At 40.0% G+C, this 288,358-nt stretch overlaps 1 pseudogene; it reads right to left on the bottom strand.

Moving 5' to 3' along the window:
- Positions 1 to 255,964: 255,964 nt before the first annotated feature.
- LOC123375784 lies at positions 255,965 to 257,720 on the bottom strand (annotated as a pseudogene).
- Positions 257,721 to 288,358: the final 30,638 nt, after the last annotated feature.

The raw sequence follows: 288,358 nt of genomic DNA, 5'->3' as shown, positions 1-288,358 counted from the left end.
TTGTTTATGAACTGGGCATATTCTGAACACTTGACTCATGCCTTATCTCTATGGCAAAAATTATGGCATGCCTCAGTGAGTTCTTTATAAGGAATCCAGTTCTAAATTGAAAAAAAGGATGGGCTCTGGGGAGGCACGAGGCTGGGATTCAGGAGATTTTGACTCCATTCCTGGCTCACCCACAGACTTTCTATTTTTCCTTGGGCAAAAAGGAGTCCGGTGGCACCTTAAAGACTAACAGGTTTATTTGGGCATAAGCTTTTACGGGTAAAAAAAATCTCAATTCTTCAGATTGTCTGACCAGTAGTCAGATGGTGAGCAGTTATTCCCAGGGATAGTCTGTAGAACCAGAGATAATTCCTGTGAGTAACTGCTCACAGTGTGAACCAGGAGTTAACAATCTGGCCCTTTACTCCTCTGTGTCTTAGTGTCCACATGAAAATAAATAGGGGTGGATAATACTTGTCTGTCTCCCAGTAGTATTGCGGGAATGAATCTATTAATATGATGAGCACTGTAGAAGATCCTAAATACAAGATTACTTGAAGGTTCCTCCGCCAGAAGAGTTAGGTAATGTGGACAACTTCTTATCATCCTGAAAAAGACAATATCAACATAATAAAAGGAGAATAGAACTCTGCACTGGGTTTTCTATGGGGCTTAGGCAGAGACAGACACCATGTCTACACTGCAGAGCCTTTGCTAGAATGGTGGTTTTTTTGCTGACATAGCTATGTCAGTTAAAGGGTGTGATTTTTTCCATACTCCTAGCCAACACAGCTATTCCAGCAAAAACTTTTTAATGCTAGAGAATAATGCACATTTCCCAAACCCAACTGCAGATTCCCAACCCCAGAGATGGGGCTCTGCAAGAATTGGGTGTAGAGAGGCCTGGGGCTGTGAGGCAGCTAAACTTTAGCCTTCTCTGCAAGGGGAGATCTGTAGGAGGTGATCATCTGTAGCCATAGTACTGGTCAGACAATCTTGCTATGCTTAATGTTCTAGACCATGTGCCTTTTGGAAGGACTTCGTTCTCCTCTGGCAGCTTTTTAAAAAATTACAAGGGCAAATTTTCTTGTGAAAGTGGCTTTCCAGGATTTCACGTGGTTCTCTTGCTACATGCTATTTGTCTACCATTGGACTTTCCAAAACACTCATCACTCTAGTATCACAACACAATTAATTTTCAGTCCCCTTGAAGTTTCCCAACAAACCTCCAAAGAGTTCATTGGGGCAAAATCCTACACAATGATCTGGTGGCAAACATCATGTGCATATCCATGAAAAATCAGCAACAAAAACCAGACACACATTTCATCCAGGTCAGTTATTAACAATGCATGTTACTGAAAGACTCTAAGAAGCTTTAGCAGCGCACGTTAGGCAGAAGCGAAGAATTCACAAATCAACAGTTTGGTCCACATTTTCAGAAGATTCAAATTCAAATACACCAAAGCCCTGGTTGTCAGTAGTTACAGATCTTAGGTCAGACCCTCAGAAAATCAGGTGTCTAAAGTATGGCAACAAAATATGAAGGCAACTCAAAACCTGTGGCCACTTTTTGAAAGCATGGCCTTCTAAACCACATGTTTCTGAACAAATTAAGTAGAAATCATATTTTCATTTTATGTGTATTAAAGTCACAAGGACATTCATCAGCACACACACATTTAACCCTCTGCCTGTGCAACTGGATGTACGCTTTTCATCTAACAGCTTGCAATAATGGGGGGGAAGAGGGGACGAAGAATGTCGACAATTCAGGGGTTTAAGGCTGGTACAAAAAACAAAAAAATTTAAAAGGTTGATTTTAATGTTTAAACATTGTTATCTGATTTTTCTATTATTACAGTTCTGTTTATTGTGGTCTTGTGTGTTCTCACCATGTAATTTCCAGTTCCACACTGAAGTTTGTGCTTTAGCTTCAATGAGGAAATCTTCAGGTAGGTTTAGTGCAGAAGATTAAGGCTGCATTAAGATTAAGTCTGAAATGTTCTGCTACCAATTAGCCCTCTAGTATTTCTGTAAGCTTTGAATTTTTGATGCGATCAATGACACCAAGTGGAGCCATCTTCTGTGGAGTGGTTATTAAAGATATAAAAATCAATACAAAGATGATACTTGGAAATCTATATCACAAGATAATGAATCACCATGAAAGCCGGCTAAGAAGGAATGTCAGCAAACCAAACAGAAGGTTTGTGCATAACAAAGTATTTGATGCCAGCAGAATTTAAGCTAAATTTTGCATGAGACAGAAGTCTTCAGGCAACACTTATGATACATTTGCATGGCAAGGTTTTAATGAGATGAAGACACAAGACCAACCACACACGGGGCTTTTTGTGCATTAAAGTAAGAGAGGCAGAGGGAGAGAGAGAGAGAGAGCGAGAGAGAGAGAGAAGAAGAAGATTATTGAGACATACACTATTAAGACAATAATGCCATAATTTGACTTTAATGACAACATGGCATTGAAAATGTTCTCTGTCAGTAATCCTCATTCAATTTCTTTTAAATGAAACATTATTTGCCTGCACCTTAAATGCTGATTGTTATTAGAGTTGCGTATTGGAGCTTCACAGGATACTCCAAATTTAATTTGAACTAGGGATTGATTCAGTTTCCTTCAAAGCAAGGTTTTTTCTTCTCCAAAATAGAGCTTGTGCATGAGTTTGCAAGTTCATATGGGTTTACTGCTTGACACGATTGTATGTGACATTACAGCATTTATGGTATTTTTGCCTTGCACGATGACATACACAAAGAGCCAGAACTAGCAAAACAAATGCTTTGTTGTGTTATTTCTTTGCTTCCCTGGGAAATATACTCCTCACTAAGAGATACTGATATCAAAGACAGCTGTTCACAGTTCAAATCTAGTATATAATAAAATCACTTTCACTTTGAACTTCTAGTATACCATCCATTGTCAGGATCTCAAAGCATTTTGCTGACATTAATTAAGGCACAAAACAGCCCTATAAGGTAAGTATGATTACACTCTTTTTGCAGATGCAGAAACTGAGGCACAGAGGCCATGTGACAGGCAGCATGGTCCAGGAAATACAGCACTAGACAGAGACTCAAGAGACTGGTCCTGTCACTAACTTACAGAGTGACCTTAAAAAAGTCACGCCACCTCTTGGAGCCTCTGTTTCCCCCTGATGGTCTTTGTCTATTTAGATGGCAAAATCTTTGGGTCATAGAATATCAGGGTTGAAAGGGACCTCAGGAGGTCATCTAGTCCAACCCTCTGTTCAAATCAGGACCAATCCCCAGACAGATTTTTGCCCTGGATCCCTAAATGGCCTCCTCAAGGATTAAACTCACAACCCTGAGTTTAGCAGGCTAATACTCAAACCACTGAGCCATCCCACATACTAGCACTGCCTACTATCAGAGGGGTAGCCGTGTTCATCTGGATCTGTATAAAGCAACAAAGAGTCCTGTGGCACCTTATAGACTAACAGAAGTATTGGAGCATGAGCTTTTGTGGGTGAAATACCCACGCAAGCTTATGCTCCAATATGTCTGTTAGTCTATAACACAGGACTCTCTATCTCTTCCTAGGTGCTTATTTAGTACCAGGTCAGTGAGAACTGAACCTCCATTATGGCCTCTAGATACTACTGAAATACAAATAATAATACTAATAAAATATTAAAATAAAATAAAAAAATAAACAGAGCCAGAATGAAAAACCAGATCATGTAAATCTCATTACTGCCCTTCACTCACAAGATCATCCTTCCCCAAAAGCCCCCAAAAGCTCTAATTCTTAAATCTTTTCCTGTGGTACAGATATGCACAAACTGTTTATATTTTCCTTCTCAGGGCTATATTGTTATATTTTCCTTTTCAGGGATATTCACTTTTATTCAGCAGGATTAGGACACTTGCTTTTTAGAGTTGTATTGTGGTACAACAGTCATCAATGCTTCTATTTCCTTGTTTCTCCTAGACACACATCACTTTCGTATTTGCAGCTGTTAAGTAGCAACACTCACAGATAATCATGCTCACAATCACAGCTTATTGTGCTTTTAACAGGATGCTAAATGCGAGGCGGGTATTCTTTGTTAATCAGTAACTCGCTGCTGATTTACAGATAGACATTTAGGTTTTCGGCCTCCCTCCGCCGGCACCATGTTCACCTCCGAACTACTATGCCAACACATCAAAGCAGGAGACTAATGGACCAGATCCTGCCGTATATGTGTCACTCCAATGAGATTTACTCTGATTTACACCAGCCCAGGCCTAATTACCTTTTGTCCTAAACCTAAAGGCAAGCACGGAGCATATTGATAACCCCAATGCTATGCTGTGCATCAGCGCTTGGCTGGAGCAGGAGCGGCTCATTACTTAGTCACCAATTCATGGTAGAATTCCTCGAGAACAAACTTACTGCATACCAATGATGTTATTTAAAAGCAAAAATAAAATAAAGTAAAAACGAACCCTGACACACCTTGTATAGTTTTTTAACTAGTCATTACAGTTTTGGCTTAATTTGCTTCCCTCCCTCTTTACCCCCTGAGGCTGCGAAGGCAAATGAACCATTCAGCAGCAAAAAACAAGGCGCATTAGAACAGGCTTCGATAAAACACAGACCTCTCGCCCGCAACGTTTTTCACAGGGCAGAAAATGTTCTGCGCTGCAGTTTTAAATCTTGCAGCTTCCTGATTGTTCTGACACCTCTTTAATGCCCCTTTCGAGTGCAAATGACAAGGTATCTGGCTATCAGTGCAGCACTAGTGTTCACAGGCTGCATTCAACGGGTGTTAGAGCTTCCTCTCCTTCATCTGCATCTGTACAATTTACATCTGTCCCAGGCTCCCGAGCAGCGCCTGTGCTGCTGCTCAGAGGTTGCAGAAGGACAAGGAGATGCCCCTACAGAACAGCAGCTCGTGGAGGCTGATCTGCGCAGCCTTCAGCGAGGCAACCCAGCGGATGCTGTTTACTCCGGGAAGGGCCAGGAGCGGTAATGTGGACATTTCCAAGAGACACCACTACAATGTGGGAAGCGAGTTCCCGGAGTGATCTCAGGCCTGTGAGATCCAAGCTGCCTCGGACCTGCTGATGAATATCCCGGGCCCTCGTCTGAATGTCTCCTTTGGGCATCCCTAGAGTGTGTGTGTGGCTCAGAAAGTGGCCTGGGCCTGCTTTGTGCAGCACTCTGCCTTTTGGGGGTCAGAAATAGGTGGCCGAATACATTCTTACCTGTGAAAGTGATATTATTCTTTTCATAGCACTGGCGGGAAAGAGTGCATTGACAACAGGACATAGCCTCCCCATTGTCCAGCAAGGGGCTCCCTCAAAAATTACCCACCTTGGCCTATGATAAACCCCAGGTACCAGGGTGTGTGTTCTCTCACACACAGGGGTAAGACACTGGGGAATCTCTATATCTGCTTCCCCAATCACTTTCACCTGGGAAAGAGGCAACACCACTCCATAAACAAGCACATGAAGTGGTTTATGCTGGAAGTGTCTACAATTTGTTCCTGAAAAAATAAATTCTGATGATTCCAACAGCACATTGTTATAAACTGTCTCACTTGTCAGAGGATGCGGTGTGGGAGAGGACCTAAGGAGAGTCTGGGACATTTTCCCTTTCTCCCATGAAAATGATTGGGATATAGCTGCCATTTTGGCACACCGTTGTTCACTGCAAGAACAAACAAACAAGGTGCTCTTCAGTTAAATTCTAGGGGACTAAATCTGGCCAGAATAGAGTTGCCATATTTCAGGTTATCTCCTAGCACATATCTCCTCAGTGCTAGGAGCCTGGTCTGGGTGGGTGGAATCTGGCAGCTGTGGCTGCAGGGAAATGGACCAATCAGCTGCCAATGCAGAGGAGGGCCCAATCGGGAAGCAAACCAATCAGGGCTCTTTCTTAGCTGCAGACATCTGGTCTGAAAAAATCCTGGACAGTCTATTATTTGAAAAATCCGCCTGGACAGAGGCTCGAAAAAGAGGCAATGTCAAGGAAAACCTGGATGTATGGTAACCCTTGGCCAGAATATGTAGCTAGGAAGAGTCCATACTCTGAAGAGCTTACTATGTGTATGTACAGCCCGTAGCACCATGGGCTCCTAATCCTGGATGGGGCTTCTGGGTGCTAGCATAATGAAAATAATATGTAACAATAATAATGTCTTAGCAATGTCCAAAGCAGAGATGATTTGCATTAACTGGAGGTATTCCAAGGCTCCTTTCAATCTGGTGGCAGATATGTATTTTATTAAACTGGGTAGATATACCTATTTCTAAAAAAAAATCACCATATGGAGCCTCCAGTATAGAACCAGGTAAGGCACTGGTATAACATGTGGTGTATCCAATTCCTATGCTTTTTCTCAGCAGAGTTTACTGTTGCAATATTCACTCTAAGAACATGGTTAATAGCAGTAGTTTCCATGCTTTGTTGTTTTTTCTTTGTTGTGTCTTTCAGGAACCAGGAGATGAGCTGAATGAAAGCCACCAGTGGGGAGCTTATTGTACTAGGCCACCCTGCTGATCAACTAAAATAATAAGTTATCATATGCTTTATCTCAGTGACAATGCTATCCGATTATATTATTGTTCCTTGTTTTACTACCAAAGCATAATTGCATATGATAGGGACTCTCCATGGACCACCAGAACAGACAAAGAACATTAAAAGTGACTCAGAAGTTGGGAGGAGAAGCAGTCCTTGGGAAGATCTTTTTTTCTATTTGGCAGAATGAAAAAGTTGGAGAACCATTGGCATTCCCATTCACCATAATGTCATATGTCTGCATATTCTTTATTTAGAAAGGAGTACGTGAACCACCTCATTACAAATTCAGCTGAAGCCTGTATTATCAGTCCTTCTTAGCCCAACCTCCACCTTATTGTCTTTTTTACATCATGTCTAAAATTAGCTTTCCATCTCTTTCTTTTATCTATTTTGGGAGGCACCCCTACATTTTTGGTTGCCAAAATAACTATTAATCATAATAGTACATACTGCATTAATGGTTCTAGTATTAATTCAAGTTGTTAAGATGACTCTCTCTTTCTAAACATAGAACCTAATTTTCTAGAGTATTTTTTCCTCCATCTTTTTGTGCCTGTAGATAAAAAAAGATCAGTCTCCACATACAGTCATTTCTTAAACCTCTAGTGGCTGAGGGAGTTCATTGTGGTGATGTTTTTTCTATTTGTATATTTTAGGTTGGCACCTAGCTGCTATGACCTGGAGATTGCCCACAAGCTTATTTCATTTCATAGCTACATTCCATCAGATGGGTTACTGCTGCACTCATATAAATTTGAACCAGCGACCTACCCGTGGACTAAACCACCCAAGCTGTTTGGTCCCTCCCTTAAATAGCATTTTCCAATGCACTGTATAAACTCCCAGCACTCTCCGTTCAGCTGTAACATTTACTTGCCCTCATGGAGATAAATATTTAGGGTAATATTTTTGTAAAAGGATGCAGATTTCCCAAATGAAGCAAACATACACAAGATAAATGTGTTGCACAAAATCTAGAAGTACCCAGAAGTCAAAGACGAAAGACCACAAGTTGACTGAAAATGTTGACAAGCAACAGTGTAATAAAAGCATTACAACAGTGGAAGAATTAGATTGAAAAATGCACAGTAAAATGCTTGCAAACAAAGATGGATTTAAGCTCATATGCTACTATTTTTCCTTACTAAAAATATAGCCACAGTATTAGAAATAAGGTAATTGAAGAGGACTACTAGTGGAAATTTAGGAGAGATGGTAAAGGGAGACTTTCAAACAAATAAAAAACCCCAAACCTTCATGACAATTGAGGTAGTCCCCTGACCCAGAAATAGGTGCCTGCAGAATAACAGACCTAAGCAGGAAGCTAACCTGTTGGACAAGCTCTAGCAAATAAAGAACGCTGGTCAACTCAGTACAATCATCATCCAAGTAGGATGGGAGCATGGAAAAGGTTTATTAGCAACCCCTGAAAGGCTTTTCAAACTCACCTGGCACTCTTGTCAGCCCCTTGACTCTATGTGCCAAATGACACTTGCCTCGCTCTCAAAAGGCAGCATAATTTTTAATTGCTGTCCTTAGTGCACTTAAAGCAATGTCAGCAATCACCCCACTCCATTGCCTTATGCTTCACACCACCTGGGGCTGGCACAAATCCCTTCAGTTGGCACGGCACCGTGACTTTCTTTTCGCTTGCAGCTGTTTTGTGAAGGGTACAATGATTTATATTGTCTCCTTGAAGTGCTCAAGTGGCAGCATGTCATGCTGCTGTCTAGGGGTAGGAACTTGGTGTCCTAAGCTTGCCTGCAGCCTCAGGGGGTGAGAGGAAGACCACACTGAAGAATAGGGGTGGGAGTTAGAGAAAGAAGACCTAATCGAGCTCTAGCTAATCCAGAAATAGCATTGAAGTTGAGAGGGAGCCATGACCATCTCTTCTTGGCCAGAAAGGCTTTGAGGAAGAGATAAAAGGGAACAGGGACGAGGAAGACATTTAAATGAAGGCCCCCATAATATTACTTAGAAGCTTTTATGGATCACTTACCCAGGCTTAGACTCCATAGCGCTCAGCACCAGATGAGGAGATGTCCCAAGAGCTGAGTTCTGCCACCTGGAGCTAAAAACAAAAACAAACAAACAAAAAGCCATTAGTTGATTTAAAAATGCAACAGCAAACAAACATTAACAGGATTTAAAATAAACGTAGTAAGTTCAATTACATCCCTAGCCACAGTGAATAGTTTGATCTATATGTATCTGACAGAGGGAAGGACATGGGGGATTCTTCTTCCTTGGTTAGTGAAGCTTGAGGAGAGACAGAAGGACCATGCAGACAAGAAAGGAAGGAAAGAAAAGGTGGCTGGATGGTTTCAGGAGCTGAGCAGCATGACAGAGCAGGTGGAGAGCTGCTGCTAGCCCACCTAACTCTGGGAGGGGGTTAATTAAAAAATCAATTTGCAATCTTCTGTAATTAGTTTGAAGAGAACCATCATTGCCACCTGCTTGTATTGATTGTGACAATACAGGTTAGCCATTGGAAAGCTGCCACCACCATTTTAAAAGTGCATTTCTTTCTTCAGCTGGAGGGTAGTCTGCTGCTTTTAGAGCTTGAAGGAGGAGGTCCAAACTCTTCCCCTAGCACAGGGGTAGGCATCCTATGGCACGTGTGCCAAAGGTGGCACACAAGCTGATTTTCAGTGGCACTCAGACTACCCGGGTCCTGGCCACCGGTCCGGGGGGCTCTGCATTTTAATTTAATTTTAAATGAAGCTTCTTAAACATTTTTTAAATCTTATTTACTTTACATACAACAATAGTTTAGTTATATATTATAGACTTATAGAAAGAGACCTTCTAAAAACGTTAAAATGTATTACTGGCACGAGAAACATTAAATTAGAGTAAATGAATGAAGACTCGGCACCCCACTTCTGAAAGGTTGCCGACCCCTGCCCTAGCATCTGCTCCTTCCATAAGCAGAGATCCAGTGTAAAAAGCAAAGGTTTGTTTTGATTTGCAAGCCATTGCTTTCTTTCATGTCTTCTTCTTGAGTTGGCATTTGCTCCTCTGACTGGAACAGGCACGCAACATATTAGGGCAAAGCTTCACCCTTTTGTTTCCCACCTCTGGCTGGTGTTATACCTCTGTCATTTCTGAAATACACATCACAGTTCTCTTAAATTTCAAATTGGTGGCCAAGGTAACTGCAGATGAGTCAAAAGTGACTTAGCTCACAAGTTGTTTTCAGAAACTGTCTCATCATCTTGTGTAATTCTGGCCAAATCCTGCTCTGTTACGTTAGCCAAAATCTGAAGACATTCCATTTAAGTCAATAGATAGAGTGCTAGATCTTCAACAAATGTAAACCAACATATTGCAGCCAATGGAGCTACTCCAGTTTACACCAGCTGGGGATCTGGTCCGGGAATCAACATAGCTGTTCCCTGGGTGTAAACAAGAGCAGAACATTGCCCTCCATCTCACTGTGTGTGTCTGTCTATCCCTGTTCCTCCCGTCTTTCTCCATCCTCATCCCTGGCTTCCTTGACTTTGATGGGAGCACCCAGACCATCTCTCTGCTAAATGAAGCAGGCAAGTATTTCTTACTCACTTTTATTCGCTTTTTGCAATGTGTATCTTATTTGTGATCCTGTGTGTCTATTATTTATTAGTCCTTAAGCAGTTTGTGTGTGTTTGAGAGCCAGGAACTGTTTTACACATTTACAATCTGATCAAAAACAGTTCATGAGTAGAAAAAGGCAAGTTGGAAATTAAAAAAAAAACAAAAAACATTCAGCCATGAGAAGATGGACTGTAGTTCGGAAAAGTTTGGTTGGCTGACCCAGTGGCTAACCTAACCCATAGCACATGCATATTTGATTCCCATGTCAGTCATTCCCTGGTTAAGAAAAAAGGCCTAATTTAACTTTATATGGATCCCTGCTGCTGAGCTAGCGGTAGCTGGGGTCTCAAGAATTCCCATCCAGCCTAACTTAGCCAAGAAAACACTCCACTAAGTGGCGATGTAACATCTGATTTTCTTCTCCTTGGATAATATATAAAGGTAATTTAACCTGCTTTGGTAACTTAAAAAAAAATCTGGTTTTACAGTTCACATCCCAAGTATTAACAAGGGGGCAATGTAGGCGGTGGACAGGACACATGACCAGGAGACAGAAAACCTGGTTTTCTTCTCAGTTCTGCCACTGGATCACTGGGTTGCCTTGAGCAAGAGACTTATCCTTCCCAGGCATTGGTTCCTAAAGGGATAAAATGGGGATAGACACCACCCTCTCTGAAGTGCTTTGAGATCCTCAGTGCTAAGTAATATTACTACGTGGCTGGGTCTATACTGTGTTTCCTGAAAGTGAAAACTGTGTGTTTTAAGCCCAGAAGAAGCATGTTTGCAGCTTAGAATTCAACTGTATTCACAAATGAACCCTGATGACAACATCATTTATTTACTTGCCAATAATCTGCATTAGGCACCACAAGGGTGATTCATTGTCTGATACATTTATCAGTATAGTATAGTGAAAGAGGAGTTGAACTGCTGCTCAGATGCATCAGCAATGCAAGTTGCAGTCTAATAATGTGGTAAATGCTGCCATCTGGCTCAGGTTGGCAATGGTCACTTATTTTAAAAAAGGACCATTTAGTATTAAACAGTACAGGGGCTGGGAGGGAAGGTGGAGGTTCAACAGCTATCAGAACTTGCCTTAGAATTTAATTAAAAAGGCTAACTGCTCAAAGCATGTAGGGTTAGAAAACAACATGAGCATGTGTTCAGGGAATAGTTATATTACATATAGTTATATATATATATATTCCAAATATCCAGAAAGAAGGGAAGTACTCATTTTAATATAGCTTTATCTTGAACAGGATGAGTAAAGGATTCACGTCAGCATTAAGTTAAAAATTTACAGTATTTTCTTTTGACAATTCAAGAAGGCATACAGCATATTTCTGTATATAATTTTACAGTTATAGACAACATATAATATGATAAAGTAAAGTTACAATGTGGCACATAATTCCAAACACTGGAGGATAAAACTAGTTCATAGCATCACTGTACTGAAAGCTTCCAGTGAGGACGTTTGCACATCTGTGGTTTACAAACAGCACCTTGCCAGACTGGTAAAGATTAAGCTGTAATTATTCTTCTTAGGAAATCACTGTAGCTTTTTAAAAATTATTTAGGTGACCAGCAAGAGCATCTCCATGCAAAGGAAGAGAATATAATGATTTCTTGTCCTCATGCTCCTGGAAATTTTGGCACTTTAATCCTATAAAATTTGGGCCTTATTTTACATTGTACTGCACCCATGTGTGCTCATTCCACTCATTTTTCACTGGTGTAAAAGTACTACCATTGTGTAACATTTTACACCCACTTTACACTGGGGTGAAGGATGGTAAAAGGTTGAAGACAATGGAAAATCCAGTGCTGTGACTTCAAGTCTTAAAGCCCATCTTCTTAAAATAGAAGCAGGAAGAGAGACTGGATGCTTTGCATCTGAGGAGAATGAACACAATGTATTGAACACAAGGGCAGAGGGAATATTTCAAATTTAGGTAAAAGGGCAGTAGCCTTTTTCTGTAATTCCAGAAAACTTCAATTGACTTTAAGAAGAAAGTTCAGCACAGATTTGAGGATGACTATCTCAGAATCAAATTGCAAATAGGAAAGAGTAATTGATAGGGCTTTTACTTCACTGATCCTGTGCTCTGACATAAGAGTAATTAAAAAAACAACTAACGGTTGAAAAGAACAAAGAAATGTAATTGAAAATTTCAAAGGAAGAATTTTTAGGGGCTGTGAATTCAATACTCAGGTTCAATGAACTTAATGGGATGTGGTCAGGAGAGCTCAGAAGCTAAATACCCTGTGCAACCTTATAATGTGCTTCCAATAGCACCTAAAACTGCAATTGGCACTTAGACAATGAACACTAAGAATCCTTCAAAATGTGAAAAGTTGAGGCAAACTGAAAATCTTTTAGCCTAAGCTTCTGTCTCTATGACAAAAGGCAAATGTTACACTAATTCCATAATACTGTAGATAAAAGGAGGTAGAAGAATGTTTAACATGTCTTACTGTAAAATACCTCCAATTAATTCTTACTATTCCTCTTTATTAAAAGAGGAAATCTATTCAAGTTAACACCAGGCATCCCTGCTGACTGCATTAGGCCTTGAATTGACCAGAATCACAGGAGGTAGATGTAGAAACAACCTTCGCTGCACCGAGCAGGCCAAAACCTGTCTCCAGCTGAGTCTTCTGCACAGAGTTCCCAGGAAGTGTGTGTCTGTGGGCCATTTAGGTGTTACACCGTTAGATGCTAACATGGATTCCGAGGGGGCAAGCATCTGCCTTGAGGTGGCCATGTAATTAGAGCTGACTACAGGATGACAATTCCGTTCTGTTTCACAGCAACTTTTTGGGGGTTCTAAATGTTTTTGGAATGAAAACAAAATCTTTCAAACATTTTTGCACAAAATGTTTACATCAAAATGTCCCTTATTGAATTGAAACAGAAGGGGTGTGTGTAGCCTGGCAGTTAGGGTTGTGGGAGATCCAGATCCAAGTCCTTGCTCTGCCTGATTCAGAGTGATCAGTGTTGAAAAACTTTGCTCTAAAAGAGGCAGTGTAGAGACTGAAACCTGGGTGTCCCCAATCCTAGGCCAGTGCCCTAACCACCAAGCTATAGAGTGTGAGTCTCTCTCAAAATGGATACAGCTACATGAAGTGTTTTGATTTTGACAAAAGAGTTTGTTTCAACTTGGTCTACGTGTAATGCTTATGTCACTGCTTTCCTTTCCCAAGGGCAGTTATAGGTGTGGCAATGAATGGAGTGGGAGGGAAAAGACACACCTGCAAGCTCTCTATGTATATAAGTACAGGAACTGGTTTTGTCTCCCACCCTCATAATTATACAGGTGTTACTGCAGCCCTATGGATGTCCCAGCTGGTGAGAGAGGTCAGAGATATGTACAGTGCTCCCTGACCTCTGCAAGCAGGCACATAAACTTCCATTAATAAAACTGATCACCTTGACTCCCTTTACACATGATGCTGAGCTTCTTCAGGCTTATAAGCCATTGGAAAAACTGGGTCTAGGACTGGACCTCTTGTTGTGTTAAGTTGATTAACTATTGCCTTGCCTTCCTTTATATATCGATTTTTTAGAAAGGTTAGTGGGAAGAGCAGTTGTAAAAGAGAGTCAGCACTTTTTCCACCACCCCTGGCCTTGGCTCTCCCACCGTTAAACTGAAAATCCATTGCACAGCAGTAAGTGTACAACAAAATTTGTGAACCCTGCAACTGATTCAAAAGGAACAATCAATTAAATAGAAAACTTTCTAGTACGTGTTTCTATTTCCTTTAATAAGAGACTAGCTAGGTCAGCAGCCATTCTAAACATTCCTCAATGTTAATTAATGGGATCCACCCATCTTAATCTGCCCGCAGGAAATGAAGTTAAAAAAAAGAATCTAAAGAAAGAAGCACTTCCTAATTGTCTACACTACCACTTACGTCACTCAGGGGTATGAATAACGCCCCCCCCCCGAGCAACTTAAGTTACATGGACCTAAGCGCTGGTGTGGACAGTGCTAGTTGGTGAGAGAGGTTCTCCCACTGACATAGCTACTGCCGCTCTTTGGGAGGTAAAATCATTAAGTCGATGGGAGAGCTCTCATCTGTTGACTTAAAGCGGTTACACTAGAGAATTTACAGTGATGCAGCTGCAAGCTCTGGTGATTTTGGAGGTTGCATACATCCATCTCACCTCCTGTGAATCTTTTCATGGAGGCCCTGACAGCCTCTTTTGCTCACAATGCCAACAAACTGATTAGACATTAGAATTCTCTGATGGCCACTTGTCCTGGTTGATGTAGCCTGGAAAAGAACTGTAATTCAATCTAACAGACATCACGTAGCATTACTGCTGATCTGGGGAAGATGGGATATTGGTGAACAACTTTCAGTAAGGATGTTCACCACCTGAGCACAAAGCTCAGGAATCCCTCTCTCCCCCACCAAATTGTGCTTTCAGCACTTAGTCTTGATTCTTTCTGGGAGGTGAAAAGACACACATACAATACATAACCCAACCAATCAATTACAAAGTCCTTTCTGCAACTGATAACTCATTTGTTACCCTGGAAAAATACTTTATAGTTGAATATCAGAAAGTCTACATTGGCTAGCTATTACTTCATGGGCCAAAAGAGGTAAGCAAAACCCATTTCACTTTGTTTTGTTTTTGTACTTGGACATTTTCCTCCCACGTGTATTAGTGACCATGCTGGTATTAAATGGCTTTTTTCCATTTGTTGGTTAGAAAGTTTTTCTAAACAATATTCTAATAGTTTAAAAAATAATACTCTCAAATGTAAATAACAAATAGCAAATTAATTGGGGAGGAGTTAAAAATTTGGCCTCTACTAATGGTTTTAACCAAAGAGTGCAATTACTAGTACATTTTGCATGTAAACCTGTTTCTAGCCTCATGAAATCCCCAAATCTGACACACAAAAAACAGAGCTCTTTCATTGCAATGGCTGGGTATCTTACTATCTTAACTATATCTTACTATCTGAACTGTAGCTGTTAGAGTGTGAACTGGAGATGTTACTTTATAGCTATAGAGGGAACTTTAATTTTCAAATCTGTGTTCCAGGAAAAAAGAACTCCCTAGGTGAAGTCTTCATTAATTCGTTGAGCGACACTGTTCCATAGGAGGGTATTTGCTCTGATTCTTAACAGGAGATAGGGGACACTTTGTAGAGCACCCAAGTGTTTAATGGTAGACCTTATAGTCTCTTCAGCTAATTTTTATGTTTTAGGTTTTTGTATCAAATTTAAAGAACTCAATCCTCAGGCAAGGTCCAAAGGTTTATTTTGAAATGGGAACAAGATCTTTGAAAAGCTCTCTCATGCACCCCGTGGAAATTAGAAAAAGGAAATTAAAATGATCAACTGAATTGAAGAAAAACTGAAGCTAATCGTGTAAATTTAAAATGCAGCTAAGTATGTGCCAATGTCTGGGCTTGAGAATGAGATAATAGACAGCATGCTAATGAAGACATAGCAATTGGACTCACAAAGCCATAGATGAGAAAGAGGGAGAAATGAAGAGTCACACGCCTTTCTTTGCTGGGATGTGATACCCACACTGGCCCTGTAACCACTGGCTGGAATCAAGGACAAACTCCTTTCAGGGAGATATTAAATACTCACTGATAGCTAGCTGGGCTGAGAGAGAGAGAGGAGAGTGGTAATAAATATAGTTTTCAGACTACATAACATTCACTATAACTGTGGCCATCCTTATGCCACACTGGCTTAAGACTGGTTTAATGGGGCTAGATCAGAATCAGATCTACATCTGGAGCCAACCTAGCTATGCTTTTTATAGTGTTTTAGTCTGGCTGTGTCTATATTGTCTTGAACAGCTATTTTGTTTGTAATTCTCTGTATTTTTGCCCTGAGCCAAATGAGCTTTGCTTTCACTTAAGACAGTTGGCATTGCTTGACTAGACTACCAGTGGGAACAGTTGCTGCTGGCTGCCTTGGAGAGATGTAAACTGCCCTCTGATCTTGAGAGATAAAAGAATGAGGCAACAGGCATGAGCACCTAGGTAGCAGAAAGGGATTGTAAATATGCTGTGTCTGTGAGGAAGGTGACTACAGTTAAGTGCAGCCACAGGGAGTTTGACCCGAAGCCTACTGGAGTCATACAGTTTACTTCAATAGACTCTGGATTAGACTAAGGGTACATCTACACTGGCAGAGTTACAATGCCAGCAGTTACAGCGCCGCTCAGAGAGTGCTGAAGAGAAACCGCTGTTGTGTGTTCACACTGTCAGCTGCCTGCACAATAGCATGTTCACACATGCGGCACTTGCAGTGGTATTCAGAGTGGTGTACTCTGGGCAGCTATCCCATAGAGCATCTCTTCCTCTTCTGCCGCTAAGAGTTGTGGGAAGGTGAAGGGGGTCGTGGGGCATACTGGGTCCTGTCCCAGTGCCCCATGATGCACTGCTTCACATCCCGGCTATCCCTGTGCTTCTATCCACATTTGGCACCATCTTTCTTTGTTTACTGCATGCTCTGCCTCTTCGGTCTGCAGGAATGGATCCCGAACTGTTGACCAGTATGCTGCTTGCTCTGACTAACATGTCACGAGTGGCAGTGGAGTTATTCCTTAAACTACAAAGGCAAGAGAAGTGTGACATTGATTGCTTGTGGCATTCAAGGAGGCACTGACCACAGTGCAATGCCACTTTGGGGCTCGGGAAAAAAAGCACTGAATGGTGGGATCACATCATCATGCACGTCTGGGATGATGAGCAGTGGCTGCACAACTTTCGGGTGAGGAAAGCCACATTCATGGGACTGTGTGATGAGCTTGCCCCAGCCATGTGGCACAAGGACACAAGAATGAGAGCTGCCTCAACATTGGAGAAGCACGTGGCGATTGCACTGTGGAAGCTGGCTACTCTGGACTGCTACTGATTGGTTGCTAACCTGTTCGGAGTGGGAAAGTCGACTGTTAGACTTGTGTTGATGGAAGTGTGTGTAGGGCCATTAATCGCATCCTGCTCTGAAAGACCGTAACTCTGGCCAACACGCATGACATTGTGAATGGCTTCACACAAACGGACTTCCCTAACTGTGGAAGGGCAAAAGATGGCATGCATATTCCAATTCTGGCACCAGACCACCCAGCCACAGAGTACATTAATCGGAAGGGATATTTCTCTTTGGTTCTCCAGGCACTTGTGGATCACCATGGGTGTTTCATGGGCGTTAACGCAGGCTGGTCTGGAAAGATGCATGACACATGCATCTTTTAGAACATTGGCCTGTTCAGGAAGCTGCAGGCAGGGACTTTCTTCCTGGACCAGAAGATTACTGTAGGGGAAGTCAAAATGCCCATTGTGATCCTGGGAGACCCTGCCTACCCCTTAATGCCATGGCTTATAAATCCATACACGGGGCACCATGACAGCAGCAAGAAGCAGTTCAACAACAGGCTGAGCAAGTGCAGAATGACTATATGGGAGACTGGACCTGGTCGATGACAATATTCCTGTGCTTATAGCCGAATGCTGCACATTCCATAATATTTGTTAAGGGAAAGGTGAAAGCTTCAATAAGGGCTGGACCGCAGAGGCTTAGCACCTGGAGGCTGAGTTTGAACACCCAGAAACTAGGGCTATTAGAGAGGCTCAGTGTGGGGCCATAAGGATCAGGGATGCCTTGAGGCAGCAATTTGAAGCTGAAAGCCACTATTATTTGTTGCTATGCTCGGGAGTGCAGTGCTTGTAATGGAGAAGATGATTGTGATTGGTGCAGATGATGCAATATGAAGGTTTAAGAAAATTCCCTGTTGCTTTGCAGGGCTCTGTTTGCTTTCAATTAATAGAATAAAGATTGTTTTCAAACCAACACAACTCTTTTATTAAAAAACAACAACCGGAGGAGAGAGACAAACAAAAAACCCCATCACCACTGAGGGGGATGAGAGAAGGGAAGGTCCAAGGAGGAGGTGGGGTCCCAGGATGGTTAAAGATTTGTGTATGTCCAGGGATAATATACAACCTTCTGCTTTGGAGTACAGTGCAGCGGGTACTGTACTTCAGCAGGGTGAAACTGCAGAGGGACGGGTGTTGAGTGCAGTGGGTACTGGAAGTCTGCAGTGCTGGACTATGTCGGGGAGGAGTGGAATGCCACAGGTACAGACTGGAGCCAGGAGGTTAATAAGAGTGTGTTGGCGATGTCTGGGGGGCGCATGGGAAAGAATTTTGCAACAGTGGCTGCAGGGGAGGGCAGGCATGGAGCTGCTCAGTTTTCAGTGTTAGTATCACCTGGAGTGTATCCGCTTGGTGCACCATAATGTTTAAGAGCTGCTCTGTGGCTTCATTCTGGTGTGCCGCATTCTCCTTTCAATCCCTCTTCTTGTTGTCCCACCACTCCTTCAGTTCCTGTTTCTCGGTGGCAGAGTGCATCATGACATCACGCAGAAAGTCCTCCTTAGTTCTTCATGGCTGCTTTTTAATTTTGCGCAGCCGTTCAGCCGGCGATAACAAAGAGGGAGGGTGGGCTCCCAAGGTCATTTCTGTGAAGCCAAAATGCAACATTTTACAGAAGCAACACACAGACCACTGTTTGCAACACACAGACCACTGATTCAATGATTTAAGACACCGCCACTGTTCACATACCTGTCAAACTGGCTGACCCCAGGCAAACACACATGAGCTACAAGATCCTCACAATGGTGAGTAGCTGCAGGGACAGGGGAAATCAGTGTTCCAGGACACATGGCTCTTGGGGAGAGCCAGCACTGCCGGGGGGGGGTCCTGATAATAATTCCTGTCCCCACATTTTCCACAGGCTGTGATCATTAGGAAGATATCTCACTGCTGAGGGTGAGCAGGGAATCAAGGGAGGGTCTTCTCCAAGTCTTCCACCCTGGCCCTTATGCGGCTCGCCTGTGTGCAGCAATGGTTTCCCTTCCACCCCCTGCAGTGACAGCACAGTAGCGCAGGAAAGTTACCCTTAATAGGGCAAGAAAAAAAGCAGCTCTGCCAAAGAACGTGCAGCAATGGATTGCCCAGTATCTCCATGAGAATTTCCTGAAGATCTCTGAGGCAGATTCCCATGAAGTGAGGGCGTCAATCAACACCCTGTTCCACCACTCAGACTAGGCATGTGGTGGTATGTGCATCATACAGACACAAGCCTGCTTTCTGCAACCCTCCTGCCCCCAACAACTCGCTTCAGCGATCCTCAAAATCAAATCCATTTACCAGGGGTCTCCTCTCCTGTTTTGCCAAGATCCAACAGCTGTGATGGGCTAACCTCCTCCGGGGTAGAAAAGAGCTACTGGCTGCATGCATCTTTAACCTCCGAGTCATCCTCCGCCTCTGGATCCCCCTCTCCCTCCACATCTTCATCCAAGATTTCCTCCTCCTGGCTCAGTCCATTCGACTGGCACGTGAGCCACTGAAGTATCCACAGTGGCCTTCGCAGTGGAGGTGGGGTCGCCACCGAGTATCGCATCCAGCTCTTTGTAGAACCGGCAGCTCGTGGGTGCAGCACCAGAGCGGCAGTTTGCCTCCCACATCTTCTGGTAGGTGTTCCGCAGCTGCTTCACTTGGCCCATGCACTGCAGTGTGTCCCGGTCATGGCCTCTTTCTGTCATGCATCGTGAAATCTCTCCGTAGGTATCATAATTCCTATGGCAGGAGTGCAGCTGGGACTGGACAGTCTCCTCTCCCCAAATGCTGATGAGGTCCAGCAGCTTGGCTTGCTCCAAGTGGGGGATTGCCTGGTGCGTAGAGCAGGCATGGCCACCTGGAAAGATGCACTGAGACCACTACATGCATCACCAAGCAGACAGGAAGGGGACTTTCAAAATTCCAAAGGAATTTACAGGGTGGGGATGATGGTTGGTCACCTGAGGGCAGGGCAGTAGAGTTCAAACCTATGACCAGAGAGGCAAGAACAGGCATTGTGGGACACCTCCTGGAGGCCCACTGCAGTACTGTAATCGACCAAGGTGTCTACACTGGCACCACGGCGCTGTACCCCCGATACAGAAAGCTGTACGCCTCTCAAGCTGCTTTATTGTGCAGAAACTTGCCAGTGTAGACAAGGTCTGAGAGAGCTAAGAGATCTGAGGGCTGAAAGGGTTGGCTACGTGCATCTATACTGTAAAACCCCTTTGAGGATTTTCCTTACCATGCCCCAAACTTTTTTATTGCAGGTCACTAACTAAGGGCTTGATCCTGAATGACCTCAAATCCCATTGACTTCAAGAAGCATAATTTCTGCAGCCATCTTAAAACTGATACAGCCATGCAGATACAAAAGTTCGGATTGCCTGGTTTGTCAGTGCAGGACCAGAGAGGAAAAAGAGAATAAAAGTGGTTTAAGACAGTTAAGCTTCACCATGCTTGGGACAGAATGTGGACTGGTTCTATCACTGTGTAAATCAGAGCAGCCTGAAGTCTGGTCTATATTATGTCTAGCTGCCAATGACCCCAGGGACCATTTCAGCTCCTAGGATCATCCAGATGCATTGGAGTTCCTAGCTATGTTTCTTTTCCCTACTTATGCCCCTGTGCCTGAGGCCTGGTGGATGAGTGGCACTCCATTGGCCTTATACCTGCCGAGAATGAATTCTCGGGTAGCTAGTTAAGCCAGTTTTTTGCTGCCTTGCATCACTGGCTGATAACTTTATAGTCCAAAACAGATTGTTTCAGTTTCATAACCATCTTGTGAGAAGCTGTTGAATTCCTTCAGTTACTAAGCTTAACAGGAACATTCTCAGATAGAAAATTGTTAGAAAAAGAAGCTAGCATTCTGCCTGCCTTAGGGACTGATCATAATGTAGCTGTATGCTTGGGAAAGTCTTATCAGTGGATTACCTGGAAGTTCCCCCCAATGACCAAGTTTTTCCCCTCCTGCTTTTTTTTTTTTTTAAGAAAAAATATATATCCCTGAGAAACTGTTCACAGCATGAACAGAGAATAAATCAACAACAACAGAAAACCAAGAACTCTACTGCTTCTCTCTACTTCTGCAAAAAACCATAAAGGCTCAATTGTCCTCTTAGGACTCCTTGGGAAGTCTTAACAAAAGTCTCTAACAAGAAACTAAATGAAAGACTAGGGATTTAGCAGCAAGGCAGATCTATCATACACAAATCAGATAAAACATTCTTTCCTTATGATTGTGTCTATAATAGGGCCAGACTCTGATCCCCTTACTCATGTTGAATAGTATTTCAATACCTGAATGGCTCCACCCAAGCCACTGGGATAACTTGTGGAGTAAGATCTGATTGACAGTTATCAGAAGATACCAGAATCTGACCCACTGGGATTAAAAATTTGGAAAATTAATTACAAATATAACTTTAATTTTAAAATTAAAGGTGACTTGCAAAGGAAAAAGGAGGATTGTGTGTAATTTCTTTCTTAATGATATCCAGGGAGCCTGAAAACGTTTATTTAAATTTTGTTCCTACTTGGATTTTTACACTAGAAATTCATGTCTCATCTATGCTGGAAGTCTCAACAGAGGATTGGAAACGTACTAGGTTTTATGATAGCACAATTTTCAAGGATGTGAAACCTGATTAGCTGGGGCCAGGTCTACACTACAAGCTTTTGCCCGGGATGTTAAGAGATATGATCCCTGCTTGAGATAGCTGGGCAGCAAAAGTCCCTAGTGTAGATGCAGTTAAACTAACAAAACTCTGCTTTCGTGGTATGGTTTATTTGACTGGGGATAGTGGTGGTGGTGTTTGAAATAAGTAATTCTATCAAAAGCACAGTTTTGCTGGTATAAACTGTGCGCATCCTACGCATAGCATAGCTATCCTGGAAAATGTTCCTGGCCTGAGAGGGGAAATTATTTTTTTTTCCCATACTCTTTACAAATGATTTCCACTGTAGAGTTAACTCAGGGTCTTATTTGGATGCTGTCCTTAAACTCCCTCCTATCCACACACACAAAACCCCCTCACCTGAGTTTGGTGGCACTTTAAATCCACAGCAGCTGGGGTGTAAGCTAGAGCCCAGACACCTCTTTCACTCAGACTGGTAACCTACCCACTTTGCAGAAAAGACACAGGCTAAATCACTCAGGCACTGATAGTCCTCCAGTGCTTTCCCCATGTGCTCAGAAGGACAGACAAGTTCTCCCACAATTTACTGGGAAGAAACATAGAACAGCTAAATTTACTGCAGCACAAAGCTGCTGATGACCTGAGTTAAGAGTAACTCTGCAGTGAAGACTGAGCACCTTGGTTAGCCTACCCCAAGTGTGAACAGCCACACTGCATAACCATACCTGAGTTACTGTGTCCTCACTGGTGCTGTATTCACCTACGCGTGTTGCTAGGACTTCTTGGGGTCTTTGGGCTTGCAGTGAGTTGAGACACTCTATGATTTTCCTACAGAATTGTGGGAGAACTTGTTTGTCCTTCTAGACACATAGGAGAATTGTGGGATGGCATTACAGGGCTATCAATACTCATGTGATTTAGCCTGCATCCTCACTGCAAAACTAGTGGATAACCAACCAGAGCGAAAGCACTATTCAGGTTCTAAGCCTACACCTAGCCAGGCCCCCTGGTTTAAAGCACCACCAAATTCAGGTGAGACAGTTTTGTGTAGATAGAAGGTGGGATGGGGCAAAGAGCCCAAATTAACTCTGCAGGGAAGATATACCCACAGATTCTATTACGAGGGATCAGCAACCTTTGGCATGCGGGAAGCAGCGCAGGCCGAGGGATGTGCTGGCCGCTGCTTCCGCAGACCCCATTGGCCTGGAACGGTGAACTGCGGCCAGTGATCAGCTGAACCTGCAGATGCTGCAGGTAAACAAACTGGCCCAGCCCATCAGTGAATTTCTCTGACAGGCTGCATGCCAAAGGTTGCCGATCCCTGTATTACACAGTCAAGATGAGAATCTTGGAGAAGGCTCCAGAGAACTCCAGCCCCAACACACGCAACCAGTTAAACAAAAAAAGGTAGAAACTTTGCATCATGAGAATTACTTGCTAATAGTCAATTGCTTAGGGACAGGATACTGTTACCTAGTTACTAATGAATGATGCTGAGTAACCCTTTGGAAAGTGTCTCATCCACCACACTTACAGGAATGACACTGGGAAGGTAGGGCTCAACTGAGGCTTTTAGTTGGCTACACTTGTGAGTTGCAGCACTGGTGAAGGCTTTCCAGCGCTGCAATTAGTAACTGTCCACACCTGCAAGGCATATCCAGTGCTGCAACTCCCTGGCTGCAGCGCTGGCTGAACACCTGGTCTGCTTGGGGTGTAGCGAGTGCAGCGCTGGTGATCCTGCGCTGCTCGTCAAGTGTGGACACACACCAGCGCTGTTACTGGCCTCCAGGGTATTAGGAGATATCCCAGAATGCTTTTAAGTAAATTACTCTCTTTTGTTTTGTTATGCAGCCTCTCTTTGTTTTGTTGTGAACTCGGAGCTCCGGAGCTGCTTATCTAAACAAACACAGCTCCTGTTTGCTGTGATCAATCTGTAAGTGACTGTGAACAATCAAATGAGAGAAACCCCTGCCTGCCTCATTCACAGGGGTTGAGTGTTTGTTTGATGAGAGAAAGGTGCGGGGGGGGGGGGGGGGGGGAGGGAGAAAGGGGGTCCGTGCTGCTTATCTGGTCTGCAGGCTGTTTGCAATTAAGAGTAAGGGGTTTGGAAAATTTTCTGATTTTCAAGGCAGGGAGCTAATACACAGTGTCGGCTCCAAAAATCCACTCTCTCTCTCTCCCCCGCTCCCTGTCACACTACACACTACACCCCACCCCCCTCTTTTGAAAAGCATGTTGCTGCCACTTGAATGCTGGGATAGCTGCCCATAATGCATCACTCCCAACAGCGCTGCAAATGTGGCCACACTGCAGCGCTGGTAGCTGTGAGTGTGGCCACACACCAGCGCTGTTCCTACACAGCTGCACGACCAGCGCTGTAACTCCCAGCGCTGCAACTCTCAAGTGTAGCCAAGCCCTCATCAGAGCTGCTTTAGGACCAGAGAATATGTGCCCCCCCCAAGAGGTGACGACTGTCAGTACTGGGCAGGAGCAGGGCTAATGCCTGAGGGCACTTGGGAGGGGCTCACACCATTTTTAAAAGCAGCAGTTATGGGATTTCATTATAAGCCCCCGCTTTTTAAGGTGTTCATGGCCCAACATTTCATGAGATTCTCACCACAATCCGTGTGACTGGGGAAGACTACAGTAGTTCTCAGGCTACCATGCTTGACCAATTGTCAATTAAACCTTCCTCAGCTGTTTTCTCATTATGCACCTGCAGTTTGTTTGGCAGGGACTGTCACCTTACTGCCAATGCTTCCCTTCATGCTTGAAAGCCAAAGTACCTCAGCATCTGTTGTGCATATGCAAAGCTTTGTGGGGTAGTTCACTGTTTAAACCCAGAGGAAGTCAATCCCAAGCATGAGTCAGGCCCTGCAAAATCATGAGATTGGTTTTAAAATCATAATATTAAAGAATACTTAACATTTTGAGCTCCTGATTTTTAAGCCTTCAGGGTCATGTTTTCAACATTTTGTCTGCAGACATGAGGGCTAGAAATTTACTTTTATTAAAAATGAAAATGGATTCACGTAATCACATGACTCCAGGAGCAGAAGCTTTAAGAAAAAACAAATATTGTAAGACTGACATTAACATTACAAGAGTTGATGAACTATAGGGACACAAACAGGTGCTTATACATGGGGAACTAGCTGAGTCTCAGGGTCTAAATCATGGATTGAGAGGAAGGGAAAAGAAAAGTACAGGAGGGGTGGGAAAGGGAAGTGAAAACGTTAGAGGGAACTAAAAAGGGAGAGACAAAATCAAAATTAGATTCAATATATGTTGCTCTCATCTCAATTCTCTACCCCTAACCCAAAAAACCTGTTTCCTGGATGGCCTTGGTAGACTGTCACAGAAATCTACTTTGGGCTGCAGAGTAACCAGTTTTTACTATGTTCTTTTCCCAGTGGGTGAATAGGTGGTTGTTTTTTAAATGGTAAGAATGAAGTAAAAATCAAACTTCATGGCTGCCTCTTCTTAAAAGTCCCTAAATGTTCAGAGAGGCTCACAATTTGTGTCCATTCTGTCACTCCTGTAAGGTCATTTCCCTCCTGTGTTTATTTAAATACTCTGTCATTAAAATAAGAATTAAATAAAATACAAAACAAAAGGATACTAAGGGGTAGATTGTGAACCCCTTGCTCTCCTTGGTAAGCAGCTGCCAGAAGTAGGGAGGTTCAAAGCTGAAGCTAACCTTCCTCTTTTCTTCAGCGTACTGTGTTTCCGTATTGCTGGGGTCGCAGATCAAGGTAGGCGGTTAGGTACCATATGGACTACAGAACCAATGAACAGCAGGGGAAATTACGAACAATTTGCCATATTCTGCATTCATTACATTCACGCAACCCCACTGACATTAGTGGGGTTGTCTGGTGTAATTCCTCCTGAGGGCAGAATGTGGTTCAGTGGGTTTAGATCAGTTTGAACTTCCTTGCTTTTGTCACATCTCAGTTTTTGGGGATTTGTTTTTCAGTTTTCCTATAAACAGCACTAAGCAATCTGTGTTTGTGCCATAATTCACAGAAACTGCTGCCTTCCTGTCTGCAAAGTAAACCCACGAATGCCTATTGTGTTAGTCAATGTTTCTTCCTCAGCCAAATTTTTCGTTTTCTGGACAAAAATGGTCTGGAGCAAATTAAACATTGATATGGATACTACAGTAGTCTGGCCCAACCCTGAAGTGCTTTGAGATCTACTGATTAAAAGTGCTGTATCAGAACTAGGTATTATGATGATTGTTACTACTTACGTGAGTAGTTCTACTGATTTCAGTGGAACGAGTGGGACACAGCTTTTTGAAAGCAGAGAGCATTCACATATTAACCTGTCTGCTTCTTGTTCAGAGCAATAGTGGAAACAGTGTTCTTTAATTGATACAGCCAATCTGGCTGAAAACAGAATGGTGTGCTTTTTTCTTCCTCCGTATACACAGATTTATTTTTAAAGGAATTAAGAGAAAAATACTGGAACTAGTGACCCTTTTTAAAGAAGAGCTAAGACTGAGTAGATCCTCTTAGGAAAACAGGAAATGAAATTGAGTGAAAATAACTTCAAGACCTCCTTTACTTTCAGAGGGCACAAAGGGTGTGTCAGACTAATTTATGGATACAAATATAAATAAGTTGATTTTTTTTTTTTACTTTATAACAACATTTCAGTTAGTAGCAGCATGCCATGATTGTTTGCTATTGTTTTTAGAGTGCTGTGATCCATTCTGGAGTATTCGGGAGTTCAAGTGTTGTATAATTACACAAAGCAGGGCCTAAGCAAGAATATCCTGTTTTGCTTCCTGTACACTCACTAGGGTGGCTCATCTGAATCCTTGACAACATCTAGCTCCACGAAGAAAACATTAAGACTCCTTGCTGATAGCTGCTTTTCACCTAGTGCTCCTCAGCAGTTGGGCTGTTTAGTCACCAAGTGTAAGTAGACAATCACCCTATTGTTTACTTTCTAGTCAGAAGGAGTGTTCCTGCTTTTCTTCACTCTGTATGGCCTCCATAATCCTAACAGTCATGTTCACTCAGCAGTAAATCTAAATATATGCTTCCCAAAGGAGTTTCAAATCCATGACAAAGATTACCATCACCGTGGCTTGATGCGATCTGTGACAGATTCCACAGTAATTAACATTTTAAATCACAGTCAGTACTGCCATTATTCAATGAGGAATCATTCTGCTCCCCAAATAGTGAGAAATTAACAATAAATTTAAAGTGCAAAGCATTATTATTATTATTATTATTAAAGTTGAATAGGCAGTGGTGAACAATGTATCATTCAGAAGCTCTGTCAGCACTGCTTCATCTCATTACCTATCACCATGTCTTTAAAAAAAAAAGAAAAGAAAAGAAAAGAGGGAGACTCAATTGTGTGATGGTGAATCAGGAAACTTCACAAACATTCAGGGAACACACATGCCACTACAAATTAACCATTAGCACTGCATGGTATTCATTCTTTCTGTCAGACACTGTGGGAAGCATGCCTTATTAGCATGGAAGCATGGAGCAATAGTATCTCAGTCTACTTAACATTCACTTACCTTGGAAAAAAAAAAAAGCACACAAGCAGAGTCTTAAAACAAAAACAGAAATCTAACCCCCAAAACACTGCAGTTCTGTTCCCTTCCACATTTAATCCCAGGATTTAAAATTACAAAATGAAATCTTATGGCCTTTTCTTTCTCTTCTTCCCTTTCACTGTAATGCTTATAATGAAATGTGGGTTTTGCATTTTTAATCAGCCCTAATAATAAACAAGACAGTGATAACAATTGCTTCTCCCCCTTTAGTTTTGAATTTCAATAGTACCCAGTACACTGGGGAACCTTCCTGGATCCCAGATGTCAAGTTACATGGTCCGCCCCATTATTTTCATAGCGGCAGTCCAGTTCCTTGTTAAATTTCACAGGGATTTGAATGGCCATCCTGGAATCACCACTTCTCACTCAGACAAGTTGTGACTAAGCCTCATCCTCTTGCCCTGATTCCCCAAAACCAATTCCCTTTGACCTAATTGTTTCTTTGTAAAATGCACTTGGGTTATTTTTTTAAAATCTCCTGTTAAAATGCCCTGCATAAATCCTTACGAAATCTATATTCAGTATCAGTGTTCCTGCTGGAGTCCTGTGCGGTCTATAAAATGTCTAGAGAGGGGCCCACTTCCCATACCTGCCCTACTTGCATGCTGTTTTATTTAAGAATCAAGAGTACATTTTACAACCACTTTGCCATGTTAAAAAACCCCCGACAACCCCCAAAAACATAAAAGTGACTTTCTGGGGGACAGAACCACTTATGTTTTGTTTCACTAACTTCTTTCAAAATACACTTGTAAAATAAAAAGTTATAAATCCCAAACAATTTAGTAAAAGCTAATGTGGCAGTAAACCAGAGCCTTCCACTGACCTAAGGCAGAGCTGGTATTTTAAACCCCTGCTGTTTTAACCTATGTATTTAAAAAAAAAAAGAAAAAAGAAAAGAAAATCTACATGACTCAGTGTAACCCAACCCCATGGATTCGCAATGCAACTAGATAACGTGGAAATGTATTTTGTTTTTGACTCCAACACAATTATTTCAAAGAGCGACAGCCAGAGTTTTGCTGGTAACTAGCAGACAAAGTTAAACATTGCATAAGAGATTCAGGCCAGCTCAATGGCCTAGATACGCAGCATGAAGTATCACTAAGAGGAGCCAGATTTAAGGCAAATCACAACCCTCAACAATCCCCTGCTCCTGCGTATTATTATTAAATGTATCTATTGTGGCAGCATTCAAAAGCTCTAAATCAGAATCAGAGCCATCTTGTGGTGGACAGTGTACAAACACAGATAACAGACAATCCCCTACCCTGAAGGGCTTAAAGATTTACCCCTTTGCCAGGGCTCTGTTCTGCATGGGTTGGTAATGGAGGGGCCATTCACATAAGAGCGCATCTGATGGATTTACGGAGTCTCACCGCCATTCCTCTTTGTTAAAATTGGAACCTTCACTTTCTCCAGAGCACCGTTGCCTGTGTTCAGGCAGGCTGGGCTCAATCTCAGAGGAGGCGTAGAAGACCCTGTGGAGCTATGATGGGGAGTGGCATCAAACTCCTCCTCATCCACACACATACACAGAGAGTCCTCAGTTCCCTGACTCCCCATAGCAGTAGGTTTCAGAATTAACCCATTAATATCAATGAGATAGTTCACTCATCTCAGAGCTCTAGTTTCAGGCTGTCAGCAGATTCAGGCAGATATCATGTGACTTTAGGAGCTGGGACCCTACCATAGGTGTAAAGTGCTCCACCTCCAAGCAAGAGTCCTGGATTCCAGGTCTAGTTCTGTCTCCTGTTTCCTGAGCTGTGTGGGCAGTTACCATCATGGAGGCGAGGGACTCAACTCCCCTTATTAGCTCTGGATCCCTGTACCGCAACACCTGCTGGCTAACCCAGAGGTGCAGTAACAGATACTCTAGTCTGTTGAAGTGACAGAGTGATATGAGACATGCATGGGGGGAGGCAGAGGTTAGATAAGGGTGCAGAAATAGGCTTTCACATCAAAGTGCAGATTTGACTTTGAACTTTCCCCTCTTCTGATGTCTAGGTCATTGATTTCATGACCTGACCAGGTTGCTTTCTCATCTGGGAACCCCCCCCCCCCCGCTCCACTTATGAGAGGTTGTGTCACAAGGGGTAGAGCCAGATGGCAATTTTGTAGACATGGAGAAGTTAGATCCAGTCACTGGAGGAGGCAATAGAAAGTTGGGCTATTTTAGTCCATACTGCAATCCTCTGACATAGCTAGCATTCAGATGAATCATATTGTATTCTGAAAGCATGTCAAACCTGGCAGCCAAAAATTGCCTTTTCTGTAAGAGGAAGAGTTTGTTTTAGAAAGTCCCCATTCACATAAGTTAGTCAATTGAAAGTGTTTACTGTAAAAGACTTGACATTGGTATGAGCACTTTTGTTTTTTTTTTAAATAAAAGCATATTTAGGGCAATGTAGCTGGAACAAGCACTATTAAGTACTTGTCCAGGACAAAAAATCTTCCTGCAGAAAAAATTCTCAATTGCTTTTCAGCTGCATGGTGGTTTATTGTTTGCTTTAAATCAACCCAGATTCTATACTACATACCACTGTGTCTGTTAAAAATCATTATGGTGCAATTAAAAGCAGTGTCAAAGGTGGGATTTTCTTCTGTGTGTGGGTCTAACTGTTATGTACTTCCTCTGTGCCTCTCATGATTATCTGCCCTAGCTCTGGTCAAGAGACACAGCTGTCATGAAACACTCAACAGATGGCAGTGGCTGAATGATGCTTCAACCATTTTTGGATACTCTAGTGACATTTGAGCTTATGCCTTCCATAAATGTTGTCATGCCACCAACTTCTTTCAACCAACACAAGTCTACAATGCACAGGGACAATATTAATCTTTCCAAAGGAATAGAGAGAAATTAAACTGCCCTTATGTAAAGTAATATAAAATACTTAAATTTATTGTCCTTTAAAACTTTTAACCATTATGGATAGATATGGCTAGAAAATAGACAGACTGATAAATTGGTAGATGGATCTCTCTTTCTTAAGGATGAAACAGCAGTAAACTATTTTATTTTTATAAGACTCTTCAGAGATCGATTTAATTTACAAAGAGTAGCAATTTCTCTCCAGTTGTAGGAAACTGCTAGGAACTGGAGTGCTTTGAAAGCAATTGTACTAATCGATTTATTTAAAAAAGAAAGGAAAATAGCCAAAACAGACACAGCTTCTTGGGGCCTTTTAGATAAAAAAAGGCTGCTTAGTGCTCTATTTTAAATTAGTTTTTAAAGCTAATTCATATTGAATTTTTGATAGTTAAATTTGATTTGGAGGAGGCGGTTTGTATGGGGGAATTGACTGGCATTGCTTCAAAATAACCCTGTACCTCTACCCAGTAATATAGCATCAAGATACTATGGTGATCACTATATAAAAACCTTACAAAGAAAGACTAATGGCTGCATTTAATGTTTCTGACATTTCCTCTCCAGCCACCCTAATTCTGATCTACAAATACAATGAAAAAAACAATAGGCAGAAAAGGGCTGGACAATTTAGGTATGTAATCATAGTGATTAGGAAAGGCTTTTGCCAGAAAAGCAGCTTCAGATATTTGGTTTCTGACCTGGTATGGTGGCTGCATTTTTCCCATACCATTTCCAGAAGAACTGGACCTAAAAGCAGTATTTCCAGAGATGATGTTGCAATGTTGGAAACATGATTAGTCAACATGAAACTGTCAGATGTTTATTTCTCAGTGCTTTATGGTGCCCATCACCATGGCGTCTAGGTGTCTCACCTAATTAAAATGAAATAATTGCTGAATAAATTCTTTCTCTGGCGATGATCAAATAATCTGCTTCCTTGAGGGCGGTGTGCATTTGCCAACAGTCTCTGTTTACTATCATGGGAATATTTAACCTAATGCCTGGCTAAACAAACACACCTTCCATTGTGCTCTGAAGACAATCAATCTTTCACTTCTTAGAAACCAATTCCAAAGACCTTCTAATGCCCAGATATCAGATTTAAAGAAATTTTTCCTAGGAATCAACGGTAGAAACATTCCATTTTATCTCAAACACCATGACAGGGAACAGATAGAGATGCACTTTCCCAGGTAGCTCAGTCCCAGACTATTAGGGCTTTAAGTTCCTACTGAGCCCCTTGAGCTGCACCCAGAATTGAATTGGTAGGTAACCACTGCAGACCACTGGTGTTCTCTGCTAATGGTGTCCAGCTCCAGATACTGCTGAATGTCTCCAAGGGCAATCTGAAACAGCACATTGCAGTAGTCTGGCATGTGCTGGATGATTTATGTGAAATCTGCATGTTGCTAACCATGGATATAGAAATGGAGTCCAATAACACTCACCACTGCCACATTAGAATCCAGGAGCAGGGGTGGGTTGACAGCCCAACACTCCAAACCAAAGGCTGACATCTTCAACAGAGACTTGTCCCACTCTCCATGTGACACCACCTTCTGGAGGAAGTCTGTCTTAAAATTACATCTAACCAGCTTTTTTAGTTTGCCACCACAGACCCCGGGGAGGAGAGCTACCCCACCCCCTGTAAACCTTGTGCCACTACCTTTAGACACAGGAGACTGAGGAAATCTCAAGATTTTCTAGTTACCTTTTGCTTTATTCTCTGCTGTTATAGCAGTTTCCACACACTCAACAGTTTACTTGCATGTTATTTCCCTTTCCACTATTCCCCAACTGTTTAGACTGTGAGCTCTTCCAGGCAGGGACCAGTCTTACTCTGTTTGTGACATGCCCACTACCTCTGAGCACTTGATAAATAATATAGTAATGATAATATCCATTTTCAGTCAAGCATACAAAAATTGCACAGTTGGGTAGTACAAGAGCTGGTCTCATTGAATATCCCAATCTTTCCATATATATAATTTATGCCCCAAATACCAGCACCTAAGCAGTAGCATATGTTCTTCTGGTTTTGTTCCTGGTCGGCATGATCACACAACATCCTGACGGCAGACACTGGACAGTTGGAGGCGTATGACTAATGTGCACTAATCGGTAAATAATCCTACGAACCCGAGTGAATGATGGGAAAGATATATGGCCCACAATGAATGTAATTGTGTCTGCAACCTTGTGGATCAGCATTTGAAATGAAAAATATGCAAATGCTGACTCCATGCACCAGAGGGTTAAGCTTCTGTCTCACCACTTAAAAGGTCTGTGCATCCCATTTTCAAAACGTATCTATGTCAAGAGTACACTGAGCAATTCCCCTGAATTTCTGCCTCTTCTAAATATGGTGCTCTTTGTCCAACATTCTGTGCATACTGCAGAATATAAGCATTTAGTGCATGATCCAAAGCTCCTTGAGTCTTCCCAGTCATTTCAGTGGTTTTAGCTGAAGTCCTTAAAGAGCCATATTCCACATTAAACAATCACTTTCCATTCATTATTTCTAACCATTTTGTTTCCTTGGCCTCTCAGTGCAATGGCTGCAAACGAGTAAAATGAAATAAAATGAGGAAAAATATATAGTTCATCAGAGGACAGATGTTTGTATTCAGAGAATCAGATGGTAAAATAGGGAGTTTCAAGCTAATGCACAAAGTAAGAGTCGTTATTTCTCTCTATAAAGAAACAAATAAATTAAAGAATTTCAAACTCTCTCATAGTTCAAATTTACAAGCTATGAAAAAAACAAAACTGAAGTGTGTTTGTGTTTCTGTTGTGAGGGAAACAAGCAGTGTTTAGAAAATTATATTTTTAGCCACACCTGATTCGATGGAAAGAATTTTAAAAATCCAACAAGAATTCTCAAGCAGCAAGTACAAGAATAACAAGCCACAGAATAAAACAGAAGGGGTTTTCATAGGTTCTGGCTGTAGGTCACCTCATTAGACCGTTGTTTCCTTGTAAATGGAGTAAGAAGTAATCCTTTTCTGTTATGTGCACACGACTTATTTAATTTTATTTTTTTAAATAAAGTTGAAATGCAACAGGCAATGACCACATCATATTTATCTGGCTTGTAGTATGGAGAGGATAGAGAAGCTTGATTTAAGAGAGCTCCATGGTTACCACTGCTATTATGTCATATGACAGTGCAAAATGACAAAGAGGCAACAGCGTAAACATTGAGGAGACAGTGGCCACCCCTCACAAAACAGCAAATCTTTGCAAAAACGGCATGCAGCATCAGATATGAGGAAAAAAGGATTTTCATGCCATAGCTGATCTCAGTTTGAGCATTGTGAGGCTAAGCACAATGGGGAGCTTTCCAGTACTAATCTGCATCTGATATTTTATACAGTCTAAATTCATGCAGATGAATAAGGTCCAATTTTTGTAACCATTCAACTCAGGCCATCAGCCTCCTCTCATGATTGGCTCTGAATTTTGGAACAGTATTTGCTTTTATCTCTGCTTATGATCTTCACATCCCTCTATGCAAAAGCGGGATCAATAACAAAAGGAAACTAGAAAAATGTAGGCTTTTTACAATAAACCTAAGGTTTCAGGTGGACATAATTTAAACAGATTTTAAAATACACATGATAGGGAAGGAATTGGACACAAAAGGGATTATCTATCTCTAAATACTTTATAGTGAGAGTTAAATGAAAAGTTGTTTCTCCAGCTGGATATTTGTTGATCATCGGTTATCATCACTGGTTGAAAACCCCAAAAATAGTACACAAGGTTTTTTTGTTTGGCTTTAGCATTGGCCCTTCTGTCAGTGTTTCACTGCATGATGTAAAGAGCAACTCTTTACATGTGAGAAGACAGATGCTGGTGATTTAAGCAGGGCAATGCACCACAGTGCTTTTACTCAGCTGATATTTAATGATTTACCATTTAATGCAGTTCATCTTTCATAACCCTGAGTTCAAACAGAAGCAGCTGCTATTAGGGATGCAATAATATTGAACTTCCAACCAAAGGCATAGAAGAGCTTCTTTTATAGCTTTAGCTACTGGACCCATCTGGCCCTTCACTTAAGCACTGTAAATGAAGGAGAGAAACGTTTTACTTCCCGTCAATGAGGTCCTGAACAGAATGCATAATTATGCAGGATAAAGACTTTCTAGTCAAAACTAGTTGCGTTAACATCACTCTCAAACTTTGGTGGATGAAAACAATTCACTTTATCTCATTATCAGAAGAGCTCTCAAAAGAGGCCAGTAGCATATGGGAAAATCATGCTGAGCTGAAATCAATTATGATGCCAAGGCGTCCTCAAATCACTCAAACAGGAGACTGGGTCATTCTTTCAGGAACTCTTTCCTTTCCTAGACAAAGGATTCATTTGGGGCATGGAGCACAGGCCTACCTCAATCCTCAGTTCAGAGGGTGAAGGTCAGCAGCTGAAATTTTTTGTCGTCCCCTCCGCCCCCCAGTAACAGCTGGGACCAGCCTTCAAAAGCTGCTTTTAAGTTTCTGTTACATCACATCTGAGTAGACATCAACAACTGGATGAGGAAAGTGACAGAAACGTTATCAAGCAAGTTGCTTAAACAAACCCTCTACTCAAAAAAAAGCATTTACTAATGCAATAATCTTCTGTTTTCTATTTTGTGCTAGTGGAGATCTGCTGGAAAGTAGATTATTGAAGGGCTACATTTACCTCTGTTCCTACCAACATCTGTAAATTAGGATTTGCAAGAACAGAAGCAGATTATGAACTCTCATTACAATTACAGGGCTACAGAACAACAACTGTTGCCTAGTTATGATTATAGCTAATCCCTTGACTGCCCATGGTAGACAAAAGATGTTTTCATTTTCTAGTATCTTATTTGTAAAAGAATAGGAGATTTTTATTGTCAGCTGCTTTTCCAGATGAGCTGACCAAGCATGATATGTCTGGTCTTTTATATTTAGATACAACATTTCAGTTTTCTTCTAGATCTTTTAGGCCTTTTTTCACTCCACTTTCCATCTGAGAATCTGAAGGCACTTTACAAACACTAATGGACTGAGTCTCAAAATCAGTTTACATTGGGATACTCCCATTTTATAGATGGGCAAACTGAGGCACAGAGCAGTTAAAGCCCAAATTTTCAAATGTGGCCTTCAGTTTTTGGTCCCCAATGTTAGATACCTAATTCAGGTAATTGGGAACCACAAGTGCCCAAATTAGAGGTATTTTTTTAAAATTTGGCCCTAAGATCACTCAGGAAGTTAGAGGCAGAGTTAGAAGTAGAACTCTGGTTTCCTGACTTCCTATGCTCTGCCTAATCATAAGACCACCCTTACTACAGAAACATTACAACTAGGAAATTGTTCTTTGATCACATATCAGCTAAGTGAATTGTATGTATTGTTGGCAAAACACTATCTTCAGTATTTAGAATTAGCCAGAACATTTCAGTAGATGTGATCATACAAAAACACAGGTAACACTTATTTATAGATTATGGGACCTTGTTTTAGAAAGTCAGACTGGAAAACATGGGTGCAGGAAAGACAAGCCTGGACTTGTTCTAAAACCTAAAAACATCATTTGGCAGCAAAACCCAGAACAAGTGGAGCCAGTCTACTTCCTCATGTCTGTTACTTACCAGATGTAAAAGGCTCTGGGATTCAATTTTTACCACAAGATTAAATGTAATAGCTGGGAATATAATTCAGATACAGCCTACTGAGATATGAATCGGAAAAGGTTTGGACATTCAGTTTGGCTTACCCAATATTTATGCAAAGCTAACTGAATCTTGTTAATCTGCACTGGACTTCTGGATATTTCAGAGGATAGCGCTTTACTTACATGAATTTGTGTCCCTTAAAAATAAACAAAAATGAAACACACATACCCCCATGCTGCCTCCTTTATCAATTCATTGTATTACCAAACATGGCCAATGTCCACCTTGGTCACTTTATCTGCACATTGTAATCTTCCCTCTGCCTTGTTTGTTTTTTAGCCCTCATCCTGCAGACACTTATGCACATGAATAACTGTACTCGCATGAGTAGTGCCATTGGTACTACTCCCACATGTACACGGTTGCAGGATTGGAACGGTAGACTATAAACTGTACGTGCCAGGGACTTCAAAGCACATGTAAACAAATAAAATAGTAATTGGTATTCCACATTTTCCAGGACTTGGCCAGGGGAGGTATTTTGCTAGTTTTGTTTCCTAAACATATATGTACAAAAATAAAACACAAAAAGTTAACCAAATTTTTTAGACTCTAAAAAAAATGATGGAGTGTGTTATTCGGTTAGGGCAGGTTCTGGGCCCATTACTACTACAGTCCCTGAAAGAAAAACAGTCTAACATTCATTCTTATCCCCATCTTGAATTTTATATTGAGCTGTCAGTGTCATAATTCAAGTAAATTAAAATGCCTGACATGGTAGGACAGAGGTGTAGAATTGCTTTGTCTACTCTATCATAGAAATATAGAAGCCAGAGGTAGATGCACCTTGTTTTGTCACCTCACTGCCAGTGCAGAGTGTGCCCTAGTGTAGTGGAACATTCACCTCCATTAAGTAAGCCCCCTACCCCTTCTTCCCCACCACCCTGTGGGTTGGTCTCTACATTGTGGGGTGGGGAGGAGAGAGGAGAATAGCATGTTGCCAAGCATGCTGGGGAGTAAACAGAGCAGGGTGTCAACCTGTGACCAGATGTTTGTTATGGGCAAATAGGTACTTGGGGTGCAAGCACATATGCTCAGCCAGCCTGTCATCAGTTTCATCAGCCTAGCTGGCATGTGGTTTCTTCAGGTGGCCAGTCAGTGGAAAGTGGGGATTAGGAGTTAAAAAACAACAAAAAGAAGCCATTTTAGAAACAAACCAGCAAGCAATCTGCCAGGGACAGGTCCTGGAAAGAGGAATGTTCCTGGGATACAAAGGCACCCTATCTACCTGTTTCTTTTACCTGTTTTGTAGCAGCAGCAGCTGCAGAGTGGGTAGCTGCAGAGCAGAAGTGCTTACTGAGCCTGTTCAGTGTGGGAGGCCTCAGTCAGATGGATTGCAGAAGGTAGGAGACATTTTATCCCTCCCTGCCCCTCTCTTTGGCATTTGGCACTGGGTCCTAAAGAGCCACCTATTCCAAGCAGATTTATTTTATTGGGGAGATTTTGTCCACAATCTCTCAGCAAAGCACGTTGGGGGTATGAATCCCCTCCCACCACAGTGTTGTCCAACTGGTGTTTCTAAGTGTCCCAAGTGGGACTTGGAAACTGTTCCACAGTGTAATATTTCTTAATGTCAAAAGTTTTTTATCTACATTTTAAGTATTCACTTTCATAATTTTTCTCCTTGACTCCTATTTATACTCCTATCTGCTAGTCTCGCTAAGCCATTTCCCTCCTTCATACTGACCCTCTTTGAATTTGAAGATTTATTATGCCCTTCCTTTTAGTTATCCCATAGACAAGTCATCTGCTGCTTTCCCGTAATTTGTGTCCTCTTCTGAGAACTCCCTCCAGTTTGCCAACATATTTCTGATAAGGAAGTGTCTAAAAGTTCACAATAGTATTTGGGGTGTGGTTACATCAGAAACATAAAGAGAGGGACAATAACCATGCTGGTCTGTGGTGTCTCTGGATAGGCAGCCTTTTTGCTGGCTTTACTCATTGCTTACTCATGTCTAATTTGTTTTCCATTGCCACTTCTTACACTCTTAATATTACAGTTTTCCTGGTTTCTTGAAGCCATTCAATATCCTTATTCTGCATTACATTTTCTCAGATGTATTAGCTTTATTATTTTCCTGAATTTCAGTTTCTTGTGTACTGCCCCTGTTTGAAATCTCTTTGGTATAAATTTTTCAGTCATTATTGACATTCTCAACACCTCCCAATTTAGTATGATCTCCAAATTCATTAATATGTTGCTTACTCTCCCCTCTATACTGTTAATGAAGATATTAAATATGACTAGACCTCATGGTAGTGCTCTTCTAGATACATCCGCCAATTCAACACTTAACCATTGATAATTGGCTTTCCCTTCAGCCTGATTTCAAACCACATCACCATGTTTACATTCCAATAGATCTGGGTGATTTTTTTTTATTGAATAGTACATTTGCTAAAAGGCATGGGGTATTTTTGCAAACCAACACTATTTGAAAAATTTGACATGAAATTTGCTGAATAATTTTGGCCCAAAATTTTTTTGTGGGGGACTGAGGTGTCATTTACAAGACAGCCAGAGGAGATTCCCTTGTAAACTGTTGCCCAGTAATTAGGGTACTCACCTAGGATGTGAGAGACCCAGGTTCAATCCCCTTTTTGGCTGATGGGGAGAAAGGATTATGAACTTGGGTCTCCTACATTGCAGGTGCATGCTAGAGCTACTGGGTTGTAGGATATTCTAAGGAGGGGTTTTCTCATTCCCTTCTGCTGAAGCTGTTCTACTGACCATAAATAATTTAACAGCCATAGGAGAAGGGACACAAACTCAGGGCTCCCAGGTGGGTGCCCTAAGCATAAGGTATAGAGTCTTCCTCACACTAGCCCAAAGACTATTAGAGAGATTGAAAGAGCCCACCATAAGGCTATCCCATAGCATGGTGATTAGAGCACTCATTTACCCACAGGGAGCCCCAAGGGCAAATCCCTTCTTCTCTACATCAGGCTGAGAGAAACATTAAACAGGTCTCCCAAATTCTAGGTGAGTGCTAAAGCTTATAAAAGGAGGCTTTTCCCCATTTTCTGAATCTAGCCCTTTAAAATCATGCAGAAACACAATGTTTCAGGTTGAAAGAAACAGTTTGTTAAACCCCAAATGGACTTTTTCAATTCATAGAATTTTTTCTGAATTTTCTAATACGGTTCATAGAATATTAGGATTGGAAGAGACTTCAGGAGGTCATCTAGTCCAATCCTCTGCTCAAAGCAGGACCAATTCCCAGACAGTTTTTTGCCCTGGATCCCTAAATGTCCTCCTCAAGGAGTGCACTCACAACCCTGGGTTTAGCAGGCCAATGCTCAAATCACTGAGCTGTCCCTTCCCACCCAAACCATTTTTCAGAATTGCCAGTGAACTTAAAAATAAATTATTTGCCCAGCTCTACATTTAAGCTGATCTGAATTAACAAAAAGGGAATTTTTTCCTGACATTGTATTAAGTGTTTTTCTAAAATCCAAATATCAATCAATTTTAACATGCTTACGTTGGAATTTTGTAATTCTACCAAAAGTCTAAAATCAGTCAGCATTATCTGGCAAGAGCTGTTCAGTATAAAGCCATGCTACATACTGTTCATGGTTCCAATATCCTTTAGGAGTGTAGTAAGCTATTTTTTCCTCATATTATTTGTTCCACTATGATTAGAAATTAAAGTTATGCTGCCATAATTGATAGAATCACTGGCATTGCTTTTCTCTAATCTTTTAAAATATTTCCATTCCTTTTCTAAATATTGGTCAGTGGTATTATAAATTAATTTGTTAATTCATTTAGCACCCTAGGAAGTATATTATCTTGGCCAGCGGATTTATATGTTTCAAGTTTCCAAACACACACTTACCTGCTCTATATCATTCTTAAACTAGTTTTCTTCACTTTGTTTCTTGCTGAACAGAGATTTATAAAATGGAGTTATTGAGTCATCTTTAATTTCCTTTGTTTGTCAACAGAGACTTACTTTGGCTAATATTATGTCTTTTAAACTTTTTGGTTCATCTGTCTTCTGGGCAAGCAGTAACTGACTTGATAAGAAAGACCTTGGGGTGTACTGGGGCCACTGTTCTCTTGGGCAATATTTATTTTAGATCATATTAACATGTCATCTTTCAAACGATATTGTTAGGACTATGGTCAAAATTCCCATCTCAGATCTGTACAGCGGATCTCAGTTCTGATATTATACCATTTATATACATTTGAACCGTCCGGTGATCTCAGTGGAAGATCTACCCATATTGGATGAGCAGAATATAATAATTGAGATTTACTGTGGTAACATGAGAAAACAATTTTGCCCTTAATAATACTTAAGCAAGTGTTTACAGGCTGTATGTGTCCACAGAAGTCATACATGCTTGATTCTTAGGAAGAGGCCAGTATTAGTCAAGAAGTGCTTATTTTGTAATAAGGTCAGTGTGTTCAGTCAAACCATTTCATTTGTTTTTCCTGACTAATAGTTAGGACCACACCTTCAACTGGAAAGACCAAAACCATTATTGCACAATATTAATGAGCAGCTTCTCCAAAATATACAAGCAAGAGTTCCTTACCAACAGATATGACAGGTAGGACAAAGACATTTGGCAATGATCACTGAAAGCAAATAGGTCTTTAAATAATGATACTATGATACTCCTAGTTTTTGAACAGTATCATTTCAGGGTATAACCAAAAATTGTTGTGTTCTGCACTTTCCCCACCATTCACTCATCCTTTGGAATGCAGCAGAGAATAACTAGGGTCACCCCCATACATCTACATTCAAAATGCTATGGAAAAAGGTTAGGATTGTTATTCTGTCCTTGTTTCATGCATGTAACTCTCATTACCATTGGCTCATGGGGGAGCAGTGCTAGGAGAATAAATTTCTTAGCATGTAGATTCAGAATTGAGGGATGTTATCTGTGTGGAGGAAATTCAGTTAAACCGTTTTTTATCCTTGCCTGGTATGGGGTTGCCTTGGAGATATTGCAATGAAATATATGCATCATTGGTCAGTGGTAACTAGAGTATATAGAAGACTGTCAGCCTGGCTCTCAAACTCTGTAGAATGGAGAATGGAGGGGGGGGAAACCTCTTTTCTCCTCACATACATAAAATTCCATACTGAGTCAAACCAGTTGTCCATCTAGCCCAGTATCCTGTCTTCCGACAGTGGCCAGTGCCAGATGCTTCAGAGAGAATGAACAGAACAGGGCAATTATCAAGTAATCCATCCCTTGTCATTCAGTCCCAACTTCTGGCAGTTAGAGGTTTAGGGACATCCAGAACATGGGTTTGTGTCTCTGGCCATCCTGGCTAATAGCCATTGATGGACCTCTCCTCCATGAACTTATCTAATTCTTTTGAACCCCTTTTCTGAATACATCAGGTGTCAACCTCAGACAACCTTCTCTACATTGGGATTGAATAACAATGATAATTCCTCACATATAGAGAGCCTTTCATCTTTCAGGGTCCAAAGTGCTTCATAGACTCTATGGAAATATCATCTCACCCATCACTGGAATGCAGCTAGTTAAGAGTTCCAGCAACACTATACAACAATTTCTAGGAGGGGGAGTGAAGAAGAATTCACTCAATTAAAACTGGAGGTGGAATTTAAGAATATAATTATCCAAAACAATTTGGCCAGAATACTGGGCTACAGTCATGCAAAAAGTTCTGTGTGATCTCACAGTTCTGTGTGTCATCAAAAGTACAGGAACCCTAGCAGCACAGAACCACTGAGCACAATGCTGGGACATTAGTTTAGTACTACTTCGGACGAAAGAGTGGCACCTATTAATTTGCCAACATGCTTTCTGATACACCTGCGCTTTGACTGGAATTCTCCCAGCAAAGCCAGGCAGAACCCAGTTTACTTAATACAGTATGACAAATTCACAAGATGGTGTCACCAAAGTCATAGGACTATGAGAAGAACATAATCTGTTAGTGGGGCAATGGCAAAAGGAATATTCATGAAAACTAATCAATGTTTAAAGCAGCCAGAATGTTCTTCTCATTTATGAAAATGAAAGAAGCAGCCACCCACACCCCTCAAAATCTTTCTTCATGATTTTCATCAACAATAAGTATCACTTTGTTGCTACAGGATTCTAATCCTACCCTATACCCTCAGGATTCAAACATCTCAGGTAGGATTATGCAGTCCAACACTAATTCCTTGTTGAATGAATCACATGTAACAGACGCTAGTCATGTTGCTTAATATATCGGTGCCTAGATGCCATGTTGATGGTGTGATCTAAATAACTGAATAGAATAATATACATTTGAGATTTGCCTTAGTGAGCTATCACAGAAATCACATTTTGTGGTGATTCAAGAGTTAAAGAATTTTCACTTCCAGTGTTTATGAAACTAGAAAAAGGAGGATAGAGTATCTCTTTAATGCCGCAGGATTAGATGTAGCACGATGTAGCACACAACCCGATCTGCGCATGGTGGGATCTAGGGAAGGGGGAGCTTAGTAACCCGTAAGCACATGTTGAGCATTTATAAAACAAATTCTTTTAACTTCATTTTAAAGCTGATAGGCCAGATTTACTAGAGCTGGTGCAGTGAAATGTATATCACTGTTCCTGATACCAACCTGTGCTCTAATGGGATTTACCCCAAGGGGGGCAAGAGGTGTTACCACTCCTTGCCTTACTTGATTTCCCTGCCAGTGAGGGTAGAGTAGATTTATTTCATGACTGGTTGATGGAAATACTTCTCTCACTTACCCTGGTCCCATACCTTCCTGGCCAACAGCACCCATGATTTTGGGTTATGTTGGGCCTCTACAGCTCCCCGGAAGAGGGGAGGCTACAACCATTTTCTTCTGCTGTGACCATCTCCACTCTTCCTACCATGCTGGATTCTTTGCACCAGATTCTGACCTTAGTTAGGATGGGATACATTCAGAAGCAGTGCACTGGAAGCTGACAGAGTTGCTCCAGACTTACTCCAGACCCTACTCTCATAAAGGCCAACATTTTGCCCCTTAGTAGGAGCCAGTTTAATTCCAGGCAGTATCTAGTCCATTATAATAGGTGTAATTATGAGTTAGCCTATTTTGTTTTAAATTCTGCTCTATCAGCCTGGCAAGATCTTGTTAATAAAGTAGTATACTTACTCTTCTGCCCCAGGAAATGCTGCTGTATGTCACATTGTTGCTTCTTAAGGAGACAACCTCTATTTTACATGCCCTGTTTCATCAGTAAACTCCACAATGAATACAGAGTCATGGCAAAAAGAGACACATGTGACAGTGAGTGAACTGTATAAATAAGCTGACAACTGATTAAGCAAAAATAACACAAGAATCAAATAACCAAAAAAAGGTGGCAAGACTCCAGCCACCATTCATTTCCTATGGCAGTGAGAATAACTTCGTTTTACATGCTCTTTTACTGACTGGAGTTTCAAAGTTCTCCATGGCACAAAGGAATGGCAAAGATTCTTTCAGTCATTTTGTGAATCTTGAAATCTTCCCCCTATTGTTGCAAAAAGGCTGCTCGTGTGCAGGTTTTAATCGAGCTGTTCCTGAGCTAATTCACATGAGTGCAAGTAGGCAACTGGCCATAACAACAGGCAACAGATAGACCACGTATTAAAGAACCCAAGCAGGAAACAAACTGCAGTGCACCAACTGCGGTCAGCACTTCATCTACAAAATTACCTCAGCTCAAGGAAGAAGGCATCCTAAGGTGTAATAAAGCAAATACTGATGGCGCTTGGTAGACAAAATTCAGTGAACTGTTAACCTTGTGCAAAAGGTTACTGAGATGATCTAATACGATATTATGGTCTTGCAGAAACTTAGCTAAACTTTGCTAGTTCTGCTCCTTAAAAAACAAACCAACCAACAAACTGGAGGGTATCATTTTACCTTAGCTAGATGGCATATTCTGCTCTGCAGTATTTAGAATCTCCTGCACTCTTTAGTCAAACCTAACTTTGCCAAGCTGTGATTTCAATAAGGAACTCTGATGCAATTAGGATAGGACGCTTATAAAACAGACACATCAATAGAAATGTCTAGCTATATTACAGTTTTTACATTATAATTTCCAAATGATCTGATATGGAAATTAATGTTCCTTTAAATTAACATATTTCAGTGGATTAATTTAGTGATTCATCAACATCCCTCCGCCCAAACAACAAACCAACATCAAGGAAGAAGATATTGTGGTATTAGTATTATTAAACAGAAGGCATGTTGTGAAACCTGGTTTATTACATACTTATTATGAAACTTGTTTCATTATTAGGTCATGTCAACACTGGGTTTAGATTCAAGCTCGTTTGAAAATGGAGTAGGAAATCAGTTTACACATGGTATAGCTAAGCTTGTTTAAAACACAGTTTTGAAACTGTTTTTTATAGCATTTTGATCCTGTCAATGCTGTTTTAAATTGGCTTAAACAGGAGCAGGGAAAACTGAAGGGAAGCATGGTTCAAAGCCCATGGATTGTCATAATAACGGCCTTGTGTACTCTCAGGTGTTTGTGAAATACTCCCACCATTGCACTAGCATTATGCAGTTCCACCAGTTGGAAGCACTAGTGTAGACAGGTTGCTGGCATCTAACCCTGTTAGTGAAATGGCAGGAGAATTATGAGGAAAAAAAAAAGTTTTGACAAGGCCTGTGAAAATATCCTGCCCTTACCACCTAGAGTCCTGTGGAAAATGTACAGTTCTGCTGTACAATGAAGGAGGATTTGCACATACCAGTGTTTCCTGATTAGAGATGGGCCAGAGAAAGGGGCTAAGCTGGAGGATCCATTGCTGTGCAGATTTACTACTCCTTCTCTCTGTGGAAGAGAGAGGGAAACTAGATTGCAGAGCCTACTCCAGCCATTACCCTGGAGTAGCCAGTCTCCTTCCTGCAGACCTCACCAGAGCCCCAATTAAATACTTGGCTTCAGGAAGGGATTTTTCCCCAACTCTTGCAGCGAAGTCAGATTCAGAAGCAGTTAAATGCAGCCTGGGATAGTCTACTGGCTATGAGTGGGGGATCCAAATCTGGCCAGAGATTTAGGATTTCCTGCTGTGTGCATTGATTAGGCTTCTAGGGATAATGGATGCCAAATTCTCTCACAGTCCTGCCAGGTAGCCATGGCTCATGACTAGGGGCTGGAGAAGCTACTATATATGCTATGGGGTTTACTTCACCTCTTCTGCTCAGAATTAGCTCAGGTGACCTCCATCTCAAACATGTGAACATAAGAACAGGCATATTGAGTCAGATCAAAGGTCCATCTAGCCCAGTATCCTGTCTTCCGACAGTGGCCAATGTCTCGGGTGACCATATTTCCCTGTGCTGAATACGAGACATCCGGTAAAATTACTCGTATTCAAGCAAATTCAATGGCAATCAATCATAACTATGCAGTACAAATGTTCAAGTTAACATCAAGTTGTCTGAGCCCCCGTTAAAAAGAAATACTGAGTAGCTGGATTCTTTTTATTAACTTCTTATCTTTAAGGCTTTAGGGTTCACACAGAGGTGACACATATACTCTCTCATACACCTCTCACACGGGGGAGTGACCTACTGACCCAGCCCTCCCTGCCAGGCACTCTCTGCCCTCTATGCCTGGCTAGGCCCCTGGGACAAACCCATCTCTCCTGATACCTGGCACCACGTGTTCCCCAGGCAACACTTGTGTGTGTGTGGGGGGGAGAAGCACGCAGGGTCACATGCCCCCCTCTTCCCAGATTTCTGCCAGGGTTCACATCAGACTATAGCCAGCAGCAGCCTTTCGGCACTGTGCAGGAGGGAAGGGATGGGAGCTGCTTCCAGCCACGGGGGGCAAAAGGGGGATGACCTGGCACCGTGTTTTTGCAGTGCTCATCTTCCCCACTCCTCTGCCTCCCCACCCCCGTGGCTGGAAGCAGCTTGTCCCTTCCTACCTGCACAGCATCGAAAGACAGCTGCCACCTCCAGGTTGCTGCTGACCACCAACATAACCCAGATGCCTCCTGTCCCACCTGCTCCCAGCTACAATGCGGGCAGAAAGGGGTTAAACTATAGGGCTGCCTTGTGCACCAGGGCCCAGGGAACCTAACTGCAGGGGCTTCAGCGAACCAGGCCAGAGAGGTGGCTCAGCAGGGGAGGGTGCCTAGAGGATGGAGCAGCCCTGCGCTCCCTAGGGGCAGGACCCAGGGTGGTGTTTGTGTGTGTGAAGAGTGTGCTAAGCCCCTGCCCATGGGGCTGCTGTGGAGCCTGCAGCTTCAGGGTGTGAACAGGCTGGAAATCGCTTCCCCCCCACACGCCAGAGCTTAGCTAAGAGGTGGAGAGGCTTCCCCGTGCCAGCGCTGTGCGTGGGGTTTGGCGCATGCAGGGCTCAGCTCCTCCTGGCCAGTGCCCAGGGCCAGAGGGTCTTGGGCTTTCCCGGGGCACTGGCCCAGCCAGAGGCAGTCGGGAAAGGAAGGAGCCTGCCAGCCAGGCTGCTGGTGAGCTGAGCACTCCAACCAGGGGCTGGTTCCATAGGTGCCAACTTTTCCTGGTGCCGGTGGGAGCTCTAGCCCTCCCCCCCACCCCCGCCCCAACTCCACCCCCTCCTTTCCCCTATTGGACCTCTTCCCCAAATCCCCACCTCAGCCCCGCCTCTTCTCTGCCTCCTCCCCTGAGTGCACTGTGTTCCCGCTCCTCCCTGCTCCCTCCCAGCACTTGCCGCGCAAAACACCTGTTTCGTGACAGCAAGTGCTGAGGTGGGGGGGGAGGGAGAAGCAGGATGCGGTGAGCTCAGGGGAGGACGTGGAGGCGAACTGGGGCAGGGAGCTGCCGGTGGGTGCAGAGTACCCACCAATTTTTCCCTGTGGGTGCTCCAGCCGGAGACCCATGGAGTTGGCGCCTATGGCTGGTTCTCCGCACAGAGCTGGGAGTGGGACGTGCCCCACCAGGGAGGATATGGAGGAGCAGCGGGGCTGGGGGTGAGGGGGCAAAGACTCAAAGCAGGGAGAGGACAGCAAAAGGGGAGCACGTAAAGGGCCAATGGGTGGGCAGCAGAGGTGACACGTACCGGCCGCTGCCTGGCACCTGCCCGCACTCACCAACCACTGCAGCTCACAGCCAGTACTAGCCAGAAAGGGAATGAGGGCAGGGCCCTGCTGGCCAAGACCCGGCACACAGCAGGGGCTATGCTGATGGACCACCAGGCCTGCACGGCGTGCTGCATCTTCACCCCCCCCCAGCCTTTTACACCCACCCCCATTGTCGGCCACTCGACCCCTCTGCCCCACTCACTGCTGGTGGGCAGGTGGCTGGCGAGCAGGGATCTGGCCAGCAGCAGAACCCATGAGTACTGATGGGGGGAGACAGAAAATACAGGACAATTTGCCTGTTTTTAGGAAGAAGTCAGGAGACCTGCAAGAGGGCTTAACTACGGCACTGTCCCTTTAAAAATGGGACATCTGGTCAACCTTCCAAGTCCAGGTGCCCCAGAGGGAATGAACAGAAGGGGTAATCATCAAGTGATCCATCCCCTGTCACCCATTTCCAGCTTTTGGCAAACAGAGGTTAGGGACACCATCCCTGTCCATCTTGGCTAATAGCCATTGATGGACTTATCCTCCATGAATGTATCTAGTTCTTTTTTGAATCCTACATGTGAGAGAAAGAACAGAATATGTTTCAAAACAACAAAAACTGTAATTTAAAAAAAGAAAGGGCTGAAGACTCCACTGAGTGCTTTTATCAGCTACCTGCCAATTTCTGAATGATGACCACTAAAAAAAGATAACGATGAAAGAAAGGTTTGAGATAAAAGATAAGGCAAAAGAACCATTGCATTAAAATGTATATACATACATTCAGATTCTTAAAATAACATGTAGCCATAAACACCTAATGAATCCTGATTCCTAGATTTTATGGCTACATGAACATACTCAGGTGTGATTAAATATTCTGACACTTTAGTTTATATATTTAATTACCATCAAGTCTTTTCAGCCTTAGTTCTTTTATTTTCTTCTTATCCAAATGTGGAAAGGAAGCTAATAGCAGATCTCTAACAGCCAAATGAGTATGGCCAATATAAATGATTAGAGGATTTTTCTTTTCTGTCTACAGGGGAAATGCTAGAGGATAATGAATGCATTTTATGAAGAAAAAAATACTATAGCCAGGGAAATACATTGTATCTTCATATATAAATATGCTTATTGAAAAGGAAAGTGGATGTCTAATTTGGACTGGAAATACCAAATTTACTACACTCTTTATTTCTGAAGAAATTTATCCAATGTATAGAATTATACTATAGCAAATCTGAGAATGTCCTAGAAAACTAGACATACTGCTTCGATTACATAGTCGAGAAACACCTGATCATTGTTGAATATTACTTTGGCTGAAGGGGATATATGATCTATAACATAATTTGTTGTGGCTTGACATATCACATAGATGAATTCTCTGATCTGCATTAGCTAACCCTGGAACACATTACTGAAAGTTACTGCTGACTCTGATATGCTGCCTTTATATTGTCGCCAAAGCTAGCACTGGCTTTCAGCTATTCATAGAACGCCCTTGGATAATGTGATAGATTGTTCATGAATTCAGCATCTAATCATCTTAGCAGCAGTAATGACAAAAGAAGACTCTCCAGATCCTGGACTAATAATGGCAATTCTTTTTTTGTACTCGTATACAATATTCATTTTTTTTTGTTTCTAAAACCACCATAGAACAAATCACAGAGCTGTATCCAAACTATACATAGCAACATGAAACCACAGACCAGGACAAAAAGCTGTATATGAAGATTCCTTGGTCTCATTAGCTAAAATCTTGATACAGAAATAAAGAAATTATGCAATATTCTTTTTAAAAAGGACCCAAACACTGTAAGATACTGATAGCAGCCCAATATTTGATCTAATTAGATATGAAACGTATAGAGCCAGGTTTTCCACTGCCTTGTACCTTTCACAGTAATTTACAAATCTCGAAAGTGAACGTAAAATGCTATGGTTGCAGGACTGTACTGTGCTTCTGAGGAGGTGCAGTCGAGGGAGAAGAAAGGCAAAGGTAACTTTCATAAAAATCTTTGCAGCACCTGAATTCTATTCCTTCCTGTCAGCCTGTTCAGTCCCCAGACCAAATAATAGAACAGTCTCTGAGACTGTTAAGCTGGCTTCCCACAGCTACCTATCTGGGGTGCTCCACAACGCCAGAATAGCCTCAGCGCTGTTGTGTGCCCACCCACCAGGCCTCCACACTATGCCCAGAACTAGGGACTGTGAGGGAGGAGACAGTAGGGCTGCTGCCCTGGCCTGACCCCACTGGGGGAGCGTCTTTACACAGTGAGTATTCCTGGGGGATGTTTTGCCCCTTGTGTGGCTCCTTTACACCACAGGAGAAAGAATAAAGCGGCCACAGTAAGGGAGAGATATGGAGCCTACCATTTGTATGTGGTAGATTTTATATTCACTTTGCATAGCTGTAAATATCCACACAAAGTGCAAGGCAAAAGAGAATCTACCCCATAATGTACAAGATGCACCATCATTTTAATATACGTATTAGAATATTCATAGAATGGGCCGAATATAATATGCACGATTAAACTTGAACCACGTGGGTTCATGGATGAAATCTCAATAAGGTAGAAAAGAGAGGCCAATCCTTTATTCCTTGTGCATCTGCAAGGAAAGCAGGGTTGGTCCTGAAACACTATCCTGAGAGACCATGTTTTTCACCCACACACGCATTCACAGCAGATTTAACAGCATCAGTGAAAGACAGCAGAATCCTCCATTTTCCTTCCAGATGTCAGAAACATAACAGGGCACATGAGAGATATTTCTGTTGTCTTGCACAAACAGTTTCCTTTCCCTTCTCCCAAGTGTTTTATTTCCAAGAAAGGAAGAAATCATTGTAGAGGAAAGCCAACAAGCCAAATCCTGCTCACCAGGCATACACGGCTAATAAGTGAATAGGACACTGGACTGGTGTCAGGAGAACTGGGTCTGTTCCTGGCTCAGCCACTGGTCTTGGGGAAAACATTTCACCTCGCTGAGTCTTGGTTTCCCCACCCATAAAATGGGGGGTAGCTTTGAGATCTAGGAGTGAAAAGTGCTATTCAAAAGCTAAGTATTATATCATTATCATCAGCAGGACTTCTGTTGTAAGCAAGGAGCACAGGCTTTGGTCCAGAGAGTCAGAATGTGAAGCTCAAAAATAAGAAAACTATGTTTATTGGAAAATGGCCAATGAATGCCTTAAAATCAGACTAAAAATAGAGATGTTTAGCCTGATTTTGATACTTGTGGTATTACAATCCCTTGTTACCAATAGCATTTTCTAATGTTCAGAGCCTGTTGGCTAACTTAAGTTTCCTCTGGGTTGTTCCCATATTCTTCTCCTCTGTGAGAAACAGGTCCTTGTTGCTACTCAGATATGCATTCCACATCTTGTAATCATTAATGCACTCAGGGGAGAATGGTTTCAAAGCCTGTTTCTGCCCAATTCATTTTGGTTTACTTTGTAGACCAAAGCAGAACTCTGTTGAAGCACGTCTTTTCTCGCCATTTGTCATGTGCTTCCCCCATCACTGAGCTGAGATATTAAGCCGTAATAATATGTCTTTGGATAGTTTAGCAGAGAGAACTTGCTGATTGTTCTTATAGTAGCTTTGTTTGGGTTTTGCAACGATCCTAATTGCCATTCAGGGCCCACAAATTCTGCTCTTGTTCCCCACAGTGAAAATCTGGAAAAATGCCTCAGACTTCACCAGTGTTGTTCTGGATCTAGAATAGTGGAAGCGAGAGCAGAATTGCTAAGATGTCCCTTTCTCTGATAAGTAAATGTTGAGAACGTGAGAATGTGCCTCTGTTGTTTTCAATTAAAGAGGGCTATGATTGTGATTGGTCTATAAGATTTCCAAAGCAGAGACTCAGTCATGCCTTGTGACAACCTCACAGTAGCAGAGGGCCAGTCAGAGACAGTAGATTGGACTACTTGGATCTTGGAGCCAATCCAGTATGGCAGTTCCTAGGTGGACAGCAGCTTTGGACCTAATATAATTTGCTGTCATCTTTTTTTCTTTTGTGTCATGTGTTTTCCTTGGAGGTGGTTGCATCTTGTGCATTAGACAAATATAGATTTCTTAGCAGCAGATCTGTGGAACTGATATTTTAAAGAATTTTTTGCTCAAAAACCGATGCACTGCAAAGGTCTGGTATTAAACTTTGTGTTGAACTGGGCCTTGGTGCGGTTGTTCACTGATAAGCCTGCTTGTTTTTCTATTGTATGATATGTTTACTTCAGCAACATGAAATTTAATCAATAAATAAACCAAAGGGAAAATTTACAGCCTTTTAAATTAAAACGGAGGGATTTTGCTGATTGCTGATACATCATGAATATCATAATAAGAAAAAGACAGCTGCTCCAACATGGATTTATTATGAGTATGCTGTTTCTAAAACTAATTTTATTTTCCTTTGCATTTTATTACCTGGATGGATTTGTGAATGATTGCCAATCAATTCCTAAGTTTTACCCTGCCAGGCCTTCAGAAATTGTACCAGTTGCTTCTTCAGAATTCTCATGAGCAATGTTGGGAATTTTTCTGACAAGGAAAACGTAATGACTCAGATGAAGCTCACAGCAATTACAGGCACAACAGGTTTACATTTCTCTAAATGTGATCTGAACTCCTGATAATTTGAAGAATCGGCCTCTTCCTTTATTTTTGTGTGTATGTTTTGTGCCAATACCACTGTGTACAGAAACTAGCTGGGAATGGAATGTTCTGATACCATAATAAAGCAAGAGTGAAACAGAAACCAGTTTATTTCTAGGTTTTATTTCTACCTGTTCAGCCCCTCCCTGTCTAAGAACTCCTTGGCAGCCTTACCTTATACTACCTAACATCTGCTGAAAGATGGACGGCTGCACAACCCCGCCCCCCCCACCTCCTGTCTTTTTTCTTCCTGCTGTTACACTACACCTTTTATCTGCATATCATCAAGTCCTTTTGGATGCATAATAAGATTTGTGCCAGACTATGTTTCTTGGCTTTAATGGTTAGTTAGCTTTCCAGAATACACACTCTGGTTTAGACATACTTATATTACTGACATCATGAGAATGCATCCCTACTTATGTTTAAAATTGGGTGTTCACCCTTACATGAAAGCAATGAGATCAGGTTGAGCAAGAATCTGAGAGACAGAATAAAAACAGCTGTTATCTGCTTCAACCATTTTTTTTCTTTCACATTATGAATGATAATGATCTGGAACAGTGAGCAGCCTCCAGCCACGAGAGTTTTCCACAAATCTGCATTTCCAAGTATTTGAATAATGTCTCCTTCCTCTGCCCTTAACATGATCATTTTGCGTTTACTCATGGTTGTTGGCATTTTAGTGAGGTGATAAATGCAGAGGAGAAAAAAACACCTTTACTCAGTGCTCAGATGGACATGCTGGTAGGTAAGTCTCTTGGAAGTCACCCAGAAATATTAGGACTAATTGATGTAGGTTTGTGTTGAGAGTTTTCTCTCTGGGAGCAAACAACAGATATTTCCAACTGTTGAGCAAATGAGGGATAGGGTGGTCCATATTAATCTAAGCACTTTTTAAACTATTACAGTTGCTCCCTATGAATTTCTCCCTCCATGAAGATTTCTCAGAATGGTAGGAAATAAGCAATATCTCATAGAAATCCATATTCCTCTGCGTGAGTACAGACGAAGACTCGTGAGTTCAAACAGAAGAGCCTGGTGTTCTCAATGAGCCATACAGGAAGGTTTATTTAGTTTATTTTCATTCAACACTCCTTCATCACAGGCTGCTTCTGAAGATCCCACTGCATTTGCCTAGACAGACAAGCCTAAATTGGATTTAACTTCCAGAGTCAGCCTTTCATATTGCAGATGTTGCAGATTGGGGAGCAAAATTTATTCATTCTCCAAAGCCAGTGATTTATGGGCTCAAGCTGGATCAACCAGTGGAGGGCATAACTCCTACCTCCTTGCAAGAGAAGGCTGTCATTTCCTCCTCTTAATGAATTGCAATTGTTAGTGGATATCTTTTTCAGGCTCTCCTTTGGAACGCTACCCCAGAAGTGCAAGTAATCAAATTGCTTATGGGTGAATATCAAAGGTTCGCTTCCAAGCATCTTGAAGGTTAGCTTCTTATGCTGGCTTTATCTGAACTAACCAGACCCCTTGGGTCTGCAAAACTGGACTGGAAATCTTATGATGACAGTTTCTTCCCTGGATTTCTCAGTACTTTCTAATTCCGTCTGGGCTGGAAAAACCATGAGAACAGCCTTTTTGATGACACCTTTACACTTCTTTTTCTGGTCATTCATGGCAACAACAGGTGCAAGGGCACCTGGAAATAAAAGAAAATGTTTAAGAGAAGAAACCCATGCTTTTCAAACATTGAAAACGGGTTTGAATTCTGGGCCGGGGCTTGCACTGATTCCAATTTATATGAATCGGTTTGCCTATTTTGATGTTCATTTTATGTGAACTGGCTTGCCCGTGTGATACTTGACTCCCCAAATTCTGCAAAAGGTTTTATGCAGCACATCTGCTTGTTTCCATGAGAGTGAGAAACTGAAAAGCTCTAGGGCAATGTTCAGTGGAAAATATTAATGCAGTGATAGAAATAGCTTGATGTTTGAGCATTGACGGTATTATATATAATATTTATGCACATAGACATATACATAATCCATGCCTGCATGCACTCACACACATCACACTACATTAGTGACCACTCCTAGACATTGAACACATAGAACACCAGTGAATTCACATTATGTATCTCTTCAGCAAATATTATTTACATCTCAACATGGATGCTTTTCAGTATATAGTCAAATTCTAAAGACTTCCTTGTTCGGTAAACAGCTTCTACTTACCAACATAACTTATCTATACTAGACTTCCTAATGCAAATTAGCAAGGCACAGTGCTCACAAAATTCCTCTTGCCAGTTTTCTTATGGCTTTTTAAAAAAAAAATTAAATTGACAATAAGAGTTTTGCTGTACAGAGATTTCCAGTGAAATGAGCACATCAGGGAAGTAGTGAAATTTTATTTCCCCATTTTCCTTTCTTGGAATATAAGATTTCCATGGCAGAGAGGAAAATAAACAGCTGGAATCTATAATAGTTTGGAAACTAACAAAATTGAAATTTACTCTGCCGTTTGCAGATGTTATCAGGCAACCAAACAATATGTAAACAGAGAGAAGTATGTAATCTGATAGCTGTCACTATCAGATTTAGTCAATATATGATTGCAAGTAAAAAGACATGATAGTTGTTTGTCATACATGTTAAGGGGAAACTGTCAGAAACCATGATGGGGATGATCATGCCTAGTGGTCAGAGGCATGGCAGTTGGGCATGGTCAGAGCCGGGAGCCAGAGCTACAATTAGAAGTCCCGAACCATGGCTGCCTCAAGAGCAAGGCTAGGAACAAAGCTGGACAAGAGAATGGCTGGAGCAGGCGGCTGTTACCACTATCAGGCAGAGGATAGTTCCACACCATGAAATAACATTGAACAGACTAAGCTGCTGTTTCTCCTGTGAAGCTTATATACGTCCCTGTAAGTCACCAGACCAGCTCCTGGCTTGTGGATTGGCTGCAGCCTAGCATAGGAATGACTCATCAACACAAGTGGCTTAATCACGCTCTAGTTTAGGGATGATTCATCACCTTACAGAAACACGACAGATATCCCAGTAAAGAACTCAAACTTACAAGAAGCTTTATCTGAGATGGATAATGCTGAGCAATTCTTTATAATCTATACTTCTTGGTACTCAGCCCCCCATGATTTAGCTTCTCCACAAAAACAAAAAACAAACTTCCTATATATCTAAAACCCCAGACCCTCTAGTTTTCTTAAGAACTCTTTGTAGTTCTGCCCTTTCTTGTATTATGGCTTGGAAGGAAGAACTAGTAAAAGGAAGTCAAACAAGGTGATGTTATCTATTCCTCACTGGACTTGAAGAAGTAGGCTGTACCACAGATTCAAATAATACTACTGGACATGGCCTCCCAAATAACAGGTTTCCTGAAGGGAGGATGAAAAAAAATCTTTGGTTGCAAATTTACATTCTGCTTATTTAACGGAGATTGCTAAACACAAATATGGCATTTTTTTGGAAAGTGGGATTAGTTCCAAAATGCCACTCTAATACAGATAATTCTGTCTGCCTCTTTAGGGATTTATCTGCCAACCTACATACTTTGTTAGCATTAAGTTGGTCTTCCAGCACTTGTGAGTGGAACTTGGTGAAAACAGATGAGACTTGGTTGCAGAAGAACCCTAAGGTACACCAAATATTACTGGATAGCAGGTGAAAAACTCATTTATATGCAGACTCAATCATTTTAGGTCTAATGAAAGAGTACATGGAGCCAAATATATGAATCCCACTTGTCTAGAATTATCTTTGTTTAAAAGAAAAACCTCCCTCAAACTTTCAGTCATCTTCCTAGCCCCTTTGTTTATACTGCCAGTCCTCAAAAATCAGTGACTACAAATCCACGCCTCATCCAGCAGGAAGCAGGAAGAAATTACATTGTTAGGCTGATTTAGAACTATTGGCCAAGGCTTAGATTTTAATTCCACCATCTATACATCCAGGTAAAAATACAATTGTATTTACAATTGTATTCCTGTCCTAACAGGGGGTTACAAAGCCAGCTCCTAAGTGACCAGAGGAGCTAGCAAACAGGAACAGTAAACAGGGGAGCTTTGTGAGGGAGTTCTCCAGTGAAAGAGGAGAGACTACATGACCCTTGGGGTGAGTTTGTCTGTTGAGTGATTGCTTGACATGTGCCAGCTTCATTTAAGAATATAGTGCAGTCTATTGCGGGCAGGGCTGGCCTTACCATGAGGCGAATTGAGGCGGCCGCCTCAGGTGCCAGACTGTGGGGGGATGCCACTAGGCCCCAGAGTGTAGAAAATTGTGTCTGCTGCTGGTGCATATGTATTCTCTATGCTCTAGATGCACAGAGATGGTGGAGTGCTGTGCTGGAGGAAGGAGGGTACAAGACACATAATAGGCAGGCAAGAGAAAAGGTGAGAGGGAATAACAGAAAGCAGCAGGAACTGCAGGGAGAGAGAGGAGGAGGAGCCTCTTAGGTTCCTCTCTAGCACCCCCAGAAGCCTGGACTGATTAACACCAGCTTCTCAGGGAGCTTCCTGTTTCCTGCTGCTTCCCTGAACCTGCTTGAGGAGAACAGGCAGTCAACTGAAGTAGTAGGAGCCAGTTAGGCCTTTAAGATGCTGATATCTTCCCTCACTCAGGCCCTGCTACCAGCCTGCTTATTTGTCCCCTTCAATTGAGTGTTGAGAGCCACTATAGCTGGCACAGAACAGCAGTCAGGAGTGAAAGAAGAAAACGCCCCTCTGGGGCAGCATTCAAAAAAGAAAGAAAGCAAAGGAAGCATTTCTATCTAAGCAGGAAGGAGCTTTTCTGAGATACATAGACACAAATGTTCACAGTGAGCCTTCCGGCCCCAGTGAGGATGTGAATGGGGAGGAGATGCCTGATCTTCCAGTTAGAGTGCAGGTGACCTGGCAGCTACTGCAGCATCCATATCTCCATCTCAAATGGATGTAACCATGCACATTCCCGAAGAAAAGTGTAGATCAGAGACGAGTGTGGTGAAGGTGCAAGAAACAGCTGCTGCTGAGTTTAGTTCCTTAAGTCTAGATGATCCAGGACTGTGGACCCACTTGAGCAGTAGCCTGAGGGACTTCCTTGTACTGCATGGGCCACAGCAAGTGAAAAACTTCATGTTCCCCAAATATCAGAGGGGTAGCCATGTTAGTCTGGTTCTGTAGAAGCAGCAAAGAATCCTGTGGCACCTTATAGACTAACAGACGTTTTGCAGCATGAGCTTTCGTGGGTGAATACTTTTCCACTGCTTGCATCCGAAGAAGTGGGTATTCACCCACGAAAGCTCATGCTGCAAAACGTCTGTTAGTCTATAAGGTGCCACAGGATTCTTTGCTGCTTCTACATGTTCCCCAAAGACAATGAAAACAGAAGTTTCCGTCCAACACATTACTGACATGAAATCCCCAATGGTGACAAAGTGGAGAGGCTATGGCTTATGTACTCAAAAATCCAGAATGCTGCATTCTGTTTTTGTTGCAAACTCTTCCAGTCTAATGTTCCAGCCACATTGGGTTCTACAGGAACAAAGGACTGGAAAAATCTGGCAGCAAATCACCAGAGAGCATTCCATAGGTGGAAAGCGGTTGAGATGAGACTAAGGCTAAAGTGCACCATAGATGATCAGCATCAAGAGAAGATTGCATGAGAGTCTCTTTACTGGCAAAATGTTCTGAAAAGGCTCATTGCCATTGTGCGAATGCTTGCTACCCAAAACCTAGCACTGCGTGGCACTTCAGATCAGCTGTATGTGCCAAACAATGGAAACTTCCTTAAAATTGTGGAGTTGATGGCTGAGTTTGATGCTGTACTCCAGGAGCATCTAAGAAGAGTCACCACCCAAGAAATGTACACACACAACTACCTTGGAAAAACAATTCAAAATGAGATCATACAGTTACTGGCAACAAAAGTCAAACAGAAGATTGTGGAAGATCTGAAGTCAGCAAGATATTACTCTGTTATTCTGGACTGCACACCTGACATCAGCCATACAGAACAAATTACTTTAATGGTGCGGTTTGTAACAACAACAGAACGTTGTGAAAATGTCCCTGCAATGGTGACTGTTAGAGAGTATTTTCTAGAATGTATTGCCATTGATGATACTACAGGAACTGGTATCACAAATGTGCTTCTTAAAAAGCTGGAAGATATGGGAACTGTGATAGTTGATATGAGAGGTCAGGGCTACGATAATGGTGCCAACATGAGAGGAAAGAACAGAGGAGTGCAGACATGGATCCGAGAGTTAAACCCTCAAGCTTTTTTTGTCCCATGCAGTTCTCATTCATTGAAGCTTCTAGTGAGGCTGCTGAATTTTTTAATGTAATTCAAAGGATCTATGTATTTTTCTCTGTATCAACTCATCGATGGCAAATTTTGAAGCAACATCTGGGAACATCCTCTCTGACACTGAAAACACTGAGTGTTACAGGATGGGAAAGTCGAGTGGAGGCAATAAAGCCTATCATACACCAAATTGGGAAGATAGATGATGCCATAGTTGCCATTGTGGAGGATAATGCTATGAGAAGAACTGTTCGTGGGAGAACAGTGGCAGAGGGAAATGGAATCACCAGAAACATAAATAATTTCAAATTTCTGTGTGGCTTAGTGTTGTGGCATGACATACTGTTTGAAATAAATGTTATAAGAAAGAGACTCCAAGGTGTTGACCTTGATATATCTGGAGCAATGGAACAACTGGACAAAGCAAAGTCATACCTACAGTCTTAACGGTCAGATGAGGGATTTCAAATCATTCTAAAGAGTGCACAGAATTTGGCAGAGGAACTTCACACTGAAGCTATTTTCCCACCCATTCAAGAACACAAGAGTCACCGAAGAAAAAGACATTTTGATTACAAGGCATGGGATAATCCCATAAGAGACCCCAAACAACAATTCAAAGTTGAATTCTTTAACCGTGTGCTACATTGTGCAATACAGTCAGTTGAAGAACATTTCATGCAGCTCAAGGAACACAGCAGTATATTTGGGATGTTGTATGATATTCCAAAACTCCTCACTATACCTGAAGAAGACCTACACTAGCAATGCAGGGCACTAGAGACAGAGTTGACACATGATGACATGTGTGGTATTGATCCGAGTGATTTAGGTGATGAACTGAAAGCCCTTTCAAGATACATTTCAGCAGGATCAACTCCAAAGGCTGTTCTGGAATATATATGCACAAATAAGATGACCACCCTCTTTCCAAATGCTTTTGTTGCTCTGTGCATACTTCTAACACTTCCTGTAACAGCTGCCAGTGGAGAAAGCAGCTTCTCCAAGCTGAAGTTAATAAAAACACATCTACGCTCCACAATGACACAGGAGAGGCTGGTCGGCTTTGCAACCATCTCAATAGAGCATGAGCTGGCCCAGACCGTGGATCTTCAGCAAGAAGTAGTTCAAATCTTGACAACCAAGAAGGCATGGAAGCACCACTTTGATTATTCGAACAGAAAAAAATGCCAGTGTTTACTATGCAGACAAGAAAAGTTACATTTCCTGTTCATGCGTTTGAAAGTTAAGCATTACTTAAAATTTTTGAACAAGGCATTTTAAGTTGTTAGTTCTCTTTTGTTGGGGTAGGTAGCAGAGCAATACCATGAGAGGAATAGAACAGGAAGAAGGCAGAATTGAGACCTTTCAAAGTTTTGGCCCAAGCGAGGGGGTATGGGGGCGTCATTTGAGCTCCCCGCCTCAAGTGCCAAAATGTTGTGGGCTGGCCCTGGTTGCGGGGGCTCTGTGCTGAGCCAAGCAGCCTGCTAGGCTAGGCTGAGAGCTTCCTAACAAGGCTCTAGCCTGCTGTCCTTTGAGCCCTTGACAAAGAGGTGGGGCTAACTTAGGGAGAACAGGGGTTTTAAAAAGCCAGTTTCTAAGTGACCAGAATTACTAGTGAACTGGAGAGTTATCCGAGGGAGTTTAGAGAAGGAATGCAATAGTCGGATACACCTAACAAACAAACTCTCAACATAGGCCAATTACCAGCTCCACCCCCCTAAAAATATTTATAAAAAACCCAAAGAAAAAAATACAGCAAGAGTAAAAAATAATTCAGGCATAAGTCCAGCAGCAGAGTAGGAGTGATTCAGTTTATTGCATTGAATGCAGCATGTATGATTATTTACCTTGTGGGCAGGTAGAATTGTGTGCATATGGTGCAAGCAGCTCATGGCCCTCAGAGACAGAGTACAGGCTGTTGAGAACAGAGGGGTCAACTGGAGGACTGAAAGGAGACAGAGAGGTACATAGATATGACTTTCAGGGACACAATAGAGGGGCCTCACTCCTAGTCTGACATCCTCTGTGCTGTTAAGGAGGATGAAAGTCTTGGGGTAAGAGCATAAAACTGGAATAGAAGAAAACAATTCCATAGTTGTCATGATATCCTTCCATGCTGAGGATACCCCTTCTGGGGAAGGAAACCCAGTTGCTAGGAGGATTCAGGTAATAGAAATATCAAAAGTCAGTAATGGAAATATCAATAGCTGGGTTTGTGATGACCAGGAGAACCACATGGCAAGTTGCTTGCTGGGTGAAAAACTGCATATCTCACGAGACATCTAGACAGACTAATGTGCAGTCATGGGGAGGAGCCAGTGGTTGTGGTACCAATGACATAGGGAAAGGTAGGAGAGAGGTCCTGGAGGCCAAATTTAGTCTGCTAGGTAAGAGATTAAAGTCCAGGACCTTCATTCTCTGAAATGCTTCCAGTTCCACATGCAGAGTCAGGAAGACAGGCAGAACTATAGGTCTGAATGATTGACTGAAATAATGATGCAGGGAGGAAGGCTTTAGGTTTATTAGGAATCCTTTTGGGAATGGAAGACCCTATGCAGGAAGGATGGGCTCCACCTAAACCAAAATGGAACCAGATTGCTGGCATGTAAAATTAACCTTCCAAGAGGTGTGGAAGAGCACATGGTTTGAGCAGAGACATCCCATAGGGATGAATTTATTAAAGGGAGAACTTCTACATATAGGAAAGAAGTTGGTAAAGTACATGTAGGAGTTAGTGAGGAACAGTCAAATGTAAATGAGTTCCATTTAAATATAACCCATTAAGACAAGCAATAATATTGGCAAAATGCATAAATGCTTATATACAAAAGCTAGAAGTCAAAATATTAAGATGGGTGAAGTAGAGTGCCTAGTATTGATGAGGATATTGATATAATAGGCATTCCAAAACTTGGTTGAACAAGGATAATCAATGGGATACCAAGGTACAAAATGTATAGGAATGACAGAGTAAGTCGTGCTGGTCGGGGAGCAGCACTATATGCGAAAAAGCATAGATTCAAATAAAAATCTTAAATGAATCAAACTTTACTATTAAATCTCTATGGATAGAAATTCCAAGTTTGAAGAATAAGAGTATAGCAGTAGGAATATACTACCAACCACCTGGCCAGGATGTTGACAGTGATTGTGAAATGCTCAGGAATACTGGAGAAGCTGCTAAGGAAGAAGATGCATTAATAATGGGGCGATTTTAACTGTCTTCATAATCACTTGGTACATATCACCTCAGGAAGAGATACAGAGACAGACTTTCTAGATACCATTAATGACTGCTTCTTGGAGCAGCTTGTCCTGGAACCCTCAAGGGGAGAGGGAATTCTTGATTTAGTCCAAGTAGAAGCAGAATTTGCTACAAGAGGTAAATATAGCTGAACCGATCAGTAATAGTGACCATAATGTAACTAAATTTAACATCCTTGGCAGGGGGGGGGGAAAGAAACTCACCACAGTAGCATTTAACTTCAGAAAGGGGAACTATACAAAAATGAGGAAGTTAGATAAATGGAAGTAAAAAGGAACAGTCACAAGGGTGAAATGCCTGCAAACTGCATGGAGGCTATTTAAAAACACTATAATAGAGGCTCAAACTAATGTATACCACAAATAATAACAACAACAACAACAACAAAAACCCCCAAACAGTAAGAGGACCAAAAAACCCCCACAACCCCTAAACAAACCCCTCCATGGCTAACAGCAGAATAAAACAGAAATACTTTATATTGGAAGCAAAAATGCATCCTTTAAAAATTGAAAGTCAAATTCTAGTGAGGAAAATAGAAAGGAGCATAAACTCTGGCAAGTCAAGTGTAGAAGTAAAATAAGGCAGGCCAAGAAAGAATTTGAAGAGCAGCTAGCTAAAGACACAAAAATTAACAGCGACATTTTTTAAATTACATCAGAAACAGGAAGCTTGCCGAACAATTAGTGGGGCCACTGGATAATCAAAGGAGCATGCATGAAAAATCTGAGGAACTGTCCCAGACTGAGGTGTCAATAGAAGAGGGTTTGGAACAAATTGATATATTAAACGCTAATAAGTCATCAGATCCAGATGGTATTCATCCAAGAGTTCTGAAGGAATTCAAATATGAAACTGTAGAACTATAAAATGTGGTATGTAACCTATCACTTAAATCTGCCTCTGTACCAGATGACTGGAGGGGTAGGTAATGTAATGTCTATTTAAAAAAAAAGGCTCCAGGGAAAATCATAACAATTACAGTCCTGCTAATTTCAGCACCAGGCAAGTTGGTTGAAACTATAGTAAAGAACAAAATTATCAAACACATAGATAAACACTATATGTTAGAGAAGAGTCAACACAACTTTTAAAATGGAAATCATGTCTGACCAAGCTATTAGAATTCTTTGAGGGTGTCAACAAGCATGTGGATGAGAGTGATCCAGTTGATATTGCGTACTTGGACTTTCAGAAAGCCTTTGACAAGGTCCCTCACCAACGACTCTTCAGTAAACTAAGCAGTCTTGGGATAAAAGGGAAAGTACTCTAATGCAGTGTTTACCAAATTTGGGATGCCGCTTGTGTAGGGAAAGCCCCTGGCAGGCCAGGCTGGTTTGTTTACCTGCCGTGTCTGCAGGTTCGGCTGATCGCAGCTCCCACTGGCCGCACTTTGCTGCTCCAGGCCAATGGGAGCTGCTGGAAGTGGTTGCCAGTAGTCCCTTGGCCCGCGCCGCTTCCAGCAGCTCCCATTGGCCTGGAGCGGCAAACCGCAGCCACTGGGAGCCGCAATTGGCCAAACCTGCAGACTCAGCAGGTAAACAAACCGACCCGGCCCGCCAGGGGCTTTCCCTGCATAAGCAGTGGAACAAGTTTGGGAACCACTGGACTAAGGTTATGTCTACACTGGAAACTTCAAAGCGCTGCTGTGAGAATGCTCCCGCAGCAGCGCTTTGAAGTGTGAGTGTGGTCACATGTGAGCACTGGGAGAGAGCTCTCCCAGCATTCCTGGTAATCCACAAGACTGGCTCTAGACACCAGCGCTCCAAGCTTTTTTTTTTTTTTTCCCTTAGGGCGCAAAAAGCCGGGAGCTGGCCCTGAGCGGAGGTGAGCTGTGGTAGTGGGGGGCGCAGGGAGGGCTGCATGAAGTAAGCCTGGGCGGGGCAGAGGAACTGCTCTCCCCCCGGCTCACCTCCACCTCCTCCCCCGAGCGCGCCACCACTCCGCTTCTCCCCCCTCCCTCCCAGGGATGGATAGGAGGCGAAATATGGCGTGCCCGGGGAGGAGGCGGGGCTGGGGATTTGGGGAAGGGGTTGGACTGGGGCAGGGAAGGGGTGGAGCTGGGGTGGGGCTGGGGGGGCACGGGAAAATGTTTTTGCTTGGAGAGCCAAAAAACTTGGAGCTGGCCCTGGTAATCCATCTCCACGAGGGGATTAGCTCCGAGTGTTCGAGCACTCGGAGCCTAACTACAGTAGCGCTTTAAAGCGCTCAGACTTGCTGTGATCAGGGGGGTGATTTTTCATACCCCTGAGCCAGCAAGTTAGAGCTCTATAAAATGTAAGTATAAACAAGCCCTAAGTGGGTGATATGATAGAAAGTGAATAGGGAAGTGTTACTTACCCCTTCACATGACATCTGGTAAAATTAATAGTTAGCAGATTCAAAACAAACAAAAGGAAGTTTTGTTCACACAGTGCAGTCAATTTGTGAAAATCTACTGTATAACTGGGTTCGAAAAATAATTAGATAAGTCTATGGCTATTAGCCAAGATGGTCAGAGATGCAACCCATGCCCCAGGTGTCCCTAAACCACCAGCTGCCAGAAGCTGGGACTGGACGACAGGATATGGATGCCTTAATAATTGCTTTGTTGTGTTCATTCCCTTTGAAGTGTCTGACACTGGCCGTTGTCAGAGACAGGTTATTGAGCTAGATATTTCATTGTTCTGACCCAGTATTTTCATTCTTATGTTTCACCAAATAAGGATAATGTCCTAAATTAATTCAGGTATTAGGAGACGTTACTTCTCATTTGTATACAGAAATATTAATAATTATGATGACACTGGTTTACCTTTGACTCATCAGTATGGTATTAAGAGCCAAGATTTTTCCATTAAAAGAACCAAGGGATATTACAGTAATTAACTGATTATCTCTGTAACACTATGGTGACATTCAAACTCAACACATTTTGCTATTTATAAAGTGAAACAGAACAAAGGTGTTGTGTGGTTTTTTCCTGTAATTAGGCATATGTTCTTAATAGATATTAGACAATTACTGAAACATAATGATAAACACATTAATTAGTTTTGGAAACTCTTCCATTTTCACTAGCAATAATTGTTGAATTTATTTCCTGTTTTATAAGGAAAACTTTCTGCACCGTTAGCAGGAGACTGTTCTTTAACCTTATTTTTTAAATTAGCCCTTAGATATGAAGAATTTAAGTTAAAAAACCTTGGGACAGTTTATCTGTATTAATATTGCATAGAAAACTTTTTTCAAACAAGTTAGTGAAAAAGTCCAGACCTTCCTTTCTAAGGAAACAGCTCACAGTTAGGCATGCCTGTAATTTATGGATGCATATTTAATATGATAAATATTTGCTAGCAATTTAAGAAATTATTGGTAAGGTAATTTTCTCAGCTGTGTCAGCTCATTCTATTTATAAACTTTTATAACCACATTTTGAAAAGCATCCATTAATTTCTGGTATTCAACTTGAGACAGAGCCCAATTGGGAATTTCTACATGGCTATTTTTAGCTCCATGGCATGAGTCGGTAGACCTGGATTCTGAGACTGACTGCCATGGGTGGTTTTTTATTTTTTTTTATTTAATTTTTAAAAAAATTTAGCTATTCCCTTCATGTCACGATACACAGCCAAAAGTGTGTGCACTTAAAATTAATGGATAGTTTTGAGATCTTTTGCCTTAATCTTTTATGGGCTGATCCTGCTCCCATTGAAATCAATGAAGGTTTTGCCATTGACTTCCGTGGAAACAATGTTGGCCTTTATACAATCTTTTGACACTGATCAGTGATCTGAACTCTTAAAAATCCTCTCTAATCTTACTGATTTATGGACACATATCTGCACTTTTCGTGTCAGTCTTTTATGAACTGCGCATAACAGATACTGGGATGACTGGTACCCCATAAATGCCATAGGTTGGGTAAGGAGAGACAGACATAATGTATCAGTGAAATTCTGCTCTTTAGAAATACATACAATTCAAAATGAATTAACTTTCAGGAATTTAGCTGATACATAAAAGACAGGACATTTCAAATATGGCCTAAAAATAAGGCTAAAAATCTTCCATGGAGAAGTTTCTTGTGAGAATTCTGAAACTTGCATGATCTGGCCAGATTATGTTATCACATTAGATCAATTTACTAGTATTTTTGTAGCACTCTGAACCTATAAAGAACAATACAAATACAAAGTATCATTATAATAATCAGATGAGCAATATTAGAAGAATAAACTCTAGTAGTATTTTGATACTTCCACTTCTGGTACTCAATGAACGAAGACATGGAAAGGGAACAATTTTGTATTTTTTTTTTAAAGAAAAAGTGTAATTGAACTTTTCAAACTTTATGAAAGTCCATCCCTAATCTAAGGCAAGACTTTTCAAATTGTTTTACCTATCCCTGACTCAGAGTAATATGCCCCCATAAAAGAATGTAGTACAGTGAAATCTTATGGACACAGCGTGTCTACCAGGAAGTGCAGAAGCATCAAGAAGTGGGTTAGAGAGATATGCAGACACAGCATTTAGGGAGTGTCTGATGTAATACTGAATCTGCTTTAATCCATTATGTTATTGATATAGTAGTTAAATAAAAGCATTTCACTAAAATCCAGGACTCCCTCCATCCCCAAGAATACTACTAAGAATAAATTTTTAATCTTTTCTCCCATTCTAGTTTAACAAATGCCATATTCAGCAATTTAAACTGAACAAGCTCTTAAGATCTTAAATTATCTAGTCAAAATCCTACAAAGTCTTATTCACATGGTTAACTTTATGCACCATGAGTAGCCCCACTGACTTCAGTGGGACTACTCACATGTCTAAAGGTTCAGGGCCCTATTTTCTAAGATGTGTAGACAGCACCACAAAATTAGGATTTTAGGACTTGTGTAAATGGTGATTTATTCTGGAAGTTAGTTGCTAGAACTGGAAGGTATAATTTCCAGTTTCAGGAGACATTCCTATACTAGCTTCGGTCAAACTAGCACGTTAAAAACAGAAGTGTAGCCATGTGAGGGGCTAGCTGCCCCAAGTATGATCCTGCCTGACTGGGCACATGCTTTCATGGCTACACTTCTATTTCTAGCATGCTAAATCTATCAGAGCTGGCTCAAGTATGTCTCCTTGAGCCAGAATTTGTACCTTCCATCTCTAGCTTAGACATATCTGTAGGGTACGTCTACACTACCCACCAGATTGGTGGGTAGAGATCTATCAGGGATCGATTTATCGCGTGTAGTGTAGATGTGATAAATCGATCCCCGATTGCGCTCTCATCGACTGCTGAACTCCAGCTTGGCGAGAGGTGGAAGCAAAGTCGACGGGGGAGCCGTGGCCATTGATCCAGCGCCGCGAGGACGCAAAGTAAGTAATTTTAATTCGATCTAAGATACGTTGACTTCACCTACGCTATTCTCGTAGCTGAAGTTGCGTATCTTAGATCGATTCTTCCTCCTCCCTCCCCCCCAGTGTAGACCAGGCCTTAGTATAGATAACATACTTGTAGGACAACATCTTGTGGTACTACTTACACAGCAGTGTCTGTGGTGGACTTGGAAATGTAGGCCATGTATGAGAAATTAACTTAATTCCTTTTGTTTTGCTTCAAATATTTTCCCCTGCATTCCTACTTTATTGTTTCCCACCCAACTGCAAGAATTAGCTCAGTAGACTGGATTCTGGAACACTGTGACAGTCAATTTAGTTTTAAAGGAAAGTGACTTTACATTTTAAAGCACAAAGAAAATACAATTTGAAGGTAGACCACAGACAGCAAAAACATAGTTAATAAAACACAACAGAAGACCTATAGAGGTTTCTGTAAAATGGCTAGTGTCATTTAAAAATCTTTCAAAAGCTTCTGTCTAGCAACAGTACTGACAAGACCAATTTTAAGCAGCTAGAGCTGCAAACTACAGAAGATCTTTTTCCAAGAAAATGTTTTTTTAAAACTTATGTTCTCTAACTTTCTAGGCTTGAACAAAGAGTAATTTTAAAAAACAATCTATTTTCAGTCATCAAAAGAAAGTTGCGAATGCAGTGTTGTTTTTACGTGAAAATGACAGCACTAACTTCCTAATCCAATAGGGTTTTATTGAATGGTTTTACTATTAGGATCTCTGTCACAGATAAAATAGACAAAGGCATTACCTCAGATGAAATTAAGTTCATTTTTCTTTAATAGTGATCATTGGGTTATTTGCAGAAGGGCACAAAAATAACTGGAAAATATTGATTTAATAGCTCCAGCTTTCATAAAGTTTCATATCTTTTCTTTTTAAATTCTGGTAATATGCCAAAGAACAATTTCCAGTACACCAGTTGTGTTCCATAAAAAAAGGTAAAAATCAATTAAAGTCATATATTCTAGAGGAGCACCTAACTATATGGAAACGTTATTAAGTTAAAGCCTTTTTTGTTGTTTCTGGCAATCCTCCTCCAAACTGTGTCTAAACCACTTTGTTTCACTGCAGAATAAAGGAAGCTATGTGTTTTCTTTTCTTGGCAGGTGAAGGTATAACTAATACAGAGAGGAACTTCTTGGTAGTGTATGGGGTGCAGCGGAAGCTGGCTAACCAGTGACATCACCCCGTCACAAAGAAACTATCAAGGCCATTCCACACACTCTGGAAATTAGAACAAGCTGCTGTCCAGTCACCAATGCCATGATACCAAAAGGCTAAATGATAATGGGGGGAGAGGGAAGGGTCAAAAATATGTAATTCCAATATGACACTTGGTCTCATTCTTCCTGTAAGATTAGATATTCTGAATGTGAATTAATACACATCTCAATAATGCTTTGTTTTACTTAATGTGTTTTTCTTCAATGTGTTTTCTGAGACAGTGTTCCTCCCCCTCCCCCCCCCCCCGCATATGTTCATGGGAAATAAAAATTGGCTCTGGCTTTCCCTAGAAAAAGAAATAGAAACTTTCAGAGCATATGGCCTTTTAGATGAACTAGTCACTTTAAAATAAGCTCATCCATTCAATTTGAGGACGACTGCTTTCAGTGGTAGAACAATAGTCCCAGAATAGCAATGCATGCATTCTGCTAGATAGAGGATATATTTGAATGCTTTGTCAAAAAATTGGATTTCTTGTTTAATGCCAAATGGATACAAGATTTAGGTAATAGAATAATCTGTCAGCCTCAAAAACTAGTATGTTTGACAAGAGAGGAGGTGCAACATTTTGATTCCCCAGTATAGATGACCTTTATACAAATGCGTGACATAAATGCAATAAAAATAGATTTACTTGAATACATTAATGCTTTCTTTTAAAGTCTGCCATAACCTTTTATTTACTGAGTAAGGTTTTTTTTTAAATCCAATGGCAATCAATCTATCAGTGAGTAAGTTATAATCTGGAAATTGATAGTGAAATAAATACTATTTTTGCTTAAAAACATCTGGCATTTTATCCGATATGCTTTTTCCTTTCATGACTCCTAAATGTAGCATTCCATTCTGAAAGGAAACTACAATGCAAACTGCAAACTTTTAAATAATTATTTCATAGCCATGGCTTTCTGCATTTCCAGAAATGTGCACTGCAATTATTCTTGCTTTCAGAATATGCAGCCGAAGCAAAAGACTAAATTTAATTTACTCTCTTCCTGTTTTTTTTCTGTGATCTCTCTCTGTATGTAGTATATATATTTTCAAGCAACTATATATTAATTCTGTCAGAGAGAAAAAGAGACTCCCACATTAGTTCCTGCTAGTTAGAAGTCAGGACCTGAATCTATATCACTGGAGCTCTTCGCATATAACAGCCTTGACATTGTCAACTGTTATTCCAGTGACTAGTGCACTTAGTTGCAATAAAGCCATTTCTCCAGATTATTCTATTCTGCCCTTGGGGCACTTATGCTGAAGAATGACCCTTTTCTCTTACACACCAGGACCAGGAAACCTCTACAACAATTACAAATCCTGCCCAGCAATGGCAGTGTTGGGAGTTGAAATGCCTCCTTCAAAGCAACAGGCTCCACACACCAGCATCCTAGTTTGTCAAATTACTATCCTTGCCATGATCTTTTAAAAAAATTCCCCTTGTTATTTGTGAAGTTTTAATTCCTGTTCAAGTGACATACTAAAATACCTCCAGAAATGTTAAGGCCAAGAAGGAGAAAAAATCCCTATACAGTTCATCATAGTTTGGCTTGTGAGGTGGCAACCCATGACAATTCAGATTATGGTCATAAATCAGTTGTAAAGCAGGGCACATATTTCAACAGATCATTGGGACAATCTGCACACTGCATGAGAAGTAACATCCCGATTCAGCAGGGCACTTAAGCATATGCATAACTTTGAGCACATGAATACTACTTGCATTCTTCACATTATACACCTGCTTAAGGATCTTGATGAAGTGGGACAACATTTGCCCATCCCAGTTCTTATTCCCCCACAAACCCAGGGAAGAGAATGTGTAACATATTGCAAAGTGTGTGTCATCCCCTCTAGTGGCTACTCCACGTAGAGGAAAGCAGCCCGCTAGTGCTCCCAGCTAGTGGAGTATTCCTTTAGCTCAAGTGGTTCAAGTTTGTAAAATTGGGGGCTGAAGATCAGGGTCAAATTCTGCTGAAGAGCACTGATGAGACCTGTTACAAAGTCTGTCTCAGACATTCTAGAAGAAAGAGTCTTCCCTCATTTTATACATATAAAATGTGCTGTATAGATTATTCATTCTCCTGACAGGAATAATCTGTTCTGGTGGAACAGTTGTGGAGGAGGTTTTTGCAGGCCAGAACACAGGCACACATTAGCACAGGTAGGGACCCAACATTTGGCCTAGATTTGCTATAATTGGTCACTATTAATCAGTGACAATCATCAGGCCAGCATTTTATATTGCAAAAGTTCTGGACACTTTAAAAAACATGTACTGTGTAGTTTTATAAGAAATATTACTTCGCTTACAGACTGAGTGGCTTTTTTATTGACATTTTTGTGTTATTTATTCATTTTTCCTTGATGAGGCAAGGCATAATTCTATAATTTGGTATTTTATGGTCAACATACAGTATGATTTTTCCTGACAGAGAGCTGTTAACTCATTTGTGCTAGTGGTTGGGAATTCTTTGTGTTAAATGCTGTTGAATTTAGCTTCTCTGAGATTCTGACTCATTGCCAAGGAAACACATTTGTTAGCATTGCCAAAAAAGTTCAGTGTTAAGATCATTGAAATCATTGTACCTTAGCAACACCCTGACACTGGGTCACCACTGGGTAAACATGAATACTGTACACAGCATTTTGGAGTGTCTATCTAAAATAGAATGATATTACACGATTTAAGAAGAAATTAAACAAAAATCATCCTTTAAAATACCATTTAAACAAAAGTAACAGATACGATGGGGATGAAAAATAGCAGCTCTTTATGTTCAATTGGGTAAGAGCAAACACTACTGAGATCCCAGATGTGGGGCATGGAATCAATTAAATAAAAATCAATTAAAATCACTAAGAGTCTATGTGACAAGACATCTGAAAGATCCTACGCTCTAACTGAGCTAATGGGCCTGGAAAGGAAGTGCTGTAGCGAGACCTTTAACTACCATATTGAACCCCCCAAAAGACACGTTAGTGCTCCCATTTGCTGCCCATTATTCATTTAAAGGTGCAAAATTGAACCTGAAAAAAGGGTGGGGGCTGTATTGAGGTCCCTTTAAAAATATGGCTCAATAACTTAGATAGGAAAAGCCTCGGCTTTTTATTAACACACCAATATTAGTGAAGTTACAAAGCTTTCAGCTGGCAAAATCAACATTTCCCCCCATCCAGCTGTTATCATACCACATATATTACAGTTAACCGGCATATTAGTGATATTTGTGTTGAAGAGAGAATTACACTACTATCCAATAAGATTATATAATATAAAAGCAAATTTACCACCACTTATCTGATTCAAAGTACAGATCCCCTGGGGCCTTTAACTGTATTTTGTCTAACAAATGTTGAGCCTACTCTTGCTCTCAGAAAATGTACAGTTTATCCTTTTATTTCACTCTGAGCTTTGCAGGGTATGACCTATCAGTTTCTACTTAAGGGAATGCTCTGTGGGGGCCAGATTCTGGGCAGACCCCAGAGAGGTGCACAATGCATGCATATGTGTGTGTGTGTGCCAGGGATGCCCTTCCCAATCGTTGGTCCTTCTGTATAGGACCTGTTCAGAACTCTGATAGGTGGTATAGTCCATGTTCCTGACTAATACTCCTACAAGCGTCTGCTATAGGAAAGGTGGAAAAGGATAAGTGGGACTGTCGAGGCTGATACCCCACTTTGGCACTTCAAGTGCAGAAGGTGGGGGCCCGCAAGGATTCTAAAAACTAATACTGGCCACTCTAGGCTGGTATTAAACTCCCAAGGTCACAGCTTCTCTCTGACCTTGGATGGGTAGATGCTGCCACCCAGGGCCAGCTCCAGGGGTTTTGCCGCCCCAAGCTGCCAAAAAGAAGAAAAAAAGCCGCGATTGTGATCTGTGGCAATTCAGCGGGAGGTCCTTTGCTCCAAGCGGGAGTGAGGGACCCTCCGCCGAAGTGCCGCCAAATACCTTAAAGTGCCGCCCCGCAACGGAGTTGCCGCCCCAAATACCTGCTTGGTAAGCTGGTGCCTGGAGCCGGCCTTGCTGCCACCCAAATGCAAAACCCCTAGGAACCCAGGAAGGTGCAGTTGGGAATTCCTTCCTGTGGGATACCCTCAAACTCTTTCACACACACCCCCTCCAGGGAAGAGCTAAGAAAGGAAAACAAAGAAATCAGCTATTGCCACCAGCTAACTAAAAAATGTGTGCACAAACTTCTTAAGACACAAAAATCTAAATCTCATTCTTAAAAAAGGTAAATTAAATTAAAAATAAGAAGAGCAATTCCAAAAATTAAGCACCCAAAATAGTTTTCTGGGGGTTCAGCTTAAAGGTTACAAGCAACAAAAGCATCTTGGGTTAGCACAGAGGAATCCACAAGCCATGAAAAATAAACCTAATTGTGTCTTCCTACACATTTTCTGATCTACTTACATATTTGGGTTCCAAATAAGCAATTCTACGTATGATTCTGATGATTTTCATACCTGGCCTTCAGCTTCTCACAACATAACTGCTGCCCTGTTTCCCTCTTTCCCAGAGAACCACAACATACAGACAAAGGGATTTTTTTTTCCCAATTTAAAAAAGTTCTAACCCTCTCATTGGCTCTTTTGGTCAGGTGCCCACTCACTTCCCTTTACCTATGCATGCAGTCAGACTTTTTAACCCTTTACGGTAAAGCAGGTAGAGAACAGCTACCAAGAGGGATTCTATAGCTAATTGGCTGGGTGTCCACAAAAGGGAGCTATCTCTCCTCTCATTTATCACAGGGACCATAGCACAGGCCCACATCCCCAGTAGCCAGCAAATCTGGCTGGACATGGAATGAGGCGCAAGCTGCTCCTTCTCCATGGGTGGTTAAGGTAAGTGGTCAGGTGTGTGCTGGCAGCAAGATTCCCCAGGAGAAATGACGACTGATGAAGCCTTCTGGTGCTCCTGACATAACACGGTTGCTGTATATGCCCTGCAGTGTGCCTAAGGGTACCCCCAACAGACGCTTGCCATAAATAAAAAAATAATACTCTGCACCTCTGTTTAAGTACCCCAGAGTGCTTTACAAATATTGGCACATTCAGCCTCACAGACTTCCTGGGAGGAGGTATTATTTTCCCCATTGAAGTCAATGTAAAACAGGCACTCAGACAGATTCTAGGTGCACCTCAAAATGGAGGGCACCAAAATTTGGTGGACATATTTTGAAAATTTTGGCCCAGGTGTCTTGCCCAAGATCACACAATGAGGCTATGGCTGATCCAGGTCTAGAATTCCAAGCTCCTTTCTCTAAGTTCTTGATTTAATCGCCAGGAGTGAAATGCTGGCCCCACTGAAGTCAATGGCAAAACTCCCTTTGACTTCAGTGGGACAAACATTCTGCCCAAGGCCATCACCCTCCTCTCTGTTCACTTCCTTGGTACCAGAGCTTGTTGATACTGCAGGTCACAGGCTCAGGACTTTACACGCCTTCTACATTGTCTTTTTCCTCCCCATTTTAAAATTCACTCTTTGTTGCACAGGCCTCTCAGTTTAACAATTATTGTGCTTTCATCTTTATTCTTCTTGTGCTGGATTTTTTTTTTCTTGAGATATAGTGTACATGGTCCACCCTCACCAGGTCATCTTCAAGCCTCAAGATATCTGGGAACTAGTCTTTCAGAAAAGCCACTCAAATGTTTACAGTTCAAAATCCACACACCACAACCTATTTGAACAGCTGAAAATCCTTTCATTTGGTTTTCAAGATAGTCTCATTTGTATGTAAGTTTTCCAGGTAAGTCAATGGTTTTCTTGGAGTCAATGATGTGATGATTCCATTTATTTCAATAGGGCTATGCATATTAAAACTAATGCACAGAGAAGCCACAAAAGAAAGCTCCAATCACACAAAATGCTCTGGTAAACATTTTATTCTTATGATTTCTATGGAGTATTACCACTTATTATTCTCACTTTGCTATGTTCATCTGAAATTAGCGGTACAAGAATCCCACTTATTCCAAAGGGAATTTGCACAATGAAAATGACATACCCATAATACTACATGAAAAGAAACTGCATCATAATAATAATATATTTAATTATGCTGCTGGGAGCTTTTTCCCGTTTATAATTCCAAAAGGCCTTAAGTCCCTTTAAGGACAATTGTAACTCAACATTTTGATCTTGAGCAAATATATATCTGAAGCTCTGAGTAATTTACTTTCTCTGCCACTCCATAAATCAAAACAAGTGTTATGGATTAAAAAAAGTCCTTTTCTGGAAATATTTGAAACCGTGCTGCCAAATTGCATGCCGGGTTTCAACTTGATATGATTTGAAATAGCTGAGAGAGAAAAGTCATGAAAATTGGGATTTATTAATGAATAGGAAAGAAACCCTACTGTCTCCTGTAATACTGAGTGGAGCTGAACATTATGAAAAGATGTGCCGCATATGTTAGTGGCCCTGTTTCCCCAGGGAGGAGTTTCTCAGCCTTCTTAAAACCATGTTATTTTAAAAATATCAAATGGCACCAGTTCTGCCTTACATTCTGTGAGATGCTGAGCTCCCTCATCTCCTAATGGGAGATTTCACAGATACACAGACTTTAAGGTCAGAAGGATCATTATATCATCTAGACTGACCTCCTGTACAACACTGGCCATAGCATTTCACCCATTTACTGCTGTAGTGAGACCAATAATTTTAGCTAAAGCTTATCTTCTAGAAAGGCATCCACTCAGGATCTGAAGACATCAAGTCATTGGAGGTGAGGGCAATCAGCAATTCACAAGATTAAGCTCCAAGACCCTGATCTAGCAAAGCACTTAAGCATGTGCAAAGCACTTAAGCACATGCTTAAGTGCTTTGCTGAATGAGTGCTTATATGCCTATACCAGGGGTAGGCAACCTATGGCACGGGTGCCAAAGGTGGCACACAAGCTGATTTTCAGTGTTACTCACACTGCCCGGGTCCTGGCCACTGATCCGAGGGCTCTGCATTTTAATTTAATTTTAAATGAAGCTTTTAAAACATTTTTAAAACCTGATTTACTTTACATACAACAATAGTTTAGATATATATTATAGACCTATAGAAAGAGATCTTCTAAAAATGTTAAAATGTATTACTGGCATGCAAAACTTTAAATTAGAGTGAATAAATGAAGACTTGGCACACCACTTCTGAAAGGTTGCCGACCCCTGGCCTATGCACTTCTGTTTAGCTGGGCTGCTTCTTCTGCAAGAAATGGGCAGTTATGGTTAGACCAAACCCTAATCATATCCAGCTTCTATGGCAAGACACTTGCTTAGATAAGAATACATCTCCCTCAGATTAATCCTCAACAAGGCTAACAGCAGGGAAATGCAGGTAGCAAGGAGAAAAGAAGAAACGTGAGAATGAAAGAAGGGGATAAGAAGAAAGAAAGATAAAGTAACGAAAGAAATACCCAAAATTATCCACAGGAAAAGGTGGCAGACTATGTGACTAATGCCTTTTGTGGGCATGCTTGGTGCTTCTTAATTGTTGCATGGCACTTGGGTACCACGGGGACAGGTGCCTTACTTGTATCATATGGCAAGTGTTAGATAGATTAGATTAGATTCCAGGGCAGACTGCAATAGCTCATAAAATATTGTTTGTTTGAAATGTTTGTGCAAATTCTATATAAATCCAGTGGAAACTTCAGAGTGCAGCACTCAGTCAAACCCCATTTATCGAAACCTCAGGGTGTCCCCATCCGGTTCACTGCTCTCCTGGGAGGCCAGGCTCTCCTCGTACGCGAGTTAAAAGCTTTTTAAATTGGCCCCTGTTATTGCTTCTGTTTTACCAGTCACTTTAAATACAAACCCCCATGAGCCCCGGGCAAGTAATCCGACCCCATGGAGGTTAAGGTAAGGTAAGGTAAGGCCTATCCCTACTCCTCCCCAGGGAAAAGCCTCTATAAGTCAGCTTATAGTCCAGCTTGAAATTGCCCAAAGAATTTGCCGTGTCGCTACTAGTAGATACCTGTCCAGTGCGTGGGGCATCCCGAAGCCTCATAAACCCAACGAATATCGTATGGTTATCGATTATCGATCGGCTAAACAGCATATTGAGGCTGTTGTATTTGCAAGCCAGTGGGATTTGCCCACGATCGAACGCATCTTACTCAACCAACAGGCCAAGTGGGCATGTACCCTTGACCTTAAGGACATGTTTTTTCAAATACCCCTCCACGACCCGCAGGGGCTCCTGAACTTTGCATATGAAGGTGCCCAGTATCAGTGGCGGGTCTGCCCCCAAGGATACCGAAATTCACCTGCTTGTGCCACTGAAGCTTTAACCCGAAACCTTCAAGCTGTCTCACCCCAATCAGAGGCCAAGGTTGTTCATTATGTGGACGATATCCTTATCTGTGGTCCCAATCCTGACTCCGTCAAAACCCTTACTGACAAGGTCCTCCAAACCCTAGACAATGATGGGTGGGAGGTTAATAAGGCAAAAAGTGGTTTATCACCATCTACCTCATTTCAGTTTCTGGGGTTTAATGTTGAAGAGGGAGTTCTCCAGCACACCTCATACCATGCACTGCAACCTGAATTTAAGGTGGGGGTTTGTCCTCCCTGTAAGCAGGTTCAAAGGGTGCTTGGAATTGTTAATTATCATCGGGCCTTCCTCCCAGCTAACCTGCTTGATGCCCTGTCCACTGTCCAGCAGTTTGCAAAGAGCAAGAAGCTGCTCTGGACTGAGGATGCTGATCAAGCGGTGGGTAGTTTAGCAGCATGGCTTCATTCTAACCCAGTTCTTTATCGGTGGGACCCCAGCAATCCTATTCTTATTGTGTTATCTGTGATGGCTCATGGCGTAAGCATCTCTGTCAGTCAGGAAGATCACCCAGTGTACCACAGTGCCCACACCTTTAATGGTCCAGAATATCGGTACGGATCGGTGGGACACATGCTCCTTGGGGTCAAACTAGCTGCCCCTTGGGCTCAATTGGCTTATGGTAAACTCCAAGGTCCCCATGTACAGCTTATTCCCTGGTTATCGTTTACTCCAGCTCCACAGTTTCATGGCTCAGTAGCTACCTGGGAAAAATTAGTGTTTATAGCACAGGAAGCTTTTGGTCAGTGGGTATTATGTTCAAGTTCTATAGTTGAGGAAGATCCCAGTTTGGCTGAGCTTAGTGCGTTTGATCCCTGGATTGTATCTGACAGGGGCACGGCCCCCTCCCTTCGAGCTGGTGTTCTATGTCAGCGGTGTGACATGTTTTATGCTGAACTTCTCCCAAGCTACACTTCAGCCCAGTTAGCTGAAGTTCAGGGAATATTCCTAGCTGCTTCTCATCTTGCTCAGGCCCATCCTCGTACCCGGGTTGTCCTTGGTGTCAATTCTGCCTATGGGGTATCAATCCTCACTCGTGAGGGACAGCCACGAGTCCATGAGGATTTGTGGGAGCAAATTTTCGCTCTCATGGTTAAAACTAAACTACCCTGGTTTGTTACTCATTGTCCTTCTCACCGACCAGACAGCAATTCACTCCATACTACTCTTGACCGGCGCCTTCGTACCCTTGAGGCCGAGACCCCTAGTAGTCCTGAGGTGTCTCCTGCTACCCTTCTTAACCCTCAGGACCCCTTTTTGACATGGATGCATGAAGAATGGGGGCACTTGCCTGGAAAGGCTCTCTATGGGATCCTCACGGTACACGGGCACCGTAAATCGGAATTGACCCGTCAGCACTGCAATAATGTTTTACGCGCTTGCCAGCAGTGCCAAGCGACCCGTCTTACATCCCAACCCCTTGTATTCCACGGAGCCCTGCGACCCCAACTTTTCAAACCCGGGCATCACTGGCAGTTAGATCTAATTGGTCCTCTAGCTGGGGCTAAGTTGTTTCCAAAGGGCCTAGTAATTGTAGATTTAGGCTCTCGTCAAGTCCACTGCACACCGTTGAGGCGGTCCACAGCTTCAGATGTTAATAAAGCATTGCTTCAGGTTTTTGCGGCTTGGGGCATTCCTTTTGAGATCCAAACAGATGGAGGTCCCCCATTTACCAGTCAAAGTTTTGAGGCCTTGGTTACTAAGTGGGGTATTCAACTTCATGTTCACCTTCCTTATCAGCCCCATAGCAACGGTGTTGTGGAGCGTCGCATTGGGATCCTTAAAACACAGCTCCGCGCTATTCTTGGAAAGCCAGACTATAAGGGTTGGCATCTGGTGTTATCCCAGGCCCTTATCACTTTAAATGCAGCCTATAGTCAATGGCCAGATATTGATCCAGAGCCTCCTCCTCGTTGGAAACCAGTTTTCTCCCCGCAGGAGCTAGTGTGGTTGTCTGCCCCAGTAGCATCTGGGCATCCACAACCCCTTCCAGCTGTTGTGTCTAAACCTGGTCACTTTCCTAACACATACCATGTTGTGTGTACCGGCCAGTCAGAAAGTCGGCTAGTCCACCATAACTGGCTTAGCTGGAGATCATAAGGGGACCCGCCCTAGGGCTCGTCCTATTCTCTCTTCCTTTCATTTCAGGTTAATTCACAGTGGCACCATCCCCATCCGAATCCTCTGGTCAACTGGACTTTGGCTTACGCTCGTCAGGAACTTCTGGCTGCTAATTTGAGTGATGTGTCCTCCATTCCTCCAGACCACCACTGTGTAGTATGCTCAGGATCCCTACTTGACCCTAAGAAACCTCCCTACTTCTTTAAATTCCTTCCCATTCATAATGTGACTCATGAGGAGCCCGCCTCTCGATGTGATGATCACAGCTGGCCATGGCGACACCTGTTTACCTGTAACTCCATACGATCTGACCGCTTTAAACCCCTAGTGCTCCTATCTCTGTGTTTAATCCCAAGCCGCCAGCCAGTCCCTGTTTCGTGTTCTTAGGCCCTGTATCTCCCCGTTCTTGGGGATCATATCCTTCCTGTTCCCAGTTCTATATGCCCCCAGCCCCGTGTCAGTGGTGTGGTAAGCGATATCATTGTAGTGATGAACACAATTGGCAGCTACCTACTTCCCCTAACTGGTATTGCCAGGCATTTGAGTCTACTTTAGCCACCCTTAAACAGTTTAATGTCCCCGTTATTGTTTTTGATGTTGTCTTGTGGTTATCCTCTCCTAGCCTCGTATTTTCTACCAAAAAGCAGACGGTTGGCCTTAGGGCTGTTGATTGGGTGCATCGTTATTGGATTACAGTAGCACGCAACCCCACAGCTATAAATGAAAGCGATACCCTCAGCCTGCATTCCCCTCCTGGAATCTACTGGTTCTGTGGCAATGGTATTGCTTATAATCATCTTCGCCTCTCCAAGGGCATTTGCGCCCTCGGCCAGGTTTACATTAAGGGAGGAGGTGTTTTCCACAGGCCTCCCCCCATATTTGGTCCACAGAAGCGTGAACTCACCTGGTGGACTCGTCTCAAATCTGCCACTGAAACCCTTTTTTGGGGTTATGTACAATTCAATCCTTATAGTTATGCATTCACTCTTGGTCAGCTCCGTAGTCTGTCCAGGAATTTGGAAACCCTTACTAATCTCACAGCCCTTGGATTTCAACAGGTCGACAATTCCCTTACTATCCTAGCTGAATATGCTGAGCAGAACCGCCTAATGATACAGACCCTGCTGCACCAGGACTTTTGCGAGGCCCTTGAGAATCTCGATTCTCGTTTCAAGGGACAATGTTGCCTCCGCTTGCGTCCTGGCTGGAACAACGTCTCTGCCATCACCCAGCAGCTGTCATCCCTGGCTGTCTGCATCCGTGAGGAGTGTCAATCCTGGGACTGGTGGCAAACAACCTTGTCAGGCTGGGGACTTGGACAATGGGCGCAATCCTTTAAATATTGGCTAATTGCAGCAGCAGTTGTTATTGTGGTTTTCTGCTTAAGCCTGGCATGTACCAAAGCTCTAATTAACAAAGCTGTGACAGCACTTCCTATTCAGACTGTGTACTACACTGCCTTCACATCAGCTGACGACCAGTCAGACACTGAGCTTTCTGCTTGAATTCGTTTTTCCCTTATGTTCCCTAGGTTCGTTCCCTCCTAGGTGTAAGCTGACCCTCCCGTGATGGACCGCCAATCAGCCACGGGGGCATGTCGCAATCCGATACAAAGTTATGGCTTTGGATGGCCAATTGTCGGTCCACGGCCATCTTGTCCTGTTAAAAGGACAGGACTGCCTCCATCTTGGACTAGGTTCTTGTATATAGGAGAGGGCAGAGACTCAATCCTGCCCAGCAACACTGGCTGTGTATGTTTTCCTGTTTTTGTTTTTTCTCTCTCCTGCTGGGCCATCTAAAGGTCAGGCTAGTTCTGTGTGTTAAGGCCTGATTCTGCCCAGCAACCTGTTTTTGGGGCCGGTCGTCTGGAGGTCAGGTTAATCCTGCCCAGCGACTCATTTTCCCGCTCTTTTTGGACCCAGTCATCTAAGGGTCAAGCTTGTTTACTTGTCAACTCCAGTGTGCCGTGTGCAAATCCTGCTGACGTGGGGTGGCAACGGCTCGGAGCCTGGAGGGAGGAGGGACCAGGGAGCCAATCAGATACCGACACGAGGGAGTGAGACCTCTCAATAAAACTAGGTTTCCCCCCAAAATTTGTGTGGAGCATCCGCGTGTTAGCTGAAGGACCTGATCAACCTTTCGGCCAGGGTCTCCTCCCGGTAAAGCGCGCTCGTGTCGTATCGTTTGGATTCGTTGTCGTTTGGACCCGATCCCTGTCAACTCGTCATGCTTCTGGTGTCTGTTCTGCTGGTCAGCTGCGCCTGGAGTGCGGTATTTGTTTTTTGATATCTGACAGTTAGCTTATCTAGCCTCTTATTTTTCCCCTCCCTAACTCGGTACCAAATATCTACTCAGGATATCAGAATTGTATTAATGAGCTCAGAATTGCACAATTGCTTAGCTAGCTTGTATAGTTGTTCTAGTTGTTAGTGAATTGTTAATTGCAAACTGTTTTATGTGTGTGAATCACTGCTCTGTCTTTGTCTGGAGTGCATGAATCTGGGAGCTGTCTCCACCTGGAGATTAGCAGACCAAGGGGTTCCTGTCCCTGCGGTCTGAGTGAGTGGAATCTGCCCAGCTGCAGCCGCACCACACTCTGGGTTACCCTTAGTGTGAAAGCAAGGGTGGCTGAGGCAGTGGCCCGTGGGTCTCTGTTCTGTGTTGCACCGGGTACCGCCCTGACGAACCCGATTCCTATCTTGTAAGATTGGTGTGTCTGCCTATTTGGTGTGGTGTGGTGAGCAGTATAAAGTGTATTATTACTGTGTTTTGGGGTGTGTTTGTACTTTTGATACCATCCCAACCAAAGTTGCCTACTCCCCCGGCCCAAGTTGTAATTATCCCCCAAATAAATGCAGCCACTTGGCTTTTCACTGTTATTCTAGTCCTGCCTGTTTTTCCTCACTCAATACCAAGCTTAACGGACCGCAATCTATTTCGGACAGTGATGTGGGTCTGTTTACTTTCTATTGCCCCATCTGGAACAGGTAGGAGGAGAATGGATGGGATAAAGCAGGAAATAGGCAGATGCTTAGTTCCGCTCCACTCCACTACTCACTGGCCCGCACAGCTGAGCCAACAAAGGGAATATCATAATTTGCTGCTGGTATAGGCCAGGATCAAATTACTACTTTTCTATTCTCAATCCCTTCCTCCAGGAGAAAGTAGGGAGAGAACTGTGCCTTAAAGAAATGCCTCTATGTTACAATGCTTTCTGGGATGTACCTCGGCTGATGCAGTTTATGCACCAGTCCTTGCCTAAACTCACAATCTAGCCCTCAATTGATTTTGCTCTCCCTGATAAATTTCAACTAAACTGGATCAGGACATATTTTCATACAGCTGAGATTGGTTGCACAGCTTTGTATCCTCCCTAGAAGCAAATTACCCTTCTTATCCTTCATGTTTGTCTTTCTTAATACAGCCATATATTGGATGGATGATATCAATGTTTCTTCTACAGTAACCCCCAACATCTCTTGCCTTTATCAGTATGCTGCATAACTATGCTACTTAATAGGTATTCTCTATTTTGGTTCATTGCTCTCAGACTTAATATTTTACATTGTCTACACTAAACTTCATTTTCATTTACTGGCCCAGTAATCTAAGATATATCCAGCTCTCTCTGAATAAGGTTGCATTGTTCCTCATTACATGAGGCTAACTGCCTGTAAAATGTCATATTTTAAAATTAAGCTGTTTTTAGCTGTGGCTTGAACAAAGAAACTCCTTTTTTATTTGGAAACAATAGCTTTCTAAACACTCTGGTACACATTTTCTAGCAGGTGAGTGGCTAATTCCATGCACTTGATTTAGGCACACAAACCTCCCACATCTGGAGCAGGTAGGCAGAGAATACATGGGGTGGGGCAGGAAATAAGCAGAGGCTTAATTTCACCTAAATCTTGTGGTTAAGGCATACACAAGGTTGCATAAATGTGCTTCCCAAATGCATCGACCCAAGCTAACTTGTGCACACACATTAGAGGATTTGTTCACTTACTCAGGGACTCATTGACTTTAAGGCCAGAAGGGACCATCACAATCTGCGGGCTACAGAAGCACACCTATCCACTCCTGCAGTAGGCCCGTAAGCTCTGGCTGCTGAAGTTACTGAAGTCTTCCAAAGTCGATTTAAAGACTTCAAATTACAGAGCCACTTGAACCAGGCTTGCCCAAAAGTATATGCATATTTCAAAATTAGGGTCTAAATTTTAATAAATAGGCAAACAAGCAAGCAAAAACCCCTAATCAACCAATCAACGCCCCCCCCCCCATAACCCTATCAATCTGACAGCTTGAATACATTTCAGACTCAATTTAAAAAGCTATATTTTTATTCAAAACCTTGGATCCAAATGGCTCTGATTTTTGGGGTGTTTTAAATCTGAGCTTAAATCTGGATCAGAAGTCTCCAAGTTATCTTTCTGGATCTGAACAGAGTCAATGCAGTTGATCTGTGGTCTCTACTAAAACTGCCAACCATTGTGTTAAGTAAGGCCAATAATGATGGTAGCTTTTCTGATGGTGCCACTTATTCAGTAAGGTCATCTGATCTTTCAAGGACTTATGCAAGTGCTTAATTTTATGTACCATGAATTAGTTAGCCCTATTGACTTCAGTGAGACTACATACAGTGCATAAAGTTAAGCACGTACCTAGGCCTTTGTAAGATCAAGGGATAAGAAATCAGTTGAGATGACCCAGAAGAAAGCAACAAGGTGATGACAACTTTAAGCCACTACTGCCAGAGTTCACATCCAAACAAGAATGATTTCATATCTCTTTCAATTTCTTTACCTATTCCCTCCACTTTAATTACTGTGGTGCTATTGGACATTGCTTTAATGGAATTATTTAATAGAAATAATATTAATTATGAAATAGGATAAATGGTTTGAGACCATTATAGGGTCATACATCCAGTGCCTCCATCAAACTGCTAGTCATAATTTGGAACTGCTGTTGGCAGTGAGTCTCATAATAATAATAATAGGAGATATACCTATCTCCTAGAACTGGAAGGAACCCTAAAAGGTCAGTGAGTCCAGCACCTGACCTTCACTAGCAGGACTAAGCACTGATTTTTGCCCCAGATCCTTAAGTGGCCCCCTCAAGGATTGAACTCACAACCCTGGGTTTAGCAGACCAATGCTCAAACCACTGAGCTATCCCCGCTCAACTGACAAAAACTGAGCCAATGGGACAAATTCATGTCAGATATAAGTGGACACCACTCCACTGAAGTCCACAGCATCCATTTGGCCCACTGAGTCACTTTCAGATTTAAATGCATGAGCCAATGGAGCTACAAAATGCCATAAGACAGGCTTCAGAAGCCACATTTGTGTCCTGCTATCATTCTGAAAGCCACTTTTCGATTTTGGTGAACAATGTATGGCGAGGAAGTTTGAGCATCAGACTTTGGGGAAAAAGAGCACAACTGATGACTAAGGTCCAAAAGAGAACTTTCATTTGGAACACTGATCTTGAAAATATTTTTCATTTTTGTATATTTAGGTACATATATCATTCCTTCTGTTAAGCATCAGATATCAGCCACTGATATCTGGCCTGAGATCTGCTCACCAAGGATGTTAGTCGCCAGGCAGGAGTTACAGGAATCACAAGAGCCAGGTTACATAAGCAAAAGTCAAGAGTCAGACTGGGGCAGGAGACCAGAGATCAGAAGATCTTCCTGGGGCAACCCCTGAGGTTAAATAGAGCAGTTGGCCAATCAGAGGGCTGCAGAGTACCATCACGCTGAGTCTTTTGGGTAGCACTTCCCGAGGCATATTCTCTCTATGGTCTCCTGGTGGCACCGTGGGACTATCAACTCTTCCACACTCTACAAATGTGGGTTCTAGTTCCCCATTCCTTACACAGACTCCTTGGGCTAGCCACAAAAACTATGACTCCACTACAGTGTAAGCTTGGGCTTAGACACAGGCTTGAGGGTAACCCTTCTGTCTACACACAAATCTCTTAAGATCCTGTGTGGGTAGCTAGGTCAAACTGGGACCTAGGTGCAAGCCCTATTGTTTTGCAATATAGATACACCCCCACCCTCCCAATTCAGGTCTTGGGAGTCCACCAAAAGAGTCCCCTAGGCCAGCTTCCTTTGTCCTTTCTATCTCAGGAATCACCAGTCAACTCCAGGGAAATGGAAGCAACCCTCATGTTGTATTGCAGCAGCTGGGTGAATCAGCATTTAACCCTTCAATAGTTTTCTGACAGCCTCAAACACATCTTTGGAGAACCTTCTGCATTTGCAATGGAGACCAACCAGAAGAAATCCTTTACAAAGCATGCTGCTCCATGGTTGCGGGACCACAGCCAAATTTTGGTTAATCTCTGGTGCGATGCCAACAAACGAGTGGATTTTAGTAAGAGTACCAGAATGATCATGCATAGCAGCAAATAGTGAAGAAGCTGGCAGCACTGGACATATTTTGGACCAGTGACCAGCATACGAAGTGTATGAAATGGCTCAAGACTGAGTGAGTACCAGAAAACCAGGGACCAGAACCACACCTGAGCCAATCATTGACGTTATGCCCATTTTATGATGTGTTTGATCTGGTGCTGGGTACTGCATCAAGCATGGAGCCAATGGTGGTACAATATGACCTGGTCAACTGGGATGGCGACTCCTGGCCCAGAGTCCAGCTTGGGGACTGATGTGAGCCAGCAGCAGATTCTAAGTAAGGCCATCAAAGTGACTCTGGTTGCTGAAACTGGTCCCAGAGAAGGCTTTGTTGCAGGAGCAGCAGCAGCACATCCTGGGGCCATATGCAGAGGAGCTTTCTCATGCTTCCCACTGAGGAACAGCTCGGCATGGAACCAGCAGCAGATATGGAAGGGACAGAAGTCACCCTGAAGCCTGGTAAATTTCTGGATCCATTTTAATATTTATTAATGTAGGAATGGGAGGGATTTCCATTCTATGAGCCAATGCAAAAGTTATTACAAGCCCTGGGTAGCAGTGTGTATCCAACAGCGGCTGACTGCATGCCAGAGCCTTGGCCTCCAGGCCATGTGGAATTCAAAATGGTGACTAGTAAATGGTGATTCACTGGTGACTAGTCACTGGTGTAACGAGCTGCCTGGAACCAGTGAACTGTGGGGAGGAAGGCGGAAATGTGTTCCATTCACAGATCTAGTCCATGTCAGTGAAATATAGTCCATGCAGTCCTCAAAATTATTTGTCCCAAATATGACTGGGGTTTGAAATTTTGTCCAGAAACATGTGCGAGAGGGTGGAGCAGAGTGTAAGGGAAGAGGCTGTGGATTTGTGCGTGTTTGCATGCAGTCAGACCAGGCTAAGCCATGTGGAAGCTAACACAGCTGAAGTTGCATATCTTAGTTCGAACCCTCCACTACAGTAGCCCAGGCTATGTGTATGAACAACACCTAGCACAGTGAGGCTGTAGTGTTGGTTGGGGCCTCTAGTCACTCCAGAAGATAGATAGATAAGATTAGATTGTGAGTGTGGGATTCTTGTTTTCTTGGGAGCCCTTCATCTGGGAGTCATTAAGCCCTAATCCAACATGGATTTCCCTGGCTGTCTGTTGTTTCAGAGAGAACCCATGCATGCTCTCAATGCAATATTTGCTGTGTTAACTCTGATACTCTCTTACCTGAGCAATCACCACTGTTTTTTCCTGAATAGTAGTAAAGAACACAAGAACAACTTGTTTCATGAAGAAAATTAATGGGTTTCTTTGGTCACTTGGGAATATTACTTCTGTTGTGTGGGGAAAGGTCGTACAACTATATACCAACTCCTAAAATCAGTGAATGCATAATGGCTTCTGCTATTCTGAACAAGAATCATTAAACAAATTCATAAATCAATGAAGCACACTGATGCATTACTTTAATTATCATTTCTGCTCAGACGGTTGGTTTACATAATGTAATTGTTTACTGTGTATGAGTATTACACAAGAAAGGCTTGGCTGGACCTTCATTTTAAAATCTATTCTAATTTTTTAACATTTTTATGACAGTAACAAGCAATAATTTCTGCACTAAAGAGATTCATTTTAAAGGATCACCAGTTGCTTTCTTTTGGCATTCATAATGGTGTAATATTAAACATTTGTTTTGGTAAATTATTCTATTTGTTATGACCAAATAGTACCCTCAGATTTGCCTATGGCAAACATCTAATAGGAGTTACACAGCTGAGGGCAGAATTTTGGTGTCTGGCATTGACTTTAAGGACAGAATGATTAGGCTCTTAGATTTGACCAAATGGAATGATACAACAGCAACAGCATGAAATGCATATTTCCCCTCCCTAAATGATAGGCATAATAGAATAAGGCAAATGTGTTAGTCTTTTCCTGGGATGGATGACAGTCCAGAAATACATAGCATTACCATTCCCATGGTAACTCATGAGTCAAGCCCCCCAAAATCATGAGAATGGCTTAAAAATTATGTGACTTAAAACAGGCTCTTTTGATTTGCTTCTGGGTTTTGAGCTTCTAGGGTTCATATTTTCAAGACCTGTTTTGCAATCATGAGGGCTAGAGACATATCTTTTTTTAAAAAAATGAAAGCTGATAGTTTCACATAATCACATGACTCCAGGCACTGGGGCTTTAAGAAAAATAGAAAATATTGGAAAGTCCCACTCAGCCAAAACGCATTGTTTCTGTGACTCATGTAGGCCAGGTCTCTGCAGCCCCCTTCAGGGCTGAGCTATATAGCATTAGAACATAGAGGAAAGCATTTGTACCCAAGACTGAAGCTTAGATGAAATTCACCCCATGCACCAGGCCTGACTCTGCACATCACTTAAGTCCTCAAAATAGGGTCAAAGTGAGACTTGAGTGGTGTATAAGCTTTACAATACTCTGCTTGAAGATGAAATGGGCAGCTACACAACTTCCCTCATATCATGGCATCATGCTGTGGAAAATCTCTGCAGTTGGTAATACAACTGGACCTGAGGATTCTATGCTTCTGCCTTGTGCCTTTTGAGCATGGAGTAAAGCCCCTTCACACAGTCTTTCCTCCCTGCTGAGTACTTCTTTTGCAATGAGATGCAAGATCTTAAAGCAGGATATGTTATCTTAGTTTCCCATTAATGTTAATGACAGTTACATATATAAGTTAGATCAGGTCACCTAGAGTGCATACCTCCCAGTGTGCTACACAATCCAACTTATGATTTGAAATAGTAAACAGGTAGTAGTACCATCATGCAAGCTTTACTTATTTACAACTGTTATTAAAATAATTCAGAGTCTGGATTAAAACTCATTGCTTCATAAATGAAAAAGATCTGATTAAATTGCAGTGCAAGATGACCAGAACAATAAAACATCATGTGCTAAATTTACCCCTGCTTTGACTCCACTGAAGTCAGTGAAGTTACACCATAGATGAATTTTGGCTCTTGATGTTAAAATTATAAAGATACTGGTGTGTCAAGAATGAACAGTAAAGTGTTTAAATAGTAAAATGCTAAAAGCATAAAAGGGGGTTTTAGAAGTAGGTCCATGGAAAATGATTAGCTATTTTAGAAAAAAAATAAATTGCTGTTGCTGATATCATTAGCACACTGATACTGTCCCTATAATAACCTTTTGTTTAGGGGCTCCTTTTCCCTTGCAAGGAAGTGACACTGCACATTTCATCCAATTTGTCTCTGCGCATTTCACAGACATTCCAGGAGCTCATTAAGAAAAGAAACGATAGTCATTAATCTATTTTTACTAATATACTTACCTCGGGATCTTAAAAAAAATTCTCCTTGGCCCTCATAAGTAACATGCTTTTCTCCTAACAACAGAAGTTGATCTTCCTATATTGTTATATTGTTGTATAGGATTGAAATCTTGGAGTAATTTGTCTTCAGGTACAGCCCCGAGCAGGAGGTGGTGCCTCTCCAGTATTAGCTGCCAAAAGCTTTGTGATTCCGAGACATACTGCGAATCATAATTCCTCCCCTCTGCATCCTGGCTCAGAGGGTAGTAATTTGTTGCTGTCCTTTATCAGCAACAAACTGCAACACCCTCAGTGCCCAAACAGTTGCACTGGCAAGTACATTCTCTGCCCTTCTCCACCCTCTTTCTCTAGGGGTAGAAAGCGAGTGGTCAACATCATTGATTCCTACAAGCCCTGACCCAAGGTCCAGTGAGCTCATGCAGAGGAACAATTTTTATTCCCCTTACTCCTTTACATGGGCATGTAGTTCAAGTCACAGTCTAGTGCTAAGGTAGTCTACATTACCTCATTTCAAAAATAATGGAACATCCTTTTTCCACCTCTATATTTTAAGATGGCATTTACAAAGGAGCCTACTTGCCAGACCGCAGATCAGTTGATCAGCTCAGAGCTAGGACTGACATAAAAGAACATATTACTAGAGCATGTGTTTATTGGCACTGCTGGAAAAGAAAGAGCTTTTTGGAGGGATTCAAAATTATCTTTGCTCTTCAACAACTTTGTTTAAAGGCTCGTCTACACTTAAAACATTACAGCAGCACAGCTGGAAAGGATTCTGTAATCCACCTCACCAAGTTTAACAGAAGAATTCTTCTATCAACCTAGTTCCGTCTACATGGGGACTTAGGTTGGCTTAACTGAGGTGCTCTGGGGTGTGGATTTGTCACATCCTGGACTGATGTATTTAAACCAACCTAATTTTCTAAAGTAGATCAGGCCTAAGAGATGTACCCAGAGGCACCTGCTGTCCTGTATTTATGTGGCACCAAACCAGTTCACTTTTGTTTCTTCCAGTGAGAAATTGTTCTATATATCTCTCAGCAAAGGCACAAATCTCTGTTCCATTGCTTGTGAGGATGATCTAAATGAGCGAGGTTTAAAAAGGAAATACAAGTAAGATTTTCAAATTCCTCAGTGAAACACAAAGTAAAATCCTTTCTCATGAGAGGGAAATGTAGTAAATGAGTGGTATGCGAGTGTCACTCCAGAGATAAAACATTGGCAGTTCTGCCATTTTCACGTGATTTTTGTGATAATAAATCATTTACTATCAAAAGTCAACAGAATTCATATGGCACATTCACCTTAACAAATAAGAGAACATGCAGGAATTGAAAGGGTTCTGAATGGGAAGTTTACTGTGTCTAAAATTAACAGTGACACCCACATTTTTAATATGTGCTTGAGGGTTTATATATCAGCAAAAATGACTCCCTTAAATTTCCCAAGATTTTTAATAGCTGTTCTTACATTATTGTAACTTTTATTATTATTGTTTGCTAAGCAACATGATTGTTCCTGATGCTGTACAATATATAGAAGAATACGTGGTGTCTACCCCCAGGGAATTCCATTCTTAGACAGTACAATTCAGGCACAGAACACACTGGTTCACCATATCAAGATAGTCTCCCTCTTCTGCTTGGCCTGAACAACACACCAGGCTGAGGCTCTCTCTCTCACCTGGAAGATGTCCTCAGCTTCTTTCCCCAATGACCATTAAAGGGCTACCTACCCTTAATTTACCAAAGTCACTTGATAAGCCACCTGGCACAACTTCCCTCTTAAATTCACCCAGCAGGTTCTTATCAGCAACGTGGCTCTTTGGAGGTCCAGTTGTCTTCTCTCCAGAATCCCGAGCTTTTCTGCACAGCTTCACCTACCTTTAAGAACATTGGGAGCTCAAGTTCCCACACTTAAGTGTAGTGCGTTCCTCTGCTTCGAATTCTCTGGTATGCCCTGAGGCTTGATGTGTTCCAGAGTGTGTAGCACCAATCGACATGCATGCACTTTACAGCAAAGGCATCCAGGGCTCAGGAGAAAAGCAGCTGGAGTGTGCAACAAAGTAAGAGGGAGCCACAGGTTTGGAGAAGGGAGAGGGAGGTGGCGGCAGGTAGATAAACAACAAGCACGTGTATGGTACTCTTTAAATAAATAATTATAATAATAATCCTGGGAGAGGATAAACAGAGTATGGCTGACCCTTGTGTAGGTGCTGTACAGTGCAAAGACAAAAGGAGTCTTCATCCCTTGCATCCACTGAAAGGGGTGGGGAGGAGGAGAGGAAGCAGTTACAATTGCAGCTCCTGTACCACACCTGCAGGGTGCATACCTGTGTAAGAACCAATGAACTACACCTAGGTTGGCATTTCTCCTCGCTGGCTTCAGCACAGGCCTTAATGACACAACGTGACCCCTCCAATGGCACACAGTTAGATAATGGGGTTGCAAATAGGCAGCAATCAGTCAAGTGCCCTGCTGGAGGAGAATCTCCTTCACCAAAGCCATCCTGTACTTAAAAAACAAAGGGGAGGGAGTGGTTGATTCATCTCAGTTTACAGAAACAGCTGAGGTTCCTGCCCTTGCTCGATCTGAGCATAGTTTAATAGAGGATTAGTTTCCACAGACACATATAAGGAAACTGCTTACAGGGCAAAATAAACTTTTGACATTTACATCTCTCTGTCTCCTGTGTGAAGCAGGAGCCATGTTTTGAAAATCTAGAAGTGGCAGAAAGAATCCCTCTTTTAAAAATAATCTTCCTGGCTTATTAAGCACCAGCCCTGAAGGTTTGTTACAGAGAAAACTGGGTGCTCCCTATCAGGAACAACTCTATGCGTGGTTGTTTCACAGATCAGCTCTAGTGACACTTCAGAAAAAAGCCACCTGCTGCTTCCCTCAGCCAGAGGTGCTGCAATTGACATTTGAAAAAAATATATAAAATAAAATAAAGGAAGAGAAAATGAGGAAGACGAGAGATTGGGGACAGAAAACACATAGTGGATAGAAATTTGCACTAACTATCTGAAGCCAAGACTAACAGGTAACAAGACTGCAGAGATTGTTTCATTAATTCATATTCTAAACTGATACCCAGCAATCTCTGCAAGCCGGCAAATAACCTGAGACAGATAACATTATTAGAAAAGTGGTAGAACACCCAAAAGTATCATCATTACCTTGTTGGGGAGATAACATTTCTGATCCACTCCTGAATAATAAGATTATTTCTCCAAATGCTATTTCATATCTCTGGTTCCACTCTTAGAAGTTGTATCCATAATTAAGATACAGTAACTGGGGGCAGTTTTACATAGAGAGAAAAAAAGCACAAAAGGAACTTTTCTCCTCCATCACACTTGCCCGTATTCAATAACTTTCCACTTCCCATTGTCTCATCATTTTGCAAATGATGGATGAGTAAGTTTGGAATTAAATTAATAAAAAAATAAAAAATGTGATCCTGGCTAAAGGTGAGCAGCACTATAAATACATAAATACAAAAGGCCAATGCATAATTTTCCAAAGTGGACAGCCAAATCCCTCATTTGGATGTTGAAATTGTTACTCAAATGGCTGTTTTATTTGCCTGAGTGCTGACTTAATAGTCTGAATACAGGATGTGGCAGTACTGTTAAGGCACCCATGTTTGAGAATTGAGTGCTGACTTTGAATTATTTGTGACTATCTACCCATCATGGCAACTCTCATAACAAATCCAGTGGTTCTGTATATGATCAGCCTCTGAGAAACAACACATGCTCACCATTACTGTGTCTGTGCTCTTTTACTTTGTTTTACAGGAAAAAACACACTATAGACTATTGTTCTTAATTTTAATGTTAACTAGAGAGATAAAGTGGGTGAGGTGATATCTTTTAATAGATCAACTTCAGAACTTCAGTTGGTGGAAGAGACAAGCTTTCGAGCTGCACAGCGCTCTTCTTCAGGTTTGTTAACTAGTTAATGGTAACTAGTTCTTTGTAAATAAAATGCACATCTCTGAGAAAGGAGACCAGTGGGTAAGGATTTGAGAGTGTAAATTTGAGAGAGAAAAGTCACAGGTCAGAGAGACTCCATGAGGTTAGAAGCACTGGCTTTAGGACTTTAAAGGGGACTGGAAGAGATGGAAGCAAGCTCGTGGTCCACCCTTTCTACATGTCAGCATAGGTGGGATGCAGAGGGAGAATAAGATATACTAGCTTTGTCTGGCAAGCTCTGGTGTAATTCCAACAATAGTCTTGTTTAGGTGGCTAAAAAAAGTGTGCTTTTTACCTCAGCTCTCCTGAGGAAAATACAGGTCACTTTAATTTTACCACAAACTAAATTAAGCGAGGTCAATCCTGGGAAGGGTATAATGTCTTCTCTGTTTTACCTCAGGATAGCTCATGTGTATCAGCTACACATTGAATAAAAAATATTGCACCTTTTTTGGCTATGAAGACAAGGCCAATAATCTTGACCTATGCCATATCTGATATTCCCATCAAGGAGAGACAGTCATTCTGAACTGTATGATGAATTTGTGATGTGGATAATAAATATTTAGGAGCGGCTATTAGGTCTACAATAATGAAAGACTATCTCAAGTGTATCAATTTCTTTTTTAAAATCTCATTGCATATTTACTTACTATATGCAGAGAATTGATGTCTTCTGATTTTTCATGTGCACGTTTGTGAGAGTAATTGTGCCTACAAAAGTGAGCACATACTTGTTTACATGGACAACACTGGCATATGGGTGCACAAATTAACATTTGGATGTCTAATTTGTGTGTGCAAAATCAGAGCCTTTAGTTAAAAATGTACTATTCTTATATGAGGTGTTATTAGTTTTAAAATTGATAGTACTCATTAAATGCAAACTGTTTTAACTTTTTATAGTTAGCAAATGTCAATAAATCTATGGCATGTAAAAGGGCACTGCTCACATGGCAGCTATTTGAATTCTATACTTTGTCAAATATATGTACTTCTTAATTCAATATTCCTTAAAGGCAATGCTCATTGTGGTTTACAGCATGACACCTGACCTTTTGTTAATGTCAAACATCATTTTATTTTAGCAAAGAAATGATTATATTTCTATGAATCTAATCATTATTGTTGGGAAATATATATATTAGAAAAAAATAGGAAACACTGATCAACTAATCAGTTGCTTATCTTGTCAGTGATCTCATATGTTACTGTTGACATTTATTTCTGTGATTAATAGGTCTGAAATGGAGGGGGAGAGGAAGACAACATAAAAGTCAAAGTTCTACTCTGAGTGCTGATCTCTTATCTGAGAATGGCTAAGAAATCTGTTGTGTTGATTGGAAAGAAGAATGTAGCACTAAGTTGTTTTTTCCACCCAAGCAGGATAAAATAATCGATTATACAATATGTGATTTAGAACTTTACTTGAATTCACCAAGGTTGAGTACAATTTACTAGGCAACAATTTGGTTGTGGTCTCTCCAGTTCTCCCTACCGGAGTTACAGAATTTAGTTCCTAGACATGGTCATTTTTTCCTCTAGTGAACTGAAACTTTTGCTGTGGGATGACACAGATCGTTTGGACTTATATATGTTAATAGATAGCATACATGACCACACGGATCATGTATGCTAATCTATTAACAGATGCAGGTCTTATTTTGTTGAAATGTTATTTTTTATGATTCATATGGACAGTTGAGACTCTTATAGTGTTAGACAGGTTTTGTGTCTTCAGCAAAGGCTGTGAGGGGATACTTTTTTAATTTTTTTCTACTTTTCTCCAGACATGTACATTTAGGGAGGGATATGTTTTCTACTGAGCAGCTGGATTGTGTTCAACTGTCTTGCATTGCACAATGTGTTGTCTTTTCTGTGAGAGACACCATGGCACAATTTTATAGCATGCCTAAGATTAAGTGAAAAGAAAGATACACATCTGCTTTTTGATTCTGACATGCCTATTAGACTGGTTCATGTACCACAAATTTAGTATTTCTATTTATTATTTAGATAGCATGATAAGGATGAATAGTACTACAGAGACAATTTGAAAAGAGACTCTTTCATTGGGATTTTAACATGTAAGACCCTATGACAGGCCTTGCTTCCACAATGCATCCTTGTGGCCACATGACCTACTACTCACTCTGTCATAAGGTCTTTGACAGTCTTTCACCATTATGCTGGGCTCCAATGCAGTGGTGCTTTAGGCCTCTGACTAAGACATGCTTGAGTCCCACCCCATGCAAGGTATTAATGTCCAAAAATAAGAGAAAACCAAAACCTCAAAATAGGGTCATCCACTGAGTTTTCAGCAGGACCCTTCCTTTCCACTCAGGGCCTCTCTTCAAATAACCATTCCTTTGGTTGGTCTCCCCCACCAGGAGGTTCATCTATCTACCAGCTGAGCTAGGCCTTCTCCCTTTAATTGCCCGCTCTACATCTGATATCTGATGCAGGTGATGAGGCAGGGTAGGGCTAATTGGATCCTCATGCTCCTTTCTAGTGAGGGACCTGTGCACCAAATCACAGAATGATATAACAAAATACTTAAGTATGAATTTGACTTTGAGCATGTGAGTAGTTCCTCTGAATTCATGGTTAAAGTTAAGCATGTGCTTTAGTGCTTTGCTGGATTGGGGTCTAAAGTCCCAATTGTGAAAACTCTCAGGACCAAGTATAATGATTATTGCCATGAGTAGTTCATTCCACTGCACTTGGTAGTATTTGCAGCACCAGACACAAAACTACACAGATCAGAGCAAGGAACCACAAACAGTTGGGGAGATCATGTAAGGGTATGACTAGAGCTGGGTGAAAATTTTCAACTGAAACTTTTTTCAGCTAAAAATGCAGATTCAGTGACACCAAAATATTTAGTGAATTAATGTTGATTTTGCTGAATTATTTTGGTAAAAAACAAAATCAAACCTAAAAAAATCCTAAAAAAGTAAAATGAACATTTTCAAAATGAAATGCCTTGATTTTTAGATTTGAAATGATTTTTTGTTTTGAAATTTCTGCAATTTAAAAAATATTAAAATAAATATAAAATATTAATAAATGCTCAAAATTGAGACAAAACATTTTGTTTTGCATGGGATTGTTTAGCCTGCAGAAGAGAAGAATGAGGGGGGATTTGATAGCTGCTTTCAACTATCTGAAAGGGGGTTCCAAAGAGGATGGATCTAGACTGTTCTCAGTGATAGAAGATGATAGAACAAGGAGTAATGGTCTCAAGTTGCAGAGGGGGAGGTTTAGGCTGGATATTAGGAAAAACTTTTTCACTAGTAGGGTGGTGAAGAACTGGAATGGGTTACCTAGGGAGGTAGTGGAATCTCCTTCCTTAGAGGTTTTTAAGGTCAGGCTTGACAAAGCCCTGGCTGGGATGATTTAGTTGGGTTTGGTCCTGCTTTGAGCAGGGGGTTGGACTAGATGACCTCCTGAGGTCCCTCCCAACCCTGAGATTCTATCCTTCTATGAAACAAAACTTTTAATTTAACTTGAAATGAATAATTTGTAACTTCTTGATCTGGCCAAAACATTTTCAAAATTAATTTTTGGATCGACGTTAAATGATTCTTCTGGTTTTTCAGAATTTTTCATAAAAATCTATTATTCGTGCAACTCTAGCTGTGACAGTAAGCTATAGAGGTGTGCTTTGTTATGTACACATCTTGTCTGTTTTTCTTTTCAATTGTAAGTGAATGTCTTATAATTTGAGAGAAAAAAGTATGGAAAGAGATCAGAAGAAAATAGTGCAGGAAGACTAACTAAATTGACTAACTGAAAGTAGTGCTGTTCCTACTGCTTTGTTTCAGGAATATAACCTGTTGGTGACAGCAATCATGACTTGACAGAGGATCAATCCCAAGAGTTACAAGTGCTTTGCCCTTTTTGCAATATGTGACAGTTTTCAAAAACATTATCCAAGATAATCCTTTGTGGAACAACCTTTTGGATGATCTCTACTGACCCTAGTTTTCCTACACAAACACAAATGTGCTTCAAATATTATTAGCCCTAGTTAGTATAATATCTTGGTAACAACAAGATGCAGCCCAACTAAAGAGGTTTTCTGTCCTTAGCAGCCAGAAGAGACACCTTGAACTAACTAAACAAAACAAAACATGTTTAAAGCTACCTGTAGCCTCACGCCTGCTATTGCCAGCACATAATGCCTGATTCACTAATGTATTACTCCAGTTTATGCCAACGTAATTCTAATGGGATCCAATTTACTGACTATGAAGGACATGATTCACTGGAACATTTCTCCAGCTGCATGCCAGTACAAGTCCAATGGAGTAACCAATGGAGTTCAGTTTTATACCAGTGTAACTCCATTATTTACTCCCTTGTAGTTATACTGGTGTAACATTGGATATCACAGTACTGATCCAAACCCCATTGTTTTGCCAGCATGCCTCCCACAGCTCCCCTAATGCCTCTTCTGCTATCTGCTTTACAGAATTTTGCATTGATCTGGCATTTGCACCTGAGTAACTTACAAAGGACAGAATTTAGCCCTTACTGTTACCTCATCCTGGTTATACTTTACGGTTTTATTTAGTATCCACTTCTAACTCCATAACAGTTTTAAATGTGGTTAAGTGACATATCACACTGAAGTAACTGAACAAAGATAGCTTAGTATACAGACCGCATGACATTTGATTATAGCTAAGCTCCCGCAAATGCCAAGACTTTAACATGGTCCACGTGACTAAAACTTAATACATCTTATTAAAATTTATTTTAAGAATATTGATTTTAAAGTAGAAATCACCTACAAAGAGAGACCCCCCGATAAAGGCCAATGTGTAAATTGCTTTAAAACTGTAGTTACTGTAATTATATGGAGCATTTTATAATCAACTAGGGACTGCTTTGGATAGGTGACTGAAATTTAATCAGTATCTGGCAGATTGCCTTTCTGTTGCACCTCACATTTCCAAAGTACTATTCTAGGGCAAACCTGCTAGCATTGTGAACCTTTATTATCACATTTGATCTCTCTTTGAACATATCCCAGAAGAATAGTTTTCACAGTTCTCATGGAAGATTTGGGAGCTGGGTCATTTTTCTCAATAGCATGTGTCTCCCTTTTCAGTTTTGGGCAAACTTCATTCATCTATGTGGTCTGGGTTTTATAATCACATGGAGCATTATGTATGAAATGCATAAAAGATTGGTTTGTTAATGCTGCCACCTGAGACTACAAGATAAAGGAAGCTTGCACATTGCTTTGTACTCCAAGGACCTATGCATTTGTGTTAAATCTCTTAGAAAAGTCAACTTCTTTCTTCTTTATTTGTGTTAAATGGCAAAAAATTGATAGTTTGGGCAAGGGAGCCTGAATGCTCTCTCTCTTTTAAAGCAAAGTGATAACAGAAAATAATTATAAACGGTAAAATGAAAATTAACCTATCTTGAGAGTTTGTGGTTTACAAAAAAGAAATCAATGAAGCAGATTTAAAACATGTTTGATTATTTTTGATGGTTCAAGATGTAAAGGTCTTAAAGTCTAAATAGAATTCTTAGAGCTTACCTTCTTTAAAGCGGTAAGTATTGGAAGATATACAGTAGCTGTCTAGATTGATTATTATATTATCTGCTTTGCAGAAAAATAATATCCTTGTCTCAGTGCTTGTTGTGAAATCCTCATTATTTTGCTTAATATACTCTGTCCCCTGAGTAAATTAAAACATTTATTTCTTTTGTACTGTAGTTTGCTTAAACTTGGATTCTTGGAACATATCTGGATTGTGCTGCGACATCTGAATCCTAGAGATCAATTTATAGTCGTTAAAGATCATGAAGAATTGTCCATTAAAACAGTTAGTATTTGACAAATAACAACATCTGTGTTTAGTATGGAAATTGATCAAACAGACAGATCACTTATTGCTGATGCCCAAATGAAAGTCTGCTTGAACAAACTTATTAGTCAGTGTCCTGATCTTAACAGGCTGCCTTATTAAATAACTCTAGATGTATTAAAATCACACTCTAATGTGATAGCACCATGAAATAAATACCTGTGTCTAAATGACAGTTAGGCCAACAATTACTAAAAACTGAAATATACAGAAAACAAACTTTGATTTTCAATAGGAAGTTTCTATATCACAGATGAATCTAAGAATCAGACTTGAATGAGTGTGTACACATATATTGCATTTAGATATATGAAACAGGCAGATTATCAGTACTGTTTATACTGTGCTACAGCCAATGTGCTGCATCACTGAAGTCAGTGTGTGGAGGATGGAAATTTTAAGGTTTTGTTTCAGTTTGGAACAAAGGATTTCAAGATTATGAAGTTTGGCTTCATACTGAAAATTCTCTGTGAAAGAAAATTCCAAAAATATTTGTTTCAGAGCGATTAGAACATTTTGTTTAGACAAAAATAGAAATGTTTTGTTTTGATGTTGACTTTTAATTTTTACATTATATTATAATATCTAATAAAAATACAAACATTTCAAAACTAAGTCATTTCAAACCAAAAAATCAAAATGTTCTGTTCCAAAAATGTCAAAATAGGACAGTTTAACGTTTTTGGAACAGCCCCCTACCCCCCCGTTTTGCTTCAAAATGAAATGTTCATGCAATCGACACATGTTTTTTCAAAGTGTTTCAATTACAATGGAACTACATTCTCTGATGGGCAGTGGTTCCATCAGAGGGTTTTTTGTTGTTGTTGTTGTTTTTTTAAAAATATAAGATCTAGCTATTGATTCTATCGGGAGTAGGACCAGAGTTTTACAGACAAATAAAAGATAGGCCCCCACTACGGGAGCCCACTATAAGTCAGGAATGGATCACAATTAACCAAGGAGAAGGGTATGGGAAGAAAAAAAGGTGATAAGAGTAAAAGATTATAACAGATGGTTTTTATTAGATATTCATCTTATTAGTTCATTTCTCTCTCTTTGTATGTGAGTATGCATTTGTGAGTTGTTTAAAAAGTTGTAGCTATTGTTGCTCTGGATTACTGTTTAAATTACTACAGGCTTTGTGTATGTATTTTATTTGCAAATTATGCATGTGGCCCTTATCTTGTATGTGTTTTGCAGACAATACTAATGCTAGGACTTATGGGCATACCCCAAATTAATGGAATTTATTTTCAAAAATGAATAAATAATAATATTCTATCTTCTACCATGAATAATGATACTTAACATTTATACAGCATTTATTTTCCAAACCGCTACACAAATATTAAACAATGACTCCTCACAATATCCCTCTGAGGTAGGTAAGTATTCTGGGTTTTAATATAAGAAAAATGAGAAAAAGAAATAAAGGTAAAGCACCTAGCGCAATGGGGTCCTGGTTCACAACTAAGGCTCTTTGGTGCTATGCTGATACAAATAATAAAAACAACAGGCAACATTTTAAAATCTGACTGCCTAAATTAGGCACCTAAGCAAATCACCTACTTGATTTTCATAGGTTTGGTCTTCTGAGCACTCACAGCTCCCTTTGAAGTCAGTTGAAGTTGTGGGTACTCAGCAGCGCATATTAAAATCAGGTGTTTAAACATGGATTTAGGTGCACATCTTTAAATTTGAAAATTTTGGTTTAAGTGACTTTATGGAAGGAACATAACAAGTCAGCAGCCTAGCCTGGAGTAGAACTTGGAGGTTCATGACTCCCATCACCTTCTGTTCTCAAGGATTCCAAAACAAATCCCAAATCCACTATCTTGTACCCAGCCCCGGTAAGGTGAAGTGGGCACTACAGTGATAGGTGACCACCAAGAGGTTGTATGGTGTGCTTCAGGGAGAAGAGGAAGAATCCAACGTACAGACCATGGAATGGCTGCTGAACGAAGTCTACTCTAGTCAAACGGCTGAAGTAGTCTGCACAGTTCTTTACATACCGCCTTGGCTATAGGGGAGGGGAAAAGAATCTGCAGAGAGGCAGATCCTCCAGTTCTACTCTCCTCTGGGTCGCCATGTCGTGCCCTCTGCTGCACAGGAAGTGCTTAGAAAGTTGGTTCGATAAAGAGGATGCACATCCTCTTCAAGACCTCCTAAAGCTCTATTCTGTTCTATTCGGGATCTTATACCACATTCATCACCACAGTATCAGAATGCAGCATAAAAACCTAAATAGAATAGAATAGTTCGGCCCTTCCTTTCCCCTGCACAGCAAAAATGCAATGGTTCTCCTCCTGTGGGATCTCCACAGCTGCAGTGGAGAATGTGGGATTTTCTCCTATAAGAATACAGAGCCACATGAGGCTGTTTGGTTATGTTGTTAGAAGAGAGAGTGCAGGTAGCCTCACCGTCAGCTCACCAATACAGGAGATACCTGAAATTCAGAGGTAGTGCTCCTTGGAATGTCACCCAGCAAACCTGGGCAGTAGATCTGATGGAGCTCCATGACTCTAAAAGAGTTAGCCAAAGCTCCCCTTCATGAGGTATGGGGGGAAGGGGAGGGGTGTTGAGGGATGATGCATCCCGCAACTTTCCATACTGCAATAAGGGCCATCTCTGGCCATGCTCCCACAGTGCCCACTAAGCCATTCTGCTGGTGTCTGCTCTGCACAGAAAAAGTATCTCAGGCTACTTCCACTCAGGTCCTATAGCTTATTACTTCCAGCTCCAGGGCACTTCAGGGGCTTGCCCACAGGAATTACTTTACTTCACTTGCACCTGAGATCCTGCCACTTATGGGGTGCTAAGGCACTTACTGGTGCGCAATACACTTCACAACAAAGGGGAAGGGAAAAATCTGGTAAGTGACAATGAGCCAGACTCTATTATGACAAGAAATGCCACAATATGTTAATGTCTAGGTGTAAACTCATTACATAAGGTCACATCCAAAAGTCTGAGTGCATTTTACATCCAAAATGAACTAAATAGAACACAACTGACCTTGGAAGAATGGAAATCTGAATCAACCCTCAAGCTGACTAAAATATCAGAAACTCCAAAGATATCCTAAGAAACTTTCACAGTGGGTCAATGCAAATTCCTGACTTCCCATTAAAACCAGGGAGAGAATAAGATGTGTGAACAACAGACAATGATCAGCACAAGTTGTGATGCTTCCAGCTTTAATCATAGGCAACCCCCAGAGGAAAGCTACCTATATGGTATTCAAAAACCAGAGGGTGTAAGTTTAGACTGCTAACAGGCAAGACTAATTTTCCTTCATACTTAGGGTTTCATAGTCAACCATACCCACGAAAAAATAGTACAAGTAGTAGCCTGATATTTATTCTCCACAGACATGAAGAAAGCTTAAAGAACTACACAATGTTTGAAACGTTTGACATGTATAACTGTTTTAATTGTAATGTTTTTCAAATTGATTTTTTGCTGTATTATAAGTTGAATCAGTGGCAAAAAGTTCACAGTAAAGAAGCAAAGCTTACACTAGGGTGAGGAAAGAGGGCACTAAGTCTGTCCAATCCAATTAATCGACACATATTTCTAAAATAGGGAATGTGGTCTTATGATATTACATAGAAGTATCTGTCCTTCCTAGGTTTAGTGTATGGTAAAGTGGAGCTGCTTCCCAACACCAGTATGATCTATTTGCCAGTCTTCATTATTATAGCATCTCAGCACCTCAGAAACATTAAACATCAACTCCCCTGTGAGAAAGGGAGTATTATTATTTTTCCTTATTTTGCAGATCAAGATTCAGTCAGAGAGAGATTAACACTTGACCAAGCAAATTTGTGACAGAACCAAAATTTGAACCAAGGTTGCCTAAATCATAAGTCCATTTTTCCTCCTAGTCCATCCTCACTTGCTAGTCTAAACATCCCCCTGATGTCTGCACTTAACTAAATTACTCACTGAATTTTTCCCAGTGTGCTCAAGCTAAAACCCATGTACAGAGAAAGGAAAGCAAATTTAGAGTTATAACCTATTTTTGTAGCAAATCATATTCATGTCATTGATATCCATATTAATTCAAAATATATTTGGAGCCACTATACTTTATTTCTGTTTTTAACATAAGAATTGTCATTGATGTCACATATTAAACCAAATTAAATTATAAAAATACTCCATGCTGTAAGAACCAATAACACAAGTATTTCTTCTTATTACACGGATACAAACAAATAGTTTATTGGAAAAAATATGTGAATCTCATTTCTGATCCTAATGAAGCAAGTAGCCCATTATACTGAGGTTAATTTGTTGACTCATGATTTCTACTTATCCAATGATATACCGAATCATATGAACAAACCTCTACATCTAATCAGTTTTTTTATTGAATCCTGACCTTTAATACACCTTCTTCTTGATTATGAATGACAGTGACCTTTATCTAATTTAAAACAGATATATTGATGCAAAAATATGCAAAGTACACATGTAAATTCTGAATTAAGATGAAGATGTGCATAATCTTCTGGGGAGAAAGATAGAGATGTTTACATCTGGGCCAATTGTGGGTATGTGTGTGTGTGTGGGGGGGAGAATAAACAAAAAAACAAAACCCCAGAACAAGAATGGGTTTGGAGGAACAGCTCCAGAGAATCTGAAGTCTGTTTAGATTTCTAGAGCTTCTATTTAGAATCCCAAAATGTCAATATAAATATCAATTTTTATTATGCTTTTCAGCATTTTATGACATTCATGAAATGATCAAAATGCAGTAAAGTCAGACAAAATACCTCTTGCAAGCTTTGGCAAACTATGCTTCCATATTCCATTGTTTTTTCACTTCAAATACATAAAATTCATTCCCTGCAACAGAAAAGTGGAGTCAAATTCACAACATTCTAAGTGCTGTATATGTTCAGTTCATGCTGCCCTTTGTCTCAAAATGGAATGCCATGTGCATCATCAGGCGATATTCTTTTTAGTCCATAACATATTTAGAAACTGCTGTCACTACTGAAAAAAGAGTGATTTCTGACAAAAAAAGTACTTATCTAGCTTTCCCCCCACCTTTCCTTGCACTTTCTTCCCCACCCCCAGGTTAATACAAATGGACTGCATTGACAATACTAGAGATGAACCCCGCCATGGGCACATGCTGAACTGCAGCATAAGCCTATAATCCACTCTCTCTTTTCACAAGTCATTCTTTCCTATGTCGAGCTCTGAAATGAAATTGTACATCAGCTGCTCTGCTCAAACAGTGGAATCCATTTTTTAAAGAATATACAGAAAATTTGCAAAACTAGGAGTAAAGACTGTCAAAGCACAAGTCTAGTGAACACATTCCTCTGACAGAATCCTACCAAACAGTACCTGGCATTAGCATGTACTTTCACAATTAACAAGAGGGGCTTGTCAGACTACTATTTCTGAAATAAACAGATTTATTCTGACAGATAATCAGCAGTTTGCACTGCCTAATACATGTTATCATCCACGGCTGACATCATTACATTAAAAGCACACTTACTGTAATCTTTCTTTGGAAATTAAACAGATTTTTGTGTAAGACATAAGATGGATCTTTTGGGGAGTGAATGGGGGCTGAGAAGGGAAAGAGGAATGTTGGGGAGAACATACACACTAAACAACAAAAAGGAAATCCCAAGAAAATCAATGCCAGGTTTAGTCCTTCACAATCTATTAGCATAATTTCAAAAGCTATTAAAACCAAATGCGCAGAACTGTTAAATGTGTCCTATACATGCAACCAGTATCGGGGTAATGCCTTTCACTTTCCCATGATACTATCTCAATGGCATCCTCTATGTGTCTGTCTGTGTCTAGTCCCCTGCCTTACCCACAATAGGAACTAGGCACCTAACTGTGACATCACAAGTTTGTGATATATTTCTGATTTAGACATTTATAGTCAAATTTTTAAAGCTGGCCATGGATCTTGGGAGCCCAACTTGAGTGAAGTACCATGGGGCTGATTTTCTGCGTTGTGAGTACTCAGCAGCTCTGTTAATCCGTTCTCAAAATGAGCTCCCAAATGAAAGGAGGCATCCCTGATCAGTGACCATCAGGGCCGGTGCAAGGATGTTTCGCCCCCTAGGCGAAACTTCCACCTTGTGCCCCCCCCCGAGGCCTCCCTCCCCCGCCCATGGCAGCTCCCCCCCTGCGCCCTGAGGTGCCCCCCTTGTGGCAGCTCCTCACCCCCCCGAGGCACCCCCCCGCCCCAGCTCACCCCTGCTCCACGCACGAGCACGAGCACCCCGAGCACGCCGTCGCTGCTTCACTTCTCCCGCCTCCCAGGCTTCTGGCGCCTAAGCTGATTGGCGCCGCAAGCCTGAGAGGCGGGAGAAGTGAAGCAGCTCACCCCTGCCCCGCCTCCTCCCCAAGCATGCTGTGGCTGCTTCACTTCTTCCGCCTCCTAGGCTTGCGGCACCAATCAGCTTAGGTGCCGCAAGCCTGGGAGGCGGGAGAAGTGAAGCAGCCACGGTGTGCTCGGGGAGGAGGCGGGGCAGGGGTGAGCTGGGGCGGGGAGTTCCCCTGTGTGCCGCCCCGCCCCCCCTTACTTGCTGCAGGTGGCCCTGGTGACCATGTTTGTAAACTTTGGTCTTAATGCCTAAGGGCCAATTCCTGAAATGTTCTTTTAGTCAAAAAAGTAAGGATTGTAAGATTTGTCCTGAAGTACAATGAATGTATGTTCTTGACTGGTCCTATAATTCCCTGAGGCCTGCTTAGGCAATGAAACCAATGTGGTTATGCTATGCATGGGTGGGGGCAAGATATTAGAAGCTTGTGCAGAGATATAGAACCATCTGTGTGCTACAGCGGAGAGAGTTTTGGGACAGGATACAGAAAGGCAGGGAAAGGCCAGAAAGATGTAGATTAATACTGGTTGATCTGGGACTAACACAGCCAGGCTGTGCAAACCCCTTGGAGGAGAATGCAGAAGCTACTGAAGCCCAGTAGTTGAAAAACTGGCTGCAGAGCAGTCCTGTAGCATGAGGGAAATGAGGAATGATTCCACTCACACATCTGACATCTATGGAACCTTCCTCACAAACAGCTTGTTTACTCAACTAGCTTTTTCAGCAGGAACCAAGAATGGGATCTGTGAGGATAAGCAAGTTTTAATAAAAATGATCTCATATGCTATCCTTCTGAGGGATAGCTCAGCGGTTTGAGCATTGGCCTGCTAAATCCAGGGTTATGAGTTCAATCCTTGAGGGGGCCACTTAAGCATCTGGGGCAAAAATTGGTCCTGCTAGTAAAGGCAGCAGGCTGGACTCAAGGTCCTTTCCAGCTCTAGGAGATTGGTATATCTCCAATTATTACCTTATTTCTAGGAGTGCTCAAAATCCTTTGAGGATGTTACCTTGCCTCAAAAGAAGACTATTGAGCATAAAATAATTCCAGGAACATCAGGTCTAATTCTTTCTTCTCATATTTTTTATTGTAGGTCACAGTGTCATAGTTAACATTACATTGTTATTTTTGACTCCACTGACTCACAGAACACAGCATAGTGCAAAGGTCAGGAACCAGAAATTGCATAGGTTACTTAGTAGTTGTAGTCCCTTTAGCAAGCATTTACTCCTTTGGTTGTAGTCCCCCTGGCTAAAGCATACAGCTTCTGAGCCACAGGCTCTGTAGAAAGGTGAATCAAATGTCCAAGTTTTGGGTCTATTAGTTTATTTAGGGTAGTAGAGACACAAGGGGTGAGGTAATATCTTCAATTAGACCAACTTCTGTTGGTGAGAGAGACAAGCTTGCAAGACAGAGAGAGAATGAGAGCAAGCTTGTCTGTCTCACCAGCAAAAGTTGGTCCAATAAAAGATATTACCTCACCTACCTTGTCCGTCTAATATCCTGGAACCGGCATGGCTATAATACCACATACAATATTGAGAGTAGTGAATTTCTCCACAAACAGAAGCTGAAAACTGGGTGCATTCTGTTTTTTCTATCCTCGTACAGTTATTTCAACTTCTTCTCTTTGCTGCCAGGGTAATAACAGCTGGTTACTGAAGGGTCCAGTTTTGAGAATTGATTCACACAAACGCCTATTTCTGAAACTAAGAGATTTTTTAATGTCGCAACATTCACTGAGTGATGGAAATTAAATGGATATGTGACAAATGCAATCTTGTCGCAAAATCCTTGGCAGTGTCATACAGAATTTAAACAAATTCATAATTATGTGCTAACTGTACACTTGTTTAACACTCACATTTCTCGAGAATGAAGAAAAACCCTATTCTTTTAAAATACAGTCTCTTAGCTGATTTAGACCCGTTTCAATCCCACTGGTGTAAATCAGTGAAGCATTTGGCTGTGTGGCTTTAGCCTCATGTACTGGGTACTGTATGCCAGGCAAATCCACAGAGTCTGATACTTCAACGAGGATCAGGGAAAGAAAAAGCTGATCTAACAAAGTGGTCTCATTTGTTCTTTTTACGCCACTCTAAAAATGTTGAATTGCTATTCACGCATGTTCTGCATATTTCTTGCACTTGATTATGTTTTAAGGCTGTTTGATTGTTGTTTACATTAGATATTTTGTGTCCAAAGGTGAAATGAGCATAGCTTTTGAATCAGATTCCGACTGGCTGCTTTTGTAATACTTAATCTCTGCACACTGGGAGGAAAAGAAAGTGGGAGACAGTTCAAGTTAACTCAAATAAACAGACAGAAGTAAAGCAACAATTCCTTTTCTGTACGGACCTGTTCTTGCTCGTTTCTTCTTTAGAGATAACACTCTTTGACACAATGTCAGATAACCAGGTTCAAAGTTTCACAGCCTAACCATTTAAAGATGCATTTCCACTCCATTTATTTTCCTTTATCTGAACCCTCTATTGGTTCATTTCAACTGAGGACATTTTCATTTAGACTCCCCAAAACAGAGACATGTAGGGGAAAAAAAGGGCCCACCTTGACACACCTCTGGAGATTACAAAGAAAGGCATATGACATTAGAATGCTGTGTTCTGATGAGAACAGTTGTTTGCATAAAAAAATTAACTATTACTAAAACTTCAATGAAGTTTCAAGGAAAGAAAGACAGATAAAGCCTCAGGTTAATTTCAGTCATTACCAAGCACTTTACACCTGCTGAAAAATTCCAAAATGCAAAAGGATGTTAATCTTGTTCTTTAGGAAATTTTTTTTTTAAATGGAGAAGACCTGCAAAGTAGACAAGACAGTCGATTACAGACCTGATTCAGCTCTTAACCCCTTGAGGTATAAGTATGCTTTTTCTGCAATAGCAATCATTTTCAGCATTCATTCAGATAAAAGGCCTACATTTTCCAGCACGATACTTCAGCAATGTATTCTGGAGTACAAGGCAATGACAGGTATTGCAAAATGAGAGCATGATATAATCAAATATGTAAATTGATGAGACACCCTGGGGAACACATATTCTTTTTCTGCTGCTGTAGCAAGTCACCAGTGACATCTCACTGCTTGATAAACTTGTCGACACGTAGGTTTTCTTTCCTACTAACCTATATTGCTGTACATTTTCTGACATGATCTATCATATCTTACCTCCATTGCTAAAAGACTCTCTCCCCCATACATCTATCTATATCTATATCTATATATTGATCTCTCTCTCTCTCTATATATATATGTAAGGCACTGTACAGCAACTAGACTTGGTTAAAACTGAAAGCAATTTGGGCCTCATTGAACACTGAACAAGTTAGATGGAAATTATTAACCAACTCTATAGCATCCTTTTAAGACGATAATTTATTTTTTTAACTGTCTTCTGTAAAACCCGCAGAAAAGAGCCTGATGGGAGCAAGTACACTGCATTATATACAGCTACAAGGTTTACCACATCCTACAGATTCTCGTGCAAGGCACACGGAAGTGGAGTAAAAGGTAACTTATCTTGAAGAGTTTTTTCAGTGAGTTACCATAGCAAGGGCAAGTTCACAGAAGAAGAGGAAGAAACCATTGTCAGTGGAAAACAGAAACCAGGTGTAAAGGACCCTAATAATTTTGTTTAGAAGACTATGAACTAACTTGAAGCTTACCACATGGGTTAGATCTTTGGAGAGTTTCCTGAGAGGCTAGCAAATAAATTCAGAGGCTTGTATAAAATGCAGGGCCTGATTTTCCTTTCATTTTTTTCAGTGTATCAATGAATTCAAGGTGTAAACCTGGTGTACGGAAGAGGAGAATCATACCAATCATTTTGAAATTTCTCAGTGAAATGATGGTGGTGACTCACTAAGGAACACTTCCATACCTGTAAAACATTGGCCATTTGGTTGATGGGGGAAAGGAAGCCGAAAATAGCTGTTTGCTACAGCATTTTTTTATTCACTTACAAAAAGCTTTTCCTCCTAAAGGTCCTTTAGCCCCCTTTTCATATTTCCAGTAGTGACTTATCTACTCTCATCTCACTGATTATCAAATTCCATAGGGATCTCCTTTATCTCCCAACTTTACACTGGCTGGAATTTCCATTAAAAAAGATCCCTAAGGTCTTTTCTGAAGTTCACTTTTCCTATCTAAAATTCCCTACCCCCATTTTATTTTTTTGTAATACCCAAAAACTGTTCTAAAAAAGCTCTTGCTCCTGGAGAAGGCAAGAAGAATGAATTTGCACTGGACTTTTTCCTCTTTCTCTAAATCAAAATTGCTGTGTGTGCAGCAAGCAGAATGGAGAAATTTCTCACTCTCTTTCTATATGGAGATTATTCTAAAATTTGTAATTTGTGAAGGCATTGTTCAAAAACACATACTGGTTCTTCCTAAGTAACTTTAATTTACTTTAAAAAAAACCTTTCCCTTAAAATAGTTAACAACAATTATAATTACTGGGTAAGAAAGAAAGGTCAGATTTCTGTTACATCATTGTGAAAGGCTTTTATTACACACTGCTATAAAACATATTTCTTTTGTCAGTTGCCATCCTTGCAGACTAGCCTGCATACCAATAGGAACACTAAAATGCCAAGAAGCAGAAGATAGTTATCTGCTAAATTCTATGTAGAGTAACCTAACAAATGCCAGAGGAAGAAAGATTGCCCTCTGCACAGTAATACTTGTGTAGATGTCTTCTTTATGCTAACAATGACAAGGCTCCTTTCGTTTGTACTGTACTCCAAAATCAGAATATCATTTTTTTCAAAAGCAGACCGTATATCAAAGAGAAAAAGATAGACACTCTAGGAACTGGGATACTTAATGTGGATAGCAAATACATTTTCCTGAACACTGCTAACTAAAAGATTCTAGTCCACAATATTAAAACTGAAGATTTATACCATCAGTATTATTCAAGGTACTAGGGAAGGTTTTTAACTTTTTTTGTTTCCCTCTTTCTGTCCATTCTGCTTTACAAAATTTCCCTCTTACCTCTATTCTGTTTCAAAGTTTTAAAATTACAGTTGTTATTATCAGCTCCTAAGTTAGTTATATAATGGTTTTATATGAATAATATATACAAAACTAATTATTATAATTCACAAATTGCAGCTGTTTTAGGTGACAAACAGGAACTTTTATTGCAGGACAAGTTTAAGGAAGAAGAATTCTAATGCTGTAACTTCTGCACTGTGCTGCTCTTCAAAACTATTATTTTATTGTATTTGAATATATCTAAAATTGTCCTGTCAAAGGCACATTTCAGCTGTAACTCTAAACTCTGCCAGCAAATCCAAAGAAATGTTCATGAAGTGATGCCAGACTTACTGTCTGCCTTCATACAATCAGTGTGCTTTCAAACGTGCTAGTTTCATATTTCTTGTTATACACACTTTGAGTCAGAACTTCACTGAGTAAATAGCACTTGAATCCCCCCTTCCCCCGCAGTCTATAAGAATTATGCCCAAAACTGGTTTTGATCCAGTTAACTTTCTTTAAAAAAAACAACAAAAAAACGCCAAGCATTTTATTTTCAACATTTTTAAAATAGATATTAACACACATAATTATAATGGTTACATTTAATTACTTCTACTACTACTGGCAATTCTATTAACAATATGTTTATCTTGTGGTCTACATTTATTTGACAGGCCCATTTGCAACAAGGCCTGCAGTTTCCTTGTATACAACAGTGCAAAGTAAAAGGTGACCTTTTTATTTGTGTTTAAAACATTTCAACAGTTAGTTCTGCTCCAAAGATAACACCCTAACAAGGTTCAAGGCCAGAAACCCCTGACAATATTGACTTTTCACTTGATGACTACTGCACTGCATTAACTTAAGCAGACACCGGAAAACATTTTTTAAAAGGAAAAAGAAAAAAGCTTAATTGAAGGTTGCATTTGTAGACTAGAGAGCCTCTATGTTAAAATCCTACTTGTCATTGTAAAAAGGATAAATAGCTGGCTCAATAAACATTAGAATAACAGTCACTTAAACAACTGCACCTATACAGATAAGAAACAAAAGCATCAGGCACCTGGCATCATATTAGGACCTACTGATGACAACAACATGAATCATTATAGTGACACCTAATAATGAGCAAACAGTGACGGTATTACATGTCTTTAGAAGAATCAGGCTCCTACCTTTACAAGACAGATGGACGGTAAGTCCCCCTTTAAAGAAAGTTGTCAGTAAAACCGGGCTGCAGTTGCAGTAAATTGAGTCCTTTCAGTCACTGTATACATGCAGCAGTTCTGCAATGAGGGAAAAAATATTATGGGAGGAGCAGCTGTGAACGAGTGACCTCCTGAAGCTGAGTTCTCTTTGTGAATCAAGCACTGGAAGCCAGTGCCTCTGATTTGCATGGATTATCTCCACTTGAACAGATACATTTAAATTTATCTGGCACGGTGGCAAAAAAATGGGAGAGTAAGTGAATGAGAGCGAGAACAAGAGAGAGAAGGGGAGAGAGAGAAAAAGAAGACAAGAAATCGGGAAGCTTGGCTGGATATGCTGGTTCTGGCAGAACTGTGTCTCAGAAGAGCTACAGCTCCCTCTTCATGTCACAATTGTAAGATAAGAAATGCTGTCATTAAGCACTAGTTAATAACAGAATTACCCCTTCCCCTCCCCCGCAACTTCTGATGTTCCATTTGATCAGATTTTTATAAACACTTAATTATTCTGTCATCATAAAGTCAGGATTTTATACTGGAAGCTTCAAATGATTTGTATTCAGGCAGGTAAAAGAATGAGGCAGGTAAAACTCCCCACGTAATTTTAAACACAGAAACATTTCAAACAGTACTTTGTACAAATTAAGACAGATTTCTACATATGCCTTAAAATACAGTTATTGAGTATGCAGATAACTTTAAAGGCATGGATAGAAGATGTCATTCAAAATGTTGATATATAGTTGTCTTTGACAAAAATATCATTGCTCTGTGTTTGTAAGCCAATATTTTTGAGATTACTGAAATGTATCAAGACAAAGAGACCCGTGAAAACCCTCTAACAATCTGCATCCAGCCACTTCTCCCTTATTACCATGAATAACACAAGTATTACCTGTCAAATTTTCCCAATTTGATTTAAATGAAGTACTTATGCTGATTAGGGAAGTGTGAGGAACCCTCTTGAGCCTTCATCAAAACTAAGATGAACCTGAACTAAACTTTTTTTCTGGTTCAAAGGCATTTAGATTTTTTTTTCTCATCTTACAATTTCCCAGTTTACAATTTTTTGAACCTCTAAATATAGCTGTTGGGTACCAGTTGGACCAAAAGTCATTAAATGCAGAGCTAATAGCTATTCAGAAATGGGAGGTAACAGAAAGCTTTGAGAGAGTTTATTTTTATGAGATTTCAAGCCCAAAGCTGCAATCTCAGGAGATTCAGATAATTCAAATGAACTTCAAATAAAAATCTGAACTTTTGGTGCTTGTACAGACCAAAGCCAAATTGCAAAACAGTTGAGGGTCACGCATCAGTCACATGAAATTTTAAATCCCTCTGTCTCGTATCTCCCCTTTTTAGCCCTGATTCTGCAAAGAGACCCAAGCTAAACAGATTCTGTTGCCATGTACAGTCTCAATGTAGTCAGCCAGAGTCCATGCAGGCTCAGGAGTCTACCCTCTGCTTGGAGCCCGGTTGAAATCAGTGGGGACCTGCCTGGGTTCACTTTGCAGGATTGAGATATTTGCTTGAAAACTAGATGATGCATCTAGCTAAACAATAAATATTGTAAGTACTAAGCTTACCCCTTCTATGAAAAATTGCTTCTTGGAAGTAATCACATTTACAGTAAAACTCACTGCAGATAAATGATCACACAGATGCTGGACAAAGTAGTGGGGAATATACTACTATATAAAAGCTATATGACACAGTTATTAGTAACTGCCTATGCCCCATACACAACCACTAGCTCTTAAAAATGCACTTGGCTCTCTCCAAAAATATTGGAGATTCAGATGACTTCATTTTGGAGGCTAGATCCTTGAGCTGCACCCATTTACACCAGCTGAGGATTTAGCTCTGAATGTTTATTAGAAATGTACCCAAACTGCCTGAGGTTTCATACATCCTTCCCATTTTTCTCTCCCATCTTTCCTTCCCTGTTTATCTCAAACCCATAATGGGTTGCCAGGTGTCCAGTTTTCAACTGGACACCTGGTTGAAAATTGACCCTCCCCAGCCCGATGAAAACGAGTGAGTGAGTGAGGGTGGGAGACAGCGAGCAATGGAGGGAGAGGGGGATGAAGTGAGTGGGGCTGGCCATATCTGACCTGCTACTTTGCCTCCAAAATTCACTTGCTCCTCCCACTTATCCTTTCTCTGACCTCCCAGTAAGTGAATGAGTACCCTTCTCTCTTCACAACCTTCCATGACAAATCCATATTTTACACACTGTTGCCTGTGAAGGGTTATGAGTAGTGTGTCTCCTACTGCTAGAATACCTTGAAAAGCACCATGAGCCAAAATCTGCTTCCAGAAGTGGTGTAAATTCAGTGTAACTCCACTTTACACCAGTATCTTGAAGAGAATAATTTGGCCCAAGCTACTCATATTAAACTCCCTTAACCTCAGTGACCACTTCTTAAGTCTTCTTTGGCTTCTTTTACTCTCCATGGTCCCCAATCAATCCTTCTCAATATTTAAAAAATGTCATCAGATTCAATAGGTCTAACAGTGCCTTAGACTGTGCTGCTTTCAGATACATCTTGCATTCTCCGTGGTCCTAGCTTGCAGTGCATTCTGGACCAGGGAATCCTACAGCAGCTTTGTCACCCTACACATGGACCCTCTGAAGACCATCAAAGATAAGGGGACTTCAGAAAGGAGGAAAGGACTTCAGAAAGGAGCCTGGGAGGAATCAGAGCACATGAAGGATTAGGAGAAATTGTAGGAAGACCAGGAAAATTATCTCATTTGGTAGTGTGGGGGTGGGAGGTTGAAGAGATTGGGACTGAGATTCCCTTTTGGCAAACTACACACACCTGCTAGCGATCACTGTGTGGGAGAACAAAGTGAAGACTGTGGGGAGAGTTGGCGGAACCAGCTAAACAATTACTAGAATATCTGTTAACCTTATAAGAGGTCTGAATTTCATTCACTTAGAGGAGAGGGCCAAAGATGAAAATGATATTTTAATCAAATCCATTTGCACATCCTTGCTCTGCAATTGAGCAAACACATTACCAATTCTCTGTTGACTAGGGAGAAACAACAACAACAAAAAAGAACAAATCAGGTTAGAGTGAAGAAAAAGGCAAATGTACCAGAACAACTGGCCACAAAATCAACACAAAGTTGCCAAACTTATGAGAAAAAGTGAGTTTAGAGGGCAGGTGCCACACACTCCTATCAAATAGCCACAAAGGCAAAGTGGGTTGTATTTTCTCACTGCTGTGCAAAAGATAGTTATGCATATATTTGTTAATAGTTTAATCCCTGCCCCCACAACATGCACATCAATCATTCAAATAAAATAAAAGCCCCTTGAATTTTTCAGAAATTTTCATATGTATCAAGTTTCCACATGAAATTGAAACAAAAATATCCAAAATGGCATCCAAAAGATTAGTCTTGAGTTTTGCCCAATTTGAGGTTTGCCCATGACCAATATAACTTCTAGTTATTGGTAATTCAGCCCTTCAAACCCAGTATAAAGAAGCAGCAGAAGATATTTTTGGAGCATACTTAGTCATGGGAGAAAACCCACATGAATAAAACAGAACATATCAAAGGACACCGAGATAGGATCTTTGGTACCAGACTTCAATCATTTTGCTGCACTGTCCAAATCACACAGTATTTGTCCAGTAACAAAAAGGCAGGTAACTCTTCATAAAATAAGAGGGAAACTTAAATCAGAAATACAGGACAGTCTAGTATAATAAAAGACCTGTGAGAGGTAGACAGGCTGTATATGTGGAGTGAACTTAATTCAATCAAGCAACATATATTTCATTAACAAAAAGAGGTAGCAGAATTAAAACCCTGCAATACAGGCATAATATGACCAGTCATCAGGGATGGCTAAAAAGCTGCCACTGTATGGCCAATACTGCAGAACAACGGAGACTGGTGTAAGAGTAAATACATATGAAATGAATTTTTAAAAAGCTGACAAAATTGTAGCGAATTGAATGCTAATTCATGACAACTTCTGAAAGAAACAGGACAACAGATTATCTGCATATAAGTGGACTTAAAATCTCTCTCAATGCCAGCCTGTTACCCAGTTCAAAAGGAAACAAACCACATCTTTACAGATTGAGACTTTAAATGGTCAAGCCAGAGCTTCAATCAGTCTAATTCATTAAAGAGCAGGAATAATGCATTTAAGGAAAATTCAGAATTATAGTCTAATAAAAGTGACACTGTAGTTTTAAAAAAAGAGCATGGAAGAAGAAAGGGTACAGAAGAAATACCAATAAAAGACACAATAAAAACTCTAAGGTTGACTGCACAAAGGCTACACATGCACACTGTATTATATAACTTTAGTAGCTAACTCACTTTACTTAGGTAGAAATTTCTTGTAAATTTCTGGTAACAACATAAATCTTGAGACCTACAGTAAGAATTCAGTGAGCACCTTGGGAGTCTCAGAGTAAATGCAACATGGATTCCACGGGGTGCCACTACTTGACAAACACAAGCTTGCTTATTAGCAACAGGGCCTGGCAGAGAGGAAGCCATTTTCTGTTACCAAAGGGGAGAAAGGAAAGGGAGGCCTGGGAGTAGGAAAGAGAACTTAACTAAATCAGTTTCAGTCCTCAGAATAAAGATTTATTCCAGTTTTCAAGATAGAAGGTTCAGGTCTCATTTTTCCCTCACACGTTCACCTGTGCACAGTGAAAAACACATTCCACTCTCCATCACCTAAGGCTGGTATCAAATGCCATTTCTGTTCCATCTATATAGGTAGGCTGCATGTGATGGTTAGTAGTATTTCATCGCTAGTATACTACCTCCTAAACACATACAGGTAAACAAGTAAGAGTTCATGAGAGTGAAATCCCCTCAGAGATCAGTCACCTTTCTGATTACTAATCCATGTCTTTCTTTTCTATATCTAAATTCATTTATTTTGCAGTCAAAGAAATACAGCAAAGTACCAGGAGAAAATCCAAGGATCTGATTCTTATTTCACATTATTGTAAATGGGCAGTAATTTCACTGCAGCCAATGGGCCTTACTCTCCACTCTCCTCCTCTTTGTGTATTTACACCTATGCAAAGTGACTGTATGATGCTACCAAATCAGAATGGTAGCATTGTCACATTCCTTTTGAACAGTATAAGTAACTGCACCAAATCAAGGTGGTGGAGAATCGGGCCCCACAGAGCTGCACTTGTACAAAGTTACTGAGGCAGTGAGAACAGAATCAGATCCTCAGTTTGCTGGTATTATTTGAGACTCCATAACAGCATAAACATGAGCAATTATTACTCTGAGCATTAGATATACAGTATCTTAGTCTTCTACACCAGTTTCCCAGGCTATCTAAAGGATCAGCTAAAGCTCTGGATGAAAAGTATGATGATAACTTTGTTGCTCGTGCATAATGGAACTCTTTTAAACAAGGGTAAAACTCATCTATATAGAAGCTACAACTTTTCTTGGGGGAAGTTCAAAACTGGAATGAACTCTAATAGGAACTAAGGACGATTACAAACCTTACCACCTTCTGCTCTAAGTGCAAGGCACATTTCTTTGACCTTGCCCTCTCTAATGGAAACATAAAGCATGTCTATATATATTATAGAAGAAAAAAATCAAAAACAAAACATTCCTTTGCACACACCTCTCCCCCTCAGGAGAGGATGAAGCAAAAAAATACCTGACAGATGCTAGTCACATTGCTTAATGCACTCCTGGAAGGTGCTCAGATAGTAGAGTGACAAGTGCAGTAAAAACCTATAAGTGTACAGGAGACTAAGCATATTTTTTCATGAGCTTGTGTTAAACTATTTGTTAGAAAATTATATCATTGTGGTTCTCTGCTCCTTGTCTGCTCTCCCCAGTTAGTAGTTCTGCAATTTAAAATGTGAGTTCCTTCAGAACTTTGGGGGGAATACCATCTGGTCTCGGTGACTTATTACTGTTTAATTTTTCAGTTTGTTCCAAAGCTTCTTCTATTGACACCTCCATCTAGGACAGTTCATCAGACACGTCATCTAAAAAGAATGGCTCAGATATGGGAATCTCCTTCATATCCTGTGCAGTGAAGACTGATGCAAAGAATTCATTTAGTGTCTCTGCATCAGCCTCAACTTCCTTGAGTGCTCCTATAGTACCGCCATTATTTTTTTGGTCTTTTGCTAGTTGCTCTTTAAATTCTTTTTTGGTCTTCCTAATTATTCTTTTACATTTGACTTGCCAGAGATTATGCTCCTCTCTATTTTCCTCAGTAGAATTTGACTTCCAATTTTTAAAGGATGCCTTTTAGCCTCTAACTACCTCTTTTACTCTGCTGTTTAGCCAAGGAGTCATTTTTTTTGGTCCTTTTACTGATTTTTTTTTTCATTTGGGGTACATTTACTTTGAGTCTCTGTGATGGTGTTTTTAATTAATTTCCATGCAGCTTGAAGGCATTACACTCTTTTAACTGTTCCTTTTAATTTTCATTTAACTAGCTTCCTCATTTTTGTGCAGTCCCCCTTTTTGAAGTTTGGTAAGTTTCTTTGGTTTTTTCCCCCTACAGGACATTACGTTTAATTACATTATGATCTCGATTACTGAGCAGTTCAGCTATGCTATATTCACCTCTTGGACCAGATCCTGTGCTCCACTTAGGACTAAATCAAGAATTGCCTCTCCTGTTGTAGGATCCAGGAGTAACTGCTCCAAGAAGTCATTAATCGTGTCTAGAAATTTTATCTCTGCATCCTATCTTGAGGTGACATAGTTGAAAGCCCTTGTTATTACTGGGTGTTCTGTTTTTGTAGTCTCTCTAATCTCCTTGAGCATTTCACAATCACCGTAACCATCCTCCTTATGTGGTCTGTAATATATTTCTACTTCTATACTCTTATTATTCAGTCATGGAATTTCTATCCATAGAGATTCTCTAGTAAAGTTTGATTCATTTAAGGCCTCACATTTGCACATGCAAAGCAGATATTGCTGAAAGGTTTATTTTTTCACAAAAAAGTTTTATGCACCTTTTTGAAAATTTATGTAAGATTATTATTGAAAACTACTAAAATGATCGAGTTGCTCACTAAAAGAGGATTTAAATTATGTTGCATAGAATTTTTTTAAAAACTGGAAAAAAAATTGCAAAATCTTTTGAAAAAAACAAAAAATGAATCCATTTTTGAGTCCTTTGAAATGAAAACAACTTTAAACTTTGACATTTTTCATAAAGCTAGTTTTTCTTTTTTTAACACTATCTAAGGACTAATAGTATATGAAGACCAGAATGACTTTACATTTATATAATGCCTGATGTTTTGCTACTTTCCAGGGATAGATGCAAATACATATGTACCTAAATGAGTTCAATAATAAAAGAGTTAAAAGGCTCTATGTACAAAGATAATTTAGAGATTTGTCTAACATGACATTCTATTTTACAAAGAATAGTAAATATTTCAGAAATCCTCATTTTTGGATACTTGATCTACTAGCAATCCAGATCGCATATAAAAATTCATAGTGACTTCTTTAAAATGGTAGCCATCAAATTAAATAGTTTAATTATACCATGTTACATGTTGTATGGCTTTATCAGATCATTTTTGGGCAGACAATTGAAACAGATCAAATCTGCCAGATTCCATGAGGGATAGAGATTTGTTAACGTTCATGGAACTACAGTATACTATACATCGTACGCTACTTTCAAAGTTACCAGTGGTTTCCTCATTTGTGAATTGTAATATGTCACACAAAAAGACAAAAGCATCATTCTATTCTTATAATAAATCAAGTCCCTTTGCTCTCTCTGCATACAATGTTGTTTAATTAACTGTTGTGATGGGTCAAGAAAACCTGAGATCTCCCTCTCCTCCCCACCACGATCCCCCAATCTCTCCCATAGGCTCTCTTTCCAAGTGACAGGCCTCTCTGTCTGAAGTCTAGAGTGGAATTCACCCCATTTGAGACTGGATCAACATCCTCTATTTTAGGCACAGCCCCATGTTAGGGGCAGCCAGGGGGAGCTCCAACTGGGGTGGTACTGAATTTAAAGGAGCTATGCTGGACCAGTGCTTGCATTTTTCTGGATGCAGTGGCAAAGGAAAGTGCTTAGACTCTGAGATTCTCAGAGTTGCCTAAAGGATATGGAAGCCAATTTACCATGACAATTAATGGGAATTTGGTGTCCAAACCTCCCGTGTGGCTTTGCAAATCTCCATCCAATAGTTCAGAAAGGGCAATTTAGTTACTTTTATATTTGAGTCTCTTCCATTTCCTAACTTATTTCTTCTTTCTTTACAATAAATAAATAAATTAAAAGGGACCACCCAAGCTAAGTCGACAGTCTGAAGAACTGCAGCATGAATGTCTAATTCTCTCATTCTTGTTTGTCTGTTTCAAATCCACTTCCCTGTTTTGGAAATGATTCAGAATAATATAGACAGACACTAATTTTAGCACTTGGATAAATCAAACCTTTCAGTTCTCAGGGTGTCTTCAGGATAATCATTTTCATTAAAACTGATTCACATACTACCAGAACTGTGTCCAGTGTCTGTTTTAAAGCAGAGAGCTCATGGGCAGAAATCAACGAAATTGCAAAAGAAGAGCTAATAAGGTCAAACAAAGCAGTAAACCATTTTTCAAAGGATCTTTCTGGGTTAGAATTTCCTGTTTGTTCAGGAATTCACACAATCCCCACATGTTTTGATGCAAGACTTACTTTTAATTCACTACATTTATTTTTGAAGAGACGCGATATCCAAGGTTGAATTTTAGCAGCAAGTTTAGCCTTTCCCACTGTGTTATGTAATGCAGAGAAATTACTTCTTGATCAGGACATGCAGGCAAATGAACACCAGACACATGGGATGGATTTTAAGCGGCAGGCTGCAACTTTCATTTATTTATCAGTGGGAGGAGTGTTATGTGCTCCCCTTCCCTGGACTCTCACATATCAGGCATTTAACTGGGTCCAGTGCAGTGTTCAGAACTCCCGCCAAATAACCAATAATTGGGGGTAGACCTGGGCCTACTCCTAGGATTCAGCCCACCCCTAGGACTCAGTTTGCATCTGAATCCTTTCCACCTTCCTCACTTGCGGGGGGAGAAGCAGAGATTCCCAATGGGGGAACTCAGTCTGTGAAAACTTCAGGTCTCCCTTGAACTTCAGGATCTTATAGGCAAGAGGATGACCACCGCCAAAATCTCAGGTTTCTTTTACGTCTGGGAAGTGGTCCCTTTTACCCTTATCCCAAGGTTGAATTTTAGCAGCAAGTTTAGCTTTTCCAACTGTTATGTAATGCAGAGACATTACTTCATGAAGGGTGTAAAGCATACCTAGCTATTGGTTACTTTGTCATGCTGAGGTGACAATATCTTTGCACTATGCGTTGCCTTGTTATAAGAATTTATTTTTTTACTATGGTATCTACACTTTACTCAGCAGAACAAGACAAAGCTGAGTCAGATCTGATTTGTACAGACATCTCAGTGCAGTGCTGGGAAGAGGTAAGCAATGTTATGTTCATTCACTCTGCCTCCCAGCACTAGACACTGCCAGCAGTGCTGTGATAAGCTATTTTGGATATTATGGGCCAGTTTCCCCACAGAATTTGGCCCTCCAGTGACATTCAGTTGACTCTCAGTTGACCTCCTTCTCTGAGCAGCGTACTGGAGCTGGAGAGAGTCTAGAGTAGACCATGCACATGTGAGGTCCCTGGAATAGATGTTTTAGAGATAGGTTCATATTATTTATATTTAGCAATAATTTTGAATAGTTGTTTATTGTTGTTTTCATCTTTTTGGTTTTGGATTGTTAATAGTAATATAAATTATATAACAAGATAAATGGGAGCTGCCCCTTTAAAAATAGGCTTGGGACAGAAAAGGTTACACATGGGTAGAGGGACAAAAAAACCCAACCCAAACCAATACAACTGTTTCATAGATCCATCCAAAACTGCTAAGGCTGACTCTGGCAGTCAGCTAACCTCAATATTTGTACTATTCAAAGTATTTCCTGGAGTAAGTATGGGGAAATTCAAGAAAATTCTGCAGACAGAGCCAGAGCCTATGAGGTGATGAGCGTTCCCTTTGAAGTCAGTTTGAGCTTAGGGCACTCAGCACCTCATTGGATCTGGACCACTGGCTGCAAATCTATTTATCTTGAGTAAAACTGACATGACTATATATGACAGAAGGAGAGACTGTGGGAAAAAAATCATGTCATAAGGAGACACAACTTCACTGACTTCAGTGGAATTTTATGTAGTTATACTAGGGCTGAATTCATCCTTGTAGCTATAAAGACAGACTGGACTTATAGGAAACATATTACCAAAGATTCAAAAGAAATAAAAGTAATAAAATGATTCTACTATCAACAATAGACAGTAATTCTATAATGTTTTGCTTGTTCTGTCTGTCTCAAGTACTGAGGGAAATGGTATAAAATAGTTTTTCTGTTGTTTATAGTGAAAAAAGCTTTTTACTCAGCATGTAATGAAAGTGGAGGCTGCAACGGCATAGAATTTTATTTATCGCAGATTTTCAACCCTTTGGTTTTTAACCATATAATTTTGGACTAGCTCAGTTGTATCCATCCTTGTTTGGCACCTGCCTGAAATGATATTAAGCTGGGCAAATTATTTCGCTTGTTGCACCACAATAGTTTTATTTTTATATATTACATATATATATATTTACAGTGTGAACAAACATTGTCTAGTTTCTCTAATGTTCTTCAAATTTTAGTTAGTCTCTCAAAAATACCCTACATTTTAACATTTTTGCAAAGTGAGTTCATTTCTGACAAGAAACACACACACAGCTTTTCTAGTGAAAGCGGGGTTTTTATTTTTATTAGGGTCATCTTAAATTTGTTGTAATTAGCATGAGGGCTTGATCCAAAGCTCACTGAAGTCAATGGGTTTCTTTCTATTGACTTCAGTGAGTTTTGGATCAGGTCCTTGATGTCTCTATAAAATTTTATGTACAATACTAAATAGTGGCCTATTCCTGTATTCCTTGTACATCTCAAACTTCCAGGGTCTAGCTCTAAGATATTAAAATAATTTAATAAGAGCACAAAAATATATGTTGGATCTGCTCCTGTAATCACTTTGTGGGCATAACTGCAAGTGAATTCAGTGAGAATTCTGCCTACAGCGGCTTTGCAGGATTAGGCACTTTACATCTAAATTACACTTTTAAACCATACTTAGCCTGATGGTGTAGTTCTCTGGCCGAAGTGCCCATGAAGTTAATAGAAAAAGTTTTTCATAGAAAAAGGTTTCATCACCGTGTCAGAGACATAAGTGTTCATGTTTGCTAAAGAAATGTTTTGCTGCTGCCACTGATCAAATACTTTATTTTAGAAATATTCAGTTTTATAGATATTTGGCTGTACTAATGGACAGGATTTCAGGGTTGCTAACAACTTGTAACTCCTAATGAAGTCAATCTTCTCCAAGCTGAAATAAATGGGAATCCTTTCATTGTCTTTAATGGGTTTTGGATCAGACCTAACAGGAACTGCATGTGCTCAGCAACTCTGAAAAATCAGGTCATTATCTACATATTCCTGCAATGTCTGGCTCCACACATTACCAAAATATTTATTTGACTGTTGTCCCTTTTATATGCCTATGCAATATCTTCTAAGAATATAAGGTAGCTATAGCCAACTCAGGCAGGCAGCAAATGGGAGGAGATGCTGAGGGGGAAAACGGGTAAACATGCAAAAAGAAATCACTGCCAACAGGAAAAATTCCACTGTAAAAAAGATTTTGTATGGAAATGGATCACTGCAAGCACCTGTAATTCATCTAGCTAACATACTGTTTCTCCTTTAAGATTCAGAGTGTAGCTTTAACCAAACTGACTTTCAGAGACAAAAATAATATATGTGCTTTTGCAGAACTGAGAAACAATCATTACAGGATGTAAACATCTAAATGGCTCACATTGCATAAAAATACAAAGTTTTGCAATGAAATGAACTGTCACTGAAGTAGCAAAGTGTCATATGACCCTCTATTTACCTTTTCAGTTAACTAGCAATAGCAATTGTCTTGGCTTCCAAGCCAGCGCTCAATAGATTACTGAGCTAATTATCACTGTATATAAAGTCATTGAAAAAGAGTGTGGAATTTGTATTGCAAATCAGATTTTATTGACTCATGACAAATCTGAAGCATTTAAATAGGCTGATTTATAATGACACAACAGAACAAAGCTAAAATGAGTTAAAATGGGGAAATGATATAAATATTTCTTACTGGTTTTTATTTTTGTTGACTTAAAAATACCTTCAGCCTACATTACAGTATTATTTATATTCCAGTATCACCTAGAAGCCCTATTCAAGGACAAAAAATACTCAAGTACTTGAGCTAGGTGTTGTACAACTCCTCCATCTCCCAAAAGAGGTCCCTGACCTCAGAGCTTAACCTAATAAATAATTACCAAGTGCTTTATTCTTCCCTCTATTAGTGAACTTCCATCAGCGACAATGTAAGTTATGTGAACACACCAAGAGAGAAGAAGAGCTTTCCATAGACACAAATTGCTATAGCAAAAACACTCAAAGCCTTGATCCTTCCATCAGATCCAAAAGAACAGACTTTTGCAATAGGTTCCATTCCAGATGACTTCACTGATCCAATTTAAATGGATGCTGCTTTGCTCTGCATCTTTCAGGAGATTCTTTGCACTCCCCAAGATCAAATTCTAGAAGATTTCAGTTGAATCTGGATATTTCATAGGATTTGCTGTAATGGATCAGTTCTGGAATCTTACTAATACCTGATACTTTGAAGATGGTGAAAAACCCCAGAGTGCATCTATCATAGAATCATAGAATCTCAGGGTTGGAAGGGACCTCAGGAGGTCATCTAGTCCAACCCCCTGCTCAAAGCAGGACCAAACCCAACTAAGTCATCCCAGCCAGGGCTTTGTCAAGCCTGACCTTAAAAACCTCTAAGGAAGGAGATTCCACTACCTCCCTAGGTAACCCATTCCAGTTATTCACCACCCTACTAGTGAAAAAGTTTTTCCTAATATCCAACCTAAACCTCCCCCTCTGCAACTTGAGACCATTACTCCTTGTTCTGTCATCTTCTACCACTGAGAACAGTCTAGATCCATCTGGTCACTTGTACAATGGTGTTTGCTGGTGAGGAAATTCTTTTCAGATCCCTGCTGGTGATCAGTTTACATCCTGAAGCATGAGATGTGATTGTACGTATGCTAGCATGTATACCAAATATTAGTCCTCAAATTGCCAAGCCCTTTTAAAATGTAGTCCCAACATTTGATTACATGACCTGAAACAGTGAAATCCATCTGTATTTTGTGTAGCCATACTTTAAAAAGGAAAACATTAACATTTATATAACTAATACATGAACATCATTATGATTTGAAGAAGTCCCAGGTCCTGATTCTGACCTCATTGACACTGGTGCAACCTCACAGATGCCTACCGCTTTCTGGAAGTGGGGAAAAACAGGTGGACATTCTAAGGGCAGGCTCATTATAAAACAAAAATCTGGCAGCATCGTGTGTCAATCAAAAGTGTCTCATACATCATACAGCTAGAATGTTAAACTTCTGTTGATAATTAGGGCTAGAGTCAGGGCCGGCCCACAACATTTTGGCACCTGAGGCGGGGATGCCCCCATCCCCCCTCACTTGGGCCAAAACTTTGAATGGTCTCAATTCTGCCTTCTTCCTGTTCTACTCCTCTCATGGTACTGCTCTGCTACCTACCCCAATAAAGGGGAACTAACAACTTAAAATGCCTTGTTCAAAAATTTTAAGTAATGCTTAACTTTCAAACGCATGAACAGCAAATGTAACTTTTCTTGTCTGCATAGTAAACGCTGGCATTTTTTTCTGTTTGAATAATCAAAGTGGTGCTTTCCGTGCCTGATTGGTTGCCAAGATTTGAACTGCTTCCTGCTGAAGGTCCACAGTCTGGGCCAGTTCATGGTCTATTGAGATGGATGCAAGGCCGACCAGCCTCTATTGTGTCACTCTGGAGCGTAGATGTGTTTTTATTAACTTCAGCTTGGAGAAGCTGCGTTCTCCACTGACAGCTGTTACAGGAAGTGTTAGAAGTATGCACAGAGCAGCAAAAGCATTTGGAAAGAGGGTGATCATCTTATTTGTGCACATATATTCCAGAACAGTCTTTGGAGCTGATTCTGCTGAAATGAATCTTGAAAGAGCTTTCAGTTCATCATCTAAATCACTCACATCAATATCAGGCATGTCATCATGTGTCAACACTGTCTCTAGTGCCCTGCATTGCTGGTGTAGGTCTTCTTCAGGTATAGTGAGGAGTTTTGGAATATCATACAACATCCCAAATATACTGCTGTGTTCCTTGAGCTGCATGAAAAGTTCTTCAACTGACTGTATTGCACAATCTAACACCTGGCTAAAGAATTCAACTTTGAATTGTTGTTTGGGGTGTCTTATGGGATCATCCAATGCCTCGTAATCAAAATGTCTTCTTCTTCAGTGACTCTTGTATTCTTGAATGTGTGGGAAAATAGCTTCAGTGTGAAGTTCCTCTGCCAACTTCTGTGCACACTTCAGAATGTTTTGAAATGCCTCATCTGACCAGTAAGACTGTAAGTATGACTTTGCTTTGTCCAGTTGTTCCATTGCTCCAGATATATCAAGGTCAACACCTTGGAGTTTCTTGCTTACAATATTAAATTTCAAACAGTATGTCATGCCACAACATTAAGCCACATAGAAATTTGAAGTTATTTATGTTTCTGGTGATTCCATTTCCCTCTGCCACTGTTCTCCCATGAACAGTCCCTGTCATAGCTTTATCCTCCATAATGGCAACTATGGCATCATCTATCTTCCCAATTTGGTATCTGATAGGCTTTATCGCCTCCACTCGACTTTCCCATCGTATGGCACTCAGTGGTTTCAGTGTCCAAGAGGATGCTCCCAGATGTTGCTTCAAAATTTGCCATTGATGAGTTGATGCAGAGAAAAATACATAGATCCTTTGAATTACATTAAAAAATTCAGCAGCCTCACTAGAAGCTGATGCTGCATTACTGACCACCAAGTTCAATGAATGGGAACTGCATGGGACAAAAAAAGCTCAAGGGTTTAACTCTCAGATCCATGTCTGCACTCCTCTGTTCTTTCCTCTCATGATGGCACCATTATCGTAGCCCTGACCTCTCATGTCAGCTCTCACAGTTCCCGTGTCTTCCAGCTTTTTAAGAAGCACATTTGTGATACCAGTTCCTGTAGTATCATCAATGTCAATACATTCTAGAAAATGCTCTCTGACAGTCACCATTGCAGGGACATTTTCACTACGTTCTGTTGTTGTTACAAAATCCACCATTAAAATAATTTGTTCTGTATGGCTGATGTCAGGTGTGCAGTCCAGAATAACAGAGTAATATCTTCTGACTTCAGATCTTCCACAATCTTCTGTTTGACTTTTGTTGCCAGTAACTGTATGATCTCATTTTGAATTGTTTTTCCAAGGTAGTTGTGTGTGTATATTTTTTGGGTGGTGACTCTTCTTAGATGTTCCTGAAGTACAGCATCAAACTCAGCCATCGGCTCCACAATTTTAAGGAAGTTTCCATTGTTTGGCACATACAGCTGATCTGAAGTGCCATGCAGTGCTAGGTTTTGGGTAGCAAGCATTCTCACAATGGCAATGAGCCTTTTCAGAACATTTTGCCAGTAAAGAGACTCTGATGCAATCTTCTCTTGATGCTGATCATCTATTGTGGCCTTTAACCTTAGTCTCATCTCAAGCGCTTTCCACCTATGGAATGCTCTCTGGTGATTTGCTGCCTTCTCATAGCATGTCAGATTTCTAGCCAGATTTTTCCAGTCCTTTGTTCCTGTAGAACCCAATGTGGCTGGAACATTAGACTGGAAGAGTTTGCAACAAAAACAGTATGCAACATTCTGGGTTTTTGAGTACATAAGACCTGGCCTCTCCACTTTGTCACCATTGGGGATTTCATGCCAGTAATGTGTTGGATGGAAACTTCTATTTTCATTGTCTTTGGGAAACATGAAGTTTTTCACTAGCTGCGGCCCATGCAGTACAAGGAAGTCCCTCAGGCTACTGCTCAAGTGGGTCCACAGTCCTGGATCATATAGACTTAAGGAACTAAATGCAGCTGTTTCTTGCGCCTTCACCACACTGATCTACACTTTTCTTCGGGAATGTGCATGGTTACATCCATTTGAGATGGAGATATGGATGCTGCAGTAGCTGTAACTGGAAGATCAGGCATCTTCTCACCACTCACATCCTCACTGGGGCCGGAAGGCTCACCGTGAACATTTGTGTCTATGTATCTTAGAAAAGCTCCTTCCTGCTTAGACAGAAAAGTTTCCTTTGCTTTCTTTTTTGAATGCTGCCCCAGAAGGGCATTTTTTTCTTTCACTCATGACTGCTGTTCTGTGCCAGCTATAGTAGTTCTGTAGGGGACAAATAAGCAGGCTGGTAGCAGGGCCTAAGTGAGGGACGATATCAGCATCTTAAGGGCCTAACTGGCTCCTGCTACTTCAGTTGACTGCCTGTTCTTCTCAAGTGGGTTCAGGGAAGCAGCAAGAAACAGGAAGCTCCCTGAGAAGCTAGTGTTAATCAGTCCAGGCTCCTGGGGGTGCTAGAGAGGAACCTAAGAGGCTCCTCCTCCTCTCTCTCCCTGCAGCTCCTGCTGCTTTCTGTTATTCCCTCTCAACTTTTCTCCTGCCTGCCTGTTATGTCTCTTGTACCCTCCTTCCTCCAGCACAGCACTTCACCATCTCTGTGCATCTAGAGCAGAGATAATACATATGTGCCAGCAGCCGACACAATTTTCTACACTCTGGGTCCTAGTGGAGACCCCCCACAGTCTGGCACCTGTTGGATGACCAGATAGCAAGTGTAAAAAATCGGGACAGGTGATGGCGGGTAATAGGTGCCTATATAAGAAAAAAAAAATCAGGACTTTCCCTATATAATTGGGACATCTGGTCACCTTAGGCCCCTGAGGTGGCTGCCTCAGTTCACCTCATGGTAAGACCAGCCCTGGCTAGAGTGTGACGGCACACCCAGGCAGAGTACTAAGAAGGAGTAAGGACACTGTTTAGGGTTCATCTACATGGGAAAGTTATAACAGTATAGTTACCCTGATATGAATATATACCAATGTATACAGTGCCTCTTACTTAGTGGTATTCAGGAGTAGATCTCAAAACACTTTACAAAGGTCAATATCATTATGCGCCATTTTACAGATGGGGAAACTAAGACACAGCAAGGGGAAATGACTTGCCCACCGTCACCCAGCAGGCCAGTGTCAGAGCCAGGAATAGAACTCAGGTCCCCTGAGTCCAAGTGCTCTATCCATTAGGCAATGTTATCTGAGTCCATGTAAGAAAATATACTGGTATAACTGTATTGGTTTAAATTCACACCTTAGTTTCTACTGGTATAACTTTCCCATGTAGACAGCCTGTACCCTCTGACGTGAGCTACTTGGATTTTGGATCTAGGTGTGCAGGAATAAAAGGGTGCTGTGAGTCCACATACTCTGTCCCCAGAAAAGTTGGGCGGCAGGTACGGCATCATTCCCAATGTATGGAATCCTATCGTGAATCTTGTGCTATATGTTTTACTTGGTGCTCCAGTTCCTGGGCACAAGTGATTATGTGAGAACCTCAGCTTTCATTTAAAAAAAAAAGTTTCTAGTACTCACAGTTGAGGAGAAAAGCTTGAAAATGTGATTTGAGTGCACCAAAAAGGCTCAAAATCCAGAGGGCAAATAAAAAGAACCCAAATGTATTTTTAAAATAATCTCATTATTTTGGGGTCCGAACTCATGATTTCGGAACATTTGGGATTGGCACTATTGGCTTGGGAACTAGGCAAAGCCTTGGTTCAACCCCCAAAGCACTGGCCAGTACAGCTGAACTGACAAGGGGGTGTCATAATTTACTGTTGGTATAAGGAAGGGTTAAATTATTACCTCCCCACAGCAAGGATGAAAGAGAGGCATTGTGACTCAGAGGTGTGTCTCCTGGGGTGACTCCTGGAGTGACACAGCTTACAGCCAGGGCTGTGGAAAAAGACAACTTCATTCTTGGGACAATAGGTATATTATTCTAGATGGCTATGGAGCCTATTCTCAAGACAGGCAGATATTAATGGAAGCTAAGAATACATGGGGAGAGGAAAACAGACCGTATATTTAGTATGCTACTTAGTCTCTATCCAAACTTCCACTGGCTATTTTTAGGTTGCTAGCTCTAAACAAACTGATTTCTTGTCTTGTGTCTGTGTTGTCACCAAGGTTGGAAATGAACTGAATTCTTAACACTGTTTTATGCCCTCTTCTTAAATTCTGTTTAAGAAAAATGTATTGAAGCACCAAAGAAATAAAAATGGAATGGGTGCTAACATTATCTAACTGTGATGGCTTAGGAAGCACATCCCTTTGTTACTATATCCAAAACATTTTGAAGGTACAAGGAGAGGAAAGCGTCTCTATCATCTGAACTTAATACAGAATCATGTTCTTCTGCTGTCACACAGAGAATTTGTTATAGAGTTTATCTGCAATAAAAGCTATGTCAGTAGTGCCATATAATGCATTTGTAAAGGTTAGCGATATTTTAACCCTTATCTGTGACCAGAATTTTAATGGAAAGCATCCTCTCTGAAGCAGTTGTAGATAGGGAAACTCTTCAGTAGACATTAATGCAAATCAGTGTAGAACAATGCCTACCCAATGTTGCAATGAGGTCATTTGGAATCATGTCCTTGAAATTACAAATTTGTGACATAAGTAAAAATATATTATTACAAATTCTGTCAGTCTCCTGTCCTTGTCACAGATTTCTGTTGTTGCAGTCCAGCGAGATTAAGACATTTTATTGCTTAAACTGTCACGAAGACCTGCAAAAATAAAACAGCGTCATTACTTTAATGACATTCTTTTTGAAATGTGCATCATTACAAACCATGCATAATGAACAGTGAATCCACAGAAGTATTAGTTTTATCCATTTGTATTCCAGTTTCCAAAAGTTCATACAATGCTCTATCTTGCACTTCACTAATTAGGGGAACAATTAGAGAAGTAAATGTCTCATCAAAAGGAGTTTTTTTTCCCACAAGGAGTTTGCAAACTCAGACCCTGTATTTGAAACTGGATGGGTTGCAAATGGAAAATTAAGGTTTTTGATGTTTAGTGGAGAAAAATGGTTGTTTCTTTTTCCTTCTTTCTAAAGCAGTTATATTCACCCCTGAAACTTTTGTAGCAGAATACATTTTCCACTTTAATTGCTGTTTATTTCTTTTCCAAATTTGAGATATTGAAACATTTCTGTGTGATGCAGCTCAGCAATTACAGAGCAGCTAACAAGATCACTGTACTTTTAAACTGATGAGAGATTTATCATACTGTTTCAACTGGGAAAACAGAATTGATGGTTTGATTTTGTTTTACTGAATTTGATATCATGTGAGACTCAAATAACAATGTTTTCCTAATTACAAAAAGTCATCCAAAATAAAATCTTAGGATTTAGGTCTATGACCACAACTAAATATACTACTAAATTCTTGCTCTGCTCATTTTGGCATTTGCTCATTTTACTCGGAACTGCAAGACTTGTTTGGGATAAATGATGATTTAATTAGTGCATTCCATACACAGTTTCAACTTTTACCTTTTCCCCTTAAAACAACAAGTCTCCAAAAAGCATGTGCAGAAGTCCTGTTTTGATTACTCCTTTATCTTTCAGCCTTAGATCTGTATCAGGGCATTCTTTTCCCCTCACCCCTTTTGTTCATAATCCATTATAGAAAACACTGTGGATGGCTGGTACATGACCGAAACTCCACATTACGTTTGCAATTATCCATAAGATTTGTGTAGCATAAAGTAGAAGTGTTTGTTTTAAGGGACATCTGCTATAAATAAAATAATACCATATATTTTCAAGACAGCTATCACCTATCCTGTTGTTAGAACAGTGAAAAGTCTCAGCTTCCCAGAGCAGGTTTCAGTATTCGCCTTTTGCCAGTGTGGGCAATAGCATTTACTTTTGTGCGCTAAGCACCCTCCCCCACTTTAATGAAATTAGCATGTAATGCTTTCGACGCCCGCACGTATCAGCTTTCACTCTTTGGGAAACATGTGAACATCATTAAAATATAGTTTCACCCTCTCTCTTCAAAAATATTTCCTTAACAAACGTTATGAAATTCAAACCAGGGGGTTCATTCTGATGCTATCTTTATTAAAGTGGCATCTGCTAATGCTGCTAAATGTAAGCATCTGTCATCATTTCTGGTATAAACCCGTATTTTCAGGGGCCAGAAGACATCAAACCAGCTTTAAAATTTGGTAAAAAGGACCCAGTAGAGGGATCAAATTTTTGCTTTGTTTTACTTCTTACAAAATCAGGTCATCCAAACCTGTTCTTCTGTTCTGGAGACAGGATCAGAGACAAAAAGAGAAGATTCCATTCTAATGCACTGTTTAGGATACTGTCATTTGCCACTGTTTGTTAACACTGAAGTCTATATTGTGCCTTCAAATCACAGTATCATGATGGAGGAAGTGCAAAAGTCCCTTGCCCCAGTGGGAGCTCTAGGGAGCACATTGGGAATATGGCTGGTTCCACTCTTTGCAAGTGCACGGTGTATTCTCCTCTCTGCACTTAGCTAGTTACGCAAGCCAGTGTGTAACGGGTGAGGAAGTGTGGTTGTGGTAAGGCCATGGCCCCATCCACTTTGGAAAGGCCATCCTTATGTTGTCTTGTGCTCATGAGAGGGCAAGGAGGGCCATTATTCCTGGTACCGTCAGGTGTGTCCTTTCATTTCATAAAGCCCCTCAAAAATCTGAATGGGTGAGTAGTCTCATTGCAATCAACAGAGCAACTCACAATAGTAAAGTTAAGCACATGTGTGTTTGCAGGAGTGGGAATTAAGTGTATATTTTTAATACACTTATCTAATATTTAAAATAAATATTGTGGGGAAAAATCAGACACTCCATCCAATTGTTTAAAAAAGTATTTAAAAGACTTTGGCTTCCCTGTTTGTCAAAAAGCAGAAATGCCTTTCAAGTGAGACAGGTAATAAAGGCTCTTTCTTTATTAGCAAGATAACCCCAGATAGTTTCGCACCTGGCTAAGGATGGATTTAGTGATTTCTGATTGACGGGAGAAATACATGTGTTTTGGGACAAGTTATGATGTTTAGTCATATTGGCTTGGAACAGCTCAGAGAGAAAAGGCAGCTGTGGGAAGGTGCTTAAAACACAGCTGTTTCTACTGGAGTTCTGCAAGGGGAACTAGCTACACCTGTGAACTTTGCTGCTGGTTTTGCTATCAAGATCCCTTCATAATTGTTGAAACTTGTCAGCAATGTAGATCAGTAGCTTCCCTGCAACCCCAAGCATTCAAAAATAATGAGTCGGGTCCCTCCAAAATGAGATTGTACTATTTTTTAAATCTAATTATTTTTAAGCCAATCTGGGGTTCTTTTTATAAGCCTTCTGTTTTTTGAGCCTTCAGGGTTCATAGTTTCAAGCTTTTCTCCACAATCATGAGGGCTAGAAACTTTCTTTTTTTAAATGAGAGCTGGAATGCTCATGTAATCGCAGAAATGTGGTGATATAAAAATCACATATTAGACTGCAGAATGAAATCAGTTTTGAAACACAGGCAACAACATTTTTGCAGATTTTCTTAACTGTGTAACTTTAGTGCTCAACCCTGCACAAAACCCCACATGAATACTCATGTATGTTTTAATTACTCAAGAACATATGTTTTTTGTAGGGTGAGACCTTATTGTGCAAAGTTTCTAACAGGGGTTTCTAGGAAAAACTCTAAACAAACTTTATTAAATCATAAATTCCAAAATAAAAGATTTGAATGGATTCTATTTAGTAAACTGTTTAGACTTTAACAATGTCATCCAATACAGCAAACATTTGTGGACAGATTATTAGAAAAAGAAGCCACACTGATTAAATTTAAGGAAAACTGGTAAGTCAATTTTAAACAGATGCCACAATTAATTCTCCCCATTTCAAAAAGGCTCCAATCCTACGAACACTTATGCATGTGCTTAACTTTACTACCACAAGTAGTCTCATTGCAATCAACGGGGCAACTCACAATAGTAAAGTTAAGCACGTGTATGTTTGCAGGAGACGGAATTAAGTGTATATTTTTCATACACTTATCTAATATTTAAAATAAATATTGTGGGGAAAAATCAAAGTTCTCATGCAGACAGCAGTCTTCCAACCGAGGAATCATCTATAGCTACAATGGGCATATTATGTCAGTATTGTTTCTTGAAAAATACTTTTCCTCCCTCTTTTAAAGGGTTTAAGTTTTTGCAATCTTTTCGGAGGCCTTTCTGATTTCTTGTGTCCCATCCTACAATATATATAACATTTTATCAAAACTTTTCAGTACTACCTTAAATTACCATGTATGAATTATCATCACTAATCTGTCAAAGGGGCTTTTGCCTTTGGAGAAACCCCCCCCACACACACACTTTTATGTATGTGAATTGCTCCCTGTTTTAAAGCTGAGCCTGGTCCTCATAAGATTTGGCTTATGATGAGGTGATACAGTAGAAAACTGTTCACCAAATGACATTGGTGCGCCAAGAAACCGCCGGTTTATGTCTCTCACAGATACTTGTGTTTAAGAAAGCTCTGCATAACTGTTTCGTGAATTATATCTTGATTTGCTGCAAAGAAAATATATTCTCTCATCTAGTCAATTTTCTGTTACATTTCAACTTTTGGCACACTGGAAATGTACTAGTGTTTTCAAAACAACCTAAAGAAGTTAGGCATCTAAGTCCTACTGAATTTCAATGAGAGTTGGGCAAACAACTCCCAGAGACCCTCTGAAAATACCAGCCTTAATGGGTATTTATTTTAACAGTGCATCATTGTATTTCTGTGTATGATTTATTTTGCTCCCTGAAAAAGTTTGGTTTTTTACTGGTCTATGTGTAAAATTCTCAGAAGTGCCTTAGTAACTTTGTCTTATAAGTCCAATTGAAAGCCAGGGGGAAAGCCCTTATGAAAATGTGATGCTATTTCTTTTGAAGTGGGATGCACCAGATGGCACATGAGAAGGCCTCGTAATTTTTGACAACCAAAAGTTTTGACAACCAGAACACTACTTTCAGCTTCCTCAAAGAAAGTCCAGGTTAACTGGATTAGATATTCCCTATTAAATGCTGAGCTGATAATAATTCATGAACTATGGAAACAGGGTTGGGTAGGGATTTTGTATATCAAGTATGTTTTAATCCTGACTGTAGGTAAAAAAAGGATGAGGGTTGGAATGAAAAGTCTCAATTCCATTTTAGGGTGGGAGAAAGGATTAGGGTAACATTCTCTAAAGCTCCAGATCTTAAGGAATACCTCTCCTTCACCTGCAATTAAGGATGGGCCTGTTGTGAATAAGGACCCTAAACTCTTAAACCTCATATTCCATGTCAAGAGGACTTTAAAAGTAGTAATGTATTGTCTGTTCCATTAGTAGCATAACTAATGAGATGTGTTTGAAGAAGGCAAAAGATGAAACGTTGTGGACATTCATAGTTTTGTGGATATAGCTGTTTAACTGGTTACGCACACTACATTATTTGAGCTCAGCCACATGCTGAGTTATATTGCTCAGCCAAAATGAATGCAAATAAAACCTTATGCCACTCCCCACCTTCATGAGTGTTTATACCACATATTTGAAAAATATGCTAGAGAGGTTTTTAAAAATTGTATTGGTACTTCCTTTTTTGGTCTCCCTCCAGCTGTAAAGCTAAATTTTCACAGTCCTAATTATACTGATGAAAGGAGAGGAAATTATAAACTAGTATCTAATATAAAGGAATATAAACTATGGTGTTTTTTTTAACTAAATTGGTGCCATAAACTGAAGCCAACAATAGAAAGAAGTGGTATATCCCATTGAAAAAAGGGGAATTTTCAACTCTGTAGCAATATAAAAATACCCATATCTGGCCCTTATGATATAAGACCTGTAATTGGTCAGAGTCTGAACATTAATGTAGGGAGAAAGAAATTTCTCTTACCAGTTTAATTTGTGTTTTCAGAAAGGTTGTGTCTACCAGTCATTAATTATGAGTGCTCTTTGGCATTGCAGAAATAAAATACAGAATATATTAATTGTAACAAACACTCATGAGATAAATATTCATATTAACTACTAACAAAGGGTTTGGAAATCACACTTGTAACAGGGTGGCAACGTCCTTTGTTAATGCTAACAGCAGTATTGTAATTCTGCATGCGCAAGCTACTTGATTCCTGTTGAATCACAGTAGCAGTTTTGGTTTACTTGGTTTATTAACTAACTCTGTGCCTCAATTCTCTATCTGTAAATTGAAAATAATAGTACTTCCCTACTCAGGGAGTGAAATTCAGGCTCCATGAAGTCAATGGCAAAGCATTTATTGACTTAAACTGAGCCAGGATTTCACTCAATGTCAGGATAGCCCTGACTGCTGCTCTATGGAAACAGTTCCAATCCTTCACTATTGTGCACATCCTACAAAATATAACTTTGCATGCACTCCTGTAACTAGTCCCTCTGAGTGAGTTACTTTCCCTTCTCCCCATTTAATGTGCCTATAAATTCCTTCATGATTGTTATCCCTTGTTTTAATATTGCAACCATATTTGCTGGCTTCCAGCCTAGTTCCTTGGACTCATCTGACAGCGTGTGCATTCATTTGTTATTCAGCTATTGTACCATCCTCTGTGATTTTGTTTCACATCCCTTCCTGTATTCTTTAAAACTTCCCCCGTGACTTCTCTCTGCCTTTGGCAGAACTTAAAAACCAAACTTCTTGGATTAATGTAGTTTGCATTTCCAGCTATAGTGTGTCTCATTTAAAAGTTTTTTTCTTTGCATTGGTAATATCTTTATCTGGTCTAAATCATAATTCAGTTTCAATATATATACCGCCTTTAACATCAAGCAGTCCAGAGTCCTTTATAAAATGGAAGAGGAGGAAGCTAAACCTGAATAGTCCTTGCAAATAGAAAAATTTTCAGACTAGATTTAAATTGAGATAATATAGGGGAATTCTACATATTAATATATTCCTTTCTTTACTCTCAATGATTTGCACTTATTTGTTTCCCTGTAGAGGTGGTTTACTAAATGATCTCTTCCATTTTTGTGTTGCTTGTTTGCTAATTCTTTTACGCATTTGGGAAATGGATTAGTATTTTTCATTATAGTTTTTCATGTATAAATTTGTTTGAGATTATTTGCCATGGTTTCAAAGTTAGAGATGGGTCAGAATCCAAACTTCAGTATCTGAACAACTGTCAAGTAAAATTTAGATCCACATCTAAATCTTATGGGACATTCCAGTCGCTATGATGTGCTAAACCAAATTCTGGGACCAAACACTATTCAACTTTAGGAACATTACTTTATCACAATACTTCTCTCATTTATTGAAAATAATTTGTCTATAGTGTAGTGCCTGTCAAGATAAAGAAGCAGTGTTGAATATAAATAGGATATTTTATTGAGGCTACTGGACACAGGCACCTGTACTTCCCTCTGGCCTTCCATTGTCTTATGACTACAGAGGCGTTAATTCATTTTAAGTGGTCTTCTACAACATATGCAAACCCATTATGATTAATAATCTGTCCCATCTTGTATTTAGTTTGGATACTTTAGTTTCCTTCTCCATACCTGACTTAAACCTTGTGAACCTTGAAAGCTTGTCCCTTCCACCAACAGAAGTTGGTTCAATAAAAGATATTACCTCATCTTCTCTGTCTCATATCCAGGGACCAACACAGCTATAATAACACAGCCTGACCTGTCTAGTGTCACTACCCAAGCACTTCTTAAATGCTGGCCTGAACAATAGATTCTGGAAGGGGCTGCGATTGCTCACCGTAACAAGAACACTTTCAGGTATATGGTGTACAGTTATAAGGCTTCCTGTTCCAGTAATACCCCGTGATGCAACACTATTGTACCGTGGCTCCCAGACACATTACATTTATTTCTCCAGATTATGGCCTCATTTTATTATCAGAAACACTGTGGTTCTCAGACAGGGAGTTACGCAGATTGTAGAATACACTTACTATTGATTATTAGTTGATCAATCATTGCTACAATAATGGGTTAAGAAGTATGGTTAGATATAATAGGAGGAGGAAAAAGGAGGAAAACATCTCTCATGACCAAAGCCAGATCCACAAGGCAAACAAGAATAGGGTTATTTGTTTGCAACATCATTAATTTTCCCTTGAAAAATTAAACACCATATTCACAGCATTTGGTCTGCAGGAATAAGACACGATGGAATTTAGGCCTATATAAATGGAGGTGACACAGACAGGCTCTATAGGAAGGTGATAGGGTTATTTAAATAGGGAGTAACTTGACAACTGTGTCTGGCCTGTCTCACACTACCACTGGTATTATTATAACCTGAAGAAGGTCATTTTGGTAACAGTAAGTTGAAGATGAGAAATCATTTTAAGGGACGCAAACCACTGTACAGCAGTCTCTATTTGGCTGGGTTTTATTAAGTCTTATTTTTCTTTCACAAGAAGTAAGGAGGTCCAAACATCTATTCCTCATTACTCAGCAGCACATATACAGATACATTTTAGTCACAGATTTGAAACCTATTGTTTAAAAGGAGGTGTTCACTTCCTTCCTCTCTAACCTTAGCATTTTTGAGGTATAAAGATAGGAAACGTGCCTCCTTTAGCACTGAAAAAATGTGAACTGAAAAATCAGATTAAACCTATGCTGGTTAACTCCTGATATCGGCTACTGAACATTTACTCCAGTCATATATCTAACCCTGCAGTTTGCATTGTACTGTGTAAAGAATGGAAAGCCTTGGAGCTCTTATTTGGCTCTTTTTCTCTCAACCTCCACTCCTGAAAGTTCTGCAATGACATGTCTCCTTTTTTCAATACACCGTTTAGAGAACGGAGTGGAGGAAAGAAGTGCTGATGAAAAATAAATGCATTCTGAGGGACTTTGTGACTCACAGGTCTTGCTAGGAGTAGTATTCATCAACACTAATACCCAAGGCATCTAAAAGGCCACAGCTTTGCAGATATCACTCGCTCCAGTACGCTGAATGCCAAACTATTTTACATCAAGTACTTTGTTGTTTTTTACTCCTGTTTCCAACCTAAGCCCTTTTTTTTGGCTTGTTATTTCCATTTCCTCCCCATAAAGTTACATTGATTTCAGGCTTTTTAAGTGCTACTGCTTTCTACTCTGATGAGTTTGGCCTGATTCTCTCCTTTCTCTTTTGATGAGGTTGGCTCATTCATCTCTTCTTCAAAGGAACCATCCTTCCCCACTTTTTTTTTTCTGACAGGTTGGCTCACTGCACTGTTCTCTCTGCCAACAGGATTGGCTTACTTTGCTCAGCACTGACGGAGCCATTCTGCTTTGCTCTGTCAGAGTTGGCCTACTCCACTTGGCTCAGATTAAGTAGAGATGGTAAAAATTCAGATCTTCCATTTAAGGGAATTTTTCAACATTTGAAAAAAAAACAAAAAAACAAAGAGAATTGGCATTTTCTATGAAACAGGATTTCTTCAAAATTTCAGGTTTGCAAAGTCTTCATTTTGGAATTTTGAATGTTTGCTATTTTAAGGGTGTTTTCATTTTTATTTTATTTGTACATTATTTCATGATGTCGGTAGTAGTAGTCAGTAGCCCTACTGTTACTGACACATCATAATGACAACATCACTGAGTCCAACATTTCATTGAAACAGCTTATCTTCCTTTCAAGATCAGGCTCCTGTTTGTGTTGTAATCAGTACTAGCTAGCAGCTGTCCTTAATTATTTTAAAGATAAAATACAATAGAATACTTTATAATGAAATAATGTAAAAACAATATAAATATGAAAAAAAAATAAGAATGGCCATGCTGGGTCAGACCAAAGGTCCATCTAGCCCAATATCCTGTCTTCTGACAGTGACCAATGCCAGGTGCCCTAGAAGGAATGAATAGAACAGGTAATCATCAAGTGATCCATCCCTTGTCATCCATTCCCAGCTTCTGGCAAACAGAGGCTAGGAACACCATCCCTACCCATGCTGGCTAATAGCCATTGATGGACTTATCCTCCATGAACTTATCTAGTTCTTTTTTTAATCCTGTTATAGTCTTGGCCTTCACAACATCCTCTGACAAGGCGTTCCATAGGTTGACTGTGCGTTGTGTGAAAAAATACTTCCTTTTGGTTGTGTTAAACCTGCTGCCTACTGATTTCATTTGGTGACCCCTAGTTCTTGTGTTATGAGAAGGAGTAAATAATACTTCCTTATTTACTTTCTCCACACCAGTCCTGATTTTATAAATCTCTATCATATCCCCCCCTTAGTCATCTCTTTTCCAAGTTGAAAAGTTACAGTCTTATTAATCACTCCTCATATGGCAGCCATTCCATATCCCTAAATCATTTTGTTGCCCTTTTCTGAACCTTTTCTAAATCCAATATATCTTTTTTGAGATGGGGTGACCACATCTGCACGCAGTATTCAAGATGTGGGCATACCAGAGATTCATATAGAGGAAATATGATATTTTCTGTCTTATTATGAAAAACCCTCACAAGAATGGCTGTACTGGGTCAGACCAAAGGTCCATGTAGTCAGTATCCTGTCTTCTGACAGTGGCCAATGCCAGATGCCACAGAGGGAATGAACAGAACAGGTAATCATCAAGTGATCCATCCCCTGTCGCCCATTCCCAGCTTCTGGCAAACAGAGGCTAGGGACACTATCCCTGCCTATCCTGGCTAATAGTCATTGATGGATTTATCCTCCATGAACATATCTAGTTCTTGAAATTGACACATTTTAAAAACATTTTAATGAAAACAGCATTTTTTGATGAAAAAAACCCAACAACTTGTTTTGACTAAAAATTTCCAAACAGTTCTAAGATTAAGCCCCTCTAAGCCTGCTCCTCTTTATTGTGATGGGGCCACCCTACTGTAATCTTCTATATTTTGATGTAGTTAGCCTACTCCTCACTTGTCCAAGGCTGTCTTGAAAGTTATCATCTCTTTGCATGGAAACTGATCAGACCATTTTCCACTGACCACTCAGTCTGCATTAGTTTATCTTGCCTAGCATCTTTTGCCAGATGGGTTATGGTTTTGACTACTCATGTGGATTGGTCAGTTGTGTTTATATACTTTACTGGAAAACAGTCATCTCAAACTCATAGTACATTTTTGTGCATATTCCTTGGAGGATAGAAAAATTGTAAAATCTATCTAGGTGTCAATTATCCCATTACTACACAAGGATATATATATATAGACATCTCATTAGTATTGGAAATAGCTATTTAAATCCTTCACACATCATATCAGTAGCATTGTTTAACCCAGGGGTCGGCAACCTTTCAGAAGTGGTGTGCCGAGTCTTCATTTATTCACTTTGATTTAAGGTTTCACGTGCCAGTAATACATTTTAAGTTTTTTAGAAGGTCTTTTTCTCTAAATCTATAATATATAACTAAACTATTGTTGTATCTAAAGTAAATAAGGTTTTTAAAATGTTTAAGAAGCTTCATTTAAAATTAAATTAAAACGCAGAGCCCCCGGACCGGTGGCCAGGACCTGGGCACTGTGAGTGCCACTGAAAATCAGCTTGTGTGCCGCCTTCGACACCTGTGCCATTGGTTGCCTTCCCCTGGTTTAACCCAACTATGCACCATTATTAAAAAAAACATAAATTCTTACAATTCTGGTTTTGTGCAGTCCTGTGATTGAAGTAAACAAATTTTAACCAAAGTGTTTCTATGCATCATTGCAAGATAAAAATATTTGACTTCATAAATCTTTTAGTTGTACATGACTGAAGAAGCAAGGTCTATAAAGCTATGAATACCTATTCTAGTAAATGATACAAAAAGTTCTATACAGATATAATTGATAATCTTGAAATCAGTGACAGAAAAATATAAATCTGTCTCCTTTATGAAGTCTCTTGTGTGAAATATGGAACGGTTTAGGCTATGAAATATGTGTTTACAGCAGGAGACTCAATCAACAGCTTTAAACATGATATTTCAGGATAAAGCTAAGAGTCAATGTTATAGACGTGCAATTTTGAAATTTTATTTATTTATATTTTTGCTCTCTTGCTGGCTTTCAGTTAAAATAAACCATTACAACATTAAGTCCTTCCACCACAGTTAATTACTTCGGTTAGGTAGTGAAGCATTTAGTTTCAGCACCTTCTCTCAAAGGGCTTGGAAGACACAATTTAATATTTGTATGTATGGTGTTGTTGTACATCTTAAAACCATAAAGACCACATCAAGGGCTCCAAGGGAATAATACATTATTAATCTGATGGCAAAAAATTAAGTGGCTTAAAGAAAGAAGCTGTTGTCTATCCCATGAGTGGCTTTTAAGACATTGATGTCTAGCTTTGAATGTGTCTATTCTTAGCCAAAGAAACCACACGTAATCAGACCTAAGTAACTATCCAACTTCAATCAAGCAGCTCACTGATGGAAAACCACCAATTTCTTCTCTGTCAGGGCTTCAGTATGAAAAAGGCTGTTTTCCTATCCCAGAGTCTTCTGATTTTGACAACATTATAAAAAGATCTGCTATATTCCTGCTAACACTGAAGAAAAAGCATCATCTTCTTAAAGAAATGACACTGTTCTCATATAATAAAAATGCACAAGTGTGTATTAAATATGATACATCATAATTAGTTGAGAAATCAGAAATGCCTGTCAGAATACCAGCAAGAAGATAAACAAACTGTATGTATCTTCTTTAAAAAAAATATTGGGCCAGATCTTCAGCTGATATAAATCAGTGAAGCTCCATGGAAGTCAGAGGAGCTAAACCAATTTACACCAGTTGAGGATCTGGCCCATAATTAAAAGTCAGCAATATTGGGCCATCCATTTTCAGAAAGCACTCCTCATTGTATTTAGTGGTGTATGCTCTTTAAAATGGACAGCATGATACTGCCATAGTATTATCTTCACTGGGTCAATGAAATAGGGCAATTCTGTAATATAAGCTGGTCTGCAATCTGAATATTGATTAATATGTATATTTATTGTCAGCAGTGATAGTTTAACAAGTCATCATCATAAACATATTTAAAAATCAGTCATTTCTTTTATTCTAAATTAAAGGTTTAAACTAGAAACCCTTGCCAGACCTGTTTTAGTAACACTTACTGGGAATAGGCTGACTTTTAAATTTACAGTGAATTAAAACCAGTCAAGGAAACTAGGAGGGCTGTTGATTAATCACAGTTAACTCATGCAATTAACTCAAAAAATTAACCTTGATTTCAAAAATCGTGATTAATCACACTGTTAAACAATAGAATACTAACTGAAATTTATTAAATATTTTGGATGTTTTTCTACATTTTCAAATATATCTATTTCAATTACAACACAGAATACAAAGTGCACAGTGCTCACTTTATATTATTTTTTATTACAAATAATTACACTGTAAAATGATAAACAAAAGAAATTGTATTTTTCAATTCACCTCATACAAGTACTGTAGAGCAATCTCTTTATCATGAAAGTGCAACTTATGAATGTATGGTTTTTTGTTACATAACTGCACTCAAAAACAAAACAATGGAAAACTTTAGCGCCTACAAGTCCACTCAATCCTACTTCTCACCCAATCACTAAGAGAAATAAGTTTGTTTACATTTACAGGAGATCATGCTGCCCACTTCTTAATTACAATGTCATCTGAAAGTGAGAACAGGCATTTGCATGGCACTGTTGTAGCTGGCATCGCAAGATATTTATGTGCCAGATGCGCTAAGGAGTCATATTCCTCTTTATGCTTCGGTCATTGTTCCAGAGGACATGCTTCCATGCTGATGACGCTTGTTAAAAAAATTGTGTGTTAATTAAATTTGTGACTGAACTCCTTGGGGGAGAATTGTATGTCTCCTGCTGTTTTACCCACATTCTGCCATATATTTCATGTTATAGCAGTCTCAGATGGTGACCTAGCACATGTTGTTTGTTTTAAGAACACTTTCACTGCAGATTTGACAAAATGCAAAGATACAAATGGAAATTTCTAAAGATAGCTACAGCACTTGACCCAAGATTTAAAAATCTGAAGTGCCTTTCAAAATCTGAGAGGGATAAGATGTGGAGCATGATTTCAGAAGTCTTAAAAGAGGTGGAAGCTACAGACCCCAAACCACCAAAAAAGAAAATCAACCTTCTGCTTGTGGCATCTGACTCATGATAATGGAAATGAACATGTGTTGGTCTGCACTGCTTTGGATGGTTATCAAGCAGTATCTGTCATCAGCATGGATGTATTTCCCCTGGAATGCTGGTTGAAACATGAAAGGACATATGATTCTTTAGTGCATCTGGCATATAAATATCTTGTGACACTAGCTACAACAGTGCCATGCAAACGCCTGTTTTCACTTTCAGGTGACATTGTAAACAAGAAGCTAGCAGCATTATCTTCTGTAAATGTAAACAAACTTGTTTGTCTGAGCGATTAGCTGAACAAGAAATAGGACTGATTGGACATGTAGGCTCTAAAGTTTTACATTGTTTTATTTTTGAATGCAGGTTTTTTGTACATAATTCTACATTTGTAAGTTCAACTTTCATGATAAAGAGATTGCACTACAGTACTTGTATTAGGTGAATTGAAAAATACCATTTTTCTGTTTTTTACAGTGCAAATATTTGTAATAAAAAATAAAGTGAGCACTGTACATTTTGTATTGTGTTGCAATTGAAATTAATATTTGAAAATGTAGAAAATGTCCAAAATATTTAAATAAATGGTATTCTCTTACTTTTTAACAGTGCGATTTATCACGATAATTTTTTTAATCACTTGACAGCCCTAGAAACTGAACATTTGTAAACCCTGAGGAGGTGATTTTAAAAGGCACAAAGGACAGTTAGCCACACAAATCCCATTGAAAGTCAATGGGAGTTGGATGCTGAGTTCCGAATTGTACCTTTGAAATTGCTTGAAAAGAAACTTTTAAAAGTGAGTGAAACGGTTTGCATACAGTATTGAAGCAAAAACTAGCCAGCGGCTTTGGGTCAGCAGCGCATTGTCATGAATGTAGGCAAAGATGAGGCAGAAGCAGGAGAAGGTGGGAGAATGGAGTACCAGAGCAGGAGAGGGTTGTGACACAGCAGTTAAAAAAATAGTGGCCCTTTCACCATCCTATATATCATAAAAACAAGGTATTAAGTTGTGCACACAAGGTTATAAATCCACTGGGAGGTTCTGGTGACATTAAATATTATTCTCACCAGAACCACAGGGAGGAAATAGAATCTACGATCTCTAAAAAAGGATCTGGCTTTTACATTGCGCAAGCCCATGGAACCCAGTTATTCAAGGGCTGCACAGCTCAGCAGCTGGATGTATATTTTTGCTGACTCATGCCCTTGGTATGTACATCTTTGGCTGCATTTATAATTCTCACAATTAGTATTATTATTACAATTATTATTAGAAAAATTGTTGGCCTCTGAATGCAGATGTACTATATACATTTGGTTAAGTAGATGTCAACTGTTTCAATAGTAGGGAAAGAAATAGAGCTGATTGTTATGTTTGGCTTTATTTTTTAGAAGCTTTGCTTTGTAGCTGTGCATCTGGTATGCACCTTGTCACATACTGGGTCTTGTTTGGTTTTAAAAAATAATATATGGGTTATTTATTTATTTATTTTCCCCGAGAAGAGATGACAAGTTCTATTTTAATCTTTCCAAAGAGTTTTCATTTTAAGCGTTCTCGTTGGACGTCAGGTTGGGGAGGGTAGGCTCAAGTTTTGAATGACTACATCTGGAATTTTGTCCACCCACCAGTAGAAATGACTGCCAACAGCAGAAGTGGGAGAACAGTCTGGAATCAGATCTGAATTAAGGTTATACAGCATCAATAGTGTGAGACTTGAGGGAGGTATTCACCAGTCGATATCTGCTCTGTAAACCACTGAACACCTCCAGCTGACAGTTTTTCAAAATAGTTACACTTGGCACTATGTCTATGGGCACAATATGTCCTGGATAATTTATTTAGCTTAATATATTCAGCTATGTTCTAATTAACTCTTTGTCTCCTGGCATTTGATTTCCTGCTTTAACACACTAATACATTTCAGAAGAGACAAAATGGTATCATTTTGCAATCAGTGGAATAAATTCCTCTTTAATTTATCGTCCCCTCCCTCCACAGTTTAAGTCAAGTGTAACTCAAATGGCGTCAGTGGAGCTATTCTTCATTTACAGAAAAGAATTTGGCCCTCCCAAGGCAATTTTACCTTCCATTTTCACCAACAAATGCTCAATTAAAAAAAGGGAAGGTTGCAGGTCCTGATGGTATTCCACCAGAATTCCTCCACCATCTCAGCCCCCAAAGACTCCATTGTACTCTGCTATCTTAGGGATAGTACGGAGCCCTGAAATATGGTGTGAGGCAATGTTAAGTGTCATTCCAAAGCCTGGAAAGCCCCTTGATGAAGCTATAGGCCAATTTCTCTATTATGTACAACCTATAAACTTCTTGAATGTATCATCCTCAAAAGAATATGCTCTTTTACTGAGCCAATTACTCCTGTTGAACAAGCAGGCTTCCGGCTAAAACAAAGGTGTTGTAACCAAGTTCTGGCACTCACAAATCACATTGAGGCTGGCTATCAAAAAACCCTAAAGACTGGTGCAGTATTTGTTGACCTGTCATCTGCGTATGATACTGTATGGATTAAGGGCCTGATGCTGAAACTTGCTAAAATTATACCTTGCTACCAAGCACTTCGCCTGCTGTGGACTATGCTGAGTAACAGATGCTTATGGGCATACCTGGGAAATAAGACTAGCTCACCCAGTATCATAAACAATGGGCTACCACAAGGCTCTTATTAATATTTAGGTAAGTGACATGCCTCCAACTAAATCATGAAAATTTGGATATGCAGATGATCTTGCCATGACAATCCAAGCATCAAACCTCCATGACTTTGAGAAAACATTAACTAAGGACCTCCAAAATATGGAACAATATTTCTGGAAATGGAAGCTAAAACCAAACCCTGCAAAAACAATAATAAGCACATTTCATCTTGATTATAGGAGAGACAAAAACACAGTGAAAGTAGCTTTCTGTGATAAAAATGTGCAACACGATTAAACTCCAACATATCTCAGAGTGAAACTCAACCAAACCCTCTCCTTCCATGATCATCTTGAAAAGGTAGCTGCAAAGATAAAAACGAGAGCCAACATAACCCAGAAACTAGCAGGTACAACCTGGGGTGCACCAGCATCAGTGCTGTGAACATCTGCAATAGCACTTTTATATTCAGTAGCTGAATATTGTGCACTGGTATGGAGCAGATGCAGCCACAGATGACTTGTGGATACACCAGATGAACACAGTCATGTGGTGCATCACAGGAACCCTTAAGTTGACTCCAACTTCATGGCTACCTTTCCTGTCTAACATTCTTCCCCCTCTGATAAGCCAATAATGCTGCAACATTCCGTGAAGCTCACTGAATCCAGGAAAGCAGATGCCTTCCTATTCAACAAGTCCTTGACAACGCCCCACCCCACAATGTCTTAAGTCCTGCAAGCCTTTCTGGGAACATTCGTTTAGCCTCATGCAATCAGGCTGATCAGAAGGAGGCTTGGAAAGCAGATTGGGCTAAACAAGACTTAAAAAATAAGCACCTTGTGCTATATCCCATGCAGAAGGTTCCTGGGTTTGACCTTCCGTGGTCATCTTGGTCAGCGCTGAACCAAATTCGAACCAACCATGGCAGATGTGGATATCTAATGCACAAATGGAAAATCAAGCACTCCCCAGTGTGCGAGTGTGGTTCCCCACGACAGACCATCCAACATATCACCACCCAGGGCCAGCTCCAGGCACCAGTGGATGAAGCATGTGCCTGGGGCGGCACATGCTAAGGGGTGGCACAGTCCAGGGTTTTTTTTTTTGCTTCGGCAGTTCGGCAGTCTCAGCGGTTTTTTTTTTTTTTTTGCTTGGGGCGACAAAAATTGCAGCGCCAGCCCTGTCACTACCTACTGTCCAATTTAGAAATATGAAGGAGACATTACTGCAATACATTTTGCTACTCCGGATATACCCATTTGGCTCGATGAACTTCAGATGAATTTGCAGATTTAGCGCATGACATGGCAGAGCTCTTTAAGGAGCCCAATCCAAAGCCCATTGAAGTCAATGGAAAGACTCCCACTTACCTCAATAGGCTTTGGATTCATGCTTCCCCTGCCCCTCCCCCCACAAAAAATGTTCACAGAGAGGATCTAGTAAACTTCAGGATCTTGACTCAAAGTTCTAGGGTTTACTGAGTGCAGTTTGCTCTGAAAGAAGGGTCAAACTGTAGGAAATTAGAGCTAAGGCTTACATTGTTTTCCTAGGTCATGCATCTTGAAATAATAGCTAGAATTTGCAGGACATTGCTCCCATGCAGGCGGCATTGTAAAAGTGTGGAATCTGTGTTGCTACTGAACACTAGTGTTCAAGAACAACTCTGAAAGAGCAGCACACACATGAGAGATAAGCAAGCTGAGCAAGGCAGGCCAGCAGTTGCCTATATGTTAAAAAGACAGGAACTGATATCTATTAAACTCTCTTTGCCTATATTTTTATATGTCCCCTATATTTTATTCTCTTTCACATTGATAATGATTAATCTGTTTTTGTGCTGTTTTCTATATAAAGATCTAGCTGCCACAAAGTCTAACTCAGAAATGAGATGCAGTGTTATAGAGTGAGAGTGTGAATGCTTGTGTGAGTGTGTATGTATATATCTTCTTTTTCGTCACAATAAATTATATTTAATAAATATGTAAATCAACCTGTCTCACTGTTTCATTTCAAGAAAAGGTGAATAGAGTACTGAAATATTACTCCTAATCTTTTTTCATTGCAGAAGTATTTTAGGAAGGTTAATAATTAGAGCTACATGGAGAACAGAAATTCCATTTTTCAAATGATGTCAAGATTTCAAAATTTGGTTTTCTTCTGAATTTGGTTTCAAAATTCTCCACAAAGAAAAATTCTGGAAAATAATCATTTTGACTCAATCAAAATATTTTGTTTTGACAAAACTGAAACATTTTAATCTCAACGTTATATAATTTGTATTACTGTATATTGCAGTACACAAAAAAAAATCAAAATGAAACATTTTACTACTTATATTTTAACATGGTTGGAATTTATTTCTTTGTTTTTTGATTTCCAAAACAAAATTCTGGCAAAATTGACCTGAATTTGTGAAGCATTTCAATTTCAATGGAACTACATATTCCAACGGGATATGGTTCTGTCAAAGTTTCTCCAATCAGCTTTGGTAATAATTAACAAATAAAAGTTCTTGTAAAATTTTTTACTCAGAATTTACTCAGAAATATGTAAATCAACCTGTCTCACTGTTTCATTTCAAGAAAAGGTGAATAGAGTACTGAAATATTACTCCTAATCTTTTTTCATTGCAGAAGTATTTTAGGAAGGTTAATAATTAGAGCTACATGGAGAACAGAAATTCCATTTTTCAAATGATGTCAAGATTTCAAAATTTGGTTTTCTTCTGAATTTGGTTTCAAAATTCTCCACAAAGAAAAATTCTGGAAAATAATCATTTTGACTCAATCAAAATATTTTGACAAAACTGAAGCCAGAAAAACAACAGTCACAATATGCAACTTAGTATTCACAATGTGGAACAAGAAATTTGACACTATTCATTGGTTAACAAATAGAATTCTGACTCTAAGAAAGCCAAAACTTTGTGTTAAGAGCCATGTGATGTGCCTAACTGTGGAGTGATGAACCTTGACTGACACAACACAAGTTGGTATGTAGCAATGATACATGGCAGATGAAAAAACATTCGTTAGAAATGTAGCTTTTCACCCATATATATATATGAATGGCACAGGCAATTATTACATATTTTTACAAAATATCTGTTGAGAAAATTTTTACAAGTAAAAATAATCAGGTAAGATTTTTGCTACTCACAATTCTCTCAGCTGTAGTACAGCAATAAAGATCTTGTGGGAGCAAGATCTTAAATAGAAATTAGAGGAAATTTGGGTTTTATAGTCACTATTGATTGGCTTCAGTCCTTCAATGAACAGCTCCATTAGAATCCATGGGGCTCTGCATGGGTGTAGCAGTGTGCATCAGAGGATCAGGGCACTTTAGAGAGCTTCCACCAGTAATAGCTGTGATGGGAAAGGTCTTAGTGTTTCAGTCTAATGTTTAATGCTTACTTTGTCATGACTTCCTCTGTCTTTTGTGCCCTATACCAAACAGCCTTTGCTTTTATTTAAGACACTGGAATTAATTGCATAGGATGATGGTGAGGGAAATCCCTGACAGGTTCCCAGAGAGAAATAAATGGCCCTCTGACCACACTGGAATCATGCCAGAATGCTGTTCTGGCACATTCTGTGAGAGCTGGAACAACATTCCTGTACTTCTGGATGATTGTATTAGAATTTTCGTAAGTGTCCTTTTTCAAAAAATCATGTATCAGGCCCTTGCTAATTCAAACTATTCTTGTCAAAATCGTGCATTCCTGCACCTCTTGTTTTAGGATTCGAGCACTGCCTTTGACCCCAAGGTGGGATGGAAGCAGAGGAGAGGTCCTCCTGGTGAGCGGAAAGAAAGAACAATCCCCTCCCTAAATGGAGCAGAAAGGGGCAAGACAGTTTCAAATGGGGACCCATGAAGAGCTAAAAGATTATAGAGCTGATAGGTTTGTTGCCGGTGGTACAGCACAGAGAGTAGCACAAATGCACTCTCATTATACAAACACCATTTATCTATTTTTTTTTTATTTTCTGAAATGTGCTTTGTTCCCCTAAATTCAAATTCCATAGAGAAGCCACATTCTGAAACTCCAAACATCAAAAATTTCCAAATGTTTTCTGGGATATTTGCCTAATCAGTTTTCCTGCACATGATAGGTGCCTAGATAACTCTTAAACTACTTCCTTCAAAAAACAATCAGAAACCTAAGCCACAGCCATGTATATTCATAAAAAAAACCTAAACAGATTAGACTACTCTGAAAGGGAACCAGACAACAAACAAACAGATAATAGGATAAAGGGGAATCAATATGCAACAATGAAAGGGAAAATTTTGGGATCTAAACTTTAAGCTGCTATTGCAAGTTCATTGTTCTTTCAAAAGAAAAATAGTTCAGCATCTCAAGTATACTCAAAAAAAGTACTTTGCAATTTTGCTGGCTCATATCACTATTGCATTAAAATGTATGATTGCATACTAATGAAAACGAGCATGAGACACTGCACTGCTTTGCTAACGCCTTTTCAAAGAGAGTTTAGAATGTGGGGATTGCACATATCACAGGTCTCACCCCACAGTGGAAGACACTAACAATAAACTTGGTATTCTCTTCAGATAGCCCTAATCATCAACTCTGGGCTTTAAGGAGAGAATTTGGAAGTGGAGCTTTCCAAAGGATAATAGAAGAGTGAGTGTGTGTGTGTGTGTGTGTGTGTGTGTGTGAGTGTGAGTGAGTGAGTGAGTGAGAGAATCAAATATACCAACATGTTTAAATAACAGCTATAGCCTGGTGCATCTCCCGTGTGCCTTTACAAAATGTATCAAGTCCTACATAGCAGCTGTTTTCCTCAACTGTCTCGGTGGTATTAACTTCTAAAACTTTAATTTTCCAACCAGATACCAAGCATACCTGAGATTCTTTATTATGGACTTGATTATCCATGCCTGATTGACACTGTAACCATGGTATCTTCACTGCAATGAGGAGTTCATCTTTGAAGAAAGTCATTCTGATTTACAACTATACAGATTCACACAATGTGATAATAAAGAGGATACATGCTGAAACCTGACAGGATGTTAAGCTTATTGCACAAGTGTGGACAGCTGAAAAGGCAAGAAATAATACAGTTGTCACTGGATTGTTTCACCTCAACACCATATAAACAAAAGCAGTGTTGTGAATCAGTCCAACTCTTCAGCTGCATAATCCTAAACCAGTTAATGATAAATATGAAAAACATAAGACCCCAGCTTTGTGAGACACATAAAACATATGAATATGCATTAGAGGGCTGTTTTTGTCAAGAAACTATTTAACTGTTTGAAATCAGGATACATATATGCTTTAGGTTTAGGGTTTTTTTGTTCTGTAATATAGTTTCTCTTATTTGTATATTATGTCTTAATTTCTGAGAGTGAAAATGGCAATGAATTTTAGCCATACATTGATGACTCTGTATACATATCAAAACTATAGGACCAATGGCTTAGCAATAAGTGCTATACTTGAGCTTTTTCCAAATGCATTCTATTTTGAAGAGAAATATTAAATCTGTAACAGCTCTCTAAAAGAAACTAAATACTTCTCAGAGTATATGATCTTAAAGAGTAATTTATCTTAGGAGAACTGTATTTTCATTTTGGCAGTGCTTACTTCAATCTCGTCATGTATAAGAATAAATTTATTTTCCAGTAATAGCTCACCATGTGCTTCTCTGATACACGCAGCATAAGAATGATACCGAGACAGTCTTTAATATGATGTCAATGTACTAGTCACAGCTACTTATCCTTAATATAAATCAGCTTACGGCTTTATTAAATATACACCCACCCACACCTTAAGATATTTTTGTTTCAAACACATACTTTTTCATCACAGTAAAACATCAATATTTGTATTTAAATGCATATATTCAATAAAAATGTATGTAATAATTAGCTGTGATATACCTGCAATGATAAAGCACATTTTTGTACCAGTGACTTTAAAATTCTCACTTTAACTGAATGAACAGATAATGAAAATACACAATTTATGCCAGTATCTTCTCTACAGGTTAGTCCAATTTACAGGCCTTATTCCTATCTTATTTATGTCCCTCGCTTCTCATATTTTTGCACAATTTAAATGAAAAATTGGGGTAACATAAGCTCTTTCTTGGATATTATTCAATCTCAGCATTATGCCTTCAATTGATTGGTATCTTGGAAAACTTACACCCACAGTATGCTGTGGGAGAAATGGAGGGGAAGCAATCAATGTCCAAATTTGGGGGGGGTGGACAAAGTAGGCTTAAATAATAATAATAATAATAAAAAAGATATGAGTCACACATTCCAGATGAGCTTATTTATGCCTCACATATTGGAGAAATTGTGGGAGAAGAGTTTATTCGTATGAATGTACGATTCTTGTAGGATTGACCAGGTTAGTGATCCTGATGGTGATCTGTTGAGTAAGTGCTTGTTGTGCAACTTAAAGTTGCCTAGGGACTGCTTTAACCTATGCACCCAATTTTTTCTAGGACTACACAACATTCTGGAAATTAAAATGTGTGTAATATGCTCCTATTGGCCAAGTGCTTCTTTTCACCCTAATTTTCCCCTTTGTCCCCCTCCCTCCCTTCTATTGCATATTTCCTTTATGCACTCAAATTCTTGGAGGAAGATCCCTAAATAACTGCGGTTTGAATGAAAGGGCCAGGTAGCCTCTTTTCATTCATATAGCATGAAACTCCAAGATCCACAGGGCGTAAACGAGAGCAGAATAGAGTGCTTAGCCTTTAATGGATGGTTAAGAAGAAGTAATGAAAGGAGAATCAGCTTATCTCCGGGTGCCCTGTGGGCTACATTGTTTTCAAATAGCTTTAGCTGGGTCTTCTTTACTTGCTACAATGCTATATTTTGTTTGAGCGATTACCTCAAGAAATATGACTATTTCAAATATCCCCCAAAGATATTACAACTATAACTACAGCTCTAAGTTGTGTTAAAAAATAGTTTGTATTGTACTCAGTAGTGCCAAAACACACTACTGAGATCAGTTTCTGGCAAAAAGCGTTATATTCCTTCTTTCCGCAAGGAAAGTGGTTCAAATCTGATCCACTAATGTACTGCATGTGTTCAGCTTCCGGATAAACAGGCTAAGATTACTGCAGACGTGGGGATTTACAGTGTACCCTGGGATTTACAGCTACTTTTAAGAGGTTATCAGTAATTGCTGCTTTAAGGACACCAACACTGCAAGACTTTTGAGATTTCTGGACTTGATGCAAAACGGTTAGTCTTCCCTTCCCATCTTTCATATAATTTGTACTGTATTTAAACAACAGCAGCGCAACAAATTATTTACTGGATGAAAAGATTAGTGACAATTTGACCTTATCCAGTGCTTAAACTTGACTTTAACTTTAACTAAACAACAATTCCCCATTGTAACCTATGCTGGCCTAAAAGGTAATTTCCCAATGACACTGGGCCAGGTTATTTCCATATAAAGTGAAACCTACCTAGGGAACTGGAAACTTTGGGCCAAAGCCCACTCAAGTCACTGGAAAGACTCTGCAGTTTCCGACCAGCAGGTTCATCCCCACACTTCCCACCAATCTTTACCACCACAGAATAAGCAGTAGACCTTGGAATCCACTGAGTTAGGGTCTTCCAGCTGAAGGCCTTGCACCTCAACACTGCTTCCTGGCTGCTGTGGGGCTTCTCTGTTCACCTGTTAGGAGCTGCCCCCAGAAGTCTTCTTAAGTGGGATTCCACAGATGTGCTTAGCACAAAAGTGATTACTGTCTGGTCTGTGTTGACTTGTGAGCAGATTTCTGACTGTTTTCCAGGCAGTATGGTGAGAGAAAATGCCCACAATGCACCTGACCTTTCCCACCCCATATATAGAGGGTTCCCCTCTGTAGTGTATAGGAAAACAGAAAGTATGATCCAGCAAAGGCAATGTGTGTGTGTTCTCAGTGACACAATGGGGTCTTTGTTACAGCATATACAATAAACACTTTCTGTGGGTTTTCTTTCTCCTGTGAGTATGGAAGCCCCAAAGTTGGAGGAGGGGGGAACTGATTTGGATAAAATAAGAACTGTCCAAACTATTGCTCAAAACACAAAACTTCAACCCTTTCAAATTTGTTTTTTCTATTTTTTTTAAGTTTGAGTATTTCCCAGTTACATCCTGAACAGCAAGTGTATCCTTGCTATATTTTCCACCCAGCAAAAAGTGACAAGTTAGATTCCTGCCCAGAGAATTTAAGGAAGAGGTGTGGTTGAAATGTCTGAGCACAGAACCAGGAACTCCTGGAGTGTAATTGCTGATCTGACAGTGACTTTCCTCTACAAATGAAAGGTGATATCATTTACCTGCTTAACATGGATGTTATTAATCTGCTTTAATTAGTGAATTATGGGCCTGCTCCAAAGACCACTGACGTAAAACTCAAGGGGAGCTTTCCATTAATGGGTTTGGGATTAGCCCTAAACTTGCTAGATATTCGTAGAATCATAGAACTGGAAGGGACCTCGAGAGGTCATCTAGTCCAGTCCCCTGCACTCGTGGCAGGATTAATTATCTAGACCATCCCTGACAGATGTTTGTCTAACTTGCTCTTAAAAATCTCTAATAATGGAGATTCCACAACCTCCCTAGGCAATTTATTCCAGTGCTTAACCACCCTGACAGTTAGGAAGTTTTTCCTAATGTCCAACCTAAACCTCCCTTGCTGCAATTTAAGCTCATTGCTTCTTGTCCTATCTTCAGAGGTAAGGAAAATATTTTTTCTTCCTCCTCCTTGTAACAACCTTTTACATACTTGAAAAATGTTATCATGTCCCCTCTCAGTCTTCTCTTCTCCAGACTAAACCCAATTTTTGCCATCTTCCCTCACAGGCCATGTTTTCTAGACCTTTAATCATTTTTTGTTGCTCTTTAGTTATTTTTTATATTATTCTTTAGTTAAGCACTTGAGATGAATAGAACCAACTAATTTTGAGATTTCCCTAACACTATCTTCAAATTAACTGGCATTTTGTATGAAGAATGGTGGAGAATCAAGGACTTAACCTGTTTCAGGCAATCAGTCTTTCCTTGTCACAGATTTAATAACATCTTTGCAACTGATCTGAAGTGGTATTAACACAACTGTTGCCTTAGTCCTCTCAAAACTTTATCCTGGGTGATTGACTTTGCTGAATGGATTAATTGAGTTAATCAAGACAAGGGTTGCCAAAGTATTAGCATTGCTTTACATGTCAATTTTGACTTGATCCTTAGATGTCAGTGTTTAATTTCAGAGAATTAAATTCAGAGAATCAAAACTATTTACAATTAGCATGCCAGTAATTGTCTTCCACTGTAGCACAGACAATGGAAATATGCAGTGATAAACATGTTTAACATTGTAGCGAGAGATGCTAGCAGTTCATATATGCCTCTACAGTCCAGTATTTGAACATCTGATATATCTGAGAATTGGAGTCAGTAGTGTTCTGAGTCCTGAAAAACGTTATAGCTACGATATTTTGTTAAGGCAATTTTTGTTTACACCCTCCCCTTTAGAAATAAGTTTTTACAGGGAAGTTGAAAATTCTTTTAAAATACCATTTAATTAAAATGTGTTCTCTTGGAAAGCAGTTAGGAATAAAGCCATGCTTCTGCTTGGCAGTAAAAATGATACACTAGGCACTGTGCTCAAGGTAAAGAGCATTCAAATCTGCTTTACTATGGTTGTGAGTAATAATCACAACTGGTTCCACTCCAGAGTAAGTTATTGGCACACCTTCTTGAACTCTAATTTCCTTTAAGTTTTCAGTGGAATTTCTTTTTCCAGGTGGAGGAAAAATGAAAGTACATGAAATATAACTACATTATTAGCAAGACACTCTTTCATTGGACTGGTTTTGTTTTTGCTTAAAGATTTTTACCACAGTTTAAAAAAAAGTCTTATTAAAAATAAAAACAGTTGGGAAACCAGCAGGCATCAGAATAACATGGCTGAATGAAGCCTGAACTCAGAATTGAGTAAAGCAATCTGCCTCCATCGACTCCCTCAAACCTATTAAACTTCCCAGTTGCAGAAGATGGATTCACCAAGAAAATCTGAAGAGGGATTAAAAAGATCCGTCTCTAAGAAGAATGTTTCTGGCCAGGGTTGGCCGTAGGGGTGGGCCACCTGGGTGACTGCCCAGGGGTTTGTGGTCGGGGGGGGGGCACCGTGTGGCAGCACAGAGATGTGCGCTGCCAATGTAGTGTCAGAAACTGCTCCCAGCTGGCAGGGGAGCGCCAAGTCAGGGGCACCCAGATTTCCCCCTGCTTCCTCTTAGTGAAGGAATATGGGGTTGGGGAGTGGTGGTGCACAGATACTGCTAGCCCCCTCAATGTTTCTCTGTGGCCCCCCCCCAGGGGGAGCGAGGAGCAACTTCAAGTGCTCCATGTGTCCAGGTCACTTTTCCCACCTGGGCTGTACTGTGAGGCGAGCATCAGGAGCTGCTGCTCTCCTGTCCTCCCCTTATGCAGCCCAAGTGGGGAAAGTGACCTGGATGCAGGGAGCCCTGACATCGCTGCTTGCTCCCCCCACCCACAGCGCCCTTAGGGTGTTCAGAGGAGCAGTGTTTGAGAGGGGAAGTGAACAACAATGCTGGTCAGTTTCCCCATGTGGGTGCAGGGGGGAGTGTAGGAGTTAGGGGCAAAGGGAGCACAGTGCAGGGGTTGGGGTGCAGGGGGGAGTGCAGGAGTTAGGGGCAAAGGGGGCACTGTGCAGGGCTTAAGGTGAAGGAGGGGAAAGCAGGGGCTAGCAGTGAAGGGGGCACAGTGCAGGGATTAGCAGTGAAGGGGGCAAGATGCTTTGTCCAGGGGCTATGGCAAAGGGTGGGTAGGGAGCCTGGGGAGCCCACAGGGGCCGGGGGCAATGAGGAGCCACCACTCCCCCAGAGGTCAGGGGCACCAAAATACAAGTTCATCCAGGGCACCATTTCCCCTAAGGCTGGCCCTGTTTCTGACTCACAGCATGGAGAAACCTCTGAGACTCCAAGTGAACACATGGCAGACAAATCAGGATGAAATGCCAGATGTGAAGAAAATCAAATGGCTACCAAAGCAGACATTCTGGAGATGTTCTCTGAGCTTCAGACCATGACAGATGATGTGATGACCAAGCTTCTTGCAGTAAAGAAGGAAGTTGCTGACTTGGAACAGTGAGCGACAGTACTAGAGACTGGCCTAAGGGAAGCAAGTGAGAGAGAAACAAAATTGCAGAGCTGCACGGCACTGATGGAGAAGAGATGGAGAGAGATGCAGCTTTAACTGGACAATATAGAACACTGATCAAGAAGGAACAATATCAGATATAAGGGACTGCCTGAAAACTCTGATGGAGGAAACCCAATTTGGTATGGAAAAACTTGAATTGTGGAGTTACATCTGAGCTCTCTGGAAGAGATAAAAAGTGGAGAGAGCACACAGAGTGCTGCTCCTCCAACCTGGGCATCATCATAATAATAAACCCAGAGACCTAACTGTGAAGTTTCGTGAGTTCATATTCAAAGTCCACAAGCTGCAAATTTTCCATGACCTCTCTGCCCTAACTTTAAAAGAGAAGAGAGCTGGGGAAAATTACAGAGCACTCAGGAAGGCAGATCTCCCTTCCAGATGGGGATTCCCATTTAAACTGTCATTCAGTTTCCAAAATCAGTATTACACAGTAAGAGATTTTAAACAAGGAAAAATACAACCCCGTTGCTTGGGACAGAAATCCAAATCTCAGACATACAAGATGACTCTCCAGAGGCAGGAACTGCACATAAGCTGCTGAAAAATTATTGGCAAATGGTGAAACCCGGGAAAAAGATGACAGGAAAAGAAAAGGCAAAAAAACTCTAGAGACCATACTGGCAATAACCCGAGGAATAATCTAAAAGTAGCACATAGGAAGTAACAGAACAGACCTCTTGGATGTCCCTAAATACTATGAACAGTAAAATGCTATGAAGTTTTAATTGGGGGTGATCAGTAATAGCTGTGTTCTGTATTTTAAAATATAGAGGAAATAAAGAACAAGAGTGGACTGGAGATGGAATCCAAGGGTCACTGTCAAAGTCCCAAAGGTGGAGCATGTACTTCCTTTGGATTGCAAGAAAAGCAGTCCAAGTGCTTATGAGGAGAGTACAGGGGGTTTAGGGTTCAGCAAGGCACAGTCGTTAGGGAACTGTTTTACATATGATGTTGGTATTTCATTTGTGGATTTGGAGCAAGGAGAATGCACAAGAGGGGAGGGAATGGGGAAAGTGGGGGGGATTAATAGAAGAAGTAGATATGGAAGGTTAAAAAAACCAGAAACCAAGCCATATTCAAGCACACAAATCATGAACGGCACATACTTAGAAACGAGAGACACTGGCAACACAAGAATTCGGGCCATCAAACAGCTAAAGAATCACAATAATTTCAATTTTTTTCAATAAGCTAAATAGTTACTCTCAGTGTCTCTTCCTTTTAAAGCAATGTATTTGAATGTCAAAGGGCTAAATAATGTCATTTAAAGGAAAACAAGCCCTGGTAGAACTTAACCCCCCCCGCCCCAGTCTCACATTATTCTACTTCAACAAAGTCTTTTTCAGGAGGGGCAAAGTATGGGCATGAAAGATAATTGATGTCAACAGACATTTTTTTTGCTTCAGCTAAAGAAAAGAGGAATGGGCATCGTATTTGCTAAACATAGACCTTTTCAGATTAAAGATCAATGTAAGGATAAGTAGAGATGATTTATATTGAAGAGCACAATTGCTGGGTTATTAATAACAGTGGGCTCAGTGTATGCTCCCAACCAAAAACAAAACCCTTTTTAAGGACTTCTTTAAAACATTTTAACACTTGGGGAAAGGGCAATAATACTTGGAGGAAACTTCAATCGCACTCAGATTCCTTACTGGGACAGATGTGATAAGAAAGACAAGGGGAACAGGGAAGCAGGTGCAGCATTGACTCCTCTGTGCCAACAATTCAATCTCTCAGATTGCTGGAGAAAATTGCACCCTGGGGAAAGAGATTGCACATTTTATTCACACCCTCATCAGTTTTATACTAGAATAGACTTAATGGTAATCTCTAAATCCTTAATGAAGCAGATAAGATCTGCAGAAACTGGCAACATTACATGGTCAGATCATGCACCAGGGGAAGGCACATTTGATATCTGGGATGGGTCCCAAAGATCACTTTATTAGAAAATGAACTGCTTGCTTCTCCAAGACAGAGACTGGGTAGCAGCAATTAAAGAGGACATTGTTCAATACTTTCAAATAAATGATATGGACAATATAAAAAGAGGCCTTCTTTTGGAGGATGGTAAAGCAGTATTTAGGGGCAGCTGATAAGCACAGCCTCTCAACTGAAAAAAGGAAGAGCGCAAGAAAAAACAGAACTACAACAGGAAATAAAAAGGTTGCAAGACATTCACAAAACCAGTTTAAAAATATCAATAATATTGGGGGGAAATTGAATGTGTTGATAACAGATGCCACTGAAAAAGCTCTTAGCAGATGTTTTATGAAGAAGGAAATAAAAGTGATTGGCGGTTGGCTCAAAAACTTAAAGGAATTCAAGAGCTACATATTATTCCACCAACTAAGAACAATCAGCAAAACACAGTTACACAACCTAATGAAATATGTGCTATTTTTGCTGGTTATTAAAATCTATATACCTACATCTGCCAAGCTCCGAAGTTGTTCAAAACTTTCTGAAAGTAGCAGGCTTGCCAAAGATAAGCAAAATTGATAAAGAAACATAAGATAAAGAAATAACAGAAGAAATCCTAGAGGCAATAGCAAGTATGAAAAGTGGTAAAACTCCAGGACCTGATGGCTTTCCAGATGCATTTTACAAGGTATTTAAGGGGGTATTAATGTGTCCTTTGAGAGGTACCTTCAACACTATCCTGTTAGGGGAGGAACTTCCACAACCTATGGAAGAAGCTACTGTGATTTTACCTTTTGTAGTTCCTATTGGCCCATATGTCTGTTGAATCATATCAAAGGTTTTAGTAAAAGTACTAGCTAGCCAGTTGCAGTCTATACTCTCAATTTAAATAAATTGAAATCAAGCTGGATTAATTATGGATAGGCAGATGTCAGACAATTTCCAGAGAGAACTTGGAATCATACATAATGCTAGATCAAAAAAAGGTCCAGTTCTCTTGTTATCACTAGAGTCAGAGAAATCCTTTGATAGAATAGAATGGAACTTTCTTTCAAGTCCTGTCCCACGGTGACATTAGCCCCCAGTTCCTTAAATGGATAACTGCTTTTTACACCAGCCCAAAAACAGCGGTGCAGGTTAATGGGGTTAAATCTCCTCTTTTTTTAATTACACAGAGGGATCAGGTAAGGATGTCTATTGTCTCCTTTACTTTTGCGCTGGCCATCGAGTCTTTTGCACAGAAGATAAGGAACATCACAAGAATAAAATTTGCAGGAACACATCAGAAAATAGCATTATATGCAGATAATATATTATCTTCATCTAAACCAAGTATTTCCTTGGTTTCTAAATAAATCTAGGATTTTGGGAAAGCATCTGGATTTAACATAAATCATGCAAAATTAGAAATGCTAGCTATACGTTTGCTAGTCTCTGGAAAGTCACTTTTCCAGAAAACATTTGGGTACAAATGGGCAACAAATTCTATAAGATAGCTGGGAATTCAAATCTCAATAACCTAGAAAAATTCTATGATTTAAAAGTCAAAACACTACTTCAGCAAATGAGAAAAAAAGCTGGAGCGCTGCGGGAAGTATGCAATTTTTTTCTTGGGAAGACTAGCCGCAGTCAAAACGAATATTCTGTCAAGGATATCTTTCTTGTTTCAAAATCTTTCTGTGATTATCCTTGATAAAACCCTAGCAGTAATACAGAAAATGTTGTTAGAATTTATTTGAATAAGAAAAGGCCAAGAATGAGAGCAGATACTTTGTATAAACCCATTAAATGGGATGGACTAGCTGTTCCAAATATTCTATGGTATTATCAAACCGGCCAGCAAAAAGCAGTCATGGATTGGTGGCACTTTAACCCAGTCAAAAACTGGGTCTTTACAGAACAAGAAAATTTCTGTAGTGTAAACTTTACTAGGCTACCATGGATTAATAAAAAAATCACATCCTTCAGAAATTTACTCACATCCTTTAGCAAAGAATTAGAGATAACGTCTTTTCCCCTTGCCAATGACACCCATTGCACATAATCCAGATTTTAACCCAAACACTGAACAAGGGAGCTTTGAAGATTGGGAGACATGGCATACACGTGGTTGGCCAGCTATTCAGCAAAGAAACTTTTCTTACTTATTTAGAGATCAAAACTAATTAACTGTCCCACTCTCCCCTGGTGCCAGTACTTTTAAGTCAGGCATTGTGTTTTTCAACTTTCTAGAAAACCTGTTTTATACAGAAAGCTAACTTTAATAGAAGCAATGGTGTCTGGTCAATTAGGAAAAATATAACTAAGTTATATCAATCTTTGCAGACAGCTTTCCTAACAACAACAACAACAACAACAAAAGTCTACATATGACATGCTGGGAAAAGGATGGTTGGATAAACACATTACCCCAGAGGAATGGGGTTTGATCTGGAAAAGTGGATCAGCAACCTAAGTCTGTAGCACAATAAAAGAAAATTTCTTTAAGATACTGTTTCAGTTGTACTTCAGATTAGTCTGGTTAATAGCGATCAGGGCAGGCCAAACTGCAGCTTGCAAGCCACATGTGGCTCTTTTACAGTTAAAGTGCAGCTCATGGAGCCTCCCACAACCGACCCCATTCTCCACCAACCCGGACTCGGGTGTGGAAAGCTCAGGGATTCTACCCTATGGCAGGGTGGTGGGGTTAGGGGCTTCTGCTCTGTGGGGAGAAGGGTCTTGGGCTTTCAGCCCCGCAGGAGGCACCTGCCGGGGCTCAGGGCTTTAGCAGGAGCCATGCTGAAGCCCTGAGCTCTGGCTGGTGCGCCTGGATCTCAAACTTCTGAAGATTATCATATGTGGCTTGGAGGGTCATAAGTTTGGCCAACCCAGATAGATAGATAGATAAATGAGGGAGAAATTGTGTAGAAGGAGACTTTATGCATATATGGTGGACATGTCCAGTCATTAAAGTATTGGGATGTCATCTGTAAACAAATATCACAAATTATTAGATATTTATACCAAATGATCGCTTGTTAATCCTTCTGTGCTTCCTAGTGGAAATGATCATACAGAAGGAAAAAAAAAATCTCTCATTTGCTAGTAGCTGCTCAGCTGTTGGTAGCCTCTAATTGGAAAAAGAAAAAATAACTCAATCATAAAGGAATGGTTCTAAAGAAACTGGGAGGTTGTGGTTATGGAAAAATTAACACAATATGTACCCAGAAAAACAGAGAGAGGGCAGACAGATATTTAGATATTTGATTACTTTTTCTCCAATACCCAGACAAAGTACATTCACTTGCAAAAAAAAAAAAAAAAAGTACACCTGTCCAATTTTATTGAATACTAACATTTGATAGACATGTTTGGTCTGTTAAATATGTGCATACAGAAATTTCACTCAATTTAATAAAATCACTAGAAATGGCATAAATGGCATAGGTGTTGTAATGATGCTCACTCTGCAATATGGTAACACCCTGTTTAGAGAAATTTGATGACAATATGCCTGTATAAACTCTCTTTTAAAAAAAAGCTAACTGTTGTAATGATTGCTTAGTTTATGATATTTACATGGCAAGAATTTGGAAACTTGTTAAAACTTTCTAAATAAATAGTTTAAAATAAATAAAATAAAGAGAGTTCGTGTGACTTGTATTGGTTAGCACTAAGACAGCAAAACTGGCCTTCAGCATGTGTTCCAGGTCAGTAAAGATAGGTCACAACCTTGCCCATGAAAACACTTGATCAGTTTTGCTATACAAATAAGCTTTGCCAGAATTCTAGTTTATATAATATATTCTCGATGATTAAAATTTACTGAGAGCAATCACAAGAAGGTTTTAAAGGTATATTTTGGGCAGCATAGCAACAATACTTTCAGACGAGTCTTCTTAATTCAGAAATACATCATGTTAAGAAAATTAACATAAGTATGAAAATTCTGCTGCACTAATTTATTCTCAAGCTTTACTTCTCATATTTTTAAATATTAAAATGCAAGAAATATTTTGAAAGATTCTGTGTGCAATGATAACAGCGGTTCTCAGAATAAATTTTAACTAACCTGGCAATTGAAAGCAGAGTTTGAAAAAAGCGAGTTAAACATCTTCTGGGAATGGGATTGCAGTAGTGTTTTTCAAGGTTACTTACTCTTCATTAAAAACTTTGTAAAATAATAATGAAGAGGAAACTGCCTCTCATTAAGGAAAGAATAAGATCACTAGTCAATTTTACTGCTCTTCTCATCTGACTCTACACTGGTAAGAGTGTAGCACTGTCTTCCACTCCTTAAGAATTCTTTGCTTCACATTCACTGTAAACAGAGAGGAGCCATAATTATACCACATTTGATCCATATCAAAGCGACTGATCCATGTATCGATTTACATAAAGTAAAGCACATAAAACATTTTTGCTTTTCACCCTTACGCCACCACCTTCTAACTAAAGTTTCCCTTTGCAGACTTCATTTGAATATAAAAATCTCCCGTTGAAATTTGCGATGTTAAACAAACCATACCAGTCATTCAACTTTTTAATTAAGGATTCAGTGTTCCATCCCTTTTCAGACATTAAAATTCAGGTGCAGTCATTAATCTTTCTAAACGAATTCACCTGTGGCTAATACTGATGTATTTTCTATGAGGCTTGTCATGGACTGCATACTGCATGCATAACCACTCTACAGTTAATTACACAAGGGATTATCGTTAGTGTCATAAAGATAAAGCCTTGCTAGAAGCATTACAGAGATTTTTTGAGCAATGCCTTATTTCATTTTTGTTAACAGCTACCTAAGTATTTAAGAACAATAGGCATTTGTTTACAGCATGGGAAAGCTAATGGGGGAGATCAGAGAGCATCCAAGGTGGAAAAAAAATATCCAGGACATCTGACCATCTATTCTTTAGCTTCTTTAAAAATAGATCTTCAATCTATTGCTAAAAGGAACGTGAGAAAATAATGCAAATAAAATACTCTTCCTAAAGTTCAAGAATTAGATGTATGTCAAGTATTCTTATCTGAAAGGGATGGATAGCACAGTTTATGGGAACTGTAACTTTTAGTACAACATAGCAGTCTCTGGGGAAGAAAAAAGTTCAAAGGTTGTTAAGGAAGAAAGCAACCTAAGAATAGTAAGTACAATTTACAGGAAAGTTCATGAAGACATTCATGACGTGGTGTTCCAGGACAAACAAAACTCCAGAGAGAATAAAGATGAGGATTGTGCACATGCAGGAAGGAGTTATATAATATAATATCAGAATTTTCTTATTATCAATTTACATAGTTTAACAATGTAATCATAGCTAACAATTTTTAATGTCCTGTGCCAGACAACATACAGGCTGGGTAAATGGCGCTTGCTCTTCTGGGCTTGATGTATTGGTATGCAACACTGGCAAATGCTAATGGTTGATGGGCATTGTGCCTGTCACAGCTAGAATGGATATGCTTCAGTCATGAAAAGAGATCTAATCAAAATAATGCAGACACCAAAAAGGACTAACATATTAAAAAAAGTTTGTGAAAATGACAAGATAGCACAGTAGAGAAACAGGCCTGATTCTGACATCACTTACATCTGTTTTAAATTTACTTCAGTGGAATTTCTCCTGATTTACACTACTGGGAGAGAGAGAGCGCACACAAGTGAGATGAGAAGAGATAAGAATCAGGCCCAATGTGCTCCATATTATAGCTGAATTTTACATCACGTTCCTCAATGAACAACCATAGCTCAGAGTGAGGAAGTGCCAGATTGCAGATTTATACCATGAAAGGCTCACACCAGACAAAGAAAGTTCTAAAATAACTTCTATCAAAACAATGGAAATTCAAGTGACTTTGTTTTATTTGTTAATTTTTTTTTGAGTCTCTATGTTTTTTCTGGTTCGTGTATCAAATTAGTTCCAGTCAAGTGCAAGTTGTTTTTAGTCCACTGAGTGTCTATTAGCAGGAAACAACCAACCAAAAAGACCCAATTGGGAATTGAAATTAGAATGACATTACAGTAACTTACTGGATATGCAACAAGCACCATACGGTGTTGTCCCTTTGTTTTAACATTTCCTGTATGTTTGAACACCTGAAAGCTGAGGGGCTGTGGAATAGAACCACCCACTTCAAAGCTTTGCTTCACATACTTGCTTTCCTGTCTGTTAAATCCCTGAAGACTTGCTTCTATAAACAATAGCAGATCATTGGATTTATGCATGTAATTCAATTTACTTTGATTCTAACAGTTATCCAGTGATGCTGTGAAAGACATGGAACCACTCAGAGGACAAAACTTGCACTGGCCTTACTGGTTACTTCATAAATATTATGCAACTGAAAAGAGCCTCACTGCCCCGCATATAGTTTCTGTGAATACTATTTTTTTGTCCTCCCACAGAAAACTTACCGATCACAATAAAAATGTGGTTCCTTATAAGATTAAGTGACTATTTTTGTAAATGTCTCTTTCCTATGATATCCTCATGTTTAAGTGTCCTACTTATCTGTCTGAGGATTTTATTCCACTGCTCATCATTGTAGTATCGAAGCTCCTTCCATGTAAAACTGATAACAATAGCTAAGTCCCTTACAGATTAGGTGGAGTCTCTGGCTCGTCTCCCTTTTTGGGTTAAAGTTCTACTTGGGGTATGCATTTTGGGTGAGGTCTGGGGAGGTCTGGGAGGTATTTGCATAGGGAGAGTGTCCATCTTGTGTCATTTTTGCTATAGACTTCTATTTAAAGTTATGTTTGCGAATATTTGTGGGAGGAAACACAGGTTGTTTTCAGCCTGTCATTTTAGTTCAAGGATAATAAACCACTAAATACTCATTGTAACAAGAGCTATATTCTTCTATCCATAAAAAAATACAGATCTACAAAAACAGTTTGCCTAAAAACACTCTCCCTATGAAATATTCGTCTAAGAATGAATGGGCCATTCCTAAACTACAGATGCATCAATAAAACATAACAAAGAAGTGACTTTCTTAAAAAACTAGTTGATTTTTGCCATTGCATGTTACTATTTTGTCCCCTTTCCTTTTCCTTTTTCCAAGCAGTTTTATTTATTTGGCAAGGATTCTGCTCATGGTCCTGTGACTTTTTATAGAAAATCTATTACACTGTCAATGTTCTTTGGTTCTTGAAATTTGAATCCACAAGTCAGCTGAGGGAAATCAGTCTCATATTCAAAGATAAGTGCATTTGGTTAGGCAGCGATTCTAACTTTGTGGGATGTAGTGTTCTTTTGCCCCTTTAGATTTAATACCGATAGTGGCCACTGCCAAAAAATAATAAAAACATGATTTCTCTTTCTGCTTCCATCCCACTTCCCTGATTTGAAAATATGCAAACTATGTTTTAGTGAAATACAAGAAGCAATTGGGAATTTTAATGCTTTTTTCTTTCAAGGACAGTCTGGAAACATCTTACTTGCAGGCATCTGTATCACTATATATTCACACAAAAACTATTTTAAGCTTTTGCTTAAAAAGTTACTGTATTGAGAAAGAATAATAAAACATTTCTTTCTGTCTTAAATACCCCAGACAGACATTACCCTATACCACAGTTAATAAGAAGTACTGTCATGCTCTTCTTTTATTTAGTTAGTTTGGGAATGAATTTAGTGCTAATGAGGTTGAGGGACTGATAGCAAAGTCTAGAGTCAGGCACAGTGTGGGCAGGTACTTTGAAAGCTTCTTCAAACAGCTGCCAGTGAGTGCACTTTTATCCTCATTTGCAACATTCCTGCTTGCTATCAAGGTGCCTGTTCCTGCCAGTTCCCACTGAAGCCAATGGAAGTCAGAACTTCATATGATGAACTCAGCTCCTGGCAGCATCAGGATCAGAGTCTTGAAGCTTCCTGGAGAAGAGTGTAAAATTGTGCCTAAAACACCTGGAGGTTTGGTCAGATAAATAAATTCATGCTAAAGAGAAAGTTGATAACACTAAACCCTTTTCATTTGTGGCCTAATCAAGACTGGAATTTAGATTGCCAGAGGTGAATGGACTGTATTAATCCATTGGGCCACCTATCCCTTTCCATTTGCTATTAAAAAGACATTTTCTTAAAGGATTAGGAAAAGAAAAACAGTAACTGGAAATATAATCAAAGAAATCAAGTGTACTAGATGATTGACCTTGTATACAGATTCAAATCATGGAATATCAGGGTTAGAAGGGACCTCAGGAAGTCATCTAGTCCAACTTTCTGCTCAAAGCAGAGCTAATCCCCAGGCAGATTTTTGCCCCAGATCCCTAAATGGCCCCCTCAAGAATTGAACTCATAACCCTGGATTTAACAAGCCAACATGCAAACCACCGAGCAATCCCTTCCCCCCCCAAATCTCTTGTTTGAAAGTCCAAAGAGAATTCTCTGGCAATAATCTGACAGTGATTCTGCACATATTTATGTATATAATATAATAATGAATAGTCCCATTGGCCAAAAATGAGATGACTCAGTCACTAGTATAAAGTTATTTATGCGCAGTTTGGGGCCTGTGTGTATCATTCAGAATCTTTTCTGAAGCAGTGAATCAAATCCTGAAAATTACACAGTTGCAAAGTTTCTTACAACATCTGTTGGCCAGAACGTCTGTTGCCCAGGTATCTATTTTCTTTTTTAAAATATTCTTTAATTTTCCTCCTATTCACCTGCTAGTATATCACTGTGGCTGCACCTATAGCACATCAAGGGAGGTGCCCTGCTTCCTTATCTCCTATTGACTTCAGTTTCTGATTTCAGGAAACTTGGCACTAGTCAGGATCAGTTTCTGAGTCTCCACCCTGAAAACCGAAATGAATTCTTGTTGAGTGGAACAGTACTGTGTATGTGTAGTCTCAGCTACTTTAGTTTTTGAAAAGGCATTTATTTATTTAACAATTAGGGATAGCTCAGTGGTTTGAGCATTGGCCTACTAAACCCAGTGTTATGAGCTCAATCCTTGAGGGGGCCATTTAGGGATCTGGGGCAAAATATTGGATGATTTAGTCAGGGATGGGTTCTGCTTTGAGCAGGGGGTTGGACTAGATGACTTCCTGAAGTCCTTCCAATTCTGATATTCTATGAATAAAGTATATACAATAGCCTCTGGAACTGCAGTGATTTCAGTTTAATGGAACAAAATGCCTTTGAATTGTGGGAGTGAAGAACAGCACCTAAAGTATCACAGACCAGTGTTTCTATACAGCTCAAATGTTCCATCAGACCAGTCATTTTATATACTAAATTGCAGTCAGGAACAGATTAATTTTGACCAAATTATAAAACCTTTATAAAACATAACCACAGCAACTATGAAACCACAAACTTATCTAGAATGGTTTGAATGGCGATACAGTAAATATAAACACTGATTGCAAAGGAGAACTCAGAGTAACCCACAAAAGAGTAGGTCACTCCTCATGCATGATGATAAATTCTATTATTATTTATTTATTTATTTATTTTGTGTATTACCATAGTGCATAAAAGGTAGTCATGGATCAGACACATTATATTCATGTAATATTTCATCTTTTCTCTCTGTGTACACACATACACAAACACACATGCTTTCTTACTGACTACACGCAGTAAACAGCAGCCTTAATGGTGCCTTAACAAGGGTTCATTTCTATAGCAAGCCTACTGAGAAGAGACAGTCTAAGTACATCAGGCTCTGCTGAATTAGATGCACTAGCAAGGTTAATGTAGCATCTGTGATGCAGATATGTGACTTCTCTAATAGCTGGACTATTACATCAGTGCTATTTCTAAGCTCTCCTCTTCAGTTCCATTAAGCTGGTTCCCATTCCTCATTGTATCAAGTATCATTTACATAGAGAATCCATCAATATATGCAGAAGGATTCTAGGAATGTGCTTACACAAGTTGTACTAGTGAATCACAGGAACACGAACAACATTATGCTTAAACTAGACTGACAGCACTTTGTGAAACCCTACTTCCAGTTTCTGGATATACATTCAATTTCAGCTCATGAGCAAGGTGGTAACTGGCCTGATATATCAGCTATGAAATGGTTCATTTTTCTCATTTATTGGTTTAGCAACACGCCTTATGGAGTGTATTTGCAAGATGTCATATTCTAACAAGCATGTAAATAGGCTAAGGAGTCAGAAGCAAACTCACAAAAGACAGTTTCTTTTTATCTATGGGCTCTAATGTTAAAAGCCCAGCGGGAGCCATCCAGTTTACAAAAGCTCTTCCTTTCTTGCACACAGTGTGTGCTTAGATATACCATCCCACATCATGCTCCCTTACCAAATGTCTTTTTCTGGCTGCTCAGTTCATATTTGTCGCTAGTATACAAAATGGAACATCTAAAGAAAGCATGATCAGCTAGTGTATCACTAATCTCATTACTCTAATGGCTATGAAAATATCCAACAAAAAAGTAGCCTGTTAGCCTGTATGCACATACATGTCATGCTCAGCATGTGCCCTACATAAACATGCACAGTGACTGACTCCCTGGAACAATGACGAAAGCCGACTTTTAATTTGACTCCTCAATTCCTGCTGCAAATGACAAATACCTTGTGAGACCCAAATGAAAGGACTGCTGAAGGGCTGCTGGCTGTTCCATCTACCTTGAAGAGAGATTAAACACATTGACTGGGGGAAAAAAGATGTTCACCAGCCTTTCAAATGCAATTAAACATTTTTAATCTTTTGAATCATTGGAAAGAAAATAAAAGGCATTTTTTCCTGTTTTCAGTTTGTTAGTTGTCATGTATCCCTTCTATGGAATTAATGCCCCCTCGAATTCAAACCTAAATCCTTTGAGGTCAAGATTACATCATTACTGTTATGGCATGTTATACACTAATCATAACCATTACCACTTACAAGTCCACAGCTTCATTCAATTAACTGCCTGACATGGATTTTGCAGTTAATTCATAGTGAAGGTCACCAGTGGTCAGAATGGCAGGTGCATTTTGATACCTCTTTGAATGCCAATTACTAGTGTTAAGCAAGTAAGGCGGCAGCGGCGGCGGTGGTGGCAGCAGGGTGGTGGGGGATTCTAACTGAGTTTGAACAAGAGGGATCAGAACTTAAAACACATCTTTTATAGGTGTGCCTAATAGTCTATAAAATAATGTATCATAACTGGAAAATTCAAATTACAGTCACACCACTTAGAACTGTAATTTACATTGAAAGGTAGGGAAAAAAAGATTATTCTGCTTTATCTTTATGGTGGGAAGGCAAAAGATGAAATTAGAAAACCATACCATAAGCCATATAGTATCATACTTAACAGAGATGGACCTATTGCAAGTGGTCACGTTAAATGCCCTGAGTCAGAAGTACAGTGCAAGCAGTAGGTTACATGCAACTTTGTGTTACTACTAGTTTAGGCCAATTTGTTGTACTGCTGAAACATGCAGACAGATAAATCACAGCAGAAATGTATTGGCATAAAAAGATAATCAAGCTGTAGAACAAGCTGCAGAACAAATTCTTAGAGTAATTGTACTGGAATATATGCAAGTAGATAATCATGAAAATAAAGGATGACTTGTGAAGAAAGATATAATAAAGACACAGGAGTTTTAACATCATTCAGATTTCAGCTGTGAAGAAGTTTGGGTAGAAATATGAATCAGCCACATAAAATGGACCCAACCATTCAGCTGGCATAGAGCAGTGGTGTAATATAAAGCATCCAGGCAAGTACTGGGAACTCATTCCTGGGGTATCTCCGGGAAGAAGGAATGGCTGTTTTCTCAAGACCAGTCCAAAAGATCCTGGGCTCAAGAAAGGATCATCAGTAGCTTTTGTGCATTGAAGCATAAGCAACAGTAGTGCTCACATACCAGGATGATTGGCAAATTTCTCCATGTTTAGTCTCCACTCCTTTTATACCTTAAGATAAGCCGTAGACAAGTTTCCTGTATGACTCTAAATTATTCTACATTTCTAAGTTTTGTACCAAGCCCTTCTGTTTCTTTTGTCTCTATTGCATAATATAATCATAATTAACACTTCACACGTTATATTATGTACAAACCCATATTCTGTGTGTCTCTGTTTTTTTATATAAATAAAATAATCACACAGAAAGAGCATTTTCCATCCAAAGGTCTCAAATCACTTTACTATTAGTAGCAAAGTTAGTCTCATATCACTCCCGTAAAATAGGTAAGTATTATTATTCCCATTTTATGGGCAGGAAACTGAAACACAATATTATTTATTATTAATATTCTGGCTTCACCCAAAGGCTCCAGTTAGGATCAAAACCCTATTGTATTGGGATCTGTAGAAATACATTGGCAGACATAAGATGTAGACAAACTGGAGAGAGTCCAGAGGAGAGCAACAAAAATGACAAAAGGTTTAGAAAACCTGATCTATCAGGAACAGTTAAAAAAAATACAAAACTAACAAAACACACACATTAGGCATGTTTAGTCTTCAGAAAAGAAGGCAGAGGTGACCTGATAACAGTCTTCAAATATATTAAGGGCTGTTATAAAGAGGATGGCAATCAATTGTTCTCCATGTCCACTAAAGGTAGGCCAAGAAGTCATCGCCTTAATCTTCAGAAAGGGAGATTTAGTTAGATATTAGGGAAACTTTCTAACTTCAGGGACAGTTAAACACGGGAATGGATTTCCAATGGAGGTTGTGGAATCATCATCATTGGAGGTTTTTTAAGAACAGGTTAGACAAGCACTTATCAGGGATGGTCTAGGTCAGTGGCTTTCAATGTATCCCTTTCAGGAGGTTGATTTGTCTTACCCCATGTTTCATCTTGCTTGAAAACTATTTGCTTACAAAATAGGATCTAAAAATACAAAAGTGTCACAGTACACCATTCCTGGAAAATTGCTTACTTTCTTTTACCCTACAATTAATAAATAAATTGACTGGAATATAAAAATTGTACTTACATTTCAGTGTATAGTATACAGAGCAGTATAAAAAAGTCATTGTATGAAATTTTAGTTTGTACTGAGTTCGCTAGTGCTTTTTATTTAGCTTGTTGTAAAACTAGGCAAATGTATCCCCTGGAAGACCTCTGCATACGGGTACCCCTGGTTGAGAACCACTGGTCTAGGTATACTTGGTCCTGCCTCAGTGCAAGGAAATGGAGTAGATGACTTATTGAGACCTACATTTCTATGATTCTATAATCCATCCTCTAAAGACCTTACATCTAATTTTCTGGTAAGCCAAGAGCCAGGATGAGCTTTAAGTGGTAAATATATTGTTTGCTGGGCATCACAGAAGACGTGATTTATAAGAAGGGATCTGAACATAGGGATGGAGTTGGCTTGGCAAAGCAAGATTGGAAGGTGGAGGGGAAAAGAAGACCGGAACATGAGTGGGAGAAGAGAACGGTTGGGGCCTTGAGACCAGTAACTTTGGCAGAGTGGAGGGAGAGGGGAAAACAAGATATTTCGGGGATACATAACTGATTCCGGTGAAGGAATTTAGCCAGCTAAAGAAAACATAAAACAGCGTGATTCTATAGACCTAGCAATATTTCCTACTGCGGTTACTGAGCTGCAAGCTTACCTAGTACTACTATATAAAATTAATTTCATGCTTGTCTAATCTTGTAAAATCACTGACAGAATTCTTTAAAAAATTGAAGTCAAAATTGGGACATCACATAAGCTAAATATTAGTTTAAACAAACCAACATTTGGTTTATATGACTGCTCAATTAATCTTAATTATTAGTCAAAATAAGCATTAGATGCTGCTAAGCAAAGATACACTATTTACACAGGTTCCAGTGTACTTTGACCCCCTTGGCTTACACTTCACGTGTGATCTCACACAGACTGCTAGAGGGACAAAAATGGAAAGAAACCATGGACAGATTGTGAAAGAAGGCCTTAAATGTAGTATTTGAAGGAATGGAATTCCAGAAATATTTATAAAAAGTAGAAAATTTACCATAAACCTTTATTGACAAATCATAGGTGCTAAGTCTGGGATACCTCCTCTAGCAGATGCAGGACTGCAATGATCTTTATACTGTCAGCATAGTAATGTGGATGCTCTGTCAGAAAAATCCAGGCAGCTGTGTGTTATCCAATACACTAACATCCCCTAAAATAAGCTGGGTCTTGTCCATCCCCAGCCTTAGCACCAATTACAGAGGGGAGTACTGCCTGCATCACCATTCAAAGGTGTGAGGCAACAGGCATATTTTCCTGTGTGCAGGAAAGTTCAAGGAGATATGACTCCTCCTCAATTTTCCCTTGGGAACAGTGTGGCTCTCCACAGAGCTAAGATGTGTCTGTGCCTTTATGACAAAGATCTTTAAACAGGAAGGCTGTTAGCTGGAGAATATAATAATGCAAGAACTGCCATAGTGGGTCAGATCTATGGTCCGTCTAACCCAGTATCCTGTCTCAAACCGTGGCTTGAATCAGAGCTTCAGGGAGAGTGTACCGAATAGGTCAGTTGGAGTCATCCACTCCTGTCTTCCCCTCCTGGCTTTTGGTAGTCAGATATTTAGGGCTGCCTCAAGTATGGGTTTCATCCCTGACCCTCTTGGCTAATAGTCATTGATAGACCTATCTTCCATGAACTTATCTAGTTCTTTTTTGAACTCAGTTATACTTTTGGCCATCACAACATCCCATGACAATGACAACAACAGGTTAATTGAGCATGGTGTGAAAAAGTACTTCCTCTTGTTTGTATTAAACCTGTTACCTATTAATTTTGTTGGGTGGCGCCAGATTTTTGTATTGTGGGAAGAGGTAAATAACACGTCTATTCACTTTTTCCATGCCATCCTATCCCCCCCTTAGTGATCTCTAAATTGAACAGCCCTAATCTTTTTAGTCTCTCCTTATGTGGAAACAATTCTATACCCTTGATCATCTTTGTCACCTTTCTCTGAACCTTTTCCAGTTCCGCTATGTCTTTTTTAAGATAGGACAACCAGAACTGGACACAGTATTCCAGGTATGGCCACACCATGAATTTATATAGTAGCATTATGACATTTTCTGTCTTATTTTATATCCCTTTCCTAATATTGTTAGAGTTTTTGAGCACTGCTGTGCATTGAGCTGAAGTTTGCAGAGAACTATATATGGTGACACCAAGCTCTCTTTCTTAGTGGTAACAGCTAATTTAGAACCCATCATTTTATATGGAAAAATAATCCCAATTACACAATTTGTATTACTTTGTACTTATCAGTGTTTAATTTCAGTGACAGCATCCGAGTAAATCAGGCTTAGGACCCATTCTATGATCCAGAGTCACATTCTGAAGAATCACTTTGGTAAAGCAATTCTGTGCAAAGTTTATCTTTGTGCCTTTTTCCACAGTAGAATCAATAGAGGATGGTGTACAGCTTATTTTTGTGGGAGAGAGATATTTCTTTTTATAATGCTGCTTAACAAGCCTGATAATCAGGTCTGATTTTTAGAAAGCCTATTTTTCCTCAAATTGTAGCTGCCCTATTGCACAATGTCACTTAAACTGTTTCATAATGTAACACAAGCAAGTGCTCTTTTTGCACAGTGTAACGATACAGAGGCGATTTAATGCAATGTGATAGGTATCATACAGAGGAGAAACTACTTTTTTCCCTGATATCAGTTACTTGCTATTAACTCAGACAGTAGGTATCTGATATCCAGTTTACGACAATAATTTAAACAGTGCTGACATAAGTGTGATGTAGTCTGCTATATTTTTTGCAACGTGTTTTCTATTTATAATATTTGGGAATAATTTGGCACCTTTCCTTATTTAAACTTTATTTTGACAGGAATAAATGGCTCTTCATATGTAGGACATTCAGCCATTTTTACTCAGTTGAAATTATGAAGAACATTTTTAGTGGGAATCAGGCTGTTTGTCTTGGTAAATTGAGGGGTTGCGGGCAGCTTATTCACATCATGGGAAACCTCCATAAATAAACTCTGTTATTCAATTATCTTATCCTGCAACAAAGGGGCATTTTTTCCGTAAAGACCTTTAATTGGTATTATTTCTCAGAAGAGAACACTGTGGCATATGTCTAGCCTATATATCAATATAGGATTGATTGTAAGAGAAAAACAAAGTGTAGCAGAGTCTCTGTTCTGCAGGGCAATAAAGGAAGATTTATCCATTGATAAGTTATCTCCCTACGTCCCACACTGAGCGAACGTGTATCTCAGCACTATGGGTCTGATCCAAAGCTCACTGCAGTTAGTAGAAAGTCTCTCATTGACATAATTGGGATTGGATCAAGCCCCCTGAACTGTAAAACACTGAAGCATGGGCATAATGTTAGGCACATAAATAGTTCTATTGGCTGCTTAAAGTTACATGTGTGTTTAACTGCTTCAGGACCTTAAGGCATGAACCAACACAGGACCAGCACACAGTGAAGTCAGTGGGAGTCTTTTCATTGTCATCAGTGGATAAAGGGCTAGTTCCAGTAAGAGTAGTGACTACTGTGTCCATGCACATGCCTTCTGATAGGACTGAATGATCAATACAGGGATATATAAGAAATCATAGGCCAATCCCCCTCATTTCCTTTTCTACCATGGCAGACAGAGAGGTTCTTCCCTGCAGCATCCTGTCATGTTTCTCTTAAACAGTAGATAATTGTTACTTGTAAATAATTCTTTCTATTAGTATTAATCTCAAAACCAAATCCACAGCAAACTTATTGCAAATAGTTACCTTTATCCTCAATGCCATTCAAATTCTATTCTACTTGAATCCAAAGAATACTTTAAAAGAGCAATATGCATCTCTTAGAAAGCATTCATCTTTGATAAGCAGAAGTATAAGGCCTTTTGCTGTTGCAGGGTTATCTCCCTCCCTTGATGGATTACCTCTTTCTTAGGAAACAACACAGAACTTATTGCAAACTTTGAGTTATTCTTTGAATGCAAAAAGCCAAGTACATTAGGCTGTGCATTCCCTAGATGTAGAATTCTTGTTTCTGGGAAAAAAAAAAAAAAGGTTGCAGCAAGAGCTTTCTCTAACTTTTCTGCCACATGTCCCAATTGTCTATAAAAGACAGTTATACAATTAGGATCTGAGCCAAACCATGCCCGAACAAGCAAAGTCAGAGGTAGAACCATTTGGACTTGGTTACCTGGGTCCATCCCCTATTTTGAAGAATTTGTTTAAATTTGATAAGCATCTAGCAAATAGCTAAGTTAATGGGGGTGGAGGGGAAGGGGGAAGGAAAGAATTTCCCCTCTATAATTTTGAAGCTAGAAAAGATAGCCCAGGGGACAGAGCACAATCCTAGGGCTCAGGAGACCATAGTTCAACTGACTGTTCTGTCACAGACTTCCTGTGTTACCTTGGTCAAGTCACTTAGTCTCTCTGTGCCTCAGTTTCAGTGGGTACTTTCCTACTTCCAAGGGTGTTATGAGGATAAATATATTACGTTACAGCTTGGGAGGTGCTCAGATGCTATGCTGATGGCCAGGGTATCTTAGATAGATACATTTGACCCAATATTTATGGTACACGGAGATAAGGAATAGATTAACCCAGCTCCCATCATAGCTGGTCAGTAGTTTGTGTAAAGGCAGCTCATGCTTGACAGATCAGAAACCTTCCAAGGCACATAGAGGAATCTATTACAGGGCTCCAAAACCCAACCTGCACTAAGGACTGATTGATCTTTTTAAGTGGGACCATGGGCCAGAATTATATTGTTAGGTAGCATAGTTTAGGAATTCTGTGCAGAGTAGGCTTCTTTAGGGTCTGATCAGGCTCCCATGGACAGATCATGAGAATTTTCACCATTATCTGGATCAGCTCCTCAGTCAATAAAAGTTAACTGGTGGATTGTCTCACTCAGTCCTTTGAAAAAAACCAAATATGTTTTCTCTCCCTTCCTCCCTGGGGATCTTTCAAGATCTCTCTTCTCCCCTCTTTCACTTTCTTTCTCATCCCTCAAAGGCCATGCATTGTGAGAACCCTGCCTCTTGCTGCAGAGTGCTGGATTGTGGCTCTTTTCACAGCCTGGTGCTATTTCTACAGCTCCTGTGGCCATTCATGTATAGAAAACATTGGGGCATAGACTGCCAAAGTATGCAAAAGTGCACACATGTGTGTCACTAAACAAATTGCACACATTGTGTGCGTGTTCACAATTTGTATGCCTCAAGGCTTATATGTCCATCGTGGCAATTTTGAGTGGGGTTTGGGACACTGGATTCACTGCCCTAGCCTCAGGCTGTGGGGAATGTGTAGTGCTCTCACTGCCCCTTGTAGATGCTGGTAGCCTGCTTTCTAGGTACCTTTTAGAACAGGCCAGCAGGGCAGACTGCTGTACAGTCACTGCAGCCTGGGTGGGTGAATTAAGCACCCCAAACTGAGCTACAGCTGTCGCTGATGACTTGGGCTAGCAGCAGCAGCATGAGCAGTGGCTACAGAAGCCTGCAGGAGAAGTCTGCGGAGTTGTTGTTTATTGCCCACTCCTTCTTCTTTAGGAGGCCCACGTGGAAAGCCAGGGCTGACCTGCAAGTACGGACAAAGTCCCTGCGATGGGGAAGTTCTATCCTACTTTGGGAGTCTGGGTTCCTTTCCATCTCAGTGTGTCTGCAGCATGTGGTGCTGTCCCTGCTACTGGCGAAGTACAGGCCAGTCCCAGATCCTCAGGCTGTGTCCTGACTTGATATGCTTCCGGGGGCTCATTGAGGGGAGGGGAGGGACAGAAAGCAGGGGAGAGGTCCCGCCTGTCAGTGTCTCCCCAGTAGGAGAGAGTGAAAGTTCTGGCAGTGTGAAGTGGGGAACCCCATACACATGCTCCTCTAGCCCCAAAGCTCACCAATCTCCACTGCACAGCTCCCGTCATGTTAGGCTTGTCCTTCCCAAAGCCCGAGTACATAGATTTATAGCAACAAACATCTTGATGCTCTGTTTATGTGGCTGTCCCTCACCAATGCACACCCAAACCAGGGTATGTTCAGAGTAAGGTAAATGCTGGTTAATTATAATAAATAAGTGGTAGTCTCTGATTTTGCAATCTTCACGCTTCATTTTAATGCAATGGGAGCTGGAAATATGCCAGGAATGCAGGATCAGGCCCACAGAACTTAGCTTACAACAGCTAAGACATTACAGTATCATTTTTTTTATGCATTCAAATAGGATTTGCCTCCCTGTGCCTGCTCTACATCATCAAACTAGACTTTTTGCTGTGAAGGATCAGTCAAATGGCAGCTCATACTGAAAGACCATTCAATCACACCATTTACGGCTCTGGAGTCTGTTAAATAGCTATAGAGGTTGAAAAGAATAATTCTAAAAGAGATACTGATTGTTCTGAAAGTTCATTTTTAATATACCCAGTCTTATTTAGTAAGCATTTAACTAGAGCACCTAAGGTATTTTAACTAATTACTGCAGTTTTCTTCTAGAGAACAGGTTGATCTCATGGAAATGCACATTTTTGAAGGGATCTCTCTTCTCCCCCTGTTCCCCTAAAATGAGACAAAGCTGTCCCTGGTTTTTAAGGCCAAAATATTGTAAGTGAGCTGGTTTTTTTCCTGCTCTCACTACAGCAAATTTCACAAGAACATTTTGCAGCTTTTTTTATTTTGAAGTCAAGTAACGCAGACTATATTGCATTTTTAATACCTCCACTGTCTACATAATTAGATCAGTTGTTTACTTCCAAAAGTTATTTCAAGCTCCAAACCAGACTAAACTGAGAAAAATACGTTTGTCTGCTGCACTTGTTTGTCTGAAAAGGACCAGAGCTCATGGAAGAGAGAGTAAACGAAAAATGTTTTAACCAACAAGATATCAGACAGCTGCAAAAACAATGTTTTATAATCTGCCATTTAAAATGCACACGTATTTCCATTTTACTGAGGAAAGTTTATAGATTCATTTTTTTAAAAAAAGAGCTAAGAATTGTGAAGAAATTACTTAAAATGAGTGAAAATCATATATCACTGTTTAAGCTGCCACTAGCCAAATAGCATTTTGCTAATGACTTCTACTTTCAGACTACAAATCAGGCTTGTTTGAGTAGCTAAATTGCTCCTGCTCTTATCCATCATGAGCAGATAGCGAAGCAACCTGGAAGATATTGCTTCTGGGTGGGAAGGAGGAGGGGAGAGAGATAATTTCTTCACTGGGTGAAAAAAAGCTTGAAAATGAAATTATTTAGCGACTGAGGAAGGTTTGACTGGTCCCAGAATGTTTTACATATTAACACGAGTGGAGTTGTCTGAACATGTTTGATGGATACTGCATTCTGATGTTCTCTGTCCAGGCCTCCAGTTCTAGAGGGCATATTTCAATGGTGCTGAATGTATATAACTTGGGAATATAAAATATTATTATTGCAGTATTTTGGTACTGGCTGACTGCAGACATTTTGGAGTTTAAAAAAATATGATTTAGTTTATGTCTGGTTCAAGTTTGGAGTGAAAGTTCACATTCGGTTTTATCAGCGGAAATCCTGGCCCTGCTGAAGCTGTTTAGTTTTTGCACCGGCAACATCAATAGAACCAGGATCTAAACCTGGCTAGTTTTGAAAATTTTTAGATATGCATTTAATCATTGAGTTGTTTTCCTGACGCTTTCTTTTAAGGTTCATCCCCACTGGATATGATATCCATTATATTCCTTTTTGAAAAGTGTTCTCTTTCTGGGAACAGTAAGAACAGATTAAGCTTTGTTTTCTCAGAGGATTAGAAAAAAGTATTAAGATGTTCTCTCTAGAGGTTTAAGACAACAAGCCTACATGAAGAAGTATTTTAGGCCTGCTTGAGCTGAAATAACCTTTTCATTTATTTTGTAAGTACTGTCATACTGAAATAATATATACATTTGTCCGGACTTGAGCTGAGTTTGCTATCAAGTAATTAACAGTCTTCTTAGGGATTTTCAAAAGTAGCTATTTAATTTATAAGATGTCTTTTTAAGAGTTATTCTTTTCCTCATTAGATGTAATTGAGGGATCTGACATTTTACTCAAGAGTTACATTTCAGTAGCAATTAGCCAACAATCCAAAGTTTGAAACTTCATATAAGCCAGTTCTGTGAAAAAGTTTCGCATAACAACCTGAAACCACATGAATTTCACCTGCTCTGGTAGTCTTGTTGCAAACCTGACTCTCCTCTTACTGAGGCCCTGATCCTGCAAGCATTTATCCTTGTGCTTAATTTTAAATATGTGATTAGTCCCATTTGACTTTGTCAAGCTAAGTATATGCATAATTGTTTGTAGGAAGAGGACCTGGCGAAAAACATATCTACCCCAATCAGTGTCAATGGAATTACACTGGTATAAATGAGATCAGAATCAGCCCCACTGGCTCCTAATTTATACCAAGAAGTGAGAGGAAATAATCAGGTCCTAGGTCTTTTGAAAGTTTCATTTAGGTTTTTGAACCAATGATCTGAAATCATGCAAAATGAGCAGTTTCTCCTGATTTTGATATCAAGCCTGTAAAACACTTTGATTTTAATTGAGCTTCACGTTCAGATTTTGAGTTTGTTTGAACTCAAAACCTCAAGGTATAATTTGGGGGTGGAAATGTCGGTGAGCCCACACAGACTGAAACCCAGGAAAGTATTTGCATAAAGCTATGCAAAGCATGTTTTGCACAGTTCTCATGTAAACTAAATGTGTGTGTGTGCACATGTATTATGCTTATCCAGATGACAGCTACAAATAGAAGGCCCTTTTCACTTCATGTATGGTTTTATGTACAGTCCCTGGCTTCAATCAGTGTAACACATGTGTTCATGTATAGGTTAATCTCTGGGGGGGGGGGTCTCTTCTCATCCCTGCATTGTAAGTGTTAGCAAGTTGACCAGGGTCATTGCACATTCTGAACAATACACCTTGAAGACTCAGCAAGTCAGGAAGTTCCCAAAGGTTGTACTATGTAAAAGTCAAGTAATTAAACACTGATTACTTACTGTAAAAAAAAAAGGGGGGGGGCGCTGAGGAAAGGTTGGATTCAGAAGGTCTAATTTCACACAGACAATTTCAGTGGAAATCAAGCCTTTAACTATATTCTGCTTCACTTGATCTGAAAGAAAGGGATAAGAAAAAAAATTAGAACTATTCAGTACTTTCTTTCTGCAGTGGGGCTTTGGAGAGGTGACAAACAACTACTGGTTATTCATTCAGTAATCTTTGCCCCTAAACAACATTTAGAATCCTCTACAAAATTTGGCTGCAGCTCTTTGGTTTCATTATTCTTAGAAAATACAAAGCCACCTTCCTTCTGCACTCTTGGCTACACATAAAGCATTTCAGTTCCTCAGGAACATCTAATTTTTTAAAAAAAAAGTTTGCAAACACAGCAAAGTCAATTTCACCTAATCCTGTTACTTCCTCACATGTTAAAGAAGGCCTTCCTGCTTTTGACCCACTCAGTAGCCTCTTCCATCAGCATAATCAAAAGCTAGATCGTATTTTTGTGGTTTGTCTGTCTGCAGTGTCCCAAGGGGAAGAAAAGGCCACAAACTCCACAGGCTACTAAAACTATTTTCTTTGCTACAAGCCATCCACAGTTCACTCCCCCTCCCTCCCACCTCCTGCACAATGGCTCTTTTCAGGACAAGGACAAAATTAAGAATTATCTAATGAAAGCCATCATGTTTCCTCACAAATTTAGGGAGCTTGTCTTGCAAATATTCTGGACAGTGTGTTTCACAGACCCACACAGAGAAGAATGAAGGTTTTCTCTGAAGCAAATTATCTATTACAAACTTATCATATACTTGCATTAATATTGTTTTACTGGAGACAACAGAATGAAGGCCTCACTCAATACACAGAAAGTGGATTACTTACATCAATTATTGCTATTAGAAAAAGTGCCGTATTGTCTTGGAATGGAGAATTAGTTGAATTTATTCACACCTACTGAAATATAAACATGCTTATGCTCACATTAGGTACTTTGGAGAAAAAATTCTGCAGCCCGTACTCTAGAGTGCTGCAGGAATTTTAAATACAGCTACAATACTATACTCTAAATGAATAGGCTTCCCCCTAAGTGTTTTTCAATCAATGTTCACTTGTACATAATAATCTCGGAAGGTTAAAATCCTGAGAGAAAGTGCAATATTTAACAATTTACACAAAGTGATCCTCATTTTTTCCTTCTTTTGATCATTAGATTGTGCTTTTCCCAGGGTTCACTGTTGATATAATTATAAGGTACTCAAGAAGATGAATGTTAGCTTGAGAATGAGAGGAATTATTTTTTTTGAATTCTATGTGCTATGTTTTGACAATTGAAGTTAAACTTTTTTATTTCAAATCAAAAGAAACCCTGACTCTGGCATTCTCTGCACCACTGCTGGAAGCAAGCGAGTCTCCCAGCCTGAGTAGGCAGACTCATGATAGCTACACTTGAGCTAGCATATTGAAAATAGCAGAGCAGACATTGTGGCTTGGGTTGCAGCTCGGGCTCTCAAGCCCACCTAAACTCCTGGATCTGAGCTTGGGTGGCTAGCCTGAGTCTCCGCTGGAGCTGCAACATCCACATTGCTATTTTTAGCATGCTAGCATGAGCCCTGCTAGCATGGTCTGTCTATCCGGGCTGGGAGATTTGCAGTGTAGACATACCATCCATGTACAAAGAGCTACAGAAAGGATATCTGTGTCAAAAGGAGAGGAAGAAGCAGGTTTAAACTAGTGTAAATGGTAGATTCTTTGTAACTTGAAGTCTTTAAATCATGATTTGTGGACTTCAGTAACTCAGCCAGAGGTTAGGGGTCTATTACAGGTGTGGGTGGGTGAGATTCTGTGGCCTGCAAAGTACAGGAGGTCAGACTGATGATCATGATGGTACCATTTATGAGACTTTGAGATGGATGTGGTCAGTGTTAGGAAGAATGTTGTTCCACAGGCTAATTGTGTGAATAAGTACTCCCTCTTGTTTGTATTAAACCTCCTGCCTATAAATTTCATCTGGTGACTCCAGCTTTTTGTAGTGTGTGCAAGGGTAAATAACACTTTCTCTGCACCATTCATGATATTATAGACCTCTATCATATCCTCCCCTAGGCATCTCTTTTCTATGCTGAACAGTCCTAATAAGTTCAGTTTCTCTTCGTATGGAAGTTGTTCCATAACTTGATCATCATTGTTGCCCTTCTCTAAGTCTTTTCCAGTTCCACTGCCCTATCTCAAAAAAGGTATGACTAGAAGTGAACAAAATATGCAAGATGTGGGCATACCAGGGATTTCTTTAGTGGCATTATAGAAAAATAGAAGTGTAGGACTGGAAGGGATCTCCATAGGTCATCTAGTCCCGTCCTCTACACTCAAGGCAGGACTAAGTAACAACTAGACCATTTCTGACAGGTGTTCATCTAACTTGTTTTTAAAAACCTCAAATGATGGAGATTCCATCACCTCCCTAGGCAATTTGTTTCAGTCCTTTTTTTCCCTCATGTCCAACCTAAACTTCCCTTGCTATAGTTTAAGGCCATTGCTTCTTGTTCTATCCTCAGGACAAGAAACATTTTTCACCTTCCTCCTCATAACAATCTTTATGTACTTGAAAACTGTTATCATGTCCACCCTCACTCTTCTCTAGACTAAACAAACCCAATTTTTTCAATCTTTTCTCGTAAATTATGTTTTCTAGACCTTTAATCTTTTTTGTTGCTCTACTCTGGACTTTCTTCAATTTGTCCACATCTTTCTTGAAATGTGGTGCCCAGAACTGGACACAATATTCCAGCTGAGGCCTTATCGGCGTGGAGTAGAGCGGAAGAATTATTTCTTGTGTCTTGCTTACAACACTCCTGCTGATACACTGCAGAATGCTGTTTGCTTTTTTTTGCAGCAGCAGTGTTACACAGTTGACTCATATTATATTTTCTGTCTTATTTTTTCTCTTTCCTAATATTTCTTAATATCCTGTTAACCATTCTGTCTGCTGCTGCTCATTGAGCACAGAGGTGTAGTTAGGATTGTTCTTCCCAATGTGTATTACTTTGCAATTGTCACTGTTGAATTTCAGTTGCCATTTTGTTGCCTAGTCTCATTATTATTGCTACTCTATTATTTGTATTACAAATTATCTGCCATTTTTACTCTAATAATAACGCGTTATAATCCGCTCCCATGTAAAATCTGAACTACATCCAGAGATGGTGGCTTCAGACACTTTCAGGAAGTCACCATGCTAAGGGGCAGGAGGGCATGCAGAGGGAAACCTTGTTAAGCTTTTGTCACCACACTGAAGGGAAGATAGGGTGATTCCCCTCCCTCCCTCGTGCATTCAGTACATCTTAGGATAGGACTAATGCATCAGAGCCAAAGATGAAGGAGCCTTGGTCTACTTCTGAAGGGTACTTTGCTGTTGTCATTATTGCATTTTGGAATGGATCCGATTGCACCAAATAAAGGTATTTTAAAAACATGGCCTTAGGGCAGAATATACCGAGAATCCTCTACAAGGTGATAATCCTCAGATCACTTTGAATTACCCAGATTACCAGTATGTTATACTATCAATACACCCAGTGGACCTATTTCCCATTTATACTAAGGCCTCTATACACCAATCTGGCCGTATATATGAGTCTTAAAGTGGGTGTCAGTGTCATGTAGTATAAATGAGGATCAGAACCGCTACACTTTCAGAAACAAAATCAACTGTTTCCATGAAGGAAACTCAATATAAGTTGTTTGCTTAATGATATTGCCGCCATCCTTGTTTATGTGGTTTTGAGATAAACAGATTCCCAGGCCCTTGCCCCTCCTCTATGCAAACAAATTCACCCCTAGGAAACAGATTTTATCACAGGCTAATGGTGACATTTTTGTGGGAGTCCCTTGTTAAAACATTGGCAGCACATTACTAAGCCACTGGATGAGTTGGCAAGGAGTGTGTGTTAGTTCAACTGTACAAAAATAAACGTGTTTGTTATGGAAAGACACAAAGCCTTTTCAATATAGTCAATATCTAGTAAGGGAAAAATACCATGCAAATCATTATTATAATAACCAGGCAAACTTACTGCAGGATAAAGGTGGAGGAAACATGCAGAGTGACATGTTGAAACATGCATACAAGACAATTATCAAAAGCAGCAAATAAAATTTAAAAAGTCAAAATGAAAAATAAAATCTATTTAAAACATTTCTCCAATGTCAAAGAATCAAAAATATTGCTAAAAATACAATATTAACCAATGTATTAGTTTTATCAGATTTAAAACAATTCCTTATTTAAAAGTTTTATCAGATTTAAAACAATTCCTTATTTAAAAATTGCAAGTAAAACTTTTATACTGAATGGTGGTGGAGGTGGGGGAGGGGAGGTGTGGTCTAGTGCAGTGGTTCTCAAAGCCGGTCCGCCGCTTGTTCAGGCAAAGCCCCTGGCGGGCCGGGCTGGTTTGTTTACCTGCCACGTCCGCAGGTTCGGCTGATCGCAGCTCCCACTGGCCGCGGTTTGCTGCTTCAGGCCAATGGGGGCTGCGGGAAGCAGCGCGGGCCGAGGAATGTGCTGGCCGCACTTCCCACAGCCCCTGTTGGCCTGGAGCAGCGAACAGTGGCCAGTGGGAGCCGTGATCGGCTGAACCTTCAGACGCGGCAGGTAAACAAACCGGCCTGGCCCACCAAGGGCTTTCCCTGAACAAGCAGCAGACCGGCTTTGAGAACCACTGGTCTCTAGTGCCAAGGTTTTTCCACAAGTGGATAGATTTGGGGACACTTCTGGTCCCATTTGCAGTTGCGAAGATCACTTCTCCTCCTACTCCCAAGGCCCCCACTTCAGGAAACTGCTTGACCCCTTGAGTTTTATTAAACTAAACCCATCCTTATTCACTGAAGTATGTAAGCAGTGCTCTACTTTAAGCAGATGCTTAATTCAATTGACTTCAGCAACTGCTTACATGGACAAGTAATTCTAGGAAATCATATAGGTATTTTTAGCTGCCATTTAATGCAATTTATCAGCTGGAAACAAGAAGGAGAAGCTACTACACTACCTGCTCTTCACAGACTACCAGTGGACCATAGTTTGAAAGCCTCCATTTTAATAGTTCTAAGCACAAGATCAGGCCACATGAACTCATGAGTTTTAATCCAGGCTCTGACAATGACTCCCATTCCCTTAGGCCAGTCACTTAAATGAAGATGAAGACATAAGCTAACAATAATATTTATCAAGGCTGCTGTGAGAATTAAAGTCTATAAAGCACTTTGATGATGAAGTATACTATATGAGGAGTGTTACTATAGCTCTATTTCATGTACCATGGTAATAGCTGTCTCTATATCCAAAGTAACTGTTTAAGGTTAATTTAAAACAGTATTTAATTTGTGCCAGGGCTTGCCAGGGCTGAGTCCTGGCACTTCTAGGCTTGGCAGTTCATAGCCCTGGCACCTCTGGGCTTGCTGCATCAGTTATGAATGTAAAAAAAGTTGCCTGAGCCCTGGCACCTCTTTCAATACAAATTAAGCACTGATTAAAAATATACAGAAAGTCTTGCATATAGATGATCAGACTGCAAATCATAATTGCTCCTCCTTACTGAAATACTTTCTAAACATGTTCAGACCTAGAGAAGAAAACCTTTTAGTTTTTCTTTCCCTAAGCAGGGAGCACTTTTTTTTTTCCAGATGACTTCTCCTTTTGTTGAAGGCAAAGTCTCCCTTTGGGGGCATAAGCGATAGTGAGTCAGCTGTTCTGTAGTTAGGAAGAAAAGCAGTTTAGCGTGAAAGTGAAATTCATGATATGCACTCACTCATTTTTAATACATTTGCCCTTCCTAAGAGCAAATTGCAGTTTATCAACAGGTTCCATTGTTCCCTTAGGTTGACATAAGTTCTTCTTGCCTGTTAAGCATGCAAGCAGAAAGGAGAGCGAAAACATGAATTGGTATATGTAATTTATAACCTAGGTTTTTTTATATTACATATATTTTGCTGGGATTAGTGGCAAAAATGTCTTGATCCTCTCTAATCCCCGAGCTGTGAAGTTGTTTAATTTTTAAACTAGTAAATGAATGTTTTCATTTTATCAAGAAACGTACGTTGGGAACTGAGTAGGTTATAGGAGTTAGCACCTAAATGATTTCTCACCTACTATACTCTTGGGAAAGAGGATTATCAGTTTATGACTAAAGAAGGCTGCTTTCTCCACGCAGATAATACCGTGTCTTGTAAACAGTCTAAGAGAGGACAAAAATGGCCACAGGAAATCTCCACATTCACCTCTCTGGGTACCTGCAGTTACCCTGGTATGTTAAAATCACTGTGGGCCACATTGTGGACTCCTTACACTGGCAGTGGCAGGTACTTAACTTTTGCAAGATGTCCAAAGAGAGTGAGTAACCAGTAGGACTAGTTGATTAAATAGTCACTCGTGAATAAGGGCTTCACAATCTGGTCCTGTGGAGCAGCACATGTTGATTTTTAAATGATAAATGAAGCAGCCAAAAGTAGCCTCAGTTTTTGAGTGCCCATTTTGACATACCTTGAGAGCAGTGGCCGCTTTTTGTGCAAGAATGATTGTATAAAATAGAAAGTCAGTGGGTATATGAAGAAAAGAGAAACACTATAAAATAAGTGTGGGGAGTATATTTTGGCCCTGTCATCACGTCACCTATGTTAGCAATATAGAAAATATTCAAAAATTATTACACAAACATTTTCATCAAAATGTTGATGATTCTATAAGATGTTTTTGGGGAAAAGCAATACTTTTTCATGATTTTTTTTTAAATATTCAAAATATTTTCACTGATATTTTGAAAATTTGGACATGCTCTAGTTAGAAACATTGGGAGACCTAGTGCAGATGATATGCCTGGCTACTGTGGTGTTTAAATTAGCTCCAAGCACCGTTACATGGCACAGTATTAAAACTCACCAGTAACTAGTCTACTTTGGTCTTGCAACAATGTGGTGCTAAAATAGTGATAGCAATAGTAGAAACTATGCTTCTTATGTGGACAAGACCTTTCTGTTTCTGTTGCAACAATAAGGAAAATAAGTTTAGTGGTTCATTTTATTTTCATGGAATATTTTATCTAGTATAAGTGCCTTTGATCATTCAATGGTTTTTTAGACTCATTATGCAAAATAAGGGGATACAATCAACCTGAAAAAAAATCAAACTTCTGTCTGTGTATATATATTTGTTTATTTACTTATGTATGGTATAAATAACTCCTGTAATTGATGGAAGTTAGCAAAAATATATTTATCAATATTTTTCCAGTTTGTTTACTTTGGTGCAGTTGCCAACAATTTGTACCTCATCATTTTCACTGTTTTCTTGGTGGTCAATTACATTTCCTGCCTCATGGACTAGCATGATGCTATAGCACTATATGCACTGTCCTGGGGAAGAGAAAGTCATCCAGTAAGCCCTATTCAGTTAAATTTTTAGGGCATACTATCTGACAGGGGGACTTTCAGTAACAGCGGGTTCAGCCAGCATGGTTCAAAAACTTACAACACACCATGCATTCATTTGGATTTAAAGGAAAATTCAGGTGTTTCTAGTTTAGGCCGGCCTCTGGTCTATGGCTAGGAGTCAGATTTCTCTGCCGTGCCTTATCTTGTTCCAGTGTGCTTTACATATCAGAAGTGTTACTCCAGGACAGAAATTCATTGTTGATCAGTTAGAGTTATGTCCTTCCAGCTGGTTGCCCATTTTCTTGGGTTCAATGGACTTGTGTTTTGAACTGCATTGTAGCCTTTTTATTTCAAATTGTTCCCCTCTCCTACTGTCTGCTTTTGGTATGCAAATATCAACAGGTGTAACCAACTTTAAAGAGCCAAGTGGTGGCAATACTTCAGCATTGACATCAATAAGGACCTACTGCAGAAGAGATGGCACTTGCTTTGTTTTGTAGGCAGCCATTGCCTAGCAGTCAAGTCATAATACAAGAAGGTCTAGCCAACTTGTGAGTGGGCAGAAAGCCATTTCAACAGATTGCTATGAGAGTAGGCAGCCAAAAGACAAAGTATGTGCATGAAATGTGGCTACTGAAACATACTTCTCAGACAGACAGACATTTAAAAACTCAGCTGTCTTGATCCTATGCCCTCTAGTTAATGTAGTTAATGCATCTGAAAGGATTAACATATATGCATAAAATTCTGCTTCCATGGCCACACAAAGAAAGGTTTTGTCCATCTGAAAATAGTCAGTGCTAGAAAGAAATAGACGGAGTCCTTATAATGAAAACTTCATTTGCCCTAAACAGCACATTTAAGTCTATATGCAATGATTAGTCATTAGGAAGACTGCCTCTTTGTCACAACCATAACATTTGTCGCAAAAAAATATTAATAAATGAAATAAAAAATTAAAAAAAACACCAAGAGTCTCAGGCCCTCTCATAGTAAATCATAATCTTTCAGATCTTGGTTGGTCCCATTCTCCATCACAAATGCCCGTTATAGAGGCTGGAGAGCAATGTGGCAGTTATATAAACCATTGGTATGCCAACCCTAGAATACTCAGGTGAGTGCTGGTCCTGCCATCTGAAAAAGCACAAACAGCAAATACTGAGGGTGGTCAGAAACAGACAATGTGCATCATCAAAGGCATAGAAAAACTCAGTGAAGAGAGATTGAAAAGATGGGATGGTTTTCCTTAGAGAAAAGACAAATACAAAGTGGCATGATAAATGTATAAAAATACTGTTTAGTACGGAGAATGTAGATCAGAATCTTCTATTCACCCTCTCTCTTAATACGAGAGCAAGGAGACATTCCATGAAATTGAGAGATAAGATTCAAAACTGATGTAAGGAAATATGTTTTTCCCCACACAATACAGAATTAGACTATGGAACTCATTGTCAAAAGACAACAAGAATTTTAGCAGTATAAAAAATAAACAAACCCCCTCATTCAAATGAATAATAAGAATATCCAGAGTGATAAAAGCAAGGATTAAAACATCACCATGAGTTTGAGAAGGGATGTAAACTCTCATACCAACCTCTAACCCATGGGGCACAGAACAAAGCTTTCCTTGGGGGACTGGTATTCCATAACTACCTTCTCTTGTTCTGAACCAGCTGGCACTGCTACTCTCATACTCACATTACTGGAGTAGAAGGACCACAAGCCTGATCTACTATGGTACTTTGTTTTGTTTTTAATTCTTAAATAAAGGAGAAGTATATTTTTTAAAGCAAATCACAACGTTGGCTTATCTTCATTGCAGCTGTGGCAAAGTCCCCCCCGAGAGTCACATGGCAACAGTAGCCATGGACAGTATGGTGCTGCAACCTCAGAGTGGGACTTAGGCAGCACTTTGTGAAATGGGCTGCTTGCCAGAAAAATAGAAGTGATGGTAATGGTGGTGAGGAGAAGGGTGGTGGCTGGGAGGGAACTTCGCAGCTGAAAGCAATCCCCACATTTGTGGTAATTAATGGGATAAGTCAAAGACCCACTCCATCAAACTCCCATGGAGATGTAGCATAAGTATAACTGCTTAGGTAGCAAGGGAAAAAAGAGATACAGATGAAATGGGTTTTTAGCAGATTTAAACAATAGGTAAAAAGCTTGTTTATAAAAAAAGCATTTTTTAAAGCAGCAGGTACATATCTTAAAGATACATTTGTATCTTTGTTAAAGAAAAAACATTTATTTTAATTTTAAATAACTATTTTAAACATAACACCACTCTCTGAGGCATTGTCTATTCATATATTGGCACACTCTCTAATGTGAATTATTGATTAGCTAGCTCAGGTCTTTGTATTGGCACCCATCAGCATGGTATATGAACACCTGGCTTTGTATTACGTTGTGCTCCAGAGATAAATATGAATGTCAGCCTCATACCCAGTCCTAGGCCCAGATCCTGCACGGAGACCTTTTAATGTGGAACGCTGACCCTGGCAATGGGTTATGGCAAGGAAACAAGAGTCCTTGTAAGTAGTTTCCACTGCTGAATTGTTTGCAGGCCTTCAGGGTCCTGACTTCTTTCACAGACTTTCAAGCTTTGTATGAACAGAGTACGTAACCTGTTGGCCATGTTCCCATGCACAGGATTGGCTTTAGGATTCTGGGGACACTGTTATATCTTCAAGAAAGAGGGTTCTGCTCTGCTGAAGATTCTGTTTTTATTAAGCCAAAGCGCTGACCAGTTTTGACCTGCCCAGCTTGATCTCTGTGCTAAATGTGCCTCAGATGTAGGGATGTAGGAGTGATTTGCCCCGCCCCCCATATTTTTGCACATCTTTACTGATCCCTTTATTGCTTTTGCTCCTATCTCTGTTCCATTTCATCTCCCTTCCTCCATCTACTTCACAACACTCTCATGGGGGTAGGCACTGTGTTATTACTATTTGGTGATTTGATGAAATTAGCGTCAATATTGCTGTCAATTCATGTTGCCACTCACACTACAGAGCTACCATTCATTATGGCCAGAGGCTGCTTAGCAGAAAAGCCAGCTCAAATGCAGGCAGCTGGCTGGTAGCTTTAACACTGCTGGCAACAGTCTAGATAGTAGCCCCTACTAGCCACAGGGATCTGAGGTTGCCACTGACTCTACTCTCATGCATATGCAAAGTGAAGGATGTACAGCCATGGGTTTCATGTGTCTCCAGTGCTTGGTGTGGGTAACTGTTGGGGAGATCATGCATAACTTGCATTCCACCCCCGCCCCCAGATTTGTTTTATAGAATTCTGTCTTCCTCTGCGTTTGCAAGCCAATTTGAGTGCTACTGCAATATAAATAAATGTTCAAGTTATTTTTGCTACGTAAAAGGCTAGCTTCACTGTAATGAAAGCTGAGATTGTCCTTGACATTTACTGAGTCCCAGAATTCAGGGGACCGTGACCATGGGATCCAAAGGCTGGCTCTGTTTGCTTGTTTCTTTCTGTGCATGCTTAGTGGGCAGGCTTGCCAAAATGATTCTGATGAATGCTTTTCTCCCAGGTCGGGAAGCAGTTCAAAGAATATGCTCTCTTCTGAGCTCAGGTCAAGGAGCATGCTGGCCACCATAGCTGAAATCAAAACACCTGTGCCCAACAATGAGATGATGAATAATGGTTCTCAACTGCAGCTGACTCACAGGACTATCATCCTTGTGTTCAGAGCCAGCCAGTGGAAGGGAGGGCTGAAATGTTAGGCAAGAAGGGTAGGTATGACAGTCAGGTATCTGGATAGTAAACATCCAATCCAAACTAGTTCAAAGAAATTACAGGAAAATAAATGCCAGGGTTTGGACAAGATTCTTTCTTAACTGGTATCTCCCATAGTATAAAAAGCAAAAAGACCTCACAAAAATTAGGAGAAAAGATTAAAAAAACTGGAAGAAAAGTAGTTGGGTTTTAAATGAGTCCAAATGAAGACAATGACATAGCCAGTTGCTCATTGTTTAAGAAAAAAATCCTTCCAGGGATGTGTAGCTGTCATTAAGTGGGATTACATAGTTGGCACCACATTTCTTTGATCTTTTACTACTTTTCAGACAAGTCAGCCACAGTGCTACGGACTCACTTAGAGTGTCTATATTGATTTGAAAATATTTACTGATTCAAGTGTGTATATATCCACTTCCACTTCAAATCAGGAGAAATATTTTAAGTGACAACACAGTGTCTTGTTTATGACACAGGAGGCAAGTTGTAGAAAGAACAATAAGCCTAGAATAGATAAAAGTACTTTTAAACAGTGCAGCGATGGATGGTTTGTATTAAAGTAATGACTCAAAAACTTTCTTCCAAGCCAGATAACTCTGCATTGGAAGCCTGCATTAAGTGACACATTAGAAATCACAGATGTGTATGAGTTCACAGAATTACTTTCTAAGTCAAAAAACTGTAACATAATTCTGAGTGGAAAACACAAAACTTACTCCTAGGCATCTGCATATATTCATGATTTTGGAAAGTATGGAAAATTAATCAAACTGATCTGACCCATCATCTATTATTAGCAACAACTTTCAAGATTCTCAAGCCTGCCAATACAGCATTCCTAATTTATTATTTGCCTTCATTTATGTCTTCCTAGCAGATATGTTCTTCGCTTTAAATAAGTGCTTCCTAAAAGACAGACTCAAAGTATTGTATTTATGCACAAGGCTTGAAATAAGACATCTCCTAACCTTTAATTATGAGTCACTGCCTAGGTTTCTGAAAAGCAGCTGAAATCCTATGATATGTTTTAAGAAGGTAAAACCCTGAGGTTGCTTTAAGACAGTTCTGTTACTTTAAATGTCACATACTGAAAGCCCTTGTTAATAAAGATTGGCACAGGTCACACTGTCAAGGATAAAGAATCATTCCTAAATCCTTTGTTTCAGGCTACAGCGAAACCTAATCCCCATGGTGTTCTTGCCTGGCCATGCATGCATGTAGATATGCACCACTTTTATAGTACTAGTGCTTTCTTTCAAGCACGTTGCTCCTGACTGCAAGGCATTTGATTTCTGGTAATTAATCAGCTCATCATACATGCTGTGTTTCTCCCTCAGGCCCAGCTCAAGTAAGTGATCCAAATCGGGCCCCAGGAAAGAAAAAGCCATTTATGTTCTTAGTGCACAGAATGAAACCCTGATAAACAGTGCTTAGCTAAACATTGAATTCATAGGGCATTATTTTTCTTTGCAACTATAAGTCTGTTTTCTCTTTCCATGCTATAAGTCTATTTTTTATGGATGCCCTTTAAAATGGGAAATTCTTTTGTGTCCATAAGGAGCCATCAAGATTTACTATATTATTTTAAAGTTTACACTGCAGCCTCTAAACTCATTGCCTGAAAACATTAGTGTTCATTTTTTAAACACCATTTTGTTGAATGTTTACCTGTCTTCCTTTATCTCTGTGTTCCTTCATGTTTGGCTTGTCTGTGTAATAACCTGGTTACTGCTAATTTTATCAGTTGCAGCAAACAACCTGAGCTTGTGTTAGTAATTCTTCATGCCCGGAGATGTGGCAACTCTCATTCTTTTCAATTACTTACTGGTCTGCCTTAACAGCCATTTAAGAAGTCATGCTTTATTATTAAAGGATCTGTGAGAGCATTGGCAAACATGCTTAGCAGACATGCTCTCACCGTCTCTTAATATTAAAAATACTCTGTACAGTTGCAAAGATACCAAGCTTAGCTTGGAAAGGCTACCTGTTCCCTGATCTCCATCAGTTCAAGAATGTGCGGCACTCCTCATTGTTCTGCTAATGCATTAGGATTTTGAGTAGTGGCTTCCCGCAGTGCTGAGACTTCGATCCTGCCAGCATTATTTCTAGGCTGCATTTTTTTGGCATGAAATAAGCTTTTTATGCTGGTCCTTTTCCCCATGGCAAAGGCAACGCACCAAAAGGAATTATTTCACCTAATAGCTCCCTGCTTCACACTGCTGTTTTGAGACTTAATTAATTAATGTTTGTAAAGTGCTTTGAGAGCCTGGGATTAAAAGGTGCTATAAAAGCACTGATATAAGTACTATTATTATTAGTTCCCAGTTCACTACAAGCTATCAAAAAGGCAAACTCCTGTCTTCAGTGCAAAACTAGAAGAGGCTTGTCCACCCCAGTAAGGAGCCCCACTGCTCGTTGTTTGTCATACATCAAAAAGACGGGTGTATAAAAATGTCTTGAAGCAACCGGTCAACTGATGCAGACTCCTAGCAAAATAGAGAGGAGGAGGGGGGAAAAAAGTATTTTGAGCATGTTATTTCTAGTACTCCTGTGCTGTTTTTAATTTCTCCTTTTTCTTGTTCTAAGCATACCATCCAGATAAGTAAAATAAACCACATTGGGCTACAGATTAAGTCAGATATCAAAATCATTGCATGCCGACCACGAAAACTCACTCATGCTGAACATTTGTGGGTTATCAGGATCAAAGAGCACCTTCAATACTTATAAAAAAACATAGCCCACCATGGTTTAGTCTTTATTAACTTGGTATGTATTCGAAGAACTCAGAGCTAATGCAGTCCAAGCCTGAGCATACTTTTTTTGACTTAGGAAAACATTTATCCTTTCAAAGAGATATGTATCAGTTTGTAAATGTTGTGAAAGGGCAAAACAACATACGGCTCACATATGCTATTGGACTGTCTGAATGCAAAAAGCTTTACAGGGCTGAATTATGCTTTGCACACAAAGAGAGTCAAGAACAAACTTGTCATTTCTGTAATATCAGTAAAGCTTATTTCCCATATAAGAGGACATCATGCTGTGTGTCGATGATACAGTTTTTCTGGTTGGGATTTAAAATGTTAAAATTAGGGGGGAAAAAAAGGCTAAATTGTGTTGCGCAATCCTGGGTACCCGCAAACAGAGGGGTACACAACCAAGTGTGGGTAGTGCTGGGAATACATTGCATTACCTCCAGTGCTGCTTTTAGCTGATTAGGTCTTGTTCAGACACGAAGCCCAGAGGAGGTGAGCTCATATAAATGGCATTTTCTTTTTGCAGAAATTAATGTGGTTGTTAATGGGTGTTAGTTGTTATGATGGCCTGGCATTGCTATCAGCCATTTCAGTCTGTTCTGACTGTGCAACTAACATTTGTGTCCATGATGTTCAGCTGGAAAAATCTCATTTGATAAATTAAGTCTTATTTAAAAGTTGATTGAATACTTCAAAAATGCAGTCAAAAGCTGTATACACAGATAGTTATGCATGTTTGCTTGCACTCACCTATATGGGAGAAGGAGAATAGCAGAATGTTATGGCATAGGACGTGGAATCTTAACTGACTGTTACCCTGAAAAACAGCCCTAGAATAGCCCACCTGTTGCCCCCTTAATCTGTGCTTCCTAAGGTATGGGTCTCCAGGGTAGCTAAGGAAAAACTTGGAGGACACAGATACAATAAACGATAGATTGACACAGGCAGTATTCTTTACAAAACAAAATATATTTTTATTGATGCAAATAATAATAATCTAATACACAAATCCCTTATAGATGTTATAAAAAACAAATTCTTTACAAGCTAAGGAGCAACCCAACCACAATAATAATATACAGTTGAGAGGATTCTAAGCAGTTGCATCCTGTCACAGATGGCCGATCTGTCACAGGCTGCTGAAAGCAATTTCTAAATGCTTTAAATATTATACATTTCTTTAATATACATCTTTGATAACCCAAGCGCGCACACAAACACACACTAAATATTATACTATAGCTAACTATAACTAACAGGCTTACTCTGCCTGACTTTGCTTCAGTGATAGGCCTCTTTCTGTGCTGCTGCCCCCTGCTGCTGCTGCAGCTGCATATTTGCTTGCTTCTCCACTCAGTTTCTACTCCTTCAGTTGCTTTGCTCTGAACCTCTCAACTGCCCACTGACTGTTTGCTTTTTATACCGCCCTGTCAGCTACCAGATTTTTTCTGCACATCCTCAGTACCAAACATTACCTCACATTCTGGGATACATGCCAAGATTACCTCATTCTGCACATGCTCACTGCTGCTGTTTACCTTAGAGTTATGATCACCTCATCTAATCTTTCCCCTTTTGAAGCTCAGCTGACCTTTTCCCTACTTTTGTACTGCACATAGACAGAAATATCATGTCACCTGCAGCTTACAATCATTGTTTACCTCCACAATTTGAAAATTATTGTTGTTTACCACTTTGTGACTTTGCACATAGCACCTTTGTGACCTTTAGCTTACTTTCAGTGGTGGAGAACCACGTGACCCGCAACTTCCAATGGTGTAGTGACTCCTGCTTATTCAAAATGGAGGTCAGGAATACAAAATGGAGTCCAGGGAATTTCTCTGGTATCATGACTGCTATACTTAGCTCGTCTACAAGCTTCCTATGTGAGCTTGGGCAAGTAATTTAAAATATCCCTAAGCTTCAGTTTCCTTATGCAAAATGGGGATAATACTTATCTACTTCACAACATTGTGTGTTTATTATCTAGATCAGTGTTTCCCAATCTTGGGACACCGCTTGTGTAGGGAAAGCCCCTGGTGAGCCGGGCCAGTTTGTTTACCTGCCGCGTCTGCAGGTCCGGCTGATCGCAGCTCCCACTGGCTGCAGTTCGCTGATCCAGGCCAATGGGAGCTACTGGAAGCGGTGTGGGCCAGGGGACGAACTGGCTGCTGCTTCCAGCAGCTCCCATTGGCCTGGAGCGTCGAACCGTGGCCAGTGGGAGCTGCGATCGGCCGAACCTGTGGACGTGGCATCTCAAGTAAGAGAAACACTGATCTAGATTATGATAGTACCCATGTGCTTTCCAAACACATAAGAGGAAACAAACATGACCTCAGAGAGCTTACAAACTATGGGGGGAGGAAGGGTAAAAATAAACCACCAGATATCAGGTAGAGGAAATAGTTAAAGCATCGTTTTGTACATTTTAAGGCCAGAAAAGACCATTTCAACTTATCTCCTGCATAGCATAGGCCCTAGCCTCTCACCCAGTCCTTCTTACATCAAAACATATAAAGCAGGGTGATCAGAATGATGACAGGCACTTTTTTTGTGCTTTGTTTTAGGGAAGGAGTCTACAAGGGGAATGATGGGAAGGAATGGATGAGGGAGCAGAGGCACAAGGAGAAGCGTTGATGAAAAGAAGTGGGGAATCCAGCAGGAGGTGGAGCAATAGGAATAAAAAAAGGGGGAGTTGCTAAAAAGGAAAGTGAAGAGTAGCATGATGGGCAAGAAAAGGGAAAAGGAGAGGGAGCATGATACTTACAGAGAACTGAGAGTGACTAGCCAACTAATAGATGGTTAAAAGTGACTGGAGCTCAAGGGGAAGGATTTTCAAACAAAGGGGACTTAGGCACACAATTCCTATTGATGTACAATTCTTTTTTGCACTTTTGACACTGTCCCCTTAAGTTTGATATCAGAAAGCTGGTGGGGATATGAAGAACCTTTAAAGGAGCCTTTGGAGTTCAAACTCCTGATCCTGAGCCTCAGTAGGATCCAGCCTCTATGGCTGACTCCTACACTGAAGGGCTGGCAAGCTTACACTTAGCCCATGCTGGTGTTGCTGTTTGCACTTGGAGGAGCTCTGGGGGCTTTTCAAAATGAATGACTGTATATAAAAAAGTGCACTGTGATCCATGGAAGGAAGGCAGAACATTCCAATTTACATATACTTTATAACTGATGTGCTTTAATGCTAGTTTTTACATTTCATTTACTTGTTATTCCTTGTTATTTTGAGCAAAGAGGAATAGCAGGAGATAATGAATATCAGCTACAGGCAAAGTCCTCATGGGAAATTCTGGTTAACCAAAAACTGTCAGTTATCTGGAGGAGGCTGGACAGGTCTCCACATTTTGACTGAAGCCCAGGTTCTATGGGAGCTGCCATGGGCTCTGGTTCTGCAAAAGTTTGTCATATCCACAGTCTGTGCTACTCATCTGGCATCACTTAAAAACAGCACCACTCTGCTGCATATCATTGGAGTCAGCTGCTCAGATAACAATACTTGATATCTACTCTTACCCAAACACCTCCCACTGTAACTTTTGGTGCGGGGGGGAGAGGTGATTGATTTGATTGGGAGACCTAAAAAGTTCCATAACTGTCTTTATGGTGAAATGCAAAACCAAGTCAGCAATCTATTCAGAAAACAGGTGGTGGTTCATTTGAGCCACCTGCAATGCAAGTCTGTCAGGCAAAGAAGAGTATCTGGGCATGCCTATATTTATGTACAAATTAGACGGGAAACACCATCTGCCTTGGGAACAAACTAGTGGCCTCTAGAAGGTTTACAGGTTCAGTTTGGATTCTTACTGATTACTTACCTCAGAGCATCTGAATACCCACAGCTTCTACTGACTTCTGCGAGAGTTGTAGTTGCTTAGCTCTGAAAATTAGGCCACAGGTCTGAAAAATGGGGTTGGAAGTCTTCTCTGCACAGACCCAGAAAATTTAGAAGTGTGTAAATGAAATGATGGTGAGGGGATGTGAGAGAGAGCGCATGAGTGAGTTATTGGAATTTTTTAGATCTTCAGTTTGTTCAAGTTTTGCAATAAGGTTCTTTGCCTTTACAAACATAGTTCATTCATCCCTAGAAAAGATTAAAAGACCCAGGAATCCAAGAAGCTTCCTGTAACAATGAGGAGGAGGAGGAGCAAGTACAACTGGAGTGTTATCTGAATTTTCTCTCTGGCATCTTCCACCACACCTTCCTCTTACTCCATAGACTTCCAGTGGCTTAAAGGCTCGTCTGCAGCATAATTGTAAGTGGATTGCCTAAGACAATGGACACTACATGAATCGGAAAACATGAAAAGCAAGCATACAGCAAAACAGCCATCTGCTCAGCTTTGGAACAGGAACATTGCAGAGCTCGTCTGTGCATTAGTTTTGCCATTTAATGCAGTTTCTAACAAAAAAAGTTAATAAAATTCATGGCTGTAGCTGACTCACATTATAATGTCATTCTAGAAAAAGGCTGTTCCACAGCTCCATGAAGCTGTGCACAGAATAGTAATGCAGAATGTACAGCAAGCTGAAGTGTCTTGGGTTATATCACTGCAGATAGGTGGACTTCTAGCTTACAGGTCAGCTGGAACACATTATATAGCATTCCCATACTGCCAGGATCCAACCACCTGTCTTCATGAAACATGCCATAACAGAAGGTGTCTCCAAGCCATAGAGCTATGGGTTCATTCACAAACTGTGCCAACATAGTATGTGCCATAAAGGGGATGCACAGCCATTATTTACAGCACCACACTGCGCATCAATGTCTTGCTGTGTGATAACGTTAATATTTTTCCAGTAATGCAAAGGTGGCATATCAGATCAGTAGACAGAACACTTCAGTGTTCTGCATTGATATTCCTGGTAATTTTCCATGCAGTGGTCACCAATGAAGTCTTTCCACTTTTACAGAAATATGATTGATTGCTGGTGTTTGCAGTGAGTTAGTTCAGAGAACACTGAACACCACAGTATGGTTAATAACTCCTACACAAATGTGGTGAGGATGTTAATGGTAATCACTGTACTATCAATAGCTCAATTTAACAATCTACCTTACAAATTATGGATGGTAACAGTCATTCTAAACCTGTATTTCTGTAGAGAAATGTTTTTTCTATAGGCTGATTATAACTCCAATGCCTTTTAGATGAAATAGGTGCTAGGAGATAGTCACTTCACTTTCATTTACAGTATTAGATTAGGATTCTTAAACACCGACAGTAATATTACTAACTGATTCCTGATTAGATCCTAAACATGGATCTGTGACTTTTCTGAAGAAAAAGGGAGAAGAGAGTTTTAAGCTAATGCAGGAATGCAGAGAAGGATATCCATGTCCTCAGTTAATGACAATTGGTGTTTTTCCATAGAGTTATATTGATTTACACCAGCTGAAAATTTTGGCTTAATAAATTAAGCACTACATGACAGACAAATGTTATATTTTAGAGATCTAACATTCAATAGCACATGTGTTTTCATTCAGAGACATTTAAGAGAAAGGATATTTAACCACAAAACCAAAACTACAGAAGTGTTCAAAACGCATGAAGAATGACAAAGGATTTGGCAAAATGCTGGGATCTCCACCTTATTGCAGAAGATGAGCCAAAATGGAAGAAGGAGGAGATTAGTCTAATCTTTTACCGTACTGAGAATTAACAAACTAAAGACATGGTGTAATTGTTTGTAAAGGGCCTAAGTGACTTAAGAGCCAATGCAACTTTGAGAGTCAATGCAACTTTGGCTCCTCAGTGCTTTAGTCACTTTTGAAAATCAACCTTAGGCCTTTTTGAAAACTTGACCCCTAAAACTTTCTCCCCATTAGTAATCCTCACACAAGTGAGTAGCCCCACTGAAGTCAACATAACTACTCACATAAGTAAGGTTACTCACAGGCATTTCAGGATTGGGCCATATGACTAACCAAATAATTAAAAAGGGCAGAAATTCTGGTCCTACTGAATCCCATTGATTTCAGTAGGATCAGGATTTCATCCCAGAGGAGGAGATGGTTAGGAAAAAATGCAGTTGGGGAAAAATTGTGGATAGGTGGTGCAAATAGCTGCCTGCCAGGAAATCCACACACAGGGCAGTGCAAGTCCATCCCCAAAATGCACCTTACATAAGGCTTTTCAACAGGCCCCCCATAACAGGAAACATAGGAGGTATGTGGAACAGCTGATGTTGTCATAAGGATGTGGGGTGTGGTTACAGAAGTGAAAAGAGTTCACACTCCATATTGAGAGAGAAGATTGCACTGCAGAGCAGAATCACCATCCTCAGGCTGCAGCTAACAGTAGGCTCTGTCAGGTCAGAGATATGATGTATGAACAGAAGAATATAATTGTTAAATGTAAACATTTGCTTTAATGAGGGAAAACCACATAAGAGTGTCCTAAGGCAGGATCTAGGTCCTCATGTATTTTCCCATGTGGACCCTTACACTGAAATGGGCCTTATACTCCTGGCAGGAAAAATCAGCATTGGGGTGGGAATAGAGAAGGGCTGAATGTAGCTGCAATGAATCCTGTCTTTGCAAGTTTGTTTTGTGCCCATGCTGGGAGATTTACATGTTGAGTCAGAATTTGGCTACAAGAAGAGGATTTGTGTGTTATTTTCTTGACATATATATTTACTATTTTTATTTCTATTTTCATCCATATTGTACAAGACAGTCCCTCCCACCCCCATTTCTTTTACAGTATTACAATTAGCAGAAACTACTTATTTTAAAGATTCCTCAACTGGGAAATAGAAGTCCAACAGGAGTGAAATAATTGCAGTCTCTAAAGCTACAGGGAGAGAGATGGAGGATTTTAGAGGCACCTTTTTAAATACTCTCCTCACTATTTTCATCTCTCCCAAAACAGAGCTCCTGTAGGACTCTGCTACTCTCCTTTGTCATCCTGCTTTTCTTTGCGTCTTCCATGTGAAAACAAGAATATTTGGTAACTGAAAAAAATCACCTGGAATAACCTAGCATTCCTGCTTATTTTAGTCTTATCTTAATCCTGCTTTCCCCAAACCTCTCCTCTGTGCCTTCCTTCTCCAAAAGAGGAGATCGACGATTAGTGACATTTGGGTCAGATAGTTAGCAACCCAGTCCAACAGTAGCTCATTTAGCAACTTAACTTCCCCCAGCTTTTACCTAACTCCAAACACCAGACCCTAGCCCAGCTATCTATCCCCTTATACAGTCCCCAAGCTGTGTAAAAGGCATCTCTCCTCAGGAAAACACTAGTAAAACAGATGGGTTTTAAAAGAATATAAAGGGCATTTATCTATAAGAGTTACATCCCTTGACAGATTGAACCTGATTGAACACTATTGGCTTAGTAAACATAAGAAAATAATACATTACTGGGATTTCTTTGGTAATTTGAATTTGTGGATTCAAGAGCCGACAGTCACATAATGATTGTTCCAAGGTACATTTCCGATGCAATTTAACTGAAGAAATTGTTGTAAATCAATACAATACATAATCTAATAAATTAAAATGGATTTGACAGATATGACTACTAATTAAAGAATTAAACAATAAAGAAAGACCTGAAGATGATTTGCCCTTGTAAACGCTCTCAAACCTAATAGGCAGATACAGAATGTTTAATCCTTTCTCCCTGTACTGTATAGTGATGCTGTCTGATCTGCCCTTTCAATCTATCCATTCCCAGCTTGGTTCTCCCTCTTCTGCCTATTAAAAGTTTTTGTCACTATATCTCCTTGCTTAAAAGCCTAGCAAAACTTTAAACAATGTTTGCATGGAATGTATAAATGTGCCCAGCTAATCACTGAGGTCATTGTCAGAGACCAGAAGGACTAAAAGAGACTGTCATGACACTGGTTGAAACAGATATTTCATTTGACAAAAAATTGAGGCTTTGAAAAGTCACAATTTCCCCATTTATAATCAGGAAGTTGATTAACAAAGTTCAGTTTTGTATTACAGGGTAACACAGTGATAAGATGAAACTTCAGTTTCCAGGTTTAAATAACATTTAATTCTAACAGTGTCTTTTCACCTGGGCCATTTTGTTCTTTAAAAAAAAAATGGTTATATTACAAGTAATTAGGATGCTGCTGTAGTCTTTGAAGGCCACACAATGTATCCAGTATGCAGAGTGTTACTTCTGTAAATTAACTGCTAGCTGTTGTAGGAATTCTCAAAGAGCCAAGCATAGTTCTGTAAAGCATCATGGATGAAAAGTGAGAGGATTGTTTTTATATTGTTTGAAAAGAAAAATGGCTTCTTGCACAATCGCATATTTCCAGCTTTTGCTTTTTGCAGTGTAAACTGAGCTATACCCTTGCCCCTGCTGGAGCCATGAAGGCAATTTTTGTAGAATACAAACTGGGTTATGCAAAACAGTTTTATTCACTGCCACAGAAACTGGAATTCTTTCTAACAGTCTTGTGCCTTTAAAAAAGGTATTATATATGAGACTGGCAAATCCTCTTGTAATCGTCAACGTTCTTAAAAGATGGAATTCCAATTTAGGACTAAACAACTGACATGAAAGATCCACTTTTTGAAGATTAAAGTGATTTCACATGATTTTATATATTTTGTTTAGAAAAGTGCTTAATCCAGTAATTGTGCCAAATCCCATTTTTCTTTTTCAAAAAGACTCTAAGATCACATTATGCTATTAGTAATAGCACACATCACAACATTTACATTTAGTCTTTTAAATTCACAGATGAGACTTCTAATGCATTAATATTGCTGGCACTGCCCCAGTAGCTGATGTGGCTAATATCTTTATTTTCAGCTGTGTCTGATTGCAGTCTTTCCTTTTGGATGTGGACCTCGCCACTCTGATCCAGGAATTACCTCCAGGGGAGATCACAGAACAAACTATAACTGGGACTATACCTAAAGACCATGCAGGCACTTTTGTTAAAGCTATTTACTTAGGTCCAAATCCTGCAAACATGCATGCACTTAACTTTAGTCACGAGAGTTACATTGTTCATGTATTTAAATCTTTGCAGTAATGGGGCTTTCACGGTGTTTTTCAAAGGGGAGCATATAACACCTGTGATCTATGGTCTCTGTTGGTTTCCAGTTAGAATTCAGTGTTGAGTGGGACGGGACCTGTTAGACACTTTATGAATTAGGTCTTGGCTACCACATTTCTCTACGTGTTCTGAATGTTGTTGATATCAGCTGAGGGATTTGAATCAACAGATCCCAGATTTAAATGACCTGGGTGTATGGCAGGGGCCTCCTCAGTAAAGGTTCCTTGATTCTGGAATTCACTCCCACCACTACTCTGACAAAGCAAAAGCTTATAGTCTTCAGGTCATGCTGCATGTACCATCTCTGCCTAGGATTTAGCCTCAGAGCTTGGGCTGGAACAGCCTTTAGGGATTTAATTGGTGGCCTTTTAATATTTGGATTGTGTCCTTCAGAGGCATTGTATCATTGTTACTGTGTTATTAATTGGATATTTTATTCTTGTACATTTACTTCAAGAGATTTCCTAAGATCATTTTATAATTTGAATTTTTAAAAAAAATGGTAAAAAGAAGAATCCATCCTAGATGAGGAACTCATCCTTTTTCCAGTTGGGAGCTTAGGAAATGCAGCCTTATTCTAGGCTTGGCCTATGGGGGGTACTCAGTAATACAGAAGAACTCATATTCTCCTTTCCTAGAGACTGGTTACAACATGTCTTATCACCTCCGCCACATAGCACTGGGGCCCTAATCCCCAAGTCTCTCCTGAGCTGAGCATTATGCCTCAGTTACCCCATATGATGTTTTGTCTCAGACTATCTGAAGAAGAGCACTCTGAAGAGTATCTGGAATAATATCTTACAGCATATTAATTAATAATATCTTAGTTTTACACAGCACCTCTCATTCAAATGAATCCTAAAGCACTTTGCAACCTTTTACTAATTGGATGTACAAATCTGTGTAGAATTTATATTATATACATATTTGTATTAAACTTACTTTCCTCAGCACTGATGTACAACCAACTTGTGCCAATTTTTTAATACTGCACAACACTTGACAGTTTAAGACAGGAAGTAAAGAAAAATACGGTATCACACTGGAGCTGAAGGAATTGCAGAATCAGTTACATGAGTTGGAATCTGAACCAGTGGTCAAAAGCTACCCTCCCTCCTAATACAAAAATGTGGCATAAGATATGACCACAGAAGTTCAGTTTGTAATTTAAATAAACTGCCAGATTCATAAAAGATTTGCTCAGTATACCAATACGTCAGCAACACACTCATGTGTTCCTCCACAGACAGATCAGCTTCAGATGGCTGTTGCCACTGCAGAATTTTTAAGGCACAGAAGGCTGTTAAAGTGGATTAGTTATTCAATATAAGGCCACACAGAATACCAATACACCTTTCGAGGGTGAGGCACCCTAGTGGGCCAGGTTGCAGCCCCTATTCCAGCTCCTCACAAATATTTGGTTACGTTTCTGGCTGCACTTTTCCCCTCACCTCCTTATCTACGCACTCCCCATCCGTGGCCCCACAAAGCCACGGGACCTCCTGGCCAACCTCCTCCTGACCGTGGCTAAAATGGCCATCTATAAAACCAGGGAGAGGAGGTTGGCCGATGGAGACTCGTCTGACTGTGGGGCCTATTTCCGACCCTCTGTCCATTCACACATCCGGGCAGAGTTCCTCTGGGTGGCGTCCGCTGGCTCCTTTGACATCTTTGAGGAGCAGTGGTGTGTCCCCATCAGGTTCCCTTTGTTTGACCCTTTGACTGCACTCCTGTCCCTTTTATTCCATTAGTTGTCCCCCGGAATCACTTGGTTTCTAGGTCCTGTGGATCCTCCCCTTAGGCTGAGGGGAGGTCCTTTAGCAGTGGGCTCTGCCCACCCACTCCTGGATCCCAATGGGACCAATACATAACAAAAGCTCAGGAGTCTGACCTTGGTTATATGTCTCATCCTGAAGACAGCTCCTCCTGCAGCAAAGTATCTAACACTGTACTGGAACCTTGTTTCAGTACAGACATAGAAGGAGAATAATCACCTACCTCATCAAAAATAGTACTTTCTACACTAGCACCAAGATGTTCCTTAAAAGGCTCCTATCCAAATACTGACCCAACCCAACCTATCCCATGTAGCATATGATTTGGTACTTATACCATATACAATACAATATATTTAGGATGTGGAAAGGGTGCAGTGCAATTAACTGTCAAGAAGCAGAGAAGATCTGCAAAAAATATCTGATATCACTCACGGCATTCACTAGTTTTCTTAAGTGTCTGTAAACTACACGAATAACACTATGAAATACTCAGTGCAGACTGAAGAAGCATTTTTGAATCTAGCAATATAGAGAACCATACCATAACAAGTAGTTAACAATAACCAAAACAAAGTCAATACTTTATTACCTACCATATTTTCCCCCCATCACTATCTAACAGTCTTAATTCTTAAATCCATTAATATCTGAAAGTTATTGCCTGCCTGCATATAAAACTTTCCAGGCTCATCAATGATTGCTTAAAGCTATGGTCATCCTGTTCTTTCTCTAAATTTTCATACAGTTGCAATTTCCACTTTTTGGACATTGCTCTTCTAGGGATACTTTCTTTTTCATGTCAAGGTTTCTAGTTATGGTGCATTCCACAGAGCTATTCCCTCAAAGATGCAGGGTGTAATTATTTCCCCAAGATTGAATGGTTTGTCATGTTTCTGGAGCAACACATCACTATTTCAACAGGAAGGCAATAAAACATTTTTGAAGACTAGAAACAGCAGTGGCTCCCTTGTAATAGATCCCTATTTATATTTAACAGAATCAATAGTTGTTTGCACGTAATTGCACACTGCAATCTGTAAGTAAGGTAAGATTGAAAGCATGCAGCTGCCTTATGACTCAGGTGCACTAATTTGCTGAAGTCTGCAGCTAGTTTCCCTGAGATCTACTGCATTCTGGAGGTCCATAAAAGTGACCCCTTTCCAACTGGCGCTATATATTCTGTATGAATTCCATCAATACAGCAAACTTCCTTTGCCTAACCTCCATATTGATTGAAGTTAAGTACTACATTTGCTAGTAGAACTCAGTGAAGCTAATCATACAAGTGAGGTTGAACATTTCTCATTTGGCAGTCTCAAAAATACTTGACTATCATAAATGGTCTGCAGTTGAGTATATTTCTCTCTATAGATCAGAGGACTATAAAGTAGCCTTCTCTACTCATCATACACAAGTGAAAGGTGTACCATGCAGTTTTTTTATTATTGTGAAGAGATGGCTCATAAAATGGGCCTTTGGATCTCAGTCTCGCTTTCCAATTCCCCACAATACACAGTTCTTTTTGTATGGCCATCAGTGAATCCCATGCAAAATCTTAATTATTTGCACAGAATCATTACAGCTGAAAGTAGAGCTTAATCTCTAGTTGCTGATTTACTTTAATCAGGACTACAACCCAAATGATAGAATGGCACAATATTGTCGGCAACAGCTTACAGGGTTTCTTCCTTCAGGAGTCGGAGAGCCGTCACATTATTCATTCCTGTTCTTGTAAGACCATCCCTTGAGAAAGGGCCACATATATTCCAACCCAATTAAAATGCTGTTACTGAAAGGAACCACCTGAAGACATGCAGATCTCAACTGTGGCATAATTCAGATTTATTTTCTTGTTATACTTAAAAATAAATAAATATCCCTATCCTGGTCTCTAGGCTCTTTTTTTGTATGTGCAATATATAACAACAGCAGACACAAAGTACAATCGATATACATGGTGTATAGAATAGACTTTCAAAAAGGAGGTATAATGTCTGTCCAGTGAAACAGCCAAACTAATTGACTTGTAGACTTGGGGCAAGGTTGTGCCCTGTTGCTGCATGGGTCAAGGTGTTTGTGGGTACACATGCATAGTAGGTCACCAATGGAGTTCCCTGGAGAACTCACTCATGTCCTTTTATGTGGGACATGCAAAGGAGATATATACTGCACCTTCTGAGGAGGTGTAACAGCATATAACACCCCTTGCATCTCAAGGAGCTCCAGGAAAAATATTGTAGGGCTATGTCTTAAAGGCACAATTGAGACAAGCAGAGATAAAAGAAATACTTGAGCTAAAATATGGCTCTATTGAAGTTAATGGCAAAACTCCCATTGACTTCAACAGAGCCAGGATTTCATCCTAGATCATCTAGACCATTTCCTGTCAATGCAAACTTACTTAGTATATGATTATTAGCCCACTTCAGTATATGTTTTATTATTCTGTCTAGCTTTTTGTTTTTAAACAGTCTCAAGCAATGGAGAAAATTTGAGTACTGTACAAAGAAAAAAAATCTTCCATTTCAAGCATAATCCCACAAAGAGCTTTTCCCATTCAACTGGTCTATTTTAATACATTCCAAATGAAATGCAGAAAGTTTTATTTTTGAAGTTTGCAGATTTCAGAGTAAGTTTTCATAGATGCACATATTTTTATGGAAGATAGCAGTAAGTGAAATGTAGTTGAAATGTGCTTAACTATCTAATTCAGGTAGTGGCGTATCCACTGACTCTTGGGTGAAGCCCAGATGTTTTGCTGTCAACAGCAGCTGTTACATGCTTCTGGATAGAAGGAGTTTCTTTAAGTGAGAGAACACAACATGTGCTTCAGGTTACAGTACATCGCATGAGAACACAGATTAAACCCAAAGCATCAAACGGGATGCATTTCATGGCATCACAAATTTAAAGAAACAGTACTTCTAATCAGAGGAAAGGCAAGTTTTAGGAGGTGTTCTTGAAGAAATAAGACATGGTTAAAATAACGTTAATATTAGATCTTTATGGGATGTTCTTTTGATCTCAAGGTATAGTAATGAGAAAATAAACTGTATTCCCTGATCTCTGGAATTTGCTTCCTTCCTTGCTCTGACATAGCCCAATATTGTTGACTTCAAGGGAGGTTGCAAGGTCTCTGTTTTCCCTGGGGAGATGGGATTGGGGCAGCTGAAGTATGTGTCTATTTTTTCTGTGTATTTGGAGAGTTATATTTATTATTACTATGCTTTAAATGCTGCTGACATTAACTGATCTGTGTTATACATGGTGTGTATATACTTAGATAAATTATACGTGGGTTTTGTCCATGCACCTAGAGGTTCGTGTGATATCATTTATACACAAAAGAATACAATAAGCGAAAACATGAACATGTTGTAAATCCAAGTCTATAACTTGTTCATTATCCCTTTCTATATTGCTGATGGACAAAATAAACAGCTTGTCTGTTTCTAATGCTCTGCCACATTAAATTCCCCACCCATATTTAAGCTCCCTACTACCAAATAGCCATCCAGTTCTTTGCCATCGATGATAGCATCAGCTTATTTTCTTGCTGTAACATCAGCACAGTATATAGACTTTTACATGAACCTGCTAGTAAGAGTTTGAGCTGAGCTAGAAGCACCTTCAGAGTCTTGAAATCACTTCCTAACCCAGGCCTTTCACTGGATAGGCTAATGGCTACTATCTAGTTGTGAGACTGGCCTTCATGTGATGTGGGGGGAAAAAAAAGGTTCCAGAAGATCTGAATGTGGTAATAACGCTACCAACAAAGGCTGTGCCATTTTTTTAAATAAACAGAAGTTAGATTTGCTCCGGCCTAAGCAAGTTAAGAGGATAATGAGGAGAAATAACAGAAGAATGGCAGTTGCAAGTAGATGCTGCTCCATTTGCTAAACTGGCAACATAATTTAATTAGATTTCTACAGACCAGGCTATCTGTTTAACATCCATACTAATATGAAATAATTAGTGCAGTAAACTATGCTATTCTGACATCCAACACACCTCATCTTAATGTCACAGAAAAGGACAAAACATTCAAATAATTAGCAACAATGAAAAACAGCAAAATGGACAAATCATAAGAGTAACACTGCATAGTACACTAGATAAAGAAAAAAAGTTTTAACTCAGCACTTACATAAGTTCTCCATTGCATCTAATATACTGCAAATACTTTCAACAGTTTACTTTGACTGGTGTAATTAATTTTTATGTTCCCATGTAACTTCAAAATTTGATGCACTCATTCATTATGGGCAGCTGATTAAACTTTGAATTTGGAATTTTTTAATGTAACCTTTCTATTAGCATATACCAAAACCCCAGTCATTGTTAATCAGGTACCCTTAGATGCATATCGGCAATAGTATTTTACAAAAAGTATACTTGTGTGTCTGTGAAAGAGCCGTGTTGTTTACAAAGCTTGACATTTGGATGAATAATGGTAGAGCTGGTTGGAAACAGGAAACAATTTTGCAGTTCTCAATTTCCCCCCACCCCAGAATGTTGACATTCATAAAATGTTGATCAACTCTAGTTATGAAGTCACCAGTTCTATTTAACACATTTTAGCTAGTAATATTATAAATATTTCTATCAGGTAGATAAAATCTACATTTCAGTGTTTACATGCATGCTATCATCTAAGATGGTGTTTTGGCTCATAGTTATATACTGCAATGCACGTTTGAACACAAGCTGATATTATAGTGTCAATGGCAAAATGTTTTCCAAAGCATGTTCTCCCACATACTGACAATATACTTCCACAACTTGAAACAATATTTTGTTTTAAAAGATTAATTTAGCCTGTATCCCACTATTACAATATTTAAGATATAATAAAATGTCTTTATTCCATATTCATGTATATGGGGAAAAAGAACTAGATCATGAATATAAAGTCATTAATTTATTGATCTCGGGCCACTCTCTTCAAACCAAATAATATTGCAACATTTAAGATTCAGAACTCATCAAATGCAGATGTGTGCCAAAGGTGCTAACATTTAATAGTCACATTCACCCAAAATGCAGCCTATAATACCTGTTTGCAGGCCTGTAAAACAGATGTAGTGTGGCCACATATTAGAGGCATCTTCATCATGCACCTTACTGATAATACTTAAAGCCAGATATGGAACATGCTCCCTTGAAAATACAGAAGAACAAAACTCCAACATGCATATTACAACAAATTAGTGGACATAATTGACTTAATAGTGGTCACTATGCTGAATACAGAACTTCGCAGAAATAGGGGGGATAGAATATAGGTACTTTTGTTCCAAAAACAAAGGCCATTTGAACAAAAGGAGACGCTCCATCAGATGTTAAAAGTACAGCACTAAATTGCAGAATTTTGAGTCAATTCTACAGAGTACAATACCACTCAAAAATACTAACTTGTTCATTACTGTTTCACTAGCAACAAGTGATGCGGCAGGCTAGCAGAGTTGTAGGAAAGAGATCGTTATTGGGCATGCCGAGGGCAGTGTTACATGCTAGGAGGCCTCTGCTTGCCTAGTCTTAGTTGCAGTCTGGCTCTAGCTTGCATTCATGATTCCTTGGTGTTACATCAAAGCAGGTCTCTCCTGAAATCTAACCCTGTTTGTCCTGTTCTATTCAGTATACTACAGTTTTATTAGTACGTATCTGAAGATCATGCCTGTAGAGCACAATAAGAATGTGAAGAAATATATGGAATTGATGGCAAGACAAATGCTGCTCAGCACCTTCCGCCTCTACCCAGGTTATATAAACTGACCAAAACATATTTGCATGCCATCTGTTAATGTGAATGATACAGCCAGTTTAATATTGGGCTTGATTCACCATTCCATTATTCCAGATTTACACCAATGGAGAGCCATCAAAATCAATGGCTTTACACTAGGGTTGACAACCCTTCAGGATTGTCTTGGAGTCTCCAGGAATTAAAGATTAATATTTAATTAAAGATTGTCATGTGATGAAGCTTCCAGGAATACATCTACCAAAATTGGCCACCCTAATTTACACCAGTGTAAAATTGGACTAACCTGCAGAAGTGATATCACACAGAAAGTGATGTGGCAAGTTTAATTTTATTTAGTGTAACCCACCGGTCAGTGTGTGTTACAAATCCCCCTCTGTGGCCATTCCGCAGAGCATATAAGTTTGTTACAAGCAACATTCAGGGAGGCTTTGCTCTTTGGCTGCACCAACTTGTGGTTTTATGTGTAGAGGTCCCCAGTTCAGTCCCTGGTGTGTTGGCCAAGATGGTGGCTGTCTCATAACTAAGATGATGAGATGAAAAGTTCCAGCTGGTTACTTTCACACGTGTATGCCACTGTGGAGTACTTTGACAGTCACAACTATAAAGTGATGACAAAGAGCTGGAGCGTCACCACAGCTCAATTAATCCTCCATTTAAAAAGTGCTAATTCTTTTGTAACATTTCCCACTTAACATTTCCGAAAAACAAAAAACAAGCAAGCAAAACCCAAGCAAATGCATAAAATAATATTTGCCCAGAATGAGAATTCATGATATTTTGTTGCGGTTACCATATTAATACATATGATTTTATCAGTGGTATGATATTAATCATATACAGTAATGGATAATAAATTGAAAGTTTAAAGTGCTATTAGCATTTACATATGTATTATATAATAGGAAAAAACCAGCAAATATGAAAAATGCATCAGGATGATCTAAACCACAACTATAAATGGACTCCGCTATAGAAACTGGGCAAAAGATCCAGTCCTTCTTAACCGAATAAAGTATTGTTTTATGACAGTGAGCCACTCAGCAGGTGTATTTTGGCATAGTTCCATTGACTTCAATAGAACTATGCCAGCGGAGGATCTGATGCTGTAATTTTAGCAAGTGCTTAGAGGCCAAATTTTACCCTTAGTAATACTGGGTAAATCCTAAGTAACTATGGGTATGTCTACACTGCAAAAAAAATCCTCCACAGCAATTATTGTCAGAATTCAGGTCAACTGACTTGGTCTCCCAGGGCTCATACTATGGAGCTAAAAATAGGAGCATAGATATTCGCACTCAGGCAGATGCCTAGGCTCTGACATCCAACCCCTTTGCTGGGTTTCCAGCCCAAGCAGGAATAGCTGCACTGCTATTTTTAGCCCCATAACATGAACGCTGTGTGCCTAAGTCAGTTGACCTGGGCTCCGTGAGGAGAGAAAGTCATGAAAGGATGAAGATGAGGGAGAACTTTGAAGAAGACAGAGCTGGAGGAGAAAGATTTTCTGGCACTAAGAAAGTGTTCTTTACTAGCATGTGCCTAAAAGTTAGGAACACAAAATCCATTTGCTTCAGAGTTCTGGTGACAAACATACCTCTGAAATGGGCTCCAGTGATTGACCATGTCACTAGTAATCCTGATGAAATCAAAGAGTGCTATTGGCCTTATGGAAGTCTGTAAAAATGGGTCATGGAATCAGAAAGGAAGAAGCTTTCATGCTCCTCCCCACTGCACTTGCATGCTGGGCTGAAGCCAAATTTATTTCTGATGCTTTTTGCTTGAACCTCTTGGGAACTTGCTTTCCAAAAGTGGAGTGTTAGGCACAGGCTGAGACCAACACCATAATGATTCTATCCCCACCTCAGCCAGCCAGCAGAGCTTCTATGATGTTAAATGAGTTGAGTGCTCTCACTTTCTAGTGGCGAAAAGGAAAGAGGAGAGAGAAATATGAAAAGAGGGATAGAAAAGGAAACTGAAAGAAAACAATGTTTTAAGTTGGTTAAAAATTTAAAATTTGAGAGAAGCAAAAATATTGACTGAAAAAGACCATTTCTTCAAAAAAAATTTCTTTTGACTATCTCTAGGTGTTACTTCTATTACCCCTGTAATTTCTTATGAGTTTCCTGATAACGTTCTGTCTCCTAGGCATACAACTTTTAGATTACAAGAACGAAGGGGGACAGGGATGGTGATGAACAGCACCAAACACATTGTCATTGCTAAACAAACAGCACAGAAAAATGTAGCCCAACTTCATTAAAGACATGGTTTGAGATCTGTTCAGGCCTGACTTTATAGTTCAGGAGGATTTTTTATTATATACAAAACAGTTAATCCATCCATTATTTAGCCAGGGCAAAGTTATTCATCTTCACTGTAACAAAGATTTACATAATAGGCATCAGTTTAAAAAGCTATTATGTCTGTAAGTTTAGTTTTTAACAGCTCTGGGGATCTTACATACCCTTTAAAACCCTATATTCTAAGGAAATTTATAAAGATGAGACCTGGAACTAATCCTGTTATGTCTCTTCTCTGAGAAATATTTAGACATTGCCCACAATACTGTCTTGGGATACAAGTTCACTCAAAATAGTCTCTTGCTGACTCATTTCCCATCTCATTTGGTACTGTTAACATCAACACTGGGGAAGATGGGGCCTCAGAGAGCAAACTCCACACACACCACAATTGTTCCCTTAATTACAATAGCAACTATGAAAGTCATATTCTGCAGTTATTCCATTGCAAGCTGGGAACAAAAACCGTTCCAGTTTTCCACCCAGGGGCAGAACACAGCATCCATTCAAGGTAGGCACGTAGTATAATTACACATTGATTTGAGTAGAAGATAATGTTAAACTATTGCCCAGCTACATGTTAATAGGGCAACATTTTCAGATGTAGGTACCTAAAGTTAGACATCAAAATCCAATTCAGAAGCTTAAACAAGTAGCTAGAGGTGTTGAGCACCCTCAATTCACACTGAATCCAATGGCAGATGAGGCTGCTCATTACTTTTATAAACAGGTGCCTATGCATGGCTTTAGACACATGGCATTATGCACCCAAGTTTGAAAATATTGATCTTGCCATTGATCACACAGTAAGTCAATGGCAGATGCAGGAATAGAACTCAAATATTTTGCCTCCTAAACATAGGCCTAATTATTGCTGGACCAAAGCTACCCCTCCAGCTCTTAATACTATGACTGCAAGTATCGGGAAGGTCCGATGACCAGCTGGCCTAGTGGTCAGCTCATGGCGTTACAGTTTCTGCCAGTCTAGTCATCTCAGAGGGGACCCCAGCTGCAGCCTCACTCACCGCCTCATGCTCCAATTGCTCCTTCAGAGGAGTGGCAAGGTAGTGGCACTCAAGTCCACTCACTCCACCTGTTCCCAAGCCAGGGCTCTAGGGGTTTATCAGTGTCCAGCCCAGTTACTGAGCTCTCCCAAATTATGTTTCCTCTGGATCACTTCCTACCTGTCTGAAGCTTCTCAGTTCGCGGTATGGTCACAGGCTTAGCAGACTCTCCTCAGTCCTGGTGTCCTGTTCACTCAGTTAATCTCTTAGGGCTTTCAACTCCCAAAGAAGGGGAGAATCCAAGTTCTTACTACTAAAGCAGATTCCACAAAGCTGTTGCCACCACTAGCACAGCATCAGCCTTGCTTGCTGATGCCACATGCAGCTCATTCCCCTTTCTCACAGGCTATCAATTTCCTTTTCAACTTTTTCTCCAGTGGGAACAAGCCTTGCACCAGTTGAGTGGTGGGGCCTCCCTAGTCCAGTATTGCTCTACTCCCTGCCCTGATTCAGTGTGGGGTCTGTAGACCCATCGCACTGCAAATTAAAATTCTCCGTGCGAACAAATTGAGGGATGGCTAACCTTTTGAAACAGTTCTGCTGAAATTGTTATATATATTGCTCACATCTTTTCCATGCTGAGGTTGAGGCTGGCATTTCTAAAGACAAAATGACATTTAGCAAGGTATACCCTGCACTCTGACACTTTTAATTAGTGTGTCACACTCCCACTTGTTCCTGTTCTACTTCCAAAGTAGAACACTATATTTGGGTGTCAGAATTCATGAAACATCCCTGGTGCAATGTGAACTAGAACCAACAGTGAATGAATTAATTATTAGCATTGGGCATAGATCCAATATTTGACATTACTCTCATTAGAAAGGCGATTCTAATTAATGTAATTGAGATCTAATGGATGTGCTGTTGATGAATATGCTTGTCACCGCAAATTTTTTTTATGTTCCACCAGAGTCATGGGTGAGAAAATTAAGTTCGCCGAAATTATCTACTAAGGACTCAGTTCTGAAGAGAGAGCTGCAAATATGGCCCCTTACTCTATTGTTAAGTCTTAATGAAGTCAATGGGAAGGTAGGGTGCATGTCTATGGACCTGTTTGCATGATAGTATTTTTTTGCATTGTTTATATGAATTACATATGACAATCCTGTGTTGCACTTATGTACAGTACCACCTTTCATCTGAGGATTTCAAATGCTTGACATACATTAAAGGCCCAATTCTGCCACCCATTCTCATGCTGAGTAATATGTTATTCTGCAATCGGTCATTTGGACTACTCATGGAGTAAGGTGCTACTCAACACAAGAAAGTGTGTCAGAATCAGTCTCAAATTAATTAAGCCTCACAGCATCTTAGTGATGCAGATTAATATTATATTCATTTTTCTGATTAGTAAACAGAGACACACAGAAATTCATTGACTTGCCCACAGCCATACAACAAATAGAGAGCAGAGCCAGGATTAGTCTCAGGATTTCAGGTTCCAAGCCCTCTCTGTCCTCTAGAAATACCGACTTGTTTGAAATATTTTATCCATATTCCAACTTCATGACACTGTGGTCCTAACTCCTCTACATCTAATTGGTTTTACAATAACTTTTTCTTTGCAAGTTGAAGGCACATATCTCTGCTAACTGTTCATCTTGACTATATACATATACATGTTCAACGACATCAAGCCTTTCGTAATGAAAGGGAGTACAATTTTGTTGCTAGGCAAATACTCTATGGTAGGCCCTGAAAATAGCTCTGATATTAAAAACCAAATGAGAAGTTTGATTTCTATTATACAGGTTCCATTCTGAGGTTTAGAACATCAGACCTGAATGTGTATTGTTTTAATAAGAAAATGTACTGAAAAATAGCAATTTAAGCACTGTAACCAGTAAGAGGCTATGCTGGAATGAAGGACGAGGTACATTTATATGGCAGAAATCGAGATATAGACATAGCTAAGTCATTTTTATTATATAATACCTATGGTCATATTCAGAATGTAACATGAATCCCCAGAGGCATGTAAAGGATACATGTGAGAAGGAAAATATCCTTGATAACTTATGAATAATGGGCTTCAATAGAACCTCAAGAGAGTAATCATAGCCAGTGGGATATTTTGCTTATCCAGCATATGTAATAGAGTTACATTGTGGTTAGGAATAGTCTGCTGAACAATTAAAAAAAATATAAAAAAAATCTATTTCAATTGTCTACTTTTTTCTACAGCATTCTGAAAAAAAAAGTCTGTAGAATGTGCTGTTTTCTCAGAAATTTTTTCAGGAGATATTATTTATTATTACTTATTCTCACTGGAGAGCACACAGTCATTATTCAGATGGGACATATAGAGAATTATCATTTTTCCAAAACACATTGAGCATAGTCAAGGTTATACTAAATTATTCAGAATCTGGGTTAAATATTAAGGTTGTGGGAGTGAGGATTCAGGTTCTGAGTTGTCTCCTGGCTTCTTTTCATTACATAAAATTTGATGTTTTGCTAGTTTGGACAAAAAGCTATGTATAGTTTAGCTAGTCAAAATAGATCTTGAAAAAGTTCAAGACTGAGCTATCATTAGTAGGAATGTCCCTTCTTGAAGACTGGCAAATGTTCCATCACTATAATAGAGAAGCAGCTTTGTGAATGGGAACAACCAGAAATCCCCTGCTCACCCTCAGTGATCTACAGACCTTTGTTTGAGAGTCACTGATATAAAATATTTCATCTGTGAACATTAAAAAAAAATCTTGCAATTAAAGCAATAACCATGAAATAAAGTCAGTCTACATGAAATACCCTCACTCTCAATGAGAGAACTGTTCTGACCAAAATAAAAAATAACTAAAATTTATAACTATTTGCATTTATAGAAACCCTTTCATTTTGAAGAATCCCTAAAATGTTTTCCATTTAAATTCATATAAAAATATATACCACAGGGACCTTTTCATTCACTACTGAAATGCTCTAATGTGGCTTGTTGCAAGTGCTTAACAGTGAGATGTGAACACCTAGCAGTTTGCAGAACAAAGTGTTGGAGAATTAAAATTTTCCATCAAATTTTTTTCTTGAAAATTGGCTTTTCTAAGAAACTAAATCTAGACTTTTTACTGAAAAATGGGAAACAGATCACTTTTTTCTCCAGTAGAAAGTGTTGAGGTTTTGGTGGAATTTTTTTTTTCCTGAAATTTATTTGGTTTTGGGGTTTCTGATATTTTTCTTGGAAAATTTCCCTCAATTTCCAACCAGCTCTACATTCAGCTAAATGTCCAGAGAGTAGTAAGGAACATAAAATTTGGCAGGAACACTAGCTACTGTCGTGTGAAAAGTACTATCTTCAATGGTCTCAAGTGGATGGTTTAATATCTCAAACAAAAGATGCGATCTTCTTTCATTCAAGCTTTTCCAAATCTATCCAACCAAACCCATGCTTATGAGGTTTGCGAAAAGTTTAGTTAAGGAGACACCTCATCCTTCGCGCCCTTGTCGCTCTTTCTAATTATCACTCCTCAATATATCACTGGCTCCTTTGGGACTTATTTCCTAAGAAAATACTGTAACAAGTTGTGAAATTAAGGTAAATTTAGGGCTTATTGTACAAAATGGCTTGCAAGAAACAAAATACAAAGAAACAGTATTAAACATAAAAAAATTGTAAGTGTTTTAAAAAGTCTTTTTTTCTCAAGCCTTTATAAGAACAGGAAGAAAATCACAAAACACAAACACAAGTTGATTTTAAAACAACCAGGAGGAGAGGGGGAGAAAAGGTCCAATCAAAACAATCCCCCAGCGGTAGTCTTTTCATTTTGGAAGTTTTCGTTCCTGCCTCTTCTGAACTTACATGTGTTCTGCAATCTGTTTGTACTTGGAATATATTTCCAAGGAACATAAGATTGCTTTTCTTTTTTAATTCCTTGTCATGTACAGCCTGTTATTGTGCTATTGCTAATGAACTTCAAAAGGTTTATAGGTCTGGATCCAATAAACATCCAAGACTGTTGTGGTTCCTCTTCTGATGACACCTGATGAACTCACAATCTTCTGACAAGTTTCTGAAAGGCTGTCCTCCATACCACTTCTTTCCTAACAGGACCTTTAATCATCCAGGTGGTACCCCTCTTTGTGGCTAGATGGACCAGTTCCCTGAAACCTGTCTATACTAGCAGCAGCATCTCCTTCAAGTGGGTTACCTGCCCCCTTCCTCTCTCCCTTCCATGAGGCAGCATCTTTTCTTGGCCTGGAGATGAGGTACTTTTCTTTCTCCACAATTCTCTGGGAAGATAGTTCCTTGATCTCAGTATCAGAGCCCAGCTGGACCAAAGGTGCCTCGATTATAATTTTTCAAATATCAAGGTTTGTTTGATGTGCTCTGAAATCTTCACATGTTCCCCTGTCACCACTTAATATCTGCAATATATTCATGAGTATACTAAATTTGAAGCAAGGAAAATTTAAAATGGGAGGATCAGGAAGAGGACTGAGGCCTGTCAGAAGTACATGAGAAGCAGAGTATCAAAGGTGTGTAGACTTAAGTAGTGGACTTTTGAACATTTTATGATTTGCCCATTAATGCCTGTAACTGTTAAGCTGGTATCCATGGAAAGATGGCTGACTCTGCATCTTTTAAGGAAAGGAGCAGTTGTAGTCTCTAGGGGCCAGATTTTTAAAGGTGTAGGTACCTATACATACAGATAAGCACCTAGTGAGATTTTCAAAAGTGCCTAGAAATAACAACATCTGGCCCTGAACTCTTTAGCTGGAAATTGGCCAGTGTTTCAGCACAGGTCCTTATGCTATTCACTCCTACTTACATTAATAGAAAGAAAGAAAAAAAACTACAAAGTTTAGAGATGCCCTCTAATGGTTTTTCAATAGGATGATGTAACGCTTGCTTGGAGAACATGGACACTAGTCATTGTTTAAATCGTTGATGTCTTGCTTTGAGATTGTGCTTTAAAACATTTTCTCCTAATATTAGATTTCTAATAACATTTGTCATAATATGGTGCTAAAATTGTGTCTGGTGATTTCTATCTGTGATTCCTCAACCACCACACATTTTATCTGATGCTGGGCCCCAATTTTCACCCTCATGTAACTGTCAGTGAGCTATATCAAGGTAATACTGGTGTAAATGAGGGTAGAATTTGTCTTGACGTTTAGTCCCTACATAAGTAACAGTAAATGTGTGAAACTTAGGCCATGTCTACACTAGCACTTATGTCAGCACAATGTTTGTTGCTCAGGAGTGTGAAAAAACACCCCCTGAAGGACATACATTTATTGGCATAAGACCTCGTGTGCACAGCACTATGTCAGCAGGAGACACTCTCCCATTGACATAGCTAGCACCGCTTGTTGAGCTGGTTTTATCATGTCGATGGGAGAGATATCTTCCGTTGGCATAACGTGACTACAAAAGCACTCTTACGGCGGCACACTGTATTGGTACAGCTGTGCCACTGTAAGCTTGTAAGTGTAGACATGGCCTTAGTGGTTTTTTACAGATAAAAAACAAACAAAAAAAACAAAACAACCATCCCTCCCCTCTCCCCACAATTTTCTTCCACAGAATCATAGAAATTAGGGGTGTCCTGCAGGGAGAGTAGAATACCATACTGGCTGTGTGGATCAGAATGAAGAATTTAGCTTTAGGCATTGGTATGGCTGATTTAAATAACTTGTGTTGTATCATTGAAAAACACTGTTCCACTGTCTCAGCAACTGATTATGTTCTCATTAACCCTGGCTTTGCACCACAGTAATTCTAGGCCTCTAAAGTCTACTGCTTTCAGAGTCTGCCTCCATTTCAAGCCTGTCTCATAACCACGCACTATGCTTCTGTCACACAAATAGGACCTTGATTTTTTCCAGGTATCATAAATTTCATTGCTGTTGTATTTGCAAGACTTTTTTTAAAGAATATGGCTAGTAACCATTTAAAAAAATCAATCATTGTTTAATATGTTTTAATTTTATATATATATAAAATTCCTATTTATTTGTATAATATCTATAATATATTTATAATGTGGTATACATTTTATATAGTTGATCATAGCTTAATATACTTTTACCATGTTAATTAAAAGAAGAATTACACAGTAGCAATTCTTTTAAATTAAATTATTTGGTGTTGTCTTGGAGGGCTATACATTTTCAACAAGACTAGGAAACAGATGAGAACAAAAGGAATGATACATCTCTCACTTACACTGGTGCAAATCAAGAATAGGTCTGCTGAAGTCTAAGGGAGAGTCGAGGAAGAATCAGACACAGGGTTATTAAGGTGAGAGAATCCTTTCAAAAGAACAACATAATGCTAACATTGAAGACATCAACAGAGAATGTACAGTGTTAGCATATTCCCGAAGGGATTGATTTGATTTTAAACTGGCCTTCTTGGGCCAGGTTCTCAGCTTGTGTAAATGGTGGAGCATCTCTGATGTACAAGCTCACTAATGGGGACCTAGCTATATTTGAATTCTCATTCCTTGAGGGTAGAGTTGACTTGTATCTGTACTCATACACCACACCTATTGGAGATTATAGCTGTGGTAATGCTGAAGGCCCTTAACATATGAAACCTGCTTGTTTTCCCTGGACATCCACCTCCCCTCAATCCTCTTCACTTTTAAATATATGTATATGTTGGGCCCTCTTTTACTCACATAGACTAGACCCCAAATCTGCAAAGGTATCCACAAGAACGGATCCTTATGCCTGTGTGGAGTCCCACTCATGTCACTATAGGAATAAGCCCCAAAATGAGTATTAGCAGGTTTTCTTCCAAAGAATTCTACTAGGCCATTTCTGCCAGGTCCAAACAGCTGAATAAATAACTCTCAGCTTGTTCACAAAAAAAAAAAAATCACAGTTTATCACATGCTTTATGCATAGTTCTTTTGCCAGTGTAATTGAATACAATTATATACAGTGTATATTATATCTATTGTAATGCAAGTTGTGGTGATGAGCTGGGTCCAACTACTATTCTCAGCTGTGAGTGGAATGCCAGGGTCTGGCTGAGAGTGCATTTCTCTTTTATATCACTCTCTGCCCATTAGATTTTGAACTTTGGCTTCAGGCTAATTTAATCTAAATTACTTTCCTTAAAACAGCACTTACTTTCAACTTTCTGTACTGCAAGTTTTGCTTATACAATAACAGTTGCTTGATTTTAAATATATAAAGAAGCATCTTGGAAAGGTTTATTACATCACAGTGAAAAATATATCTGTACAGACATAATGTACAGTGTGCCATAGATATATGGCCTGATAGAGATATTTATCCACTAAAATGTTGTGTCTTATAGCATGCTTTATAAATTGCACAGTTTTCAAAATAACTTCCAAAATGATATATTGCCAATGAAAACATGGCACTGTAGCTTGAAATTTTGTATTATTCTGTTATTTCAATTTTTTGCTTTTCTTAATAATGAGAAAAACAATATTGATTTTGGATGTAATCATAAAAGAATGATGATTAAGAATTACAGAAATATTTTGCCCCTGCAAGGTCCTTATAACTCTCATGAAATTTTGAACTTGGGTATTTTATTACCTCACAAATCATTAATATAAGTCAGCAGTAAATTGTGAGGTTGGCACAGTGCCCAGCATAGCACCGAGATCAAGACTCTGTTTTCTAGTAAATTAGAACCCAAGTCCTTATATCACAGGTACACAAATTTATGGACGCATTAGGTATGAAATAATTTTTCAGTTGCCCTTAGTTTTTCTACATGGCCAGCTTGAAACTAGATCATGTAAAGGAAGTTATTTGTGGCATCAGAAAAAACTGCACTAAATAGACCTGTAAAGTATAGTCAACAGCAATGAAAATGTGGTATGATGCATCTGAAACAAAGTCTGAAATGTCCCTTAACTACTACTGAGTCAGGGGAGTTCAGCACATGTACGTACATGACTGCATGTAGGACTGTCTGACTATATTTCCTGTATTCATGATTACAGAATGTGAATCAAGACTAAATCCATATTGAGGAGATGGGAAAAACTGTTGGTAATATTCCATAATAATGAAATTAAGTATATGGTGTGAGATGGTTAAAAAAAATCACACACTTTTAATTGTTAAAAACAAGAAAATAATTACTTATCATATACTAGTGATTACTAACAATTTCCTGATGTTTGTTCTTGTAATTACTTGCGATTTGTTTGTGTTTACTAAGAATTTCTTCAAATCAACAAATATTTCTTGCAAATTATTAAATTACTTAACAAAAGTAATATAAATATGTATGCATAAAGAAGAATTATTTAGGATCAGATTGTCTTTTCTACCAATGTGCGTGGAGGAATTTCTAAGCAGGCTAATTACCAACTGAAGCTGCACAAGAAGGAGGATTGATGGTTCCACAGAAATGTTCTTTTCCCTGGGACTCTGTAGAAGCAACTTTCTTAAGTCTCAATGGGGTTTTGGGACAAACTCTTCTCTGCCATATTATCACCTGCTGACTACGTAGATATCTACATAGCTACCACAGCTAATACTGTTGCAAGTAGCACTAGCTCATGTGGAGCTCCTTCACTGGGACAGGGACATGGGAGGATCCACGAATGACAACATGGCTCCTGATGCAGCTGTGCTACCACTGGGGAAAAGCTTGGAAGGGCAGCGTGGATAGTCAGAACTCTATGGGACTTTCGCCTGGGTCCAACCATCTGTGGTTATCCTTCATCTTAGCTTTCCAGAATCTACAAAACTGCCCTGCCCATTCAATGATTGCCTAAAGCCCTCCCAACCTGCAGGGACAATTTTCTCATGGAGTTTCCTGGCTCCTCTATCCATGGAAAAGGAATATGATAGCCCTTAATTGTCACTTTTTGGGGTTTTTTTTTAGACCCAGTTACATTAAATTACAATTAAATTACATGGCACAAATTTTGCCTGATGGTTACACAAAACAGAAAAGTCCTAAGCCACAAGAGAACAAAGGTGGAAGTTTCCCACACTGATTTTGCCTTGCACCCAAACTCGTTGACAGTCTATTTCATATTCCCTGTTGTCATGAAGACCCTAGAATCCTGGCTTTGGCATCCTGGAGGAGCACTCTGAAGGAGGGCCACATTTTGTAGTCCTTGTTTTTCCATGATGTAAATCTCCAAGTTTAAAATGTGCACACGAAACAGGTTAGTCCTGTTCCTGACAAGATAATCTACAGAGAAGCAATTATGGGTTGGAGAGGCTGTGTATTCTGACTGTATGGTGTCTCAGGCCAGCAACCAACAATGCTTTTTCCACAGCTGACATAGGCACCAATTTTTGCAGCTTATGCCTGGCTCTTCTGCCTGTATTTGGCCCAATTAAATTAAATTTTAAAATATAATGTTATGAGCCAAATTCACACCTGATTAAGTGTGTACATGTGAAGACAATGAAATTACATCTAATACCACATCTAACTTTGGCAGAATATAATTACTTCAAAGAATATGACTTTCATGTGTCTACACAAAGATTATAGATGCAGATATCTGCTTTTTGGGTGGCTGATGTCTATGAAGGGGCCTTTTTAAAGTGCTGCAGTAATTTCATATACAAATATTTTCTATGATTTCCTGCCTCAGACAGAATAATATTTTCTGCATCCAAAGTCAACATATGAACTCACCAATAGGTGGCAAAATGGGAACTGAAATGTGAAAAAAAATTGAAAATCTCATTGAGAAAGGAATGCTAGGATTTTTGCCTTGTGCATAGATTGAGACTGTTTTAAAAACAATTTATTGCTTATACGTCACCATAGTGAAATTTGTAATGTGCTGTTGTTCTAGGAAGACTTTTTTTCAGCCTCATAACCATAATGTGACAGATATCATACGAGGGAATTCAGCTACAGGTAGTATAACTAATTGTAGGGCTCTATTGGCTATTATATAGATGAAGTTGTAGTTTATGCTGTAAACTATATTTCAAGATTAAGCTTTATTGTTCTATGGATGATTTCTAACTATAACAGTAGTTAAGCTCTGGAATAGGCTTCCAAGAGAGGTCATGGAGTGCCCATCTTTAGAAGCTTTTAAAAACAAGTTGGACAAACACCTGTCAGGGATGGTTTAGGTTTACTTGGTCCTGCCACAGCACAGGGGGCTGGACTAGATGACTTCGTGAGATCCCTTCCAGACCTATATTTCTATTATTTAATGTAAATGATAACGCAGGTAAACAAAAGATTCTTAAAAGAAATGAGAGGCAATAATGACAAGTGGAATTACAGTAGAAGAAACTGACAAGTGAATATGTATTGTACAGCTGAAGGTAAACATAAAACCCTTGAGTGAGAAAATGTGAAGCTAAAAAACAAAATAGTCACTGGGCTACTTTGAGCATTTAGAAGATTTAGAAAATTGGCCAGGTAAAAATGACATGAGATTATTTGTTATGAGGCTGGAATATGTGATCCTGCCTGATTTAGTTTTCCTGGAGAGCATGATTAAAGATGTACTGCAGATTATAGTAGCAGATAACCTTAGGAGTGCTCAAAGTGCATGCGGAATACCAAGTTAAAAACCAGAACTGGGCAGTGATTCTAGACAGATTACTCAACATTATCATGGAGTTACAGTTGTGTGTCCATAATTGTATGACCTATTTTTTCTAAGACCTATATTTAATTATGTTGTGGGTTTTTTTAAAATGCCCTGAATATAAGAATTTGGAGAATGAGTACATGTGTACTCAAGGATGGACTGAAAGATATTTTGCAGAAACAAAGGGTAAATCATTTTATAGATAATATGAACTTGGTTGAGAGAGAGGAAATGTTATGGGGGAATTCAAAGTGTTTATGGGGACATTTTGTTGGCAGATGAGCATGCAATTGATCAAGCTAATACAATATTAGATTCTAAGACTGAAAAACAGTTTAGCGAAATAGAACATAAAAATTCCTGAAAGGGTGTATCATTAATATTTACTAAATGTATGTTACTGTGTTCAGCATTGTTGGTGTATGTGAAGATTTGGAAAAGTCCATGGAATCTCCATATGAATCCATGGAATCTTTAGATGGATATCCTAAAATATAATGCCTTAGTGTTCCCTTTCTGACGATTGTGGGGAGGATATACCATAATATGGCTGGATCAGACATATAATGTGGCAAGGTCTTCAGCAGCCTACTCTTAAGGGATTCTTGAAACACAAAGAAACAGGAACCGAGACTTATGGGGAAGATGGGAGAAGTTCCTGTCGAGTCAGTATGGCTTGATGTAGTGAGAGAAAGAAGAAAACTACAGCTGTGTATTTTAACCATTACAAGCACTTAACCTTTGCAATCCAGCCTTGTCTGGCAAGGATCTGTACAATCTCTGTTTAGATAAGAGTAGAGTTTAGGCTCTTTTTTCTTAGTTTTATCAGTTTCTTCCCTCTCCTAAACAAACAGTGTCTGGTTTAAATGCAACTGTCATTGGGATCTGACTGGTGAATTTGACTTAATGGGCTCAAGTTTCATCTCTGTTTCAGAGGTATCACTAGAGACAGCCATGCAGCCACACACAGACTCTCCCCAGTTCACTATCAGTTAACCCAAGAGGAACCAGGAAACTCATTGCTTCCTCTGATATTAATTCTCACTACACAGTTGTAATATAGGTGAAGTCTGTACCTGTGTTCTTGAAATGGTGAGAAGAGTGGGGCAGCCACATTGATGGATGCTCCTCCTCAGGGGATGTGGATACTTTTGCAGCTGTGGAGCTCATGCACATGGAACCGTAGGGAGGTCCCTGCTGGGTACTTATTTTTTACCTAGGATTGTTTCAACAGGGAAAGTTAGCCCCTTATTTGACAAATTGGAAAATGAAATATATTGTAAAGCGTTGCTGTCAACTTTATTTATTTATTTTATCCTTCAAAACTTAATATGGATTTTGTTAACTATGCCTCTAACATGCCATGATATTTATTATACACAATTTTCCAAATATAGGTAAAAATAACTTAATGGAGAGTGGAAAGAGTTACCATATTAGTATAAACTCTGATCATGCAGAGAACATAATCTATAGCGTTTATTTAATATAATGTAGGAGTCTACAATTATGAACACATTATTACCTTTTCTTCACCATTAGGTGCAATTAAATACCAGCCTAGTGGCTACCGTCTATATCAGTATGGACATTTCTACACCATATGAATTACTTTGGAGAACTGAATTAGATTGTCTCTTTTCTCTCAGTTTTATTGTGATGGTCACAAAAACTCTTGCAGCAATGATTAGAGCAGAACATATTGCTTAACAATGGTATAACAACCGGGGATATTCCCAATATAATATCACTATGTGCTGATGATATTTTGAAATATATTTTCAAGGTCAGACAGATTTTGGATAAAACATTGGATACAATTAAGGGACCTGGTTATTTACCTTGACTGTTTATTAGCTGCTCCAAATGGAAAGTATTTTCTTTGACTAATGTTACAGTGGAGAATGTCACCTTTATCTTCTATAGGAGTCGCAGGATACCAATTAAATATTTAGGGATTAAGATGAACTGTAATGAACACGATCGATAAGAATAGAATTTATTCGGTTAGCAAAGAAAATAAGAATTTTGGATCAAATCCAGTTTCACTAATCAATAGGTCTAGTTTAATAAAAAATTGAGAATTCTGTCTAAAATTTTATACTTTATATCTTATATAAAAGTTTAGTACCTCTTTTGCTTGAACAAAAAAGATTGAATACTATACGAAGCATGTTATGTTTCCATGCACACAGAGAGAAAAACATGTACCTGCAGTTATTAATTATTATTATTTATGTTTTGGATTTCAATAGCACTGAAGAGCCCATTATGTTAGGCATCTAAAGTGACTTATCTGAGATTAAAGTAGACAACAATCAGAAAGAACAAAAGTAAAGTCTCAAGAAGAGAGCACGGTGTCTCTATCTTCTGTTGCAGGCTGTCTTGAGAAGAAAGCTATCTCTCCAAGAGGGAGAGGGATAGTCTCCATTTAGACATGCAGTGTACCTTTTCATTGCTACATATTTTACAAAGCGGACTCAACTTATGTTGTAAGGATATCCTCAGATTAAGTTTGCTCTGTAGCAAAGAGAGTGTTTGCCTTCATGAAGTTTAGAACATATATTGGATAGCCAAATGAACCACTGTCATGGGATCTCACCCCCACTTTGAGCTTGTGGGTTCAAAGATGGGGACCCGCAGGTATTCTGCCACCACCCTAACCCTTAGGGTGGGGTTCCTTTTCGCTGCCACCACTCAATTAGGAAATGTGAATTGAGACACAGTCCTTCCCCAAAATCCTAGGGGATTCCAAGAGCCCCAAATCCATGGAGTTCTCACACCCAGGAGAAACAAACCATTCCCCCTGCTTCCTCCCCCCCTCCCTTTTCCTAGGAGAGATACCGGGGTCCAACTACAGAGGGATACCTCCCCCTCCCCTTTCCCTGAGAATCCACCCAAGGAAAGACCAACAAGTCCTTAATAGAAAAGAATTTATTAAGAGAACAAAAAGAAAGTACAGAATCTCTATGAGCCCAAGCTGGACACTCATAGGGTATAACCTTATCAATCTCTGGAGAGAATCCCCTCTCCCCCTTTTCTCAGTAAAAGCAATATCAGCAAACAGGAATAAAGCATTTCCTTTAGCAAACACACAATTGCAAATATAGAAATCAAATCATAAGACTAATTCGCCTTTCTAATTAATACTCACTATTAATTAGTGGAAACTACTCCAGGAGAACTTGGAGACATGACTGTCCTCTGTTAGATCCAAAAACAGTTCTCACCAAGACAAAGGCTTCCCTCCACAGAGATTTGAAAAAATCTTATCTCTGATTGGTCCTCTGGTCAGGTGGTCACCAGGTACTACATGTTAACCCTTTCCAGGGAAAAGAGACCTTAACCCTTAACTATCTGTTTATGACAACCACACTATATAACAATGTGACATAATGTCACTGTCATGCTGTCTAGAGTGGTTCATGACTGTGAGTGCCAACCTTAAGGCAGACTGTCAGGGAGCAGGGCAGACACCCCAAACTGGTTGTATGTTCTATGATTAGATTTCACCAATCCCATAACAAATGTGAACTCCTGAAGCACTATAACAGTCTTACCATGGAGTCACAACAGTCCCCTTGGGCATTCCAGTCTATCTTGCCATCTGGACTTAGTGATAGCTGGTTGCTATATACACTAATGATCACAAAATATTCAGGTTGCTTCAGTCCCAAGAGACCAGTCATTTACCCCAAGTCAATTTGTATCTTGGATCTCTCACCAAAGACATTTGTAGCAATCCTCTAATAAATTAACTAAAGATTTATTAACCAGGAAAAAGAAATTTGAGTTTTATTACAAGGTTAAAGCAGGCAAACATATATACACAACTGAGTTACAGTCTGTGGTTTTAAAGGGTGACAGAATTGTAGTAATCTGTCAGCTCTGAATATCTTTTAGGACTAATACGGGTTCTGCTTCTGTTTCATAAATCCAGCCCTGAGAGAGTCCAAACAGCAAAAGAGATGAAAAATGTTATTGTCAGCTATTTTTATTTCCTTCTTCCAGGATTCAAGTTGATGGGGCAAGCACTTTTGCATGTAGTCTTTTCATGGGCGTGAAAGGGCAATTAAAGTCTTTGTATTATGATGTCCCACAATGGCCCATTTAATTTTGATATGTCTTCTTGATGGTTAGGAGATGATCCCTCCCGACTGGGTTCACAATTTCAGAGCAAACATTTTTTACAGTCATAAAGCAAAAACTTAAATATTATCTTGTAGCATGTGATAAAGATATAAGTGAGATTAATGCATGCTGCAACTTACAAGCATTTCATAAACACTAAACACATTGTTATAAGCTCAATACCCATCTTAATCATACTAACACAGAGATGAAATAGATTGGTTTACAGCAATGAATTGGTAAATTCTCAGCTGAGGCACTTGGCAAGAGCTGGCACCTGGTCTGCCAGCATCAGAGTCACTAGAGATAGGCAAACAGGTTCAGTTGAAATAGGAACTGATCTGAGTCTTTCCATCCCTCAGAACAAACTGAATCAAACCCTTCTTGACATTCCAGTTATATTACTTCCTGCTTCATCCTACTCAGGGGTTTGCTAGTAAAAAAGGGAAGAAATTGTCCATTGTCACTTCCTGCTGGACTGTGGACTTGTCATATGAAGAGGCAGAGGTGTGGGCATAGGGAAGGGCAGTCTTCCTCAAGAGTAGGAGTGCTGGTAGAGGCAGGGCATGGTCCTTTTCCAAGATACATGGTAATCCAGAGGTAGGGTGCAATTTAGAAGCATCCCCCAATTTGGAGCAGGGAGAAGGCTGAGAAGCCTTCAGACTAGAGGAGTGGAACTGGAGGATGTGGGGGCAGGCCTCTCCCACAAGTACAGTATTGATGATGCCCAGCTTTCCTTGAAGAATTCTGCTGCTGCTACCACAGGGAAAGAGGAAGCCATGCACACAAATAAAGGTGAGGTCAGCTCCACCAAAGGTTCACTTAGTTTGGATAAGCTTCAGATAATCAAAACTGTAAAGCTTTGTAAGTTCCTTCCTTACTAATAAAAATCTCAGTACATTGAATATATAAATATTAAACCTGGTTTGAAAAAAACAACAACAAAATATTTCACATAAAAAAGTCCTTTTTTTCAAAATATTGACAACTTATTTTGAAAATTGCAATATTTCCATTGGCTTTAATACAAATAAAGTAAGAACTGACATCCTGCAGTAATGCATCTTTTTATCCCTATGGGAAAGTGTTTGATTGGAAGGGTACCAGCTTCTCTATGATTATAAGTGTATTTATCATTTATGGAAGATTACTGAATGGCTAAAGATGAATCATCTGTGTGTATCACTGATGCTGATATAGGTTAATCCTCATCTCCCAATGGGTTTGAGAAGGCAGAAATTGAGATTTAACCAGATAAACTCTCATGATCCAAGAGTAGTATATTAATAACATATTGTGTCCTCTCTCTAACAGCATATTAGAAATATTGTATTAAAAATGCCTTGCCACAAAAACTGTATTAATATAAATCTTTCAGAGTATGACAGGTGGGAAATGTGTAGTTTTTGCCCAGAACAGAGAAATAACTAATTAGATTTATAAGTGAGGGGATACTCTCTACTAATTGGGCAATGCAATAAGCCTTACAAGAGAAGAGTAATTCCCCTTAAGTCATTAGAACTCCTCATGAGAGAAAGGACAGTACTTTATTTGTATGCTGAAGAGCTGCAGATTGAATTAGAAGGGTTAGATCCTGATCTGCACGTCAACGGCGCTACGGCAGTTAATACGTGCTATGGATCTGGCCCTTACATTTATATGGAAACTAAAAGGGGGCGTAAATTAGAACACCCCAGCTAAATAACCTCTGGGTAAAGTCAAAGTTAGAGTAGATTCCATATCCAAACGTCACAAATCAGGTCTGGAGGACAGACTGGCGGAAAGAGTAGCATTGGAAGTCAGAAGATGTGGGTTCTGTACTCAGTTCTGCCTCAAACTTTCTGTGTGACCTCAAATGAGCCATTTAATAATCCATGCTTCTGTTTCCCAACCTACAAAATGAGGATAGTAATACATGTTACTTAGCTTGGGGAATGCAATAAGGGTTAATTAATTGATACTTGTAACATGTTCTGAGATCTTCAGATGGCAGGTACTATAGAAGTACAAAGTGTTAATAGAAACATGATTTTAAAAGTTGTAAAACTAACAGCTTGATCCTATTCTGATTAAAACTGTGGGGAAAATTCTCAATGACTTCACTAGATGCAGAATCTGGCCCAATATGAGGCTGGATCACAGGCCTAATTGCAAAAAATAAGTCCCAGATCCCTATATATACGAACATACAAAAAAGCATTGTAATACAGTAGGTACAGAGTATACACTAAAATGCAAATAAACATGACTTCTAAATGACTCCTTTATTTAAAATTGTGCCCCTAGATGTCATATAAATATTGTTACTTTTCTGCATACTGTTAGGAATGCCCTTATACACAAAGTTTTTGGAATGCTGTGGTTAATAATTTTGGCTTATTAGCAAAATGGGTATTGATTTATAGCTTTGAAATTTGGTTTATTACAAATTAGTGCTAACATAAAAAATGTTGAATGTTCTATTTTCCTGCTTTTCTGTGGTAAGCTTGTACTTTGTGAAATTAACAAATACATTTAAAATGTTAAAATTCACACCATTCGTACTGCAGGTATGAATAGCTACAGCTTTAAATGTTTTCCTTGATCATTACTGATGGACTCCGGTTTTTTTGGTCATCATATTCCAGTTATAATTTAACATGGTGCCTTAATGCTTGACATGAAGGAGGCTGCAGAGTCCCCCCAAGCAGAGACTTATTTCTCAGTAAGTATGCTTATATATGAAGAATTTTAGGCAAATTAATTTTCTATGTAGAGCTGCAATCCAAAAGGTCTACTTAGTGGAAAATGAGGATCAATAATTCTAAGCAGAAGCAAATTGGTTTATGGCACCACTTCAATTTTCTAATGGTTCTAATGTAATAGCTGAATAACAAAGTTGTTTCATATTGTGTATTGCTGTATGTTCTCATTACAGTGCACTGTTCATGTTTTTGCACCATTTATTGCTGACATCAATTCCAGGGGACATGTTACACACACACAAAAAAAAAAGGCATGTGATAACTTCTCAGACATTTTACCAACATTTCAGGAGGCATCAAGATCCATTATGCTAACTGAGCCCTGAATTTAAACTGATGCAAACTGATAGTAACAACACCTATTACAATGCACTTCATTGGTGTTATTGCCATTCTATTAATACTATTCTGCAGCATTGTGCAGTGACAGGAATGTATTGTGGTTATCATGAGCTCTTTCAGAAGACTTCTCTATGTATATATAAGCAGAGAATAATTTTTCAAAGAATTCTCTTAATATTTTAAAATTTAAAAATACATTTCCTTTTGTTATTATCAAATTATCCAGTATAAGTTTTTAATTTTGTTCTTAATAATTTTCATGGTTTAGGAATTTAATTTAATCAAATGTTCATTAAAACAATAATTACAGCAAGGTTCATCAGCCAACACATAGGTGCTGCCAAATCATCAGTGTGATGTTCCTTAAAAATAGTTATGCTTCAAATTATGATGCAGACTTTTCTCCAGAACATGCCATATTTTCTATAAATCTGCATTTACTGGTCTGTCAGTCACAGGTGCAATAGAAAATTATTTAAACATCTCTATCATTTTGACTATATTTTAAAATTTTGCTCTTTTAAAAATGGGTTAGAAGTTTCAACAGATTGAGTCTTTTGGTTATTAATTCATCCACAAACAGCCATTCCTCACAGATTTAACTGAAAGGACATTCGTGTTATCTGTGGGACATCCCTTGAAACACCTATTTTGAACTAATTCCCCTGTATCTTAGCCCAGTGCCTTAACCACAGGACCATCTTTCTTCTGCCAAGAGAAGAAAGATGGTCCTGTGGTTAAGGCACTGGGCTAAGATACAGGGGAATTAGTTCAAAACTCTGCCACAGACTTCCTGTGTAACCATGGGCAAGTCATTTAATCTCTCTGTGCCTCAGGTCTCCATTTGTAAAATGGGGGTAATAGTACTTGCCTTCTCCCACAGATTGTCTGTCTTGTCTATTTATATTGTAAATTCTTTTGTGCAGGGACTGTTTGTACTGTGCCAGCACAATGTCACCCCAATCTTGGTTGAGACCACTTAGTTGCTACCATAACAGTAAGAACGAAAAATAAATAACTAGTACTCTGACAAGAGAGACTGTAATTTGCTTTGGATAACTGAAAAACTACAGACTGGATATTGAGTGCTCAAAACAGAGGGGTGAAGAAAGACAAAGTTCAAATTCATTCTTCCTGAAACTCCAAGGATAAAACTGGTCCCATAACTGCCAGCTCATTTTATATCCCCACTTCCCAAATGCTAAAGACTTATGGGAACATGTCTCACCCATGTTGTTGTATCTTAAAGCATAGCCCAGGGTGCTCTGGGACATCTCTCAGCCCCAGCATTAGGGGAGTCGTGGTATTAGAGTACATTGGGAGCAGAATTCTTTCATTTCCTGCAGCTGCAGAATGTGGGTACAAACAGGCTGTTCATAACCTGGAAGATACCAGAGCTGGCATTAACATACTTGCCTGGACATTCCAGAGAAGGAGACCCCTCTGATGCCTCTGAAGAACCCAGGAGGGCATATTTAGCGACACTTGGGTCTCCCCCTGAGAAGACAGCTCAAGTCAAGTGGGGAAGAGGGATGGGGTATCTGGGCACTGGGTACATTAATCTTTCAAATTCAAATTTCAAAGTGACGCTGGGGATTGTGAAACCCAGTATAGCAAATTTGCCTGTATTAATCACTAATACTCATCCAAAGAAAACCCAGTGTGTTTCGTGTAAACCTCCATTGCACCTCCAGAGTACTGCACTGGCAGGTCTGTCAGTATTTAAATTACCGTCTCCTTTCAGGGTTTTCTAACAGCACTATTTTAAATAGTAAAGTTGGAACTTCACACACTAGTTTTCTTTAGCTCATCCCTTGTCAAGATACCTTGACCAGATACACAGCAAACCATGCATTGAAGCACCACAATGTAAGAGAAACTGGCACTACCCAGACACCACATAGAGACACTCTTTGGCTCTATGTTTTTTGGTTTTGTTGCTCTGAGTCAGAACCACTAATTAAGAGCAGTTTTTACTATTTGAGATGTTTTACAGTGCTGAGATGCTGTTTTTCATCTTGGACTTATGTAGTACAGTGCCAGCCAAGAATAACAATTTGCTACTTAACATGTCCAGTTCTTATTTGAACTGGAATGTTATATCCGTTTTTCAAACAATGGTGACAACACCTCTATTAAAAATTGGGGCCCAAATCAGTAAAAAGGGTCACAAGCATCAGCAGTAAGTCAACTCACTAAGTCTTTCCCTTTTAGTACACTCCTCATACCATTCTGCTACCTATACTGAACAAGGGGCCAGAGTTCAGGTGTACCCCTGGGAAGTGTCCCCATTTACACTCACAACAACTTTGGTATGTAAGGAGGAATCTCTCTCTCTCTCTTTCTCTTTGAAAAGCCACATGAAAATTCATGACCATGGCGTTACGAAGATATTACTCATTGTTTTAAAAACAAACACAGAAGAATAAGCTGCCATTTCAGATCTTTGAAAGGTTGGATAATGGCCACAAATATTAGGTATCATTAATTAGGTTATCAGAGGGGTATCTATTCTTTCAGTACTGCAGAAGAATTAAACTTAGCTGTTCTTCACTCTTTGTGTACAGGACTAGCACATGCAATTCCCATTGGCATTAACAGGAATTGTCAAAGTCATGGTTTAACCATCAGCTTTCATTGGACTTTTCTTTCTGTATATGCATTGGGTAGCAAATATATGGATCAGATGTACAAAATATCATTTGACTTTTAGTTGGGAGTGCAAGAGGAGAGATGGGGGCAGGAGAGGGGCCAGGTAGGAAAGTGAGAAGTTTAGATTTTCATTTTTCTAAATTGCAATACCATGGATAGAGAATAGCATAGAGCAGAGCCTTTGGCCTTCATATTTCTGTAACCCTGTAATGTGTCCCCACTAAATGAGATACAACCAAAGGAAGCTGAGCCTGCTTAATTTAGCTTCCAAAACACACACACAAAAGACTAAAGGCAGAATGGTTTTCTGAAGGGAAAAAAAATCTTCACTGCTATGCTTTACTGGATCCTGCCCTTTCTGACAATGAAGCTCACACTGTTTGTAATATCAGAATAGATAAAGTATAGCTCTTCCTGTCCCATCCCCTTGGAGACCACCCCACCCCACACCCACACCCACACCCACACCCACACCCACACCCAGACACCACTATGAGTTGCTCAGTAACTTCTTTTATATGGTTCAGGAGCACCTGGTGGCCAGTCACTGACTAAAGATAATTAGCGGGTACTTTTTCACCTGTTCCTCTTGCATGTCCTGAAAATTTCAGCTTGTCCAATTACCACATTCTTACTTATCCCCTACAGGCTGAGCATAATGCAACACCCCCTTCCATTGGAGAATTAACCCTTGAGTCACTAGTTTTTTCAGGCTATGTCTTGGAAAGCACTAGATTACTAATAAAATGATATTTCCTTCCATTTTTGTTCAGATTACAATAACCTCCCATGTGATCAACATGGCTCCCTTTCCTAGTGGAAAGAAGACATGTAGGGGAGAGAGGGCAAGCAAGACTATGGGAGAGGGGACGCCCACAGAAAAAAACCTAATAAATAATTTGAACCTCCAAGAGGCAAAATTCCAGGTGTCTTCTGAAAACAACCTTCCAAGAATGAACTCAGCTATTTTGCAGTATATTGTTTTGAAAGAAAGGGCAATTTCTGGGTAATAGGTAAATGCAGGGGATTTGAGGAAAGGCACTGGAAATAGTGTGTTTGTGTGGGCCACAGAGAGAGAGTGAGTGTATAGCCCAGTGGTTAGGACCGCATGTAGGCTGAGGAGAGTCAGATTTAAATCCCTGCTCTAATAAGTATTTAGACTAAGTGGAACAGCTTCAACAGGAGAAACTGAGACACATTTTCCCCACAGTACCCAGTAGTCCAGTGGTTAGAGCATTCCCCAGGGGCACAAAAGACCTGGCTTCAAGTACTTGCTTCAAATCAAGCAGAATGGGGATTTGAACCTAGGAGGAACAAAGGGGAGTGTAGAAGGGGACAAGCTTGAAATTAAGTAGGAGTGAATTTTTTTCTAGGGTCTTGAACAGGAAAGGGCCTTGAATTTGATGTGGTAAAAATACCCCAGGAGGCTAATAAAGGGATTCAAGGAGAGTCTTGATGTCACTGGAGAGACAGTGCAGAAGATGACTGCAGTGGTGTCCTGTATAGAAAGGAAGTTGGGAGAAGAGTGCAGGTAATTATAGCAATCAAGAGGTGGTGAGAGCATGGGCAAAGGGTTTAGCAGCTGCAATACAGAGATGAAGATGGATGTAGCTGACATCATACAGGGTGAAACAGCAGAAAATAGATCAAATCTTCCAAAGACCCCGTGTGAAAGGGAAACAATGAGGCAAAGCAAAATACAGCAGCATTAGCCTCTTCTTTAGTCGCTATTCACCCGTTTCATTCTGAGAAGAGAGTTCATTTACTACATTCACCAGTATCTGCTCAAGGGATGAAAGTGATATTTCTTTAAGAAGGCTTTGTGGGCATGTAGGTAGCATCAGTGCAGCGCTCCCCTTGAAAAGGAAGGATTTAGTGAATAGCACAGAGGCAAATCCTGTGTAGGCTTAATCTTCCAGTTTTTTGCTTCCCCACTCCCCCTCTTCCATGGAACAGGAAAGAAAATAAATACATACTTGCTTGAGGCAGGAATGGCACTTCTTGAGCCAATTCCTTTCTTATTGTCCTCAATATTCATCCAAGCTGTTTATGGTGATGAAGAAGTTGGATAAAATGGTCAAGGGATTTAGACAAGAGAAAACCTGCTTTACACATAATTTTATACTGCATAATGTTTTTCCATAATCATTGTGCTACAGGGGAATAAAAAGGTTGAGATGGCGTCTATGAATCATAACCACTGTACACCAAAACCTACATGTTCACAGGGCTTGGAGTTTTGAAATTGTTGACTTCAGCTCTACTCCCTCCCCACACACACACACTCCTTTGTCAAAAAGAGATATATCTGGATCTGGTACTCATGAAAGGGGCCAGACTGACAGGGAGGAGAGCTAAGTCCTTCATTTATCTACAGGACAGGAACAACACAGGCAGCAGCAATAAAAGCTTCCCTCACTGCCTTGCCAATATGCTCCAAGCTCCAAGTGAAAGAATAACCTGTCGTGGTCATAGGATAGTTCTCTATGATGGTCTGTGGCCTCTGTGCTGAGAATGTAAAGGCGATAATAAGTGCCAGTTGCTGCAGTGGTATCTTGTAAAGAGAACAGTTGTGCACTGGGAAAGAGATTGCTATTTGAGCTGCAAAATGTAACCTCTTTATAGCACTTGCGATACGAGTCTCCAAGCATCTTTATTTTTATGAAATATGCGACAATTATTTTATGGAAAGGAAATGTGTGAGGGAAGAAAATGGCAGAGACATGCTAGAAACAAAAACATTTGTGTTACCAATATTTTTTGCAGTAGTTTTTTTTTTAAATGCCAAACACGGTGACATTATGTTCACATCAAGCCTGTGCTGTAAAATTGTACTTGTTCGAGTATTTCATTTGGCAGGAGTGCAGAGGAGGTGATATTGAGCCAAGAAATATTTTTCTCCTTTAGAAAATAGAGAGCTCACGAATAAGTGCTGTGGCAGTCTGTTCATTCTGCTGTAGCCACTATGTGAGAGACTGCTAGTGATTCCGATATAAACCCCTATTTTTCAGATGGTTTTATCTTAACTATGGGCATTTTATTAGGGTTGATTAGGCATTTTTTAAAAAAATGGTCATTTTCTAGTTGTATGAATCCAAGACCCAACCCCCTGAGGATACAGCAGTGCTTCCAGTAGTGCACTGCTACCCACAGGTTTTGTGGACTAGACTAGTGTCTCTGTGTGTAGTTAAACCTAATCACAAATCTGGAGGTGACTCTTGATCCACGCTACTTAGATTGTAATTTCTCTGGGGCAGGAGCCATCTTTTTTGTTCTGCATTTGTACAGCACCTAGCACAATGGGGCTCACTAGGGCTCTTAAGCACCATGGTAATACAAATACGTAAATAATAACTTTGAGAACATGTGACAAATAACTTGTGAAACCCCGGGATAGATCAATGTATCACATGTCTTTGACTGCCTTACCTGCTCTCTGTATATTAATCCATTTCATATACCTGAGCAGCTTCATGGTTGCCTTTCTTTCCAGAATGGGAAAGATTCAGTCTTGGATACAGTGATAGCTTTTGAGTATAAAACAGTGACACTTACTTTGAAGTCTGATATCCTGCAGTGCTGCAGGGCTAGTAATCTTTATACAGTCCTGCATTCTAAAGGGACACACAACACAAATGGTAGCTGCTTAACAGAGGGACTTCCTGCAAGCACCAGGGAGTCTCTACTCCTGCTTTGCTTCCTACTCAGATCCTACCAGCGTACTCTAGCTGTCTAGCAAGGGCCCTGCTGCAAGCTTTACCTTCACAGCATTTTTCTTGCACTGGGGTTTTGTTTTGTAATCTACCACATCTGCCATTCACCCATGGCTAGCCCTCTCTCCATCTCCACAGACACCTCTGCACTTCTTGTGCCACTATTCCTAACCTTACACTATCCTTCTTCCCCCACATCTCCCTTCTATTGCTATCTCTGAAACACCCATTCCATCTCTAATAAGATCACAGCCATGCATGACCCCTCATATCTCACTCTCTACAACTCCTAGCCCTCACAGAAGTCTGGATCCCTTTATCTGACACTGCCTCTGCAGCTGCCCTCTCTTACAACAAGCTCTCCTCTCATATCCCCCACCTTGGATCAGACCATCGGGCTTCTCCTCTCCTGTTCCTGGCTCTTCCAACCCCTCCTTCCTTCCCCCTCTTTGTAACACCATTGTACCTGACTCATCTCTTTTCTCCTGTCCTTTTCCCCTCTGTATTGCTGTCTACTATCAACCCAACTTCTCCCCATCAGGTTTCTTTTCTGATTTCGACTCCTGTTTCTCTCTCTTCCTCTCCTCTCAATCTCCCACACTCATCCTTGGTGATTTCAGCTTCCATGTTGATGACCCATCTCACCTGCACATTTCCTCTCCCTTTCTCCAATAGGGCTGTTCACTTGATCTGGTCTTGGCCAAGCACTGCTCTTTCTAATCTGTGTTGCTGAATTCCCTGTCTCTGCCCATCACCTGGTCTCTGCCAGCATCACCCATCAGCTTCCTTTCTCATGCCCTGTCACTCAGCCTTTTTGTAACTTTCAATCCCTCAGCCTCCATCTACTTTCAGCTCTCTCTTCCCTTACTTTCACTGATATAGTTGTTGATTCTTTCTATGCTTTACTCTCCCCCACCCTTGACTCTTTTTCTCCTCTCTCTCTCTCTTGGAAGATCCTCTCTGATGACTCCCAGCCCTGGCTCATGCCCAACATTTGTTTTACTCCTGCTCACATGCTGCAGAGCATCTCTGGTGAAAATCCCATGACCAGGTTGACTCCCTCCACTACGGATTTGTTCTCTCCCCTTTCACTTCTGAAAACTTCCTTGCTAAACAATTCTACTTCTCCAACTTAATTGAATCCCATGTCTTCAGTCCTCCACACAGGACCTTACCAATTTCTTCCAAGAGAAAAATTGACAGAATACTTTATCTTCCCCCTCCCTTGGCTCTTCCTACAACTCTGTCCTTCTTCTCCCTTGTCACAGACACAGAATTTTGCCTTCTTTATTCCTCTAGCCTCTCCCATCCCATCCCATCCTCACATTTACTTTGCACCCACTATTAACCCTCTGCTTTACTCTTCTCAACTCTCACACTGCTCTGGCTTTCCACCCCCCATCCCCCAGAAAACAAACATGATTTAGTCTCTTCCATCTTAAAGAAACCCATTCTTGACTGCAGTTGCTTCTTCAACTACTGCCCCATCTCCATTCTCTTTTTCATCTCTAAGATCACTGCTCTGTTCAGAATCACTGCCTGGAATTCCTCTCCTCCAATACCATTCTAGACTCTCCCCAATCCAGCTTCTGCCCCTTGCATTCCACTGAAACCACTCGTACAAAGTCTCTAATGACTTCTTCCTAGCACAAGTTCAGAACTAGTTCTCCCGCCTCATCTCACTGAAGTGACACAATGACCTTTTTCTTTTTCTTGAAACCTGCTACTCCCTTGGCTTCCATATCTGTATCTTCTCTTGATTCTCCTGCTATCTCTGTAATTGCTCCTTCAGCATGTCCTTTGGAAGATCCCCTTCTCTTCTCCCTCTATACCTCATCACTACATAATCTCATCCAGAAACACAAATCTAACTACCACTGCTATGCTGTTGACTCTCAGATCTTCCTCTCTACTCCTGACCTTTCTAAACTAACGTCTCAGCCTGTCTCTCTGACATCTTCTTGTGGATGTCTAGCCCTCAGCTAATGCTCAACACGGCTAAAACAGAGCTCTTAATTTCCCCCCAAACTCTCCCTGCTACCTCCTTTCTTGATCACTGTGCACAACACCAGCATCCTGACTGTCATTCAGGTATATTCCAGGCATCATCTTCAATGTGGACCTCTCTCTAGGTTCATACATCCAGGCTATATTTAAATCTTTCCAATTCTTTCTGTATTACATCTCCAAGATACAGCCTTTTCTATCCATCTTCACAGCGAAAACTCCCATCATCTTGACTTGCGCAATATCCTTCTCTCTGGCCTTGACAGTGCAATCTTGCCTCATTCATATCCATTCATAATATCATGGTAAACATCATTTTCCTACCTGCTGTGAAAATTGGGTTGGATGGAAGCCAGCTCACTGGTCACTTAGAACACCCAAAGCACCGGGTGTGGTGAAGACAGAAGGGACAATTTATACCTGCTAGTAGCAAAATGAGTTAATAATTAGCTCACCATCTGGAGACCCTGGAGGGAAAGCAGACTGTATAAAAAGCTCTCCCAGGGAGCAGAAAGGCACTGATTGTGAGTGTTGTATATGGTTGTATTGTATCTGGAGCTTAAGGAGGTGATGAACAATAAACACATGTGGTGAAGGTAACTTGGTGTATCTGTGTGCTGCTTAATTCACCAAGAGGGCTTACCAGCCAGGGGTTTCCTGGAGAGGAAGGGAGAGGTGTTCACACTGTCCTTTTGAACTTACTACCATTCTCCTTGTATCCCTCCACTGGCTCCCCACTTCCTATCACATCAAACAAAGGTGCTTGTCTTCACTTTTAAGGCCCTTTATTAATATTTCCATTATGCTCACAAAAAACTTCATAATGGTTAGGCCATTGGTTTGGTGAGAATACTAACTTGTGTGTAGATCAATATTGTCTCATTGTTTCCTTGTACTCCCCGATATGTCTGTATCCATTAGTTGTCTTTTGTTTTATACTTGGATAGTTAGCTATCTAGGGCAGGGACTGACTTTTTGTTTTTTATCTGTACAGTGCCTGGCACAATGGGATCCTGAACCATGACTAGGCTCCTAGGCACCACGGTAATACAACAATACATAATAATAATTCTACACTTGGAAGTTCCCAAGATGGTGACATTTTTGTATGTAGAAACCCTCTTTACATCATTTTTAGAAGTTTTTGCTAGCTCCATCTGAGCCTTGTTCCATTGGATTAAGGGTAACTAAGGCTTTTGGTTTTATAGTCAAAGGGATATGAACAATAGACTAAAAATTTTAAAAGTCTCTGACATTTCTAAAATGACACGTGGCCAATCCAGCACACATGATGATGGGCTGTGGTAGAAAGGTTAAACTGGCACTCACTTGGGATGAGCTATGTAACATGCTTGTGGCTTCATCACTCATGAGTAATGCACCCACCCCTCATGCTCATAAAAGAGTGAAATTCTGACTCTTTTGAAGTTAATGGTGGTTTTTGGTCTTTCTACTACCCCATACCATCATGTACTACCTCCGTGAAAATAACCAAATTACTTTACATAGAAATTCTGCCACCTTCCACTGTCAACAGTTATTTCACAAAAATGCCAGAAGTATTCCATTACCCAGGCTTCAATATGGGGTGTACACAACAGCACTGACCACAACACAGGGGTTTCATCTTGTGCTTCTTACTGAAAAAAAAAGGAAAATCCTGCCCCTGGAGATAATTTTCACCCCTACTCCATGCCCTAGATGTAATAAACACCTCGATACTGACATGAATAATCTGGCTGTCAGAGAGGCATGAAGTAAGACAATGGGTACATCTCCCTGCTCATTCATGTGGTTTGTTTTGCACCATTCACTGACCTCAATCTTCTAGTTTACTGCTTAGGAGGTAAACTGCTGAGCAGGCTGCCTGCATTGTGAATATGTCTTATACAGCACACATTAGTTACAAATCCAATTGAGCCACACATACTCCACAAAGGAGCCCAGGATTGTTTATGATTGCTATTGTATTCATTATACCTATTTATAACTATCATCATAGTAACTGGGCATAGTTGACATGGGTTTAAAGTTAGGCCAGTAAACATTTCCAAAGAAGTGAGGGCAAGGTAGGTATGTGTGGGTATGTGTACATGTACACACGAGGGGGTCCACTGGGTTAGTCAGACTACTCTACACTGTCAAGTCTGTTATCTACAGTACCAAGATCTAAGTGATTGTTCTGTGGAGAAGGTGCATTTCCCCCCTCTAATTTTAAATAAGGTATGGCTCTTGCTTACATGCTCAGGAGCTGTTGTGAGTTCATTGTGTTCAAGGCATATTCAAGCAGGCCTGATTTTCAGAGATGCTGAGCACTTATAACTCCCACTGCAGTCACTGGGAACTGCAAGGGCTCAGCACCTCTGAAAAATGTGCCCACTTCTATAGGAGTTAGGTATATGGGGAAGGACTGTAGGATCAGGTCCTTATTTACTAGAGCTGGGCAGAAAACAGTAATTCTGTTTCATGGAAGATTTTTAGATTTTGAAATTTGGTTTCAGTTCGGAATGAAAACTTTCCAAATTCTTTGTGAAATGTAATTATTATTCTCCATCCATTGCTACTGGCAGCCCCAGCAGGCTTCCCCAGAGCCAAGGACTTTGCAAGGATCTGAGAGCTCAGGTTGATGAGGAGCCATGAATCAGGTAACCAGGGGCTCTGAAGCTCTCAGCTCCCTGTCATCCTGCCAGGCAGGCTATGGAGGAGTCAGGAGGACAAGCTGGCAGAAAATCAGGCATGTTTCAAAAACTACTTGGCAGGCAGGGTTCCATCAGAAACCTGCCTGGTTTCATTGGAATGTCATTGAAATTGACATGGTCCTGTGTAGCATTTTGATTTTGACGAATCAGAACATTACGACAAAAATGTGTCCTAGAAATTTCATGGGACAGCTCTAATATTTACATTTTTGGAGGCATTGAGCTTGACACTTCAAGACTCATTGGTTTGCATTGCAAACGTAATGATACTTACCTTTAGCTCCTTCTGCGTGAGATTTAAACACTTTTGCAGTTTTCCAGAAATTTTGTACGGAAGATTACAGCACCCGAGCAATAAAATCACAGTAATAGTTTCTCCCTGGCCTAGAAGAAACACATTACTGTTAAAAAACAAAAGTAACAGTTAAACTGCTTCTATCCTATCTAGCAGCACAGGCTCATTATAAATAAAGACAAACAAGTGCAACATAAAATAGCCCCCAAACATTTATTCTTTAAAAATGATTTTAAGTCTGTTTCTAAAATTGTTGACAAATCTAATAAAATTAAATGAAAAGAAATGTCAAGAAGGAAACCAATTTAAAAATTAACAAAGCCCAACATAAATTTGCAATTGCATGTCCATTAAAGGTCTTAAATAGGGTTAATTTTAGCATGGAAAGAATTAACACTATTGGAGCTTTAGCAAGAACAATTATTATCATTGCAAATTACTTAAACTATTAAACTGAGAATAATTCAGAAATATCATTAGCAGTCAAATTACTTAAAAAATCCTTGTTTTCCTTCTCCTTTGTTTAATTTAAACTTAATGTCTGCTTATTCTCACACTAGCAGAAAATGCTGATAAATAATTCCAGAGCATGCCTAAACATCTCCCTTCACAGCAAGCTTCTAATTTGATCTCGGGAGACCCTTTCTTGGTAGCTGAATAAAATATTTTCATTTATTCTAGGAGAGGCTACATCACCATACGTTTCTAATCTCATGTTGCTTGGTAATGCCGCTAGATGAGGTCCTCAGCAAATCATTAAACTTGTTCAATAACAATGTTACAAAACACAAGAGATTTGCCGTTAGTGAAACAAAGAAAATTTTCAAATGGGGGATAGGTGAGGGGAGCCTTTAATAAGCTAACTTGAGTTTCTAGGGCAGTTTCAGAGATTATTTAACATTTTAAACTTTCTAGCATGCACAGTACAGGAACAAAGACTTCAATGCATATGTCAGAATAGTTTGAAAGGGCTATACTTTCACATTATGGAAGAATACATTGCTTTGCTGCTAGAATCAAGAGTCAGCTCACTGTGCCATTACATGTTCCCTGCATTTGAACAAAATGCGGCCTTTTGAAATATTCAAAAATTTAATTTAGCAATATTCAACTTTTAATAAATATCTATATTACCTAATGATCAGATAAAGTAAATGCCTTTGCCATGAGATTCATGAATCATCGAGACCTGATTTGATGAGAGGAAATTAAACACTTGATACAATTAATCTTTCTTATTAGGCTAGAAATTCACGATTTGCACTCCTAATAAATATGATGTTAGATTGCACATGAATTAATCACATGAGATTAGTACCTTTTATATAGAAAATAATATTGGACTTAATTGACCCGGACTCTGTCTTTTCTGCTCTAGCAGGGGCTAAGAGGAAGTGGTACACTGTCCTAGGGGATGAAAGACTCACAGTGCTCGACACTCATCATTCTTGTTTTGTTGTTGGTTGATCACATTTATTCTATATCTATCAAACAGTTTGCTCTCTGAAAAAAGTTTGGTTGGCCAGATGTATAGGATCAAATCTAAGACCCCCTTGCAATAGTAGGTAAGACTGCAAAAAGGCCAAAACTGGAAGTAGGCGCTTGCATTAATTCCAGTTTGTTAAGCATTTTAATGCCTTTGAGTTCAGGAGAATGTTTAATTTAACCTTGCAATTTTTGCATTTCATAACACACTGGGAAAGGAGAACTTCATTTGAGGTTTTCAGTATTTCATATACAACATTTCTTGCTATAAAATAATGTTTTTCACATTTGTACTCAAGCAAAGAATGCAGCTGATTAGAAATTTTCTTGCTGCTGCAAATCCATCTTCTGCACTGATAGTCTTAATCTTGAGCCATTCTTCCTAGAGAGTCTTTGCCCTGAGCACTTCTTGTCACTCCTCCACTCAGCATGCAATTCCTGAAAGATCTTAAACTGCATTAAAGAAAATGGTCAGCACAGATGTAGCTCATATAAAGGAGATCTTCTGCTAGGGTGAGCGGGTGTTATTAGCCCATACTCTGCAATCATCTCAATAATTACCATATGAAGCTGGAGAGTAGCTGACATGCCATGTATATATTTGGAGTTTTCTGCCAAGCAGGCAATGCAGCTTTTGTGGCTATTTTTACACTTAATATTGAAACCAAATTTATTAGATGATTATATATAAATAATGAAACACACCTGGCTGATTACTGTATAAAATAGTATTTGATTAATTTTGCCATTGTTTGCTGAATAACATATTCAATGGATAGTATGATGGGGTATACAAACTCCACATGGGGCAACACGGTGTTAATGAGTTATTGTGGGCTCAGCCAGCCCCACCTCACCTGTGAGAAACGTCAGACCTGAGCGAGAAGCTTAAAAAGGGAAAACATCTCACAGTTGGAGCCCAACCAAAGAGGAGAGCACCCCACTAGTCTTCAGCTCCTGGACAGACGGATGGCTGACGGCAAGAGATCCTTGGATGACTTCTGCCTGACAGCACCTCCCTGAAGGAAGGGAGGGCCCTCATCTTTATTGGACCTATTTTTTTTATATTAGACTGTGAGCTCAGTTGGGGCCACAATTTAACAGAAATACTCTGACGAAAGAGATCCTTAGCTCATATGAAGGATCAATTAATTTGTGTTCATTTCTTTTTTATATTTGTTGGTAAACCAGGGATGAGTGGATTGTTCAGGGCTCAGCCAGAGGGCTGAGCCTTTTGCAACTGGACAGACATGGTGGAACACCCAGATATTATACAACAGAGGCTTGAGTGAGTGCAGCATCTAGGGGATAACCTGTGGAAGAAACATGGTGACATCGATTCAACTAGCTTGTGTGTGTCTGTGTGCATGCATGCATGTGTTCATTTGAGCAATGCTTTCATTTTGCAGGCAAATATCACCCCAGGCTGTTGTCTCATCAGATTTTACAAGCCAAGCATGGTTGAATCTGGTCAATAGTGGGTGACTTCCAAGGAAAACCTAATATGCTGCAACAGGTGGCATTGGCAATTCATTAGTGTTGCTTCTTCCTCACAGTCAGAAATCAACTAACGTAGCAGGATAGTGCTAAGGGACACATTGTTATTGAAAGTACTGATGTGAGGATGAAACATAAAATGGAAGCCCTGATAAGTTGTAGTAATTAAAGACTGTATTGCACATTTTACCATCCCAGCCTGGGTAATTACAGTCTTACCTACTGAAATAAAATCCCTCTGTTTCATCAATTGGATAAGGTTTCTTCTTCACTGTCTGTCCTTAGTCTCTTGTGTACGGTTGCTGGTGCAATTATCTGAGTGCCACAACCCACTCCACGTCCATTTCAGTGGTTGTGAAGAAATGTTATTCTCCTATTTAATCATTGCAATTCTGTAAATGATTTGAAGCTTGTGAAAGGTGCAGTATACACCATTACATTATAATCATTGCATTTCAAAATTTTCAAGTGAAGCACGTGTCAAAGCTATTTTTGCCAAGTAGGCAGGTAATGGAATGTTAGGATTGCCATTGGGCAGTTATATAGGACAGTGCTTATTTCACACAGGTCATCTCACATCCTGCCATGAGGCATGCTACAAGTTCAGCTCTCTTCAGCATTTATAAATCACAGAAATGATGAATTGTCGGAGCAGATTTGATTATCGGATATATTTTTTTAATTGAACGGGTAACTGAACTGATTCACTGCAATGTGTCCCTTGCACAGAAGACATATGGAACTACCTTAGCTTTGATCAAGAGAGTCTACAGATAGATTGTATAGCCACAAGGATTTGTGATTAAAATGTACCACAGAGAGGGAGAGAGAGAGAGAGAGAGAGAGAGAGAGATCTGCTCAAGATAGTGATAACTGAAATCATATTTCCCTTTGAAATGTATGTGCAAGTTTTTGAAGCTCCTATACTACTAACTGCACACTGATTGTTATTGTCATCTGCCAGAAGTGTCTCTTCCTGTTTTACTCAAACAATTAACTAGGTTTCAGTCTTAGGACCTTGGATTATCACCTGTCCCCACCACCCCTTCTGAAAAAATGTGGAGAGCAAATGTGTAAGGAAAAATAGTATTCTGTATACTCCCCTGGCTAATCAACTGGGAGAAGCATCTCTGCACAAATTACTTTTATTATTGTGGTGGCACCAAGGAGTCATGAACAGAACTCAGTTGTGCTGGGCACTTTACAAAACAGATAACAAAAAGATTGTTCCTGCCCCAAGAAGCTTACAATATAAGTATAAGACAGGAGACAACAGGTAGGTACAGACTGAAGTGGGAACACAAGGAAACGATGAGACTAGAGTGGCCATCATGATAGACAGCTGGTGTCCATGGAGCATTGCCTAACTGTTGTCAAGTTTTTTTTGTAGGCATCACAACAAAGGAAATTTTGAAGGAGGAACTTGAACATGGTTTTGCAGCTGTTGGGACATCCTGCCTTGGGATCTCCAGTACAGTTCTGGGCCTGGCTGGACTTTGGAGAAGTCTCTACACATGGCAGACATGAAAATTCCAGAACAAGTTGCTTTCACAACACAGCATTTCTCCACCATAGGATTTTCAGGTTTGGTGCTTGGTTTTCCTGCAAATTACTGACCTACTACCAATTCATCTTTCAGGAGGCCACTAATAATACATCTCCAGGGTGGACAACTGATACAGGTACATCATTTTTTTGTATAAAATTTTGTGGTAGTTTTTTTTCCCAGGGGAAAGGAAGATCTGTGCCCTAGTGTTTAGGACAGTGGTTCCCAACGTGGTGCCCGTGGGCGCCATGGTGCCCGCCGGGACATTTATGTGCGCCCGCCTAGTGCCCAGCAGGGGACCTGCCGGGGACAGAGAACTCAGGCTGCGGGCGTGGTGTTCTCTGTTCCCAGCAGGTGGGGGGCCTGCTTAGTTCCCAGCAGGGGAGAGAAACTGTGGCCCTGCGCCTGCCGGGGACAGAGAACTCTGGGGCTACGGGCACTGGTGTTCTCGGTCCCCGGCAGGTGTGGGGCCACCTAGTGCCCAGCAGAGAAGAGAATCTGGGGCCCCGTGCCTGCTGGGGACAGAGTACTCCAGAGCTGCGGGCACCGGTGTTGTCTGTCCTCGCGGCTTTTCTCCAGCTTCTCTCTTCTCTCTGGATTCATATATTATGTAATATTAATTTTTTTTGGTATTATTTAATGTATAAATACAAAATAAGCATTGAAAAATTGTTGGCGCCCGCCACGCTCTTCTGAAAACATGAATGTGCTACTGGTCACAAAAAGGTTGGGGACCACTGGTTTAGGACCTTTGATCTTAGTCTGAATCTGAGGGCATAATTTGTCCATTAATGGAAACACATTGTGCCCTGTAACTTTTGAAGATAACTGACACCAAGAGCTCAACCAGTGGTACACTGAATGGGACTTGCACACTGGTCATTGTGTTCCTTGTACTTTGTTTGATATAGTATGTGGAGATGGTATTTATTGAGCTGCTAATACCCTTTTCTTTGTAAACTGATTAGCTATGTCCTTTCTGGTTTCTTTTATATGTAAAGAGTAATCTGAAACAGTTCTGCTCTTTATAGAGCCGTTACTATCTACTATTTAAAATAAACCTGGCTAGTTAAGCTTTAGTTCAGGCCCACGTATCTTTTACACTCTCTTTTAAATTAAAGCAAATCCTGAGAAGTAAAAGTGATGAGGGCATATAGATGGAGATTCCCTGTAGTCAACCTGGCAGTTCTGCTGAGCTTTAGCTACAAGGCATATTACAACACTTTGGGTGGGTTCTTTTTTGAGACACTGCCTATAACACTGCCTGCCAAACAGAAGTTTCAGACAAGGGGGTGGGCACCTAGCAACTTTCATCTTGGAGGTGCCAATGCAGAGGCTGCTAATTAGTGAATACTTTGTATCAACTACATGTAGAATTCCATATCTTGCAGTTTGAAAAGTGTACATTTCCTTTCTGCCAAATTGGACTCCATATGAGCATTGGGTAGATCCAATTAATGTCATATAACCTTGCATATTGTTTTTGTACATACTATAACATGATATGCTTAAATTAGGCCTATTTTTCAGGAGATGTGCTCAAGTTTAAATGGGGGGTGAGATAACCCACATGCCTTTCATCTGAACCAGACTGAAGCCTTATTTTATTCTAAACTAGATTATTCAATAAGGATATCACATGACCTCAGCTGGCTTCTGATCTCCTTTATGATTCACACATTCCCCTCCAATCTCAGTCACCCCTGGCTCCCTCTGCTCACTATCAAGCTATGACAACTTTCTGGCTACCTGCTACCTTAAAATGCCTTGTGAGGTTTACTTGCTTCATTGCAATGAAATGGCCTCGGATATGCCATTTCAACTGAAGGTGAAGTAGATGAGTTGCTCCTAAAAAGCTCAGATAAGCACTCAACTTCTTGATTTTTAGCTGAAGTAAACGACACACTCAAATACTGTGAGGTTCTCATCACTAGTCAGAAGTGAAGGGAATTGTTTTTTTATCAAAAGACAGGCAGAGATTAAGACATTCGGTTCATCAGTCAGAAAACACCAAACATTATGGTGCCAGCAAGGGTGCAGATGCTCAGTTTCTAAAGGAGACATGATAGAATAACTTCAGCAAACTTGGGATGAAAGCTGGTAGCAAAGTGGATAGATGTGAACAGGTTAATCACATGCAGAGATTTTGGTTCAGATTTGGAGGGTTACTAATTGTTTAAGGAATGCGATGGACATACAGAGATTTATAGACACTTGTGCATGGTATCTAGACAGATAAATATGATACATAGGAAAACTGCAGACAGAATATAGCAAGGGAATGTAATATTAGAAAGCGTCATAAAATAATAGGATTTCAGCAAGGAGAGAGGGGACATGAAGAGGAAAACTGTTGCAAACATTGTGTGTGGTATGAAATAAGACACAAAGATCAGTGTGGGAAGGAGAATGAGGGAGCATTGGAGAAGACTTGGAGGATTACAGGAAGTGCATAAGAGAAAGTCGTAGGAAGCGAAGAGAGAAATGGCTGGGGGAAAATTCTAAAGAGCTATGAAGTAGTAAAAGATGGGAAGCCAATGGAATTCAAGAAGGAGGAGCAGGTGATGTGGCTGTTGAGGAGATATGTGGTTAGAATAATAGCCCAGGAAGATAGACCTACCTATTTCATAGAACTAGAAAGGACCTTGAAAGGTCATCAAGTCCAGTCCCCTGCCTTCACTAGCAGGACCAAGTACTGAGTTTGCCCCAGATCCCTAAATGACCCCCTCAAGGATTGAGCACACAACCCTGGGTTTAGCAGGCCAATGCTCAAACCACTGAGCTATCCCACCCCCATGATTTTAGCATTAACAGTTTGGAGGCATTGGAGAGAGATGTGATATGCAGGAAGGTCAGAAAGGAGGAGGTTATGGAAGCCACGGTGAGAGAGGACCAATGGAACAAAAGATCAGGACTGCAGGTCCTGCAGCTCAGGAATGAAGAGCACAGCAGGGAATTCCAACAGTACATGTCCACCTTCATCTTTGGGTATGGAAAATGGAAAATTAATTATCCTGTGCTACCTGCTCCTGCTGCCTGACTCTGACCTCTTGATAACCTGCCTGCCTCCTGACCCCTGACTCTGTGTGCCCTCTGGCCTGCCTCAGATTCTGCTCTCCATATATCCAGACTGGGCCTGACTCCTCACTCCCAACTCCTGCTCTGACCACTTGGTCAGACTGCCCACATCCACGTCATGACAGCCACAAAGCTGCTTCACATGATGTGGCAGCTGTAGGTCTAAGCATTCAGAGACAATACATTTATGGGGGTGGCGGGGGATTACCCCACATGAATGTACCCATCAATGAACCATTACTAGCAATCTGATCCAGTTCTCACTGAAGTCAATGGAAAGCACTCATTGGTACCAATGGGAGCTGGATCAAGTCCTAAGACTCCTAAATCTGTGTGACTGGAGAGTGGTTGAGTAGATATTAACCCATCTGGAAAGCTGCACTTAGTTCTCACTTCTGGCTTTCCAGTTTATATAGCGGTTACCAGCAGGTACAGGAGTCACCTTTGGCTAATACAGTTCACAAGCAGGCAGGAGGGGATGTTATATGTACAATGAGCTGGGGAAGGGACTTGGTGAAAGATGGAAAGCTGGTGAGGTGAGCAGGAGAAAGAACAAGCTTCTAAATAGCCTTCTTTGTGTAATTCCTGTAAACAGTTGGGCCCTTGTTTACCATGCCGAATACAACAAGAGGGTGTTTCATGAATGTTCCCTGGGCCATATACATGCTATTATTCTAGATATCCATAATACAGTTTATGAACAAAGAACACTGATGGGGTTAAAGTAACCAATGCTTGAGCTGAACATATTTCAAATAATTCAATAATTAAAAAGGAAAGACTATGAATTTGGTAATTTCATAGTCCTTGTGATTTATCTAACAGTTCAGGTATTTTAATATTTATGCATATATCTCAAGTTGTTAAAAAGAAACCCCTCTATTCATATCCTTAGAAAAAAATCAAGCCAGATAGGTCAGGTCTGTTTCTGTTTATCATGATTTATCTATCTTTCAGTGAGCCCTTCGGTAGTTCTGACAATAATCCATTATCTCTACACCTTTCTGAACATCTGAAGTCATGAAGTGACTGAAATTTGAAAAATGAGCACAGAGCATGCGACTTCCATCCTGCATGAACCTTAAATCACTATATATGCCATATAAAGTGATGGTACTTACCTTAAATGCTGTGTTCAGTGCTGGTCATCGCATCTCAGAAGGATATAGCGGTAGAAGAAACAGTCCAGAGAAGGGCAGCTAAAAGGAAGTCTTTTCCTTATGAGAAGAGATTAAAAGGATTATGATTCCTTAGTTTAAAAGAGGAGGTTAATAAGAAGAGACGTGATAGAGATATATAATTTAATAATGAAGAATAATACAAAGGGTGCTAATATTACCAATTTACATCTTGGTCTTTATTCTACAATTCCTCTTAACAAGCTGCCATGTGTATGATAGGAATACAAAATGCCAGCCAATTTTCTTCTCCCAAAATGACTATGTTTGCAACTGGTGAAACGATCCTTGTATATACAGCAAATCTGATTTTAAACGTTTCTGCCCACTTTTACCCCTTCTACCTATAGTCCCCATTTTACATGTATGGGATATTTCTCGCACTGATAAATCAGCATAAATGGAAGGAACTTTAAAGGCATGACACTATATAATTCTATAAAGGATTTCTGGATCTTTTGGTGATAAGTTATTATATAAATTGCTGCTGGCTTTATTTTATTATTATGGGCCAAATTCCTCAGCAAACTAAATTCATTGACTTCAGTGAGATGTGTGTCTGGTTGGGAACTATGGCCCTAGTTCAGCAAGATACAGTAGTAAGATATGAATATACTTAACTACCAGGATCTGCCAGATGTAGCATTTGTGGGGTGAAATCTTGGCCATGTTGAAGTTAACAGCAAAACTCCCTCTGACTTCAGTGGAGTCAAAATTTCATTCCAGGTGCTTTTAAAACCCATCTGTAACAAGTCTTCCTTAAATGGCATTACTGATAACTTGTTCAATCTGTCTTTTCCTATGGCTAATCTTAGTTTGATTATTAATCAGAACTATTCTGGGAAAGAGCGATCATCTTCACTGTTTGTGGCAGCAAGAGTATATTCAGGCAGATTATGAAAGCTGTGTCTATATTTCACAAAGTGAATTGAAATTCTGTAGCGGTTAAAGATTTTGTTTCTTTGTCCTTTACAGTTACAAAACTGAACATGTTCCATACATTTGTGCTATAACACTCTTGGGTATGAGTCCTGATTTTTCACGGCTTTACATCTTGTGTATTCCATAACACGTATAAAGAATACAGTGTGAGTATAAAATGCTACCACTCTAATTTGCACCCACTGCATATGTGTATAGGTGCAAAGACAGTGGAGAATCAGGCCCTTGTCTTGTTAATTTACTACAGTAGTTTGGTATACTAACTGAATGATTAATATAGATCGGCATTTCAGTGTAGAGCAGCATTTCAATATAACTTCAGGTCTTTTAAGCTTCTTGGCAGTGCTGTGATTCATCTATTAAAGGACTTATTTCAAGAATGACAACACTGAATATTTTGTTATAAAATCATATCAGATTAAAGAGAGGGCTACTGGGATATCTAATTTTTTAGGATAATCAAATTGCTTGTCTCTGAAATCCTCATTAACACTTTTTTTTTGTAAATATGAGTGATGTGTTTCTCTCCTGGACTTGACCCACGGTTCAAAAAAAGAAAAATAAACAAACTTGGAACCAACAAGACACGCATGCTAAATGTTACAACTCAGTCTGTTATCTTTTGTTTCAGATCATCTCATCATTCTGCTATACTTCAGCTTTTTAGGATGTAAAGCTCTTCAGGACAAGGATTTTTCTCCTTACTTTCTGTAAATCACTGGTGTGTGTGTGTGTGTGTGTGTGTTCTTTTCTGGTGAAAAAGTTGATCAAAATTAGGGTTTTCCTTTTTTTTTCTTCATTTTGGGGGTTTTCCTTTTAAAATAATTGTTGTTTCAAATTGAAAAGAATGGTTCTGTTTTGAGATGAAAACTTGAATTTTTTTTTGACAAAAATGGTAGTCTTTCACAGATTTCACATTTTGTCAAAAGTGCAAGGTTTGTTGTTTTGGTTTGTTTGGTTTTGGCAAACAAATTTGGATAGAACATTTTCAACTGGATATAGCCTGTGTTTTATTTGTACAAATTCAAAAGAAACAGATGGCTTTGTGATTGAACTCAGCACCACAAGCTCTGGACAAGCTAGAACAAAATACTGCATGCAATAATATTATATTGTAGTTGTTTGTTTGGAAAGCACCCAGAGATGTTGCTAATATTAAGCAAGTACTAATATTGTATCCATGTCATGCAAAAGAGAAATTTGAAGAGGGTTTTCTAGGATGGTCTCAACTGGCAAAGATTTAACAATCTTTCTTTTTTTTTTTTTAGTTTGACGTTTGATAGTGACATAGTGGGCAATAACCATTAATTACTCAAATACAAGATGTGTTAGATGTGGAATCAGCACTGACAGAAATATTTCATCTTTTTCCCCCACAAACGTTCAGTGATAAGTATGATAAGCTGTGTCTTCCACCATTGCCCCGCTCAGCTAAGTGTTCAGCTAAAAAGTGATCAAACTGACTAACATGTGCTATAATTCTAAGAAATTCATCATTGAGTGGTGACCCAGTTTTTTCCTCATTATCAGCACCTAATGCCAGGCCCCACTGAGAAATAAACAGAACTTTAACCACCCACTTAGACAATTTTCTGTAATATGTACAATGCTTCACTTAATTATATTGCTTTCTATTAATCCAAATAATTCAGGTTAACACTGAATTTCCAAAACTGAGTGTTCACTAATTAAAGCAAGATGTGTAAGAAGTCTGATTATGAGGACACTGCAGATTTCTCAAAAAATGCAAGTAAAGAAAAACATGAAATAGACCAGAAACTATGTTGTAGATTTGTGAGCCTGATTCTTTCCGTTTTATACTGGATTCTCTGCCAGCTTTATTATTTTACATTAGGGAAAGTTCATTGTCTTGAATTATTTATTCCTGATTTACACCAATGTTATTTAGAGGTGAATGAGGTCTATAGACTCTCTGTTCTAAAGATTTCAAATGACTACAGAAGGCAGGATGTTATTCTGGCAAATTGAAGGCTTCTTTTAAATGCAGTGCAGGGTCACCAGTTCATACCGGGAAGCCATGTTTGTACTGAAAGACTTGACAACATTATGCATAAATCTGAGATATTATTGCTTTTAAATATAGCCAGACCATTGGGCTAAGCTCTAATAGTAGAAGCTCCTTAGGCTGTTTTGTGATTTATCACCATTTGGATGTTACTTCTGATTTGACTGCCTTTCTGTGTTGTTACGAATCTATCTGTAATATTTATTACAAATTATTTTATGTATCAAAAACTGATGAAAAGATGGACCAAATCCTTAGACCTGGCTCCAGATACTCACTGTGATGCAGCTGGAAGACTGCCCTAAAGAGACAGCCAAAGAATACCCCTGACCGAAAGGAATCCTTGAAAGGATTGTAGATCCAACATAGGTGCCTCTGCCCTATGAACTCCTGCACAATCTGCAGAGAGAGAATGTTAAAGGGACTGTTTTTAGGGCATGCCAGAGACACATGGTAGCAGGAATGGTGCACATGGCGCTCCCCCGATCACTGGCTGTTGCAGCTGTCCCCATGAGACTACCTCTGCCCCCATAACTTAGAGCAGTGTTTCCCAAACTTTTTTGGCCACGGAACACTTATAATATTATTTTGTAGTCGTTTGGTTTTCAAATAAAAAATGTGTTATTTATGCGCAAATATATTTTATTTTATAAAACAAAGCAAAAATACAAATTTAAAATAACTTGAACTAACAATTTCTAACTGGAAAGCGCGTATAAAGTAGTAGAAAAATCAAATGCGAGAGTCAAAATTAAAAACAGTGTTCTACTTAAAAAAACCTGTTTTTATATGTACACAAACAACAAACAAATTAGATTTTTACTAGGAAAATCTATTTTTATAAACAGAAATACAAATTTGGATTTAATGGGATTGGTGTTTCTGCTTTTTTCTATCACAAATTCTCTTAATATTAGGAATAATGCTGGAAAGTTGAATCCTCATGTCAGGCGCAGCATCAAGTCTATTCCTATATTTGGTTTTTGTTGCAGTATAATATGAAAATCCCATCTCACACAAATAAGTTGTAGGAAAAGGAAGGAGCACTCGAACTGCATGTTTAGCCACATTAGGATACTCTTCTATTAGGCTGCTCTAAAAATTATTCAGCGGAAGATCCTTAAACTTTTGTTTCAAATCAGAGTCAGAAATTAAGTCAATTAGGCTTTCATAATCGTGCGCAGTAAAATCGACTGGTTTGGCTGTAATTACAAACAGATTTCGAACCCAAGCATTATCATCAGTAGTTGTAGGAAAATATTCTAATAAAGAGGCCTGCAAGTCATGTAAGTGCTGTAAAATGGTGCTGGAAACTTCTTCATGGACCGTAGAATTTATATCAGTCAGAAATTCATGTACTGTAGGGAAGCAGTCAAAGTTATTCTGTTCTACAGAAGATGCCCAGAATTCCAGTTTCTTTTTTAACGACAAAATTTTATCCATTGCAGTAAAAATGGTCACATTCTTCCCTTGCAGCAACAGATTAATTTCATTTAATTTTGCAAAAATATCTGCAAGATATGCAAGTCTCATTAGCCATGAGGAATTTGTCAGACAATCATTAAATTTTCATCCTGAATTATCTGAAGTGAAGAATACCAGTAGTTCACTACGAATCTCAGAAAGCCTCACAAGCACTTTCCCTCTGGATAGCCACCTCACTTCCGTATGTAAAAGAAGCGCTTTGTGCTGACTACCTATTTCCTCACACAAAATTTTAAATAACCTGGATTGAAGTGGTCGAGATTTGACAAAATTGATAATTTGTACTGCTTCATCGAGCACAATTTTCAGATATGCTGGTATTTTTTTAACTGCAAGTGCTTGTCTGTGTAGAACACAATGGCTCTTAGTGCTTTCTGGTGCCACACTTATGATTCGCGTTACAGCTCCCTTCATCTTCCTGATCATTGCCCAAGGACCGTCAGTACATACATCAATACATTTACCCCAACTAATTTCATGCTTTCTGATAAAATTGTTGATGCAGTTGAATATTTCTTCTCCAGTTGTGTTGCTTTGCAGAGATTCACATAAGAGCAGGTCCTCTTCAATAATATTATTAAATCTATATCAGACAAATACTAGTAGCACAGCAAGTCCTGAAACGTCAGTGGACTCATCTAGCTGCAATGAATACTCATGGCAAATTTTCTGTCGGCAAACTAGCTCTTTTTCTATTGATATTTCTATCAATTTTTTTACCAGACTGCTCGCTCAACATGCATATTACAATACCTTTTGCGCAAGGCTTGATAAGCGTTTCTCCAATAGTGTGAGCTTCTCCAGCAAGCGCTATATGGTAACTTACTTGATAAGATGCCTCTGTTGCACTTTTGTTGTCTGTTTTAGCAATTTTAATCATTGAATGTTTACAATTTCCAAGTGAGTCACACTTCCTCTCAAAAAAACTTCTTTTTTTGTCTTTGTATTCAGCACACTTGGTTTCCAAATGCCTATGAAGTTTAGCAAGAGCCAATGAACTGTTTGCTGGTATTCTGTTGCACACGACACACTGCTCATCAGGAACATCTTTATTTCCAACACACGTAAAACCAAAAGACAAATAATTTTCATCATACTTTCGTTTCAGTCTTTTAACACCTGCTTCTTCTTGCATCCGAAGAAGTGGGTATTCACCCACGAAAGCTCATGCTGCAAAACGTCTGTTAGTCTATAAGGTGCCACAGGATTCTTTGCTGCTTCTACAGAACCAGACTAACACGGCTACCCCTCTGATACCTGCTTCTTCTTGTTTTTTTGATATATTTTGGTAGAAATTCTTTCACCTTGGATAACTTACTAGTACTAACAGATGTTTCAGCAACAAAAGACTGTGATTGTTCATCCTCACTTTGAAGTGTCACAATATTTTGCTTGTTTATTTCTGCCATAGTTGGAGCACCAGAATAACTTGCTTTTTGTTTCAAAGTTCCTTCTTTTAGCCACAAATTCATGGTGATTAGGTTTAGTAACAATATTTAGAAATACTGATTTTTGTCAAATTTTGTTTGTCACAAATATTTATATTGTTTTGAGTGAAGCTAGGTTAGTTGTGCTTATGACACACACGGTAAAGACCCACAGGTTTGAATATGTTATATTCAACATGGTGTAAAGAGAATGGTGTGTGCATACCACTGCAGTTCGCGCAGCCTCAAGCAGAAGGGGTATGATGTCATTAACTGAAATGTGCCCGAAAGGGATGGACATCAACATGCTTGCATGCCGCGTTCTCTTTACGCCATGTTATTCAATGCGAGATCTATCAATAATCGGGGAAAGTTTTATGTTAAATTATGTTAAAGTTTTATGTTATGTCATTCAAAAAGAGTTGTAAACTATGCTTCAAATATGCCAAATTTAAAATTAAAAAAAAATTAAAGACCTTTTTAAAAAAATTATGATTCTTTGACAGAACACCTATTCACATCGTGCGGAACACCAATTTGGGAAACACTGACTTAGAGCATTTCTTAGGCTGTTCTACATTTACACTAACAGCCGTTTCAGCCACTGTCTGGCACAGCATGAGGGAAACATCAAAGTGGCTAATGTACTGGGACAAGGATAATCTGTAAAGGACAAGCAATCTGTAAAGGGTTAACAGGTTCCTGCCTGTCCTGCTCGGGAAGGTCATAAAAGGAAGGGGAAGCTGTGGCAAAAGGGAATAGAGAGGAAGGAGTGTCCTGTTCCCTCCTGATGGTTAAAGCAGAGAAAACCACTGGCCATTATTGCCCTGTGTTCTTCAGTTGATTTGATTTTTATTTTGTGATGTACTTTGTGGACAATAAAACTAGCTATGTGGAAAGGGCCTTAACAGACCAATGCCTGAAGCTTTATTTCCCTTCTCTGGCTGGTGAAACTGCCCACCAGCTTAGAGGTATCCTTCCCCCAACTCTCATTAGTTGCACTGAGTGTAAACTTGACACAGATGAAGATCAGACTCGTTATATCTAAAAACATAGTAGACCAAACCCAAGCTGAACTCCACACTAAGAATAGCCTTGCCAGAAGCAGTATAAACTAAAGACCTGCTGAGTACAAGTTCAGGTTCCGATTTGGCACTGGAAAGGCCAGAGGAGTGGTCACTAAAACTGAATGATAGCCTGAGGGTGGGTTTTTTTTTAAATAACAGCTGCTCTGTTTTTTCTCTTACTGCAGTTTTATTTTCGTTGCATTACTGTACTTTCATCTTGATGACATGGCTATTATTTTATAGCAGTTTCAAGCAGTTAATTAATGAACTGCACACAAGCGACATGACACCACCTTGCCCAATTATCGCTGGCATCTAGTTTTATGGTACAAAGTACTGCCGCTTTGTGAATTGTCTCAGATTGCAAATTGACTCTGGAAGCAGTTATTTTAATAGCCAAAACAATACATCAATAGTGCTTTAGTGGTGACATGCACCAACAGCAAATTACCATGCCTGATCTCATGGAATTCACCAAAGAACTTTGAGACATCTGATAAAACCCCTTCGTTCTGTGGTTAAGCATTTCTCTTTTGTGTGCCACAAAATCTCATGAATTGCCATACTAATGGAATCCCATATTAACTGGCAATCACTGTCTGTAATGTCTGTATGTTAGAGCATTAGGGAGCAGTGAATGAGGGAGGCCTAGGATATGAAAAGACATAGGGTCAGATTCACCTAAGGATTGTGCTGACTACATAACAGGAAAATATTGTTAATTACTAGAAACCAAACATGGTAAAAGAATAATATTTTAAGGTCAGATTGTGGCTGGCACTGGGTTTTCAAGGAAGGGAGAGGGTACAAGGGGCCCCTTACAATCTATGCCTGGACGCAGAAAGTACAAAGACTGCAGGACAAGTGCTATTGCCAGTGACAGCTACCCTAAAAGGTTGGAGAAGGTGGAAAAGTGAGTAGGTTCCTGGCCCTGCCCTTTCTGACTCCACCAAGCAGAAGCTCTAGCTGACAATGGATGACACGTTGCATCTGCTTGGAAGCTCTGGGATCCACTGTGTTCTGCACTGACCCTATGCATGACTGTGATTTAATGCCACAATATGAACAGGTGTCCATCTCAATCTACTGTACACACTATGTGAAGTACCCACACTATGAGAAGTCCAAACTCACCCCCTTCCTGGGGTTTGGCTTCATTTAAAAAAATCAACCAACATGCTAGCATGCTGGTGACATTCACCTCAAACCTTCTCCCACAGGTTGTCAGCTACTAAAGTTCTTCCATCAGGACTACTCATTCCACACCCTAGGTCCTCTCTCCCCAGAAAAGCTATTGTAACTTTCACCCATGACTCAGAAGAGCACGCTTACCAGTTTCCAAGCAAGATGAACATCTGTGAATAGTGTAGGGGTATTTCAGGCAAATGCTCCCAACTTGTTAAATTCACTTTAGACTGCAATGCTCACTCAATTCAACTCTTAGCTATGTTTGTATTTATAATGCTATAAATGCAGCACATTATCCCCACCTTGTTATTTTTATGTGCTACATTACAAATATAACATCAGCTATTTACTTCCAGTGTTCATGGGAAAGTTCCATCAACTAAACTGGATAGAAATATTGCTAATTTTCTTCCTGACACTTTATTCTACATGTTTAATGAAACATATGTGTTTTCTTTAATTAATTTCAAACAAGTGAACGAATTACCAATTATAAATAAGCACAGAATATGCTATAATTGAAGAACAAATTTGTCTCCCAAATTGTAGTACACACACACACAGTAGCTCTCTCTCTCTCTTTCTCTCTCTCACACACACACACTCACACACACAGCTTTTCCTATATGAAAAATACAGAGATGAAAACAATGAAAACAATCAAGGTTTCTGTTTTGAAATGAAGTACTTGCATAAGCATATCCTTATTGTAATGTGACTCTGCATGTCAGCATTGTCTGTATGTGAAGAAAAAGTCAGATGAATTGATTTCACTGAGTTTAGCAAAACAACACCCTAATTACTGATGGGCTATGAGAAACCTCCAGAAGTTCAGGGTTCACCCTTGATAAACATCCAAAAGTTCACATGCTTTTCTGAACCTTTAACAAATTTCTGACCAACCTGAAGAACTCCTGTTCACAGCCATGGAACCTCTTACTCATCAACATTCTCATCCAGGCCCACAACAATCTTACTCCTCCACTATCACCCCCAACCTAACAAAACTTGTCTTCCTGGTGACACTTGTTTATATCTTTGGACTTGTTTGTACATACAAACATTTAGCTTGTGCCAACATGAGGTGTGAAACCGCCCCACTGTAGCTGACTGCAGACCAACTGTCTATATGGACCTGGGCTGCCATGCATTAATAGTTCGTTAATGTGCTTTGATTTAGTCGTCTTTGAAATGGGAACTGTTAATGCACATCAGCAGGGTCCACAAGGACAGTTAGTCCGTGGCAAGCTAGCATGTGGAAGACTCTCACCCTTGCAAGCTAATTGTTCGTGTAGACAATCCCTTAGGTACAAATGATTCCCATTACTTTAGGATCTGAGCACCTGGTGATATCTGCAACAACCTTGTAGGGTAGGGAAGACAATGTATGGGAGAAAGGAAGTATGATCTCCATTTTATAGATGGGGTTGATGCCCAAAGAGACTTAGGCCTAATCTACACTGGGGTGGGATCGAGCTAAGTTACACAACTTCAGCTACGTGAATAACATAGCTGAAGTCGACATACTTAGATCTACTTACCGCGGTGTCTTCACTGCGGTAAGTCAATGGCTCATACTCTCCTGCTGATTCCACCTGCGCCTCTCGCCCCAGTGGAGTACCGGAGTCAATGCGAGAGCACTCAGCGGTCAGTTTATTGCATCTAGACTAGACATGATAAATCGACCACCGCTGGATCGATCACAGCTCGTCGATCCAGTGGGTAATGTAGACATGCCCTTAGTAACTTCCCAAAGTCATACAGGAAGTTTGTGGCACAGCAGGGAATTGAAACCAGGTCTCCCAAGTCTCAGGCTACTTCTCTAACCATTAGACAATTCTTTCTTGTCCCATATAGCTTTCAGGTTCCACACTTACATGCCACTTTTTAAAGCTTAGCTGAAGTGAGGTTGAATCTCTGGTGAAACTCAGTCACTTTGTTTTCAAGTTGTGCGTGTCTCCGTGTGCAGTACGGTTTGGGGCATATCGGGGGCAGAGTGAACAATGACATAAGGATAGTAAATAAGGAGGCACTGGTGGGTCATCAGAGATACAGCAGCACCTACAATTAATCTTTAGAGGGAAAGAGAATCTCAAAGGCCTGGAAGACAATGAAAAAGACAATTAGAATTGGAAGAGGGAAGCTGGAGGCCAGGAAGAGAGGCCAGATAGCTCTGTATGGAACTGGATCTTGGACTAGGGGAGGGAGGTGACATGGGGGAAGAGAGATGGAGGCAGGAATTGCTCCTGGTCTATTTAATCTTAAAAAAAGATTTGAGTTTTTTTATGGCTACAGAAGACCGAGACCAGAATGTCTCACGTGGAATGGTGCAGCATGCTTCCCTCTGTGCTTTTTCACTGTCTCTCTTTTCCCAATATACTTGCACAGTGGCTTGGCAAAATATTGCTCTTAAAGGAGACTGGTCACTTACCCAGTTTAAAACAGACACACCATTAGGATTAGACCTCATACTTCACAGGATCTGAATACGTTAAACAGCTCCTCTTGTTACAGGGCTGCTCTGTGATTTTAGTAATGTTGGGTTTTAATATTAAATTATGTTTATTTGGTGGCAGAGAGAAAGAGGTCAAATCTTGCAAGTGCTTGGGGAATTATGATCAAATAAAAGGGATAATAGAAGCTCTAAATCTGAATACACAATTCTTAATTCCCAATTGATGGCATATGGACAGAGCAGTCAACTCCATAACCAGTTATCCTGTGGAAGTGGAATTCGTACAGGGACTCTGTTTGAAGAAGAAATAAACACATGCATGACTGCAAGTTTTAAGAAAAAATAATGATCAGAATCTGCTCATGGTTGTGCTTCTAATGCAATTGTTTTAAAATAGCAGAAATACAGGAAGTATATATGCAACACATCTGCTCAAAAATCCCTGCTTTTCAATATGCTAATTCAATTCAGATGCTCTAAATTACTGCTATGTTTGAAGTCACAGTTATGCAGACCTCCACGTATCTAAAACTAGAAAGTCTATTTCAGCCTCGGAGATTTTTTTCTTTAGCTCCTTATTTAATTTATCCTAGCTGCAAAAGGCCTCGATTATTATATAGTTGTCCAGCTATGCCAGAAGGACAGGGGACACTGGATGTGGTTTAATTAAGCTGCAACTTTATTCCTAAATATCAGGGAGTACCTGGCAGATACAAGTGTACAGTACAGGTAATAATTATCATAATCGTTTACATATACCTGGGGTGTGGGGCTGCTGTCAACCCTTCCCCTTTACCCATCCTGGCCCCCAGCCAACATGCTGCTGGGATCTTGCCACCTGCTCCCCACAAATGAGTCTAAAGAAGGGCGGGTTGAATCCATGCTGTACCAGTCATAGAAGCTCCAAATAGCCCCATTCCCCCAGTTTCCACTCCTTTAAAGAATATGTCCTTTAAATCCTTTTCCAATCCATTTTATCTGATCATTGTGTCCCTTCCCTATGGAGTACATGCACTGGACATCCACCACAAGGAGGTGCTAGCAATTAGCTTGGCTGCCTTTCCCCATACCTAGCCTGGTTCCCAGATATCTGCTAATACCCTCTTTAATAACTTTAAATAACCCTTTAATATTCACCTGGGACTTTGTTAGGGACAAAGCCTAGGAGAGAAACCTACAAGTTCTGTATAGGCAGATGATTGCATGGCCCTGCTAACCTATTCTTTAATTCTTGTATAATCTTTTCTTTACAATATGATCCATTTCCATGAAGGACTTCACATTTTTGGATAGCACATGACTTCTTTCCTCTCTAAAGGGGATCCAAGACCTCGCAGTAAACCCATCCCACAAATATGCACCATCTATTTGGCTAGGGTAATTCCAAAGGATCACCCTTAATACCCCCAGCTAAATTGGAGATAGTGCTCTTGTCCAGCCCCCTCATTTGCAGCTCGCCTCCCACACCCTGCCTTGGCTCCTGAACGCTGCCCCCAGGGGTCTGCAAGTGGCAGCTAACTTACCCCCATTCTGTTTCCCCTATGTGGCCTTCCCCGACTGCTGTGGCAATTGAGGGCTGCATCGGCCCCAAAACACATTTCACAAGCATGCTTAATTTTGCAGATGCTACGAAAAGAACCACTTTCATTAAATGCCAAGCAAATGTCATTATGGGCCTCAGGAGGGTTTGCTGCAAATGAATAGGCCACTGTCTATGTAACAACCTCCCTCAGGTGCCACTCACACTTCCGCCAGCCATGTCAATCTCCTGTTCTACAATCTGTTTGTTCCAGTGTCCTGGCTCTGAGCAACCCACTGCGCCTTGTAAGCATTTTAGTGCTGAGGAAACAATTTTGGAAGCAATTACCCGGATGACTTGAATTGATTCTCTGTTGACTTCCCCACCCTGAATGCAGCTAGGTCACCACTGGGAACCTTTGCTACCCCAAGATTCATGTTACTTCCCAGCAGAGGAGAATGCATTTAGTAGATAGCCAGACCACCCTGGGATCCATCCATTCTGGTCTTGGGTTCAAAACCTTGAACAAGCAGTGAGGACAGGGCAGTAGTATCAGGAGAACAACCTTTCCTTCGATATTTTACCATTTCTACTCCCAGTCTTCCCATTTGGGAGCCTAGAAGTGTACAGATGTGCAAAACATTTTGTATAAAAAGGTTAACTGAAGATATCTGAACCTGAAAAAATTAGCTTGGGCTGAATGAAAGGTAGAGGTTTGGGTTGGGTTTTATTTTATCTGAATGAGTGTACTACTAGTGCTTAGTTGAATATAAGAATTTGGTAAGGGAGGGTGGCGGAAAATGAGGAGAGTGAGAAGTGGATTAAGCCCCATGATGGCATGTATATTGCCAAAAAAGAAATGTCCTACTTTGAGCAAAAAAGCAGAAAATAAGCATAGAAAAAACAATTCTTCAAGACTATGGAAAATGTAAAAAGTCACAGATTCAAGATTATTCAAGTTCATACACAGAACAGCTTAGATAAGATCAACCGGATAAAAACCTGTGATATTTGTCATTTTAATTCCAGTAGTTAAGTGTTGTTCTAATTGAGAAGGCCTCAGGGGAATTATATTAATGACATAATGATGGAAACAAAAACAAAGAAAGGATCAGAACTGCTACAAAAAGACAGGAGATTGAAAAAGTCATTAGACACATGCAGTGGTTATCTTTAAAAGGTTAAGTTTTGCCAACTGTTACTCTAACATAGAATAGCGTTCAAGGAGTCACAATTACCCTATGTATTTCAAGAAAGGAAATGACCATAGTATCTCAGATACCACTTTGTGGTAGCCATTGGAAACCCTTTATAATAATTGTGACAATTTTCTTAAATGGAACCAAACTGTCATACTAGAGTGAGGACTCCTGCAGTGACAGAAAGCCATATCCTTTCTAGAAAACCATATAACTTCCCACCATTAAGTTCCGTGGTACTTTATTGTATATCGCTGTGCCTCATTTTCATATCACTTCTCATTCTTCCACCACAGCCTTGTTGTATTGTCATCTTTGCATTAAACTCTCCCTGTCCCATAAAGGGCGTAATGTGTAGGCCTTATTAAGATACACATTTGTGGAAGAACCCAGAGCTCATTAAAAAGACAAACTTGTATTAGAGCACACTGCGATTCTCAGAGCATTCACAAAATATGAAGCAAATATTGTACTTATAATTGCATTTTAATTGAGCCATATCTGGCATAAAAGATAGTTGCATATGGACTGTCAGCTTGAATAATATTTCAAGGTACATCTTTTAATTTTACTGCTTTTATTGTTACTATTACAGTTTGAGAAAATTTCCCCACAGCTGTTTTTATTTTGTGAAAATCATTCATCCCATGAGCATGACTGTAGCTGTAAGCATTATATAATAAATTCCTATGATCATTAAACACATGTAGTTAAGGACTGTTTTGCATCTATACATGTTTCATTTCCTTGTTTTTTGTTTTAAATTTTCACTGTCTCTCCTTATTAATTCAATCTATCAACTAGGGCACAAAAGGGAGATCCAAGAATTGGCCCAGTCTGCTGCTCCCCATGTCACTTTTTGTTCTTTCACAGCCTCTTGGCTCCATCCCTGCATACACTGATCTTTCTTCTTCTCCTCCCTTTTGCATATAGCCCCTAGTGACTTTCCAGTCATGCCCTGCTTACACTGCCTGTGCACCACTCTCCCACACAGGTTCCCTGACAGCTTCCTGACTCCCTCACACCAACTACCTTTTTCTCCCTCTGCATAGATTCCAGTCATTTCATCTTTTCCTCCCCTCCACAGAGTCCCTAGTGGTTTTGTCTCTCACACCTCCTGCTTCCTTACACTATACAACATTCCTACTGGCTTTTCCTTGCTCTGTCTGCTCCAAGTCTGACTTCCATTCCTCAGATAAAAACTGGGGGCTTCCCTCCTGCCATCTCTTCTCACACTACTTCTTTCCTAGGCCCCAATCTCTTCTCTCTCTTCCCAGTCACTCGATTGCTCTTCTTCTCTTCCCAAAGTCTCTAACTGCCATTTTGCCAAGCTTCAGAATGAGATTGATATTTAGATGGAAATAACCCACCATCTCTAAATAAAAGAGAAAGCTACCAAGCTTCACCTGGTTTCCACATCAAAACTATGCAAAACAGTATTTTTCCTGATTTCAATGTAAACCATATGTTGCCCCAAACTGTGCCTAAGTTCTCCTGTAAACCATGGAACCAAACAAATTGTTCTATGAATTTGGTCTGAGTATAAACTAAATATGAAATTCAGAAAAAATTGTGTAGTTTCAGATTCTGTTGCAAATATTTTGCACTGATTTACTCCATTTTTTATGAGCACTGAAAAACGCACCAGCATTTTATTTAGATTTCACTAATTTAGCAATTAACATTTAGCAGCCCGAATGTCTCCTCTCAACCCAAGGATACTAGGGCTATATTTTGATCTATAAGCTCATTGCAATCTCAAAGTTCCTATAACCAAGCTTCTCAATTCTTATCATTTCTGCTGATGCAGGAGCAAGTCAAAACTATGCTGCAAGTGGAAAACCTCCCTCCTCCAAAACCTGCACAATGCTTTCCATTCAGACATCATTTATTATGCTGTAATTTGTTCCAAGACAATGAGGGAGATGCAAATTCTACAGAGGCATATTAATCTGTAGGTCAAACAATAACAAAATATTGAAAAACTGTCTTAATGTTTTTTTACAGTGCAGTGGAAAAGCACATAATTCCACAGAGGGGGGCTGGTGATCCCATAAAGCTAGTGGTTTATTAATGCCACCAAGGCACTGAAACGGAATTTGTTTTATGTCATGTACAACTGTATCAGTGTTGATTATGTGTAACACATTCTTCATGTTTTTTTAAAAGGTCTTCATTTTAAGCCCTCTTCCGATGCTCCCTGCTTTTTCCCCATTGGTTTTTAAATGGCAATTGTATTCCAGATGCGGTTTTATATGGCACTTGCAGGCAACTGCGTTGCTGTTGCCTTTCATTTTTTATTACAAATTTTTGTCAATAATATTAGCCACATTTTTCATTGAAAAGTGAAAGTTATAAATCACTGACTTCTATGGGAGGCAAAGGTGCTCTGTGCTTGCCAAGTGGTGCTCAGAACCTCTTAGGATCAGGCCCTGAATGCTGGTGAAGTGTGGCTAGTTGACAGCACGTACAGCACCGGCAATGACAGTACAAGCTTTCTCATGCAGCCCCAGCAGTGAGCCTCAACCCCGGCTTGGGGCAACCATCTCTCTGGTGAGGGGCTAATAATAAATGCTATCCCAGCACCAGCCATCACTGATGTTCTTTGGGTGTGGGATAAAAGAACGTAAGCTATTATCACAAGGGGCCAGATTGCGCAATGGTGCAAAAGAGGTCTCTCTCTGTTTGCATGGCTTAGGGCTTGTCTACACTGGCAATTTATGGTGCTGCAACTTTCTCACTCAGGGATGTGAAAAAACACCCCCCTGAGTGCAGAAGGTTTCAGCGCTGTAAAGCGCCAGTGTAAACTGTGCCCCAGCGCTCGTAGCTACGCCTCTCGTGGAGGTGGTTTTTTAGAGCCAGCACTCTGCCGTGACTACACAAGCCATGTTAAATCACTGCAGCAGAAGCACTTTAGTGTTGCCAGTGTAGACTAGCCCTTACACTTACAGGAGCAGCCCTATGTGGGTAAGCCCTAGGATATATTGCCTAGGGAGGTTGTGGAATCTCCATTATTGGAGATTTTTAAGAGCAGGTTAGACAAACGCCTGTCAGGGATGGTCTAGATAATACTTAGTCCTGCCTTGAGTGCAGGGGACTGGACTAAATGACCTCTTGAGGTCCCTTTAGTCCTATGATTCTATGTTCTAAGGCAAACAGAAATTGCTTGCTGTTGGTTTCCTCTCTGGGAATTTGATGCTGAAAAGGGGGCCTGAAAGAGAAAGAGGTGAAGCTATAGCCCTATCCCTCCTTCTCAGTGGCCTGCAGAGCAGGGCTGGTAGAGCATGTGGAAACAATCCACTACAGCCTGGTGGATGGAACTCATTGTTTACTCCCCACATGTACAGAGCAGCACTGGGAGAGGTTGTGTTACCCAGAGGCATCTCCGCTCCAGTGTTCCCCCAGGGCCAATGAAGTCTCACACTGTTTCTTATGCAGGGCAATTTCATAACTGCCCCCCCCCCAAATAAATGGAGCATAAACCTCAGCAAAAAGCATAATCAAATACACAGTAGATGTGACTTTAGCTCTTTCTTTAAAAATGAAGAGTGGTTGACTAATCTCCAAATGCGTTTGGTCCTTTTCTGCTGAGACTGACAAGAAGGATGACAATTAGTTTCAGTTGTGGTAGTGGTTTCTGCGAGTAATGTGAGCACCTGTCCAGAAGGAGCTGAACTGAGAGACTTCCAGCTCACTTCACAAAGGCCCCTGAATAGCTGTCATCTGGTAGCTTTCAGACCAGCCAGGTCCAGATTCAAAGTGGTGGCCAAGACGTGAAGGGCTCCATCTAGATCCCATTAATAAATTTCCCCAAGCTACCAAAACCCCCTGAGATGAGAAACTCAATGTTAACCTTTTAAAAATGTACTGTTATAGGCTTATTAAGGAAGTGTTGACATTTTAAAAATTATTTACAGTGGTGACATGTTTTCTTATAATTGTTCAGTACCGGTGCTGAGCGACAATAATTTTATGAAATACAGTGACTTACAGCAGAATTAAGCTACTATCTTGTGCTGTATATCTAAAATATTACAGAGTGTACCCAGTAAGTTTCATGAATAAGAATTACTTAATCGGTAGCTGCCCCCTTCCCCCACCTCTCTCTGTTATTTAACCAGACTCAACTACAAGCTGGAGCTGAAGGTTTGGGGGAGGGGGAAGGGATAATGCAGTTAAAGCTAATTGTAATCAAGTTATTCCATAGCTGTAGTAATTATAAAGAAAGCTATTGTGTAGCAATAAAAGGAAAAGGGGTTTCTGAAATTGTCTCTAACCTCAGACTGATCCAAGGTTTATATATCCAGAATGCCCAGGGAAAAGATCAGGGTAAGGTGGTTTGTACTGGCAAGAGGTCAAATAAGTTTTGCTCAGTATTCCTTCCCCCCGCCATGTCGTCCTTCATAAAAGAAGCCTGAATTTTATTTCTAGAATGCATGGTGTCTTTTTGTACAATATACATCTTTATGTAAGTATTTTATGTAGAATGAATGCACCAGATTAATTCCCCCACTGCCTAGCTCAAATATTTTCCAAGAGAGAAGGATCAATTCTCAGCTGCAGCAGAACTGCCCCTCAAAGGCTCTGGAGTAGCCTCTGCAGTCTTAGTGCTCTCTGATTTTCAGAGTGAGGACAGAAGATCTGCACAGTGGAGGATTCTCTGGCCTCTCACTTACCCTGCTTTAAACACCCCCTGTGCAATGCCACACAGTGTGCCTCCAATGAACTGTGCTTCACACCTTGCAGGCAGGGAACACCTTCCTTTACACATCACTTTTAATGCTTATCTTCCTCCCCCGCAACTAAACTGCATCAGTTCTGCTGCCAGCAGGCCCTTTGCACCTACAGAGTTGAGGGCAGGATTCGTCCCTGTATGTATATACATTTCATTCAGTTCTTATGCTTAAATTTTTAAATGGTAGCTGCTTGCTATTTTACTTAACACTTTTGTGTGCTTAGCAGCAGCAATACCCCCCGCACAACGGTATGTGACCTATTAAAATGAAAGATTGCCCATTCATGTAATTACAAGTAACAGGAAGCCTGTTGGTGCCTTGTTTGTTAAATTCCATTGACCTCTTTTAAAAAAAAATGCACAAAAAGTCATACTTATTAGTACATCTAGAGCTAAGGGTCCTGCTCTCTGCACATATGTTAGTCATTTACTAAGTTTTTTTCCCCTTCTTGCTAGAGCTGCAGTGAATTGATAGCCAAATATTCAAACAGCCTAAATCCACTTTGGGCTGGCTTGAAAGAGTTTACTAATAACTACTGCCATTCTCCTTTTAGGCTTAGGTTCTGGGCCACCATGAGATTACAAAGGGCCTATTTCCATTCTTTTGGTCATCATCTGCACTGATAAGTGCTACCTTAATGGCAGTGGACAACACTATCTGTGACTCACAGACGATGGGCGCTGAGTAGCATTCAAGTACCTCATCAAGCCTCAGAAAGTGCCAACTGGCTTAGGAAGGATGAGCACATGGGGAAGATAGTGGAGCCATCAAAGGCAGAAGAGTAAAGTCATAGGTTAAATCATGGATTTAACCAACAGCTGCCACAAACCAGAAGGAAGGCAATGGGAAGCCAGCCTCAGTTCTGATGAGAGAAAGTATGACAGAACAAAGGCAAAGCATTGATCCATGTGTGGGGGTGCCATGAGATCTCAAGATCAGAAGGTGCAACTCTGTGCCATTAAGGAGTACAGATGGTAGTTATGATGCTGATATATCAAATCCTTTAGGAAGTTCAGTGCCTGTTTGCACCAAGGAAAAGAATGACCTGAAACTTCGTAAACAAATCAGAGGAGGAACATGGACAGTGAGGAGTATGCCTAAAGGGAATCTCAGCATTGTGACCAAAGAATTTGAAAGATGTAAGATATATAGATGTCAGATAGATGTGATGGAATAGTAGAGGTCATTTCATGATGATGGATGGATATACAATGTACTACTCAGAATCCAAGAAAAAGGGAGATATATTGGGTTGCTTTTATCTTATCCAAGGAGTTAACCAAGTGAGTGCTTGGACATAACCATATCAGAAATAGAATCATCACAATTCATCTTTGAACAAAGTCAGTCATTATATTGACCTTACAGGTTAACTCTTTTGACATCAGCTGATGATGATGCAATTGATAAGTTCTATGACAAGCTTGAAGAGACACATATTAAAATACCAAGCAATACCCCTTGTAATTGCAGTATGCAAAAGTTGAAAATGTAACTCTCAAAGAAGTAATGGGAAACAATTATTTAGATTTACAAAATGAGAGAGGAAGAAGTTTAGCTGAATTATTCTGCTTTAATCAGCCGGGCATTACAAACACAGTTTTCATCCAACATCCTAGACAAAGAACCAAATCAATTATGCAATGATACAGCAACATTGGAGATTGAGTATCCAATGGACAAAGACTTGTTTCTGAATGCAGACTGTGGGTCAGACCCTCAACTACCAGCCTCAAACAAAAAATTAAAACTTAAAAAGACAAGATATTTGGAAGGACCACTGTTATTAGATTTGTCCAGAATGGGGTTGAGGCATTGTTACAGGTGAAAAAGGAGAATGACCCAAATGAACTTTGGAAGTCACCAAAGCATACGTTGCAAAAAGTGAGCATACAAGGAACTGAGAAGACAGATCCAAAGGTAGATGAGACTACAGTGAATACATAAAAGCAAAATGCACAAAACTTGAGAATTATGAAGAGAGTAATAATAATATGTTTACGGTGGTCAGACTTCTTATCAAAATGTTTTTCTCATGATCAAACAGGATAAAAGATCATAATGGTAAAGTTTTCAGTGATGATGATCATATCATATGCTGGTGGAGAGATTGCTGTGTCAATACGTATGCCTCATTAGAGCCATCTTACAATGCTGGATGTCAGAAAACAGTACAGACCCACAGCCATCAATCTTATGAGAGGAAGCGGTCCATTTTATTGCAAAAATGAAGCCTGAGAAAGCACTGGGGTACATAAGAGTACAGCAGAATTATTAAAAGTGATTGGTGACCATGGTATTGACCTTAGGTGGAAAATTTGCAAGGATGTATGGATGACTTTATGAAAGACAGGAGACAGGACATATCTTCCTGATATCGCACAGGAACAAAGTTCTGATCTCTACAATCCAGGATCACATGAAGAGATGACAGAAACAGAACTACCACCACCCCAAGCTGGTGTCAGAGTGGGACAAGGCACACTTGATCAAATCATGAAGATCTGTCACATCACTGAAGAATGCAAGGAGGATAATCACCCATTGATCTGTTTCATTGACAACTCAACAGTGTTTGATACCATCCAACATGACTATTTCGGAGGATATTAGCCAACATGGAGATTCCAAAGCATCTCCTCAAACTCATCATTAGTCTTTATTGTCAACAGTAGACCATAGCGTGAACAGCACATGATAGCATGTGGTTTTCCACTGGGTACAGTGTGAGACAAGGATGTATTCTGTCCCTAAGCTTTTTCAACATATACACAGAATTTATTATGAGACTAGCCTTGGAAGGTTTTCACAAAGTGGGTGGAGCTAGGATTTCCATTGGTGGACAGCTCTTAAATGACCTCAGATATGCTGATGACAAGATGCTCTTTCTACAACCACTGATGCAATGCAACAAATGTTGGACTCTGTTCAAACACTTAATGAAGAATATGGACTATCCCTGAATGAGGCAAAAATGAAATGCATGCACAGACACAATTAACAAAAACCTGCGGCAAGTAGACATCATTATTAACAATCAAGTTGTAGATTAATTTATTTATCTGGGATCATAGATATCAGATCAAGGAGGTTATTCCAAAGAAATCAGAAGACTAGGAGTGGCTTAGCCATGGACATATCATTGCTGTGACTGCAAAGATAAACTGAAAAGAGACAGGTTAATGGAAGTCAGTGAAGCTACTCCACACAAATGATGTAAATGAGAGTATTCAAAGGGATATTTTTCCCCAAGTGACCTACATCCAATTCAGTGAGCTCCCGACCCATGAATGTAATTCTTGGATGTGTATGTACAGGCAATGGCCTCTCCAAGAATGACCTTGCACATGTATTGAAACACTTGATTTACTGTGCTGCTCTTGTAAGTCGTAATGGTTTCATGCTAGGAAATCCCAGCTGCATGAAGTTTCCTTTCCAGGAGTAATATATAATACTAAATTAATTGGCAACGCTTGCCCCATTGGCTTGAAACACCATTGTGAACTTGGAATTTGGGAGGTTAGTCAGGCTGAAATGGAGGCACAACTATTCCATCTCTCTCTAGGAAATTGGCATTCATATCACATACAATGTTGTCTTTAAGTCAACTACAGCATCCTCCTGGGTGCTTGTTGCTAATGGATTCAGAAATACCATTGTAGTCTGGATTTAATACTTTCATATCCATCAAGTGCACTATTTTCTCAGCAGAAGTAGATATTTAAGATTTCTGGTGACGTTTGACATACCATCATTCATAATGGAGGGGTCTTACTTCTAGGGAATGTGTGCATATTCTTGTGCAAAATTTGCCAGTGTCTTGTTCACAAATGGATAAACAGCTGCTATTTAAAAGTATAACCTTCAAAAAGCAAAAACCCAATGGCATCATGTGAGAGAAACTGTCTCAACAAAACTGGTGTTGTTTCTCTATATGCTGACTGTGCTTCTTACGACCTTATAGCATACCAATCTGTTCCCTCTTTCCCCTTACAGCCAATAAACACACACACATATATATTGGAGTTAGGGTGTTTGCTTCAAGACAAAACATTATGATGAAAATTTTCAAACATGGGAACCTAAATTAAAAACCTCATTAATTGGCCTGATTTTAAGAGGTGCTGAGCACCTCCAAAAACTGTTACATTCACTTGCAACTGTGGGTGTTTTGCTCCTTTGTCAATCAGGCCACTTATTTCATGTGCAGTTATGGATTTAATTGCACCTACATTTATAATAAAGTGGTCTCTCTTTAGAGCAATGACTGAGAAACAGAAGAAAGAGAAAGACAAGGTAGGCACTTCACCTACTTCCTCTCATATCATGGACCAAGATGGCTACAATACTTCTAACAAACAGAAAAATGTACATGTGGGTTCCCACATTCACTGAGGTGTATGTGCATGTTTGTGATAAAAACAGCATCCCTGCACTGAAATTACGACCGGTGAGAAACAGGAGTAAATGGTATTGTGGTCTTTTGAAATCTATACAGGGCCACATTGTCATCATGAGCCACTCATTTTGTGTGGCAAACTGATTTCCAGCACGAAATATAAGCATGCATGCATTTTACATGATCAGATCAGACCGTGGGCACCCAACTGAACAATCTGAACACACAGATTTGAATGTCTTTTGGGAACACAACTTGTGCATAGACACTTTGGCCAGTACAATTAGTTGCATGTATGGAAATGAGGATATAAACTGGAAACTGCTGGCTGAAAATATGACCCACAGCACTGGTGAACAATACTGTATTCAGAAATACATAACCCTATGACAGAAACATTATAGAGCTTTTGGAGATTTGAGAGGATAAACAATGCATCAATGTTTATAATGAATAAGCAGGGCCAGATACTTACGTGATGTAAGTTGGTCTAGCTCCACTGGCTCAATAGAGATAACATTAATTTAGAACAATATTTGAGCTAGAATTCATTTACACCAGCTGAGGATCTGGCCCTTATGTTTTAAAAGCTCCAAGAATGTTTTCAGAACATCCAGGGCCAGACTGCGCAACCCTTCTTTTCCTTAGTGAACACTTACACGAGTAGTCCCCCTGACTGAAATAGTCTGTCTTGTGTGGGTGTTCAGCAGTGTGAATAAGAGCTGCACAATCTACCCTCTAGAATTTGTAGAAAAGTATGTTTCAGTTTTGAAAAGGCTTCTGAACATCTGGAAATGCTGGGATTGTGCTACCCCTGCTCAAATCACGTAAGACTGGAGGTGACTGGGTTCTCACCCCCAAGCAGTCCTTGTAAATGTTATTGTGCCCGAACAAATTCAGACCATTTCTTTTTTCCTTTTGTTTTTTACACTTATCCTCTGGGGAAATTCCTCCTATTTTTCTCTCTGAACTTCTGCCCATCAAATGAAAAGATAAAAGAAATTCCTTGGGTTGGTGCACACAAGGGCCAATTTTTGGATCTATTCCGGTCAGGTAAACGTGCTGCTGATGCTACCCTTTCCATTCTTAACCGTTCTGTGACTTTCACTCCCTCTCAATCCATCCCTGAGTAATTATTCTATTTGCAGCTTTTCCTTTGGCTCCCTTGTCCCTTGGAAGACGGCGATGCAGCTTTTCAAGCACTGACACCCGTTCCACTGCACAGATAAGCTGCCAGAAGGTTGCTGGAGCAGCACCACCCTCCAGAGACTGGGCATCTGACTGAGCTTTGAACGCTTTCTTACATCCGAAGAGCTATTCTGTGCCTCTATGATATAGGCAGTGCCACTGAAGACTGCCTCTACACTGGGTCAATTCTTGTTTGTAAATCGCTTTGCTTTGTTTGTCCTAGCAGAAGGTACTAATTTTGTATTACCTCCAGATGAGGCTGAAGGGACAGAATAACTGAGGTAACAGTGAGACAAGGTGAGTGAGGTAATAACTTTTAATGGACAAACTTCTGTTGGTGAAAGAGACATGCTTTGGAGCTTACACAGAGATCTTCAGTATCAGTTAAAAACAAATGCTGAATATTTCCAGGATTGTAATGATCTAGTATAAGAGAATGACTGAACCTTTATATCTCACCTCTTCAAGCACTTATTATACACAAATGATCCTACTTGAAAATTTAAATCACTTTCAGTCCTTTAAAAATAGAGACAGCCTCAACCAAATCCTCAGATCCGAACACTCAAGCTTTAGGACCGTTCAGAATCCAAACCTGGATCCTATTCTGAATTTTGAGGTCCGCCTCATCTCTAATTAAAATAAACAAACAAACAACCCCCCATCGCAATTCACTTGCTGTCAAACGTTTTACGGATTGTTCCTCTAAATGTCTTAATCCTTCAATATTTTTTGATTTGTAAATGATACAAAACCTGCCATAGCAGTTCCCCTCATTTGCACATTCAAAAAGCTGTATTTCCCTTTCTCACAGGGGACTTAAACCTTTCTCAGATAGGAAACTTAACTCAAAGACAACTAGAAAAACACCATAGATATACAAATAGGACTAATTGGTGTTTGGCTTATAGCTACATGCTGGCAATGATTAAGCTAATTACAAGGCATACAGTGCTAAATTACTAGGTTTTTTATAAGTTTAGTGTAAGTGAGAAAGGCAGAGAGGTTCTGGTTCAAAGTCTGATTGTGCTAAAGAAGAATCCTGTTGAGATCACTTGCAGAGTTGTCAACATACATAGAGAAATTGAATTAAAAAATATTTGAGACTGAGAGAAACACTGATGTTGCTGTGCTCTGTTAAACAGTTGCTTTATTTCATCCCAGAGGTTGCTTCAGTGCTAAGCAAAGTGATTCATATATATTTGCTCAGCATGTGCTCTCTACAGTTCCAAACCCAAACTCATGGGAAAAACTAGGAAGCATTTGCCCAGTAAGAAACAATACCTCCCACATCACCCAGGTATGTAGGAATATGACCATTGCTACCCCTCTTAAAGTGGTGCAGCGTATGCTGTCCTGGATGGCTAGCCAACTCTTGTGGTCAGTGAAGAGAGGGGATGCTGCCCTGCCCCTTGCCATAGCAATTTTGCTGTGGTTTGAATCTGGAAGTGCTAGCAGGAGCAGTCTCTGTGCACAGGACACACCCAGGACCATGATATGCTAGTGAGAGAGACTTCTTCCACTTCCCCTTCTCTTATGCACGCCACAAGAGTCTGGAACAATATTACATAAGTGGAAGCTGAGCAAAAAAAATTAGGCACTTAGCGACAGCATAGAGCTGGTTAGAAAATAAGGGTAAAAACTGCACCAAAATGTCTTTCTTCCACCTTTTTTGCTGATGCAGGTGTAACCCATGTGCCTAATAGGGAGATATCACTTTAATAGATCTATTGGAGCATGGGGATAGAAATGAATTAGGCAGATGCACAATTAGCACTGGACACTCAGAAGTTTCTGGAATTGGGTGTGGTGGTTTTATTCGGACATGCTCAGTAGGTTCCCTGTAGCAGCTGCTTTACAAAAGGTCATGTGACTGGGTGGGTTGGAAGAAGTAGAGTCACAGGAGCAGAAAACAGGCTGTTTTCCTTAACTCAAACATTTTGCAGTAGTTTTTATTTTAAATCTATATACTTAAACTGAGTGGCTGGTTAGTTAGCTAGTGATTTCAGCAGAGTAGGAGGAAGAGTCTGCATGGATTCCAGCTGGAGGTTTCTATGAGCAAGAGGAAAGAAGATGTTGCAGTGCTTTTGACTGAGCAAACTGTATAGATTTTGTTAATCAAAGACTGTAACTGAGAGGTAGGTGAACTCAACTTTAGCATTTGGGAACTCTGAGTTACTTCTCACTGTGTTTCTGTGGGGACTGACCTCTTAAGATTTTAGAAAGTTATAAAATATTTAGTTCTGCTTCACTTGAAGAAACTGGTTGGCTCTTGTTGTACCTAAATCAACTGGCATGTCCATAGGTCAGCCTACCAATCTCACTCAACTCTCACACCTTCACCCTGGTCCCCTGCAGCAACCAGCAGTGTCTGGCAATAGTACAGTCAGGCGTGCCAAGTGCTTGTATACAATGTCAGGTTAATTCTAATAACAGATCCTACGTGAGTATGCCAGCCTTCATCACTACAGTGAATTGCCATTCTTCCTCTCACTGAATGCAGTGTGTTCTGCCTGATTTCTGTTTGTTAGACAAGAGCAACATATGGGTATGAAAATTATCCCTTTTCATCCTAATTCCAGACTTGTGCATTCATGGGGAGTGTCCAGCAATGTGGGAGGCCAGCCTCAACAAATGATCAAGTGTTTACAAACTGGGTCAGATCTTCCACATTTTTGATTTCCACTGATCTGCTTGAAAAATGTAGAATGCTATTTGGAATCGCTGTCTCTTGGCACATTTACAAAATGTTAAACACAACAATATATAGTAAGTGTGAAATCCTCAAAAGAAAGGACTAACTCTGTGATTAAATGACAAATTGAATACTCCCTCCTCACCTCACCATGCAAAGAGCCTGTGAGAATATAAACAATTTGCACCATGCTTTGGAGATGGATGAATTTGGGTCCTTTGGGCCAATAGACATGATTTCCACTGGAGATCACCTGGCAACACCAGCCAGAGTTTTGTGGACCAAGTTCATCCTAGCTATTGAAATCAATGGAGTCACATCAAGGATTAAATTTAGCACTGAATCTAGAGGCTTTTAGCTCAAGTGTTTCAGCTGATCTCAGTTGCTATGACTGAACACAAGGAGAGAGGTGCCCCCCCGCAGACTGCTGGGATGCAAATTATATCTGGTTAATCTATAACATCATACTGAATTGCTCCTGGAAGTGAACAGGAAGCCAGCAAATCCTTTGGAGCACTTTCTTACCGTGAAGTATGTGGGCCACCACATTCTACATGGGCTTCATGCAGAGAACATTGTAATAATTCAGTCTGCAGAGGCATGATCAGCATCTTAATTGGCTGCAATTGTTGTGCCAGGCACAGATGTAAAAAAACCCACTTGTGGTGATTGATGCCCCCTTGGAATTGAGGAGCAATTGGAGAAGTGTTCCTAGATTGCAAGCTTCTCTGGCAGAGAATGGGCACACCCACTTAACAATTGGGTAGCCATGAAACCTCCCATGTCCTTGGATTGCTTCCTCTGGTCTAACAATATCACCGCCATCCTATCTGGACTGAGATCCAACCAGCATGCCCTGATCTAAGCCCATCTCCAAACACTGTCCAGGTCAGATGGACATATTGCTGTGAAGTCTGCATTTAAATACTATTCTGATGAAAACGCTAAGATGGTCTGGACACTACAGCCCAAACTGTCTCACCTAAAGATCTCACATACACAATTAAGATGAATATGACTGGTAAGTGAAAACTAACTCAAATATTTTACCATTGTTTATTATAGCTGATTCACAAATTGTGTTTTATTGGTATTTTCTTAACAGCAAAGAGATTGCTTTTAGAATGCTAGATTCTTAACATCTGTGTCTTAAAATCTGACCATTAGGGAGCTACAGCATCTCTGTAGTTGCTGAGAAAATGACAACTCAAGCCAAAAATCAATTAAACTAAGGAGACTGTTCCATATCCTTGTTTTCTGGGAAGAGAACAGGTGTTTAATAATTTACATAAATTATGCAAAATCTAAAGCATTTACAGTAACTAAACACTTAGCAACAGACAAAGTAATCTGGCTGATGATGTTCTGTAAGACAATGGTGGCTGCTAGCACGTGTACTATAGTTATGGGCCTATCATGCTTTCCATTATATGACTTATTTTTCAGGGATTCATAATTCAGTGCTAAAAACCCCCTCTGATGTCCATCTTGGCAGACAAGGATCCTAGTCTATGACTAGATTTTCTTTTTTATCAGGTTGTGGAAAAAAGGCAGTTTTTTTAAGTTATGTAAGTATAAAAATGGAATTATTCATTTCAGATGCTAGTTTATGGTGCTACAACTCAAGAACTGCTTTGTTTTTTTAAAGGAGAAATTTTACAAGCCATTAGTCTGAAATGTGGATTAGTGCATTTCAGAAAGCTGGAAAAAAAAACATTTAAAATCCCTGAATTGTTACCTTTGTATAAGTATGTTTTCTCCATGTGTGCACTCATGTTTTCAACCAAACTTTCCTCCAGATTCAGGGCCTTGCTCTGCCGCCGCCAGTTATGTAAGATGTAGTTCACACTTTTGTGCATTTTACATGATAGGTGAATGACTTGGGTTTGTTATGCAATTTACATGAAAACTGTAGATGACCTTTCCACAAACCTTATACATTCTTAAAGAGCTTGGCCACTGAGTTGAGTGCTGGGGTGAATGGGTAACGTTCCTAGGAAAGGATCAGCAGTCTGAACTGTGCATGTGAGGTATTAAAAGCTAACCTGACCTTCCAAAGGAAACTACCAGTATGTGTACAGAAAATACTGACCTTTTCACTCACTATGCTTCCTTTGTACTATCCTATCAGGTGGCAGGATTCATCCCTGAGAAACTGACAAGAGTTTCCTTCCCTTCACTTGCAAATCTCCCAAGATCCATAGAGGCTGGGCCTGTCCCCACAGATGGCACCCAACGCTTCTACACTGTTTCCTGAACTCTATAGATGTCACTGTCCCAAAGCTCTCTCCAGGGTAGGCAGAATTCACTGTATGTCTATGTTATATATGATAATACTAATCCATTTAGCATTACCTTATGTGGGGATTTCCCAGGGGTGGGATGGTGTGGAAAGTTGTTGTTTACTCCAACCCTAGGACAGTCCCTTCCAGGTCAGGGATCCCAGGCCTCTGTTTAAAAAACAGACACACACACATACAAACACAAAGCAGCTTCTGTAGAATCAGCTGAAAGGGATATTAATGGCACAGATCCAACACGATGCACTAGACTAGTTTCACTGGAGCAGAGTCACTCCACTTGTGGAACTGTAGGGATGATCGATATTTTAGTGTATTTAGATGTCTAATTGGCCGTTTGCACATGTACACACAGCTACTCACACACAGGATCAGTATCACCGTAGCTATATCCACAAATTAGACATAAAATGATATGAATGCTTTTGCATGAGTCTCAAGGTGCCTGCCCTTGTGGAATTGCAGTCCTTCCAAATGAGCAATCCAAGATCAAGCCACGATCGTGCAATTGTAACTTTACTTATCCAGTAAGCTACTGGAGGAACTCCTTTATTTACAGAGCAACAAATGCCTTAAGATTTTACTGCCTGACAAATCTCAAAACTCGTTCTCCAAAATGAAACAAAGTTCAAATTACAACAATAAGAAGACAAATTTTCAAGTTCAAAGCTGATGCAGAACATGTTACAGTCTAAGAGAATACCTTTACTTTTTCACCTTAACTATGAAGTACAAACCTTCACACAGCAATGAAGTGGAGGTTAAAGAACAAAACTCTTTATAATACAAACATTTGATTGCAGTATGCCGGCATACCTCCAAGTATCTGAAGGACAGAGCACACAACCACCCAGGCAAGTAAGGTGAAAGTTGACATTGAATGTACACTGGCAATTTTGGCGGGGGAGAGGGAAATAAAATGAGCATTTTATCAAATTGTTGCTTCAGCAGTTCTGCTTGAATTGTATTCTACCTACATTTGCCGAAGGCTGAACAAGCCAACAGAGAAGGTTGCCATACCCATCAGGCCTGCCTTGTTAGGGCCACTTAAGGCAGAGTAAATGAAGACCATTTACACTGACCTAAACAATCTTATTAGGGGCTGAAATAATGTTCATTAAGGAGAAATGTTTCTGAAAATATATGGAAATTTCCCCAGATACAATAGAATTTCTGTAGAGTGATGGGAGCTGAGAAATTCAGAGCATTTCTGCAGGTCCTAATGGCAATCGAATAGAGATTTCCTTGATTCCCCGCAGCATATAGCTGACTTGGCAAATCCCTAATTGCAGACCCTGCAGGCAAACTGTACTTTTCAGCTTCCTGTACTGGATATATATGTGCATAAAAAATTCAATGATTCCCCCAAGGTTTAGAAAAGGGTAAGAGTAAATGTCATCTGAATACCAAAGGCAGTAAAGAAATATCTAGTTGGGTCCAATAGAATTCAACGCTCCAGAAGCTCCCAACCCCCAATGATATTGGTTTAATATAGCTTAAATGTAACTCTCACTGTATCTTGAAATACACTTTTGTGCAAACATTGTGTTATTGCATGGTATTCTCACGTACTACCAGGAATTGGTTCTGTAGTTCATCTGTAAACTTTGGTGACTCAGACCTTTCTCGGTGAAAAAGAGATCATTAGCAGGAGGCGCAACTGTATTATCTTAGCATTATGCATTTTGGGTATGTCTACACTGCAGTTAGATACCAGTGGCTGGCCCATGCGAGCTGACTCGGGCTTGCAGGGCTCAGGCTATGGGGCTGTTAAATTGCCATGTAGATGTTCAGGCTTAGGCTGCAAACTTCCAAGTATCTGAAGGACAGAGTGCCAACCAGCCAAGCTCCTAAAGTGAACATTAACATTGAATGTTCAGTGGCAATTCAGTTGCAGTTCATTCCCACCTCTCAGAGTCCTAAAGTCTAGGCTCCAGCCTTCGTCTGATCATCTACAACACAATTAAGCAGACCCTTAGCCCAAGCCCTGTGAGCCCAAGTCAGCTGGCACAGGCCAGCCGCAGGGTTTTTAACTGCAGTGTAGACATACCCTTTGTGTTTCTCTTTCCTCAGCCTTAATTTTCTAGGTACCAGTATATTTCTCGTAGTTTCATTCTCTTTTTCATGTTTGCTTCTCTTCACTCTCTCTTACTTGTCCACCTCAATCTCTTTCTCTCTACTCACATGCTCTGTCTCTGCTGAGTGCAAATGGCCATAGCTCCATTGATTCTTATGGAATTTTGCCTTGAAGTAGGGAGGAAGTGCTTTGATATCTAGCAATTAAAAGGTTTATGAACATACCAACTAGTATATATGTGGACTATATGATGGTGTGGTGTGTTGTAAAGATTTTATCAACTTTAGTCACTAGTGGTGACAAAGGTGCAGTGCAGGCTGTCCCAAATGAGTATGTAAATCCTCTATACTTCAACATATCATGTATTCTGGCCAGAAGGGCCCATTGTGATCATCTAGTATGACCTCCTGTTTAACACAGGCCATAGAAGTTCCCCAAAATAATTCCTAGAGCAGATCTTTAGAAAAAAATCCAATCTTGATTTGAAAATTGTCAGTGAGGGAAAATCCACCACAACACTTGGCAAGCTATTCCAGTATTTAATTACCCTCTGTTTAAAAAATTACGCTTTATTTCCAGTAGGAATTTGACTAGCTTCAACTTCCAGCCACACTATGTTATATCTTTCTTTGCAAGATTGAAGAGCCCATTATTAAATGTGTTCCATGTGTAGGTACTTCTAGACTGTAATCAAGTCACCTTTTAACCTTCTCTTTGTTAAACTAAATAGATTGAGCTTTTTGAGTCTGACATGTTTTCTAATCCTTCAGCTGTTCTCAGAACCTTCTCCAATATTTCAACATCTTTCTTGAATTGTGGGCATCAGAACTGCATGCAGTATTCCAGTAGTGGTTGTACCATAGTGCCAAATATGGAGGCTAAATAACCTCTCTACATCTATTTGAGAGTCACATATTTATGCATCCAAGGACAGTGGTGCTGGAACAATTTTCCTAGTTGGGGTGCCGAGAGCCATTGAACTAACTGTAAACCCTGTATATAAAGGAAAACACTTCAAGCCAGGTGGTGCAGCAGCACAACCAGCACCTCTAGTTCCAGCACCTACGTCCAAGGATCACATTACCTTTTGCCCACAGTGTCATGCTGGGAGCTCATATTTAGCTGATTATCCACCATGATCCCCAAATCTTTTTCAGAGTCACTGCTACCCAGGATATAGTCCTCTGTCTTGTAAGCATGGCCTACATTCTTTGTTCCTAGATGTACATTAACCTTTAGCCAAATTCAAATGTATATTGTTTGTTTGTGACAAGCTCACTGTGATGTTGCACTCCATATGTTTTATGAAAATGTGCTTATGAATGTGAATATGATGTAACTGGAATATGCTTTATACAAAAGGTTTCTTGTAAGGTATCATTAAAAAGCTTATAATCTACTGAGTGTGTTCATCCTATTTGTATGCATGTATCATTCTTGTATCTGAAGCTAGAAATATGAAGTGTAACTCTGAGGTCCTATTGTAATTATGCAAAGTGTGGGCTATTGATGGGGGCTTAGAATCCTGATGGTTCCCATTGACTAGGACAATTGGTTGTGAATGGGTTTATTTACCTGCAAGCCTTCCTGTGTACGTGTGGGCCAGACCGTGGGTAATGAAGAATGAGGTCTCACAGGACATGTGACCATGTCACATCATACTGGAATCCATCTTAAATCTGGTATTTTTCCATTTAGAAGAAGGGGTGGGGACCCAGAGAGACAAAAGATTCCCGTCTTGTGCCAAAACTATAAACAGGGGTGGAACAGAACAAAGGGGGCTGCCAGTCATGAGAAAACCCTGAGTTTCCACCTAAGATGTCTGCTGGAACTAACAAGGACTATACCAGGGAAAGGACTGGGCCCAGACTAGGAAGGAATCTAGTCTGTGAAAGAAGCTTATTGGAACATCTCTGAGGGTGAGATTTTACCTGTAATCAGTTTCTTAATGAATTAGGCTTAGACTTGCGTGTTTTTGCTTTATTTTGCTTGGTGACTTACTTTGATCTGTCTGTTATTACTTGAAACCAGTTAAATCCTACTTTTTATACTTTTGTTTATTAATGAACCCATAGTAAGTGATTAATACCTGGAGGGGCAAACAGCTGTGTATCTCTCTTTATCAGTGTTATAGAGGGTGGACAATTTATGAGTTTACCCTGTATAAGCTTATTGAGTAAAATGGATTTATTTGGGTTTGGATCCCACTGGGAGCTGGGTGTCTGGGTGCTGGAGATAGGAAACCTGCGGAGCAGTTTTTAGTTAAAGTCCACAGATTTGGGGGCAAGGACCAGACCTGGGTCTGTGTTGCAGCAGGCTAGCGTGTCTGGCTCAACAAGGCAGGGTTATGCAGTCCCAAGCTGGCAGGGAAAACTGGCTCAGAAGTAATCTCAGCGCATCAAGTGACAGTCCAAAGGGGATCTCTGTGATCAAACCCATCACACTCACCAAACAGTCCAAGTGGCTATGTATCAGTGACCTCTTCTCTTCATTATTTACCACTTCCCCAATTTTTGTGCCATCTGCAAACTTTATCAATGATTTTGTTTCCTTCCAGGTCAGAAATAAAAAAATGTGAAATAACATAGGGCCAAGAATGTGGTTGATTCTGCAGGACCACTTGAAATATTCATCCCATGATGATGATTTCCCATTTACAATTATATTTGAGTCCTATCAGTCAGCCAGCTTTTCATACATTTAATGTGTGCTATGTTAATTTTATATCATTTTAGTTTTTAGATCAAAATGTCATGTGGTACTAAGTCAAATGCCTTACAGAAGTCTAGATATATTACATCGACTCAATAACTTTGTCAACCAAACTTGTAATCTCAAAAAAAAAAGTAAAAATTTTTTTAAAAAATCAATTTAGTTTGGCAGGATCTATTTTCCACAAACCCAAATTGATTCCCATTAGCTATATTTCCCTCCTTTAATTCTTTATTAATTTAGTCGCTTCATTATCTTGCCTGGAATCAATGTCAGACTGAGAGGCCTATAATTATCCAGGTTATCCCATTTACCCTTGTTAAAATTCTTGCATTATAGAAAATATAATTTAGGATGATTGTAGGGTTTTTTTAAACCATTTTTTAAACCATAAACCATTTTTCATTTCCCTTTGCTTGGGAGGCCAGCTACCTTAATTACAATGAGCCCACCTGCACAGGGTTCAGGGAACCATAAAAGTATGGCATTAATCCATGCTTTTCTAGGCATGAACAAGTCATAATATTAAAGCCTGTCATTTTGGAACATTCCAGGGCTAGAAGTGAGGGCTGGAAATTTCCCCTTTTCAATGGTATAAAGTTCCTACTTTATAGCCCTGTAGTTCATGAGACAATGAACTCTGAGGTCATGAGCTGTGACTTTTTCTGTGTCTGGAAAACCTTGTCCTGGTCTAGCAGTGACTAGCAGAATGGGGCTTAAATCTTGGTTACATAACACATATTCAAATAAAAAAATTGTAAGAACATTACTTGGGAACCACATTATTAATGCTTTGAAAAAATTTCATGCACTTTTTGTTGTGTTTTGTTTGTTTACTAATAAGCTTCACTTTAAAGATCTCAGCTTGGCCAGTAAAATCTTCTGGCCTCAATATGGTGGATCGTACACTTTAAAATTGCTTTGAAAACATATGAATAACTCTCTGTTCTCCCACACTGACTGTACGCCATACTGATTTGTTCAGAAGAAAAGTTGGCTGATGTACTAAACCACTGTTTTTGGCCCACTGGTGGCTATTATAGTTTGAGGAATAAAGGGAATGGCAGGATACATTAAGATTTCGTTTTACTTTTTGGCAAGCCACTGCACTCCATTCATTAAGGCCAACAACTCTCTTCAGCCAAAACTCAATTAACAATAATATATTCCCTTAAATCTAGATGTGCTTGTGATGGGGTGGACTAGGCCCTGAGGCCCCCTGCTGGAGGCCGTGTGACCCTGCCACACCCCACCCCAGAAAAGGGCAGTGGAGAGGGCCTCCAAGCTGCCTCAAGTAGCTGTGTGGGACACAGCCAATCAGAAAAAGAGGCTGCAGAGAGCAGGCAATCAGGTCTCAGCAGGCTTGTATGAAGGGAACTGCAGGGCCAGAATGAGTTCAGTCTGCTAGTCAGATATTGGCTTAAGCCCTAAAGCACAAGATTCAGTATCTCTTCCATTTTTTTTTGTTAATTATGATAACCCTGATATTCGTGGTACCAATATAAATATCTTATCACATTATTTAAGACATTTTTCACAGTGAACTATAGGAACGTTTCGTTGCATGCTAGACACTAGGGATGTAAATACCGTTTAAAAATTAACTGTTTAAATGATTAAAAATATGTTGTCTAAACGGTTAACAGTTTAAGCGGCTGGGGCCCAGCTGGCCGGCGTGGCTGGGGCTGCTCCAGCCAGGTGCCCCAGCTGGCCCGCTCTGGCCAGGTGGCACTGCTCTGGCTGTGTGTTGCGACTGGGCCTGCTCTGGCCCCTGGGGTTAACGGTTAAGATGTTTAACTGATAAGACTATGATTACAGGTTAACCTTTTACATCCCTACTAGACACTTAAGATTTATACTTATGACATTTCAAGCTGGGCTACTGTTGGATTCTTGCTCTTCTTCCCACTCTTTTCAGTACTGCTGCCTGTTTGAAGTCATGCAGGAACAGCAGGGATGGAAGTCTTCCTGCCCTCACCTCCAAAACCACAATCAGTTTTGTTAGCCCTGTACATTATCAGTTATTTTGTGGAACAGATGCTTTCAACAGAGCTGGGAAGACTTATTCAAACCAAAACCCAACCCTTTCTCCTTGTAAACCACGACTCTGTCATTCCAAATGTTTTATCTTCAAAATGCTATAGACGACAGGGCTGCCCAGAGGATTCAGGGGGCCCCCGCTGCCGAATTGCCGCCGAAGACACGGCACTTCGGTGGCTGGTCCCAGGGCGGAAGGACCCCCCGCCACGGGTCTTCTGGGCACTTTGGCGGAGGGTCCCAGAGTGGAAGGACCCCCCACTGCTGAATTGCCACTGAAGACACGGAGTGGAAGAAGCTCCGGGGGCCCAGACCCCACAAGAGTTTTCCGGGGCCCACGGAGCGAGTGAAGGACCCCGCTCCAGGGCCCCGAAAAACTCTCGTGGGGGCCCGGGGCCTGGGGCAAATTGCCCTACTTCCCCCCCCGCCCCGCCCCAGGTGGCCCTGATAGAAGACTCCTTTTTCAACATTATTTGAAGCACACATCTAGGATGTAGTAATGCACATTCAGTACCATACATCCACTTTCCCTGAGAAGTATGTACTGCTACTTTAAGACAACTAGGCCTGAAGCCATGAGTTCTTACAATGTTGCTAATATATAGTAGATGTGCAAGTGGAGGACATGCATTAGAATAAATAAGATTAGACGTTGACCCACTCCTCTACATTGAGTGATAGTAAGCTTGATTCTCTTTTCTCTGATGTCCAAATGCACATAGTAAAAAAGGGATGAGAATTGGCATGTTTAAAGAGACATGGGTGGAAGTATGA

Source organism: Mauremys mutica, chromosome 8 (genome assembly GCF_020497125.1).
Source record: "Mauremys mutica isolate MM-2020 ecotype Southern chromosome 8, ASM2049712v1, whole genome shotgun sequence".
In the NCBI taxonomy this organism is placed as follows: domain Eukaryota; kingdom Metazoa; phylum Chordata; order Testudines; family Geoemydidae; genus Mauremys; species Mauremys mutica.
The sequence above is the reverse complement of the archived record's forward strand: the minus strand, read 5'-3'. Positions and strand labels throughout refer to the sequence as shown.